This window comes from Polypterus senegalus, chromosome 9 (assembly GCF_016835505.1).
Source record: "Polypterus senegalus isolate Bchr_013 chromosome 9, ASM1683550v1, whole genome shotgun sequence".
In the NCBI taxonomy this organism is placed as follows: domain Eukaryota; kingdom Metazoa; phylum Chordata; class Cladistia; order Polypteriformes; family Polypteridae; genus Polypterus; species Polypterus senegalus.
The window spans coordinates 58,703,427-58,964,998 of record NC_053162.1 but is presented as its reverse complement, the minus strand read 5'-3'; the positions used below and the strand labels follow the sequence as shown (position 1 = coordinate 58,964,998).

General features: G+C 38.0%; 3 protein-coding genes and 1 long non-coding RNA gene across 6 annotated transcripts in view; 2 read left to right on the top strand and 2 right to left on the bottom strand.

The window, feature by feature from the left end:
• The window catches only part of vps35 (VPS35 retromer complex component), an 89,704-nt gene extending 27,686 nt beyond the window's left edge, over nt 1–62,018 (bottom strand). Inside the window, exons 1-8 of the mRNA XM_039763140.1 lie at nt 61,947–62,018; nt 25,033–25,131; nt 24,620–24,716; nt 24,277–24,400; nt 21,791–21,973; nt 16,492–16,705; nt 14,863–14,946; nt 2,893–3,002 (exon numbers count right to left, since the gene is read on the bottom strand). Coding sequence (XP_039619074.1) covers nt 2,893–3,002; nt 14,863–14,946; nt 16,492–16,705; nt 21,791–21,973; nt 24,277–24,400; nt 24,620–24,716; nt 25,033–25,131; nt 61,947–61,949 — 914 coding nt within the window. The 5' untranslated portion in view covers nt 61,950–62,018. The remainder of the gene's footprint in view (nt 1–2,892; nt 3,003–14,862; nt 14,947–16,491; nt 16,706–21,790; nt 21,974–24,276; nt 24,401–24,619; nt 24,717–25,032; nt 25,132–61,946) is intronic.
• Nucleotides 62,019–62,901: 883 nt separating this feature from the next.
• Nucleotides 62,902–85,664, top strand: orc6 (origin recognition complex, subunit 6). 2 transcript variants are annotated; one of them, XM_039763138.1, is made up of 7 exons: nt 62,902–63,091; nt 63,317–63,446; nt 65,383–65,546; nt 74,441–74,530; nt 82,550–82,662; nt 84,947–85,030; nt 85,419–85,664. In XM_039763138.1, the coding sequence occupies exons 1-7, from the start codon at nt 63,027–63,029 to the stop codon at nt 85,544–85,546; spliced, it is 774 nt and encodes a 257-aa protein (XP_039619072.1). In that variant the 5' UTR covers nt 62,902–63,026; the 3' UTR covers nt 85,547–85,664. The 2 variants fall into 2 exon arrangements, with proteins under 2 accessions (XP_039619072.1, XP_039619073.1); XM_039763139.1 differs by having other exon boundaries at nt 63,051–63,142.
• Nucleotides 85,665–93,116: 7,452 nt separating this feature from the next.
• On the bottom strand, nt 93,117–171,964 carry mylk3 (myosin light chain kinase 3). Of its 2 annotated transcripts, none has more exons than XM_039763137.1 (13): nt 171,647–171,964; nt 143,872–143,962; nt 141,596–142,016; nt 137,968–138,503; nt 135,749–135,854; nt 115,996–116,089; nt 113,306–113,415; nt 108,883–109,024; nt 104,387–104,457; nt 103,075–103,203; nt 99,891–100,043; nt 97,179–97,311; nt 93,117–93,769 (listed from the first exon to the last, which is right to left on the bottom strand). In XM_039763137.1, exons 1-13 carry the CDS (start codon nt 171,722–171,724, stop codon nt 93,695–93,697), a joined length of 2,139 nt encoding a protein of 712 aa, XP_039619071.1. In that variant the 5' UTR covers nt 171,725–171,964; the 3' UTR covers nt 93,117–93,694. The 2 variants fall into 2 exon arrangements, with proteins under 2 accessions (XP_039619071.1, XP_039619070.1); XM_039763136.1 differs by lacking the exon at nt 171,647–171,964 and adding an exon at nt 150,876–151,620.
• LOC120535354 lies at nt 149,037–208,267 on the top strand. Its single transcript, XR_005634889.1, has 4 exons — nt 149,037–150,257; nt 151,839–152,031; nt 193,651–193,698; nt 208,236–208,267. It is a non-coding gene; the product is annotated as an uncharacterized LOC120535354 (long non-coding RNA).
• The last annotated feature ends 53,305 nt before the right edge of the window (nt 208,268–261,572 follow it).

The following is a 261,572-nucleotide window of genomic DNA, read 5'->3' as shown; positions in this document are numbered from 1 at the left end:
ATGCAAAAGAATAAGAAATCAGGAAGGGGCAAATAGTTTTCACACCACTGTATATACATATATATATATATATATATATACACACACATTTATATATATATACCCGCGTATCGCACTAGAGAAGTAGAAGTTATGAAAAAGAAAAGGGAACATTTTAAAAATAACGTAACATGATTGTCAATATACAGTAATTGTTTTGTGAGTGTTATTGAATGTTGCGGTCATCAAGGATTTGATTATCATTATTTCTTTCAATCAGGTTCGTATTTGTAGGATGTGCTGTGTTCAAGTTACATTCCGTGTTTGTCAATCGTTGTAAAGATGACAGGTTTCATTCATCGATTCGTTTCTTACTGCATCAATAAACAGCTCGTCTTCTTCTTTATCCGAGACCTGACACACTGCATGCACGGTTTTTTTACACTGTCTTCCTTTAGCGGGACATTGACTTTTTCCACCGTGTGCTTTGTTTTGGATTTATGAATATGCTTGTATGTATGAGACGCTTCATATTTTTTGCTGCCTTTTCAATTGTGTAATTCGGTTTTGTTCAGCGCTCTTTGGAACTGTTGCTTTTTATCTGTGCACTGCGTCCAGTTCACGTGAGCCGCTCGGTGTACATGCATCGAAGGTTCCCAGCTGTGCTGGTGCCATCTCGTGCTATGTCCATGGCTGTATTTAATGTTACCTTAGTCCTGGCACTTAAAACTTTCTCTCGCAGTTTCGCTGAGTTTGTACCAAACACCACCCTGACCATCTCATCTTCCTCTGCATAAGCACAGTCCTTAACCCGTGAATATTTAGTGGGAGTTTGCTATTGGATTGCCGCGGACGGACGGCCTTATATGGGCAGGCACTAAATTACAAACGCCAGCCTGTCTATGAACTTAATTTAAAGTGTAGGTTTACATCGTGCTTGGTTTCCGAAGTAGCAGAACTCATGAATATGGTTGTATATGTCACTCGCTCGCTTCTTATTGTTTCGCTGCCTTCTCAATTATATAATGCATGTTTTCTTCAGCGCTTTTTTGAGGTCTTCCTGGTTTTCTATGTACTGCGTGATTACGTGGGAGGCGTGATGATGTCACACGAAACTCCCACGGCGTTGAAGCTCATCTACATTACAGTAAATGGAGAAAAACTGCTTCCAGTTATGACCATTACGCGTAGAATTTCGATATAAAACCTGCCCAACTTTTGTAAGGAAGCTGTAAGGAATGAACCTGCCAAATTTCAGCCTTCCTTCCACACGGGAAGTTGGAGAATTAGTGATGAGTCAGTGAGTGAGTGAGTGAGTGAGTGAGGGCTTTGCCTTTTATTAGTATAGATGCATCTCCATTATGCATGAAAACATTAAATTAGAATTTTTTATGGCATCACTGCAGACTACACAGGCTAAGTATATAATTACATGTTTTCAGTGGAGTATTAAGCAGGCCGAGAAAATTAATGGATAGATTTTGCAGTCCCATTGAAACTTTTTCACAAATACCATACATAAAATTGGTGTGCTATCATAATACATTAACTGGTATCTCAAAGAACAAGATAAATATAATTTTTAGAAGACTACATTGGTTGACTGTTTATATAAAAAAAAAAACCCTCTCCATTTACCAGTCAACAGGGAAATAAGATGTTCTGTTTCACATTTTACATAAAACGGATTGGTAACGTGTTACAGTAGAGGTTCCAAAATTCAATCCTGAGGACCCACTGTGACTGCGGGTTTTTGCTCAAAGCAAATTCGCAATCAGTGAGAATTTATAACAGATTATACTTTTTTTACTAGTCCTTTTTATTTCTGCATCCAGAAAAGCACAGCAATGTGATTTTTACATTTATAAACCATTTAGAAATATTAGTTTTCTTTCTAGTTTTAAATGCCTCTCTCTCTGTCATTTTCCTGTTGTTTTGCCCTTTTCCTGTGTAATTTACTCCCTTCATTGTATCCTAATAATGACAATTAAAAACAAGCAGAGGAAACACCCAGACAAGCAACACAGAATGATAGAAGGCTGCAACTACTTCAGTGCTGGACAAACTAATTAATAAATAATGGATTAGATAAGCAGAACACCTGGAAAAACTAAAATGAAAAGCTGAAAAAGCTGAAAATATTATTTAAAAAAAAAAAATTGTTTGGTAAATTTTTATTAGCAGTTTAGCATATGGGGTTAATGTGGGTTTTTTCCTATATCTGTATTGCCCCTAAAACAAAGAAATTGGCAAGTAACAGCTCACTTATTTAGGCCGAGTCAAATTAAGAAAACAGAAGTTGGCTGGAACAAAAACCTCCAGCCACAGTGGGTCCCCAGGACTGAGTTTGGGAATCACTGAACTACACTAATGATTAATCCATTAACAGTTTATCTTCATAATCCTTTCAAACTAGTCATGATTATTTTGCAAGACTGCAGCTTAACGTTTTTTTTTTTTTTATTAATCTTTATCAGAGTCTAACCAATTTGAGATTTTTGCCTTGATACCAATTTTAGTAAGAAATGGGTTTATGATTTCCAATAACTGGTATTCATGACGGATAAAAATCCTTTCTCCCTTGAGACACCACTAACTACTATTGAAAAAGCTTCTGATAACTGAAACAAGACAAGACTGTATTTTAACCTTAGAGGTGGAAATTATATCAGAACAGTTCATGCTTTCAATTGTCACACTTAACAAAACATGAAATCAGAACTGCAAAATGTGCGACTTAATTAAAAAAAAAAAAAAAAAGGATTAGGAACTATTAAAACCGAACATTTTACAAAAGCATACCATTTACTTAGACTACAGCTATAAGTTACAAGGTCTTTATAGATTTTTTTTGACAACAAATTTCATGTTAAGTCTCCTATCATTTTTACTTCTTATTAGAAAAACCCTTACCGGTCTATCAGAGCTATTATGATGTTTTTGACATTCACATGCTGGTGGAGCTCTGCACAGGCACGAAGGAATGGATTGAGCGTCTGAAGATGAAACTCATCTGGAAAGACCTTTAATAATAATAATAATAATAAAAAAAGATAAATTCTACAGATACCACAACAATGAAATACTTAAAAGTTAAAGTGTATTTTAATTTTTAACACAGTTTATTTAAAAAAAAATGCAAATTTCATTATATTGTATGCTTGGCATTATTGATCCAAACTCTTTTCATGCAAAAGGTGCTAATTCAAATTTAACACACACAAAAAAGAATATTCAAAAACAGTTCTGAACAGAACTTAAAGCCTCTTTCACACAGCAGACAATTCATATGCTCTAGTAAACAGAAACTTTATCCATTTTGTGCAGCAAACACTGCACGATGACCACTCAGAACAAAAGGAAACACATGCAAAGATGCCCAAATTACTTAAACTAATATAATTTAATTAGCAAAAAGAAAGGTCCAGTGCACATACATGATAGACTGACACACATTTGCTTAATACAAGCAAATTTTTACTATATCATGTAAACATTTATTGTAGATTTTAAATGAACACAGAAAAGCAGATACGGTTTCTTATTTATTTTTGACTTAGATGTTGTATGTTGCATCAAGTAAATAAAGCTAAAAAAAAAAGTGTGTGTGTTTTCATGTTACGCAGTAAAGCAACAAAATGTTAATTTTTATAGAGGGCGATTCTTTTCTCTACCCACTGTATATGGAAATATATATTATATAGTACAATAAAAAGCACACTGTTCCAATTTTTAAGTTGACTAGGACTAATGGCATAGGCCAGATATTGTCTGTCTTTCTTCTTGGTTGTACCACTCCAAGGAACTGAAATGTTTTGAATTACCATCATTTTTATTTTGGTACTTTGGGCTGGCTAGGGGAATAGGGGCTAATGAGGTATTACAGATAGGTTTTTGTCCATGGGTATGTCTGAATTTTTCTTATGTACATTTTCATTTTTTTATATTCTTTTTTTAAATTTATGAACCAACGTGTCCAAACTTGTACATTTACAAAAAAATGTACAGTTGAGTGTTTTAATTTCATGATTTAATTTTCAAGGCAGAGAGGGTGGATTTTCCTCCAAGGCAACAACAAATGGGAGGAACTTTACTTGCTTTAGGGGTTTTCAGCATAGGGTTTATATACAATGAGATGATAATCGTGGACTTCCTGATTTCTCTTACCATGTACACATACCTGTACATACAAAATGTATTTACTTATAGTTTATCAACTGAAAACTAAAAACTGCTGGAAACCAATGCTACAAATTCAGACATTAAACATTTTAAATAATGGCATTTCAATTTGAATTAGTGAATTCCAAACAAATTCAGTTTTTAGACAAACTCTATAAACCTGCTTATATAAACAGACACTTATCACTTGGTCAAGTTTTTGACATTTGCTGTTATGAGATCAACATCAGTGTATGGAGGAAACATTAGCTGGCTGACAATACTTATGGAAAAGTTATATTTAATGAACAAATCAAAACAACTCAATTTCAAATGTCACCAACTCCATACTTTAAATTTCCCTGCCCTTAAAATTTGTAAATTATAAATTATAATGAAATCAATCTTGTCAATAACAGAATTAAAATTTCAATACACCTGTAAAACAACCTTTGCTCTGTTGTTTTCAAGCAGCTTCACTATCTGATCTGACCTTGCTATTACTTATGACTGTGGACTACTCCAGAATTTGCTACTGAATTAGACGGCAATAGTTAAATTGTTACTGAAGACTTAATCCCCTTCACTTTCATACCATCCAAATAAGTGTGGTTTGACCATATTTGGCACATTTTGGTTATTACAGTAATGAATATCAGTATGACTTTAAAAAACAAACAAATATAGCATTAGCCAATTTGATTTGAGCAATTTAGTATTCTGCTTTAGCAGTCATGTTAAATGCGTGTCTCTGAGAATATGCACTTCTATGAACACATTACATGTTGATCCAAACTGGATAAGTTGGTTATTAAAAAGGATGGGTGAACAACAAACTGCAACTATGTTCATTATTGTGAAGCCAGCATGTATTCATCAGGTCTATAGCTATACTTCAAATAGATTAATCAGGCTATCATTTCAACTCCCTTAATCAAATATATACGACCCTACAAGATCAAATAGTTGCTTTACAACAGTTTATTAAATCACATCATCATAGTCTGAAAGGAACAAGGAGGAGCAGGATGAGCACTGCCAGAGCCCTACAAAATGACTTCCAGCAGGCCACTGGTATGAATGTCTCTGAACAAACAATCAGGAACAGACTTCATGAGGGTGGCCGGAGGACCAGATGTCCTCTAGTGGGCCCTGTATTCACTGCCCAGCACACCATGGAGCTCGAGTGGCATTTGCCATAGAATACCAGAACTGGTAGGTCCACCACTGGCACCCTTTGCTTTTCACAGTTGAGAGCAGGTTCACCCTGAACACATATGACAGACGGGTCTGGAGAAGCTGTGGAGAATGTTATGTTGCCCGTAACATCGTTCAGCATGACCAGTTTGGTGATGGGTCAGTGAAGGTCTGGAGAGAAATATCCATAAAAGGGACACACAGACCTCTACAGGCTAGACAACAGGACCTTGACTACCATTAGGTATCAGGATGAAAACCTTGGACCCATTGTCAGACCCTGTGCTGGCGCAGAGGGTCCTGGATTCCTTCTGGTGCACGACAATGCCCAGCTTCATGTGGCGAGAGTATGCAGGCAGTTCCGAAGAATGAAGGAACTGATACCATTGACTGGCCCCCACGCCTGACCTAAATCCAACTGAACACCTCTGGGACATTTAGGTCCATCCAATGCCGCCAGGCTGCACCTCAGACTGTCCAGGAGCTCAGTGATGCCCTGGTCCGGATCTGGGATGAGATCCCCTCAGGACACAATCTGTCGTCTCATTAGGAGCATGCCCCGACATTGTCAGACATGCATACAAGTACGTGGGGGCCATACAAACTATTGAGTACGATTTGGAATTGCTGCAATGAAAGTTTGGCAAAGTGGACTAGCCTGCGCATCAATTTTTCACTTTGATTTTCGGGATGTCTTTGAATTCAGCCTTCTGTAGATTGACAATTTTCATTTCCATCAAACTATGTGGGATCCTTTCGTTCCTAACACATTGCCCAGTCCATATCAGTATATGTATCCAGCAGGATTTTTCCCCCTCATTGAAACCGGATGTGTATAGCTAAATAAATAAACTCTTTCTATAATTCTAAAACTTACACACATCTTCAGTTGCTCACTTGTAGCAGTCACATTAATTAGTCTCGAAATTGTGTTCCGACTATCCTCAGACAAAAAGGAAGCATTTTAAAATGAGGACCTAGAGCTGATGCTTGTGGACAGTGGCATTGAATGAATAGGACATTAGAAAAAGAATGGGCCATTGTGACTAATAATGCCAATATTATGAATCTACTTCAAGCCAGCTGCTTCGAGCACATGCTCACTTTTGTATCACAAGCTGTTCTGAAAATTCCAACAATTGCCAGGTGAAGCACGTTACAAATGTTTTCCACCGTAGCAGTACAGCTTTAAGTCACATGCTTAAAGAGAAGCAACAACCTTAATTGGACTTGACAAAACACAAAATTGTGATTGATGCAGTCATGCAATGGAACAGTACATTGGAAATGATAGGAAGGTTTTTGGAACAGCAGTAGGTTATCTTAACAGCTCTGTTACTCCCGTTGTGACTGTTATGCAGTGTGCCCATCTGAAACACATCCACCACAGGTATCCAGTAGTTTTTAATGTGCGATTGTCATGTAGAAATCTGCTGCCCTGGATGTTAAGTTATTGCAAGTTAGAGCTACTCTCTCCACTGGCCTGAAAGATGTGGTGATTCTTTACTTAAAACCTTCTTAAAGCCTCAGTAAAATAAATTCACTCAATTGCGTTCTGGTTTGTATAGCATACCGCAGTTCAAAAACCTGTATCATTTGTCAAAACCCCTTGTTTTCAAATGTGTAGGGTCTCTTATCTTTACAGATAAAAACTGCTAGGATTCTGTTATTTTTTGGACATAAGGTGAATTTAATTGAAAACTTGGAGCTACTTGCCATCTCCAGTGAAGATTATTTAATATCTACTCATTTGGATGTCAACTAAAATTACATTTATGGGTGACGTCGGGATAAGTGATTTTTTTACAATTTTGTTACAACAATAATTAACGTCTGATCACAGTATACACATGGCCTTGCTTTTTTCCAATTGTTCTTCACCTATGCACCGCTTGCATCTGTAGCAAGTCCACATATCTGATTTAAGAGTCCAAGACACCGATTTCAGTTAGAACAAAATTATAAAGTATAGCAGAATACCCGCGCTTCGCAGCGGAGAAGTAGTGTGTTAAAGAAGTTATGAAAAAGAAAAGCAAACATTTTAAAAATAACGTAAGATGATTGTTAATGTAATTGTTTTGTCATTGTCATGAGTGTTGCTGGCATATATATATATATATATATATATACACATACATACATACATACATACATACATACATATATATATATACACACATATATATACATACATACATATATATATATACATACATATATATACATACATACATACACATATATATATATATATATATATATATATATATATATATATATATATATATATATATATATATATATATATATATATATACATATATATATATACATATATATATACATACATATACACATATATACACACATATACATATATATACACATATATACATATATATATACATATATATACATACATATATATATATATATATATATATATATATACACACACACATATATACATATACACACATACATATATACATATATACACATACTGTATATAAACACACACACATATATACATACTGTATATACAACATATACATATCTACATATATACTGTATATACACATATATATACAAATCTACATGTATATCTACATATATATATATTAGGGGTGGGACTTGATTAAAAAATTAATCCAATTAATTAGAGGCTGTGTAAGAATTAATCTTGATTAATCGTATGTAATCAAGACACGTAAATTTGCCCCAAATCGCAAATGTTTTTTTTTTTTTAATTTAAAATGGTTTTAGTGGGCAACAGAATCAAATAATAGACATGGACATGAATATTGTAAACTAAAGCTGTTTTAATTTCTGAAAAAAAAGCTTTTAAACTGCATTTGAATTCAAAACAGAAACAAAAATATCATCCCTGGTTAAAATTGGGCAGACTTAAAAATAAAGTGGTAGTTTAAGTACTTTAAGTACATTTTCAGAATAGTATTGTCTTTAAATAATAATAACCAAAATTTCAACATAAAGTGCAGTTTTCTTCTTAAAAAAATAAGTCAGAAACATAAAAGGTAATTTGACCAGCTTACTCTTTAAACTCTGAGTAACATTAGCCAAAATTATTTTGTACATTAGACTAAAACAGTGTGATCATTGAACATTTTGTAATTAGATGTAATTAGAATTACTAACGGTCACGGAAGTCCAATGATCCCCAGTAAGAGCCACAAAGTCCGCTTTCTGTAATGCATCTAATTTTGCTTGCTTTTCAGTGTGCACAAAACCATGCTTTTATCAAGGCTTTGCTCGGGTAGTCGAAATGATCAGTCGTAGGGAGCGCTTTATTCCGACTCTAACATTTTTGTAGCTGTGATGTGTGCATCAGTGTAATGGATGTACCAGGAAATCATGCATTGACAAAAGTTCCCGTTTGCTTGGAATTGAAAGTGTGATTAAATGCGTTATTTTTTTAATGCGTTATGGAGTACATGCATGGAAGCTTCTCAGCTGTGCTTGTGCTAATAAAGGAAACATTTTAAAATAACGTAACATGATTCTGGGTTAACAGAATATTTTTTCATACGTCCAAAACCAAGGAGATGCGAAGGTAAAATGAATCGGGTAGCGCGCGTACATACTCAGTGCATCCCTCTCTGGAATCGAACCTCGAATTTCAGCATTAGAGACGAAGACTCTACAACTGCGCCACAGCGTGTGGCTTGTCTATGCGAGAGTATGTACTGTAGATCGGGTATATATATATATATATATACACACATATATATATATATATATATATATATATATATATATACACACACACATTTATATATATATACCCGCGTATCGCACTGGAGAAGTAGAAGTTATGAAAAAGAAAAGGGAACATTTTAAAAATAACTTAACATGATTGTCAATATACAGTAATTGTTTTGTGAGTGTTATTGAATGTTGCTGTCATCAAGGATTTGATTATCATTATTTGTTTCAATCAGGGTCGTATTTGTACGATGTGTTGTGTTCAAGTTACATTCCGTGTTTGTCAATCGTTGTAAAGGTAAGAGGTTTCATTCATCGATTAGTTTCTTACTGCATCAATAAACTGCTCGTCTTCCTCTTTATCTGAGATGTGACAAACTGCATGCACGGGTTTTTTTTACACTGTCTTCCTTTAGCGGGACATTCACTTTTTCCACCGTGTGCTTTGTTTCCGCAGTAGCGCACTTATGAATATGATTGTATGTATCAGACGCGTCATATTTTTCTGCTGCCTTCTCAATTGTGTAATTCGGTTTTTGTTCAGCACTCTTTGGAACTGTTGCTTTTTGTCTGTGCACTGAGTCAGTTCACATGAGCCGCTTGGTGTTCTTGCATCGAAGGTTCCCAGCTGTGCTGGTGCCATCTCGTGTAATGTCAGCTAAGACCTGGCACTTAAAAGTTTCTCTCGCAGTTTCAATGAGTCTGTGCCAAACACCACCCTGACCATTTCATCTTCCTCTGCATAAGCACAGTCCTTCACACGTGAATATTTACCGGCAGTGTTTGTATTGGATTGCCGCTGATGGACGGCCTTATATGGGCAGGCACTAAATTACAAACGCTAGTGGCAGCCTGTCTATGAACTTAATTTAATATAAACACGGTTCACGCCATGCTTTGTTTCCACAGTAACTGTACTTATGAATATGCTTGTATGCATCATTTGCTTCATAATGTTTTTCTGCCTTCTCAGTTGTGAAATGGCATTTTGTGCTCATCGCTGTTTGGAGTTCTTCCTTGTTCTCTACGTACTTACGTAGGAGGCGTGATGATGTCACACGAAACTCCGCCCCCCACGGCCATCTCTAACTCAACTCCATTACATTATATGTAGAAAAATAGGTTCCAGTTATGACCCTTACGCGTAGAATTTCGAAATGAAACCTGCCCAACTTTTGTAAGTAAGCTGTAAGGAATAAGCCTGCCAAATTTCAGCCTTCTACCTACACGGGAAGTTGGAGAATTAGTGATGAGTCAGTGAGTGAGTGAGTGAGTGAGTGAGTGAGTGAGGGCTTTGCCTTTTATTGGTATAGATTTACAGGCACATTAGCACCATCTACTGGATCAGACGGCAAAAACGATAAGCAAAAATATACATATGGGAATTGAGCACAATAGAGATTCACAAGATTGATCTTGAGACTTTAAGAATCGATATTGAACCGTTACCATGAAAAATAACGATTAATCGGAAAATATATATTTTTACCCAGGCCTTGCTGTCAGTACTGCTTTACAGAAAGGGTTTTCAACCGCTGAGGCATACTGTAGCTAGAGCACCTTTCAAAGCAGAGGGGGCAGGAAGATGAGACAGAATTATCAGACATTTAAGCTCAAAAAATATAAGTAACATGAAAAAGAATAAACCAACTGCAATGATTATGACGTTTCTGTCAATTTATTAGTCACTTGTGAGAGTATCTGTAGAAATCTGGCCGTTAGTCCTGACTAAGCAAGCTCGCTGCCATCTGTTGTGTTGGTAAATACAAGAACAGCAGATCTGACACTTCACATTACATTTTTAAGCTTGTGATTTTCGCATAAACACAAAAAAATTAAGCAAAAAAATATAAAACTGTTAAAATGTTGCAAAACCAGTGAAGATGGGTGTTTTTGTGAAGATGTCCTCAACTGCAGATTTACACTAAGAATAGATATAGCCTCCACTGAGCCCTGATCTCAAATTGAGGACATCTGAGACCATCCAGACAAATGGAAGCAAGCAAGACAACCAAAGTCAGCAGAAGAACTGTGGCATGTTTTCCAAGTTGTTTGAAAAAAAGAACTACAATTTGCTCATAAAGCTGCATGACAGTGAATTTAGGAGAACTGAGGGTTTTAATAAAAAAAAGGCCTTCAATGTACATTGTTTTTTTTACATATGCCTATGACTTTTACACAATACTGTATATATTTATATACAAATATACAGTATTCACACACTAATGCACCATTTTCTCCCACATGAAACAAATGATTTCATTAAAAATTGGCAAAAAAACCCACACACTACATTCTATTCACTGCACTTTAAATAGTTGGATCTATAACTTGCTAAATTGAACATTAAAACCATATCAAACTGTGAGGTACAGTAAAAATTTACTGGAAGTGGAATTTATTTCCATTAAACTCATACATAATCCAAGGAAATTACCTTTGCCTGCATATATCCAAAAAATACACTCTGAAACACTAGTTTTGCTAGCATATGCTTTGTACAAGTTTCAACTTTAATCAGTTCCCTGGTGATGCAGGCTCCAATATCAAGAGTGGCTGTTTTTCTATTATTTGGCACTCCTTTCATAGCACATTTTACATTTCCATATAACACGAAATGCTAGTGTGGTTTGTGTATTTGACAGGGGAGGGAAAGAGCCAAAATGTCAATCATGCCAAAGCAATAATTTACATATACATGATAGTGGAGAAATTTAAAGAGCAACATCTACCAAAACACATTTCCATTTCAAATTGCCTATTTTCAAAAGGTAATACAAGACTGTAATACCTTGGGGGTGATGGGCTTTAATCTGATGAAATTTAAAAAACAAGGTGGGCAGGATGCATTCCACCTAGTTCAGTATATTCTTGTTATATACTTCAAAATCTATTGCAAAGGAATATTTATTGGAGAAATATTTCATCAACCTAACAAAAACAAATATTTTATTGTTCTACATGTATTCTTTTAACATCAGAGAGGAAATTGAAAAACAACAAGGAACAAAATTTTAAAAGAACTGCATGGCTATCTCTGTACTGCTGAACCCCACACAAGAGCACTTGTTTTAGAGAAAATAACCAGTAATTACTGTACAATTGGTACCAGTACATTGTTCGGTAACTATAACAACTACAAGGAGCAACCAAGGTAGCCTAAAAGAAGGAGAGAAAAGATCAAGGATCAAAGAACTCTCAAAGCATATTTTAGTTTGCTCCTCTTAACTAAAAGTGGACAGTCCACTCACTAACTTGAGCTTTTTTAATCAATTCTTTCTTAATTTGACCCAAATCTTAAATTTTGTTATTTACGTACATGTTCAAGACAAAAGAAAGTATTTGACTATAGCTCTGCAAAAGCAAGAATACATATTTTGGATGAAAAGTTTGATACACTAGGAAAACACACAAAAGAGAAGATCTTTTTATTACAAAACACTTTAACCTTGGGGGGAAAAAAAAAAAATCAAACAGCTCAATGAGAAAAGCATATTGTACAGATACTGTATATTGTAAGTACTACCACTTGAATATAAAATAATTTAATATAAAGTGATACCATTCCACATTAACTTTCAAATTAAAGTGTAAAGATATAAAATTACTGGATATAAAATAAAATATTCAAGCCATCTACAAAGGCATTACAAAATAAGACATAAAAATACAATTTTATATAAATGTGATTAGTCAAGTCAATAACTTTAAAAATTGTTTTTGAATATTTTACATAACAGGCAAAATCTATGAAAATACAGATAAATTCTTTGTATAAACATTTACATTATTTCAAACGCTGCTTTAAGTTTTATAAAAACTTGCTTAAAATTAAAATTGGTGATGCTTTTAATCTCTAAAAAACTGAAAAAGTACAGCACTGAAGGTGGACAATTACTTAGACGATCATAATTAAAGTTAATCCCCTCAAAGCTTGCGGTTTTCACATTTTGAACATCGTATCTACCTAGATCATCACTTTTGTTTTTGTGTGTATTGTTACCCATTCTTTACCTAGTACTTGGTAAATTGGTAATTGGCAGTACTTGTTTGACTTTTACATGGCAAAAGTTAAATGTTAGTAGTTATGTGTTAATGCCAAAGTAGAATATACCTGTAGGTCTCAAAAGCACCAGAAAACTGAAGACTTAAACCAGTACCTACAAACTTGCTTTCTCCATGTTGACATGGGTTTCATCCAGATGCTACAGTTTCCTTCCATTTTCCAAAGACATGCAGGTAATGCTAAATTTACCATAGTGTGCTTGCGTGCAAGCCTGCGATTGACTGCCACCCAGCCCAGAAATTGTTCCTGCCTTGTACTAAATGATTGCTAGGAATGCTGCCAACTTTTCAGTGACCCTGCTCTGGATAAGAGGATATTAGACAGTTGGATAAGGTGGATCGGGATAGGCTGAGAACTGGTTTCAAATTAGAACTGGTTCCAAATTTACAAGCACTGGGAAAAAGATGAATTGTGGTTCCAATTATCAATTCATACAAATGTATTTTCTACCTGCTATAGGAGTCTAACAAGCATCCTTGATGTAGACACACACTTCTACCCCTGAACCTGCATTGCAACAACGGTGTAGCCTACATCATGTGTCAATGGCATATCCATTTGTTTTGCACAGCACATGGGCTGTAAACTATGGCCCTCAGCAAACATTCAAAAGTATGGCTATATTTCATTAGAGAAAATAGTGACAATGTAAAATGCAGAAATTGTGACAAGATATTTTCTATTAAGAGAAGGCTGTACAATAAGCTTGTTGAAACATTTACAGTAAAGCATTAACTCAAAAGAATTAACAGTCTTCAATGAACTGTGGTCAGACGGCCCCGGTGCCTCAGCTACTGCTAGCACAGTGCACTCCGATAACATTAACACATAACTAGTAAGCCATGCCAGTCAAACCTCAGCGGAGTCCTAGACCAAGGACAATTCTTTGAATATGCCATGGCATTCAAGGAAATGATTAACTTGTATTAAAGGGCCCAAAGTGTGCCCAAAAAAAAATCCCACAGCAGAAACACCACAATCACCAGCCTGGACTGCTGACACAAGGCAGGCTGGGTGGATGGAGACATGCAGTAGGTGCCAAATTCTGTACTTCAGCAGAAACTGAGATCCATCAGACCAAGCTACATTTTTCAAGTCTTCAACTGTCCAGTTTGGGTGAGTCAGGGCAAACTGTAGCCTCAGCTTTCTATATCTGGCTGACAGGAGTAGAAACCCACCTCAAGGTTCAACATGCTGTTCATTCCAAGATGCGTTTTTACTTATAACGGTTGTGTAAAAAGGTTGTGTGTTACTGTAGCATTGCTGTCAGCTTGAACCAGTCTACCCATTCTCATCAACAAGGTGTTTCTGTCTACAGAAGTGCCACTCACTGGATGTTTTTTGTTTTCACACCAATCTGCCCAAACTCTAGTGACGTTTCTGCACAAAAATCCCAAGAGATCAGTAGATACAGAAATACTCAAACCAATCTGTTTGCAACCAACAATCATGCCAGTGTCAAAATCACCAAGATCACATTTTCTTGCAATTCTAGAGTTTGATGTGAACATTAACTAAAGTGACTGAATTGTATCTGCAAGTTTTTATGCCTTGTACTGCTACAACATAATTGACTGATTAGGTTACTGCGTGGATAAGGAGATACACAACGTGTTTCTAATAATTTCCTCCATGAGTAGATAAGTTTGACTTCAGATATAAATCGATGAGAAAAAGAAAAAAATAAATAAATAAAAATACCACAATACTAATAAATTCTTAAAAGCATTTACCTGGATAATACATTCCATAAGGTACTCCTGAGCCAGAGCATCTCTGCAGTTTACAACTTGCTCTAAAATTCCAGGCAGGACAATCTAAAAGTAAAAGCAGAGAGAACAAGCTTTTAGAAAGGATTAATTTGCAAAGGTGCCCTCTGGTTCTTTGTAACAATGAATCCTCGAAGTTTAACACATTTGAACAATTACTGCCTTCCTAACATTTGTGTACATTGTCTTTGAATAATGTACTCCTGCACAATTATCCATGAAACATTTGAGAATATTGCAAATGAAAGTTCCTCTTTTAAAAAACTACTACTATGCTGATTTTTATTAATCATTTGCATTCATATTTAAAGAAAACTTGAAAACATTTAGTTTTGCTTAGAATGTAAAAAGAAAATTAAAAAATGCAAGTTTAAGCAAATTGTATAAAATTTCCTTTATAAAAACCAGTAAAACTCAAGAAGTGAAGAAGTTTCACTTTAAACACCACATAACAATGCATTCCAACTACGTTTAAAAACAAAAAAAAAAACTGATGTGTCTTACATTTCTGTTTAGTTTATCATGTTATTTGATGACTGACCATGTAAAAGTTTAAAAATATTAAGTTTAATGACAAGGAGGATTCAAATGTATTATGCATGAAAAAGTGATTGAAAGCTAAACAGAAAACAAAGCAAGCTACAAATATATTCACCACACTGTCTTCACAAAGAGTAACATTTTGTTTACTAATAAATGCAATGAAATAATCAAGCAAATAAGATATTAAGGTGGATTTTGTGGCGAGTTGTAGCAGGAATATGAAGATCCTGAATTCACAGAGATTGAAGGCCGTCAAATTACAGCTTTTTAACAAGAACCACATTACAAGGCATTCTGGTTGCAGATGTCATTGTAACAAGCTTACAAGACTAAGTGCAAGCCTAACCGTATTTATCCAAGGAAATATTCTAATAAACTGCACCAGAACACATCTTTAGACATAGGTGTATATTAAAACTTCAGTAAAACAAACAATCACATTAGTGCCAGGAGAACATAGTCAAAGTGTATATTACATATCTAGGCTTTTAAAAATAACACTTTATATGAACTACTTTAAAATGAACCCATACTTAAAAAAAGTAGATTTGCTTGAATATACTGCATGCTACATAATAACAAAAGACAATTGAAATTAATATTAAGTTCAAAATTGTGCTACATTCTGAACATTCCGAATTCTACGAATTAAAGGAACCAACCAGAAAGTCAGTAACCAGAGTCTTGGATTTGAATTAAATTAAAATGTGTCTACTTAAATATACCGTAAGAAGAAAAGCAATAATGCAATTTCTGTTATAATCTACCAAAATTGTCTAACTGGCTAAAAGAGAAGAGTGCTTTATTTGCCTTAGACAGATAGCATGAAAGAAAACCTGTCTTATAAATGATAGTGATCACTAACTTCTTTAACCTCAACACTATTTAACCAAAAATAAGATCTGGGTCTAAGAAATAGGCATCAGCAAAAAACTGTTCCATGATGTATTAATATACCATTTGTACTACTTTACAGAGTAGACAATACAAGTTGTAGGCATTTGTTAAAACTAAATGAATATGTTAAACAAGTACCACATTACCACCCACCTGCTTGTATTTATCAACATTTACTCCCTCCAGTTGACTTAGGCGAACAAGGTTGGTCCCAACTAAAATTCTCAATTCTTGTCTTTCTCTTTCTCGCTTTTCCCGGTCTCTGCTATGACCCTGATGCTGCATTCGAACCCAGAGCTTGTTCATTTCTGCGAAGTTCAGGAGGACAAAGTCCATTGAGTCATTAATATCTCCAGTGGTTTCCTCTCTGTCAATGGGGAGGAAAAATATTAAAGTGCATAGCAATTTTATTTTTGAAAGCTAATAATAAAACATAGCACTTACAATGCAGCAAAAGGAGTAGCAATGGACAAAAATATCACACTGCAAATAGGGAATTAAAATTGGAACTGAAATGTTGTTATAATGAGGCAAAAAAGAATTAAGAACTGAAAAAAATTAGTTGTTCAACAGAAATTGTTATAAATTGTATCTTTCAGTCAGAGTTCTGCTTCTGGTCAAAAAAATTAGTTTGGAACTGAAAAATATCACATATATATTATATTAAATATGTGGGAATTACCTAAAAATGTTCTGCTGCTAAGAAATTATCAAAAATATTCTGGGTTAACCAACATCCAAGGCTTACTTTACGCATTCTGTACTACTCTAGCAGTAGAATTAGCAATCAGTCTACGCTTCGCTTTCTAATTTCACTTTTGAGTAGTGGCCTCTTGCACAGCAGCTAAGTGCAGCTGAACTCTAATATTTTATATCTCTCATATGCACAAGTGATCACTGTATGAAGTTTCAGCAAAGAAATTACAGATTTTACAATTCAGATTTACATGCTACATGCTTCAACACAGATGTGGGCTTTAGTTAACAAGTGATTTTCAGTGAAAAACAGCCAGTTTCACATTGCATTATGCAATCTAACTTCACATATCTTGGTATGCATAATTTTAAATCTTTTTACATTGCAAAACATAATGCAATTTTAGATTCATCACATTCAATTTGTGTTAACCAAATGTTTTGTAAGTACGGTGCTGCATTGCTTTAAGCATGTTGAAAGGTTTAAATATTGGCAAAAGTTTTTCACCGTGTATCATAGGAGAGCTGTAAAGATCCAGACTTAGAGGACTACGTTTTCACTTACAATTTGTCAAAATACAAACTTCAAGTCTGCTTTATCACTGAACATCGTCAAAGATTATACATATAATGCAAACAAACATTCTCGTTTATGTGTACGGTGGGACCTCAGTTTGCGAGCATAATTCATTCCGGAAATGTGCTTGTAATCCAAAGCACTCGTATATCAAAGCGAATTTCCCCATAAGAAATAATGGAAACTCATAATTTGTTTCACAAATATTTATATAAAAATGATTAATACAAAATGTAAAGTAAAAATACGTAAAACAAATTAAACTGCACTTTAACTTTGAAAAGAATCGTGGCTGGTGTGAGGGAGACGAGAGAGAGGAGAAAGAGGAGAGTTATTGTGTGGGACGACTTTCACTCTAACGGAATCACTGCAATCTGTTGGCTCACTGGAATTTTTTTCTTTTTTTGCGACTTTAACAAGGAAACCTATCCAATGACAGTTACTTTTACCTGAAGAGAGTCACTACACTTGGACACAAAATAAAAAAAAATGCTTTACGCACTGTAAGGTTTCTAAACTCTTTTGGGCTTTCCCCCCCCCAATGGAACAACACTCGGAAGATCATCCCAAAGCAACTACAAGCTCCCAGTGGTGTAGCAGTTCGCTGTAAAAGTGAATCAGAAAAGATTGCAGTCAAGCTATTAGCGACTGCCGTCAATGGGTGATGCAAGGAACATTACAAATGCAAGAGCACAGTATTACTTAGCCACTAACCTGGTCACGACCCTGCCTGATTGCTGTGTCTCTGTATAAGAGGGTGGTAGATCCCGCTGCAATAAATAACCATGCTGTTCCTGTTTCACGCTGAATAAAGAGGATTTTGCTAAAGTACTGAGACTCAGCCTCGTGTTTTTGGGTTCATGACAGGGACTCGCACGTTACCGCACACACCACACAAGTGGTCATGCTATAGTAAACAGTATACGCTCATACAGATGTTGACTATATGAGTGAGGCACACCCATTAAGAATGAGCATGGGAGACAGTTACCCACAATCCCTACGTGATGCTCGGCAGACAAAGCGTATTCGTACTACTCGTATTGCAAGACCTTGCTCATTTATCAAGTTAAAATTTATTAAAAATTTTAGCTCGTCTTGCAAAATACTTGCAGACCAAGTTACTCTCAATTCAAGTTTTTCTTGTATAATAAAAAATACAGCATTCTATCCAAGCTAAAATTTCTCTCCTGGGACAAATAAAGTACTGTCTACCTGGTATTTGTATTTTGCAACTGAAACAATTGCAAAACAATTTCAACTATTAAACAAACCGGGCAATTAATAAGCAATTTACATATGCATTGCAAGTGACCTGCTAAGCAAATTCAAAAGCTTTTTTCATTGAATCTCACAATTGAGATACAGCTTGAGTATCACTAATTGAAAAGGTCTGGGACAAGAAGTATATTGGAATATTTAAATATAGATAATGAAAGATCACGAGGACACCCTTAATCAAGTATGAAAATATAGCCAAACCACCCAAAATACAGCTCGCATGCAAAATTATTCATATAACTGAGCCTTTACTATTGAAGTGACTTTTTCAGAGGTAAAGGAAAGAAAGACATGCGAGAATGCAATTGAAGAAAATAAAAAAAAACACAACACACAATTAGGGTGGGAGACACGGGTGGTAAGAAACAGAACTGATTTAGAAGAAGAAATACTAAACCGAACTATGTACAGTCTTCCCCATGGTTCTGTGAGGTACGCCTTCACTAAGTTGTGCTGGCTCAGTTCACTGGAAGGGGCATTATACACAGCTAATTAAAACCAAGACATTCGCGGTCTGCTCTCACTCATGACATTCACGTGGCTATGCTCGTCACTTTCCCTTTACCACACCATTCCTTCTCTTTTCCATCCCACCAAGAGAGAGTCTATTGGTTTACATTGTGCCCATTGCTCCCACTACCAGTCCTAATTTGTACAGCCAGCTTGTGCTGTCACATTCTTTATCCTATCGCTACACTACATTATAATGTCCATTGGCATGACAAACATATTAAACCTCAAAGTGATGAATATGACATAGCGACTATTTTAGAGGATCAATGATGTATATTTGTATTGAAGAACTGTTTTTTCTGTCAGCTTATATCGCCTACCTGTTGTCATTTCTCATAAAACTGGCAGACCGGTCAGGAAATCCTCAGCCAAGCTTCACTCCATCATTCCCACTGTGCTGGAAGCCACCAAGTCACTACATTCTGTTTTCATATGGTGTAGGTGTACATACATAAATGATAACATGTTTTTGCCAACATATAAAAGCAATTTACAGCAGTGTGGCTTTTCTGATGTATTTAACTGAATTTTTATTGCAACTAGGGGGTTTTACCCCTGCTCACTTCGCTCGCCAACACCCATGGTTTGGTTTTCCAGATGCACACTTGTAAGATTTTTTTTATTCTTTGAATTGTTGCCATTTCATTAGCTTCACTTTTATTTCAGAACTTCTGTAAAAACAATATTTGGAATCTTTCGTGTCCAGATATGCTGAATCTTTTAATTGAGGTCTGCAAGACTTGTGTTTAATGACTTTGTACCATAATTTAGGATAGGTTTCTCTGTTTGGAATTTCAGCACAGACAAAACGATCCACATCGTCAGCAGTTAATTTTTTTGCAAAGTAACCAATAAATGCATGCGAGTTCAACCCCGTTTTTGAAATTCTCTGACTTAAACTAATTTCCTTTTGTTTGCGTCAATGCGATCTGTACTATCCGTTTTTTGATACTGTAGCGACTGACATAATAAAGTGTCACAAAATTCTACTTTAACAAATCTCCGACTGCGTAACCACAAACACAACTTTCTAGCACCCTCTCCAACCTCTCCTCCCACGGGTCTCGCCTCCCCCTTACCGCATCAATCAGCACCCAGCTATCAGTCTTCCGTGCTCTGCCCTCCCTCGATCGGACCTAACAGTCACTTAAAACAAAAAAGGCTTCAGCTTGGCTGGGACGCTACAATACTTTCGAATTTTACTGCTTTCATATTCTGTCCCTTTCTCTGCATGTGTATTGTGCCTTGGGTCTCTTTTCTCCGCGCTGCTCTTTCTTTGCTGAGAGCACAGGATCTGTGTGTGGAACGTGACTTTACATGACTGAATGTTTTGCTGGCTGTCCTTGCTCTTGTTTGATAAGAAGGGCGTGTCTTGCAAGAATCTTATGTTCTACATCCCCGTGAGAATCTCTTGGCACCAAGTCTCATGTTTATGGTCCCCACGAGACGCTCCGTGGTCAGTCTTTTTTTGTCTCGCGGGTCTTTTTATCTTTTCTTTGTGGAGCTTGATGCTTTGCAGAATACACTAACACTTGGATCATCATTAGTGTGTCTTATATTCACAGGGGAAGCAATTACAAGATGACTTGGATCTGTAAAGGTAAATTGCACAGGAATATGCAAAACAGCAGGTTATATAAACCAGATTTTTCTAGCAGTATGAATATTTTCATACTCGATTCTAAGAAAAGTTTTTTTGTTTGTGGGGTTTTTTTTAAATAAAAACCACAACACACTCTAGTGTGGAAGTTTTCATTTGTGATGTCATGTAGCCTCTTTTTTTGGATTTTGGAGCATTTTGGAGTTTTGAATTAGGGATATTCAACCTGTATTAAGTATTTGGGATATTAATTGGCATACATTCAATTAACTGGTCTATGTCATCTAGCTAGTTTGCCAACTAATCTTGTTGAAGTGGAAGACTCCTGCACAACCCTGCACTATACTATAGCTGCAAGATATGCCATATGCTCTGAAAATAAACTTTATTCAGCGAGGGCTGTCCAATTATGTTTAAAGCATGCCAATTTTTTTAGTGGTTTATAATTATTTATAATATAATATATGGGATACATGAAATAGGGGAAAGTAGAATTAATTTAGGCAGCACTGTGCTAGCGCTGCTGCCTCGCAGTTAGGAGAGCTGGGTTTTCTTCCGTATTTTCTATATTTATCCAACTATATATCTAATTTCTAAAAACACTCATGCGGTTTAGTCACACAAAACAAGAGAGTCGCAGGGCAATCATATATCTAAACAACCAAACGTAATATTTAAAGAAGCTGAGGGCATGGAAATGGATCCAGTACAAGAGTACATACTTAAACTATACATGCTCAGAAGAATACAAAAACAGTCTTATTCACAAAAGGATAAATACTTACTCGGGCTGTTCACCATCATCTGGTAGAATGTTTCTGGTGCACTGCAGAAGGTAGTTTCTGAGGAATAAGCCTCGCAGGGGATGTTGTACACCTCTGCACATCTCCACTAAATCTTTAAGAATATCCTTACGAGACTGCGGAAATGACCGCACATAAACTACTCCAACTGTGATCAACAAGTATCTGTGTGGAAAACACAACAAAAATACTGTGGATTAAATCATGAAAGTTGGTTTGGAATTACTTTGTACAGTTCAAACTATAAAACTTTTAAGCAAAAATTACTACTGGTAGTAGAGCATACACATGTAATCTGGCAAAAAAATCTACAGATATGATAAAAATAAATTTAGGTAACATGCAGTCCATGAAACAAAGCCAAAATCCTAAAACCTCCTAGGAATACCTGGCTCCAGTCTATTACTAGTCACACTCACGCACATGGGTCTAATTTAGAATTGTTAGTTTCATGGTTTATCCAGGACCGTTTCATAGTCAAAGCTGCCAAAATAGGCATGGTCTTCTAGCTGCCCTGGAATGCATAGATGGGATTAGTAGTGCATGCACATTTTTGCAATGCAGGAGAAAAATGGGAATATTCAAATTGGGGAAAAAACCTACATAAAACATGGGAAGAATACACAACTCTACACAGACAGTGATTTTAGGTTTTTCATTCATGCAGCAGTTTTTACAAATCAATTCTTTACTACACATGCACTTAATGTTAATGATGCATGTATATTTAAATGTAATAGTTATTTTATTTGGCAAACTAAACATGGTTATAAGATTGACATTTTCACTCAACAATCTTCCAAACACTGAAGTGTATTTTGTAGGGATTTTTTACTTTGATTCATCTACAAAAATGAAAGTCAAAAATCTTAATTGCCTGAATAAAGGAAGAATAAACTGATCTCAGAAAGTATTTACTATGTATTGTATTTATACAAGAATATTTTGCATCACATAATGCATACTATAACTACATCTCTCATTCATGTAGAAGTACAAGCGTTTCTGATGCTACTGATTATATGCATGCAAGCAAATGAATCTGCAAAGTCTAGATCTACAGCACTGGATTAGAAGGGCAAGAATGCATCTTGGAATGTACACCACTCGACTCAAAGACTACGACAAAGCTAAAAAAAAAAAAAGTAGACCTGGCTCTATTTCAAAATATTACCTGTAGTAGGTAAAAATAAACTCTCACTTTATATTACCAGTGGATTACCAGCAAAATATTTATTTATATATTTTTTTCCACTTGTCTCAAGAACAGAAATCCCATATGTGGGTAATTCTGCAAACAACCAAGAAATTTACAATATACATTTAAAAAAAAAAAAACACGGTTTTGGAAATCAAGTTGTTATATAGCAATGAGGAATTTCACAGCAAACAACTACTGCTACAGTTTTGTTTGACACTTCCAAGGGCCTAAGTGGAAGTGCTAGCATATTCATAACCAATGTTAAAAGGAACATACCTATCCCACCATACCAACCTATATGGTAAATCCGATCAACTCAGTGAGTTTAAAATGTACATGATTTATAATCCCAACTGGAGAAAAGTTACTAACATTACAGTATAAACAGACCCAAATATACAAGAAGTCTTTCCAAATTTTTCATATTTTTACAGAGCCGTGCAGACATATGCAACAAAACATATAAGGTTAAAAGATTTAACCAATGACAGCTGCTTAATAAATCATTTTAAAGTGCTGGATGTAGCCTTCTATGACATAAAATGATGTTGTATTGCTTCTTGGACATCATATGTGATGAAAACATGTCTATAACTCAAACTTTATTATTACTGTATATAAATTAATTTTCAAATTTGTGAAATGCAAGCTAATGCAGCACTTCACGAATACTTAGTGACATATCTCACTCACCAGAGGAAATAAGCCAAAATTCCACTTTTGTGCCCATAAAATAACCACTTTCCAAATGCTTCAAATTAATAAAAGGAAAAATTTCCACCAACAAAAATATGTTTAGTAGATAACAAGACAAAGTAAATAATGGACAGGAGTATAGAGTAGCCTCTATACAGCCAAAAACAGGTTTATGGAAGTAAAAAGGTGTAATACCATGCCTCTTCAGAGCCATCCTGTTTAGTACTAGATGTACTGGTCTTTAAAAAAGAACTTAAAAGGCATGTATGACATTGATCACTGCTGCTCACTGATAACCATTCAGTTTTTGTTAACACAAAAAAACTCCACTACAAATTGGTAAGTATCAAAAGGCAAACGCCATTGAATTCTTAGGAGCATGGAATTTTTAAAGTTCTATGTCTAAAAGACACTTAATTTTGATGTACTATCGAGCAAATAAGTAATAGAGTTTATGGATTTTTGCACATTTTTATCAATGCAAATTTTGACAAATATATATTCCAATAAAATTCATAAACAGAAAAATCTTAGGTAGGTAATGATAGAAATACTGTTGCTCAGTACTTACAAACGCGGAATGATGTTTCCTGCATACTGGACTAACTCATACAGATCCGACACCTTTCTGCCTTTGGCAAATTCATCTGTCAGATAAACCTCCAAGTAATGTAGCTCATCAGAAATAGCCATGTCTTGAGAAAATGTTAAGAAAATATTACATTTACACTGCATATTAGCAATCAACTTAAGAAATTTGCAAAACAATCTTTATTTAGGATATTCCTATATGGATAAAATGAAAAATCGTACCTTCCTAATACTGTTATAACAATGTTTACTTAAACTATTCTAAATTAAACTAAGATGTATGAATGTTTTAGAGATATAGGGACAAAACAAAAGTAGGATACAGAGCTCATAGTAACTCTTTGGCGACAGCATAGACGTGCGAAGCTCTCCAAGCATATTAGAAGCGTGCTTTAAAGCATCCATAAGTTTGTTCTTGTCCTAAAAGAAGGTAGTGAAAAATTGAGTAAAAAAACAACTTATGATGAACATTTGGCAAGTATATTTATTATTCCACACAAATTACCCTCTCTCATTACTGTTGTAGATGCTGCATATTTTAAAAAGTTGATGAGGCAAAGAAATTAGATTGTTTTTATTAACTGTTAAAAATAAATAAACAAATAAAATAAAAACACAAGCAGCACCTGATTTAATCAAAGTAGCCCATCAGGTGTAGATGGTTAAAAATTAATTTCTTTGTAATACGGTTCCTAAAATATTTGATTATCATAATTAAAGACATATCCAAAATTACCAGACATCGTTTCATCTGAAATGACTGGACCTTCACTGCCTGAACTGCTTCATCCAGTAGCTTTTCTTGCTCATCCTGGGGAGACTGTTGAGTAGTAGGCTGAAAGGCATGAAGAAATTACAGAAATTTAAAATATACAAACTAGATTTTGTACCCCATACAAACATACATCAAGGCACTACAGGTCAGGTCGTGTAAGGTTGGAGAGCATGCAATGGTACAGCACGTTGTCACACCCAACACACAACGAAACAGCTCAGGATCCTGGTTGGCAACACCCCAGGCAGACACACAGTCCAGTCCCACCCTCTAGAAATTATCCCCTATCTGTCACAGCCAGATGTTGCATGGGCATCTCCTTGGCCTGGTCCAGCCACTCAGGTTCTGTGAGCCAGATCACCCTCAGAGGAATTGTGCCACATGGCCATAATGATATCATTGATGCTCCCTCACAATACAGGTAATGAGCCTCATTTGAGACTCTGTCAGCAATCGCTCATTCGACCAGCGGTACACAAAAGGATACTCCAAAGAGATACAGTACCAAAGAAGTCCAGTCTTCATCTCAGGTCACTGGATAACATCCATGTCTCGCAGCCATATAGCAAGACAGGAAGCACCAAGACTCTAAAGACTTTGACCTTTGTCCTTTTGCACAGATATTGGGAGCACCACACATCACTTTCCAGCAACCTCATGACCCTGCATGCTCTGCTAACCCATCTACTAACTTCATAGAAAGAGTCATCAGAGCCATGAGTGCCATGCCTTGGTCACAGATTTGCACAGAAACACAGGAGATTGTAGAGACATGAACTTTATTCAGACACTGCAAACAAACATTTGTCAATTTTTCAAAAGTTTAAACTCTCTGTCAGGAGCAGAGAATGAGAGAGAGAGAGAGAGAGAGAAACAATCAATTCCAATACTGACAGGTGCTGAACTAGCTTTTAAGTATGCAGAGTACTGCATGAGAGGTTTATTATGCGACAGAGTGTAAATAAGGTAAGGAGCAATGTGAAGGTAGTCTGTCAACTTTTTTCAGGGGTTTTCCCAAGAACGTCTGTATTCTCTGGGGTAGCGATCAGCCCCCCAGCTCACTATATATATATATTTTTTTTTTTAATCAGTTGTACAGCATGTTCAAGCTTCTATAGTTCTGGGCCATACCCACAGCCAGACAAAGCTTTAACACAGAATCATGTTTTAATTCATCATACATAAATTGCTTTGGAACTATGGACTGGGATATCCTGCAGGGATCATATAGTGAGAACATTGAGGAGGTTGTTGACTGCACTACTGACTACATCAACTTCTGTATTGACATAGTTCCAGTAAGAACAGTGCGCTGCTATGCTAACAACAAGCCATGGATTACAAGTGACATCAAGGGCCTTTTGAACCAGAAGAAAAGGGCTTTTAAAGGTGGTGATCAGCATGAGCTCAAGTGTGTGCAGAAGGAACTCCGAGTCCAGCTCAGGGTGGCGAAGGAGCAGTACAGGAGAAAGCTGGAGCAGAAGTTGCTGAATAACAGCTTGAAGGAAGAGTGGGATGGGATGAAGCTGCAGCTTGAAGCGGGGTGCCACCATCGAGAGAGACCACTCTCACCTCGGAATACTACACCCTCCACTCATCCTTCTGCTGATACCAGTATAGGAGAGTTTCCCCCAACCCACAATTACAGCAGCCCAGGTAAGCAGGGAGCTGAGGAGACTTTGTACCAGTAAAGCAGCGGGTCCAGATGGAGAATCACCACGACTGCTTAAGGCCTGTGCGTTGGAGCTGGGGAGTCCTCTACAGTGCATCTTCAACCGGAGCTTGGACAGGGGAGAGTCCCGAGGCTTTGGAAAACATCTTGCATCACCCTGTCCCAAAGGTATCACGTCCTAGTGAGCTGAACTACTTCCAGCCTGTCGCTCTGATGTCACATGTGACGAAGACCATGGAGCGGCTGCTGCTTCACCACCTGAGGCCACAGGTCTGCCACGTCCTCGACCCTCTGCAGTTCACATACCAGGAGAAGGTGGGAACAGAGGAAGCCTTCATCTTTATGCTACACCGATCCTTCTCCCATTTGGACAGAGGCAGTGGTGCTGTAAGAATTATGTCTCTGGACTTCTCTAGTGCCTTCAACACCATCCAACCTCTGCACCTTAGGGACAAGCTGACAGAGATGGTAGTAGAAATATACCTGGTAGCATGGATCATGGACTATCTTAAAGACCGACCACAGTATGTGCGTCTCATCTCGGGAACTGCCGGTCTGACATTGTGGTCAGCAACACACTGTACTTTCTCTGGTTCTGTTCAACCTATATACATCAGACTTCCAATACAACTCGGAGTCCTGCCACGTGCAAAAGTTTGCTGACAACACTGCTATCATGGGCTGCATCAGGAGTGGGCAGGAGGAGCAGTATAGGATCCTAATCAAGGACTTTGTTAAATGGTGCGACTCAAACCACCTACAACTGAACACCAGCAAAACCAAGGAAGTGGTGGTGGATTTTAGGAGGACCAGGCCCCTCATGGACCCCGTGATCAGAGGTGACTGTGTGCAAATCTATAAATACCTGGGAGTGCAGCTGGATGATAAATTGGACTGGACTACCAATACTGATGCTCTGTGTAAGAAAGGACAGAGCCAACAATGCTGCCTTAGAAGGCTGGCATCCTTCAACATCTGGAATAAGATGCTGCAGATGTTCTATCAGATGGTTGTGGCGAGTGCCCTCTTCTATGCTGGGGAGGCAGCATAAAGAGGAGGGACGCCTCACACCTGGACAAACTGGTGAGGAAGGCAGGCTCTATTGTAGGCACGGAGCTGGACAGTTTGACATCCATGGCAGAGTGACGGGCACAGAGTAGGCTCCTGTCAATGGAGAATCCACTGCATGCACTGAACAGTATCATCTCCAGACAGTGGAGCAGCTTCAGCGACAGACTGCTGTCACTGTCCTGCTCCACTGACAGACGAAGATCATTCCTCCCCCACACTAAGTGACTCTTCAATTCTACCCAGGGGAGTAAACGTTAACATTATAAGTTATTGTCTGTCTGTTACACCTTTATTTTTATCACTCTTTAATTTAATATTGCTCTTTTATCAGTATGCTGCTGCTGGAGTATGTCAATTTCCCCTTGGGATTAATAAAGTATCTATCTAAATGACGATGCTGTTTATGGGTTGCACATTTATGCAAACCATGCAATAAATGGAATGCTGCTCATTTTGGGTTTGTTTTGTCTACTGGTTGAAGTGGAAGAAGAAAACTCTTGGAAATACATTTCGGAGGCTTCTTAAACAGTAAGGAAAGATTAAAGACCGCAGACACAAATGCAGATGTAAAACATTTTGGACTGCAAGAATGGGGATCCCACTTCAAATTCTAAAGATGTGAATGTATGGGGGGAACTTTGTGAGCAGTGCCAGTACCATGAGGGTGAAAAGTGGTAGGTGTCGGTACTCTGTTTAGTTTTTGTCCTGAAAATGTACTGTAGTGATCATTTCATGGTTAAGGGAATGAAGACACAGCAGTCTTAAATGTAGACACCTAAGGGAAGAACTTTTTATGAAGGACTGAGTTTCAAAACAGGAGAATTTTACATTAGAGAATTGGTCAAAAGAAATAAACTTTGTGAAATATACAGTGGGATGCAAAAGTTTGGGCAATCTTGTTAATAGTCATTTCCCTGTATAAATCGTTGGTTGTTACGATAAAAAATGTCAGTTAAATATATCATATAGGAGACACACACACAGTGATATTTGAGAAGTGAAATTAAGTTTACTGGATTTACAGAAAGTGTGCAATAATTGTTCAAACAAAATCAGGCAGGTGCATAAATTTGGGCACCGTTGTCATTTTATTGATTCCAAAACTTTTAGAACTAATTATTGGAACTCAAATTGGCTTGGTAAGCTCAGTGACCCTTGACCTACATACACAGATGAATCCTATAATGAGAAAGAGTATTTAAGGGGGGCAATTGTAAGTTTCCCTCCTCCTTTAATTTTCTCTGAAGAGTAGCAACACGGAGGTCACAAACCTCTCAAATGACCTGAAGACAAAGATTGTTCACCATCATGGTTTAGGGGAAGGATACAGAAAGCTGTCCCAGAGATTTAAGCTGTCTGTTTCCACAGTTAGGAACATATTGAGGAAATGGAAGACCACAGGCTCAGTTCAAGTTAAGGCTCGAAGTGGCGGACCAAGAAAGATTTCGGATAGACAGAAGCGATGAATGGTGAGAACAGTCAGAGTCAACCCACAGACCAGCACCAAAGACCTACAACATTATCTTGCAGCAGATGGAGTCACTGTGCATCGTTCAGCCATTCGGGCGACTTTACACAAGGAGATGCTGTATGCGAGAGTGATGCAGAGGAAACCTTTTCTCCGCCCACAGCACAAACAGAGCCGCTTGAGGTATGCCAGACAAGCCAGCTTCATTTTGGAATAAGGTGCTGTGGACTGATGAAACTAAAATTGAGTTATTTGGGCATAACAAGGGGCGTTATGCATGGAGGAAAAAGAACACCACATTCCAAGAAAAACACCTACCACCTACAGTAAAATTTGGTGGTGGTTCCATCATGCTGTGGGGCTGTGTGGCCAGTGCAGGGACTGGGAATCTTGTCAAAGTTGAGGGATGCATGGATTCCACTCAGTATCAGCAGATTCTGGAGACCAATGACCAGGAATCAGTGACAAAGCTGAAGCTGCGCCGGGCTGGATCTTTCAACAAGACAACGACCCGAAACACTGCTCAAAATCCACTAAGGCATTCATGCAGAGGAACAAGTACAACGTTCTGGAATGGCCATCTCAGTCCCCAGACCTGAACATAATTGAAAATCTGTGGTGTGAGTTAAAGAGAGCTGTCTATGCTCGGAAGCCATCAAACCTGAATGAACTAGAGATGTTTTGTAAAGAGGAATGGTCCAAAATACCTTCAACCACAATCCAGACTCTCATCGTTTAGAGGCTGTAATTTCTGCAAAAGGCGGATCTACTAAATATTGATTTCATTTCTATTTTGTGGTGCCCAAATTTATGCACCTGATTTTGTTTGAACAATTATTGCACACTTTCTGTAAATCCAATAAACTTCATTTCACTTCTCAAATATCACTGTGTGTGTCTCCTACATGATATATTTACCTGACATTTTTTATCGTAACAACCAACATTTATACAGGAAAATAATGACTATTAACAAGGTTGCCCAAACTTTTGCATCCCACTGTATACAGCTTCCAGAACATCTCACTTGAGGTCATGCAGGACCTATTAATTGAGCCTCACTAGCATTTAAAATTTTATTTTTAACTAAGCAACACCCATGATCAGTGACAACCATAATTTATTTATTTATTTTTTTTAGGCTAAAAAATAAATACACACAACACTGCGGAATACTGCTTTATTTAAAAAGTCCTGCATCATTTAGCTTAATAGGTGCGATTCCCACAAAACTGTACTGATACCTGTACACAAGCTCTGTACTCTAGACACTAAGTAAAATCAAACATCTCGGTTTTACCACAGCGTAGAAAAATTTAAATGAAATAAAAATAGATCTAAACCACAGAATGAAATAAAACAGTTAGAGCACACAGTTGAATGTTTTTTTTTTCTTATTGCAAGAAGACCCGAGTAATATCTGTATAGCAATGAAAATCCAGACTGTGTACACAAGTAATGTGGCATAAAAGCAGCATGAAGATTGCATAGGTGTAAGACTCTTAACTACAAACCTTGTTACACACCCTCTTGAACACAACCTATGCAAACTGAAGATTAAAAAAAAAAATTATAGAATAATGCAATTTACTGTATATACAAAAGAAATTACAAAAAATATGGCAAGAAACTGCATCAAAGGAAGTAGGTCTGCCACTTAATGTCTGCAATATGATCTATGAAATAGAATGTTATGCAATTTGGACGTTGTATGAATAAAATATTTTACTGGTACTGAGCAAAGCTATATGGGATACTGCAGTGTGCCAATTTTGACTATATACAGAGAGAAAATGCTACACGCTCCAGAGACACACAATACACGAGACTTGCTGCTGCTGCCTACAAGATGGAGCATGCACTGTTATAAGATAATCGTATTACTTGTAAATGAGAAAATTCACATTATAATAAAGACAAAGTACAGTACAGTACTAGAAGCGCAATTGTTATACAATAGACATGAGATGGACATGTTGCATGAGAAAGGCTGTTTCATTCTCTATGTCTTGTTCTATGATCAGGATTTCTGAACTCTAGGATAACCTCCTGAGACCACAGACATCTAGGCAGTGGGATGTTGCGCAAACATTATGCAGCCCATAGCTATAATTCAAAACCAACATACTGCAAAAGCCATGTCTGTCCTCATTAAACAACATGTCTCCCAGTGGATCAATTTTGTTGAAATCTGGTACATTAATCTTCAAGGAATTTATTGGCACATTTGAAATTTTCACTGAGATATCTTGATATTTCAGTGTCTTCCATTGAGAAGCATTGGTGATGGTGCCCATCTTAAAATAGAAAAACATTCTTTGCTACTTTTACTGCGCCTTTGTTTACTGCTTCAATTCTACTTGAACAGCAGCTACGTCAATCTCTCCGTTTTATTCTGTTACCGCTTCTCCTAGTGGTATAACAATAAACACACCTGCAGTTGTGTGTGCCGAAACAAATACACTTCATAGCAGGACACTGGGCAGGACAGGGTCAAATGAGGGTGGGAAAGAATGAGAGTATTACCAAATAAAAGATACATTACATTTGTGAATTTATTTATTCAATGTTCAAATAATGGTATTCTATATATAGACACTCGGTATGGTACAAATGATATTGTTTGTTTATTCATCACTTTACAAGGCAAGTACCATCTCTTACTATACCAGAATGCAGGGCTAGGACAATCCCTGGACAGAGCACTATGCTCACATTTATTTTCTCACATTTCATTGCATCTATTAATTTGAATAGATATGCATTTTATTTTGTTCAACATATTCCTCCACATTGTTATATGCAAGCAGTCTTATAACAATTCAATATTTTTGACTTTTTCAATGAAAGAAATTTCACCAATATGGTACTGTAAAATGGTATTCAAAACATTATTTACTCAAAAACTGCATGTCATTGCTTTCTATTATTAATATTTTTTAACATACCCCGCTGCGACAAAAATATGTAATAAACAAAATTGTTATGACTCTTTGATGAAGAGACTAGAAAATTTTTAAAATGGCCGAACTTTTAAATCAGCAAACCAAATCTATGAATGCATCTGAATGTCTTGCATACATTTCCTTACTACGCCTGGATCGAAAGCCACACTAGAGTACTTTAAAGAGATCTTTTAAATGTTCCGTACCTGCAGTGAAGAAGTCACAACTCATATACAATAATCAGATAAACTTGCCAGTGGAGAAACAGGCATAACATTTGACAGATTCAGGATTAAGGTCAACTTTCTTTAAAGTAGCTTTAGTTTAAACATCAAAGAAAGGATACAGAGAGAGTGAAAGACATTACTTGTCACTTTAACAATCTGAACTATATCAAACAGATTGAAAATTAAAAAACAAGACCAATGTTTAACGAGAAATCAATTAATGGTTGAGTAACACTCCGTATATATACACTAGACCCAAAAAGAGTGTATTATGAGCAGCAATCTTCCCCTAAAGAAACCCATAATTATCATGGGATATAACACAAACCAAACACAAAGCCACAAACATTAAGAGCTCTGTTGCAAAAGCAGGTTTAATATATGCCTGGGCCTGCTTATTAATGCCAGAAAATAAAGCACTGGGGTTCCAATTGCCAACTGTGAGCATTAAAAAAAAAAAAAAAATGTGCTCTCTTTGAAATCTGCTACACTAACACAAACAATATTGAAGTGACATTTTGCATAAACTACAAAATATACAAGATCAAGAAAGAGGTTCAGAAAAAAAATATAATTCATAAATAAAGAAAACTCTAAACGAAAGTGTCATTTGCAACTTACAATATCCGGAGTTCTTCAAACTAAATGTTCTCACATTTCAATGTACTACATCCGTACAATTTGTTCCGATTGCAAAACACAACTGGACATACACATTAATGTCACTTAAAAGGACTTACTTGTGTACTGGCTCAATGAATTATTTGTATTTTACACAGTCACACTCTAATGAGCTTGGAGGCACCATCATTTGTAAATTAGTGCAGTCTAGTGTATCTATAACCTTTGGGAAGTCTATATAACATTGTGTAGTTTCAATTATGTTTTTGGATAAACTTATTTTACATAATTTACATCAATTTCAGCTTTTTTTGTGAATCTATTTGCACGATGGTCTGGCATTGGTTACAGGGAAAGGACTTCACAATGTTAGACTTCAACTAATTACATCTAAAGCTGTTTTTTTGCAATTCTATAATCATCAGAAAACGCCAAAAATAGTCTGTGTTGTCCTTTAATAATCAAATTTTTGGGGGAATAAAACTCCATTTTCAAAGAATGGGCACACAAAGCTATTGAAAATAAACTTACTGACTTTTTAGGCACTGAATTTATCTACAAACATCATCTTTAGGAGTACAAGACCAGACTTAATTCTCGGGATGAGTGTTTATTTTACCAGCAGATTCTTTATTACAAAACATTTTGTATTTTTCAAATCTTGCTAGAGAAAAAACATGGACTATAATAAGAATAATAAAGTCTAATGCAATTAATTATTGAGACATATAATTGTATCTATTTAACACAATACTCTTATTTTACAACATACATAAAATACTGTTATAAAATAAAGGACAATGAGCTTTCTTCCTAATCCTTTTTTGTGCTGGTGGTTTAAAAGCTATACGTAGTAAATGTGGACAGCAGCACACCATGGTTGATCCTAGAATGTCCTGAAGGGCTGCATTTGTTTCTTGTACATTACTGTGAACATCTTTGCACTACTTTAGTGTTAGAGGTCTACAAATTTTAAATTGATACTTTTTATAACAGTTTTAAGATTATGAAACATACGTTTTAAACAAATCGACTTATTACTATTTTTTTTCCTTTGATCTCCCGCTGACAAAAAAATGAGCAAAATCAACTGTATTACATGTTTGCTGTCACTGTAAAAGAGGGGGGGGGACAAAACTAAATTTATCCCTGCATGTTATTTATTGACTGGCTCATAGCACTCAAGCACTATAAAATCAAGAATTGACTAATTATTACACATTGCATATTTAAGCAATTTTTACATGTTGACTTTATTCTCGACATTTCTACTTTATTCTCGCTTTTATGTCGAGATTAAAGTCAACAGGTTGACTTTATTCTCATAATTTGTCATTAAAGTAGAACATCGTAAACTAAACTTCATCTTAAAATGAATACTTAAATTTCCTAGATTTTCTCAAACCCCGTCATAAATTATGTAGCACATTAAATGCTTTGTGTTAAGTGTTCCCTGAGCCATGTTAATCGCTACACGCTTCTCAAAACTCACTTCCCCTTGCATTAAGAGGAGGCGCAGGCAGCACACAAAATACATTAACTCCGTGATATTCCTGCTCTCTGAACATATAGAATGCTCAGATAAATACTTGATGATATGATATAATTTTCATGACGAAATGCATTAAAGCATGTATTAATCATCTGGGGGCACAGTGGTTTGGAGGTTGCACTGCTGCCTCACAACAAGGGGGTCTTGGGTGTTCCCTGCCTTGAATTTGCATGCTTTTCTGGTGGGTTTACTCTGCGTGCTTCAGTTTCCTTTCAAATTCATGTAGGATGTGGGGTTTTGTTATGCTAAAATTGACCCTGCTAGTGTATGTAGTGCTCGTATTCACCCTGTGATGTGCTGGCGTTCAGGATTTGCTCCCGCCTTGCACACAATGCTTGCTGGGCTGGGCGCAACCCTGAATGGATGGCATAATTAAACATGTATAACGAAGATTTTTTTTCAAGTTCTGAACACTCCGTGGTCCAAGTTTATAACTAGTTTAATTTCACAAAGACGTTTATCGTGTAGTGATGGGATATGTGGAGAAAGAAAAAAAGAAGGATAGGAACTGGGGATTTGGTATGTCAGACAGAGAAAGCATGCATGCAATAAAGAAAGCCCGCTCTGAAGAACGTCCATTGAATTCCATGTTCGTGTCTCCGACCACCAGTTCACAAACCCAACATTTACACAATATTTAAGTTAATCGTCATACATCCAGTTCTTTAGAGCCTTGTCACAACTGCCATAAAGTTCTCTACAATGAACGTACACCTGGGGACTCCTTACTGCGGGGGAGCAGCACTAATGCCACACTGCCGTGCATGTTTAATACATTTCTTCATGAAAATGATATCAAGTATTTCTCTTAGCATTTTTAATTTTCAGAGAGCAGGAATATCATGAAGTGAATGTATTATGTGCGGTGATCGCTGCCTGCGCCTCCTCTTAGAGTAGAGGAAGTCAGTTTAAGAAGCGCGTAGTGATTAACAACTCGGTAAGGGAACACTTAATACAAAGCATTTAATGTGCTACATTAACTTAGCACAAGAAAATCAAATTAAACAAACACTGATTTTAGGATGAAGTTTAGTTTACGATAATCTACTTTAAATATAAAATAAACTATGATAATACACTGGAAATGTCGAGAATAAAGTCAACATGTTGACTTTATTCGACATATAGTTTGCTTTTTCTTCCCTGCGTCCGTATTTTTTTTCTTCTTCACTGTGGCCCTAATACGATTCCATAGGGCTATACTACAAATAGCATTTTATAAATGAAAGTTGCAGTTTTATTATTTATGTATATAGCTTAGCTTGAAGCAAGGTCCATATTAATGCAATTTGCCTAAATGATGGTTCAGTTGATAAAGATGTCTCATCAAGTTGCACTTGTTTTATTTTTATTTGGTGAATACTGTGTAATGCACCTGGGCTTAAAGTCTTGAAGTAATAGTATTATTACTGGATGTTGCAGTATTATTTATTTTATTGTTATTAATTATTAGTTTAAATATTATGCAGTTTAACGATGGTAAAGTTGTTTAAAAAGTCACTAACGTGTCAGTGGACAGAGATTCTTAACATTAACAGAAAGTGTTGCTGGTTTACAAAAAATATTTACTATTTATTACTTTTCTAAGACATGTTCAGTGCAATACAACTTTTGACAAGCACCTCTGGATATTTTACTACATCTAAATGCCTCTTTGGATGGTTGAAAATATGTTGTCAAAATTTTAAAGTTGTTGGCAAACTTTGTTCAATAAAAAGGTTCTATATTTTGACTGCAACTGTCATGCAATGTGATTCCTTCTCTTCATTCGTGCCACCACCTTTTATGGGGCCGTGCAAACCTGTATTAATATATAAGTACACATTAAAAATTTTTTTGTACAATGTACAATTCTCATGACAGTGGAATAGTTATTTTTAGCCAATCTACCGCAGTAATTGCAGTGGAAAAATGTGGTTAACATCCACTCATGCATGGGAAAAAAAAATACCGTTGAACAACATGAAACCGGCATAAATTAGAAAAATACTGTGATAGAGTTTTGGTCATACCGCCCAGCACTAACACATAGTTTTGGCTTATTTGAAAGTCTTACTTCTAAAGCCAATGTCACACTGCAAGACTTTATGCTGATCTTGTCACTGAGTAATTCAATTTAATTAACTAGAAATCACAGAGGCATGTCAAATTAGACAAGTGTGCAAAGACTTTCCATGTCAGCTTCACATTTTCAAAGTATTGCAAAGCTCCCACCCCCCCACACATTTTCTGAAAGCCAATAATGTCCTGCCTGACATTAGTTTGTTAGTTTCAGAACCCCCATGCTCCTTACTCCTCGTCGCTAGATTACATGCATTGTGCTTCAAATGAAGCGCTCACAGGTTGTCAGTTTTCATGCACTACTCCCTACAACTTAAGGCAAAAACTAAACCAATTTAATCTGGGCAAGTCTCGGAATAATTAGGAAGACTCCCTGGGTATGTCACATTATGTGACTGTTGGTCACAGAAACATACCATAACTGCCCCAGACTTACTAAAATGATGTAAATGAAGTCTACAACTGAAAATCACTGGAGAAATAATTGTAATGTGACATGGCTTTAAATGAAAGCATGGGCATCAGACATCACTGTAATGTCAATTTACAATGGATTCATCTAAATGAGCTTCTCGGACATCCCAAGTTCTAAAAATTGATTTGAGAAGGTGGAATATTGTATCAACCGTTTTTATACACTTTTAGCAGGTGGCAGGTGCAATTAATTTTTTGACTCGCTCTTTATGCACTCAAGCACACTCAACCGGTACCTTAGTGGAAACACTGGCTAGATGTGTACCTCATTTACACTGTTGAAGCTGAAAGGACTATTTCCTCAAACAACTTAACGCAAACTCCTCTTCAATTCACATTGTCAGTGATATATTTCCAAATGGAATGGACCTACTTCAGCTGTGGGGAATAACTCTAATGATGTAAGCATGGAGTTAAAAATGTACAAAGACCTTGCAATCTTCCCTTTAAAAAAAAAAAAAACAAAAAAACACTATCATTGTTCATCTATACTAATAAAAGGCAAAGCCCTCACTGACCCACTCCCTCACTGACTGACTGACTCACTCCCTCATCACTAATTCTCCAACTTCCCGTGTAGGTAGAAGGGTGAAATTTGGCAGGCTCATTCCTTACAGCTTACTTACAAAAGTTGGGCAGGTTTCATTTTCGAAATTCTATGTGTAAGGGTCATAACTGGAACCTATTTTTTCGTCCATATACTATAATAGACTTCTGATCGATGGCCGTGGGAGGCGTAATTTAGTGCCTGCCCATATAAATAGAAACACTGCCGCTAAATATTCACGCAGACAAAGATGAGATGGTCAGGGTGGTGTTTGGCACAAACTCAGCGAAACTGCGAGAGAAACTTTTAAGTGCCGGGTCTTAGCTAACATTAAATACAGCCGTGGACATCCCACGAGATGGCACCAGCACAGCTGGGAACCTTCGATGCATGTACACCGAGTGGCTCACGTGAACTGACGCAGTGCACAGACAAAGAGCAACAGTTCCAAAGAGTGCTGAACAAAAACCGAATTACACAATTGAGAAGGCAGCAAAAAAATATGAAGCGTGTGATACATACAAGCATATTCATAAGTGCAACTACTGCGGAAACAAAGCACACGGTGGAAAAAGTCAATGTCCCGCTAAAGCAAGACAGTGTAAAAAAAAACAAAAAAACCCCGTGCATGCAGTGTGTCACGTCTCAGATAAAGAGGAAGACGAGCCGTTTATTGATGCAGTAAAAAACAAATCAATGAATGAAACCTGTTATCTTTACAACGATTGACAAACATGGAATGTAACTTGAACACAACACATCCTACAAATACGAACCTGATTAAAAGAAATGATAATCAAATCCTTGATGACAGCAACACTCCTAAAACAATTACTGTATATTGACAATCATGTTACGTTATTTTTAAAATGTTCCCTTTTCTTTTTCATAACTTCTTTAACACACTACTTCTCCGCTGCGAAGCACAGGGGTATATATATATCTATACTAATAAAAGGCAAAGCCCTCACTGACTCATCACTAATTCTCCAACTTCCCGTGTAGGTAGAAGGCTGAAATTTGGCAGGCTCATTCCTAACAGCTTACTTACAAAAGTTGGGCAGGTTTCATTTCGAAATTCTACACGTAATGGTCATTACTGGAAGCTATTTTTTTTTTACATATACTGTAATGGAGTTGAGCTCGAAAGCCGTGGGGGGGCAGAGTTTTGTGTGACATCATCACGCCTAACACGCAATCACGCAGTACGTAGAAAACCAGGAAGAGCTCCAAAAACCGCTTAAGAAAACATACATTATATAATTAAGAAGGCAGCGAAACAATTAGAAGCGAGCGAGTGACATATAAAACCATATTCAGTGGCTCACGTAAACTGACGCGGTGCGCAGACAAAAAGCAACAGTTCCAAAGAGTGCTGAACAAAAACCGAATTACACTGCTACGCTCAAAATAGACAAACCACACGCCGTGGCGCAATAATAGAGGCTTCGTCTCTAGCGTCGGCGTCCGAGGTTTGATTCCCGAGAGGGGATGCACTAAGTATGTACACGCGCTTTGTGATTCATTTTACCCTCGCATCCCCTTGGTTTGAGACGTATGAAAAAATATGCAGTTAACGCAGAAAGACAGATCACCAATTGAAGCTTTATGAATAATGGATACTTTATTCGCCATCAATGATTGTTTTGGTAAAGCCATACTCAGTGTATTCATTAGATGAACGGTAAAAAAGTAAGAGCGAGGGGAGGGTAACTTATTGAGGCACGCAGGCAAAACCACAATAGCACGCAGGCTTGATGTACTGTAGTGCGCGTCAACTCGATCTGAATTGCGCAATCACATTTGAAAAAATATATCCTTTCAAGTTCTATTTAGTCCATATGTGTCAAACTCAAGACCCGCAGGCCACATCCAGCCTGGCGTGTAATTATATCCGGCCAGCGAGATCATTTTATATATTATTGTTATTAATGGCCCGGGGATATGAAGCGCTGGTAACACAATAAACTACAGATCCCATAATGCAGCGCTTCAGCTGCCTTGCCGAACACTTACCGCGTTAATCAAGTCTAGCTTATGATGCAAGTTATTGCGAAGCTAGCCCACACGATGCCGAAGAGAAAAGGTGATTCTGAACATAGAGCCTTTAAAAACCGATGGGAGGCTGAGTATATGTTTACTGACATTGCCAGTAAACCCGTGTGTCTCATTTGTGGAGCTAATGTGGCTGTAATTACAGAATTTAATCTAAGACGGCACTATGAGACAAAACATCAAGATAACCTGAAAGACCTGAATGCAATGCACAAGATACAGAAAGCAGAAGAGTTAAAGAAGAATCTGACACTTCAGCAGACGTTTTAACCCGTGCACAATCACAAAGTGATTTCAAGTGAAGCTGCTTTTATGGGACACAAACGCACCAGTGCAACTTGCCCCACTTTCCCTGTTGCCAAGTAATGTTAAACCAAGTCGCACTACGGTGTTCCCAAATCGCACTTTGCTGATAAACTGAGCGCACTGAGCCATGACGGCGCTTTGGTAACTTTGAAGAACAAAAAAATAATTTTGAGTTGTTTCGCAACCCATTTGCCGTCGATATGGAAACTGCACCTGTGCAGATTCAGATGGAGGTGATTGAGCTGCAGTGTAATGGCACACTGAAGGCAAAGTACGATACTGCAGGGCCCGCACAGTTTATTCACTCCATTCCGCAAAATGCTCCAGCTCCGTCTACATGCGGCTCGAACCTTGTGCATGTTTGGTAGCACATATCTGTGTGAGAAGCTCTTCTCAGTGATGAAGACTAACAAAACAGCACACAGGAGTCGCCTCACTGATGAGCACCTGCAATCCATCCTGAGAATCTCCACAACACAGAACCTCACACCAAACATAAACGAACTTGTTGCCAAAAAAAGATGCCAGGCGTCCAGCTCTAAAATGACATATGAGCAAAGACAACTGAATGATTTGATTTGTTATTGCTGAAAAGAACAAATTTTATTTATATTTCCAGGTTTTGTTATGCACCATGTTCATATTTGAATTTGTATAATTTTGACAGGATATATTTTTATGGAGAGCAAAATCTTATGGGATATTTAAAATTTAAGTTTATTTTTTATATAAAATTACATAAGAGTAAAGAAATTTGAATGTTTGTTCTTTTAACGTTTACTTTATTTCTAACTTGTATAATTTAGACAGGATATATTTTTATGGAGAGCAAAATATTATAAGTTATTTAAGGTTTGAGTTGATTTATTCCGGAATAATATTCTGTCGACTAAATAAAATTTCCTCTATTTAAAATTTAAAAAGAACTTGAACAGATACGATAGTTTATAATATCCAGGCAGACTTGCACGTAAGAGCGGGAGTCATCCGTTTTAACAAACAGCGTATTGCACGGATACGAAATAGTCTGCCCATTTAATTATTTAGGAATGGATAAATAAATTAAGATTTTGTACAAATAATGTTTTTCATTTTTCTTCCTTCATGGATTCTGGCACCCCCAGCAACAGTTGCTCGCACCCCAAAGACTGTGTGTGTGTGTATTATCTATACTAATAAAAGGCAAAGCCCTCACTCACTCACTCACTCACTCATCACTAATTCTCCAACTTCCCGTGTGGGTGGAAGGCTGAAATTTGGCAGGTTCATTCCTTACAGCTTCCTTACAAAAGTTGGGCAGGTTTTATATCGAAATTCTACGTAATGGTCATAACTGGAAGCAGTTTTCTCCATTTACTGTAATGGAGATGAGCTTCAACGCCGGGGCGGAGTTTCGTGTGACATCATCACGCCTCCCACGTAATCACGCAGTACATAGAAAACCAGGAAGACCTCAAAAAGCGCTGAAGAAAACATGCATTATATAATTGAGAAGGCAGCGAAACAATAAGAAGCGAGCAAGTGACATATACAACCATATTCATGAGTTCTGCTACTTCGGAAACAAAGCACGATGTAAACCTACACTTTAAATTAAGGTCATAGACAGGCTGCCGCTGGCGTTTGTAATTTAGTGCCTGCCCATATAAGGCCGTCCGTCAGCGGCAATCCAATAGCAAACTGCCACGGGTAAATATTCACGGGTGAAGGACTGTGCTTATGGAGAGGAAGATGAGATGGTCAGGGTGGTGTTTGACACAAACTCAGCGAAACTGCGAGAGAAAGTTTTAAGTGCCACGACTAAGGTAACATTAAATACAGCCATGGACATAGCACGAGATGGCACCAGCACAGCTGGGAACCTTCGATGCATGTACACCGAGTGGCTCACGGAACTGACGCAGTGCACAGATAAAAGCAACAGTTCCAAAGAGCTGAACAAAACCGAATTACACAATTGAAAAGGCAGCAAAAATATGAAGCGCCTCATACATACAAGCATATTCATAAATCCAACTACTGCGGAAACAAAGCACACGTTGGAAAAAGTCAATGTCCCGCTAAAGGAAGACAGTGTAAAAACCCGTGCATGCAGTGTGTCAGGTCTCAGATAAAGAAGAAGACGAGCTGTTTATTGATGCAGTAAGAAACGAATCGATGAATGAAACCTGTCATCTTTACAACGATTGACAAACACGGAATGTAACTTGAACACAACACATCCTACAAATACGAACCTGATTGAAAGAAATAATGATAATCAAATCCTTGATGACAGCAACACTCAGTAACACTCACAAAACAAATACTGTATATTGACAGTCATGTTACGCTATTTTTAAAATGTTCCCTTTTCTTTTCTAGCTTTTTAACACACTACTTCTCGCTGCGACGCTGGTATATATATATATATATATATATATATATATATAACCCGATCTACATACTCGAATAATGGATACTTTATTCGCCATCAATGATTGTTTTGGTAAAGCCATACTCAGTGTATTCATTAGATGAACGGTAAAAAGTAAGGGCAAGGGAGGATGACTTATTGAGGCATGCAGGCTGTAGCGCGTCAACTCTATCTGAATTGCGATCACATTTGAAAAATATATCTTTTCAAGTTCTATTTAGTCCATATGTGTCAAACTCAAGGGGCGGGCCACATCCGCCCGGCGTAATTATATCCGCCCGCAGATCATTTTATATACTGTATTATTGTTATTAAAGCCCGGTATATGAAGCGCTGGTAACACAATAAACTACAGATCCCATAATGCAGCGCTTCAGCTGCCTTGCCAACAGTTACCGTTAATCAAGTCTACCTTAAGATGCTGCAAGTTATTGCGAAGCTAGCTCACACGATGCTGAAGAGAAAAGTTGATTCTGAAAATAGAGCCTTTAAAACCGATGGGAGGCTGAGTATATGTTTACTGAACCCGTGTGTCTCATTTGTGGAGCTAATGTGGCTGTAATTACAGAATTTAATCTAAGACGGCACTATAAAACAAAACATCAGGGTAACCTGAAAGACCTGAATGCAATGCAGAAGATACAGAAAGCAGAAGAATTAAATAAGAATCTGACACTTCAGCGGACGTCTTACCGTGCACAATCACAAAGTGATTTCAATTGAGCTGCTTTTATGGGAGACACAACCACTTGCCCCACTTTCCCTATTACCAAGTAATGTTAAACCAAGTCGTCACTACGGTGTTCCCAAACACGCACTTTGCTGATAAACTGAGCGCACTGAGTTTGCACGGCGCTTTGGTGACTTTGAAGAACAAAAAAAGTCCGTCTACATGCGGCTCGAACCTTGTGCATGTTTGGTAGCACATATCTGTGTGAGAAGCTCTTCTCAGTGATAAAGACTAACAAAACAGCACACAGGAGTCGCCTCACTGATGAGCACCTGCAATCCATCCTGAGAATCTCCACAACACAGAACCTCACACCAAACAGAAACGAACCTGTGCCAAAAAGATGCCAGGCGTCCAGCTCTAAAATGACATATGAGCAAAGACAACTGAATGATTTGATTTGTTATTGCTGAAAGGAACACATTTTATTTATATTTCCAGGTTTTGTTATGCAGCATGTTCATATTTGAATTTGTATAATTTTGACAGGATATATTTTTATGGAGAGCAAAATCTTTTGGGATATTTAAAATCTAAGTTTTTTTTATAAAATATAAAATTACATAAGAGTAAAGAAATTTGAATGTTTGTTCTTTTAACGTTTACTTTATTTCTAACTTGTATAATTTAGACAGGATATATTTTTATGGAGAGCAAAATATTATAAGTTGTTTAAGGTTTGAGTTGATTTATTCAGGAATAATATTCCTGTCTGTTTTACCATTCCTACCAAAGATATTTCTGTCGACTAAATAAAAATTCCTTCTATTTAAAATTTAAATAGAACTTGAACAAATACGATAGTTCATAATATCCACGCAGACTTGCACGTAAGAGCGGGTGTCATCCGTTTTAACAAACAGCGTATTGCACTGATACGAAACAGCTGTGTGTGTATATATGTAGATATGTATGTATATGTATATATATGTTTATATGTGTGTGTGTGTGTGTATATATATATATATGTATTTGTGTGTATATGTGTGTGTATGTATATATATATATATATATATATATATGACAACAACACTCATCACTCACAACAGTGACAAAACAATTACATTGACAATCAGGTTACGTTATTTTCAAAATGTTTCCTTTTCTTTTCATTGCTTCTTTAACACACTACTTCTCCGCTGCGAAGCGCAGGAATTTTGCTAGTTTCAAATAAAGCCTTCTTTCCAGTAACTGTAGAATGAGCAAGAAGTGTAATATTGCCCGTGAGCATAAGCCTAATATTGTCATACAACAAATTATTACTTGCATCAATAATAGACATTCCTTTGTAGAGGATGTCCACCCCAAGATTAAAAACATCCTAAAGACTGTTTACAGTAGGCATGAACCCCTTTTATATGGATAGATTAGAAATATATAGTACATGCATTTAGTGATGTCACGATACCAGAATTTTTGTATTCAATACCACTAACAGTGAAAATTTACGATATCTGTTACCTTTCGATACCATGACAAAAACAGAAATCCCATTCAATGGCTTTTTTATTAATGTACCTCCAGTAACAACCGCTTTAAAATACTAGCATATCCATCAAGTAGTTACCCATTTATCACTTCAGTATACTAGTATTGGTATAAACATCAAAATGTACTCCAAGGCTTGAATTTGAATTGCAGAGGTGGGGTCTTATAACCTTAAGGAGATTTCAGCATAAGGTTTATAAAGAATGATATGTCAAACTACCTGATTTATCTTAGCATTCTAAATTTACTCTGACATTTTAGAACCAATAGCAGAAAATTACTGTAAAATCCAAACTAAATATAAAAATTAGATAAATCTTAACTCCATGCAGAAATTCAAGTTCTAACATTAGGTCTGTACTTTTGAATTCGTAAACTCAAAGATAATTCCACATATTTCCATTTAAACCAACTATATAAAAGCATTTTTTTTTGTTGCAACATGCTTTTAAGGTCTGGTTCGTAAGTGAACTAATCAGTTAGATTTGTAATATTTGCTATAGCAAGATTTTTTTTTTTAATCATTAGCCAGCAAAAAAAAAAATATTACTAAGAAGTAATATTTAACTGATGAGACAAATTAATTCAAATTTCAAATGTCAGAAACTTTTAAATTTTCTAAATCGTTTATTTTTTTTATTTGTTTGAAATCAAACTTGCCAATTTTGCATTAATCCTTCATTTCAGAACTCCTGTTAAAAACCCTTTGTTTTGACGTTTAAGTTTCTCGTTTAAGTGATCATATTTTATGTCCGTGTACAAATCCAGAATTGGAAAAAATCACTTGGGCTGTTATTACCTGTACTCAATACATTTGCAGTGGTGAAACAGCATTACATTCTTCATTATACCATTCAAATATATGACGTGTGCTTTCACTTACAAGTTGTACTAATGAATGGCAGTCTGCTTTCAAAAGCAAAAAGAATGACAAATTTGGTGTTTGCAGATTTGTATTTAGCAATCAAATATGTGGTTTTGATTGTTCTGCTTTGATTATGCCTCTGTTAACATAGTACATGTTGTATTAATAGGGAGATGTGCTCTGTCCTTTCCTTTTTTCCGTGTTTATAAATAATGTATGACTCCTGCCCTCACATGCTGAAATTTTCACTCGTGAACACAAAAGCATTTTTGTTTTTTTATTTTTTTCTCCACACAACAAGTTTGATGCTGACCTGTATTATTACCACAAAGAGACAGTTTTAGATGTAGTTCTCAGTTTTTCTTGTGCATTATTTATTGTGCCTTCTGGAGTAACTTGTCTACTTGCAGTCATACATGAGTGCAATTGCAAATTTCTCAGTTCTACCGATACTGTAATAAAGCTGGTACATTAGGTTTTTCAACCCTTACTATTGAAGCATTGTTTTTTGAGGCATCCCTACAAGAACTACATTAACACTAGAACCATTAAATACTTCTTTAGCAGGAATTCAAAGGCTTTTATTGATTAGATTTTTACTAACAAAATGCAAATTAACAACCTGAGAATATTCTCTGTTGTGGGGGAAAGCGTGGTAGGTGCAAAGGTTCGTTTCTGTTTTACATTTTAACTAATAAGGAAGGCCAGTGGAAGAAGTTGTCTAAGGCATATACTTAAGAGAAGATGTGAGGCAGTGGAAGTTCAATAATGTTGCAATTGTTGCAACTCACGCCAAAGCCATAGGTGTGCTGTAATCAGTCTGGGTATAGGAACAGAATCAAAACTTGAGACAAAAATCTTGCTTGGATCATTGACTGACCACTACCACCTGCCATGTCACCACATGTATTGTCTCGTATGTTTCTATATTTGCAAAAGCACATCATGTCTAGCGTTAGAGTCCCTCAGGCTGCTTAAAACACCTTAGCCAGTGTTTTTGGAATAAGCATCCCATTACTTAGCTAAATGAGTTTGAGAAGTGTGAAATACTCTCTGAACAGTTCTGCAGAAGATGTACTGTACATCAAGATCCCACAAGGAAAGCAATTCAATGCAGCAGTACAATTGATAGGTTTGGTATTCCATCACTTCCCCCAAAAGAATATGGCACAGATTACATCTGAAAGGCATACCACTTAATTCAACTTCAGACTATAACTAATCATTTTCTGTACAACTGTGGTCTTCTGGAGGGGAATGTATGTCAGGTCAGGAAGCATGCACTGGTACCGCTGCCACACCCATCACATGACGAAACAGCTCAGGATCTTGGTGAGAAGCCCCCAGGCAGACATGCAGTCCAGTCCAACACTCTAGAAATGACCCTCTATCTACCGCAGCCAAGTGTTATGTGGGCATCCCCTTGACCTGGCCCAGGCACTCAGGGTCCTCAAAAATAAGGGTCATGCAAACCAGATCATCCTCAAGGAATAGTACCACATGGCCGTAGTGCCGTAACTGATGCTTCCTCACAGTGCAGGTAATATGCCTCATTCAACACTCCAGGAGCAACTGCTCATTCGACACAAAGTCAAGCCAGCAGTATCCAAGGATTCTCCGAAGAGACACAGTACAGAAGGAGTCCAGTCTTTGTCTCAAGTCACTGGATAGCATACATGTCTCACAACCATAACACAAAACAGGAAGCACCAGGGGCCTTATGCATAACACCATGCGAAGAATTTGCACTATAACATGACGTAAGCACAAAAGCCGAAATGTGCTTACGCACAGAAAAATCCAGATGCAGGAATCTGTGTGTTCACCAACTTCCGCGTTCTTCCGCTACATAAATCCCGGTCAGCGTGAAAAGTAACGTGCGTGCACGCGCCTGCTGTCCCGCCCCAACTCCTCCCAGAATTAAACCTCTTTGAATATGCAAATCAATATAAATAGCCCTTAAGCTCAGCCTTCTGTGAAAAGACAACGGGAAAGGAACAGGGGAAAATATAAGAATTTCAGCGAATACCAAGTGGAGGCAAAGGAAAAACATACTATTTGAAGATTTAAAAAGTGGAATAAACAACAAAAGGAAGTTGATCGAGTGACATAGCGTGTCGGAGAAACTCGAAAGCTCAAGTTCACAAAGTCGCACAGTACCAAAATAAAAAAAAGAAGTGGTCAGATATCAAAGTAGCCATGAAAAGGGAGTCGCAGCCCACCATCTGAGCTTATTAGGGTACAGACAAAAAAAAAAATAGGCACACAGTGGGCTGAGATTGAAAGCATGAAATGTCAACTTCAATCTCGAAATTTCCTCTTTAATCACGTAGTTTATTTTGTCATTAAAGTAGAACATCATAAACTTCATCTTAAAAATCAATTTACTAGTTTCTCAAATCCCATCGTAACTAAAGTAGCAAGTTAAATGCTTTGTTTTGTATTTGATCTTCAATGTGCTCTGTGTGTGAATCACTACGTGCTTCACACGTTCTTTTTTTCTCTGACAGGACACAGAATCCATTACATTCGTGATATTACAGCTCTCTGAATATTTAAAATACTGAGATGTATATGTGATATCACTTTCATGATGATTGGAATGCAATTCCTGTCCTTACTTTTCTTTCTCCAAATACCCAATCCCAATCAGCTCTGTAATAGACGTTAAACCATCTGTAACCTTACAACGACGATTCTTCAAAACTTTTAAGGAACATTTAAATATTTTCATAGTACGTGTTTAATTATTCTATCCGTCTATGCTTCCAGTGCGCGCCAGCTTCAGTAAATATACAGCTCAAGGCAGGAACAATACGTGAACTTGCTAGTGCTGCGGCACCGTGTCCTCACATGTTTAATTATTAACAATACAAATTATTTAAATGAAATTAGTTTTATCTGTATAATATAATCAACATATTTTGCTGCATTTCATGTTAAAAATGATATCGTTATCATATGTAAATATGCACTTTATAAAGTGGCTCAGGTTGTGCAATATTATAACTGTAGTGTACAGACAGTTCTACAAGGAGCACCTGATGGACTGATTGAGTGCGTTTATAGTTCTTGGGATGAAACTGTTTCTGAACTGCGAGGTCCGTACAGGAAAGGCTTTGAAACGTTTTTCCGTGGCTGAGGCAGCGTGTGCTTAATGCTGTATACAGATAATTCTCTTTCCGATCAGCTGCTGCTGCGATTTCCCACTCAGATACAGTGTGTGGACGCTGGCCCGGACACAGACAGACGGACAACATAGTTCCACCCAACACACTGTTTAGTTACAACTATATACAAATTATTTTCGTGCACTCACAACCCCAGTGCCTCCAGCAACGATTCCCCAATGTCCAGGCCACACAGTCCTGTGCCTCTCTTTCTCCTGGCCGCCTCCAGTCCTCACTCCAGCTCCGTCCTCTTCCATCCGACTTCTGCCAATGACTGGAGGGAGGCGCCCCTTTTATAGGAACCTGGATGGGCTCCAGCTGCTTCCCGGCAATCAGTCCTAGCCACACCCCAGTGTGGCGGAAGTGCCGGCTGCGCACCCGAAGCCGTCCGGGTGTCCCCTGTCGTCTTCCCCCCAGCACTTCCTGGTGTGGCGGAAGTGCTGGGCTCCAGGGTTCCTCAGGCACCTGGGCGCCGCCTGGCGGTGGCCACGGGACCCTACAGGGTTGGGCTTCCAAGCCCTCTACCCATGGCCCCCAACATAACCAGGACGGACGCCCCCTCGCGGTCTGGAGGAGACACAAGCCCTCCTTTGGTCCTCCTGGGCATCTCGGCCGGGGACCACACGGGATATTCCAGCATCGGGGCGCCGCCTGGCTGTGGCCACGGGTCCCTACAGGGCTGGGCTTCCAAGTCCTGTACCCGAGGCCCCCAACCTAACCAGGACGGACGCCCCCTCGCGGTCTGGAGGAGGCACAAGCCCCGGGGACCACAAGTGATAAATACTCCGAGTGATGCATTGAGAGTAATATGGAAAAAGAGGATCCGCTGTGGCAACCCTTAAAGGGAGCAGCTGAAAGAAAAAAATAAAAGAAGGTGCAGCGAGAGCAACAACGCTAAATCAGTTATGGTATTTGGAATACTATGGCTATTCCCTGGACTATTGTTACAGGTTAAATTACAATCAGATGCATTACACTAATAAACAATATGCGGTTAGTTTCAGTGTATTTATAAAGCCACATCAGGAATGTGGTTCTAAGAAATGAAGGGAAACCACACAGGAACAGTAGTACTGCTTTGACGCTGGGTGCCGCCAGTCTGCAAAACAGAGTGCAGAGCTTGTATACGACAGGGTATGAGGTACCGTGGAAATGTGCATGGCTTTACACCAAATTTAGGTTTTATACATCGCGATTTGATCATGGAAACGTTCTTACGCAACATTTCTGTGCGTACGCACCATTTTTACATGAGGCCCCAGGACTCTAAAGACTTGGGCCTTCTTCCTTTTAGATAGATATCGGGAGCGCCACACATCCCTTTCCAGCGACCTCATGACCCTCCCATGCTCTCCCAATCTACTAACTTCACAGGAAGAGTCGCCAAAGACATGAATGTCACTGCCGAGGTAAGTAAACCTCTTGACAAGGTCGACACTCTCTCCAAAGACAGACAAACTGCTGATGGCTGTGCCTAAGAGGTCATCAAGGGTCTGTATCTAGGATACTCGCAAGCCCAGACACTCCGATTACTAACTTGTTCTCTTGACAGCCCAGTTCAGAGCCTCCAATGAAAAAGCAAAGATTACAGCATCGTCAGCAAAGTTAAGATCAATGAATCTTTCTTCTCCAACAGATGCCCCACAGCACCTGGACCCGATGACCATACCCAAAACCTATTCCATGCAAGCACTGAACACACCCCTGACGAACCCCAGAATCAACTGGGGAAAAAAACAGGTTCCGCCTCCACTCTCCACAGCACTCACAGTACCAGTGTACAGGCCGGCCATGATATCCAGCAACCTTAAGGAGATCCCACGAAGTCTCAGGATGTCCAACAGGACAGCTTAATCAGCGGAGTCAAACGCTTTATGAAAACTGACAAACGCTGCAAGGAAACTCTTCTGATGATATTCACATTTGCACCAAAAGTTTTGAGAATGACACAAATATTAATTTTCATAAAGTTTGCTGCTTCAGCGTTTTTAGATCTTTTTGTCAGATTTTTCCTAGATATACTTAAGTACAATTACAAGCAAATGTTTTTATTGGCAATTACATTAGGTTTGGCAAAGAGCCAATATTTGAAGTGTTGGCCCTTCCTTTTCAATACCTCTGCAATAAACAATGGTACCAAAATATCTTCAAATAGAAACTTCTCTCAACCATCCAAGAAAAGTTTGGCGACAAACAATGCCTTTTCCAACATGATGGAGCACCGTGCCATAAGGCAAAAGTGATAACTAAGGGGCTCAGAGAACAAAATATTGAAATTTTGGGTCCATGGCCAGGAAACTCTCCAGACCTTAATCCCATTGAGAACTTGTGGTCAATCCTCAATAGTGGACAAACAAAAACCCACAAATTCTGACAAACTACAAGCATTGATTATGCAAGAACGGGCTGCCATCAGGCAAGTGTCTACTGGACTGAAAATTAATTTTTGATGATGGCAGAGAAGTCCAACCATCCATCCATTTTCCAACCCACTGAATCCAAACACAGGGTCACGGGGGTCTGCTGGAGCCAATCCCAGCCAACACAGGGCACAAGGCAGGATCCAATCCCGGACAGGGTGCCAACCCACCTTAGGACACACACAAACACACACCAAGCACACACTAGGGCCAATTTAGAATCCACCTAACCTGCATGTCTTTGGACTGTGGGAGGAAACCCACGCAGACACGGGGAGGACCCGGGAAGCGAACCTAACTGTGAGGCAGCAGCGCTACCACTGCGCCACCGTGCCGCCCAGCAGCGAAGTCTCTCCCTAAAATTTAACATAAGGGGGAGGATTTCAGACTACGTGGTTCAGAATGAAATTGCGTTTTGGAGGGTTTGGAAAGCAACAGTTTAAAAAGCACTTTAATTAAAATATTTTATGCAGACTATGTATGTATAATGGAAAGGCTAGGGATAAAACCCCAAGACTACAGATTCATGGTGCAACTGTGCCCAACATGGCACCTTCAAAACACACAAAAAAAAAAAAAAAAAATCATAATAGTAAATGCCACTGAAACCATAAAGTATAAAAAGGATGGAATAATAACAGCAAATAATTCATAAAAGATTATTACTACAGAGTGTGGACAGCAAGAATAAAAATGTATTTCATTCAAATTAAATAGTAGGAAAAGAGTTTCTTCCTTTAATTGTCATATAATGACAACATAATTCTGTTGTGTATGCTGAAGGGATAACTGGATGTACTGACTCAAAACACAAAGGACCACTACTGAGGAGAGACCATAAATACACAAGTTGTTTAACAAAATCAATTTATAACAGAAAATTAAAAAATTAAATAAATTTGACTAAAACCTAAATGTCAGGAATGGCTAGGGCTCTATACCGTACTCCTTCCTTTAACTGTCCACAATGTTTTAGGAACAGAAGCACAACTTAACAAGTGATATACAAATGTGTAAGAACTACATCAGGAAAGCGGATTTAGGATTTCCATTATAAATAAAATAGTTATGTATTTAATATATGCCTCAGAGTGGTGACATGTTGCAAGTTGGCTGGACAGGCAACTAGGAAATTCGCTGTACTCTGTCCGTGTGACAATACAAAGCTACTAATGCACAGTAGTATTTGAAAAGGTTAGGTGAACATCCATCCATGCATCCATTATCCAGCCTGCTATATCCTTACTACAGGGTCATGGGGGTCTGCTGGAGCCAATCCCAGCCAACACAGGGCGCAAGACAGGAAACAAACCCCTGGCAGGGCACACACACACTATGGACAATTTAGAATCGCCATTGCCCCTAACCTGCATGTCTTTGGACTGTGAATGGAGATTGAAAAACCACAGTGCAGTCCATAAGCATTTCAGACTGTGACAAAATCGTCATTAGTACTGCAATTCAAATACCACTTCCACATTTTATATTTAAACATGCTAGTCTAAACCAAAATCTAACATTCTTTGTTTAATTTCAATGCCAGCATACTTGGATAATGAGCCACATTAATAACAGAGGTTCCAGTGCATAGAAAATGTAGTGGCCAGCCACTGCTGCAAATTTTTCTAATAGTCTGTCTGGCTGCAGATATCCATTGTGGTAATGGAAGTGATGTTTCATTGTTTGAGGAAATCAAGCCACATCCACTGTCAGGCCAGAAGTCCACTGTGGTGGCTGCGTATCTTACATCAGAGAAGCCAAATGAAGCAATAAATGCACCCAACCATATTTTATTTTAATTAGTGTTGAATAAACCTAGAATTTGATGAGACACTGGGTATATTTGGTTTTCTTTTTAAATAACTAATAAATTTTTTTTGATAACCCATTTGCGAGTTACAATGAGGATAACTTGTAGGAATATGTGTGTTTAAGTGATACAAAAGAATGTCTCAGACACTATGTATTATATTCATAACACATTAAATGGGTAATGTGCGCCAAGAATTAATATGTGGCATAGATGTAATCGCCATGAATGAGAGAAAAACAATAGACAGTAACTTAAACATTTCTACTCTTTTACCTTTTGGCATTGACAGTTTTGAACAAGTAAAAATATGGTTAAACAGACCTCATATATAGACACAAACAGCCTAATTACACCAAAAAAAAAACACAAATTCCTCCACTAACAAATCCAAAAAATTTAGACATGAGTGTCAGTAGGCTTTGTGCCCAGGCAACCAAGTTACTTGAGCTAAAACGTTTCAGTAATTATTTACCACTCTGATGCTAATCTTTCTGATCATAAAATAGGTCATTATGATAGCAACTGACAAGAAGAATTAATAATTAAATTGCAGAATTACGGTATTTCAGGGTTCCTCTAGAATGCCGTTTTCTCTTGCACGATTTTGCTCAAAAACTAATCAGCACATTGTCATCTCATAACAGGCTTAAGATCGGAGTTTGGTATTTTTCCACCCAGCATTTTAGCTCTAGACCATCCTCAAGAAATTACGATATACACACACACGCACACCCCCCAACATCAAAATATATTTTTGGTATCAGGGAACCCTAAAACGTTGAGATCCGTCGAAAACCGGAGGTGGAAATTTCTGACGAATCTAAAGCTTTCATTCCTCCGACATAGAAGAGAGGTTATGGTGTGGGAGGGCACAAAGCAAAAAAATATTCTAACACTACAACTCCACATTCTTTTTCACAGACACTGAAAGACATAAGCAACTAAAAATACAAATAGGCAGCTTAATTACACAAATGGAAATGCCTTGCACTCCTTCATTAACAAAGTGTTAAATATTTTAATGCAACTACATTAACTTAAAAAATAAAAGGTTCACTAGCACAGTGAGTTGGTTAGTTGCCTTACATTTAACATAACACAAAAGAACAAAAACAATTTTATACACCAACGATTTGAAATGGATAAGAATAAGTGACATCACCACAAGAGTCTTGTAGCATAACAGTGGATATGGCATGGTTGAAATGCCACTTTTGTCACTGAAGTGTACTTTTTGCGTGGCAGTGGATTTCTGCAGCCAGACCCTTCTGAAATTTTCTGACACCACTGCTGCTACAAATGTATATCAATACAGTGGAACCTCAGGTCACGAACGTCTCAAAACATGTACAAATCGGGTTACGACCAAAAAGTTGGCCGAACTTTTGCATCTGTTCATGACCACACACTCAGGTGATGAACAAACCAGTTTCCCTTCCAGTTTGTACGCGCTGATGATTTCTGCATGTGTTCAGTCTCTCCCTGTGCATTCATGGTGTACTCTTTGTGCTCTATTTCGTTTCCCTTCTGGTTTGTATGCGCCAGTTACTTACGCACATATTCAGTCTCTCCCTGTACAGTACATTGTTCTCGGTCAGACGTGCATCGCGCAGAGGGACTTTACTTCAAAACTAATCTCCTCTCCACTCAGCTTCCTGCTCACTTCCTTCATGCCAGAACTCGACTCATGCAAGTTTAGTTTTCTTGGTTGTTTATGGTTAGTTTTTGTATAAATTACGGATTTTTCAAAAGTGTTTACAGCGAGCCGTTCGTAAAGCTGTAGCGTGAACTCTTACAATGTTAATTTTCTCTGTTCAAGGTTTCTTCAGTGTTATGCAATGTTTTTACATTTAGTTTATTATTACACTGTGCATTCTATGGTATAATTAACTATTTTTGTGCTTACAAATCTTTAATAAAAATGTATATACGTACGGTCCAGAACGGATTAATTGTATTTACATACAATCCTTTGGGGGAAATTACTTCGGATCACAACCAAATCGGGTTGCGACCAGAGTTTTGGTACGAATTACGGTCGTGACTCGAGGTTCCACTGTAACTAGCTCTGCTACCCATATAAAACAGGTTGAAATCCAAGTAATAAATAAAGATTAACGTAATCATTTGTAGTGCACTATTGGAATGAATTTTGTAATACATGAAGTAATAACATGCACTGCTACAAATGTTTGTGATATGCACTGCTTTTGTCATTCCAACAGAAGCTGTACTGCATTTATTAGCACTGCTTTTTTATGAATTGATTTCCTAATTCCATCCGGATGGCATATCTCCAATATATGCTACTTGGTATGGGAGTCATAAAAGCAGTGATAATGCTTGAGATGCAGTACCTGGAATGACAAAGGCAATGGTTGTTACTACAAAATGTTTGAGAGGCACCATCTCAAGGAATGGCAAAGACATAGCAACCGGATGGGCTCTCCAGACACCTGCCATTTCATTAAAGAGGGAAAAAGCCCAAAACCATTTCTCACGCTGCACTTAGTCCTTTTCAAAAGTCATGCTATAAAAATACTGCATTCAGAAAAGTTTACTTTACTGTATATTTAATTCATTTGTTAGAATTTTTGTATAACCGTACTTTTAAGGCAATGCTCACTGCCTACTTTGAGCATTTTAGCCGCTCATGTAAAATCAATTTAATACTATATGTTATTTAAAAATACATCTCATCTATAGGATTATATAGCTGTCATTTCCTTGTGATTCTGCTGCACCAATAAATCAGTCAAGCTAACTTTTCATATTGTATATGTATGATCTGGTGTTCGGAGACACGAACATGGAATTCAAAGGATGTTCTTCTTAGCAGGCTTTCTTTATTGCATGCACGCGGTTTCTGTCCGACTACCAAACCCCCAGTTTGTATTCTTCCTTTTACTTTCTCCACATATCCAATCAACACACGATAAACACCTTTGTGAAATTAAAACTAGTTATAAACTTAGACCACGGAGTGTTCAGAACTTCGTAAAAAATCTTCGTTATACATGCTTAATTATGCCATCAATTCAGGATTGCGCCCATCCCAGCAAGCATCGCGTGCGAGGCAGAAGCAAATCCTGAATGAGGCGCCAGCACATCGCAGGGTGAATACGAGCAACACAAACTAGCAGGGTCAATATAGCAGAACAAAACTCCACATCCTACATAACTTTGAAAGGAAACTGAAGCACGCCAAGTAAACCCACCAGAAAAACATGCAAATTCAAGGCAGGGAACACCCAAGACCCCCTTGTTGTGAGGCAGCAGTGCAACCTCCACACCACTGTGCCCCCAGATGATTAATACATGCTTTAATGAATTTCATCATGAAAATTATATCAAGTATTCATCTGAGCATTCTATATGTTCAGGGAGCAGGAATATCACGGAGTTAATGTATTCTGTTGGCTGCCTGTGCCTCCTCTTAATTCAAGAGGAAGTCAGTTTAAGAAGTGTGTAGTGATTAACATGGCACAGGGAACACTTAACACAAAGCATTTAATGTGCTACATAACTTATGGGGTTTGAGAAAATCTAGGAAATTAAAAATTCATTGTAAGATGAAGTGTATTTTACGATGTTCTACTTTAATGACAAATTACGAGAATAAAGTCAACATGTCGACTTTATTCTTGTCATAAACGTTGAGATTATTCAGACAACAAACATGGCTCCTTTTTTCAGCAAAAGTTCTTCTGTGTCATCATGTTCAAGTTTATCGTCTGCTACAGCTTCAGTTTCAGAATGTTCTCTGTCCATTTTCACCGCTCAATACCTCCACTAACACATGAACTCTGTTGCATGCGTGTTTAGCAGTGCAACAGTGAAAAGGGTCCCCCCTTAAACAGTTTCCCGCTGTGCCATGATCCGAGCATTGTTTGGGCTATTTAAGCCAGTGTTGTGGTATAAGAAAAATCCCTATCATAAAAATAAAAAACGTGCTTTGATATGAACCGGTATACCGCCCAGCACTAAAATTATATACTAATTATATATATATATATATATATATATATATATATATATATATATATATATATATTTCCTCATTCAACGTGTTTTCTTTATTTTCATGACCATTTACAGCACTCCATCACTGTCCTTCTTGGTCAAATAGCCCTTACACAGCCTGGAGGTGTGTTTGGGGTCATTGTCCTGTTGAAAAATAAATGATCGTCCAACTAACCTGACTTCTGCACAACACAACTGCTGGTCCCAACCCCATTGATAAAGCAAGAAATTCCACTAAATAACCCTGATAAGGCACACCTGTGAAGTGAAAACCATTTCAGGTGAGAGAATGCCAAGAGTGTGCAAAGCAGTAATCAGAGCAAAGGGTGGCTGTTTTGAAGAAACTAGAATATAAAACATGTTTTCAGTTATTTCACCTTTTTTTGTTAAGTACATAACTCCACATGTGTTCATTCATAGTTTTGATGCCTTCAGTCATGAAAATAAAGAAAACACATTGAATGAGGAGGTGTGTTCAAACTTTTGGCCTGTACTGCATATGAATTACAGCAATCTAAACATTGTCACCTTCTATATACTCCCCCTCCCGATATCTACACCGCTCCATACATGTCTTCCATTGATTGGAACGGTGCTGGAAGTCTTCTTGCTTGAGGCTCTTCAACAGGCTTGCTGTTTTTGTCTTAACTTCATCCACTGAAGAAAAATTTGTTCCCTTCAGGTCATTTTTGATTTTCAGGAACAAGTAAAAATCACAGGGAGCTAAATTAGGCGAACAGGAATGTTTTTGTCAGTCAAAAACTGCTTTACAGAAAAAGAGAAGATTTGATGTTGATTTGCTGTTTGATTTTTTTTTCACCCGACATTATCGTGGCAACTCGTGTAACGATTGTTGTGCAAATACTGACTGGGCTATTCACAGGATATATGTAATCGGTTGGTGGTTTAAGAGGGCGTGTAGGAGGGAATATAGTTCTATGATTCACGTCACTCCGACCTCCAGACGGTTTTCCAGGAAAGCCCGAAGCCCAGGCCGTTCATTTTGTGTCTCATCTCGTATTAGATGTCAACTACACATTTTTCTTACACAGTCAAGAAACCCTAACAAGTTCCATTATTACATCATCCACCACGCTGACCAACTAAAGCCCTACTTGGACAGGATTAGTTTTACACCAGGAGGTTGGGTAATGAAATTACTAACAGTGGACTCCTATAAATTTTAGTCAAGTCTAAGTCAATGGTGTCAGGAACTTTTCCAGACTGCACATTCCCATCTCAGCAAAGATTACAGAGCCTTTTACCTTTTATTGAAAGTCTATCAAAACTAGTCTGGCTAACCCAGTCCAGTGTGAATCTATGTGCCAGTAAAATTCTGTCATTTAAGCAATTCAGACTGGACTAAAATTACAGAGCTCCTCCGGTAATAACTACTTACCCGGTGTCTGAAGCTGAACAAACAAACTGCAGGTACGCCTTGTTGTGCATATGAATAATGATTATCCACTTGGAAGTCCAAGGTTGTGATGATCTGCAAACTTAATGTCAAAAAGGAGCACAAGGGAGAGGTTTTGCCTCCCTTGGAGGTACGAATGGACATATTGTTATAAATAAGGGTTGCTAATGTGGTCCAAACTGACAGTAATCATATTGGGCAAATGCTGGTACAGATAACCAGTGCACATCAACCCACTTCAAGCAAAGACTTCACCCCACCTTCTGGTGTAAAATTAAACTTGTCAGAATAGAGTTTAAGGTGAAGGACATTTTACTGTTGGACAGCACTACTGCCTTGCAGTATGGAGAGCAGAGTTTACATCCCTGGTCCTCCTTGCATGCTCTCCTGGCGTTTGTGTGAGTTTCTTCCGGGTGCTCCAGACTCCTCTCATCGTCCAAAGTCATGCAGTGTTGGGTCAATTTCTTGTTCTTAGTTCACCTTTTGTTCCTGCCTTGCACGGAGTGGTGGCTCTGAGGCTAGGGATCCACACTGGTAATCGGAAGGTTGCCAGTTTGAATCCCGTAAATGCCAATAGGGACTCTGCTCTGCTGGGCCCCTGAGCAAGGCCCTTAACCTGCAATTGCTGAGCACTTGGGGTAGTGAGAAAAGCACTATATAAATGCAAAGTATTATTATTATTATATTATTATTATTATTGCACCCTATGCTAGCTAAGAAGGGATCTAGCAACCCCAGGCATGGATTAAGCAGGATAGGAAATGACATTACATTTTATTGTCTACTAGTAAGATACCCGCACTTCGCAGCGGAGAAGTGTGTTAAAGAAGTTATGAAAAAGAAAAGGAAAAATGTTAAAAATAACGTAACATTTGTTTTCTATTCGTTTGCATAAGCACAATCCTTCACCAGCAATTATTTAATGTTACCTCAGACCCGGCACTTAAGTTTCTGTCGCACTTTTGCTGTCCGTTACAGCAATTCTAACTCCGTTACAAAGTGATCCAAAGTCTCGTTTATACCTATATAACTTGTATCTCGCGACTATCGTATTCGTTGTAGGCTTGACAAACACCAGCGTGTCTATAAACTCAATTTATAATTACAGTTTACACCGTGCTTTGTTTCCGCAGTAGCTGCACTTATGAATATGCTTGTATGCGTCACTCGCTTCATATTCTTTTGCTGCCTTCTCAATTGTGTAATGCGTTTTTTGTTCAGCGCTCTTTGGAAATCTTCCTTGTCCTCTACGTACTGCGTTCACAGTCAGTTCACATGAGCCGCTCTCTTGTGTGATCTTGCGATGTCCACAGCTTTATTTAATGTTAGCGAAGACCCGGCACTTAAAAGTTTCTCTTGCACTTTCGCCGAGTTTGTGCCAAACACTAGACCATCTCATCTTCGTTTGCATAAGCACAGTCCTTCACCTGCGAATATTTACCTTATATGGGCAGGCACTCACTGCGGTGGGTTGGCACCCTGCCCAGGATTGGTTCCTGCCTTGTGCCCTGTGTTGGCTGGGATTGGCTCCAGCAGACCCCCCCGTGATCCTGTGTTCGGATTCAGCAGGTTGGAAAATGGATGGATGGGCAGGCACTCAATTACATGGGAGGTGTGATGATGCGGGACGCAACTCCGCCTCACACGATGACCAAGCTGCAGGCTATGGCCGTATATATGGTCGAAAGTAGGTTCCAGTTATGACCGTTACGCGTAGAATTTCGAAATGAAACCTGCCTAACTTTTGTAAGTAAGCTGTAAGGAATGAGCCTGCCAAAAATTTCAGCCTACCACCTACACTGGAAGTTGGAGAATTAGTGATGAGTGAGTGAGGGCTTTGCCTTTAATTAGTATAGATTACGACACTTTTGAAAGAAAGAAAGAAAAAAATAACTTGTAAAATGTTTGTCTTAAACTTTCATGCCAGGCACCAGACAAGCAAGTTTAATAAAAAAAAAAATGAAAAAGAATAAATAACCTTAGTTAATATATATAGTGAACTTCCATAATGGAACTTTTACATTCCCCTTTTATAAACAATCACCACTTATATTGAACATAAAGTTGCAATCATTTGGAACATCATAAATGACAAACTTGCAGCAAACATTTTACACAGAAGAATGAATCAGAACTTTAAGAAAAACCATTTGACGCAATAAGCCATACAAAGCACTGACCAGACTAAACTAAACTTCAAACAAGGCAGACATAACTCATTTAAAAGAACGTCATGCAAATCATTAGTCCATTTCAGTTATTTTAAATATCACAGTTGGCCTAACAGAAGAGGAAGTAATAAGCACATTTCTTTGCTTTTTTTTTGCCTCATTCTTGTAAACTCAAACTTCCTGCCTTCGCCTGTCGCAGGGATGAAAACTCTGGAACCTTAAATTGAATATGTAAGAGGCCAAAGGTTAGATTTAGCAGGTTACAATTTGTGAATTACAAAATGGCCATGATTTGTGATTTATTGTATACGGTTCTTGTGTCAGAACCAGTTCAACAGGGATGCTTGTAAACCAAAAAATCTAACGAACAATATGGCTTTACATATTCAATCACAACTGATCCAACTTAAAATGATACACAAATACATTTTTTTTAATAGTTTTACTTGCAGTACTATTAACTAAAATTCAAAACGGTTTTTAACAATACTTTCAACACAACAAATGCTACCACCGTGGTGCACTAAAGCTATCGTAAGTATTTCATCTCCTCACCAGCCCTTGTCTGCTTAATAACAATAACTGTAATAAAAGTTAACTCATATAAAATTTACGGCTAAAAGTCTGGGGCATAAAAAAATGACTGAGATTTGCTTTCGCATACCCTAAACAGGACTGACTGTGCAAATTAATATAATTAAAGAAATGGCAACAATCAACACAAATGCAGCTGTAGCTGGATAAGCAAATGGGAAACGTCCTAAGGTCAGTGTTTAACTCAGCATCCCACCTACACTTTAGATGAGCAAGTAGATGACACAGGCAAGTCAAATTTTATTATATACACAAGCTTGCATGCAAAACATTTTAGGTAGGTAAATGCATAAAAGTAACCGCTTTCATTAAAAGCCAAATCATCGTACGTTTAGGAAATACAGAATGCTTGAATGGTAAAAGATAACAAAAATAAGCCCGTCTTCAAATTAAGCTGTCAAAATACATCGGCTTGGATGAAGCAAACACTGCAGCGTAAACTACTTTTTGACATTCTAAAATAAATATATATTTTAAGTTTAAACATCACGGATAATGTATCTTAATACACCAGATTTATTTAAAACACATACATACATACATATACATACACACACTATAACTGAAAACAGCGAGCCCCGGTCGGTTAATAGGCAAGCAGGCCGGTGGAGACTAGGCCCCTACACCGCCCTCCCGCGCACCTACAAAACAGCCACATTTTCGTCTCTGCAACCGAACACTGACACTCGCGTTGCAAACGCAAATCAAATGACAGATACCACAACTCTCTCATAAAAATGAGGACCGCAAATCAAACTGTTACACTCACCATGATTTCTCGACTCCTGCTTTTTAGTAAGTCAACCTTTCCAAGTTCTGTGGATCATGTGATTTAAAACGAGCTCTGTAACCCCCGCCTTCTTCCCATCAAGTCCCTCTACTATTGGCTACCTGAACACGTCCTGAGAAATTCTATTGGCCAGACAAGAAATCAATGAAGTGGATGGCCAGCCAATGGCCGAATTAATAAATGGCAAATTAACAGAGTTCAACAGTATCGAGCGTCACCCAGTGTAATCGGGGAAGTTATCGGTATCGGCCTGTAGTTTACCATTGTGAGAATAATTTACAATCAGTTTAGCAACCCCGAACCCCACGCAGATCAGCTCCAACGATTGGTAATATCCTAAGGAACACAGAAAAATCTTCACTGATGCTCAGCTCATCCAATCATTGGCACATCACTGCACCTAACGCTTCTTTTACTGTAATTATTAAAGATTTACTATGGCCAATCTACTAATATGTAGCTATGTCACATATGTATCATATTATTTGTTACTGCCTGCGAAAGCAATGCATGTTTAGCCGTGACTCAAATTGTAAAGCGAGCAATTTGCTGCAAGAGCAAACCCGCTATTTCTACTGCCCGAAGCCTCCACATTGGAGCTCCAAGTACGTGGAGTTGAGTTAATGGACAGTCGTCATTCTTTGAGTCAGATATACCCACCCAACAACTCTAGTCTTTAACCATGGTGTAACTGGGCGAAGCTCTGAAAGTCTTCCCGCAACACTCTTATTGGAGCACATTGGAATGAACTCCGCCTATTTGGAGCTCCAGAATGGAGTGTCCGGGCTACAAAGATACGTAAAAGCTACCCTTCATTGGCGGATTATCGTGACGTAATTAAAACTTGCAAACGTTTCGTTAAATTTACCCCGGTAAAGGCGGGCTTCCCGAATGAAGATCCAATAAGCATCACAGAAGCTTGTTCCACTGTCCAATGAATTCTCTACCAAAGAGAGAGGCGGAGATTGACGTGAAGTAACCGCGAAATTCCTGTGATCGCTCGGCGATTGTTTAAGAAACTTTGATTGTTCTACGTGTTTGATCCAAGACTTCTAGGGCATGGAACAAGAACTGATAAAACTTCTGGCATCTAAAATGGGAATTAGTTCTGCGAATGTTATCACGTAAGCAGGATTTCTATAGCTTGATTTGGGGTCTCGTCTGCAATTTTCGGGGTAAGATGGAAATCGTGAGTAAAGGCCTATTATGAAATTAGGTTAAAAAATTGGAGGTGCAACTAACCTAGCGGTTTGGAGCTCCCAGAAGCTGAGCTGCATATTTGAGATCACGGAGTGCGTTCTCTCGTGTCACGTGTCGCTGATTTTAGTTGTTTTTTTCTGTCTCTTCAGAAAAGCAGAAGAATATCATCGGCTTTCGCAGGTCAGGTGTATGGCGCTGTCTACCCACACAACAGCAACGAGTGACGCGGTGATGTGCCTGGAACTGGCGGCGCTGCGAATGAAGCAACCGGTGGACAAAGTAAGGAGACCGGCCGGCGTATACATAAGGCATCCGACTCTGAAGTCGTGTTACTGAATGGACGTGTTCGGTTGCTCCTATTATCCGGAATCGGTTACCGAGCATTTCTGAACAAAGACACTGCACGTATGTAACTGTCGGCTTCCTTAGGTGCTCAATATTTAAGATTCGAACGGAATCCCAAACTTCGATTGACTCGGCTGCCCAGAATATGCATTCCCTCCTCCGCTTGACTCTTCACGCCTTCCCCGCTGGCCCCATTATACCAATGCAGTGTGAAAGTTTTACATTTACCTATTTGGCTGATGCCTTTATCCAAGGCAACTTGAAACATTTATGATACATTTGGTTATATTTCATTCGTTTTTCCAGTTGGAACAAGTTCAAGTGACTTGCTCCTGCAACCTCAGGGTTTGAAGTCCTAAGCCTTAACCACTATGCCTGCCTTTTCGCAGAGGTGCTTTCGCAAACTTGATGCTTTTGAACTGCTCGCCTGCCTGCTTGCCTCTCTCGGTCAGTGCAACAGCAGATTTCTCATAACTGGAACATTGCTTTGGACTACACCACTATGGAGTAGCCACATTTCAAAAAAACATGCTTTTAGCAAAAATATCTCCGAAGACAGATAAGTACTATGAGTAGTTAGGACTGGTCATTATGAATGACTGTGAACTGGATTGGCACCCTTTGCAGCATCGATTCCTGCCTTCTGCCTAAAGCTACCCGGACAGGCTTCACTTTTTTTTTTTTTCTTCATCCATGTGCTGAATGATCCTGTCCCACCATACAGTATGTGAACTATTCTTAAAGAAATGATTTTGTCATCTGAAACATTCCTTGTAAGGGACTGTTACAATCTGAGTGTTTATATTTGTTATTGCATTAATTGCCTGGCACATTTGGATAAGTTTTAAGTGTAAGTACCGGTTGAACAAAGTGAATTTCCCATCCCACTTGCAGGCACAATGTGCCTGAGAAGTAAGAGTACTGCCAGAAACGCTCAGGGTACAGTGCCTGAAGTGCTTTTCATTGATCTCCACCCTGCCCAGTCTGCTGCCAGCCGCTTTTGTTGACTCGATCATCTCTTAAAAGAATAAGTCCGGTCACACAAACGATGCATCAGCTAAAAAGGCTTTCATTGAGTGCATCACAATGAAGATCTATATAGGTGGACTGCCAGGTCAAGACTGAGAACATCTGATTGTATGCTATTGATATGCTGAAACGTTGTAAGGAATTAAAATATGTATTAGCCATAAAGTGCATGTTTATCAGCCCTGACTTTCCAAAAGTTTCTGAAAAGGGAGAGAGATGATCAGAGTACAAGAGCAGTGGCTTTAGAGTTTATATCAGCAGCACATTCAATGCTGTAAGTCTGTCTTTGTGTTTTTTAATACTTCCAAAACCTGCAGGAACATAAGTAAAAAATGCATTTACACCCAGCATAGACTTGCCAGCAGTCAGACATCCTTTTAAATTAAAAGGAACTGCAGTCATATCAGCTTTCCATGAGAAAACCTTCTAATGTCTGTGGTGGGCCATTGCAATTTTTAAAATGCTTGAATTGATTATGAAGAAATGCCAGATTTGTTTTTTTGGTTAAGGTTTTCCTGAATTTAGTTTAAGTTTTAATTCCTTCAGGCCCTAAAGGGGTATTGTGCAGCATTTGACAGCCATTGGATCCTCCTAGCGGCCAGCTGTAGTGCATCTTCCCATTTTACACCACAAGCCCGGGGGTCTTCCTGTATTGTAGTGACTTCCTGGGTCATCCACACCTCGTTTTCCCAAAGCTGGAAAAGCTGATGTTAAGTCATTATAGTGAAGGTTGGATTGTTACAAGGGCCTGTTTATGTCATGAATAAGTTCTCTCTTGCGTAAACACGTGTTTATTTCTGAAAGTGTAATGGATGTGGTCTTTGTTTCTTTCTCTGTCTAGGATTATGTGGTCAAACTGTCTGGATTAAATAAAAAGATATACCAGAATCGCCTAAGGTCCCTGGAGATGATGCTGGGTTTGAATTCCCAGACTGGAATCCGAGACCTGGCAGTTCAGCATGGCTGTATGGAGGCAATAAATACGGCTGTGGAGATCCTCCAGAGGTGAGAAACCACACATACACTCCTGGTATTTTCTGACAGAGTCACTGGAGATGAATTTCAGTTTTCCTGTCCTCCATATGCATCAGGCATTGATAGAGGTGATGTATTGTGACGGGGGTCAGACTTTCCACAGGTTTTAGGTATTCCTGGTCACAACTTGCACACTGTATGTGTCAGGATGATCTTGAAAATGAATCGTTTCCTTTGAATAAAACTTGTGAGAGATATTAGCATTGTAAAATGTTAGAAGGATTTCCTGAGGGACACGGTCAAACGCCTTTTCCAAGTCCACAAAACACATGTAGACTGGTTGGGTGCTTCGGGAGTATGGGGTACCAGAACCCCAATAAGCGCTGTTCGGTCCCTGTATAACCGGTGTCAGAGCCTGGTCCGCATTGCCGGCAGTAAGTCAAACCCGTTTCCAGTGAGAGTTGGACTCTGCCAGGGTTTTGTCACCGATTCTGTTTATAACTTTTATGGACAGAATTTCTAGGCACAGCTAGGGTGTTGAAGGGGTCCAGTTTTGTGGACTCAGGATTGGGTCACTGCTTTTTGCAGATGATGTTGTCCTGTTTGCTTGATCAGGCCGTGATCTTCAGCTCTCTCTGAATCGGTTCGCAGCTGAGTGTGAAGTGGCTGGAATGGGAATCGGCACCTCCAAATCCGAGACCATGGTCCTCAGGCGAAAAAGGGTGGAGTGCTCTCTCAGGGTTGGGAGCGAGATCCTGCCCCAAGTGGAGGAGTTCAAGTATCTCGGGGTATTGTTCACGAGTGAGGGGAGAATGGAGCGTAAGATCGACAGGCGGCATCCACAGTGATGCGGGCTCTGCATTGGTCTGTCGTGGTGAAAAAGGAGCTGAGCCGTAAGGCAAAGCTCTCAATTTACCAGTCCATCTACGTTCCTACCCTCACCTATGGTCATGAGCTATGGGTAGTGACCAAAAGAACGAGATCGCGAATACAAGCGGCTGAAATGAGTTTCCTCTGCAGGGTGTCTGGGCTTTCCCTTAGGGTGAGAAGCTCGGTCATCCGGGAGAGGCTCAGAGTAGAGCCGCTGCTCCTCCACATCAAGAGACCTCAAGAGGAGAGGAGGAGGACATCAAGAGGAGTCAGATGAGGGTGGCTCGGGCATCTGATCAGGATGCCTCCTGGACGCCTCCCTGGTGAGGTGTTCTGGGCACGTCCAACCGGGAGGAGGTCCCGGGGAAGACCCAGGACACGCTGGAGGGACTATGTCTCCCGGCTGGCCTGGGAAAACCTCAGGATTCTCCCAGAAGAGCTGGAAGAAGTGGCCAGGGAGAGGGAAGTCTGGGCATCTCTGCTCAAGCTGCTGCCCCCGCGACCCGACCTCAGATAAGTGGAAGAGGATGGATGGATGAATGGAAATGTTAGAAGCCTTTTTTGGGATCAGGTTGTGATTGAAATAGCAGAAGTACTTGGGTTTAAAAACCACAAGGTAGAAATGTAACAACAGGTGACGCATATGATTTTTTTTTTTATGGGGGTGAAATCCAGCCGGATTGATTCTGTGTCGAACACTTCTGGCCTTTTTTTGAATTGGGGAATTGTACAGGTAATGGAGTAGATGACTGTCCATTTGGTAAAAATGAAAAACAGAGTAACATGTAGTAGGAAGGGAGGTGAGATCAAAAAATATGGTAAATGTTTTAAAAAAGAAACGTTAATTGCAGTAAAAGATTTACAATTACTCTCCTCCACTTCAAGTGCACTTATCCCAACACTCCTGCCACTTTGCGAAGCAGTTCTGGAAGTTTTCTTTCGAGAGTGTCTTTAGTTGGGCTGTTGTGGCTGCCTGGATGTCCTCAGTGGATTGAAATCGTTTGCCTTTCGTGGTCATTTTCAATTTAGGGAACAGCCAGAAGTCACACGGTGGCAGATATAAGGCAGAATGAGGACTCGAGAGTAATGTTTTTATTCGACAGAAATTGTCATGCTAGAAGGGATGTGTGATAAGGAGCGTTGTCATGAGGAAGAATGAAACGTTTCAACATTTTCCTCGGTTATTGATGTTGAAGGACATTCTGATTGTTTCTCGTCTTCAACCGAGTCCGATCCATTACGAAATCGATCAGACCCCTTGTAAACAGTTTTCATTGTCGGTTCAGTGTCACCATGAACCGATTTTAACATCTGATGGGTTTCCTGAGATTTTTGCAATTTGAAACAAAATTTCATGTTAATGCATTGCTTGATATCCATTATTAACGACAAACTTGATAAACACACTTTAACTCAACAGTGACTCACAAATGACTGACAGCATCAAAGAAGTTGAAACTTGTCACAAACCAGGCTCTAGGATGGACATGTCAGAACCTTCAATGAATTGTTTGGCGTTGCATTTGGACGGTGCTCTGCATCAACAATCACCGTACTTTTTGATCACACCTCATATTGTGAGAACAGGACGATGTAGAGTGAGAGCTTAACCCTTAACTCCTCGCACCATTTCTCATCTCATAAGTACTCACATGGTGTACTTTATACACCAATGTTAAAACAGCCATTTATATGCACGCTGTGAGGTTCTAATATAAAATATTGCAATACTTTTAAATTGTACATGTTTCAAATGTAATTTAATATCATATTACTGAATAGTATGACACAGTCTAGGACTACCTGAAAATAAACCTGTTCCACTTCTCCAGTGCTCATTCAGGATTTGCACGGTTATCACATTTCACTTCAGTTGTTGAATGTTCTTTCCAAACAAAGTCATCGCAAGAAGACCATCTCATCCTTGCCACAAGTCACAAAGACACATTTCTCTGTCCCACTTCCTTCTGTCCATGGGGATTTCCAGGTAGAATTTCTACCGGCACCATATGGAACTTGCGATTGTGCATCTACTCATAAAACTGGCTGGGGGCACACTGGAGGGAAACCATTGCAACACTGTACTTCTAGTGAATCACGCTGAGGATGATGGTGGATGCTGCCGGTAGGTTTAAGTAAAAGAGGAGAGAAAGGTTAGGAGGACACGCTGATTCAACACATTGCTGTACCCACCACACGACAAACCAACTCAGGATCCAGATTAGGACCCGAGTTCAGCCTTGCAACGGGTGACACCTCAGCACCACACTACGGTTGATGGAATGGAACCAGTGTGAGAGTTTTTTTCTGGTGGCTGGAGTGACAATTCTGCCACCAACCCCCCGGTTTTCCCCTGCAGGTTTGAGGGCCGCCTTGCAGGGCTGGATGCAGATTAACGTCATACCCAGGACAGAGCAATTGCAGGTTAGGGGCCTTGCTCAAGGACTCAACCCCACTTTTGGTGTTTGCTTCCAACTGCCAGTGCAGACCCCTAGCCTCTGAGCCACCACTCCGCCCAGGACGTTGGACAAAAATAGCTGAGATTGGTGTATAAAATATACAAGTTAAGGGTTATACCTGCTTTTTCCTGGATGGGTGCAGAAAGAGGCGTCGTATGACGCACTGGATTGGCCGCTGTGGCTCTGCAGTGATGTGCTGATCGTTAGTCGCTCTTGATCAATCCATGATTTTGGTGAGATGGTTGAAACATAACACAAGAAGGAAGCAATTTATTCATCTTTTTGAAACTAGACAAGTTTATGCTGCTTTTACGTGCCATGGATAATTTCATGCACACGTTCTCACTGGTGGTAGTGCCTAGTACAGAGATCTCGGACCCTGTTCTTGTAGGACCACCATGGCTTTGACTTTTCACTGCAGCCACTTTCTTACTTAGTAACCAGTTACTGAACAGGTGTTATTGGTGTGATGTTAATTGACTCACTGAGACTCGAAAACCTAAATTGCATAATTTCTTCCTTAACTACATGATGCTTAACAAGAAGTACTGAGAAAAAAGTTTGGATCAGGGGGTCTCGAGGTCAATTGTTTGGATGACCGATACCTTTTAGGTTTTCACTGCAGTAGTTTTATAGTTGCAAGTGAGTTCCTGCTGTTTTAAACTGTATGTGTTACTGTATTTAATTTTATGGCTTTGCTGTACACAATACAGTAGGCTGCCCTAGCAGCAAAGTGGCTGGCATGAAAAGCTGTGGCCAAACTGAATTTGAGACCTCATCCTTGAAGGACGATTCCAAGATCATTTTGTTACTATAATTTACAGATTTGTGAAGCAATGCTGACTTCTCGCCTTATTTAACTACAGTATAGAAAATTGTATTTGGTGGTTCCATGGCATCTGAAGTGATGCCATAGCCGCGTAATGTGATTTATTTACATGAAAACAATCGGGTAATACTTACTTACGTTCTGAGCAGATCAAGCACCATGTCAGCAGCAACTTGTCATTTCTCCCAGAATTCTAACTGGAAATCCCCATGGACAGAAGTAAGTGGGAAGGAGAAGCGTCACAAAGAGTAACTCTAGAAAGTCCCATATTTTATGAGGGCAGTCCCCGATTCTAACCAATAAGACAAGATGATCGTGTCAGATGATTTTATTTTTTTTCGTTTTGGAAGTGCCCCATTGAAGCCGATTCTGATATTTACTTGGGTTATAGTTTCACCGTTCAAAATGGCTTGCCCTTGCCCAGTTTACTATTGAAATCTGTAAATATTACAGATTCACATGTGCATATGGTGAGCAGAGACAAAAGGCCGCTAACTGCTCAATTATTTTTCTACAATTTAATCCATCTATTTCCAAAATTGCTGAATGTCCGCAGGGAACTGTCTCGCTCAGAGCAGGAATCAAGAGTGAATGGCATGCCAGTGCACCTTTAGGACACCCTTGGGGATGCTCAGAGTCCCCTATAACCCTAATGTGCCCGTCGTTGGGATGTGTAAACTCCATAAAGACCACCTAAGCCACGTTTGTAACATGGGGCCATGGAGTAGTGAGTAGTAATGCTAAGCACTGCGCTACCACCATATCCGAGTTGAAAGGGAGGACAGTCTTTGCTCTATCACATGTGCGTTACCAGACATCTTGAATAACCTTACCTTTCAATCTTGGCAGCTGACATCATTAATTGTATCTTACCTGTAAAGCTGGCTCACAAGGGTTCAGTTTGGCCAGGTAATCTTTCCAGAAGGGGAGTATATCTTGCATATGCTGCTCAACAGAGACCGTTTGGTGCACAAGTAGATATATTTCCTACTGGACCTTGTTGCCTGTTGGATCTCCAGCATTTTCTTCTGGTCAACTGCGGAGCTGTCAGTTGGGAGCCGCTCCTTATTGCTGTTTTATGCCTTAAATCCTGGAATACTATATATTGTGGGGGTGGGTCAGTGGCAGAGGTGTCTCTCCTACATCTGGCCTTGAAGTCCATTTCTTCCAGGTGTTATTCCGATTCTGTGTCCACTGCACAAGAGTCTTTAGCTCTACTTCTGAAGTCCTACCACTATTCTAACAAGCCATGTGTTCCTCAGTTGTTTGCTCTTCTCCTTAGTGACAGCCAGAGAGTTGCCTTTACTGCCTTCTCGCTAACTCTTTCAGCTTCAGTCCTGTTGCTCTAATGCCTCTTGGACGTTGGGTAGACGATCTCACAAAACTTTGGCAAAGTACCTCCCAACTCCATCTTCCCTTGCCTGCACTCAGCCACCAGCTTTGAATATTTCGACTTGTCCGCTTCCACCATTCCTCCAGAGGTATTGTCAGCCTGATCTGAGCTACAGTTTTGATTGATCGTGACATTCATTGTCCACCAAAATGTTTAATCTGTAGAACAATTGGTGAAGATTGGGTTCAAATTTCACTGTGAATCCATTTTGTATTCCTGTGTGTGCTGTTATGGAGTTATCCTGTCAAAATGCAGAACACGCATCACAGCAAAATTCTGTACAATTAAAGCCTCTAAGGGAAGGGTGACCTTACCTGCTGCAGCATGGAGGGTTAGCCCTGACCATTACAGGTCCATGGATGCATTGTAGTAAACATTTAAAAAAAAATAGCATTATATTAAATGAAACATATTGCATAACTGAGCAAGCCACCCATCCTTCCGTCTCTTTTCTGAACTATTTGTTCAGTACAGGGTCACATGGAGCAGCTGACTATACAGGCAGCGTTGGCCAAAATATCATGGAAAAGAGAGCAGATGTGCGAATAATAAAAATTCAAAGAGAATGCGCAGAACAACAATTATAGTAACAGTTGTATAAACAAGTAGACAACCATTTCTGAAAGTCTTTTAAGTTTGCAGACAGCCATTCCAGGTCTCTGGGGAGACAGCAGCTGAATATCTTGAGCTAACCACTCGTCTCACAGCCCAGAGAGGCCTCGGAAGGCTTGAACTTACAGATCTTGTGAAGACGAGAACCACTATGATCGTGATGGGACTGAGTGTCCCTTCTTCAGAACTACAGATAAGTAAAAAAAACCACGGGCAAACAGAAAAGATTGACAAAGATGATTAAACAATTCATACTTCTCATTTTTAACAACATCCAAAAAGCAGGAATAATCTCTGGATTGGGCGTCAGTCCAGGACACACTTGTGTGCACTCGCCCTTCGTCACTCATATGTAGGGCCCTTTAGGGTCACCAGTTAACCCGATGTAAAATTGTAAAATGCTGAAGGGAATACTGGACTACCCAGGGAACATCTACAAAAAGAAAGGAGGGGGTCTATGTGCCGGTCGGGTTTAACCGCAGAGGCGGAATTCAACACAACTTTTTCTTCCATGTCTCTGCACCGGGCCTTCTCCTGCTTTGCCAGTCTCTCATCATGCAGCGAGGCACAGATCCTCCCTCCCATCTGGGTCATTTGCACACTTGTAACCACAGCGTGGGAATGTCACCTCTGTAATAGTGCCGAGCTTCAGTCTGAGCCTGTTAGGCCTGCCCAATCTTGCTTTCCATATGCAGCAGTGCTTCAGGTAATGTGGGGGCCAATTCTCTATGTTGATGACAGCAGAAATATTACAAACACGTTCAGACAGACTGGGCATTGGTCTATGGTGTGATGAATTTGTCTATTCTTTTCTATTTTAGTAATGAAGTGGAAGTGACTGTCTTTTCAGATGTCACTTTTTTGAAGCGTTCCCTGTTAACCTGTTCTCTGGATGGCCAATATGGCAGCTAAAGTAACTGGTGCCGTCACTTCTGTCAGATTTTGCTTTGTGTCTTTTTTTTTTAATATTTATTTTTTCTGGAGTTTTTATTAAGTCTTGGTTCTCTCTCAGAAGAGAGTAGATTGCCCTCTTCATTTTAAGTGGGGGAGAATCTCGAGATCTTGTTCTGAATGATTGAAGAAGGCAGTGTCAGCACGACAGGCAGGGTTGGAGCAGCGGCAGCTTTTCTGTGTGCGCTCTAGCATTTCGCGGTGGTGAAGTGGGAATGGAGTCTAAAGATGAAAATCTCAGCTTACCGATTGGGCTACATCTCTGTCTTCGCCGGTGGTCATGTGCGTAATAACAGAAAGGATGAGATCACAAGTACAGGCAGCAGGCTTCCTCATATTTCTGTGATAGGGTGAGAAGATCAGTGATTTGAGTGAGCCTCCGAGTAGAAATGGTGCTCTTCTGGATCGTGAAGAGCCATTTGACGTGGTTTGAGCGTGTTTGTAATGATGAATAGGCAGCTTCTTTTAGAGCTACTGCAGGCACATTCCACTGGGTGAAGACCCTGCGGCAGACCCAAGACACGCTACAGGGATTATAACTCTTAAATGCCTGGGAATTCCTCTGGAAATTTCTGGAATCTTTAGGTGGGGACAAGGAAGTCTGGGCTGACCTGCTACCACTGTGACCCTCACCAGAAAAAGCAGTTGAGAAGAAGAAATGAAATGTTTATTACAACGGTAACATTCTTCAACTCACTCAAAAGCTGCTTTGTATGTTTTTGTTATTGTTTTTGTGTATCCGGAGTGGCCACAGTTGGCATGTAACGCAAGGATTGAGTGTTTTACTCCATGAATTTAGTGAGGGCTTTTCTTGAGATAGTTGGGCTTAAGAGAACATTTAACGAAAATGTTAAAAGGATTAAGTTAAATAAACCTTGACATTGCTGTTTATGAAAGCAGTGTGCCCAATAGTCTCCTCGCTGTATGCAGTTTGGTAAACTAACATTTGGGGTTTTAACTTTATGTGCCCAACTTAGACTTGGGTCCTCCCGTGCAAGAATGTAAATTGGCCAGCCAGTGCCCTCCAACATCCCCATTCGGCTACAACATCCTCCAACTTGTCCCTGTTGACTTTTATCGTTTTTAGGTCCTCCTTGAATGATCTGGGCCGTGTCCTTCTAGGATGTCCCCAAGACAGGTACTCACTGCATGGCGGTATTTTGGTCCGTCTGTGAACCAGCGTGCGTAGGATTATCCTGGCCAGACAGACCCTGTGCTGTATAATTATGTCGTGTAACTTCTGGACTCCACTATGCCTCAGGATTTCATTATTCTTTATGTGTTGTTTATAACTAACACCACCATTTTTTTTTTTTGGAAGACATCTTTGATGAAATACATTTAGTTTATGGGCTATTCTCATTGCAGTTTTCCACATTTCAGTGGTGTAGGTTGAGGGCTGCAGGACCACTATACTATATAGGTGTAGTTTTATTTTAGTTGTGATGTTCTCTGAGCACCAAATGATACCCTGAAATACTGCCAATTCAACCGACAGTTCACGTCTTTCTCGACACCACCATCGGTGGACATTTGGCTGCCCTGGTTTTGAGACTTAGTTCCCCAATCTGAATATGATTGTTGGACTGTAAATGAATAAGCATGATCTTCATTTTAATTAATGTTAATGCATGGTTGTGTATTTTTTTGCCATTTTCCTGGAGTCTGCTTGGGAACACTTGTAGCTGATTTGATGTCCTGCTAACAGGACAAGGTCTTCTGCCGCTTGTGCCCAACCAGAGGCCGCTTACCATAAGCTTGTTTAAATTGAACTGGAAAGAATTTCCTTTTCATTTCTGCTCTTTTACAGGTATGAATCAAGTCTGAGTGAAGCACAACAGAACGATCTTGACCTGTCGAGGCCTCTCTTTACCACGGCGGCACTCTTCACGGCATGCAAGTAAGTTGGATCAATAAGCCATTGTTGTTCAGGCTCTCAGCATCCCGGCATTAATCCCTTGCTGTTGCAAGACGGACAGCTTGTCTCATTCCGCTGTAGTGTTGTTGAGAGTTTTATTCCTTTATTCTCTTCCATGTCAACTAAAGGTTAACAAGTCCATTTGGGAAACCAACTGAAGGCTCTACTGTATATAAAACCAGGATTAAGAGATGAAGAGCTGATAAATGATAAATGAACATATTACATCATTTTTAAACGTCGGTGAAATTTTAGTTAACTACTTTCTAAGAGAAAGACATACAAAAGGCGTCAAATTGCATAGCATGAAGATTGAAAAGCAGACCGATGGCACATCTGCCCTTATTTATTCTACCTTTCCTAAATGTAAAAAAAAAAAATCAAATTTTCCAATTGGGCATTACATGCTTTCATTTTACACTCATCTCTACACACTGTGTGCTCCATGCAGTTACTTCTCTCATCCTCATTATGAAGAATTTAGCTTTGTGTTATATTTTGTGACTAGGGGCTCTGCATGCAAAGTAGTGAAACAGGACAAACTGTAAAAGTGAGTAAACAAAAAGGTATTGCTAGCTAAGCAGAGGCAAATTACACTCCAAAACACAGAGGTAGACAGACTCCCCACTCCTGATGTCATGCTTTCCCCTTCCCTCCCCTCGGCCCGCAGCCTCTGTCTCGGATTAGCGCAAACATATCTCTCCTGCAAGCGAACTATGATTCTTAGTGTGATGCCAGAAGTCGCAAAATTAACCGGAGTGTTCAAGCAAATTCTAGAAAAAAGAAAAAAAAACACTCTAAATTCTTTAAGTAGTTCTCTCGTTCGGTAGCTAAGCGGATGTTAGATATGCCCCAAGGCTGGTGTGTGAGTGAGAAGGGCCTCACTCCCTTCTCTCGGCCCACTGCGTCTCTTTCGGATTCGTGCAAATATACCGCTCGTGCATGCGCAATAAGAGAGGTCGCAAAAGCAACTGGAATGTTCAAGCAAATTATACAAAAAAAAACAAATCTAAATCCGTTAAGTAGTTCTCTCGTTAAAAACAGACAGACAGACAGACATTGGATTTTATATATACAGGCAGTCCCCGGGTTACGTCGAGATAGGGACTGTAGGTTTGTACTTAAGTTGAATTTAAGTTGTATTTAATAAATGCTATTGTTGACCCCGAATGTAACCAAGTACTCTGCCAAATGAATGATGGAGTTTCACCTCTCTCTGACCTTTTTATTATTTCTACTTTATTTTCAATGGTGATGGTTTTTCTCTTCTTTACTGTATCACCAGCACTTGCATAAGATTTGTGTTTCAGAGACATTGTTGATGGTGAAGACAAAAGGTTAAGATGAGTTCTTCTGTTCGCTGTACACGCTATCACAGCAGGAAGGCACCTGTCGTCAACACGTCTGATGTACTGACAAGAGACAATTTCCTGCTATGTGCGTAACGGTACAAGCAGGCTTGCTATTGAGAATGAATGGGGGCAGAGACATGACATTCACCATTCGCCCTCCACATAGTCACTTCCACAACAGTATGCTGCCTGCAACGTCCACCCACCGAGAACAAACACGGTGTGGACCAGAGGCAGGTAGTGAAACGCCTAACACCACCCCCATTCAACAGGCAGCCACCCGAGGCACACTACAATGCTGTCCCCCGTCGCCCCATTCACCCTCAATGGCCTCTGTTCAGCCACAACCAGGTCACCGCTTGCAGCATCACCAGCCACCCACCGAGAACGAACAGGGCAGCTCTGTGTGGTGGGCAGGCAGTGAACTGCCCCATCAAGCCTCCGTCCTGCACACGAGCAATAACTGTGGCCCTGATGACTATGGACCATGGGTCACAGCTTGCTGCTGGGAGTCGCCCGAGGGACACTACACTACACTGCGCGAGCAGCGAAATCGCCCTGCTCCAGCACTTCGTCTCCTGGCCAAAGATGAAGTTACTGAGGTGCATGCATCGCAGCTGCAGCCTCATTCGTAAGTTGGATGTCCATAATTTGTGGCTACTTTACGACGAGTCCTGCATATACTTTCTCTGGACCCACCTCCCATCATAACTGTTCAGGATGTGTTATGTTACCATGGAAATCTTTTCTGTATGTCTTAACCCAATAAATCAAGTAAAAGTAATTTGTCATGGAGAAGTTGCCCTGCATCCAGGCCTGACATCCAGATGAGGTCAACTTCACTCCCTTTAGTCGTAAATGAGGACACGGATGGGTTCCAGTCTGAGTTTAGTGTCTCCAAAGTTGACACAGGTGCAGGGTGTTACCTGCTACAGCGCTCATTTGGGTGGGGGACATTGACCGGTGCTTACCTGTGTTAGGGACATCATCCAGCCTGTCTCGACCTTGTGCTTGCATGAAATGGAAGCTGTGTTCTTCTAAGAAAACCACGCTTAACCCACGTTCTGCCCATGCAACTCAACGGCCAGCATGCTCACTGAACCACCAATGATGATCTTGACCAATTTCACTTCTATGTTGACCAGGCATAGCCTCTCATTTGTTATTAAAACAAACAAAGACAAAATTAGAGTAGTTAGAGCAGAAGGCACAGGGGGGAGGTTTGGGGGGTTAACACAGGATATGTTTTTTCAAGGGTGAGACATATTTTTTTCCAGTCATTGTTTATCTACAGGCTGGCACTCCTCTTGGCATACAACTGCTGATTCAGTGACTGTTTCAACTGATATGGCAGAGGCATCATTTGAGTCCATTCAACATTTGTGAGTTGAAGGTAAATAGAGGAGTTGGGTTGTCTTCTGATTGATAAGAAGATATACTGTTTGCTTCGTGTTTATCTGATCATGCATTGTCTTGTATTTATCTAGTCAGATGGTTTTAGGTCAGGGACAACACCCAGTTGTTTGTTATGGGGGGGTTCTCAACCATTTTTCTTGGCATAACACCCCCAGGAATTAAAATGTTTTGAAGTACCAAAACATTGGTCCTAAATGTTTAAGTTCTGAACTCTTATTAAGTAAAACTAAAGATGACATTTCCTTATCATTATTTATTTGGAGGTTTTAACAAGGTATTACAAATAGATCTTTGCACAAGTGTCTTTTTATTTTTATGTACACTAAATGTTTTTCTAATGCATACTTTTTAAGTGTATGAACAGAAATGTAGTTTGATATAAAATAAAATTTAGAAAGCCTAAAATGTTCTTGTATTTAATTGAGAGAAATGTATACTATATACAATCGCGGATAAGTTCTCCCGTGGATAAGTCGGGGCTTGATTGTACTGTATAATTTCTGGTATTTTATAATGTCGGTCGTAATAAGTCGAATGTGGAAAACTCATGCTATTGGTCCAAGAGATTATGATATGCTAATGCCCACCTGAGAGAGTAACCACAGAGCACACGGCCTTTTATTTCTATGTGGGTGTGGCTTTGCGCTGTATCAGCGTGTGCTCCAAGCCCCTCCCCCCCCTCTCTATTGTGCCTACGTGACCACACGGTAATACCTGAACTATTCTGAAGCAACGTTTGCACTGTTTTGTGTTTTTTGTATCTCAGACCCTCATACACCTTTATCGTAAGAGCATCCCTTATCTACGTTGGAGCGTTTGATTAGAAGAAAATATGAAGCTGATTTTAAATGAAACGTTGTTGAAGTAGCTAAAGAAATTGGTAACTGCACTGCTGCAAAAAAATTTGATGCGAATGAGAAACCGGTGCGAGATTGGAGGAGGCAAGAAAATGTAAAAAAAAAAAAAAATTTAAGTGTTGTATTTTTCAATGGCTGTATAAATCGGGGTCTGATTTTATGATCGATTTTTTGGGTTTCAAGACCCAGCTCATACGTGAGTATATACATTAGTTTAGAGTTTCAGTGTCAAAGCATATTTGGGCCCAGCCAGTACTTGGATTAGAGATCATCTAGGAAAAACTTGCTAGAAAGTCGCTGCTGGAAGTGGTGTTGATGAGGCCAGCAGGGGGCTCTTATCGTGTGAATGTGGATCCCAATGTCCCAATGCGGTGACAGGGACACTGTGTTGTAAAAATGGCACAGTGCTTTGAATGAGACATAAAATTGAGGTCCTGACTCTCTGTGTTCATAAAAGATCCCAGGGCATCTTTCATAAAGAGCAGGGTGTTTCCCAATGTCAACGCTAAATTGCCTTCCATGACCTGGTCATTCTGGACCCTAATCATCCCCAGTCTCTTATTGTCTATGTCTCTCTCCCCCACCACTTCACCACCTAACAGCTAATGTGTGGTGAGTGTGCTGGTGCAAAAATGGCTGCTGTCACTTCATCCAGGTGAACGCTGCACATTAGTGGTGGCTAAAGTGACTCTTCACTCACTATGTAAAGTGCTTTGAGTAGTGAGAAAGTGCTATATAAATGTAAAGAATAATTATTTATGACCGTGCACTTTTCATATCAGGGTTGTAAAATCACTTTATCATGGTTGTTGTCTCGCTGAACCCAAACTTATAATATATACATCTGGAGACAACAGTGACTGAATTTTGCTTAAAAGTTGACTGGGAACAGTTAGACGGCTCACCGAGTGTCACATTTCTAAACCAATCCAATGTCTCATGAAGACGGAGCTCAAAGAAGTGGTGATGATTATGAACTGCAAAGATCGGAGGCGCTCTCGTTAACCTGGTCCTGCAGACTGCAAGCTTCGATGGAACCGTCTACAGCGGTGCTTCCCAAACTCAGTCCTGGGGACCCACTGTGGCTGCAGGTTTTTGTTCCAACCAATTTATGATTTTATTTAGACTCCTAACCCAATTAAATGAGTTGTTAGCTTTTGTAAATTTTTATTAAAATATATTAAGTACTTCTAAGAGGATAGTTTTTTTTTTTTTAAGTTTTTAACAATTTTTACTCAGCTTTCCCAGGTATTCTGATTGTTTAATTTATTATCTACTAAATACTGGGTCTGACGCTAAAGTTATTGCAGCCTTTCATCATTCAGTGTTGTTTACCTGACTGTCACTTCAGTTATCATTAGGAAACAATAAAGAGTGCAAACTGCACAAAAAAAAACAATAGAACAACAACAAAAGAGAGGTAAGCGTTTAAAGCAAAATATAGAAATCATACTGCTGTGCTTTTCTAAAGACAGAATAAGAGAAGGGAAAAAGAGCATCAAATATTATCACCAATTGTGAATTTGGCTGGAATAAAAACCTGCAGCCACAGTGGGTCCTCAGGACCGAGTTTGGGGAACACTGGTCTACAGTCAGAGTCTCCTAAAAAAGCCTAACGGACATAGAAATGTGTGTCGCGTATGCAGAGAGCACACTGCACATTTTAAAAATGAACATAACCTGTTGTTAAAAGAAAAATCTGATGCAAGGAAAAAAACCTTTCTGCAGCTCAGTGCACATAGTGACGTTTTGAGATGTTTGCATGATAATGTCATTTCTGTTCAGGATGATACAGCTCTTTTATCAAAGTGGTGCAGTGAAGCCTTACTAAAGGGTGGCCACAAAAATTAAAGAAATACTCCAACCAAAAATGATTTATTGTTTTTAATGTTACTTACCCCACATAGTTTGAAGTGATGGCTGAGAAAAACGTAATCTCATATTTTCATGGAGAATAGAGTTTAAGATTGAGCAGGTGTCTATAGAGACTAATGCTGGATAACATCAAACAATATAAAAACATGACAAAATGTTAAGTAACTTGTGTCGCATAATTCACATGCCAGGCACTCCAGTCTTTTGCTCACAACATACAAAACATATACATTTTTTGCTAAAATACTGTTAAATAAATGATTCTGAGTAGCACATTCACATGGTATCGAGCTTTTGCATGGAAGACCAGATACTTAACCAGTGAATGGGTAAAGCGGCAGATCACATAATCGCTCCCTTTGTGTCAAATGGCACTTTTAAACAAAATCAATCTCCGCCCACTTTAGTGTTTTACCATTGTTTATGAAAATATCTCCAGCCACACTAAAAACGACCAAAAACGCACACGTCGGCAAAAAAATCATGGAAGGGATGACAACGCCGCCAGAAAGGGGACTTATCACTAAAATGTAGCAACCAGTGAATTATTTGCCTTTTGTGTGCGTATGCTCCAGTCAAACTGTACAAAACGCAATTTAGATACATGCAAATGGAAAGCATCTGTTCTGCGCTCGACATATTAGAATGTTTTTCTTTCATGAAGGGTGACCAGTCAGGGAATGAGATGTTGTAATCCAATCAGTGAAGGGCTGCATAAAAAGCATAAATAAAAGCGTTATTAGAGTCTGCATTTTCAACAATCTGTGTTTTTACCCATCCAGATTACAGTCCTAAGGCTGTCTTTTCAGAAGTCTACAACTAATGAGAGTAGTTTCAAAAGTCTCCATTTTCAGGGGTTGAAAAATAACAGGATAGTGTGAATAAAAGGTGAAAACGGAGACTAACGTCGACATTTTTAATGAAAATCTACTATTGTGGATGGGGCCTAAATGTGTTGAAGAGTTTGAACATATTAACCACTGCTCAGACATTTAGACTTCTGCCCACAACTTGGAAGCCCAAAAACTGTTTTGGAATTTGCTGTCTCACTACTTATTTATTTACATGGTACTAGTGTGTGAATGAAACTTACATTTTCCACTTGGCTAATTTTCATATGGTCACCTTTTTATTGTATTGTGGCCTCTTAATCATTTTCTGTCCCTGCTCTTCTTAAACTGTCTAAATTACTCACCATTTCTGAGTACATATTGTTGGTGCGACTTGACTATGAAGAATATCAGTCCTTACAACGGGCCTTCAATGATCCCACCCAAGACCGAACGTCTCCATCTACCTGTGCGCACTCAACGCTTTTTGCCCATTGACTAGCTAGTCATGCATGCTGCCATTTATTTTCCAAAAGGGCGTATTTTCATACAGGGCTAGTTTTAAGTTTATGCCATCACCATAAGAGGTTTAACAAATTAAAGGAGACAATTTGGTCCACCAGGCCTGATTAGCTGGCTCTCATTCACATACGTTTCAGAGCTTTGATTCTACTTCAATTACTCGAGATGGTAGTTTTTCTTTGTTGCTTCCTGGCATTATCAGGGGACTAAGTCCATCGCAGGACCCACGCAAGTGGGTTTAAATATGGCATAAGGTCTAACAACACCAGTCTTTAGGATGTGGATGAAAAGCAAAGGGCACATGGACAGGCTCTACATAGATACTGCCCGCACTAGAATGGGGCCCTCTTGCACAGAGTCATGAGGCAGCATTGTTAACCATTTAACTACCATGTTATCGCCCTTTTTGTTCTGTAACTTGTTTTATAATTTTTCACAGCGGTGCAGATCATTTAGGTAGAACATGGGAGAAATTAAATGTTGAATATATTGGAATACTGCAGCATCTTTGAAACTGCCAGATGTTTCTCTGCATTCTCATGTGGCTTCAGCTTTAAGAGAGACACCAGCAAGAAGCTTTCCTCATCTAATCACCATACTTGGAGCTGTCTAATCAAACACCTCAGGATATGCCGAGAACTGTTTATATTTTCCCGTTTTCAGTTTACATTTCTAACTCAAGACAATTTATCTCTGGATTGCTTCAGGACAGCAGGACACCATATTGTACCGACCATACTTTAGCTAAAGTACACTTTGATATTTAGACAATGATTTATTTATTTATTTTTTTAATTTTGCAAGAATATACAGTATTTCAATAATGGTGTTATTCACATTATTCATTAGGTTGTGGCGGTTCAACTCACTAAACATGCTTTCTATATGACACCAAAGACACATGTAAAAAATATTTTATAAACCTTTCTGAATTTGCCCAGTAATTGTATTCTACATGTCGTGGATGTAATTTGATAAAAGATAAAGTAACCTCCTTATTCTAAACTAATCTGCTCAGCAAAAAATGTGTACAGTATGAAAGCATTACTGGAGCAACCCAAAAGCTGCGTCTCTTTGTTTTTTATTATTTATTTTTGGTAATTTTGTTTCTAAACAACTTCCTGCTCTACATGATTATTGTCTCCCTAGATGTATGAAAATGAAAGCTGACAAGACAAAATTAGTAGCAGCATCTGGAGCAAAAAAAGGCATCTTTGACCGACTCTGCACCCTGATGGAAAAATTTGGACAGCAGCGATGCAGTAAGTTTTTTCCTGAACAACAGGATGGCTAGGACAAAGTGGGTCATATTTTCTCCATTAACACTGAAGCACTCATTTGCAGCCCATAACTTCTAAATAACACTTTGATCCTCGGTTTTCTTTGTGTGCACGCATAAAAGAGCTTAAATGTTTTTCTGCTCGACTAAGCAGGAGATACAAGGAAAGCCTCATTCATTTATTTTCATGAGTGCTGCTAAAAGCTACTTGTCATATTTAAAGTAAATTCAAGTCTGCCTCTTTATTATTTTTAATGGCATATTGCAGATTTCTTTTTATATTTCTGTATCTAGTAAGCATTTTGGCTTCAGGCTACAAATTTAAACCATTGATGGTTACTTTGTCTTGTTGCTTAGCTCAACTGTTTAGAAACCTGAAAGGTTACAGATGGAGGAAGAGCAACATTGCTGTTTGCTAATTGAAGATTTCCTTGGGTTTGAATTAGAGTCTCAAACTAAGTTCCCAGAGGTCCATTCTGATTACAGGATTTAATTTTTTAGAAGTCCATTTTTACTCTATGGCTTCCTTTCACTTTCTAATACTGTAGGCTTTCCCTTATTAAGAATGCAACCAAACAGTCTTGTGGACCCCAGTGAATTACTCTATATACTCGCAGATAAGTTCTCCCGCGAATAAGTCGGGACTTGATTTTTACCGTATAATTTCCAGTATTTTATAATGTCGGTCATATAAGTCGAATGTGGAAAACTCGCGCTATTGGTCCAAGAGATTATGATATGCTAACGCCCACCTGAGCACACTGCCTTTTTTTTTTCTATGTACCGTGCCTACGTGACCACTCGATAATACCCAAACTATTCTGAAGCGACGTTTGCACTGATTTATATTTTGTGTATCTCACACCCTCATACACCTTTATCGTAAGAGCATGCCTTATCTACGATGGAGCGTTCAATCAGAAGAAAATATGAAGCTGGTTTCAAATTCAACGTCGTTGAAATAGTGAAAGAAATTGATAACTGAGCTGCTGCAACAAAATTCGACGTGTCTGAGAAACTGATACAAGATTGGAGGAGATAAGAAGATGTAAAACAAAAAAATGTGTCGCATTTTTGAAGGGGCGTATAAGTTGGGGTCTGATTTTATGATCAATTTTTAGGGTTTCTAGACCCGACTTATACGCGAGTATATACAGTAGTACTTCTCAGTCTTACACTTCCTTATTTTTTTTTCCTTCTTTCATATTTATTTCCAAATATTTAATTGAAACTCATGATGATGACCAGTCACAGGGTAGTTTTGTTATTATTTGTTATTTGGCAGTTGGTTCAATAACAAGTAATGCTTAATAATAAAATTATCAACTAAGGATTCTGAATTTTAGAAAGCAAAAAATTAAGCCAATAGGGTATGACCAGTTAGCAATACTAGTTGTGATTAGGATACAGACAGAACTAATATGAGCAAAATCTTTTAGTATCTACAGCCCTGCAATAACTGAATTTGAGACCCTTGTTTTAAAAATACAAAGTATAGAAAGGACTTGGTGATAAGAGCTACTGCTAATAGCATGGCTTTCCTATTCCAGAAATCTGATTAGGTGTGAGGTCTTATTGTATTGAACAACAACTAAAAGAAGTGGCCATTTACTGTGTAATTCTTGAATAGTGACCATTAAATAATTCAATATTAAATAATAATAATAATAATTAATAATAATATTATTATTATTATTATTATTAGGGTGGCGTCTTCGGCACTTCGACCTTCAGTTAACTAAATCACCTAAATATAAACATTGGTGTTATGAAAAGATAATTTTTTTTAATAGTTTGTTCCTGTGAAAGAAAGTTTACTAGATCAAAAATAATAACCACGACTTTTTTGATATTAAAAACCACAACTTTCTTTATATTTTAGTTTATAATTTAAAAATGGAATAATCTATAAATCTAACAACATCACATTAAAGTTTGATAAATTCTCAAAAGAATGATACCATGTATGTAGGTTTTAAAATAAGCCCGATTTAAAGTGTGACAAAAATCATGGCATACAAAGTCACATAAAATCATTGCACTTTTACGCTTAGGATTTTGTATATATAGAGAGTATATTATTATTTTAAAGTGTGTTTTAATTGTCTCTCCTGTGCTCTGTCGTCTAGAAGGTTATATTTATTTCTGAATCTTTTGAATGACTATGCACTGTGGAAGCAGCTAGCCTGACAGTTTTAGGGTCTGCTGTAAGTTGCACTACAGCACAGATTTGATTTATTTTTCTGTCTATTTGAACTTTCAAACAGGCGAGCTTGAAGAAGAGAAAAAATCAGCAAAAACAATAAGCAAGAGACAACAAACATTTCCAGACAGTCCATTGGACAGTGAAGGTTTGTTCAATTAAAGTAATGTTTATAGTCTAAGAATGGGAAATCTCTCAAGTCCACATAGTTTTGTTTTTTATCTTCTTCTGTGGATAATTGTTTTCAGGTAATCTAAAAAGAATATTACTGAAACTATGAATCTGTCCTTTCAGGAGTGCCATGTTTGTTAAAAGAGGAATTGCTGATTTCTAATAGTATATTGAGGCACATTAATAGTTTATTTGAATGCGTGTAATGCTAATCATACGTCTGTAATTGTGGATTCAGTCTTAAGTATACCTTGGGAAGGAAGGAAAGAAGGGAAGAGGGTACACGGGCGATATGATCAGGGTGCTGCTTTTGTATCGGTACTTGGGAGATTGCATTTTTAGGCTTGCCCATGTTTCTTTTCTAGGTGAAGGAATAGCAGTCAAACAAAAGCAGCAGAAAACTGAAGTGCTGGGGTCCACCAAGCCAGACTATGAGGAATGGAAGCGAAAAATACTTGCAAATGCAGAGAAAGCCCGGAAGGCAGATGTATAGCACCTCAGAAATGACTAAAGCTGTGACAGAGCTCCATTATGTGATTATGAAAACAGAAAAATTTGTTTTAAGCCACAGCTTTTTATATTCTCATACATTGTGTGGTTTTTTTTTTTTTACTTAAGTATATGGACTTTTCAAAAAGGTAACTTTTTGTGTTACACTTTTAGGAAATTTACTTTTATTTATATCAATAGCTTGATTATGATGGAATAGACCAGTAGACAAAATCTTTAATAATTCAAAATTTCCATAAAACTAAACATGTAATGAATGAGAAAAACTTAATTTAATTTCATAATGTACTTCAGTTCTTGTGTCTCTCAGGAATTCTGACATACCGAACATTTAACAGGGAGTGAGTGCAGAAGGCTCCGTCATTCCCATGGTACGGCATAGAGGGTGGTCTAACAGCTGGCCAGCCTCTGCTCTGGTCACAATACCATGGTATAGCCAGGGAAGTTGATTTGTTTGAATGAAATTGCAGAATAATATTCATGTTGATTTATGTTGGTTATTTTTAAACATTTACCAGTGCATTTGTAAAATCTGTGCATCCATGTTGAAGTAAAAATTTGCTACTTACCATCAAGCTGTGGAGCTATAAAGCAGTAACAACTTTGCGAATTCAGTTTAAGTGAGTAAAAACATTGTTTTATATTATAAGCATCCACAGAGACATAAAATGAGAACACAATTCTGTTGTCCCCTTTTTTATTTTTTATTCCAGTAAATAGCTTTTACTATATGATACTGGGTGTGAACCTGCTACCAAAAGTATTTAATATAGAATTAATCATGACAGTTTAAGATAAATGGATATTGCACTTGGTGCGTCTTGGAAGTGGCCAGGACTTACTGAGTTATAATAGGATCATCAAATTGGGCTGCTGTTAATAAAAAGTGAGAGTACAAGTGAGAGAAGTTTGCCATGATGCATAATTGCTTAAACCTGCCACGTCTCTTATTGAACCGTTAAGTGTACTAATTTTACCTGAGCCACTTATATTAAAATTATAAGTAAATGTTTTGTAATTAGCTTGTTTTTAAAAAGTTTAATAAAAAAAACATTAACAATGTTCATTTTGACCTTTCTATCCTATAATGTTATTCATGACAGTTTACTAATGTTTCTGTTCCTTCTGGGGCCCAGTTAAACATTATGAAGAATTTGTCTTTTTCACATCCAGGAACCTCAAAAAGATTTATGATTTTATATAATTCTGTCAATTATACAATTATGTTTCAGAATGTGCTATATATACTGTGTAACAGATCTGAAATAATGCTGCACACATAATCTGGGTTAACCCATTATTTCATTATAATAAATAAAGTAGCAACATAGTGATGTAGTCTTTAAGAAAAAACAGTCTTCTGTTAAATAGACAATGTAGTGATCTAGAAAGAGACTTGCCATGAATAACTTCATATCATGAAGTTTATATATAAATATATATGTATGTGTGTGAGTGTACTATTTATATAAAATAGATATATAAAATCATGCTGGATATCTATACTGATATGAACTGGGTAATGTGTTAGGAACAAAAGGATGCCACGTCGTTTGATTGAAATGAAAAATATCAACCTGCAGAGAACTGAAGTCAAAGATATCCCGAAAATCAAAGTGAAAAAATGATGCGGCAGGCAAGTCCATTTTTCCGAAATTTAATTGCAGCAACTCCAAATCGTACTCGGTAGTTTGTATGGCCCCCATGTGCTTGTATGAATGCCTGACAACTTCGGGGTATGCGCCTGAGATGATGCATGGTGTCCGGGCGGGATCTCCTCCCAGATCCGGACCAGGGCATCACTGAGGTCCTGGACAGTCTGAGATGCAACCTGGTAGCATCGGATGGACTGAAACATAATGTCTCAGTGGTGTTCTATTGGATTTTGGTTAGGCAAGTGTGGGGGCCAGTCAATGGTATCAATTTCTTCATCCTCCAGGAACTGCCTGCATACTCTCGCTACATGAGGCCAGGCATTGTCGTGCACCAGAAGGAACCCAGGACCTACTGCACCAGCATTGGGTCTGACAGTGGGTCCAAGGATTTCATCCTGAAACCCAATGGCAGTCAAGGTGCTGTTGTCTAGCCTGTAGAGGTCTGTGTGTCCCTCCATGGATATGCCTCCCCAGACCAACACTGACCCACCACCAAACCAGTCATGCTGAATGATGTTACAGGCACCGTAACGTTCTTCACAGCTTCTCCAGACCCTTTCATGTCTGTCACATATGCTCAGCTGCTCTCATCTGTGAAAAGCATAGGGCACCAGTGGTGGACCTACCAATTCTGGTATTCTATGGCAAATGCCAATTGAGCTCCATGGTTCCGGGCAGTGAGCACAGGGCCCACTAGGGGATATCAGACCCTCAGGCCACCCTCATGAAGTCTGTTCCTGATTGTTTGGTCAGAGATATTCACACACGTGGCCTACTAGAAGTCATTTTGTAGGGCTCTAGCAGTGCTCATCTTTTTCCTTCTTGCCCAAAGGAGCAGATATTAGTCCTGCTGATGGGTTAAGGACCTTCTACGGCCCTGTCCAGCTCTCCTAGAGTAACTGCTTGTCTCCTGGAATCTCCTCTATGCCGTTGAGACTGTGCTGGGAGACACAGCAAACCTTCTGGCAATGACACGTATTGATGTGCCATCCTGGAGAAGTTGGACTATCTGTGCAGCTTCTGTAGGGTTCAGGTATCGCCTCATGCTACCAGTAGTGACACTGACTGTAGCCAAATGCAAAACCGGTGAAAAAAACAGTCAGAAAAGATGAGTAGGAGAAAATGTCAGTGGCCTCCACCTGTTAAACCATTCCTGTTTTGGGGGTCATCTCATTGTTGCCCCTCTAGTGCACCTGTTGTTAATTTCATTAACACCACAGCAGCTGAAACTGATTAACAACCCCCTCTGCTACTCAACTGACCAGATTAATATCCCATAAGTTTCATTGACTTTATGCTATACTCTGATAAAAAAGTGTTCCTTTAATTTTTTTGAGCAGTATATATATATATATATATATATATATAGACAGCAACTAGTGAATTATTTTTATATAAATACCATATGTATAAGTGCAAACCTTTCTAATAGAAAATTTTGGGTCATTGATGTTTAAAAAATAAACCGTATTATTGAACAAGTGTATGGTACAGGCATCATTCATACCATCAAGCATCCTTATAATACTTACATTTTTTATTTTATAATCTGTAAATGCTAAACCCAGTTGAGCTGAAAATACAAACATTAACCAATTAATCTTTACATAAAATTACCCAGGAGACATTCCAGAATTTCTAAATGACTACTAAAAGTAAAAGCAGATTTATGAAAAGGACAATTTAATAGACTCTACTTTTGGAAAGTGTTATAATAAATTAATCTGGTAAATTATAAAGATACAAAATAAACCATTTGGAAAAGCCTTAAGGTTATTTTTCACACTTAAATTAACAAAATTGTTGACCAGAGAAGAATGGATAATATGGTGAAATTACAACCAGAAATATACCAATAATAGCTGTTTTAGGTCATAATTTAAAATAAATTTAACAGTTTGCTATTTGTGAAAATAAAACATTGTGGGAGTTTAAACAGGAGGCTGGATATAACTGATCTCAAAAAAAGTAAAATTAGAAAGTTTTTAGTTAAATATTAATGACATTTATTTTGCAGTTGATTCTTGTAGCATTTCCACCCTTGAATATGTAAATGTGTTAAGTGCCTGCTATGATTTTAAAACATTAAATACAAGACAAAGTAAAAGCAAGAGGGAGCACTTCAGTCATAAAACAGTGATGACAGTACACCAACGACTGGTAGGGATCCCACTGAGAGGCCAATGGAGCATATAAAGCTCTGGATGAGTGCTCCATTTTAATTACAGTCTTGGCTTCTAGGAGCTGCATGGCAGTATGTGGCAGTAAATTGCGAAACTACAATAAATTAAGGATTCAAGTGGAAATTAACTACCGGTAAATAAATATCTGCACATTTTCTCACATTAGTTGCACATAATATTGAGATAAATGAAGATGGGTGGATGGATAGTTTTATTTCTTGAAAAAACAGAAACTGTCAGACTATAAGTGACCACAGAGCACTCTAAAATTTGTCCTCCACACTAAGCATTTTCATAATGCATTTGTAAAAAAAATATTACTTATCACACATATTTAAACATTACTTACAGATGACATTTTCAGAGTTGACTACTTTATAAATACATATTGATTATTCAACTAGCTTTATACTGAAAATTTGTTACAGGTTATTAACAGAAGGTGAAGTGTGGGATAAATGACTGCCACTACTTACTGAACCTCCTGCTGGTGTTTGCAGAGGTGTACTAGCTAAGAATTGTTCTTTCTATCTATCTATCTATCTATCTATCTATCTAATAGTGCCTTTCATATCTATCTATCTATCTCTAGCCTTGAATTTTTCACTCTCAGTATACTTTATACATCCCACCCTACTATTTGCAAGAATGAGTATAATAAAGTGAACTTATTTATTTGATGTTGGAATCCATTGTGTGTTTATATACAGGTATACAGTATATACAAATCAGTGAGAAATAGAAATCATTAAATATGTGCCAAAAATCTCAATGCTACACCTTAATACAGTTTTTGCATACATCTAAAGCAAACATCTTTACCAAGAACTTCATCTCCTTTAGACCATCATGAGTTCCGCAGTTTGCAGATAAGCCACAGTTTGTCAGTACAGTTTGGTTTTATTTATTCTGTGTGCAACTCAGAAAGCAACTAAATAAACACTTTAAAATTATGTCTATTCTGTGAGGAATGCCATGAGGCATAAGGATGAAGAAAGAGCCCATATGCATCACTATTTCAGTCAACCTTCAACACTTGACCCCACTTCCACCAGCAAAATAAAAAGTGAAAACAGAACCAACAACCGCCAAGTGTAGCTTAGTAAGGAGGAAACAGTGGCCTCCAGCAGCACCACAACTACAAACAAAGGCTCACTTCAAAACCTATTACTGTATTTCATGTTAATGTTGGGATGACAGCCTGCATGTGGTTTACATGTTCTCCCTATGTCTCCAGAAGTTCATCAATGGGTACTCTGTTTTTTTATTTTTATTTTTTTAGATATTCCATAAACCTGAATGTTATGCCAATTGTAGGCTCTACAGCAGGGTCTGATTTTGAAGGGCTACAGGACTTATAGGTTTTCCTTCATGCCATTTTCTTAATCAATGACCAATTTCTACTGTCAAGTGACTTCTTTTCCCTTTGTTTTAATTCCCTTGTTTTTGTAACACTCACTCCTCTAAATTACCAATTTTTTCCTTAAATGGAAGTGTCTTAGATCGGAAAATCTTTCATTTTTCAACTGCAGACTGCTTATATTAAATTGGAGTTATTTTGCTCAAATAGACCAGGATGAACAGAAACTACAGGACTTTAATTACATTCATTCCAAGCATCCTTTCTCGTACATTCTTCCTGTATTGGATCAGTAATTTATTCATCTGTATCAATTTTTTTTTTCTCAATTAGTTTATGACTTGAGAATGAGAAGCAAGTACAGATGCCACAGAACCTGTTTTAATTCATTTATAACCTGGGAATAGATGGATGTCATAGGACTAGGAATTACAGAATTATTTCACAGCTTGAGAAAAAATTAGTATGAAGGCATCAGGACAAGTCTGCAATATCACATTGCTGTTTTCTTAATCACAGGGTTTATAAAGTTTATTGAGGTTGATCTTCAATAATTAGAACAACTGCAGTAAAAAGTATAATATAAGTTAGGTTAGTAAGTGGTGTATAACCTAAAGATTTGTCATTTTATGTGTGTCATGAAAACTCTGCATGTTTATTAGTGCTGGTGTTAGTGAGTCTGTGTAGAGAATCCTATGCGAAATATTGCAGAGTGACTGGCAATTGGCACCACTCGAGACTTCATCTGGCTAGGATCTCTATATGTATGTGTGTGCAGCTGTGTCTTATGTGGAATATTGTGGAATGATTGGCAACTAGCATTACTCGAGAGTATATAGAATTGCTATGTATGTATGTGTGTGTGTTAATCTTCAAAGGCAGGAATAGATGAACCCAGTAAACATTCCTGGTAAGTCTGACAAACTTCACAATGATGCAGGCCACCAAACAAAAATCAAAAGTGAACTGAGCCAACAACAGACCAGCTAAGATGAGGCCTCAAACTCCAACCAATTTCTTAATTAGGAGCCAATTCTTGTTATTAGTTAAATGTGTTATTTAATTCCATGACTTGTTGGCACTCTTTTTGTGCCACACGAGACATTTCCAAAACTGCTGATTATCTTTTTTAAGAGCACTGTCAAAATGTTTTGTTGAACTGAGCACATCAATATTACTGAGACTTTCACCTTTCTTAATTTTCAAATATTGTAAGATGGATACAGATTAGCTGGTCATATGTTGGCTCATTTTGTATATTATTGTTTGGCAGCTAATTAAGGAAAAATGAACAAATTAAGGGGTCTGAGTTGTAAATAGCAAGTCAATTAAAATTAAGGCAAAAGTTAAAATAGCAAAAAAAACTGGTCACTAATTCAAAAAACGATCATTGTAGACCTCCAGGATCACCCTTGGACACCCCTGCTGTACAGTGTACATTTGTGTGTGTGTGTGTGTGTGTGTGTGTGTGTGTGTGTGTGCCTGGGCCCAGGAATGCACTGACACTCCCTCACACCCATCGCTATCTATGAAAATGAAGATAGCTGCAGACTCTCAGAGGCCTTGAACAGGATAAGCACATTAGACGATGAATTGCTAAACAAATAATGTTGAGATACTCTACTCATTTTGGGAAAATAATAACAGGAGCTTTGTCTTGGATATCAGCAGGTATAATATTTTCCTGGAAATGACTCTGCATAACCCTCCACATACACACACACTCATCCTCACAACACATGAATCTATTTATATGTCCTCCATCTCCTAATTCAGGGTCACCTGTAACCCCAAGGTAATCTTGGCCACAATCTACACAACGGGATTCATTTCTGAATGAGGCACCAGTTCTTCACTGAACATACATTAATATAAGTAAATACACTGGAAAAGCACATACGAGGGTCGTTTGATAAGTTTAGTAAATTTCTTTTGAGATGGTGCCACAATTCATTTGGTGATGTCACAGCTAGCAAGTGTCAGTCTACAAATTAGGTAAGGCTAAATTTCAGCCAGAAGCAAAGCATAGTTTAAGTTCTACAGACATGTAAAGCAAATATTTTTTTAAAAATGGTGTTTAAATTGCTTATTACTTATACAAACGACGCTTGTATTTACCCAGAGATGTCAGTAATAGTACAGGATATCTGGGTTCAATAGAACATGTCCAGATCTCTCAAATGAAACACACATGAACACTCTACCTGCTAAACCTCATTGCAACAGTAATTTGTTATTGGAATTTCTGTATTGATAAAGATTATGTAACATTTCAGTAGCATATTTAAGACTCTGGGAATTAGTCTCTAAATATAGAGCTAGTTTTCTGTGACTGTAAAACACAGAAGATGGCTATTACAGGTTTTGGATATTTTTATTCAATCAAAAAGATCAGCACATAACTTTAATCGCCATGTGCAAGCTACAAGCCTTCAAAAATATAAATACATCACTCCCTGCATGAGTTAGTATACCACATGAAGTACACATAGACTATATTTTAATAGTGAAGATAGTGTTCTTTTTACATTTACTAAAATCTCTGAGTCCATGCAGTGAAGATAAAATCATTTAGCCTTCCCCTCCTTTCAAAATCTGTTTATCACTCTTATTCTCTGTTACAAGAAGATAATATACAGAAGATTTACTTCTTTTAACGTGACAATGGTTTTAATCCCACAAATTTATATGTACTGCACTATACTGAAAACCGATACGAAACTAACTTATAACAGAACAATAGTGCTGCATCCATAAAAAACTAAGACCACTTAACTGTTTACAATAAATATTTGTTGACAGAAGAATACAAATGTACAATTTAATTACCATCATTTTCAGTGTCTTTCAAAAGTATTCTGCAGACAAGTGATTGACACATAACATCAGGAAAATAAGATGGAGACGTAAGTGCAGATGTTTAACCTCCAAACCTACACCAGATTCATAGTCCTACGCTGATGAAACTTTCTTAATCGATTTGCTGCAGCAACTGCATAGAAGTGTTTCTGCAAAATAAAAAAAAAACAAAATTGAAATGAACATTATGTATCTTTTGTAGTTAACTTTTAAACATTGCAAGACTGCTTTCAATATTTGATAAGATCAAATAACACAAGTACATGTGCATTTACACAACTGCTGTATAATTTTTTCAAATAATCCTTTAGTAATTACTTTGCTTGCTTGTTTGTTGTTTTTCGCTATCTGTCTGATTTCACAGTCTCAGCTATATTGAAGTTGGGGCTTTGATGTGGCCATTTTAATACTGTTAGTATACCATCTTCAGATTTTCCTCCAAGTAGGTGTTATGTTGAAAGATTATTTTTTGCCAATATGTCATCTTCACAGAGGAAAAGCATATTCAATCAAACTCTGTTAGAGAGCAATCATCATTCTTTCAACATTGAAGCAGGTCCTCCATATCGGTGGCAGAAATGCACCGTCAGATTATGACACAGAAACAGACAGGTACTTCTTGGGAAGTCTTCCTCTGATATATTGACATCTCCTTATGGACTCATTGGTGCATCAGAATTTCTGTTACTAGACATTGATCCATGCTGTATGACCCTCCATATATTTTGTTTTCTTTCAATCTTTTGTTTGCCACTTGTGAGTTGTTTTTTATAATTGCAACACACGCCAAATGATCATTAGTTAAGGATTTCTTCACATAGTTAGAGCATGTACTTTGGTGTCAGATGACTCAACCAAATGCCTAACAAGCATATCACTGAGTTTCCTTCTGTCCTTCAAACAAGTGATGTTTAGATGTTGTTTATGAGATGCAGGCAGCTTTCTGGGTCTCCCACTGTGCTTCTTTAGCTTTCTTTATGACAACATTTATATCCATTTTGGTGTGACACTACTGAGTGACTATTAATCTAAAACTATATTTTATGTCTGTCAAGGCGTGTTAGTTTAGCCACTCCTTAAACTCTCCTAGAAGCACATAAGGTTTTGATTGTTACCATCCAGCACACCCATTTATGTTTTAAATTGCACTAGCACACCTGGTTCAGCTAAGGACTGCCTTATTAATCTGGACAAGCTGGGGCATCTGAAAGAGAGGTTCAGGAGCCAAACCTGCCACCCCATAAGACATCTGTAATTTTTTTTTTTTTTTTTTTGAAAAGAAGAAAAAAAAAAGTAATTCTTTTTAATATTTACTGTATCACTTACATTATATAGTGATGTCATTAGAAAATGAACAGTTATTGACTAAATAACCTGTTTTAAAACTACTTTTTTGGGAAGCCTAAGACTTAACAGATGGGCATATGGGAGACTGCCTGCCAGGGAAATATGTGCCTCTGGCAACAGAAATGATGCTGGATGGTAGCACACGTCTGACGTTTACTTCTGGGGCCACTGCAGTGAGCTCTTTTAGAGCCTACATTTTAGAATGGACATCCTACAGGGCAATTTCCCAACTACACACACGTATGTTAAAATTCTGTCCAAAATTCTTGAAAACACAACAGATGATGTTTCCTTCTCTTCCTTTTGTCATCTACAGTATATAACCCAGAAGTGTTTTTGTCTACATGTCTTATGTGACAAAGATACTTCCAGGTCCAAAGTTAAAAAAACTCCTTTACTCTTTTTCAGTCGGGTGAGCTTGGAGTTGGGAGTGTAGGAAGGACAAAGGTTCACCTCGGCAAGAGGGAAAGAAAGATGTTTCATTCTTGTGTGAGTTGTATAGTGTAAAATTCAAAGAAAAAAAACAGTTGTGTCTGGAGAGGGGGTGCAAGAAGCCCCACACCATCAACTATATAAAAAGGATGCAATATATTCTATAGTATATTTTTTATCCAACACTTTTCAAAATGCAGTATACTGTACTTGCATGTTATAACATGGGAAAGATTATATACTGTTCCTAAAAACCACCCAGCAAAAGCCTATTTAGCCTTAAACTTCTAGGCTGTGCTCGAAAAGCTGCATCTGTCTTGAATTTCAAGTCCAGAATATCAACACAAATGTTCTCTGGAAATTTTAATACAACATTCTTTATTTATAGATTTCAATAGTTCCCTCCTGTTCACTGTGATGTTAACAATGTCATTATGCTGCACACCAATTTGAAACTTTTTGTGTTATTTTCTTCCCTGCTCTTGGCTCTCCTCTCTTTCTCTCAGGTGGGAATTGAATTCTTGTTCTGTTAGGTTTTGTTTTTTCTAGGTCTTCCTTGTTTTTTATTAATTTCTGGAGGTTTTTTCTTCCTCAAAATTGATTTTGAAGTTAGTTGTTGTTCTTCAAATTATATCTAATTGATTGTGCTCTGTTACTTTCTGGAAATAAAATTAAATTAAATAATTAAGCACTGATTTTTGGTCAGCAAAGATGTTTTGATAAAAAATAGGGTGGACTCTCTGTAATGATAATTTTTGATGGTGTTTCTTCTAATTGTCACCTCTATTACTGTAAGTTCGCTCACTTTTCTTTTAACAAACTATAACCTCAGAGAGCTGACAGTACAATTTCCTGAAGGAGGTGATGGCAAACTTCCTTCTTGGACAGCTGACTGCTTAGCTACGGAAAGTCTTCAAAAACCTCCGGTGTTTCTCAAAATACGATCATTTCCAGTGCTCAGTTACCTAACCAGGAATATCTTGGAGGATGATTGTGCTTTTCCTGATGCTAATGGATTGTATTTGTAACACTCTCTGAAGAGCTTCAGAGTTGTCCAAGGAAATGCATTTGTTTTGGAGAATATTTAGCTATATTAGTGAAAGGTTGACCTGCTGACTGAAGCAAGGACCAATGTAGAGAAATTCAAATTATGGCCATTAAATTAGTTGTTGTCATTAATTTTTGAATATATCATGTGAACCAAGAGGAAAAACTTAAATGCAACACAATTAACATTCAACGCCAGTTGTTTAATGGGGAGCTCCTGAAGGTACACTGTTGCAATATCTTTAATAGATGTATACAACAGAGAATTGATTTAAATCCCTCCTGCTGCTCAAATAATATAAAGCTCCACATAAACAGCTCGAGTCTCTGTGAATTTTCATTTCCTTCTAGAAGTAGAGCATATGTTACAGTATCATGTAGGTATTTGATTTCTTTTTTTCACATCTGTACTTTTTTATGTGAAAATTCACAGTTATCAATGAATGAAAAACATTTTATAAAGAAAACATAACACAAAATGGAATGTGAATCTCATCTTTCACATAATTTTCTTCCATCCAGCAAATCATTTTTTATTTTGCAGTCGTAATAAATTGTCTAGGCTTAAGCCCAAAGTTCATGAGGGTTTAATGTTGTTTATCAGTTTAAAGGCATTTCTGTGGTATAATTTTTGGTCTGTCAGAGAAATCAAAAAGCCAGCTGGTAATGTTTAATTGCACATCTGCAAAATTAAATTCACATTCACAGTAAAGCTGCTGCAAACTCTATTACCTTCCACTGTCTGTGTGCCAAGTAGCTCTGCAGGAGTAACTGGGACTTTAAACGAACTTGGCATCTCTTCGCCTTGTCTGCTAAGTTATTCAGCCAGTCATGCTTCAGGCATCCAGCAGCACTCATTCGATTACTGTTACAAATGTGATATATATAAATATACAAATAGTAAATACAGTATTTAACATAACATAATGAATGGCAAGCAAACTATTACAGGATTGCATTTATTACTACATATAAGATTTCTGTTCTCCTGACTAAACAAAAAGGCATTTTATATTTGTTCAGTACCTTCAGTTCATAATACAGACATGAATATACATATTTTCAAGTCCTTGCATCAACATATTCTCATATGCTTTTGATAAATTATTGTTTGCCTAATGTAAAAGACTACTTGTGTATATCACAGAAGGCACACAACTGTGAAAAGAGAACAGCTTCAAAAAAAGGGCAGTCTGTATTACAGGATAAATACACATTTATTCACCTCATCTACCCATTTTCTGAAATTGATTCTTCCATTAAAGACCAAAAGGCAGCTATCAGCCCCGGAAGAGCAGATAAGTCATCACAGGGCACTTTTATATGTGCATCCATGCTCACAGAAACTGCACTAACTTACCAATTTAACCTAACATGTTCAGAAGAATCATAATTATGCAAAGCTCTATTTAACAAAAGGGAAAATGCACAACACTAATGAGAACAGTGTCTGGGAGAAGAATCAAACTTTGGTTTCTGGAGGTACTATGTAGCAAAATGTCACTGCAATGCTGCTTTGTTTCATGTTTTATTTCTAATTTTTAACACAAACTAAAGGTAAACTATTTTAGGTAATCTGTCCTTTTATTTCATTGACCTGAATTTTATAAAATTCTGCCAGCTTCTTCATCTATAATTTACTTTCTGACCTGTTTTATACAGTATAATAGCTTATTACATTAATAGCTTGAACATCTTGTTGGGCTTAAAGGGGCTGCTGTTAACTGGTTCAGGTCATACAGTATCTAACTGGTAGACACTTTTCAATTACTTAAAATTCCTCTTTTTTGTCTACTGCTCCTCTTAAATGAGATGTTCCTCGGATCCATTTTGGGTCCTATTTTATTCTCTATATACCTTTACCCTACTGGAGCTATTCTAAGGAAATATAACATTTCTTTTCACTGCTATGCTGATGATACTCAGGTTTATATTCCCATCTGCAACTCTGCAATAAATCAACTGCACAACTGTCTTTCTGAACTAAGATCCTGGATGGCTAATAATTTTCTTGATCTGAATCAAAATAAAATGGAGGTGCTTATAGTGGGTCCATCAGCTAAAGATGGATGCCAAGTGTAAAACCAAGGGAGACAGGGCTTTTACAGCTGCTGCTTCTCGCCTGTGGAACTCTTAACCTCATTACGTAAAGGATTCGTCTACAATTGAACTGTTCAAAACAAGATTAAAGACTCATTTCTATTCACCTGCATTCCGTGACCTTCAGTAATACTGATGGTTCCCTCATTGTGATCATGTAACATTACTTCTGTTTATTATTTTATTTATGTTCATTTATTTTATTTCTATTTATGTTATTCATGTTATTTGTATGTTTTTCTTTTATTCTATTATTGTAAAGCACTTTGGCCACAGCATTCCTATGTTGTTTTAAATGTGCTATATGTATATATAAATTTGACATTGACAATAGAACAGAATGGAATGACTCATCATAATCAGATCTCTTACCAAACTAAGATCAAAAATGAAATCACAATGTCAACTGTAAAGACAGTCAAAATCATTACAAAATCTTATATAACATTACAATCAACACTTCATGGGAATTTTGGAGAATGTAGATGAATAGAATTGACAGCCTTGTTAGAATGAATGGCCTGCTTCATTGCAATTGTTCTAATGTTCTAATCTGAAATCTGCTCAATGCAACTAAGCATCATGAACCTATATTGGCAAGAGCAACCACAAGACAGCACACTTCACAAGGTAAGTTAAATAATCTCTTCACATATGCATTATTCAAAATTATGTATGAATACGTAATAGATAATTATTTGAGGGATTACGGTGGGGTGGCACAGAAGGCAGATTGGTATCCAAGTTGCTGGATGGCCTTTTCTGCACAACTGGCTCATTTGTCCTGCGTTAAAATAGATTTCAGCTCATGGCTTCAGTTCCCCACATAACACAACCTATTTAAATGAATTCAATGATGTGTTATCAGACTGAATGGATACTCTAAATTAACCTGAGTACCTGTGATGAAGGGAATAAATCTGCAATGCATTAGTATGCCAACTGTTTCAGCTTCCCATATCTGTGACTAAACAAAACTAGCTTTGAAAATGGAGTAATAATTGAATAGACAACATTCACTCTGTGTTTATATCAACAGCACATTTGCAGTGTAGTTTGAAAAAAAAAAACAAAGTTAGTTTTCTATAGAGCACTTAATGATGAGCATACAGCATTTTGATTCTCAATGGTATAGCACTATAACAGCATAAAATATTCTGAGAGTTGTGAATAGTTCACAGTATCATAAAGCAGATATAATACTGTAAAGACATATAATACTGTAAAATATAGGCCTAAACTGATCTTTTAAATTCATCCTGGAAGCTTTCCATTTTCTACTATGAGTGCCTTCTACTTTAGCTTTATAAAAAAAATGTGAAACTACAGAAGATCAGTTCTTACCTTTTTTCTGGCACTAGCAATCTGGATATGAAATCTTTGGCTTCTGCTGAGATGTTTTCAAATGCTTCTGCATCAAAATCCCAATTGCCATGCAAGATACTGTTCATAGTTTCAGTGTCATTGTCTCCGAGGAAAGGTGACAAGCCACTTAGTCTAAAATTTAAAGTAGCAATTTAAGGGCTATAATAATTTATTTGTATATATAAAGTTAAGAATATTCTTTTTAGAAAGTTATACTTCAGCAAAAAATATTGTATAGCTTGCTTTTAACACAGGATATGCATGCTTTCTCAATACTATGTTCATTATATTAGTGATGAAATGCAGTAAATATAAACTATGAGTCATGTTTCTGAAGTATCACAAGCAAAAAAAATCACTAAGATTAATCCAAATAAGTGGTTAACACTGTATACTTGTTTTTGTGGATAAACTAGAACTTCTGTTAATGCTTTTTCATGTACAAAACCAATCTAGTTTAAAATGCAATATTTAGGCTCTACCTAGGTTCAGATCTGTGCAGCAACAACACATGCCTCCATCAATATATATCACACATTTCATTGAGACAAGCATTTGAGTATTTTTTACTTTCTTGTATATGAAGTTCTGTATACAGAAAGTATTGTAATCATTCAAAAATTTGACTTCCCTGGTCCAAAAATACCATTTTTGGAATTACAGTCATGACCGAAATTATCGGCACCCCTGGAATTTTCCCAGAAATGCACCATTTCTCCCAAAAAATTGTTACAATTACAAATGTTTTGGTATAAACGTTTATTTCCTTTATGTGCATTGGAACAACACAAAAAAACAGAGAAAAAAAGCCAAATCTGACATCATTTCATACAAAACTCAAAAACCGGGCTGGACAAAATTATTGGCACCCTCAACTTAATATTTGGTTGTATGCCCTTTGGAAAAAATAACTGAAATGAACAGCTTCCTATAACCATCATTAAGCTTGTTACACCTCTCAACTGGAATTTCCAACCACTCTTCTTTTGCAAACTGCTCAAGGTCTCTCAGATTTGAAAGGCGTCTTCTCCCAACAGCAATTCTGAGATCTTTCCATAAGTGTTCAATCGGATTTAGATCCGGACTCATTGCTGGCCACTTCAGAACTCTCCAGCGCTTTGTCTTCAACCATTTCTGGGTGCTTTTAGAGATATGTTTGGGGTCATTATCCTGCTGGAACACCCATGATCTCTGACGCAGACCCAGCTTTCTGACACTGGGCTCTACATTGCGCCCCAATATCTTTCAGTAGTCTTCAGATTTCATAATGCCTTGCACACAGTCAAGGCATCCAGTGCCAGAGGCAGCAAAACATCCCCAAAACATCTTAGAACCTCCATCCTGTTTGACAGCAGGTACTGTGTTCTTTTCTTCGTAGGCCTCATTCCATTTTCTGTAAACAGTAGAATGATGAGCTTTACCAAAAAGCTCTACCATGGTCTCATCTGTCCACAAGACGTTCGCCCAGAAGGATTTTGGCTTCCTCAAGTACATTTTGGCAAACTCTAGTCTGGCTTTTTTTATGTTTCTGTGTCAACAGTGGGGTCCACCTGGCTCTCCTGCCATAGCGTTTCATTTTGTTCAGATGTCAATGGATAGTTCGAGCTGACACTGTTGCACCCTGAGTCTGCAGAACAGCTTGAATATGTTTTGAAGTTGATTGGGGCTGTTTATCCACCATTCGGACTATACTTTGTTTTCTGTTCCGTCCATGTCCAGGTAGATTAGCTACAGTGCCATGTGTTGTGAACTTCTTGATTATGTTGTGTACAGTGGACAAAGGAACATGAAGATGTCTAGAGATGAACTTGTAGCCTTGAGATTGCTGATATTTTTCCACAATTTTTGTTCTCAAGTCCTCAGACAATTTTCTGCTCTTCCTTCTGTTCCCCATGCTTAGTGTGGCACACTCTGGCACACAACAGAAAGGTTGAGTCAACTTTTCTCCATTTTAACCGGCTTTAGGTGTGATTGCTATATTGCCAGCACCTGTTTCGTGCCACAGGTGAGTTCAAACCAGCATCATATGCTTGAAATAAAACGATTTACCCACAATTTTGGAAAGGTGCCAATAATTTTGTCCGGCCCATGTTTGGAGTTCTGTGTGACATGATGTCAGATTTGGCTTTTTTTTCTCAGTTTTTTTGTGTTGTGCAAATGCACATAAAGGAAATAAACATGTGTATACCAAAACATTTGTAATTGCAGAGAGAAATGGTGCATTTTTTGGGAAAATTCCAGGGCTGCCGATAATTTCGGCCATGATTGTATGCCTGTGTCTGTGTGTGTGTGTGTAAACATGATAACTTGAGTACACTTTCAGTTAGGACCCACGGGTGAGCAGGTTCGGTCCTGGAGGGCCGCAGTGGTTGCAGGTTTTTGTTCCAACCCAGTTGCTTAATTAAAAAACAATCCTTGTCAATTATTTAATTTCATGGCTTGTTAGTGCTTTAACTCTGCCATGTCAAGTCATTCTCATATCCTAGATTTTTTTTCCTTTCTAAGGATATCATCCAAATGATTTGAAGTTTAAAAAAGATGAGCTGTTCTCAGTGCTTCACTATTTTCTCTTCACTTTCCTTCCAAGTAATTAAACCCGATAGTGCATGATAAATATACACAGGTGTAAATGGAAACAAGCTAAATGTAGAAATGCTGGTCTCTTTTGTCATTTGCATCTTATTGCTAATAAAGGAGCAATTAAAAACCAAGACTAGAGCTATTTAAGACTAAAAATAAGCAATAAGGGTTCAATATCTTAACGAGCAAGACAACTAAAATGAAGCAGAAGTGTTACTTGAGCAATAAGTGCTTCTTATTAAGCAATTGGGTTGGAACAAAAACCTGCAGCCACTGCGGCCCTCCAGGACGGAATCTGCCCACCCCTGATCGGTCAACCAAATTTTACATACAAGTATCAGGTACAAAACATAGATTTCTATCAACTTTTGAGCTATTTCCACTAACCAGAAGTGGTACTTTTTTATTCATGCAGCTGCAGGGTCATATTTGATTTGATGTTGATGGTTCTTTAATGTACGTAATATAAAAATATAATTATTGTCTTGCAGTTTACTCCTGAAATGTTCATCTCCATATCTGAATATACGAGAAAGTATAGGGGAGACCACTCCCGATTTTTAAAATTTCAAATAATACTCACAGCATATATGTTATGACACCCACACTCCACATATCAGTTGCAAATGAAACAAAGTCATAGTTCACTACTTCTGGTGCAAGAAACTCAGGTGTGCCAAAGTTCACTTTTAACTTTTCACGAGGCTTGTACCTAAAAGATGTTAAGAAATAAAAGTGCTTCTGAGCATCTGCTAAACATACAAAATTGAAAAATATTTACTCTTTGACCCATTCTACTTTATCTGTATAATAAAGGAAAAAAATATTTTTGCAACAGTGATGAACTTCAAAAATACACAAATTTCACAGTGTAATGTACTTTCAGAACATACAGTAATCTGTGGAATATGTTTGTTGAGAACTAAGGATGGCTTGAATGTATAATAGATATGCTTACTGCTAAGGTCAGTCGGCCAGTCATTTTCCAACCTGCTATATCCTCACAGGGTCACAGGGGTCTGCTGGAGCCAATCCCAGCCAGCACAGGGTGCAAAGCAGGAACAAATCCCGGGCAGGGTGCAAACCCACCGCAGGGCACACACACACACACACACACACACACCCCAAGCACACACTAGGGACAATTTAGGATCATCAATGCACCTAACCTGCATGTCTTTGGACTGTGGTAGGAAACCAGAGCACCCAGAGGAAACCCATGCTGACACAGGGAGAACATGTAAACTCCACACAGGAAGGACCCAGGAAGTGAACCCGGGTTTCCTTACTGCGAGGCAGCAGCGCTACTACTGCACCACCATGCTGCCCCTACTGCTAAGGTACTGATTATAAACAATTATTATTCTACATTTAATACAATAACACTAAGTAAACCGAAAATGGTTGTAATAAACTGACAAAACGTCTAATTTAAAATAAGGGTTTGCAGACTAGCAGTGAAACTCCAAAATACAGATGTGAAAAGCTCGTACTGATGTTCCTCAAGAACACATAAAGCTGTGCTAATGAAAGTTGAATAAAAATTTGAGGCAACAAAGATACAATAGTTTTGTTTTTTTTGTTTTCCTTAGCCATATTTTTTTTCGAACAGTACAAATGTGTGGCTCCTTTGAATTATACATATTTTGTTTAAAATATAAGTTCAATATGTTAGCAATTTTAGTAGAACTAGAAAGGCATAAAAGTACAATTTTTCAAGGGGAAGGTTAACTATTTCTCCAGATCTGACAGCAGTTTTATTTAGCTGTTGGTATGCCAGTAAGTTTTTTTTTACAGATGTGTTATATAAGACGATTATGCTATCACAAAATTAGGCATATGTATATAAAATGGGGTAAAATTCACCCCGACAGCAAATAAATAAGAGGTCTTACCTTCTTGCTAATCCAAAGTCAATAATTTTTATTTGGTTTCCTGTATTATTTACACACAGTATGTTTTCTGGCTAAAAAAAAGCAAAATTATAATGAGGAGATTTTTCCTTTTTTTAAAGAAATTGTCTTGAAATTTCATTGAATGTAACTCTCAGTTATTTAAAAAATAGTTTTAAATATTTTATGAAAAAGAGATATTTATTGAATAAAGCCCTAAGCAATGTCAAAGTTCCCTTGATTTACTGATTTACTTATCAGGTCACTTACCTTGACAGTGATCTAGTTAAACAATAAATCAACAACTGGAAATTGCATTTGCGCAGTTTGCAGCAGCTAAATAACAGATTGTAATGTATGAACCATTAATTGATTCATTCAACTTTATGTTGATGCTTTATTTTAAACAAAGAAAATCTTCATGTTAATGAGTTTTCTTAAAAAGAATCTATTTTTTACTTACACATTGTAAGTTAAAAGATCTAATTAAGGCTGAAGATGTGTCATGATTTCAGACCTTACAGCAACAAAAGCAGAAATTTCAATAAGGGTGTGTATATTTTTGATATCCACGTTTGCTCACTCTCTCTCTCTTTACCTATTTTCACTGTTGACTGTCTCCCTATATCCAAACAGAGTGACTCTAGGCATCTCAAAAAGTGCTTTTTTTCTTCGGTGAAGGCCAGAAGAACAGCAGAGAAGGACCCACCCAGGAATGTCAATGGAAGTCCATAGACCAGAATTTACCCAGTGAGGTCCTAGGAAGGGAGCGCCAAACTTATGTCTTCTGGTCAAATGACTTCCAGCTTAAGTGTAAAAGAACAGATTGGAAGAGGGGCATGCAGTTCTAATCTGACTTTCAACTGTTCTGGAAAACCCACCTTTTAGAGCGTGTCAATGTATATGAGACTATAAGAAAAGGACTACTATGAAAGAATTTCTTCACAAATAGTGACCTTTTTATAGGCAAAGTCCAAAAGGACTTGTGAAAAAAAAAGTATTGATTTTGCTATACAATAAAGGCATGCTAATGAATAAGTTTTCAAAGATGTCTATGTTTTGCTACACAGTGACAATACATCCATCCATTATCCAACCCACTATATCCTAACTACAGGGTCACAGGGGTCTGCTGGCGCCAATCCCAGCCAACACAGGGCGCAAGGCAGGAAACAAACCCCGGACAGGGTGCCAGCTCACTGCAGACAGTGACAATATACTGTGTATATATACAGTATATATACACAGAGACAGAGCATGTAATGTTGGATAACTTTTTGCCACTGTCTCACAATTCTAACATCCTGGGTTTGAATTCTATATCCAATCATTGTCTATGAGAAGTCTACATGTTCTAACTGTGTTTGTATGTGTTTTTCTTTTGAGTACTCTAGTTTCCTTCCACATTCTCAAAGACATGTATGTTATTGTTAGTTTAAGAACTGGCCATATGTGAGTGTGAGTGTATGTGTGATTGGAAGTGGTATCCATACAGGTCTGATTTCTGCCTTGTACTACATACTGCTGGGAATAGGTTCTGGCCTTCAACCACACTGAACTGGATTACCAAGGTTTGAGAATTGTTACCAGTTGTTGTTCTTTGAGTACAATTCGTAATACTTGAGGTATGTGATCAATAGTTTTTTATCTACACCATTAATTTACTATAATTATGCCAAAGCACACTATAATCTCTAGAGTCTGAGCAACAGCAGATGTGTCATCAGCAAATACTTGAACTTTGGGATACTCAAATCAATTACATAACTCAAAGCAAACAGACAAAAAGACTTCTCAGTGATTTATTTCTTTATACTAAAATACTCTAATCGTCTAACTGTAATACATTAAAATATGATTATTAGTGTTCCAAAGAATAATCTGGAAGCAGTGGGAGCAAGAAGGCACAAAAGTCTGACTGAGATGCTATTCCATTGCAGAGTATTTTTATAGTGACAAGTGCGCTCAAGTGCCTAGCATATATATATATATATATATATATATATATATATATATATATATATATATATATATATATATATATATATATATATATATATATACTCAGCAAAAAGAAATGTCCTCTGACTTTCAACTGTTTTACTTTCAGTAAACTTAATGTGTAAATATTTGTATGAACACTAAAAGAGTCAACACCATAAGACATAAACTAAAAATGTTTCACAATGTGTCCCTGAATGAAGGGAGGCTCAAAATCAAAAGTACCAGTCAGTATCTGGTGTGTCCACCAGCTGCTTGAAGTACTGCAGTGCATCTCCTCCTCATGGACTGGACCAGATTTGTCAGTTCTTGCTGTGAGATGTTACCCCACTCTTCCACCAAGGCACCTGCAAGTTCCTGGACATTTCTGGGGAATGGCCTAGCCCTCACCCTGCGATCCAACAGGTCCCAGACATGCTCAATTCCTTCGACGATAAACACGAATCCGTCCATCACCCTGGTGAGACAAAACCGTGACTCATCAGTGAAGAGCACTTTTTGCCACTCCGGTCTGGTCCAGCGAAGGTGGGTTTGTGCCCATAGGCGGCGTTGTTGCTGGTGATGTCTGGTAAGGACCTGCCTTACAACAGGCCTACAAGCCCTCAGTCCAGCCTCTTTCAGCCTATTGCGGACAGTCTGAGCACTGATGGAGGGATTGTGTGTTCCTGGTGTGACTCAGGCAGTTGTTGTGGCCATCCTGTACCTGTCACGCAGGTGTGATATTCGGATGTACCAATCCTGTGCAGGTGTTGTTACACGTGGTCTTCCACTGCGAGGATGATCAGCTGTCCTTCCTGTCTCCCTGTAGCGCTGTCTTAGGCGTCTCACAGTGCGGACATGGCAATTTATTGCCCTAGCCACATCAGCAGTCCTCATGCCTCCCTGCAGCATGCCTAATGCACGTTCACGCAGATGAGCAGGGACCCTGGGCATCTTTCTTTGGGTGTTGTTCACAGTCAGTAGACAAGTCTCTTTAGTGTCCTGCGTTTTTAGAACTGTGACATTAAATGCCTACTTTCTGTAAGCTGTTAAGGTCTTAACGACCATTCCACAGGTGCATGTTAATTAATTGATTATGGTTAATTGAACATGCATGGAAAACATTGTTTAAACCCTTTACAATGAAGATCTGTAAAGTTATTTGGATTTTTAAAACATTATTGTTGAAATACACAGTCCTGAAAAAGGGCGTTTCTTTTTGCTGAGTGTATATATATATATATATATATATATATATATATATATATACACACACACACACATACAGTATATATAAATATATATATATATACTGTAAAAGGCACTATATAGCGCCCGACCCGGCACAGACTTACGCAGAGGCACGTGTAAAACAAATAGGCTTTTTATTTTTCTTCGCCCGTGGGCGCACGTCTTCCGTGTCCCACAGACCCAACACAGTCCCAAAGCACTTTATACAGAGCTCAAACAACCCTTCCTGGCACCACCACTCCTCCCAGGAAACCTCGTCCTCTTCCTCCCGATTCTGGCCTCGAATAAAGGGAGGCTGGCCCGTTTTATAGCCCACCCGGAAGTGTTCCATGTGCTTGACCATCTGGTCCTGAATGCACCTCCGGGTGGGGCTAATAACTCGTCCATCCGGGTTGTTGGCTCTCGGCAGCACCCCCTAGCGGCCACTCCATCTCCCAACCAGGCTGTGGAGGACTCCATGTCCCATGGAGCCACATGGGAGACTGGAAAACGAACAACGGTCAGGGAGGCTGCCACCAAGCGTCCCGGGGGAGGTATTGAGCTGTCCATGGTGGCTCCCCCGGAACATATGCAGCAGCGGCGTCCCGGCCGGGCCTGGGACCCGGCTGTCCGTCACAATACATATACATATATATATGTGTGTGCGTGTGTGTGTGTTTTGGGTGATGGTCAATAATTGTATCCAAAGAACTTCCAAGCAAACAAAGTAGTAAGTATAAGTTCCACACAGACAGAGGATCAGGTCTGCTATTCTATTGATGTTTTTATTATTATATAGAAAACAAATTGCAAATATGCATTTGTGCATCTCTGTGAAGTAAATTTTCAATAGTACCAGATATCATGAAGCATTTTGCAGAATCCAGAATGGTATAACAAAGATGCACATAAAATATGTTCATTTTAATAGGACCTTCTCCTGTGATGGTAACCAAATAAATACCAGATTTTGCCATTTTTTATAGTCCAGAAGAAGCTGCATTATTTATCTGAAATATGTTTTCTCCATAAAACAAATATTTCCTTTTACATTTTCCCTACTTTAGCTTCTTATGCTATATATTTCCTGATCAATATAAACATATCTATGAGACAGACTCTGTTAGAATATTAGCAGTACCTTTCCAATGTTTTGATGTTTTTATTTCAAGGTTGCTACATGCTTTTTACCTTTCAGAAATAAGTATACTCTTAGAGTACCAAATGTAAGGGTACTTATATATACCAATGCTTTGTGCTGGTTTCTATAAAACTATTTCTGACTTTACCTTGAGGTCTAAATGAAGAATATACTGCTGATGCAAGTATTGAACTCCTTCACAGATTTGTCTCGCAAACACAATGGCATCCAGCTCTGTCAGATGATAATTTTCATCAATGATTCTGTCAAAGAGCTCACCACCATCTACACTGCAAAATCAGAAAAAAACATGCTTCTAAGAATATACCTCATAAAGAAAAGAGCCATATTAACAAAAGATGAGCAGTAAGGAACAAATCAGACAGCTTAATTATAAAATAAAGAATTACAGACATTATATAAAGCCTTAGCTACACCAAATGAAACCCATTTAATATTATTAAGGGCAGAAAAAAGAGAGAAAGAAATGGACATGCATTACATTCAGACTTTTCTTTTACATTTGGTGAAATTGATATACTGCACACGTTTTAAGTGTTTTTACTTTGCAGAGGGCAAACATAAAAGATAATTATAGATCAAAGTGTAAAAAATATAAAATTATAAACCTCAATACATACCCTATTGTAGTGATGAACTTTACTTGCATGAGACAAACAGAAGCATTTGTCAATGACACCTAAACAAACGCAACTAGCTATATCCGTACCAAACTTCTAAATTACTTTAATTCAGTTTGTACAGAATGAAGATGTGTCTGGTCTGGCAGAAGGTTACTGGGGCAAGAGTATCACAATGGTAGCACCTACAGGAAAATTACTCTGGAACAAAGAAACCCTCATACTGGGAAAAAGATAGGAACCTAGCATACCATTGTGGGAAGACGGAGGCAGAAAACAGGAAGTGGGACAATGTTGTTACAGTATTTTAAGTAAAAACTGGCAAGAGATGAGTTGTAATACTCCAGTCAGTTAGATGGCAGCACACAGCTCCCGAGAAGACTGAATGGTACCATGTTGGACCTGTAAATAAAGACACCAGGCAATTTGCAGAGAATGAAAGGATCAGGAGTGCAAGGCCACCAGAAGCCAAGAGGGACCACTAGGATAGTCCCAGGCTGCTAATAAAATAGTAAAATAAGGACTGCACCAACCATAGACATGATTCCAATGCTTCAGTGGAAGTGATCCTGGGAGTACATTTACAGATGCCTTATGCAACAAGCACAATTGATTCTGAAAGCAGGTGAAGTCCAGATATGTGAGACAGACAGACAGACAGACAGGCAGACAGACAGACAGACAGACAGACAGACAGACAGACAGACAGATAGATAGATAGATAGATAGATAGATAGATAGATAGATAGATAGATAGATAGGTGCCAATCAAGTATGCAGAGACATCATCTCAGAGTGGCAGCAGGACTATTTTTAAGTTCTGCTTACTTTGGACTCTTTCATATGATCTCCCCTATGTGATTTATTTCAATAAACATAACCATTTTTTTGCTTTTGACCTGATGCCATATTCCGTTTGTTAAAGGTACCACTCCTTCTGCAGCAGTAAAAAAGGAACCACAAAAGAAATGTGTCCATATATATATATATATATATATAATGTAAAGCAGACTGACCGACGCACTCATTAACAAAAACACAATTTCCCAGTCAGTTAAAACCCTCAAATTTGGCAGGATGGTAGATCTCAGTAAGTTCATATCCACTAATAAAGGACAATTTGATATATCAGAATTTAAGGGTAAAACCCCCTCTACAACAGCAAAAATAAATATCCCAGAATCTCAAAAATGCCTTCATAGATGCGATTGACATTTGGTGATGTTAGAAAAAAGAAAATTAGCTCTTTTTCCTTGATATTTTGTTGATAATAATGCTGTAACAAATGAGGTATTTTTAGACAGCATGTCCTTTCTTGCCTGTGCTGTGATTGCGCAGAGAAATGTGTCATCCAGTTCATGCAAATCAATGGCATAAGTAAAACAGTACCACTGTACAAGTTGATGCTATAATTGAGCAGAAAATGTTGCTATGCACAGGAAGAACAGATAAGGTGGTGAGCTGCATATAAAAATGAACTATGAAGTGGATGAAGAAAAGTTAGATGAAACTCAAAGGAAATGTGATTAGCTGGTGGCCTCCTTGGGTGCACACAGTACTCCCTATTGTGACAGCTTCTTCCTACTTCTCACAATATGGCATAAAATACATTCAAAAACAAGCTGGATTGGATTGTTCAGAGCTCTTATATACAGTATGTTACTGGCAATGTATGAAAGCAGGCATTGTATAGAATGCCTTGGCAATATATAGAATACCGAAAATTAGACGTCAAAGTATGAAACGATTAATATTTCACACATTTCCTAGGCATTCTATGCAATGCTAAAAGACAAACCGGCAAAGTATGAAATACTCCCACTAATGACGTTTCTAATGTCATGTGACTTTCGACGCTCCCAATGAAGTGCAATTAAAAATGCCATTCAAGCCTTCCTTGTTGCAACAAGTAGGTTAAGTTTTTTCTCCTATTTTTTTCAGTAAGAAAGTTCTGTATTTTATTTGATATTTTCTTTTTTCATTTATATATTTTTAATGAAGGCCTTTTAATGACTCTCTTTAAATACTTTGCCAAAATTGCATTTGTCATCCTATATAATGCCTAGGCATTACATACAATGCCTAGGGAAAGTATATATAACTAGCTGAAATACCCACTGTTGCCCGGGAGGAAAATAAAGTTTTGTTTTTTTTTTATTATTGTTTGAGAAAAATTAATAAAAAAAAAAATCTTTAAAAATAAAAATAAACTAAGAAACAATGAAGACTCACTAATGTGCTTATCTTGGGGTATTGTATGTATGTTATCATCCAGTAGATGCTCGGAACCAGACAAATCTATTTAATTTCAAATGCAACAGGGGCGCTGTGTTGCTTAAACATAAAGAATGCTGGCAGTTACCTCCAGTTCGTCCACTGGTGGTCATTCCTAGTGTCAACTGGATGATAACATGCATACAAGACTGCAAGATCACCCCCACCCAGAAGGGGGTGGGTTAGGGCTGATTTCACCTTACAGTATTTTTAGTCGACCAATGAGGAACATGTGTGCCAAGTTTCATGAAAATCTCTGGAACATACATACACACATTGACTTTTATATATATAGACATTAAAATCCATCCATCCATCATCCAACCCGCTATATCTTAACTACAGGGTCATGGGGGTCTGCTGGAGCCAATCCCAACCAACACAGGGTGCAAGGCAGGAAACAAACCCTGGGCAGGGCGCCAGCCCACCGCAGGGCGTGCACACACTCGCAGACACACACCAAGCACTCACTAGGGACAATTTAGAATCGCCAATGCACCTAACCTGCATGTCTTTGGCCTGTGGGAGGAAACCGGAGTACCCAGAAGAAACCCACGCAGACACGGGGAGAACATGCAAACTCCACGCAGGAAGGACACGGGAAGCGAGCCCAGGTCCCCTAACTGCGAGGCAGCAGCGCTACCCACTGCGCCACCATGCCGCCAGATATTGAAATAATTTGGATATTTCATACTTTGCCCAAAAATGCCAGGAATTCTATATATTGCCTAGGCATTCTATACAATGCCTGCTTTTCATATATTGTCGGTAACATGTACATAAACTTCAAATAACAGAAGGCTGGGGAGGCAAAATAAATGTTAAAAAAAAATGCCATATTGTGGAAATCTGGAGCGTCAGACCGAGAAGTACTCCTAAACTCAAACAGAGAACTGCTGGTATAGTGCACCAGCCCACTTCAAGGCCCATGTACAACACAAGCCAGGAGCGACACTTCCACAGCTCACTGTATGGATCCCCCATGGAGAGAACATAGAGGAGGTTAAAACAATCCATAGTTCAGTTTATTATTCCTTTTCACCTGTTCTTATCTGTATAATGCTTAAAACAGACACATAAATGTGCAGCCTGTAGACTTCCATGTTGTATGTAATGAATGAAAGGAAACCACAATTCAGTGTATAATGCATTTGATCTGAAACCTCCAGAATTTTATATCAGTACAAGATTACAGATCAAAGCATTACATTCAAATCTTCAATATGAAATTATATTCATACCCAAAATTGCCATTATTCCTTACTTATTACCTGTTTGAATTCAAAAGAATACATTTTCCTCTAAAACTGTGTTTTGTAATGGCCATCAACAAAAGCAGGAATCAAGTAGGAATGATCTACTCATGTGCAATTGTAGCATGTTCAAGAGTAGGAAGCATGGTGGTGCATATGTACCACCCAGTCATATTTACTGCTGTGTACCAGAGCACAGAGTAGGTACTGGCCTATGATCAAAAAGACCCAAGTAGAGAAAATAGAACTATAAAAAATGACTCACTGCCATAAATATCAACAACTAAGTCTGATTGTTCAACAAACAGAACAAGTCTGATATTTTTACATTTGCTTTTAATTTTCAATGAAAAATTAAACAAAAATAAAATAAAATATGCATGATAAAAATGTTTTAACTTACTATTCCATAATTAAAGTAAGACTGTTCTTAGATTCATAGGCATCATAGAGTTGGATCAGATTGACATGGTTGAGTTGATTCATTACTCCAATTTCATTCTTTACTTCTTCCTTAAATAAATATAACAAGAAAAAAAATCAGTGACAGAAGTAAACATATTTTTAACTAACCAAATACAGATAATATTAATAACAGAGAAGAAGACAGATAAAAACAACAAAATAATAATGCATGCTTATAATTTTGAGAACTGTCATGTTCTACATATATATCACATGAGATTTTCTTCCAGCTGTTGTGGGGAAGAACATAACTCTGTGATTTTTAATCCTTTATTCACCATATACAATTACTTGTATTAGGAATTTGTCATTTTTCACATACCTCAACTTACTCTCCAGAGAGTTTTGGGGTCAAAGGGTAGGGTCAGCTATTTGTACAGAGCCCCTGGAGCATTTGCAGGTTAAGGGACTTGCTTAAGGGCCCAACAGAGTATCATTCCTTCAGTCACTGCCAGGAATCGATCATTTATGATTATTTCTCAATGCACATTACATTAAAGGCTTGGCTGATATGTTCAAATAACAACGGCATGCTGTTTTTGAGTTTATTTTTTAGAAAGGACTGAAACAGTTTAGATTTAAGAGATGATTTATGGTAACTTACAGTATTGTTCTTTCTGTAGAAGAAAAATTTAATAAGGATTGTGGAATCTGCTGAATAATTTCTTGGTCAAGAAATAAATGGAAGTGACAGACTCTATTTACCATTCAGGTTAAAGATAAATACATTTATTAAGTTATCCTGTGACATCTAAATATGTTATATTCAAAAAATTAAGAAGATATTATATAGTATCTTAACAAGCTGCTTGTACAGAACATGTACAGGGTAGTCCAGGTCTAATTATGCAATTATGAAAAGGCAAACACATCGTACCCACTGTTCGACTGAAAACTGTCTCCCCGCCATTTTGGAATGCAGGGCAGGTGCTGTCATCAACAGAATTTTTTTTGTGAATTCTCTATGTAACCTAACTTAATAAATTATAGTGTAATGAAAATTGAACAATTAGATCTGGATCGATCAACCTATATTACATACAGGAATAGTTCTCAAACATTAATAATCAAGTTGATTTAAATATAGCATGTCATCTCTGATTTTGTTAAATTATGTTCAATGTTGCTAATTTGTAACTTCATACAAAAAAAATTGAAATATTTTTTTTTATTTGTATTACAGTGACTCAGTCTTCAAACTATATGAATGAAAAGCACAACTTGAAAAAAAAATCCTAATTTGCTCAAAAATGTATAAATTTCAAATGTTATCTGGAGTAACATGAAAATATTCAGAACTTTGCACTCAGAGAGAATAAAGGTTTAAACGTAATCAAAAAGAAAGATAACACATATTGGTTTATTTTTTAAAGCTACTTGATTATCATCAACTATAATTTGCTGACATTGCCTTATAATAACACTTAAACATGCACAAAGAATGCTATAGCAGTGAAATTAACTGAGTGCTTGCCTGACTATGGACGCTTGGCCACTGAGGGTTATTTCTGTTAGCAACATTTAACTTTTATTTTTATTATTTTAATTAAATCACAAACCATACCTGTAGGACGGCCCATACTAATTAAACAACATACCATAATTTTGTGAACTTCTTCCACTACGGGGCCAGAAGGGGGCAGAGCTTTCCTTGGCAACATTAAGCATTGAATAGATTGTTAGTATTTTGCAGGACACACTCATGCACACACATCTATACTCTTTTGATTATACTCCAGCCGATTTGAAATTGACAATTACTTTGCATGCATGTTTTTAAAAATGAGGAAGGAAATCAGAGTACCTAGAAAAAATGCACAGATACAGATACAGGAAGGAAATTAAACCTACGTTTGTGAAGCTCTGAGACAACAGCACAAATAACTACATTACCATTTCATTGGGATTTAAAATATATTAATATTTCAGCAATGTGATGCCATTTTAATTATGTTCTAAGGGGCATATTCTGGTTAGTATGTCCTTTAGTCACAGATAATGGCATTACTCAAAACTTTCATTCAGTCCTCCTAACATTTCTCTCATCTCAAAGCATTTAACTTTAAGGTAATGATAATATACCAACTGTGTGACTGATTGAGTTATCTAAATTGAACTGGAATAAGTGACAGTAAGCAGTGACGGACATTAAATTAGTTAAATATTCAAAAAGGATGTCTGTTTAAACCAGTACCTGAGAAAAAACTGATCTGATACTTTAATTTAGAAGATTTTTAATTTTCTCTTGTAACAATATAATTACAAAATTTGATTTTTGGAATTCAACGTCTTTTGGAAAGCAGACAATGTTCTCATAAGATATCAACTCTAATAACTGATTGGAAAGAACAGAAAAGAGAATGTTGCCTTGTATGAATGAGATTTGGCAAGACGAGGGGGGTACTCGGAGACTTTTTGAAGTGGATTACCTTGAAAACAATCCACATAAGAAATTCTACCTTAACAGCTGAAAGGTTAAAAGGGATTAACTGCTTCCAAGAAAAATCTTGTCATTAATCTTTTGATGGGCTGTCAGTGCAAGGCATCTCTGATCCAAACAGACAGATGAGACTCATAAATCAACTTCTTTGTGTCCACCTCCATTTCTACTGTGCAGCACTTACTTACCCTGTCCTTTGAGCATTTAACTTTTATGATCTTGGCTGCTAGTACCAAACCAGATGAAAGTTCTGCACACTTGTGAACCTGTCCAAAGCGTCCCCTGTTACCAAAACATACAAGAAAAACACAAGTACATTAAGTTAAAACATTAACAGCAGGCTATATAATCCACAATAAATCTAATTGGATCTCTTCATAGAATCCATGTATATACCACTCAACACTTGATCCAGACAATGCAAATGTAAATGGTATCACATACTGTAAGACATTATGCTATCAGAATTACAGATTTGATTCTTGACAAAAATCACAGAATATATTTAAATTATATAAAAAATGCACTCATTCAAAGCTATATTCATTAGGCATCTAATTATCACCCTACTGTTAAGTAAAATTCAGACAGAAACACACAGGTTGACACAAGATCTCCTTATTCCATTATTACCCTACTATAATTTGCAGCTGTCAAATAATATTACAATTTAAATAAAGCTTTACTTGAGTATTTCCATTTGAAGTGGCGTGTACAGACATTTCAGGGTCTGTACTAAAAGTCGTAGAAAGTTGAACAAGTCACTCCTAACCTGAACTTTAAGGCTTCTTTCTGGCATCTACTTAAAAAGCACTGGTAAATGAAAATAAAGGCAACATGTACAATATTAAAAAAAATAAAATAGATAAACAAATAAATTGGTCAGTTTGTATTTGTTTTATTCATCCAATCATTCACACACATTTTCCTTCATTTAAAATTTCAGTATTAGTAAGACTGGACTCCTTCGGTACTGTGTCTCTTCAGAGAATCCTTCGGTGCCGTTAGATTGACTTTGTGTCAAATGAACAGTTGCTCATGAAGTCCTCGAGGGTGATCCAGCTTGCAGGATCCTCATTGTTGAGGACCTGATTGGCTGGACCAGGCCAAGGGGACGCCCACATAACACTTGGCTACAGCAGATAGAGGGTCATTTCCAGAGGGTGGGACTGGACCGCGTGTCTGTTTATGGGTCGCCAACCAGGATCTCGAGCTGTTTCGTCATGTGATGGATGCAGCAATACTTTGTAGCGGTGCATGCTCCTCAACCTGACCTGATCTGTACGAAGTTGGAGTTTCCCTGGGCACAAGGCACGGCATATCTGCAGATATTGCAGATCCAGTCTATTGCAGAATATTTGTTTTGTTCTACATACAACAAATGCTCTAATCATAGTAAAGATTAAACCAACAGAATGTAAAAGGAGCCTTTATTAATTTTGAGTTATTTACATAAGTAAAGATTTGCATGTTTTTTGTGTGAATTACTGTTGCTGTCAACACAATATATTTGCAGACAGAGTGTATTTTCTCATGGATTAAATTAAAAAGACAATTATGTACAAACTGAAGGATACAGTTGGCTCAAAAATGAAAAACTGGACTGGATTCATATTAATTTTGGACAGTTCAAACCTCCTGTGCTAAAATTACTCTCACTTTGTTTGAAGTGTGGTCTTTGGCCAAATTTAATCTGGGCAGGGTAAACGTTGTTTGAATCTGAATGATCGATAATGCTCAGAGATTATGACTACTCTTTCACCCCAGCAGGATGCCGTGCTCTGTTTTAAACAAACATGGACAGATTAAGGAGGGTGGGAGCCCCTGGGCTAGGGGGTTTTGTAAGGCACTACCTAAACAAAATACTTTAAGTGCACATGAACATCAAGGCCTCACAGACAGTGCCAAGTCTCCTTCACCTCCAATGTAAAACAAGATTCTGTAACAAGGGGTATTGGGTAGTATCCATTGAGAGTAAATGTGTTTTTCGGTTATTTGAGAATTCTCTGAAAACTATTTTCAGAGCTACAATATGCAATAATTAATTTATAAATAATTCATTTTAAACTGCCAAATCTGTCTTATATTTTTCAAGTGTAAATAGAGTAAATAGACAATAATGATCATAATGTGGGATTTCTCTTATGGCAATTCTTGACGATCTTTACATCTTTTAACAATTATTTACTTTACTCTTATTATTTGCTGATAATGCTGCCAGAGAGTGGTAAGACATGCAAATAAGAATGTCACTGTGAAAATAAACAAGAACCTAAACTAACTTAAAGGTAAGGAATGTGAACATCATTACAACGCTGTTTAGAAAAAAATAAAAACACAGCAAAAAGATCTACTACATTACACAACCATTTACAGCAAAAGCAAAGAAAATGTTTTTTTTCTAAGTGAAATAAGCATGGTAAATTGCAAGGTTCTGACTTGATAAATCATATTTTTACAGCACAATGCCAGATAATGTAAAGAAAGATGAAAAGTACATGGGTTTTACAAATTTACAAACAGTTTTTTTTTTTACTTAAATTTGTTCATAAAGTCTTATCACACAGCACACACAGGCACACTCCTATACTCACTCATTAGGGGAACTTAACCTTAGTACAGGTATATGGGAGAAGACTAATACTAACATAACTGAGAATATATAAACTCCAGACAAATAGAGACCAGGGTCTAGTTTATAAAACTTTGCATAGATTCAAGCGTGAATATATGCCAACAACAAAAAAAAAATGATTTATAAAACCTGGCATAAACACATATCCACACAATTTAACTTTAGAAATCACAATCATCTTGTAAATGCACCTAGGTGAACGCACCTCAGACTCCGCCTGGTTGCCACCCTCAAACAATCATACATAGCCTATACCAATGAACCTCAAAAATATGAAATAACAATGCTGCAGAATTTCATTGGCTGGTAGAGAAGCCTCCCTCTTGATTTATTAAGACCTCAGCACCCTTAATATAACAGTTTAGCTCCTTTCTTCTGCATTCTAGTCATCAAGGGATGGCATAAGGTGCCACCATTTGAACAGCTAGCTGAATTAGCTGCACATGTAATGATATGATTGCCAATATGAAGAACTGAAGGTTCTGCCAGTTACCTTTTGAATAAGCCAGCCACCACATACAATACCATCATGTGTGCCAAATCTATATTGCCTCAAAATAAATGAACCATGATGTCTGTAAGCCTCATTTTGGCATCATAGATGGCTCATGCATTTATAGAATGTTACTGCTTATGGTTAACATAAGCAGCTTCATTCTTGCTAGATGCATTAATTTCAATATGAGAGGAGTCAAGTGTTCCAATTACGTTAGGAGAACCAAACACTGCTGTCAATTGTCATTTTACATATGCTGGCAAAAACATGTTATGTTTTATGTTTGTACACACACACACCATACAAAAACTGGATGTAGAGCCTCACTGATTGGATAGTGGCTTCCAGCACAGCAGACAACTGATAAAGTGAAGTTTGTCTAAGATATTCCGGACCCATCAGCCAGTTCCCTATGAAGTAACACCAGAAATCCTATGAAACTACCAAAAAAAATTCTTTAATGCAAATGTGCAGCATTGACCCTCATACACAAGAACTAAAATACAGTATATACATCATAATTGTTGCGTTTGAGGTATAAAATGTTGGAAATGTCAATACACGTTATAATAACAGCTGGATGATATGGATTATTATACGCGTGAGTCATCATTTATCAGGTTAGGTTTCATTTTCCTACTTGATTATAGACATTATCATTTCTCAATTTCTTAGAAATGGTCTGCACAGATGGGTCAGAGTTGCCACAATATACGCATGTTCTCCTGTCAAATTTTCTTTTATAAATGGAAAGTGCATAGCCACATTTCAAGCTTTTGTTTGAGGTTAAAACCTCTCATTTGAAAAATAACTTGCAACTCTTAAGCAATGTTTTCTTCTGTTTTCAATTTTATTTTCAGAATTTGGAAAATAATTTCTTTTGTTTTTAATTTTATTCCCACAAGAAATGTGCATCTCCTGGCTGGCTGCTTTAAAAATCCTATCAATTGCTCTTAAACAATCATTACCAGAAAATTACACAGGGCTGTTAATTTGAGGAAAAGACAGGCAGTGGATGTCTGAGCTGTGGAACAGTTGAGACACTTTGTGTTTTTGTAACTGACATAACAGGATGATAGATAGATAGATAGATAGATAGATAGATAGATAGATAGATAGATAGATAGATAGATAGATAGATAGATAGATAGATAGATAGATAGATAGATAGATAGATAGATAGATAGATAGATAGATAGATATTGATACCCAAGGGGAAATTCATTAGGCTGAATGTTTTAAGTTATTCAAAGAGTGACTCAAACATAAAAGCTTCTTGGTCACAGAAGAGATGGAGTTGCCATGGAGCGTTGCAAAAAGACAGAATAACTACCCTAAACCAGTGAGTGGTAGCATAAGAAGACACTATAGCCCCTTAATGGTAAATCAAGTCTCAGGAATGGTAGCGACACCTTGAGCCACCAGTGAAGTCTATAAAAAGATGGCCTCAAGATTATCTTAGCATATTTCTGGCTCTGGAAATGTATCTTGGTTGCCCTGGAAATACACAAGGGGTTTAAAGACTGCTCAGTGTCAGTGGACTACTAAGTGTGGAGTTGAGAAGATCAATTTAGAACAAACACTTGCCCACAGAAGGATGAGAGGCACGTCTAGAGAGGGGCTGTCAAACTCAGATCCTGGAAGGCTACAGTGGTAGCAGGTTTTCTCTCTAGCCATTTCATTAATTATTAACAAAATACTGATGCTAATGCAACACACTAATTTTGCTATAAATCTAATTTACTGGCTTTAAAAGATTCAAATCCATTAACTGTTTCTTTTTCCTTAGCAGCAACCAATCAATAATGAGAGGCAATTGACCAGCTAACTCAAAGGTCACAAACTCCTACAGGGCCACCACTTTTGTTCCAGTCAGTTTCTTAATTAAAGGCCAATTCATGCTGTTCATGAAATCCATTATTTAATTCTAGAGTTTGGTGGTGCTCTCATTCTACAATACCAGACATTTCTAAACCTCTTGATTTTCTTTTTTTCTGAGTGCACAATTACTTTCTGTTAATTTATCCATTAATCTTCTGAACAAACTAAATCGAATATCAAGGTTATACAGTACTAGAGCCTATCACAGCAGCATTTGACATACAACACATTTTCAGACTGCAATGAAAAAAAAAAACATTGGATAATTACCCTAAACAATTGGAAAACAGGCAAATTCTTCACAGAAGGAACCCTAGCAAACAAATGAATTGGACTCTAGGTGCTGTGAGGTGGGAAAGCTGTCCACCACACTATGTTGATATCGTTAGAAAATGACTGACTGAATAAAACTGCAAAAACACAAGAAATATCAGCACTTCAGAATATTGTAGTAATGGGAATGTCAGGTTTGCATAAAATAAGGAAATTTATTCACATATTACTCATATACTTGAGTAAGTGTCAGGGCTACAAGAACATATACAACACTTGGTTTTAGATTAACTAACACAAAGGCATAAGGTGCATTCATTCTTTTCTTTTCACACTTATTGTGCTATAGCATGACCTCTTTACCTATTTTAGCTTATAATTTTGATATTGATCATCACAGTAAATTGTACAAAATGAAAATATAACAATTTTAAAGATCATTTTAAATTAATTACACATAAAATCAGTATGTAACTGCTGCCATAACCATATATCGCTTATATTCACTCAATGCTTCTTAAAGACATCTTGTAGCGTATCACTTTGTTGAGTTTCTGGGTTTAAGCAGTATGTGAAATGACAAGAAATATTAATTTCTATGGTTAAATGTGGGTTAAAAAAACTGACACTGTCAATTGGAGAGCATAACAACAGCAAGAAGACAAATTGGAAGGACAAGGAAAAATTCTCCAAAATACTAGAAAAAGCAACAGGCTTTTTGGTAACAGGCTATTAAATAATTAAAGAAATCCTACTAATTAACAAAGTGCATGCTAAATGTCAGAAGCCTTCTGAAATATGGCAGCATTCAAGTTTAAAATGAGACTCAAGTGACTTTCAAGCAGTGGAAGCTACCTAGCAACAGCCAGTGGAGTACTATGGTGAAGAGTCAAGCTGAATGTTAGGCTCTCTAGCTTTGGCAGACATCATAATTTTTGAGTCTTTTATGATAAATCTCCATCAACATTATAGACTTGGAAAGTTCAATTTTGGCCTTTCATATTTTCAACATTGCTGAAAAGTTCTGACTTCTTATTATAAGATGCCATCCACACCATACTTTGCAGTAATGATTGTTAACCTTGCACAAAACAAAGCATGAATATTTAGGCCATAAAGGGGCAGTTTTGCCTTCCACCATACATGCAACTTTTGATTTCAGAGTCACACACATACCATGTGGTAAACTATAGTTAAAATTTGATGTGATTTGTATATTGTCAAGCACCTGAACAAATGTATTTAGTTTCTCTTCATCTTAGCATCTTAGACATGCAAAACTGCAATTTCTTGAATTACGCTGATGGCTCGTGAATAATAAATACTACTGCTTTACATGTTTTCATAACTGGTTCTTCTCAGCAGTTTTTACTTTTTTTTTTGCATTTTAATCAATTCTTAGTTAGGGGTTAGATACTAAAATTAACTATTCCATAGATGCATACATACGTGAACTCGTACGAATCATTTTATTTGCACATCGAATGACTCCTAATAATGCTTCTTCTAAAGTTTACTTAAGAACCTGATCTCTTTATAATTTTGCTTTCAGAAGGAATACTCTATTTCTTTATTGATTACTTCAGTGGAATGTGAATTATATTTTCCAAGATTTTACAGGTTTTTTTAATTAAATATGATGGATTCCACATTGAACCATAAGAAGGGTAGTGTCAGGATTCTACAAACAACATCCATCCATTCATCATCCAACACACTATATCCTAACTACAGGGCCACGGGGGTCTGCTGGAGCCAATAAAATAATATCCTGTTACTGATAATTTATTTATTGTTTGTTCTGTTATGACGGAGATCATCATTTGTACAATTCTTTAACTTTTTTCATAGGAGGCAAAATTTGGTTCATTTGTTTATATACAGTGGTTTCAGAAAGTATAAAAACCCTTTCATATTCTGCACAGTTTGTTGTGTTGTAGATTAAATTAAAATGGACATATTGCCCATTTTTGCCTACCAGTTTATATTTAATAACCCATAATGATAACCTGAACACATCATTTCAGAAAGGTTTGCAAAATTTAATAGAAATAAATCATTGAAATCTCTCATTCATCGAAGCATTCAGACCTTTAATTCAACACCTTTGGCTGCAGTTACAGCTTTGAGTCTTCTTTCGAAAACTCTCAACAAGCTTTGTACACCTGGAAATGGGCAGTTTATCCCATTCTTCCTGGCAAATCCTCTCAAGCTCAATTACACTGGGAGGGAGGCTTCTGCAAACTGCCATCTTCAGGTCTCTCCACGGATTTTGTATGGGGTTTAGGGTCTGGTCATTGGCTGGGCTACTCAAGGACAGTCAGAGCACCCCAGCCTGATGTTGCATGCGCTTTGGAGCAGGTTTTCTTCAAGGATATCTTTGTGTTTGGCTGCATTAATCTTCCCCTCAATTCTGACCAGTCTCACTGTCCCTGCTGTGAAGAAGGACTCTAATAACATAGCCTCTAATATCATGTTTCACTGCAGGGATGGTATGAGGCAGGTGATGAGTAAGGGCCTGGTCTTCACCAGACATACTGCTTAGAGTTCTGCCCATAGAGTTCAATTTTTGCCTCATCAGACAAGAGAATCTTTTTCTTCATGCTCTCATAGTCCTTTAAATTCCATATGCATTTTACTCAAGAATGGCTTCTGTCTAGCCACTCTACTATAAATGCCTGATTCACAGTGTGCTGCTCAGACTGTTGACTTTGTGACAGGTTGTCCCTTCTCATCAAAGGACTATAGAAGTGTTGTTAAAGTAACCATTAAGTTTTTAGTCCTTCTTGTTCAGGTACTCAGTTTGGCCAGCGGTCCAACTCTAGAAGGAGGCCTGGTGATCCCAATCTTCTTCCATTTCACAATTATTGAGGCCCCTGTATTCCTGGGAACACTCCAAGCTTTGGTAATGTTCTTAGACCCTTGTGTGGATCTACGCCTTAGCACAATTTTATCGTGGCGGTCTACAGAGAGTTTCTTACACTTCATGGCTTGGTTTTTGTCCTGGCATGTAGTGTGAAAGGTGTGTCACAAGTGTGGTCCTTTATAAACTATATTTAATTAATTCAATTTCCCACAAATGGACTCCAGTCAAGTACTAAAGACATCTTAAGGATAATTAAGGAAAACACAATGCACCCGACTACAATTTGGAGTGCCACTGCTAATAGTCTAAAAACTTATATAAACAACAGATTTCAGCTGTTGCTTTCTAATAAGTTTGCAAACCTTTCTAAAAATATAATTTCACTTTGTCATTATGGGTCACTAAGTGTAGATTGATGGCCAAAATGACACATTTATCAGTTTAAAATGAAATATACAATGCAATAATGTTTCCAGAAAATGAAGCGGTCTGAATACTTCAATCTGCTGTAGGCGCCACAATTTTGTCTGTCTGGTCAACATGGTGCCTTGTTATTCCTGGCACAAAATTCATATTTAATGTAGTGTGGTTGCAAGATTAAAGTAGTGTCCTAACTTTTTACTAATATAAATGGAAGACTATGTAGAAAGTCTTCTTTTAAGGAAAATTATGGTTTTGGCTCTAGTATTGTTTTTGACATATATTTTTGTTTGATCTGTTTAATCTGAAGATGGATCTCTTGTTTTATTCTATTTTGAATTTGACAGCTTTGTGTCTAATTTCCCCATCTGTAATATCCATAGTATCTCTGAATTTCGATTTGATTAAAGTTGTCCTCAGGACTTGTATGGGGAAAAATCTGATGGTCATGATAAGTGCAATGCAATGCGATGGGCTGATGTACCTCCCGATTCAGGGCTGATTTCAGCCTTTGCTCTGATAGTTAAACTGTAATATTGATCCCAGACAGACACTCATTTATTATAAGTATTGTGAAAATATGTAAGTTGCAAGGATAAAATCTTGCACTTGCCTATTCCTTCAATTTCTGGTAATGCAAAATCAAAGAAATATGAGATGAGATTATTATTTAAACTTAAACTTCAGTTGTGTTTAACATTTCAGATGAGCACTCATATACAAGATGATATTTTAATTGCTTCTCAAATAGTTTATACTTTAGCATAAGTTTTACATTACAGGTTGACAAATACAGACATTAAGTAATCTGCTTTAGTTTAATCAAAAAAGAAGAAAAAAAAATATTTTTTGTGACCAATTATTAATAAAATATGTATCTAAATAGTTGATTTTTACATAAATACTCCCAAAAACTGCAGAATTTAAAGGTTTGCATCAGAATATGTGCCATGTCTAGCAATGGAAAGAAAACTAACTAATATAGAAAGATCAGAAACCAGGTAAGCTTATCACCTTATAAAAATAACTCCGCACGTAATCAAAAAAAGCAAGCCAACCTTTAGCTAAAGGATTAACTGCATCTTTCTTGCCAGTTGTTCATTGCTTATATCAAATACAGCCAAGTGAATATCGAATGTCAGAGCACTGCATAGATGTTTCAATATATTCTTTAGATAAACCTACTGATACAGGTATACGTTTTAGCTCGAACTAAGGCCATATTTTACTATATGCATACATAAATCACCTTACAGATTAATAAGAATTTTGGTCACACCAATTAAAAATGTATATTTTAGAGAAGCAACTTTGAACACTTTAGTAAAGTCTTTTATGCATGAAATAAAAAACATAAGTTAAAGAAGAAATACAAACTGAGAGGGGTTGGATGGATACATTTTAGATCTTATATTTCCATCACAATTAATACTTAGTGAACAGTCAATATTAAAATGGAGTAAATATTAATTTAAAGAAGTCTAACGAGTGCAAGGAAAGCTTAAATTATTTTCCATTTTCCCCTTATTGTATGTTTTATCATTATGATGGTGACATCATTGTCACTGTCAACTTGTCAAATTATTTCTTGATGGTCGCTTCTTTTTTAAGTGTCTTCTTACAATAGCCCTTTATCGTTCCCAGGGCACATGACGCTCTAACGGTGACATACTATAACAGCAGACATTTTGTATAAGATAGATAGATAGTAAAAGACTTGGTTTTTGATAAAACTGTTTTATGCTGTTTACAACTGTGACTTGATTAAGAAAAAGTCCTCAAATTGTTAAATATGATATAATCTAAAACTTTGTCTAAAAGTTTTGGACTGGCACAAGACTAATACAATAAAGATAAGATAAACAATCTTTAAAATGTTTTAATCAGTCAGGAGTTTTTCCTTTCAGAACACCACTGGATTAATGGTTGCTACCCAGCTTTCCGTTGGGCCTTATGCTGTTGAAGTATTGGATCTTCTAGAAATGTTCTACGGCTGTGATTCCCAAACTCTGTAAAGGGTACCCACTGTTGCTAGAGGTTTATATTCCAAGTAGATTCACAATCAGTGATAATAATTGATAACTACTAATCTAATTTCATTAGCTGATGTTTTTATTACTCATATTATTCTGCATTCACAAAAGCCTACTGTGCTTTTGTGAATGCAGAATAATATGAGTAATAAAAAGTATTACACAGTAGTATGATTTTTACATTTATAAGATGTTAGCCGTCCCCCATGCCTCCACCTCCGTAGTAGTGAAACAGGACAAACTTTAAAAATCAATAAACAAACAGGTATCACTAGCTAAGCGGAGGCAAGGTACACTCCAAAATGTAGAAATACACCAAATTAAATGGAGGCTGGCATGTGAGTGACGAATATATCACTCCTGCAAGCGAACTATGATTCTTAGCTTGATGAGAGAAGTCGCAAAATCAACCGGAATGTTCAACCAAATTATAGAAAAAACCCGGTTTAAATCTGTTAAGTAGTTCTCTGGTTTGCTAGCTAAGCGGAGGTAAGGTTCACGCTCCGAGGCTGGCGCATGAGTGAGGAGGGCCCCACTCCACTCCCTTTGGCCTGCTGTGTCTTTCTCGGATTTTTGCAAATAAATCACTACCGCAAGCAAACTATGATACTTAGTCCAATGAGAGAAGTCACAAAATCAACCAGAATGATCAAGAAAATTACAGAAAAAAATCTGATCTAAATCCGTTAAGTAGTTCTCTCGTGAAAAGTGGACAGACAGACAGAAGTTGGATTTTATATATATAGGGATTTAGAAATATTTCTCTCTTTGTTCTAGCTTTAAAAGCTTACCTCTCTTTTGTTGATTTCCTGTTATTTTGCACTTTTCATTGTAGTTTTTTCTCTTTTCTCTTTTTTATACCCTAATAATGACATTTAAAAGCAAGCAGAGCAGACACCTAGGCAAACACCACTGAATGATGAAAAGCTGCAGCTACTGAAAATATTGTCAAAAAGTAAAATAAAAACAAAACTACATTATTCTCATATACTGTAACTGTTTAGTTAATTTTAATAAAAATTGCCAGACTTAGTTTTGTAACTTCTATAATGACTACAAAAAACTGAAACTGCGAAATAATAGCTCACGTAATTAGGTAAGGAGTCCAATTAAAAACAGAAGCTAGTTCGGACCAATACCTTGAACCACTGTGGGTCCTGAGGACTAAGTTGGTGCTCCATATCTTTATTTATTAGAAAGCCTTTACAATATTGTCAATGTACCGGTACAATGAAATTGTAAAAGCTATCCTGCAAATGGTGCAAGTACAACAAACATTCATCCATCCATTATCCAACCCTCTATATCCTAAATACAGGGTCACGGGGGTCTGCTGGAGCCAATCCCAGCTAACACAGGGGGCAAGGCAGGAAACAAACCTAGGGCAGAGTGCTATTCCACCGCAGGGCGCACACACACACACCCACACACCAAGCACACACTAGGGACAATTTAGAATCACTAATTCCACCTAACCTGAATGTCTGTGGACTGTGGGAGGAAACCCACACAGACACGGGGAGAACATGCAAACTCCACACAGGGAGGACCCAGGAAGCGAACCCGGATATCTTAACTGCGAGGCAGCAGCTCTACCCACTGCTCCACTGCGCCGCCTAGTACAACAAACAATGACAAATAAATAATATAAAAAGCACATACCTTATAACAAATACATACCATACATAAATGAGGGGTGGATTATTATCCACTAAAGTAATCATGGTACATACTGGAAATGGAAAAAAAAAAACAGTTATATAACAGTTTTATGAGATTTTAAAATTTAAAATTCTGATGGCCCAAGGATAAAAACTATCTGCAAATCTTTTGGCTCTACATTTGATGCTCTTGTACTGCCTGATGGAGAGCAGTAGTAAGAACAATAAGTGGCAGAGGATGAAAATGGTCTTTGATGATTTTCCAAGCTCTGTCGGAGGTATCAGGCACTGGAGATATCTTCCAGGGAGGGCAGAGAGCAGCCAATGATTTTCTCTGCTGTGGATGTTATTCTCTGCAGAGCTTTCCTGTCTGCTTCTGTACAGCCAGCATACCATGTTGAAATACAGCATGTTAAAACACTCTGGATGGTTGAGCGGTAAAAGGCCAACAGCAGCTTCCCCTTCATTTCCATTTTCCGGAGAAGGCTTAGAAAATGCATTCACTGCTGGAGCTTTTTGACCACCACCAGAAAGTTTGCTGTCCAAGACAGATCCTCAGAGATGCGACTACCCAAGAATTTAAAGGAGGTGACCCTCTCCTACTAGGTCCCCATTGATGTAGAATGGGGCTGGCTCTGCTCTACACCTCCTGAAGTCAATGACCACCTCCTCAGTTTTGCAGGTGTTAAGTGAGAGACTGTTCCTGGAGTACCACACTGCAAGTTTCTGCACCTCATTTCTGTATGCCGACTCATCAGCACCAGCTGTGAAACCTACCACAATGGAGTCATCAGCGAAGTGGATGATAGTGTTGTTGGAGTAATTAGACGTACAGTCATAAGTGTACAGGCCATAAAAAGTGTGGGGAAAAATGCTCTGTTTTGATTTTTTTGTACACAAATTTTATTTTGGTTTCACACTTTACATGTGTTTTACTAGCATCGGACTAATGATTCCTATCATATTACATCATTCCACCAACAGAGTGAGATATACACTGTAGTGAAAACAGCATGCATGAGTTTCATTTTACTTTGTACACATAGCAACAATAAATCTAAACTGAAGTGATTTCACTGGATTGTATTTTGAACAAAAGCCTCAATGTTTTTAAAAAAGCCAAACTACTTTTTTCTTGGTGTGCCTCGTGCATGAATGATAAAAAAAATAAATTAAGAAAATGAAAAGGGCAGATAGAGTGGACTGAAGCGCCACAAACCAGTTATCATTTTTTAAATACACGATGAGTTGCTCTTACTGAAGAAATTGTAATAAAAGAATAGAGAAAAATGTGAGTAAATTCAATAACACAAATACCAATCAATCCATAAATACGCAGGGAGAACATGCCATCTCCATGTAGAACCTGCTGTTGGGAGGTAGGTATGACAGCTCTGCACTACCACTCTGCCTATGTTAAAACATCTGTACAGAATTTCATTCTGATAAAGGTTATGTGTGTTGTCCTTGCTAAAGTGGCCCAAGTAAGTTTATGTGCATTTATCTTTGCCCTGCAATGGACTGGTGCCCTGTCCCAGTGTTGGTTCTGCCTTGTGCCCTATGATTGCTGGGATAGCCTACCTGCACACCTGCTCTGGATAATTGGGTTAGGAAAATCGATGGATTATTATTATTATTATTGTGCTTGTAATGAACAAAAACATATGAATAGATCAATGATTGGAAGATTTTGTGGACAATTACTACTATTATTATTATTGTTATTAATAAAAGTACAGCACTGGTACTGTGGTTCTGCTGTTTTGCAGTGAAGTCGATGGGGTTTGTGCCTGCTTAGTGTTTGCATGTTGGCTTCAGATGCTCTGGTTTTCTCACACAGTCCAAACACTAGCAATGCCAATGCACCTAACTTGCATAAGTGACCCGTATATCTTTGTGAAATGAAGAAATAAGCTTCTGTATGGCAAAAAATATAAGTGACTGTAAATGTGCCTTTTTTATTTTAGTTATTATTGTCTAGTTGTCTACAAAACAGAAATAGAAATTCATATCTGGGCATCAGTATTCACTAACTAAAACACTCTTACTTCCGGCGCCAACACAAGTAGCAGCCTAACCAGTAGCTCCATCTGTGTAGTGGTGTTTTTGTTTCTTTTTTCTCTCTTTTCTTTATTCACATTATTCTCAACTATTTGTTTACTACATGTGTAGTGGTTTTGTTAAAGTACACTATGGATATGGATCTCCAGTACCCTTAAGGTCCATTATAAATGAATGCAATTTCTTCAAGGGCAGCTCAGTGACAGAAAAGCTGCTTCTGACAGCTAGAGATAGCAAACAGTCCTTACAAGGAATATGTTAGGCAGAGCTGTCTACAGAACAGTACAGGGAACATAACAGAGTACAAGGAAGCATAGTTTTGTAACAGAAGCAAAAAGCCATGGGTAATTGGCAGAAGGCCATTGGGATTCCACTAAGCTGGCAGGTGGCATGGGGATACCATTGTGGCAAAGGTGGGATGATACTGCTTGACAAAGGCAGCAAGTGGAAGTAATTCATATTGCTGTCACTTATTATAGCACATTTTTATAAAGCATGAAAGAATGACCGCTACAGTTTCTAGCACTGTTTCAGTGACACAGTTCCAAGGTTTTTATCTCACACCTGGTTATCTGTATTACATTTAGAGATTCTAAATTGGCAAAGTGTAAATGTCAACCTGTTGGTGTGTTTGTGTACATGAGTCCTGTGATGGACTACAGCACTGCTCAGTGTTGTTTCTTAATTTGTACCAAGGGTTATTTGAATAGGTTTTGGCCTCTCAATTTACAGAATATACTATGAAATGACAACAAACTACTTCTCTCATTCTTTCAAGGAAAATTAATTTGTTCCATATATTTAGACCCACAAACACTGTCAAAATTATTTTTAGGGTAGGCGATTTACCATGGAAATTAAACAAGAGAATCTCAAAAGTCTCATGAACACTATAAACCAGGGGTCCACAATCCCGGTCCTGGAGGGCCGCAGTGGCTGCAGGTTTTTGCTCCAACCCAACTGCTTAATAAGAAGCACTTATTGCTCAAGTAACACTTCTGCTTCACTTCAGTTGTCTCGCTCATTGAGGTTTTGAACCCTTAGTGCATATTTTAGTCTTAATCAGCCATATTCTTGGTTTTTAATGGCTCCTAATTAGTACTAACATGCAAATGAAAAATGAGACCAGCATTTCTCCATTTAGCTTACCACCATTTCCACCTGTGTGAATTTATCATGCACATATTGGGTTTAATTAAATACATGGAAGGAAAGTGAAGAGAATTACTCCTCCATTTTAGTCTTCAGATCATTTGGATGATATCCTTAGAAAGGGGAAGAAAATCTAGGATATGAGAATGACCTGACATAGCAGATTTAAAGCACTAACAAGCCATGAAATTAAATTATTGGCAAGAATTGCTTTCTAATTAAGCAACCAGGTTAGAACAAAAACCTGCAGCCCTCCATGACCGTAATTGAGGACCCCTGCTATAAACACTCGCCATGGACATTTTACTCTCTAAAGGAGGGTGATTGGTTGTACCAGTGCAATTTGAAATTCACTGTGTGCTGTACTGACACCCAATATGTAATGGCAGCCTGGAACCAGAACCAAATCCTGCATTAGAAGATTCTGTTGTTCAGGTTGGAGCACAACGCCTAAGAGAAATCTCCTCATACTTTCAATCTGTAGGATAATACAGAAAATCTCAAAAGAAGATAGGAGTAGATAAGATTTAAAGAACAATGTATACCAAACATCCAGTGTCTGTGTGGTGCAGATATGTATACATCAACAGAACGTCTTAAATAGGTTTGCCAGTAAGTCTTGACTTGCTCACTCAGACCATCTTTCCTCTCAACCCAAGGAGCTTTTATTTGGTGGGACAGTTATCTACATTTGAGAATGTTTGACACTCATTTTCATGTTGTGGGTGATAAATGATGGAGGGACAATAAGTAAGACATATATTCTGAATGCTTTCTTTCACTCTTACTGGACATGACAGAGAGCCCTATACATCATTCATCAATATGCTTTTGTGTAGGGGATGCTAAGAGCCACTGTTTCGGAACACTGATTAGAATGCTGGGAACTGGACCACTGGTTCTGTTTCATTAAAGGCAGACTTTACCTTCCCATTTATTTTGAATGTCCCTGCAAACATATGAAACTTTTAGGTGCTTTCTTTAAAGGCCCATAGTCAGTCAGTCAGTCATTTTCTAACCCACTTTGTCCTGAACAGGCTCACATTGGTCTTCTGGAGTATATTCCAGCTATCATAGGGTGCAAGGCAGGAACAAATCCTGGACAGGGTGCCAGTCCATAACACAGCAAACACACACACAGCACAAATCCACCCACACACCCTAACTACACACTAGAGCCAATTTAGGATTGCTAATTCACCTAAACTTCATGTCTTTGGACTGTGGGAGGAAACAAGGCCCATAGTAAATACAGTAAATATTCTGCCTCCAGATTCGAAAGTGTAAACAGAGATACAATACATATAGTGCCTGTGTCCTTGTCCACATATCCAATAGCTGAAGAAACAATGTAAATAAAGCTCAAAGTCTGCACTACCATACTACTTCTAAAATTATCAGTACATGTTTTTCTTGGAATTATTACAAACCTGTATAATAATATTGGGAAAGACAACCATAAATCCACACTACAATAAATAAAGACAGCTGTAAAATCCATGCAACTTGCCAAAGGTTCTTGCATACTTAAAATTATTATTTATATGCAGTATGTTACCAGTAAGTTGCTGGACAAGGTTTATTTCTAAAACAGATCAATTTTTATTTACATCTCTTGTGTGAGCCTATGAAATTCAGCATGTACTTTTCCATTATTTTATGCAAGGACAAAACATGATACATTCATCTTTACTGGTAATAGTACTGCTTTTGTGTTTTCATCTAGACTTTACAAAAGCATAAAACCTGTAATTTTCTGCCAAAAATCAAATGTAGTATTAGTGGTTTATGACTTTAACAGACAAAACAAGGACAATGAGGCAAAAAAAGAACTGATGGAGGCAAGGTCATTTATGACATCCACTCACCAATTTTCAAGAACCACTTTTTACCTTGCAAAGTTATGAGATTTGGAATTTGACTCCTCATCATTGGAGGCATGGCATAAACCAGCCTGTGAGAGAGTTTTAGTCAATTATAAGACATCTATTCATACATTAATTGTTGACAAAATACAGAAACATAAATATTACTGTATATTTAAATAGAGTGTCTGGGCTTGTGAGTGTCCTGGATAAAAACCAAGATCCAGGCCTTTAATGACCTCCTAGGCACAGCCGTCTGTGTGTGTGTCTGTCTGCAGGGAGAGTTTCAACCTTGTCGACAGGTTTACATACCTCAGCAGTGACTCTTCCTATGAAGTCCGTAGACAGATTGGAAGAGCTTGGGGGGTCATGAGGTCACTGAAAAGGGTGTGTGTGGTGCTCCCAATATCTCTGAAAAAGGACGAAGGTCCAAGTGTTTAGAGTCCTGCTGCTTCCTGTCTTGCTATATTGTTGTGAGACGTGGATGTTATCCAGTGACCTGAGACGAAGACTGGACTCCATTGGTAGTGTGTCTTTTTGGAGAATCCTTGGGTACCACTGGTTTGACTTTGTGTCGAATGAGCGGTTGTTCATGGAGTCCTGAATGAGGCAAATTACCTGTATTGTGAGGGCATGTTAGTTATGGCACTACAGCTATGTGGCGCGCTTCCCTGAGGGTGATCCAGCTTGCAAGATCCTCATTGCCAAGGACCCTGAGTGGCTGGACCAGGCCAAGGGGACACCCACGTTTCACCTGGCTGCAGCAGATAGAGGGTCATTTCCGGAGGCTAGGACTGGACCGTGAGCGTGCCTGGGGGTTGCCAACCAGGAATCCCGAGTTTTGTCGTGTGGTGCTGCTTATCAGAAAAGAAGCAACAATATATTAAGAAAATGTACAAGGTCTATTAATACCTGAATAAACTCTAATAACCAAGTCTCCAGTGAGAAGCCAAGAAATAAAATAATTTAATTTATTTTATTATGGTCGCAACAGGTCATTTAGGGAGTATAAGGATACAGTAGATGGATCTAGATTTATGATTATATTTTATCTCGGTTTACTGTATGACAGCTGATAATAAAATTACTTCTTTCCAAATGATTCTGTTGGTATTAATCACCTTCCTCTATGCCATTATCCCAACAAGATTCTCTTTAACACAGGTATAAATACTGTACCACAAACAACTCAAGGCACTCAGTTAATTGCCAACTATGTACCATAGATGCCACTGTGCTGTGTTCCTTCAAACTATGCCAACTATTTCTATTCTATCGTATATCAAGATAGAAAAATGAAAAGAAAAATGAAGAGAAACATAAAAAGTTTATATGTAGTATATTTTATAAAGAGTATATAGAAAGGAGTAACAATGTTCATTAACTTACTTGATGAAGTAATAAGATGATTTAAAACACAGAAAACTCAATCACTATTATACTTGTAAGAGCCAATCTTAGAAAGTTAATGTTAATGTTAAATTCACATAAGTATCTGCTTAATTTCAATAGAATATCAGTTTAAGATATACTGTAGTCTTTTAACCCTGTAAGTTAACATTAAATAGACCTTTCTCAGCTATATCTCTATAATAGAGTGTTAATTAAGCCAATTTTTGGAAATAGTCATCACTCTTCTAAAAGCATGGACTGTTAGAATAAATTGCAAATCGGCACACAGTTCTCTGACCGTTCTACACGTAATATGACTGTATGATCAAATGTAAAAAGAAATGAAACAAGATAAATAAGCCTTAAACAGCACTTTCTTTAAACAAGAACTTCTTCAATTCCTTGTAATATCAATTTTTTTTCTATTTTTGTGTGAACTGTTTTGATTTGCATTTTACTAAAACTTTTAAAATGAAGATATTTGGATTGTGGAATTACTTAAAAAGGCCTCATACTAATGCCTGAACTGTCCTATGAAGCAAACCTATAAGCTGCATACTTTCTCTATGAAAAATTGTAAAAAAAAGATTATTAGTAGTATTTTATTATCTGGTGCATAATTGAAAGCACAACTGTTTATAAATGCAACACTGATTATAATATACATAAAAATACATGGCAAACTATTTACAGTTTGCATAGTTGCATACACTAGAGCCCAACAAAATAACATCTGGGTAAAAAAATGTTTTATGCTGAAGAATATCTGATATGTACATGAGACTAGCCTATGAACAACTCTGCAAGTTTAATCCTGTGAGCCTGAACTGGATTAAATGAGAATAAAGAGACATGAATAAAAACACTGAGATTCATAGATGTCGTATCAAACTGGAGCTGATGAATATGTTTTATGAATATTTCACATTTCTGTTGGTTATATTTAAAATATTAGTGTACATCTTATGTGCTCCATTAGTATGTGACAGGTAATAAAGATTTTTATGTATTCAGACAATATTATTTAGGAGCCCAGCACCTCTGTTTACTAGAAATTAGTTGTACCAAATTCTGAAACACACCCAGCAATACTTCATAATTGTAATGATTTTTTCAATGTTTGTTTATGAAAAATACCACTATGGATTTTCTTAATATATTTTACCTGCATGGTAATTACCACTCAAAAATGAAAAAAACACTTACCCTCCTAATACTTCATACTGGCTTACAGAGTAGCATGTTGTAACTGCCATCTGTTTTGCATTTACAATTCTGTGCTCAAAAGGGGCTGGCAATGGAGGGCTGTCATCTGTAATAAGAAGCCAACAGAAAAAAAAAGCTTAAAGTGAAATTAATTGATTTACTTTTTGTAATTTTTAACAAAAAGCAATGAATAACTTTCAAATTACAAGACTGCCATTGATTCTGTTACAAGACAGGAAAGTCTTAAGTTGTACTGAATTGAGCCCATAACTGTTGAATACTTTGTCATACATTTTTAAGAACAATGCTCCTTCAAATATGCTGTAACCCCAGTCAAATATGTTTTCTTTTAAAACTTCTATACATAATCTCTGGGAAGCAAGAATGTCAATATCAAACAGTTGATAACCTTTTAATTATTTCAATACGCACTGATTTAACTAAATAATAAAGCAAGCAATAAGGAACTGAATTTTCAGCACAAAGTCACACTTTTAAATCTTATTTGGTGAGCAAGTCACTTCATCTTCAAGCTCTCTGGGGTTAAATACTTTTACAAAAAATGGTCAGATTGTTTCAGATCCTCTCAACCGCAATACGCCTTGAACAGTGAGGCAAACAAACAAAGACTTATGAGTACCTTTACCAAATGATTTCCAAGGGGAACAGTTTCTGATAAGGTCATCTCCAAGAGGAACTCAAAACTTTGGTCAGCTTCCTGTGTATTCCATAATTCATCAAATGTCACCAGATGAAGGTGACTGCATGCTGTGATGCAGGCATGTGATATGCCAGCATGTCAGACACTAAAAGTTAAGCTACTACACTGACTCTCAACTGTTTCAGCAGACAAGCAGATATATGAGTGTTCAAGATCTGGTCATCCTCCAGTGACCATTACACAGCAGGAACATTGCAGACTGGTCCATCTAAGAGATTGTTCATGATCTGCCACCAATGCTGCTGAACTGCCAGCAGACACAACACCCGCCATCAGTGACAGGACTGAAAGGGACAGGCTTCATGCTACTGGCTTTCGAACAAGAGCTGTCTGTCATATGGCCTGGGCTAGCACATTCTATACAACCTGGCCCTACAGCAGAACAATGCCAGGCCACACACAGTTGTTGTGGTCAGCACTTTGCTGAGGAATACTGGTGTCTAGCTACTGCCTTACCCTTCTTTCTCTTCTGACCTTAACACAATAAAGCACTGTTGAGATGCACAAGATTGCAAAATTTAGAGACTGGCCCATTTGTCTGTCAATTGTCCCAACTGCAAATTCTGGGCCTCATTGGCTCAATGAACCAAAGATACCAAGCAGTGGTGGCTGCCGGAGTGGGTCACACCATATATTAAAGAAGTGCAAGACATATGTTGTTAATGTTCACAGTTCATGTTCTTTTCCCATTTGTTTTTTTGTTGCAACATTTTGTTTTCCTATTACTTTTATTTGTTTATAGTTTATTTATAGTAGCAATCAACACTCAAAATTCAGTCTAGCAACAAGTGTTGCATTTCTGTTCTCCGTCAATATAGCCTGTTGGCACTGCATGTTTAATTCACATCCAGATTTTTCTCAGATAAGAATATCAAGTATAGTTACGAGAAGACTAATGATTTTGACTTTCTCATATATGAAGTATAGGGAAAGTATTGTACTCATCCAAAAATTAGATTTTGAGATTTTGATAAATCTCAATGTTTTAGACCTCCCCGAGTCCAAAAATACTATTTTTGGAATTATGTATGTGTATGTGTGTGTATGTGTGTGCGTGTGCGTGTGCGTGTGCGTGTGCGTGTTTATGTAAACACTATAACTTGAGCATGCTTTCAGTTAGGTCAACCAAATTTTGCATACAAGTATCAGGTACAAAACATAGATTTCTATCAACTTTTGAGCTATTTCCACTAACTGGAAGTGGTACTTTTTATTCATGCAGCTTCACAGTCCGATTTATTCAACTTTACCATTATAATAATTGTTCAATATATTATTAATTTGATTAGATTTTTTGTTGATGGTTCTTTAATGTACATAATATGAAAATAGAATCATTGTCTTGAGGTTTACTCCCCAAATAGCTATCCTCATATCTAAGTATATGAGAAAGTCTAGGAGAGACCACTCTTGATTTTTGACTTACATATTTACATATTAACCACATATACAATGTGAACATGAGAAGCTTATATTAATGTATACCTAAAACACTTACCAATGACAATTAATGACGCCTTTTGGGTTGTTTCTGTACAACTCTTAGCCTCTGATAGCTCCGCTTTAGGCTGTTCTTCACAGTTCCGGACTGCATCAGAATTTTCTCCTGCTTCTTTTTCATGACCTCCTGGGTCAGAATCCTTCATTTGATTACCTTGTTCTTTGTGAGGTTCATTTATGCTTTTCTCCAAACTGAACTGCTTTAATAAGTTACCATCTTTCTTTTGCATTCCACTCATTTTGGAGTCTTGCACAAGAGGTTTCTGTTCATTTTTTGGTTTTGATAAGCAGCTGGACTTTGTTAAAGGAGTTGAGGATTCCTTCTTGATTGAGGAATCTTTGCGTTTTGAGGATGTCCCTTCAGGTTTCAAGGATGTGCGGCACTCTGTCTGCTTTTCCAATATCGCCTTCATGCTTTCGGTATACATTTTTGAAGCTTTCAGGTTCACTTGATTTGACTGGGTTACAGGAAGTGTTTCTGTTGTGTGATCTTCATCCAAAACACTAGAGGTTTTCCTCCCTGTATCAGAAGAACTAACAAAATATGTCTTAATGAGAACCAAATATAATAATGCATAATCAAAAGTCATATGAAAAGGCATAACCTTGTAAATTTTCTCTGAAAGTGGGTGTAACAGTTAACTCCATGTTTATCTTTACAATTTCAACTAGTGTCATTTGTGTTAAATAAGAAGACATTAGAACATTAGAACACTCTAGACGAGAACAGGCCATTCAGCCCAACAAAGCTCGCCAGTCCTATCTACTTATTTCTTCCAAAAAAACATTGAGTTTAGTTTTGAAAGTCCCTAAAGTCTTACTGTCTACCACACTACTTGGTAGCTCATTTCAAGTGTCTATGGTTCTTTGTGTAAAGACTCCTGGACACATTATGGTGACACACATTTTTCTTTCAAAAAACAAGGTGACTAGACATACTCTTAATAATATGCAACTGTATAAAAATTAAGGATATTCACTACTTTGTTTAATTTTGCATTGTATGGGAATTTTTTTTTTAGGTAGGGAAAATTGGACAAGTTATTGGATGTACTTCTGCCTTCTCAGACTTTGAATTAGTTGCTAGGTGCTTTCATGTGCTTTTTGACCTTAATGTTCGCTATTTGTTTAAATTATTCCCTAAAGGATTTTTCACTGCCTGGTCTAAAATACCTTCTTTCTGTTTTCTAAGACATGATGTCATCCATCTTGGCTACAATAGTTCTCAGGACAAAACTAAACTTGCAGTTGAAAACTATAAAAACAAGTCTAAACTTGAAAATGAATTTGTTTATTCCTAACTGTTCTGTCTCAATGAGCTAGTGAAATATTTTTAGATAAGGACCAGGAGAGGAGACGTATCCTGAGATGCTCAAAATTTGTTAACCAGGAATCGAGCTAAGGAGCTAAACATGAATCATAACTAAAATAGTTGAGAAGTCAGAGAATAAGTCTTTTTAAACTAGAAATACTTCAAAGGAATGACTAATAACACACAGTTCTATTCAATCATTGGGTAAAACAAAATTGAACTTGCTGACCTTTTTATGTTTGTGTCAATAATGTGAGATGTCATGCCACCCCAGAGAATTCTGGGCAATATTATCATGGTTACAAGTAATGCAAATGACAGAAAATGGCTGCGCCCATAAGAAAAGCAAATTGGTATTACATGACAAGAAAAAATTCAAACTATTCCAGGATGTTTTAAAATAAAACAAAAAAAAGCCAGAAATTGATTCCTTGGATCGAAAAATCCAACTAACATTAAAGTCTGTTGGAAAAGTTTTCCCTTCATTTTAATAAAGATTAGTCACTGATTAAAGTATTCAGCCATCTTTTATAACATGACAGTCATGATCCCACCAATCACATTTTACATGCATCACATGCCTAGCTTACATGTTTATCATATTAGCCAAAACTACAAAATGGTGGCAGCCACACAAACAAATACACAAAACAGCAACACCCCATAAAAAAACAATTTGACCAAACTGTCATAATTCATTTATGATGCTCAAGTTTAATTTAGTTATCATTTGTGTTAGGATTATTGCCATTATCTTAAATACCTAACTATAAATCACCTTATTTTTCTAATGTAAATCTTACTGCAATTTTACTTTGATATTTTTAGGAAATTGTAAATTTTTGGCAATTAGGTTTTTAAATGTATTTTCTCATTAATTCAACCCCATTCATACTTTATGGTAATTCCTACATCGTCCTGAACAAAATTATTCCTTTACGCCATTCAAAAATCTTCTTTTTCATTTTCTCCTATCTTCATAATAGAAATAATGGAAAAAGCAAAAATCAATTGTTATTTGGACAATTCTGACAGCCTTTTATGCTGTTTTACAATAACAATTTTCCACATGCTGTGGAAGAAACTCTATGCACACCACACTATGAAAACAGTTAGCATGGCAATTAACGACTAACTGTATATGACAATATTTACCTAGGGATTACAAGTACTTTTTCATTTGTACACTACTTATACAGTATATAACGTCATTTTTGTTCTTCTATGGCAAAACAAATGGCTATCCCCAAAGGCACTGAAGAATAAGAAAAAACAGGAGATAAACAAGGTGAAAAAGGCTAGCAAGGGTGAAAATCAAGTGATTAAAAAGCACTGGCAATAAAACAAAAACACTAAGCTAAATCGGAAATGAAATAACTTGAGTAGAAGTTCAGAAAATCAGCAACTACGAACAGAATCTTTGATCAAGACTTGTAGAGGCTAACCTCAGCTTTCATAACGTCACACTTGAGACATCCATCCATCCATCCTCCAACCCACTGTATCCTAACTACAGGGTCATGGGGGTCTGCTGGAGCCCATCCCAGCCAACACAGTGTGCAAGGCAGGAAACAAACCCTGGGCAGGGCACCAACCCACCACAGGTGCATACACACAAACACACACACACACACCAAGCACACACTAGGGACAATTTAGGATCGCCAGTGCACCTAACGTGCATGTCTTTGGACTGTGGGAGGAAACCGGAGCACCCGGAGGAAACCCATGCAGACACGGGGAGAACATGTAAACTCCACGCAGGGAGGACCCAGGAAGCGAACCCAGATCTCCTAACTGCGAAGCAGGAGCGCTACCCACTGCACCACCATGCCGCCCACTTGAGACATCACATCACCTAAATTCTGAACCAAAACTCTCTAGCAATGAACTGGAAAAAACAATATGGAGGTGCAATAAACATTCAAAAATGAGTTTTTTAAATACACATCCCAGAAAGGTAATAATAACAAAACCTGACGCTTCATGAACCAAAACCCACAAAACCACCTTTAAAAACAGAGAAAAATATATCTGCAAAGAAATACATTTTTCACAAATTGCCAACAAGACATAACAATTCTTCTTCAGGAATTCCCATACTGGTGGTTGATTAAACAAAAGCAAAGCTTATTTTTCCTCTTAAAGGAAAAAACTAAACCTAAAAACTAAAGTCCTTGTACAACACATACCTTTCCTAAACAAATCTACAATAACATATTCACATTTGCTCTCTAAATGTATACAAGTAATATGCTGCTCAGATTTAATACTAGGCAGCTAATTAAATATCATTTATGTTGAAAATGTTTACCTTTCTAGGGAGGATATTGTTGCTTGCTTAGACTGGTGATTTGTTTCTGAGAAAAGAGGCTCAGAATGCACAGAAGTAACAGAAAGGCTGGCATTTTTTGTCTCTTCTTTGTTGCAGGATGATGCATCATAGTTAGATGACGTACCACTGATATCATATGTGTCATTATCAAAGGTCTGTGAGCGTGTGGGTTCTCTGCTTTTAATGGTAACTTCCTTAGTTTTTTTGGAAGGTTTTTGGTCATGCTCAGCTGTGGCAAGGGGGCTTGTTGTGTCCTTTTTGAAGTCGAGGTTCTTTGACTTAGTAGATTTTTCTCCTGACGGATTGGCATTTTTTTGTTTTTCCTCAACTTGGTTCAGGGATTGCAAATGAACAATATCATCACTGGATATACTCTCATCTGGCAATGTCTTCTCTACAGCTGTAAGAAGAAACCAAAAAAAAAGAGTTTAAAACCAAGAAAGGTTAAACATTAATGGCTTTTTAATTGTTTATTTGGTTAGGCTGTATTTATATAAAAGATAAATAATGAAACAAAGCATCAGACAACAGATGAAGAGTACATATTAGTCCTTCATTGTTCCATTGTTTAATAATTGCCAACTGTATACTCAACATACTTATATATTTAACTATTGAAATTCATTGACTGATTTATGAGCATTTTAAATTATACGAGCTACATTACAAAATTTTAAACAGTAATGAAGTGCTTCTTCAATTTAATATCTAAACAAGGGATACCTTAACTACAAAATAAACCAGGGATCTCAAACTCCAGTCCTGGAGGCCCGCAGTGGCGGCAGGTTTTCATTCTAAAATGTTTCTTAATTAGTGACCTGTTTTTGGTGCTAATTAATTTCATCTGAATTGATTTTAATTGACCTGTTTTTTAAAATTTGTTTCCCTGAATTTCTTCATTTCTGCACTTGTCGAGAGGTTTACTTACCTTGGCAGTGACATTCGTGTCTCTGTTGGCTCTTCCGTCAGTAGACGGATTGGGAGAGCATGGGGGGTCATGAGGTCGCTGGAAAGGGGTGTGTGGCACTCCTGATATCTATGCAAAAGGATGAAGGTTCATGTCTTTAGAGTCCTGGTACTTCCTGTCTTGCTATATGGTTGCGAGATATGGACGCTCTCCAGTGACCTGAGATGAAGACTGGACTTCTTTGGTACTGTGTCTCTCAGGAAAATCCTTGGGTACCGCTGGTTTGACTTTGTGTCGAATGAGCGGTTGCTCATGTAGTCCCGAATGAGGCACGTTACCTGTACTGAAGGAGCGTCAGTTACGGCACTACGGCCATGTGGCGCGTTTCCCTGAGGGTGATCCAGCTCGTAAGATACTCATTGTTGGGGACCCAAGTGGCTGCCCATGTAACACCTGGCTGCGGTAGATAGAGGGTCATTTCCGGAGGGTGGGACTGGACTGTGTGTCTGCCTGGGGTTGCCAACTGGGATCCTGAGTTGTTTTGCGTGTAGTGGGTGTGGCAACGCACTGTACCAGTGCATGCTCTCCAACTTCACTTGACATGACTTTACTTAATCGTCACCCAAAAAGAAATGAAATGTGAAGTTAGTAAGCCAGCAAAAGACCAACTAAGTCAGGGTCTCAAACTCCACCTAATTTCACTCCAAGCAGTTGTTTAATTAGGCGTTGAGTCTTGTTGTTAATTAAACCTGTTCTTTACTTCCATGGCTTGTTGCTGCTCTCATTGTGCATTACCATCCATTTCTGAAATTGTTGAGTTTCTCCTTTCTAAGAGCTCTGGTAAAATGTTTTGTGGACCTGAGCAGATCAACATTCCTGAGACTTTCACCTTTCTTTATTTTCAGGTACTGTACGATCAACACAGTCTGCTAGTCATATTTGGCTCATTTTGTATCTCATTGTTGCTAACTAAGGAAAAAGAAACAAGTAAGGGTTCTGAGTCTTCAAAAGCAAGTCAATTACAATTAATTCAAAATAAGTTAATTAGCAGTAAAAACAGGTCACTAATTAGGAAAAGGGTTAGAATGAAACTGGACTGGAGTTTGAGATCCCTGGACTACACCAATAATTGACTAAACCAGATTACTCAACCATATGTACTCTTCTTTATAAATGTACTGTATTATTATTAGGTGCTTAAAGAAAATGTAAATACATCATACCAATTACCCATAATCATTTTTAAAGCAACTTTCCTTATTAAACTAAACCTATTACAGCTTATCACAATTAGTGGCTACAGCTGCATACTATATTCAGTACTTTTAAAGTCTTTATACACACAAACCTTCAGGAAACCTTTTGATCTCAGCTTGAATTCCTCGATTATGAACTCCAGTTTTTAGTTTTGCACTTGGCTCCTCAAGTTCCTCTCTTTTCTGTAAAATCATTTTAAGACAATATATAACATCACAAAGTCCAGTATCTTATAAATAAAAAGATTTTCCAAAGTGAATTTTCAAAACTAAACTATATTCAAGATATTACTGAAGATAACTGCATTTGGCTTTACGGTCAACAGCTATTAATTTAGCTTCACGTTAACATATGAAGACATTTGGAACATTAAGTAGCCCGACTCTCCTTGAAACAAAAGTATAAAAATTCAATTCTTAAAAATTCTATTTTCTATTTTACATTTTATGTTCAATTAATGTTGAATTTCCAGCTATGATAATGCTTTGGTAAATAATCTTTACATAGAGTACATTCAGAGAAAGATAAAAAAAAAAATTATAAATACAATGTATGGTCAATCAAACAACATTTGAACAACATAGGGCCTTATTTTAATGCAAGACAAATGCCGTGACCATACTCGCAAATTGCTATAGACATCAACAGATTTTTATCTTGATCAACCACAGATGTTTTCTTTTAACTACACCTCAAGAATCAACTGCAAGAATAAAAAAATAATAAAAAGAGAGATCATAACTTGAGTCCTTACCATTATATGCCCAAAAAAAGCTTTAAAGTCAATAAACTACATATTGAACATTGGTCAGAAATGCAAGTAAGAATTTCACTGTACTTTGCTCTCTGCATGTGATTAAAAAAAACATACCTTAATTTATTTTATAATAAAGTGCAAGATCCTAAAAATGCAAAAAATCCACTAATTGCCTCTTAATGGGAACTGTAGCTGAATGGAATTAATATTGCTTTTTTTTCTTCACAAAAAAGAGACTACCCATGCATGAACTACTAACTTCTAAATACATACATTTATTGGGGATATTGGCAGTTAGCAAGGTTAGCTTGTAGTACCTCAGTCAATCACTTACAGAACACTTAGCAGACCTTAAGAAAGAGCATTTAAAGAAGCAAGTCAATACAAATTGAAATATTACCATGTGTTCAGTACACTGTTTACTGCTCCCTATAAATACAAGTGCTGAGTATTGTAACACAACCCAAAGCAGTTAAACACAAATACCATTTATTTCTTGCAGCAAGAAACTTGGTTGGCAGACTGGGGTGGTGGTCCCCCTCTTTAAGAAGGGGGACCGGAGGGTGTGCTCCAACTACAGAGGGATCACACTCCTCAGCCTCCCTGGAAAAGTCTATTCGGGGGTCCTGGAGAGGAGGGTCTGTCAGATAGTCAAACCTCGGATTCAGGACCAGCTCTACACCCTTAGCATGGTCCTGGAGGGTGCATGGGAGTTTGCCCAACCAGTCTACATGTGTTTTGTGGACTTGGAAAAGGCGTCCGACCGTGTCCCTTGGGGAATCCTGTAGGGGGTACTCCGAGAGTATGGGGTACCGGACCCCCTGACAAGGGCTATTCGGTCCCTATATGATCAGTGTCAGAGCTTGGTCCACATTGCCGGCAGTAAGTCGAACCCGTTTCCAGTGAGAGTTGGACTCCGCCATGGCTGCCCTTTGTCACAGATTCTGTTCATAACTTTTAAGTACTGATTTTCAGGCACAGCCAGGGCGTTGAGGGGGTCCGGTTTGATGGACTCAGGATTATGTCACTACTTTTTGCAGATGTTGTTGTCCTGTTTGCTTCATCAGGCCGTGATCTTCAGCTCTCTCTGGATCGGTTCACAGCTGAGTGTGAAGCGGCTGGGATGGGAATCAGCACCTCCAAATCCGAGACCATGGTCCTTAGCCGGAAAAGGGTGAAGTGCCCTCTCAGGGATGGGATTGAGATCCTGCCCCAAGTGGAGGAGTTCAAGTATCTCGGGGGTCTTGTTCATGAGTGAGGGAAGAATGGAGCGTAAGATCAACAGGCGGATCGGTGTGGCATCCGCAGTGATGCAGGCTCTGCATCAGTCTGTCGTGGTGAAAAAGGAGCTGAGCCATAAGGCAAAGCTCTCAATTTACCAGTCTATATATGTTCCTCCCCTCACCTACGGTCATGAGCTATGGGTAGTGACCGAAAGAATGAGATCGCGAATACAAGCGGCTGAAATGAGTTTCCTCCGCAGGGTGTCTAGGTTTCCCTTAAAGATAGGGTGAGAAGCTCAGTCATCCAGGAAGGGCTCAGAGTAGAGCCGCTGCTCCTCCGCATCAAGAGGAGTCAGATAAGATGGCTCGGGCATCTGATCAGGATGCCTCCTGGATGCCTCCCTGATGAGGTGTTCCAGGCACGTCTAACCGGGAGGAGGCCCTGGGGAAGACCCAGGACACGCTGGAGGGACTATGTCTCCCGGCTGGCCTGGGAACGCCTCGGGATTCCCCCAGAAGAGTTAGAAGAAGTGGCCAGGGAGAGGGAAGTCTGGGTATCTTTGCTCAAGCTGCTGCCCCCGCGACCCAACTTCAGATAAGTGGAAGAGGATGGATGGATGGATGGATGGAAAGTTGGTTCTAACCTTAAAAATGTGGTACTTTAACCAGTGTTTTCTCTATGCTCAAATGTATTTACTAACACTGAGAGATAAAGTGACTACAGAATATACTATACTCTGTTTCTGCATATCTTAAGATCCTGAAGTATTATTAGTATTCAACAATAGAAAGAAATCGAGCAGTAATTTATGAACAGATGGTGATCCTAAAACAATGTATCTGTTTCAAAATGTTATAGTATAGACAACAATATACTGTACTGAACATCATATTTTCTTCATGAAAACTAAGAGGAAAAATGGCAAATTACTTCATGCCTTTGTAAGTCTCTGTGTTTCATTTTAATCTTGACAAATACAAAGAATTACAGACCCTAGGTATCCTAAGATATGCTTCATAACCCATTTCAAGATGACGCACTAAATTAATTAAAAATAATGTTCTGTATTTAAGTGACTTTTTTCTTTTATCATGAAACCATGTTGGTAAGAATTTCCACTGTAATTTGTACAAGTGACAATATTACTATTACTACTTGTACTCCACTGATTCTCATTAAGTCTGTCAGTCACAACATACCTAATGGTATTCTGTTTAACAGAAAATTTCTTTATTCACTTTGTTTTTCATATATCACATAATGAAAAAGAATATTGATGTTTTACTTAAATTTTAGGACAATCACTCACTTCTCATCTTTGGAAAACTTAAATTCAATATGAGTTGGCTGACATACGCATAAACGCACATATACAAAAATACCAGGGCCATTTAAAATAACACAAATCTTTTTTTTATTTTTTTAATGCAAACATTATGGTGTATTTAGTGTTGCATTTACTAACCTTAGCCATTTTAAAATTCTGAACATTTGTATGGTCACTGAAAACACACATTACACACATATATATATCCATTCATTATCCAACCCGCTATATCCTAACTACAGGGTCACGGGGGTCTGCTGGAGCCAATCCCAGCCAACATAGGGCGCAAGGCAGGAAACAAACCATGGGCAGGACACACACACACCCACACACTAGGCACAATTTAGGATTGCAAATGCACCTAACCTGCATATTTTTGGACTGTGGGAGGAAACCAGAGTACCTGGAGGAGACCCACTCAGACACGGGGAGAACATGCAAACTCCACGCAGGGAGGACCCAGGAAGCAACCCCCCCACACACACATATTATATATGGAACTCTTTTATAAAGAAACATTCATTAAAAATTTACCACAAACCTGTATTTTAGAGTTAAATAGCACTGTACATAAAACATTCATGTCAACATACTTCTCAAAGCAAGACAACTTTCCTATCATGGAGAACTATAAAATCTGATGCACATATATAGAAAATTGAATAGCAGATAAGAATAAAATGAATGAAAAAAGTTTTGTTTTATACTTAAAACTACAATATGCAGTAAACTGAAACAAGCAATAAAAAGATAAAGGTGCGTCAATGGATCAGGAATACAACACCATTATCTGTCGTCCTTTTAAAGATGTGAACATTAAAGCACATTTAGGATTTAACATTTCCTGTTGAAATTGGGACTGTAATTGAAAATTTATTTTCATCAGACTATCGGGTATTTTAGGAACATGACTTAAAAAACTAATCAGAGTGCAGCTGCTCATGTTTTCTGAGTTTAAAATATCAGGGAAAATCTTTTCAGCCTATAAGAGAATGTGAAAGAGACCACACAAATCTGCAGGAGACAACAGCTCAGGCCAGGGGCTATGGCCTTTTTAAGGTAAAATGGATTTTAATTACAATTACAGTTAAACTTAGCAAATTAAATGAAGCACACTGTTTTTCCTTTCCGCTTTATCTGTAACAGCTATCACTGTTCTGTAAATACCCAGTCCTCTATAGCCTATGTGTCTGTTCCCAGTCAACAAAGTTAAGATAAAAGACTGCTCTCTTGATACGCTTATTCTGAGAAGATGACAGCTGCCAGTTAGAGCTACAACGCTTATACAAAGGAGTTCATTGGAATTATGGAGCTGGATGATTCTTTTTATAGTGTTAAAACTATCATTAGAGGCTAAATATGGTAGTATGGCATGGCGTTTAGTGCTTCTGCTCTATAACATTTTGGACCTAGCTTTGCATTTGGAGTAGTTAATTCTCACATGGATTTCACTGTATTGTCCAAGGTCATGTTTAAATTCAGTGGAGCCTACAAATTACAAAAGGGCTGAAATTCACTGCAACACATCAACATGTCATTAAGAGTGACTTGAATTTTTGCTCCCTTGCTGCTGCACCTACTATGAAAAGAAAATCTGCAAGTCTGCAGAGATTTGCTAAATACAGTAGACAGCACTCTCATTATAGCTAATCTGAACTGAGGAACCTCACCAAAAATATTCAGAGTCAGCATTTGACCCAAATTTAACTGTAGCATGAAGGTGGCTTTGAATGGCATTCTGGGGTCAGTTACACCCAGAGGCCACATTTAACTAATCGTTCAGGTGTCATCCTTCATTGTCAATGGGGTCACAACACTAGAGCTCACTCACGCCATCTTCTATGTGCCTGCACCCCTGAACCTTCACTAGTCTATAAAGGGCTCGCCTTCACAGCAAATTCTCAGACACCCACTCCCTTAAAGGGATGACATTATCCCGTGCCTTTTTTTACATGAGAAAATGTGTTTGTCTAGAACCACTGTATGGTAAAGAACTGGCATTCAGCCTGTCCTCCCTGACCTTGTCCTTGAATGGGCGACATATCTTCTACTGTAGTTACCCAGCTAGGGACACTGTGTTACCAGCTGCAGCCAAGTGGTCATTTATTATGTTGCCAGCCAACTGGGACCTTTTATTCACTCTTACGACTGGGACTGTGGGCAATTGCTGAGTAATCGTTCTACTCTCTCCATTGCTCTGGTGTTCCTGTCTCTTGCATATCCTAGAGGCCTATTGCTTGTCACATATTACTGTGTGTTGCTCTTCCCCTCTCTGTGTCGGGCCGGTCCTCTTCCCCAATGCCAATTTGCTGGCACCATTTTCCTAGCAAGTTATTGTTAAGCTGGCAGCATTTTATAGGAGCAGCTCTATTAATCAAACGATGACAGAAGATGCACCAGCTAAATGTAAAATAAACATTTAAATTAAAAACATAAACCACTCTCTGATTTATTTAGTAATAGTTTTAGTCCCATTCTTCTATAAATTTAATTCCCTTTCACCTTTTTAGATCTATGAAACACTAAAAATGTGTAAAGTGTTTTTTAACATGAAATTGCAACTTATTTTAATTAATAATTCATCACAAGATTCCAGAATTTGTTTTAGCTAAAGCATTTTTACGAAAAATTTTTGCTCAGCTGAAAAAAAGAATTGACTGGAAGAATCAGAAACCACCTCTGCAGGCATGTCATCATGAATAAAAATTGCATTATGATATATTATAACATGGCGTTCTCAGACCTCTTTTATCCAGTTCAGGGTTTTATGGGGAAAATAGTCTCTCCCTGCAGCAACAGTTACAAAGCAGGAATAAACTGTGGACAGGGCACCAGTCCATTACACTACAATATAAAGCACATATCCATTCTCTCACAGGCCAGTTAAGAATTGCCAATTAGCCTAACAGGCATCTCTTGGGATGTGGCGTTAGAAACCACAGAGATAAGGGGGAGAATTTGCAGACAATGTCCAGACGCAGGATTTTAATCCAGCATGAGACAGCAGCACTACTGACTGTCCCACCCATATTATAAGATGTTATGCCCTAATCCACTTTTTGACTCATCTTCATTACAGATTCATTGGGAGTCTATTCTGATAACATTTGGCATAAGGCATAATCCAAGAACCAACTCTGGATGCATCCAATTTAGATATCTCAATTCAGTAAGCATGTACATTTTATTATATTATATCATTTTACATTATATTATATTATGCCTGTTTTTCCATTACTAGAGATGAATGTATTAAGTAGGAGTCAGGAGTGAAATCTAAATGGAAAATTATTTATCATACATTACATTATATACTATATCTTTAGGTTTTACGGGTTAAAGTTCTTCTGTACAATGATGTCTTCTAATCATATCAAAAATGTAATAATAGTATTATAAGAATAACCTAATTTTAAAATACAGTATTCTAATTTTAAAGTACAACATTTATTAATTAGTGTATGTGTTCAAATATTGCAACAAACTATTCATTCAAACATAATTTATGCTTTATGGTTAACTGGATCATTTTAGTGAATAGCCTATATGAAAGAATATACAGCTGAGTAAAGGGTAATTTCCATTCACTGTAATCAGTTTATGATATTATAATTTTAGAAAGTTTTGAAACCAATGTTTATAGTAGTGTTTGTTAGTTAATGAATCACAAATCTGCAGAACAAAAGTAGTTAGAACTGTCCCGCGAGGCCAAGAGATGCAGTAATAAAGGCATTAGCTGTATTTGTAATTTAAAAAGTGCAAAACAAATCTCTCTTAGCTAACTAACCTCATCAAGAAGGCTAACTTTTCTCCAAGGGACCATGCCTTTAAGGATATATTCCACTACTTTTGAGCTTTTAAATGTCTCTCCAACAAATCGAATGACTTTGTCCACTGCAGACATAGTGTTATCCATCTTGTCAATTTTCTCCTTTTGTTTGGTTGCATCCAACTGAAAAGACTTAAGGAGTTTCACTGTTTCTGTACACAGAGCTTTTATCTCACTGAATTGTATCTGTTCTGATTTCTTCTCTGTAGAAGAAACAGGTTCATCCACTTGTTTCAGCTTACCAAGCCCTTTTTCCAAATTGCCAATGCCTTGGTATACAATATCCAGCTTCATGAGCACTTCTCCCTGGTTGTTGACTAACTTTTCTACTTTGGAGTCTAAAAGACTCAACTTTCTGTCCATAGCACTCATACTATTTGTTGGATTAAGACTAACTTTTTTAGCAGGAGTTCCATGTCCAGAGCTAGCTGTACTGTCCAAGGTGCCCCCTTCATACATTTTTGCAATACAAGCTGCTAGTGATCCCTGCTTGCTCATTTTGTCTGTGCTATTTAATTAATTACTGTCTGAAATCCAAAGTGATCCCAACATAGTCGTGTTTTGCCTTCTTCTGCTTTTCTTATTAATATTCTTTTTTCAGAAGTCCTCCATGGTACTGAACCCCCGATATAGGATCTCCTTTTGTGCCAGCAGTGTGACAGCTCTCTTAAATAAACACCTCAGCTTTGATATGCTATCTGCCTGACACACACAAGACTTTTATATGACCTGCTAGGCTCAGCACAGTCCAAATTCTTCAGCCCCCTTGACGTCACAAAAACATTTAAAATTGTTTCTGAAGAAGCTGTTGACTGCCAGGCATGTGGGAAAGGGTCTTTTCACAGGGTAAGCATTTGGCAAAGGAAAGAAGCAATGTCTGCTTATGAAAATAGCTTTTTCTTTTACTTTTTCCAAATGTAGGCAGCTTTCTAAAGAGGTGTTTGCATTCTGCACAGACGAGTCAACCCTGAAATGACTGACTCAGAGAACTCTACAGCTGTTTCTCTAAGCACAGAGAGTAAAATCTGAGCTCTCAAATGGCACAAAGGCACACTAGAATCACACTTGGCAAAGGGAAAAATGAACAACTAATGCACAAAGTAACAAAGTGAAGGTACATTTTGACATATCCAATCTATTGTTGTTATTTTTTTATTATAGTGTCATTTATATTAAATGTATAATTTTGGTTAGCTGGGGAAAATCAGTAATGCACTTAAGAAACTTTGAGGTCATCATCATGCCAAATAATAATGTAATTGTATCTGCATTTTACTAAGAATGTTTACTGATAATTTAATAACTTAACAGTGATAATTTGTTAAATTCTGAAAATACTGCATAAAGATAACAATGCATCCCTCCATTTGTCTAAGCACACTTATCCACTGCAATATCACAATGAGATGTTTATCTGCGACAAGTATATCAAATTAATACCAAATTTTACTCAAAGATCTAACTTACTTTTACTTGACTTTATCGTGGTGCTAATTTTTCAAACAAAGCTTGTTTATTCATTGTTCTATCCTGTTAACTATCCATCCATCCATTAACCAACCCGCTATATCCTTACTACAGGGTCACGGGGGTCTGCTGGAGCCAATCCCAGCCAACACAGGGTGCAAGGCAGGAAACAAACCCCAAACAGGGCGCGCACACACACACACACACACACACACCAAGTACACACTAGGAACAAAGTGTTTGGACTTTGGGAGGAAACCGGAGCACCCTGAGGAAACCCACGCAGACACGGGGAGAACATGCAAACTGCACGCAGGGAGGACCCAGGAAACTAACCCGGGTCTCCTAACAGCAAGGCAGCAGCGCTACCCACTGCGCCACTGTGCCGCCCATCCTGTTAACTATCAGGATTAAATTACATCACCTAATGTTCTTGCCTGACCTGGACTTTCTTAGTGACATATAGAGTAATTAATGGCAATATCAGTAAAATGTATTTATGGCACAGCAGATACTGTAACTAATATACAGTGGTGTGAAAAACTATTTGCCCCCTTCCTGATTTCTTATTCTTTTGCATGTTTGTCACACAAAATGTTTCTGATCATCAAACACATTTAACCATTAGTCAAATATAACACAAGTAAACACAAAATGCAGTTTTTAAATGATGGTTTTTATGTTTTAGGGAGAAAAAAAAATCCAAATCTACATGGCCCTGTGTGAAAAAGTAATTGCCCCCTGAACCTAATAACTGGTTGGGCCACCCTTAGCAGCAATAACTGCAATCAAGCGTTTGCGATAACTTGCAATGAGTCTTTTACAGCGCTCTGGAGGAATTTTGGCCCACTCATCTTTGCAGAATTGTTGTAATTCAGCTTTATTTGAGTGTTTTCTAGCATGAACCACCTTTTTAAGGTCATGCCATAGCATCTCAATTGGATTCAGGTCAGGACTTTCACTAGGCCACTCCAAAGTCTTCATTTTATTTTTCTTCAGCCATTCAGAGGTGGATTTGCTGGTGTGTTTTGGGTCATTGTCCTGTTGCAGCACCCAAGATCGCTTCAGCTTGAGTTGACAAACAGATGGCCGGACTTTCTCCTTCAGGATTTTTTGGTAGAGAGTAGAATTCATGGTTCCATCTATCACAGCAAGCCTTCCAGGTCCTGAAGCAGCAAAACAACCCCAGACCATCACACTACCACCACCACCATATTTTACTGTTGGTATGATGTTCTTTTTCTGAAATGCTGTGTTCCTTTTACGCCAGATGTAACGGGACATTTGCCTACCAAAAAGTTCAACTTTTGTCTCATCAGTCCACAAGGTATTTTCCCAAAAGTCTTGGCAATCATTGAGATGTTTCTTAGCAAAATTGAGACGAGCCCTAATGTTTCTTTTTGCTTAACAGTGGTTTGCGTCTTAGAAATCTGCTATGCAGGCCGTTTTTGCCCAGTCTCTTTCTTATGGTGGAGTCGTGAACACTGACCTTAATTGAAGAAAGTGAGGCCTGCAGTTCTTTAGACGTTGTCCTGGGGTCTTTTGTGACCTCTCGGATGAGTCGTCTCTGCGCCCTTGGGGTAACTTTGGTCGGCCGGCCACTCCTGGGAAGGTTCACCACTGTTCCATGTTTTTGCCATTTGTGGATAATGGCTCTCACTGTGGTTCGCTGGAGTCCCAAAGCTTTAGAAATGGCTTTATAACCTTTACCAGACTGATAGATCTCAGTTACTTCTGTTCTCATTTGTTCCTGAATTTCTTTGGATCTTGGCATAATGTCTAGCTTTTGAGGTGCTTTTGGTCTACTTCTCTGTGTCAGGCAGCTCCTATTTAAGTGATTTCTTGATTGAAACAGGTGTGGCAGTAATCAGGCCTGGGGGTGGCTACGGAAATTGAACTCAGGTGTGATACACCACAGTTAGGTTATTTTTAACAAGGGGCAATTACTTTTTCACACAGGGCCATGTAGGTTTGGATTTTCTTTCTCCCTAAATAATAAAAACCATCATTTAAAAACTGCATTTTGTGTTTACTTGTGTTATATTTGACTAATGGTTAAATGTGTTTGATGATCAGAAACATTTTGTGTGACAAACATGCAAAAGAATAAGAAATCAGGAAGGGGGCAAATAGTTTTTCACACCACTGTATTATTCCTGGCATCAAATACCATTGCTTTATAAATTCTGTTTCCAGTCACTTAATATTGATATTAATTTAGAAATCATTATAGTCTACACTTTCTTTTGTTTAAATTGGAGGAAAACTTATTTTTCCATTATGTCAATAAAACAAAATATCGTTTACTTATGTGGGAATTATTTAGGAATATTTTCTCGGACTCTGGCACTGTTGTGGATCAGTTAGCACTGTTACCACGTGGATTCACCATCCTGACCTAGGATTTTATGCCTTGTGTAGTTTGCACATTCGTCTTGTATCTGGTTGGTTTTTTCCAAAGGTACTTGGTTACATAACTTTCATAATTTTTATGGGCAGAATTTCTAGGCACAGCCAGGGTGTTGAGGGGGTTCGGTTTGGTGGACTCCAGATTGGGTCACTGCTTTTTGCAGATGATGTTGTCCTGAATCGGTTCACAGCTGAGTGTGGTGGCTGGGATGGGTATCAGCACCTCAAAATCCGAGACCATGGTACTCTGCCGGAAAAGGGTGGAGTGCTCTCTCAGGGTTGGGAGAGAGATCCTGCCCCAAGTGGAGGAGTTCAAGTATCTCGGGGTCTTGTTCAAGAGTGAGGGAAGAATGGTGCGTGAGATCGACATGCAGATCGGTGCGGCATCCGCAGTGATGTGGGCTCTGCATCGGTCTGTCATGGTGAAAGCTCTCAATTTACCAGCCGATCTACGTTCCTACCCTCACCTATGGTCATGAGCTATGGGTAGTGACCGAAAGAACGAGATCGCGATTACAAGTGACTGAAATGAGTTTCCTCCACAGGATGTCTAGGCTTTCCCTTAAGAAGCTCAGTCATCCAGCAGAGGCTCAGAGTAGAGCCACTGCTCCTCTGCATCGAGAGGAGTCAGATGAGGTGACTCGGGTATCTGATCAGGATGCCTTCCTGGTGAGGTGTTTTCAGACACATCCAACTGGGAGCAGGCCCTGGGGAAGACCCAGGACACGCTGGAGGGACTATGTCTCCCGGCTGGCCTGTGAACGGCCTCAGGATTCTCCCGGAAGAGCTAGAAGTGGTGGCTGGGGAGAGGGAAGTCTGGGCATCTCTGCTCACGCTGCTGTCCCCGCGGCCCGACCTCGGATAAGCGGAAGAGGATGGATGGATGGATGGATGGATGGATACTCAGTTACAACTTTAGCTTCTCAAAGATATGTGTGTATAGTTGATGAAAGACTCCAGACTGATTCTCTGTGAGAGCAAGTGCCAATGTTTGCATAAATTAAGAGCTCCTGCCTTGTGCCTGATGCTGTTAGTTTTATAATCAGTCCTGTGAGAGATTGTGTGTGTGTGTTCACAGATTTTAAATTGCTTGTTAAAGAATACAAAAAAATTAGGAATTTTAGAAAAGGAAAAAAAGGAAAGTATTCTAAGAAAAAAACAAAACCACAGATATAGTCAAAAGACTTGTTTCAAAAAAGTCCTCAGATGAGCTTGTTGCATTGCCCCGTATTACTAGCTGTTTTGATTATCTTCAATCCAATTAGTAGATAATAACTTATATAGGCACGGTGTGATCTTGACAAACACAGCAACCACAAATAGGATGGCTGCTCCCTTGAATGCAGAACAAAATGGCTACAAAATCCGGGCACCACTATCATAACGAAAAAAGGAAAAAAGAATTGGGGAAAAACAATAAAAAAAAACCTCCAAAAGTGAAGAAAAATAGTTCAGGATCATAAGAGATGCTGGACCTCTGTTCCCCATGATAAAATACACAATGACATGCTGATTAAGCAGGTTTAAAAATGTTATACAGTATATGCTAATTTATTGGGCTTTTAATTGCAGTATTTGCAATACCATAAATATAAAATATTATTCATATGCCTGCCCAGAGAAGTGTGTCTTTGCTATATCTAAATTATTACTTTTGCTATGTCCACAGCAGTGACAGTTAAAACTCTAATAGACGAGGTTGTATACTGGTTAACACTAGAATTACCAGAGCCTATGAAAAAACTTGTAGATCCGTCCCACATTAAATTGCTTCACACCTCTCCATCAGAGCCTTTTGTCCTGTAAATGTATCGGTAAGCAGCAAACAGCAAGCAGTCTGCTATCACATCCCTCCAACCCGCACAGTTTTCTCAGCTCAAGCTGTTTACCTGTGTGTCAATTGCTTATAGAGTTGTATAGAGTGAGAAGTCAAGCAAAATGAAACCTTTTAATACTAAAACATCACAAACGTTTCCATTTTAATGATGTGTTTACATAGATTGTTGTAGACATAGAACACACATGAAATGCAAGTGTCCAAATAACGATACAGTATTTAAAAAAGATGTCATTTTGCTTGACTTCTGACTCTATACAACTCTAAGCAACTGACATGCAGGTAAACAGACTTGAGCTACGAAAAGTGTGCGGCGGTGGGGGGGATGTGATAGTAGGCTGCTTATCAACACATTTACAGGACAAAAGATGCTGATGGAGAGGTGCGAAGGGATTTAAGGTGGGATGGATCTACGAGTTTTTTCGTAGGCTCTGGTAATTCTAGTGTTAACACAGAAATCATGTGGTTAAGGGAAATGGACACATGAAGACATCTCACATAAACAGGGTATACATTTCTGTAATTTTTTTAAAGGCTAAATCAAGAGAAATTAATATTGTGCACAATCTGACTTAAATTTGCTCCGGTCAATGAATGATTGAATACCAGTGTATTCTAGGACAGCACTCTGATATAGTGGTTAGCCCTGCTGCTTTATAATACTAAAGTCCTGGGTTTGAATAGCACGTTTGGGAACTGAATATGGAATGTGTATATTCCTCCCTTGTCTGGATGGATTTTCCTCCGACATCCCATAGATATGGACGTCTAATTTTGCTCCCTATGATTGACAGTGGGTGCATGAGCGTGCTCTGTGACAATTTGTCTAGAATTGGTTTCCCTCAAAGCCCCTGGGCACCATTTCCTTGTGACACTGAACTATATTATACAATTTGTAAAATGCATGAATGTATGTGTTCTATTTAAGTTTGACTTGTATTCATTTCTGTGACAACATGACTATAGGTCCTTCTTACCTAACACTATTTTGTTATGTTGTTAAGGTTTGGGTATAGTTTTGACATAATACAGCTTTATGTCCCAGCAGTAAATAAATTATAGACTGGCAGGTATTTGGACCAACAACTTTCCTATTTATTACATTTTTGTTTTAAATCAAATTACTTTGATCATAATGTTCCTGTAATTTTGGCAAGTTTACATTCACCATATCTTGTGTTTTCTGTTTTCATCCTCCTTGCTACTGTATATTAAACTCACTGCTCCTTTACTCCTCATTGTGTTTCACGACCTGTCTTGTTTAAGCCTTTGCCCATGTGACTTTATATGACTACTATTTCACACTGTCTATCACTGCACACTTATGGCACCTGTCAGCCTGTTACTGACCTCCAATCTATTGCTAATTATAAAAAGACAGTTAAGGTACTGCAGCAGTATAATGTTTATTCATTGCTCATGTACCGTTTCCTCAAATTATATTTTTTTCATAGACCCCTGGTGTTTCCGACTCATTGCTTTACTTTTTCCTGCAGCTTATTCTATGCCTTTGATCACTGCATTTTTTTTGTACGGTGAGGTTTCAACTACTTCCAGCTGCTTGTTTCTAAAATGGATCCAGCTTTAAAACCATGCCATAGTTAAAATTCACTTCCTATAAGACCAAATGGCAGCCCTGTAACATAACCCTTTCATGAATGAGATAGGGCAGTTCTGAGTCAGTGTAGGAAATTAAGTAGTTCTTCTGAACTTGAGGCAGAATCTAAATATGAATTGAACAATTCAGTGCAGTGGGTGCTGTTGACAATATTTTTAGATTTATACAAGAGGAACATAATTCAAACCTGTACTTAGAGAACCCGCGGGTCACACTTTGCCTACAACTCTGTGTCATTTTTGTTAGTGAAGTTTTAAAACTAACTGAGCCAGAATTAACATTTGCTTTTGTATTCCTTTAAAAAAATCCTACATTTGGTCTGTTTTATTTCCTTTTGATTTTACATAAAACATGTTTTTGTCCAATAAAATCTTATTTGAGGATTTTTTTTTTGTAAAAAGCATGTCTGGATCTATCGCTTATGAAACTTAAAAAGGCAGCATTTCTTTCACTTACAGTATTTAAAATCTATCTAGTGTTTATGAATTCTAAATTGGCCCTGTAGGTGGGTGTGTGTGTGTGTGTCTGTGTATGTGTGTATGTGACTGGACCCTGCGTAGGAGCAGTTTCCCAACCTGGATTATCTCCTGCCATGGGCCCAATGCTGCCAGGATATGGTGTAGCCCCTTACACCCCTGAACAAGAATTAAGTGGTATTTTGAAAGTTGTGTTACGTTATGTTGCTGATTTTACTCATTATTTATTTAAAATGTAACCTTTCTCACTAGAATAAGTGAATTTGACAGTAGATTCAACTTTATTGTCAATGTACAGGTACAATGAAATGCAGTTTAGCATCTAAACAGAAATGCAGAGCTAAAATCAACAAATAACATCCAAACATGGGAGTTATTGTTATCCTAATGTGTCAGGACAGAGTGATGAGCTGAGGATATGGCATCCTTCGTTGACCTATTGGGATGACAGGCAAACTGGTTGGGATCTAGTGTAGTGAGGTGAGCTAGAGCCAGTCTTTCAAATCACTTGGTGATGATGGGGGTGAGTGCAACAGAACAGTAGTCAATCAGGCTTCCTGGAGAGAATAGTTTAGGTACTGGTACAATCGTTTTGCACTTAAGGCATGCAGGGATGACAGCCTGGGCGAAAGACAGATTGAAGATGTTACCTAAGACAGTTGCCCAGCGCAGGCCTTAAGCAGGTGCACCAGTATGCAATCACAACCAGCCACCTAGGGTACATTCACTGTGGTCATTGCAGATTGTACAGCGAAGGTAGTAAGTCTAAGGGGCAGTTTTGAATGCAACAAGCATGAAGGTTGTTTAGCTTGTCAGGAAGGAAGATATTACTTCATGCTGAGGTTGTATTCACCTTCCTGTATTCTGCGATGGTCTGGATGCCTTGCCACATACGTCTGGGGTCAGAGTTTTTGAAATGATCCTAAATTTGTTGCTTGTATTTACAATACGATACAATACAATATATTTTTGTATAGCCCAAAATCACACAAGAAGTGTGGCAATGGGCTTTGACAGTCCCTGCCTCTTGACAGATCCCCCCCAGCCTTGACTCTCTAATTAGACAAGGAAAAACTCCCAAAAAAGGAAAAAATGGAAGAAACCTTCGGAAAGGCAGTTCAAAGAGAAACCCCATTCCAGGTAGGTTGGGCGTACAGTGGTTGTCAAAAAGAAGGGGGTCAATACAATACAATACACAGAACAGAACAAATCCTCAATACAACAAAAAAATAAAAATTTACAAGTTCGAAGCATAATTTAACAATAGATGATGTCACATAATATGATTTGGATTTGTTTGTTGTTGAGTCCTGGAGACCTCAGCCATCAAGCTGCCTCCCCCATTTGGCCATTCCACGGCTGAAACAGCGCTGGGCCAGCCAATCCGATGAAAGCACCCCTTTTTCCCACGATTCCTGCGATCCTCCATCAGGGATGACTTTAAGTTAGGCAGGCAAAACAACTTGGCTGGTGGGCCGTGGCACTGAGTGCCACATTTGAGTACCAAGAAGAGAAACAGAATAGGTGAGGGTTAGTAACAAATTATAACAATCATGTTACTTATGTTTTAGTGCTAATGACTAACAACAGAGATGCAGTCTGTACAGTTAATCAGCAGCTCTAGTCAGAATATGCTAAACTAAAGTAGTGAGTCTTCAGCCAGGATTTAAAAACTGAGACTGAAGGAGCATCTCTTATAGTAGCAGGCAGACTATTCCACAGTTTAGGGGCCCTGTAACTAAAAGATCAATCTCTCACTGTTATTTTATTAATCCTTGGAATCATAAGCAGACCAGCATCTTGAGATCTTAATGTGCGCTCTGGTTATTTCTGTTTGGCTCTCCTGATGCCCTTTTTGAGGTTGGCCCTGGATGTGCTATAGCCCTCATGTGTCTCCAGATCTGAAAGCAGCATCACAAGCTTTCAGTAGGAGTCTAACCTCTCTATTTATCCAAGGCTCCTGGTTAGGGAAGGTCTTAGTCCGTTTGTGCGCTGTGATTTCATTAATGCTTCTACTGATATAATCTAGGGCAAAAGAGGTGTACCTTTCAATGTCCACTTCGGAGTCCTGAGTGCCATTGGTGGCAAAACAAGCCCCAGTCTGAATACTGAAACTTCTGCTGTACAATAAAGCAGAGTCTGCCTCTTCAGGACAGACTTTCACCATCCTCACTGAAGGTCTCACACATCTGATGAGTGGTGTGTATTTGTGGAGGAGGAGCAGGGAGAGGTGATTCGATTGTCCAAGCTGGTGGAGCGGAAAGGCCTTGTAGGCTTCAGCAGTTTTTGTATACAGGTCATCCAAGATTCAATCTCTTCAAATGGGGCAGGAGATGTTTTGATGAAACTTGGGGAATACAGTTCTAAAGTTGCAATGACTGAAATTGCCCACAGTAATGAAAGTCCCATCTGAATGTGCCGTTTGTTGTTTGCTAACAGCAGCATGCAGTTCTTTCATTGCAAGCTTAGTGTTGGCATTCGTTGGTACATACACGGCAGTGAAAATAATAAACGTAAATTCCTGGGGTAAGTAAAATGGTCTATATTTATTGATCAGATATTGCAGATCAGCAGAACAATGACCTTTCGTTACAAAAGTGCCCACACACCAAGCATTGCTCACATAAATGTACAGACCTCCACCTTTGATCTTACCATGTTCTCTATTGTTCTGTCAGCCCTGAGAACACTTTGCCCCCTCCAGCTCAATAGAGTTGTCTGGGATAATGTCATTTAACCATTTTTCTGTGAAAATCATGATGTTGCAGTCCATTATACATGTGTGTGAAGTGATGCAGAGTTCTTCTAGTTTATTATCCAAAAACTAAACATTCCTGAGAAAAATGCTCAGCAGATGTAGATGGTGGGTGGTTAGCTAAAGCCTCGCCGAATACCTCCAGGCTTCCCTCTAATTTGTGTATGATCTAAAACCTGCTGCTGGTATGTCATCTCATTATTTAATGCGTTATCAAAATTTTTAACAGGGTGACAATTTTTTGTTGGCATCCTGTTGGATGTGTATAGAAAGGAATAATCTGTAAAGTTTGCTATCACACTATGTGAGAGGTAGGAAGCATACTGTTGAAGTTAGTTTCAAGTAAAATTGAGAAATCTTTTTTCACAAGTGATCATGATGGAGTTATGGTTAAACAAAATGTGTGCACGCACTTGCATGTGATGGCTTAGAGATATTTTGCAATTCTAATGGCAAAGGTAGTTTGAGGAGTGCAGGGGTGTCAGTCTATTTCTGTGTCTAAATCTGTGACATATTTTAAACACCAACCAGATAATAGCTGGTGTACTAGTTTTACTATTATGCCTTTCAAATAACTGTTTTGAACTTAGTCAGGTCAAGTTGGGGAGTATGCACTGGTACACACAATAAAACAGCTGGTTGTCAACCCCCCAGGCAGACATGCACTCCAGTCCCACCCTTTGGAAATGACCCTCTATCTGCCGCAGCCAGGTGTTACATGGGTGTAACCTTGGCCTGGTCCAGCCACTCGGGTCCTCAACAATGAGGATCCTGTGAGCCGGATCACCCTCGGGGAATCACGCCACATGGCCGTAGTGCCATAACTGATGCTCCCTCATAATGGAGGGACTCAATGAGCAACACAAAGTCAGACCAGCGGTACCCATGGATTCTCCAAAGAGACACAGTACCAAAGTACTGTGTCTCTTGAACTCAGTATGTTAACAAAAATGTATAAACTATTTAAAATGGGGCTTTTGTCAATCAATGTTCAAGTCACAATTATAAAGAGACATATAATCATATGTCAAAAATTCTAAAAAAAATATGGTATTTACTGTTAATCCAAGAAATCGCTGGAATATACACTCAGCTTTCCACAACAAAATATTTTTCCCTGTAACATTTTAAATGCAAGTGACTCTGTTATAAGAGGTTATTGATTCAGTATATAAGCAAAGCAGACTGAGCCTCATTCCAAAATATTGCAAACATTACAACTGGATTTTCTTTTTCCAGAAAAAGAAGCATGTGTGTCTGGATGACTTTCTCTCCATTACACCCTGTCAACCTAAGCAATGACAACTATGCTGTCAACCAGCTGCATTTTGGCAGGTCCTTAGACTACTACTGGCTGTCTTGCATTATTGACATTTCCAGTGTTTGTAACATTATTGTTTGTACTTTTAACACAGGTTTCTTTATAATGTGAGAATTTTTTGCCCAGTGTTTTCAAACTATCTCTTTGTCTGGTTTCTGGATTTGAATTATTGTCTTGCTAACCTGTTTTAAAATCATTTTGCATATATCAGATGTCATCAGACCCAAGTTATCCTTCCACCACAATGTATCACTTCTTTGGAGGTTCTTCTTTCTGTCCTCTGCATCTTGTTCTGTTACACCCATCACCTGCATGTCTTCTTCCACCACATCCATAAACCTTTGCTTAGGCCTTCCTCTTTTTCTCTTCCCTGGCAGCTCTATCCTTAGCATCCTTCTCCCAATATACTCAGCATCTCTCCTCTGCATATGTCCCAACCAACAGAATCTCGCCTCTTTGACTTTGTCTAACAACCATCCAACTTGAGATGACCCTCTAATGTACTCATTTCTAATCCTGTCCATCCTCGTCACCCCCAATGCAAATCTTAGCATCTTTAACTCTGCCACTTCCGGCTCTGTCTCCTGTTTTCTGTTCAGTACCACCGTCTCCAACCCATATAACATAGCCAGTCTCACTACTGTCCGATAGACCTTCCCTTTCACTCTTGCTGATACCCGTCTGTCACAAATTACTCCTGACACTTCTTCACCCATGCCACCCTGCTTGTACTCGCTTTTTCACCTCTCTTCCACAATCCCCATTACTCTGTACTGTTGATCCCAAGTATTTAAACTCATCCACCTTCGCCAACTCTACTCCCTGCATCCTCACCATTCCACTGACCTCCATCTCATTTACACACAAGTATTCTGTCTTGTTCCTACTGACCTTCATTCCTCTCCTCTCTAGAGCATATCTCCACCTCTCCAGGGTCTCCTCAACCTGCTCACTAGTATCACTACAGATCACAATATCATCAGCAAACATCATAGTCCACAGGGACTCCGGTCTAATCTCGTCTGTCAACCTGTCCATCACCATTGCAAATAAGTAAGGGTTTAGAGCCGATCCCTGATATAATCCCACCTCTAACTTGAATGTATCCGTCGCTCCTACCGCAGACCTCACCACAGTCACACTTCCCTCGTACATATCCTGTACAACTCTTATGTACTTCTTTGCCACTCCCGACTTCCTCATACAATACCACAGCTCCTCTCGAGGCACCCTGTCATATACTTTCTCCAGGTCCACAAAGATGCAATGCAACTACTTCTGGCCTTCTCTAAACTTCTCCATCAACACCCTCAGAGTAAACATCACATCTGTGGTGCTCTTTCTTGGCATGAAACCATACTGCTGCTCACTAACTATCACCTCACTTCTTAACCTAGCTTCCACTACTCTTTCCCATAACTTCATGCTGTGGCTCATCAATTTTATCTCCCTGTAGTTACTGCAGTCCAGCACATCCCCCTTATTCTTAAATATCGACACCAGTACTCTTCTTCTCCACTCCTCAGGCATCCTCTCACTTTGCAAGATTCCATTAAACAATCTGGTTAAAAACTCCACTGCCATCTCTCCTAAACACCTCCATGCTTCCACAGGTATGTCATCTGGACCAACGGCTTTTCCATTCTTCATCCTCTCCATAGCTGTCCTTATTTCCTCCTTGCTAATCCATTGCACTTCCTCATTCACTACATCCACATCATCCAACCTTTTCTCTCTCTCATTCTCTTCATTCATAAGCCTTTCAAAGTACTCTTTCCATCTGCTCAACACACTCTCCTCGCTTGTGAGTACATTTCCATCTTTATTCTTTATTACCCTAACCTGCTACACATCTTTCCCAGCTCCGTCCCTCTGGCTAGCCAATCGGTACAGGTCCTTTTCTCCCTCCTTAGTGTCCAACCTCTCATACAAGTCATCATACACCTTTTCTTTAGCCTTCGCCAACTCTCTCTTTACCTTGTGCCTTATCTCCTTGTACTCTTGTCTACTTTCTGCATCTCTCTGACTATCCCACTTCTTCTTTGCCATCCTCTTCCTCTGTATACTCTAAATTATGTTACTAACTTATAAGAAGCTAGAGCAGAATTACTTCAGTAACTTAAGGCTGCACAAGATTTGCTACAGATTTTATTTCTTTACCTGATACTGATATTTACCAGACCAATCATTCTAAGCATTAGGCAAGTTCTAAATCTGCACGGAGTGGTCCAATTGCAGAGTATATTCACATACACAATTTATACTCCAGCTGGGATGATTTACAATTACCAATTATACAAGCATGCATGTGTTTGCATTGCGGACATGAGGGGAATGTGACAACACTACACTGACAGTAACTAGGTTGGGATCTGAACGTAGTTGCCTAGAGCTGTGAGGCTATATCATTATCTACTGCATCACTGGCTGCTCTGTTTATTTATTTTAGTATCTATAACAATTGCTTTTGTTTTGTTCAACTGTTTTCATGATGAACAAATTTCTATCTTGACCTTTGAAAAATATTTCAATATCTGTTTCAGACTAAATGAAGAGTTCATTTTTCACTTTTAACTACCATCTGTCCCAATTTCCATAAGTGACTGCTTTTGAGACAGGAAATGAAAGGTTACAATGTGTTACCTACAAACATCTATCTTTAACTCCTGACATTAACTGAGGAATGCCAGCCATGCATGCTCCACATTTATAGAATAGCTGTGCAGTTTTCAGAAGACATTATGTGTATAGCTTTGTTAAATGTGTATAGGCATCCATCCATCCATTTATTTTCCTAACGGGCTTATCCAGGGCAGGGTCACAGGGAAACTTAAGGAAATCCCAACAAGCTCTAGACGCAAGGCAGAACAATCCCTGAACAGGGTACCAGCAGTAGAACAAAAATCACAATATAAACTTTAAAATAGCAAATGTTTTGCATGCACCCAAAATAGTCAGGTAATTGCTGCTTGAAATTAAAAACAGTTTATAGTTACAGAAGGGGCTGCACAGAGGCACAGTGGGTAGCGCTGCTGCCTCGCAGTTAGGACACCCGGGTTCACTTCCCGGGTTCTCCCCGCGTGGAGTTTGCATGTTCTCCCTGTAGTCTGCATGGGTTTCCTCCGGGTGCTCCAGTTTCCTCCCACAGTCCAAAGACATGCAGGTTAGGTGCATTGGCGATTCTAAATTGTCCCTAGTGTGTGCTTGGTGTGTGTGTGTCCTGTGGTGGGCTGGCGCCCTGCCCGGGGTTTGTTTCCTGCCTTGCACTCTGTGTTAGCTGGAATTGGCTCCAGCAGACCCCCGTGACGCTGTAGTTAGGATATAGTGGGTTGGATAATGGATGGACGGATAGTTACACAATATAAAGTAGCTGGAACAGGAAGACAGTCAGTGGGGATCAGTGACCAAAGCTCATTGTTGTCAAGGCAAACATGCATTGTCCCTGATGGTGGGTTATTAGTACAGCTCCCTTGGCATTTGCAACATTCTTGTTTAAGTCGCTCTCAGAGTGGAGTGTTTACATTTTCTCATTATGTCTGTGTAGGGTTATTTAAGGTACAGTATTTTCATATTCCAAAGACATGCATGTTAGGTCAACTGTTGGCTCTAAACTGGCTCAAATTAGCTGTGTGTTCTCTGTAATAAACTGGCATCCTGTCCAGTGTGTACATGAGAAAAAATATTTATTCACTTCCTGTACCCAAAAACATATTTTGCTATACTGTTCAAAGGCTATGGAAGGACTAGTATGTAACTGGGATTTCCAGTCTTTGTACGTTTCTCCCGTGGACTTGGCTAGTTGTTTGTCCTCTACTGACTCCAGTGGCTAGATCAACCCATATGTATATATATGTGTGTGTGTATGTGTGTGTATAACTGTTGAACTCTAGCATGTCAGGTGAAACTGCAAAAACTAACATTCATCACAACTGTGCTATTTTTATAAGTTCATTATTTCACTTTTACATACTATATATTTAGCTGGCCCCCAATAATAATATTAAATATATACAATAATAGAAAAAAAATATCACAAGCATGTAATCTAAGGGGCAAGTAAAAACAGTAAACAAAATAAATACAAGTACAAAAGAAAAATATAAAAAAAACAAGATAAAAGTAGATTAAAGTAAAAAAAAAAACAAATTCAAAACAAGCACGTTTTAAGAAGCAATTCAAAAGAAGATTCATTAAGTAAAAGTTCCTCCAGCAAGTCATTGATGAGCTGAGGTGCTCTAACCACAAAAGTACAGTTTCATTTAGCCTTTAAACTAGCTAAGGTACATGAGGAGCTAATAATTCACACATGGAATCAATGGCCAGACCATCACTAAAATCTTAAAAACATGCCTGAACCAGACTAGAACCTGTAACGATATGGGAAAATAGAAGTGAGGTGTTCTCTCTGCTTGGTTTTAAGTGCAATTCTGGCCTCAGCATTTGGTGCCATATGGAGCTTTCTCAATAAGACAAGGTTAAGAAACCAGTGCAGGTATCCAAACATGAAGACACTAAAGAGTGCATAATGATTGTTGTATCTGTAAAATTCAGAACTGATCTGATCTTCTGGTCTTTGGGTAATTTTTAAGGTGATAAAAACATGGCTACATAACATTTTATGTGTTTCTCAAAATTTGGACTAGAATCAAACACAACGCCCAGTTTCTTCATAACAGATCTATCTTTCTTTGACAATGGGCCAAGAGATGACCTAACTTGACTATGCAAGTGATGTGGGAGTATTATGACAATATCTTACTTATCTGAGTTTAACTTGAAGAAAATTCTGAGTCAGCCACACTTTAATATCTGCCAAATAGTTCCTTCACTGAAAGAAGTAATTAAGTGATGTTGGACTTGCAGAAGAAGGAGATGTTGTATCTACTATGTCACCAAGAAGAAGCATGTTTAAGGAGAAAAGGATTGGTCCTAGGAATGAAAACTGATGTACATCACAAGTTAACAAAGAAGAAAAGGCAATGTAATCCCTAACTACCACAAAAATCCTGTAATTTGTCAATTAATATGTGAACCATTAAAAGGCAAGTTGCCAGTATAACAACCTAATTCTGTAATCTGTCAATTATATGCAATGATCTACAGTATTGTGGCACTCAGGTAAAGTAATACAAGCAAAGAACAGTTACCACCTTCAGCATTCATTAATATATAATTATGTCATGTCACTTTTTAATCTGCTTAATGAAGACCAGGGTCACGGGAGATTATATCATCTAGCACAGCGCACAAGGCACAAACAATCCCTGGACAGGTCGTCAGCCCATTGCAGGTCAACCACACACACAAATCACAACCCAGGGCCAATTTAGCATTACCAGTTCACCAAGCCTGCCTGACTTTGGACTGTGGGAGGACATTCGATCAGACACAGGAAGAACATGCAAACTCCATGCAAAGAAGATCTGGGACATGAACTCTGGTCTTCTTACTGCAAGGCAGAGCACTAACACAACAAGAAGACTAGGAACTGGAAAAAAGAATTCTAAGTGTGATATTTAAAAAAAAGACTAATTTGTTTTTTAAATGTGATGTTTTAAAAAGATTAAAGAGAGGATTATTTCACGATTTTTGAGATAGAAGATAACTTTGAAATTTGCCAATAGTTAAAAAGAGGCTAAACATATGATGTCTTAAAATATTTAGGGATACAGCTAGAAGACAGGGGATGATCAATAATGGAGAGCAAATATGAAGATACTACATATAGCACTTTATTAACTCAAATTTGAGCTGCACAGCCTCAACAGGGTTGGAAGAAGGTTTTAAGATTCCAACCTAACCTTTAAATCGTTCATTGAAATTAGCAGAAACTGAATTAACGCAAAGTGGTTTAGACAGCATACCCCATGAAAAGATTTGATACTCTCAGTCTTATCAGTGACAATGAATTAAAACAATATATTCTTTAGTGGAGGATTCACATAGGTAAAAACTGACTGGATTTAGAAGGCAATTAACCATATTGAACAAAAAAAGACAGTACTTATTGGTAATAATTTAATTAGAAAAATATTTGGCTTGTTGCATAATGTCATTAAGACTTTCATTAATAGAGAGTAAGACTGAAATCCCATTATCATCACCAACATTTGACCTACATTATCTTTAAAGATTGAGAATTTATTTATTTTTTGTTCTTTATTTCGCCTTATACAATTTCTTGTATTAAGAATTTGTTAATTTTCACATATACCTTGGACACAGAGTCAGCCATTGTACAGTGCCCCTGGAGCAACTGAAGGTTAAGGGCCTTGGTCAAGGGCCCAGCAGAGTAGGATCTCTTTTGGCAGTGACAGGGATTCGAACTGGCGACCTTTGGGATACCAGAGCAGATCCTTAGCCTCAGAGCCACCACTCCGCCCTATCTAAGCAAACACTTTTAGTACATTTATTTATAAATTTTAAAGGTGGCACAGAATCTAGAGTGGATGAGTAGGGACAGATAAAATAGTTTACTAATCATAATATATAATAATAGTTTCTCTAACCATAAAAATTAGAGACTGTTTATTTCTTTGTAAGTGAGCAAACATACAAATTCAGCAGGGGATCAAATACTTATTTCCCCGACTGTATATAGTATATAAAAAACCCAGATGAAAGAAAGTATAGAATTCTGACCCCACCAGAACTGTAAGGGTTACTCATTAAGAGTATAGTAATCTGTCCACTTTTACATGGCAGAAATAAATGCTAGACTAATAACAATGCAATAGTTTTAACTGCAAAGAAATATATTTTAATACTAAGTACAATATGAAAGTATTTTTCCTTAGAACATTACAGTTTACCAATATATTGTAACATTGTAGAGTGTCTTACCAAGTGGTCAACCAGTTTTTGGTACCGTGCATTACACAGGTTATTTTAATTGTCAGCACTACTATTATGCATCATAAGAGGGTGGCTTAATAATTGCTTCTGTTTTTCATTTCTATAATATAATGGCAATGCTGGCATAAACATTTAAGTTATAGTTCAACATTTCTTGTTTTTACAAAACAGAATGAAATTATTGTACAATATTGTACTTGACAAAACATTTTTTATTTGAACATATTTATTTACATTTACTGTGGCATTGTTCTTTTTGGAACCATGAATAAAATAACAATGAAGAATAGTATGCAGGAAGGCTTAACTGTTAACAGCAAGAAATAGTATGCACTAAATCCTATTACACAGATAATAAAGTCTAACATTCTTAAATCTGGATGATCCAATAAAGGGCTGGGGGGAGACTGCCAAAGCCTATCCCTATAATAGCAGCATTAAGGGCCCACTCATGCCAATTTAGAATATTCTTAATCCAGTATAGGATAGAGGATAAAGGAAAGCTAGACTAACCAAAAGAAAAAAACAAGTAGAATTTTGAAGAACATGCAAATTCCAACCAGACTCGTGGATGCAGAATTTAGACCTAGGGTGCCAGACCCACAGCACAACCTATATCACCATTATGCCGTCTATCAATTACAAGAGATTTAGTTTTATTAACAATTTTAAGTTGTTGCATAGTGTATACAGTATATGGTTTTAGAAATTTACAAATTCAGATTTTAAGTGAAATGGACTTTTTTAATAGATGTTTAAATATTTAATACAAGGGACGTTCAAAAGGTTTCCGCACTTTGATTTTCATTGGAAACGATAAAGACAGGAGTAGTAATTGGGCATTAAAAAGTTGGTATGACATAGGGAAAAGTCCCCTTCATTTGCGATGGAATATGTATAAAAGTAATGGAATTTGTTTTTGAAATTCTTAATGAATAGAGTTTAAAAAAAAAAGTGCAGCAACTTTTTGAACGTCCCTTGTATTAAATATTTAAACATCTATTAAAAAACTTAATCTCACTTAAAATCTGAATTTGTGTAGCATAGAGGTGTATCAATTTGCAGTGCTGCCTTGCAGGTCATAATTGTCAGGTTTGATTTTGGATTTAGATATATCGCATGTGTATGTTTTCTGTGTATTTGTGTGGTCTCTCTCACACAGTCCAGATTGATTTCCTCTACAGTGATTGTAACGGGAGTGTGTGTGTGTGTCTTATAATGAACAGAAATGCCCCTTTCACCTGTTGCTATAGAAAAAGCCTCAAGGTACTTACTTCACTTATGATCATGATCAGGATATGCAAGTTTTAAAATGAATAGTACAGTACTACTGTAGTAGTATATAGTTTAATAGGAAAGAACCATAAGGAAGAGGGGTTAGAGGTCAACTCTGAATTGTACCAACTAAACGAACAGAAAATATAACGTGATTAAAGTAGAAATTGTTGTTGACGATCAACTTCTTTCCTTACAGGTTACGGCAAACAATAACAGTCAAATAATTTATTTATAAAATTGCACTTTAGGATTTTACATGAACAAGGTCATAAATAAAAATTAGAGTTCTACTGTTAGAAGTGTTCCTTTTAAATCACACTTAATTTTGCATCAATTTACTATATTCAGTTAACACAAAATACTGATAAGTGTTATATAATGCAGAAAACAAACTCTCTTAAATAAAATCATTCCATAACAAATAGCTTGTGTGGGTGAGTAATGTCTATGGGGACTGTAATTTGGAGTGACGTACAATGACCTGACAGTACATATCCTATTTTTATAATTAACTAATGTTATAAATTAAAGAGAAAAAACTTTCTGGCTGACTTTTCATCTTCCTGTTAACTTATTTTTAAAATAATAGCTACTGCTTATCATATTAAATTCCTTTTGATATGCATACCACACTGTTATATATATTATAATAGTTTCTGTAGAATTTTTAAACAAAAAACAAATCTACATAACAAAAAAAAAAAACAACTTACCGCAAACCTTTGTATGTATTCTGATACACTGAATCCACCTGTACGTAGCAGAAGAGATCGATAGAAAGATGTCCCCATTATTCAATTTCTAGCATTTTTACTGTTTTGTTGTTCACTGCCTTCATACAAAGCAATGGAAAAAGTAGGCCAGATGAGTTAGTAATTGTGCTGGAACTTAAAGAGTGTGATGTAAGGCAGACATTGTATCTTATCAGCCACTTCAGTAAGCATTCATAATATCCCATTCTGATATCACTAGTGCTGCACCACTGCAAAATACATTGCTTAGCCACTTCCTGTAAAAAGATAACAGCTGCTATAGATTACATCAGGTATTTAGGAAATATGAGAGACAGAGACAGAGAGAGAAAGAGACTATAAATAGCACACATTTTGTTCTATTGTGTGGAAAATTCTTTGGTAGATGTTTCTTCAATTGTGGAGTAAACAAATACTTCAGTCTTGCATGTTAAGAGAAATGAGTATGTTTGATCAACAGAAGGGCATTACAATGCTTCCAGGAAGAATGTGCTTTCATTTTTGAAATTAATATTTCTTTCACTGATTTGGTTCCAACTGACATTACAAAGTAACAATGATACTGACTTGTTTCTTGGTCAAAGCTGGGTTTACTTCTGGCGTAGGGTTGTTCTTAGTAATTTCAGGGCAATTAGCTCATAAAAGCAGCTAAGAGTCCCTAGAGTAACTACACTTGTGAGCCCATGATCAGTCTGAAGAAAAATTCACTAAGGTTCCTGCTTGTTGTTCTTAGCAGCAGGATCTTACGTCCTAAATAGGATTCTCCTACCACATTATGGCTTGGAGGAATTACACTGGGCCCCTGCTAATTCATGGCCTTGTTTTCTCTGTTACTGAAGAAAGCCATGCAGCCATAGAATATTACAGGATAACTGTAGAAAAGGACAAACTGAGCAAGGAATGAAGAGAACAAATACAATAAGAAATTAGCAACTGACTGTCAAGATAAGAAACCTGCAGACATTTCAATACATTAAAGTTTTCAATAAAAAAGCAAGGTTCAGGGTTGCTTTATTTAGTCATGTTTACACAACAAAACATGAAATTTGCCTTCTCAGTTGCACCTAATAACAAGACAGAAAGAAATGAAACAAAACACTGAGAGACAAGACAGGTTAAGGTAAGGCGGTTTGATAATGTATATATTTACACAAAAATTGTTACCGGATACATATCAAACCTTAATCATTTTCTCTGATATTCCTTATTAAAAAGTCATATGGCACTAGGAAGAAAGGAATTTCTGGAGCGATTTGTGCGGGTTTTCAAAGCGACTGTCCTTCCTGATTTACTGAAGATAAGTTCTACATGGGGCAGCACGGTGGCGCAGTGGGTAGTGCTGTTGCCTTGCAGTTAGGAGACCTGGGTTCACATCCCGGGTTCTCCCTGCATGGAGTTTGCATGTTGTCCCGGTGTCTGCGTGGGTTTCCTCCCACAGTCCAAAGACATGCAGGCTAGGTGCATTGGCGATTCTAAATTGCCCCTAGTGTGTGCTTGGGGTGTGTGTGTGTGTGTGTGTGTGTGTGTGTGTGGTGGGCTGGCACCCTGCCCGGGGTTTGTTTCCTGCCTTGTGCCCTGTGTTGGCTGGGATTGGCTCCAGCAGACCACCCAGTGACCCTGTAGTCAGGATATAGCGGGTTGAATAATGGATGGATGAATAAACACAGAAAAGATAAGATGGTCCATAGAGCAGAATTACTATTATATTTACACATTCATAAGCTGGAAGAAGGATATCACACATCACATTATAACTGGTCATGTTTTGAACTAGCGGCACTCACAATTCCACAAAACAGTAAAAAAAAATAAAACCTCACTTCAGCCAGGTTTAAAAAACCTGTGCAGTTGTACTCATAATATAAATGGATAAGCTTTTGTTCATTTGGTTGCACTCTCTCTTGTACCTTACAAAATCCCTAAAAGCACAAAAGCTGCTCCATTCTTTTCATGGCACCATGCCAAGCCTTTTCTGATCTTCCTCTATGTGCTCACTGTGTGAAATGTATTTTGCAGTGAAGTAGAACTCCTTCATTTAGCAGGGTTGCTTTTAACAATTCAGAAAATAAGGACTAAACCTGTAAAGAGCACTTTAATTAAAGCAATGTTCTACAATATCCTGGATTTTTACAAACTATTTCTTACATTTTAACATATATAACACCTATAATAATTACATATTTTTGAACCATATATTTAAAATTATATTGCATTATAACTGAATAATAAGTATATTATGGGAAAACAACAAACCCTTCCACATTATGTATTATTGATTGTTTTGTTTATAGTGCCACCTTAGGAGACTAATGTAAGAACTGTTCTTGCATCCTGCTGGATCAGACCTCCCATTCAGAAGGCAAGAAAAAAAAATTTATATAGTCTCATACAACAGAAAAAATATCAACAATGGGTGAAATGGACATAGGAGAGATGAATGGAGATTACCTTGTCTCTCTATTATAAAAAAAAAATCCTGGAAAGAAAAAGCAGGGAAAAAGCAGGAAGATAAACTTAAAAGACCTGCGAGATGCAAACAACATCAATTAAGAGCACGGCCAGTAAAACACTCAGTCGTGTAAAGGCACGTAGCACACACAGATCCTGTGCTCTCAGCACATATAAAGCATATAAGGACAATACGTTCTAGATGAAACGTCAACGACTAAGCAAAGAAGAGCGAGCAGCATGGAGAAAAAAGACCCAAAAGCGCTGGAGAAAAAAAGGGAGATAAGAGATTATGAAAGCAGTGGAATTCAAAAAGCTCAAACAAACAATGGCGTGATACACATGCAGAGAAAGGTAAAGAATATGAAAGCAGTAAAATTCGAAAGTATTGTAGCGTCCCAGCCAGGTTGAAGCCTTTTTAGTTTTAAGTGACTGTTAGGTCCAATTGAGGGAGGGCGGAGTACAGCACAGAAGACTGATAACGAGGTATTGATTGATGCGGCAAAGGGGGGTGAGGCCCGAGGGATGAGGGGTTGGAGAGAGTGCTAGAAAGTTGTGTTTGGGGCTACGAAGTTGGCGAATGTTCAAGTAAAACTTTTGTGACACTTTATTATGTCATTCGCTACAGTATCAAAGAAAAGATAGAAAAGATTGCATTAGCGCAAACAAAAGGAAATTAATCATCAGGACCAGGTGCAATTGAAAAAATAGCAGGACAAAGCAAGGTCAGAAATAAAAGGCAAAGAGCAGAAAACAAAGTCTTTTCGCCTTTGCATCATTCAATGCCCGAAACGTAAATTTACACAATAATGGACCATACACTATGAGAATCTGTGGTCCTGCAACAGTTAAAGCAACAACAAGTTTAATTTCAAAGAAAACACAATTCGGTCAGGTGTATATTTATGATCAAGGAGAAGCGATGCAAATTTTAACAGGAGACAAGAAAGGTAATGTATATATTCCGCAAATAACATTAGACACCAAAGGAGATCGTGATATGCCATTCGTATTAAAATGTTTACAGTTTCCTGTGAGAATAGCTTTTGCTATGACAATTAACAAATCACAGGGACAAACATTAGAAAAAGTTGGCTTATTTATTAGAGAAACAGAAACAATATTCACTCATGGGAAGTTATACGTTGCGTTGTCATAATGTATCTCCAAAAACTGAATCAAAATTCAATGCGATCTTCAAGAAAAGGTAATTCCAAATATTGTTTTTAATGAAGCTTTAAAGTAAAACTGCAAATAATGAAATTGAAACAATTCCAAAGAAAAAAAAAAAGTTTTTAAAATTGTATATCCGATTAACCAAACACAGGGATTGTCGAACGAAGTGAGCAGGGGGCAAAGCCCCCTAGTTTTCATATTAATTCTGTTTTTATTCTTCATTCAGTAACAGGAGTGACATTTTTCAACATGAGGCTTTGATTAAAGAAAGGCAATGCAAGACATGACATGAAAAGTTTTCAACTTTTTCAACTTCTGCTCTTTAGAACTGTCTAGGACAGAGATAGAGAAAGAAAGAAAGAGAGAGAGAGACACAGAGAGAGAGAGAGTTCTGTGGGTGGAGAAAATTTAAAGACTAATGTCTTAAAAACACCATAGTTATAAATGGGGAAGGTGGGGGGAAATAAAGGGAGTAGGGAAAGGTGGGCAGTGTGGTGTGGTAAGTCACTTGAACGGCCTGTGCTCCAACTGGAAAACCAAAAGAAATGTAAAAAATTGTATTATAAATGTTGTAAGTCACCTTGAAAAAGGAATCAGCCAAATAAGTAAATGTAATGAGAATTTAAAAAGTCAATGCATCTTACTGTACTGAATCACACATAATATATTGAGATGCCTGGTATTTTTAGCAGAAAATGTTCAAACTGTATGACAACAATGAAATGTAGTCATTGCTTTGAACTGTACTGCAAATTAAGGAGTTCACAGGCTGCTGTGCTGTATGCCTTGCTGTTAGTCATCTGCCATTTTGGATGTTGGGCTCTGCTGTAGACTCTGTTTTAATCAGGTGGACTCCTTATAAAACAATGTAATTACAGGATGAACTGGAACAGTAACACCCACATTAAAGACAATAATGGGCAATTCTAAGCAAAAGACAGATACTGTAAAGAAGTAATCTTTATATCAACCCATTCAGCGAGGGGGAGTCAAGCTAAAGTTAGAAAATGGGATTTATTAGGAAATGGAACAAACCTTAGCAAAACTGATAATGGCATTTCTCAATGTACTCTCCACCCTTCTCAATGCACTTGCACCAACTGCCTGGAAGTGCCTAAATTCCAACAGAATAAAAGGTTTTGTCTTGTCCTCACAACCTTTCGTACACTGCTTTCTTCACGTCGTCATCTGCCTTGGATCGACAACCACCCAGATGTTTTTTTAGCGTTCCAAAAAGGTGGAAATCACACTACAGTGCCATATCTGGCAAATACTGAGGATGTGTCAATACCTCAAACATTAGTTTCCCCACACATGCCTTGGTGTTCTTAGCAGTTTCTGGGTAGGCATTGTCTTGTAGTAAAAGGACTCCTTGAAACAGCAGACCCTGCTGCTTGGATCAAATAGCAGACTTCACATTGGTCTCCAGCAAGTCACAGTAATTTGCACTAGTAGTACCCTTCGGTATGTAGTGTTCCACAATAACTCGGGTGTATGAGTGGTTGCGAGGACAAGACTAAACCTTTTATTTTGGTGGAATCCAGGCACTTCTAGGCAGGTGGAACAAGTGCATTGAGAAGGGTGGAGACTACATTGAGAAATGACATTATCAGTTTTGTTAAGGTCTGTTCCATTTTGTAATAAATCCCATTTTCTAACTTTAGCTCGACTCCCCCTTGTAAAATGTGTTTGGCTAGTGCATTTTGTGTAAAGCAAACCAATACTTACCTAACAAGTTAAGCTCATCTATGAAGGACAAGGAGTGAGCAACCTATAATGTGATGCCTGGGACCAGTGCCTCCCTTTATCTAAACAGACATGCATATCAACTATGAAAGCAAAAGGGTCAGGCCTCGCATCGCATTCGATGGGGTTTCCTCGGCTGGTGATAACTATGATAAGTTTGGAGTTATAGCCCATCTCTGTGAAAAGCTGATGTAAGCCACGAGGGAAAATTAACATTTGTGATGGAGGTTAAAAGGTCAGAGTGCAAACAAAACCATGCTCTGGACAGCATGCTGGTGGATCACAAAGCATAGTTACACATAAAGGGCAAATTTAGAGTAATCAACTATCTAACCTTCATGTCTTTGGAATATGGAAGGAAACTACAGGGTGGTCCAGATCTAATTATGCAATTATGAAAAGGCGAACACATCGCACCCGCTGTTCAACTGACAACCGTCTCCCCGCCATTTTGGAATGCAGGGCAGGTGCTGCTATCTATCTGCAACAAAAATATATTTTTTTTAATTCTCTATGTAATAAATTTAATAAGTTATTGCATAATGAAAACTGCATAACTAGATCTGGACCACCCTATAGATAAGCTGGAAAAAAAACATATTACAAATACACTGAGAACATGCAGAGTTCTCATAGATAATGCCTAGGCCAAAATCAGTATCCAGGAATCTACAGCAGTGGGGAAGCAGCACTAACCTGTGCTTTATTAGGTCGATTGTATTTTAAAAATGAGAGCTAAAGCAGATCGTTTTACTTTCCTTAAGAGTTATTACCGATCAATTCTGGAATCGTATCTTTGCAAGGACTAATAGCTGCATCTACTGTCTAAAAGGATGCGTGACTAGACTCTGTTCTGTCTACCAGGCATGCTTTGATGTTAATATCATGTGTATACTGAGCCGCTGCTACAGAAGGCTGCCAGGAGGTCACTCGTGGCCGCACTTTATAAACTGTAGTTCTTTTTTCAGTTTTGATAAACTGAAACAGGTGGCTACAAAACTATATCTGATCCCTTTTATTATTCACATTTCATAGCAATCTTCTTAGCCGATAAGAACGGTGGCCAAATAATCCATGTGATGATGTCTCTTTACTTCTGCTATACTTTGCTCCAATCCATACATCCTTTTTTGAACACTCCTCCTTCCAGACTATTGTACCACCTGTTTGTTTAGCTCTGGCAGAAAAGCAACATCTAAAATTTCAGAGGGGTGGGAGGAAGAAACTATTTTGGACACAACATTGACGTCTGCACATAATACTAAGATCCTTATAAGGATCTATTGGCTGTATGTATCTCTATATCTGATATGAAAATTTCTTATACATCTAAATAAGAACCACTTCTCAGCTGATTTAAACATGATTTCAAAGTACAGGACTAAAATAATATGTAAGATGTGATATTTAAATAAAAATAGACATTATACTCAGGTTGACAATCAAAAATGCCATTGCACACATTGAACGAATAACAGTAAGACGACCAACAGCAAACATTCAATTGGGTTTCCCTCAGCTGGTGATAACTATGATAACTTTGGTGTTACAGACCATCTCTATGAGGAGTTGACATAAGCCATGAGGGAAATTTAACATCTGTGATGGAGGTTGAAAGGTTCGAGTGCAAACAAAACAATACACTGGACAGGATGCTGGTGTATCACAAAGCACAGTTACACATAAAGGGCAAATTTAGAGTAATCAACTATCCTAACCTTCATGTCATTGAAGTACGGAAGGAAACTACTGGACCCAACATTGATGTCTGTACATAAAACTAAGATCCTTATAAGGATCTATTGGCTGTATATCTCTATATCTGATAAGAAATTTTTAAACATTTCTGGTGCAGCTAAATAAAAAGCACTTCTCAGCTGATTTAGACATGATTTCTAAGTACAGGACTAAAATAAGATATGATCTTTAAATGAAAATAGACATACTCAGGTTGACAATCAAAATGCCATTGCACACCTTGAACGAATCACAATCCCTTGTTCACACGGGCGTTAAAATCGAGCGTTTTTTTTGCGTTCGTAGCGTCCGGTGAGCGCGGATCAAGCGCCGAGTGTTTTCTACACGTAGGAGTCAATGAGAGTGTTCACACGGGCTTTGGTGACGTGCGTTTGTCCGGCTGCGCGTTTATACGGCATCAAAAACGTTGCATGCAGCTTTTCTTGGCGTTCAAAACCCAACGAACGCAAGGAAACCGCTTCTAGTTCGTTTTCTCGTTCGTTTATTTTACGCTTCGGAGGAGCGGGTAGTGGGGGTGGTATTTCAGTGCATAACACCGGTGTAAGCGCACACTCGACTACTGTTTCCTTACCTCAAAGTGACAAGTAGTCTCTCTTCGGGGCTAACACCAAGTCGCATATTGGTTGAGCGGCGTGCAATGTGGCATTGCACCAGCTGCAGCAGACAATCAAAAGTGGAAACCGACATCCGACAGTAATTAAAAAACTTGCGCGGAAATTTTCGCATTTCTTCATAAAGCACAAAAAAACTTCCTTTAACCCAGTGCTTCTCAATTATTTTCTGTCATGCCCCTCCTAGGAAGAAGAAAACATCTCGCGCCCCCCGCGCGACTATAAATAGTATCATTTGTCTATAAAATTGTTATAAGTACACCTCTGTATAACACTGTATCCTTATTAACGTATAAGAGAATAAAAAAAGAAAGAAATATGGACCAATTTACAAAAAAAGAATAGCTTTATTAAATGTAACAGAAAATATTTAAAGTGCATTCTAAATTAAAAAAAAAATGTAAAAGAAAAATAAAAAAGCATGTTCCAAGAGGTCAAACGCGCCCCCCTTGATGGAGCCACTATTTGAGAAACACTGCTTTAACCCGACGTTGTGCAGTCAGAGGATGAACCCAGTAGCGGCGGCGATTTTTTCTCTCTCTACGTCGCCGCATTACGAGTATTTCCAAAACAAAAACATTAATATCTAACATAGCAAAATGGTCCATATTGAAAGGAGGCACCTCAAATAAAACGACAAGGGCTTTCATATCCAGTTCCCGACACTGCCTCCACAGATTAACTAACACACAAACTACAATTTGGGCCGCAGGCTGGCGTTAGACAGAGACAAACGAACGCCGGTGTAGAAGTCAATCGATCGCCACCACAAAATGCAACATAAACGTCTAGGACGTTCAGAGCAAGTTCGTTTATCCAAAATCTTAACGCCCGTGTGAACAAGGCCTAAGACTAACAGTAAACATAATTTGAAAGAATTTGGGATTTAAAAGGCAAACTAGATTACCAAGAAAACATAAAACATGAACATACACATTAGGATTCTGGAGTTCTAAGCAGCTGAGATAATTACTGCAGCCCTATGCATTAATCAATGAATAGTAAAAATGATTACCTTGACCAGAAAAAATATAATCAATCTGTAATATATCAGTGTAAAGCAAGCACTCATCATCACCATCATAATTTTCTTCCTGTTTCTGAAATTGACTGCTACCTGCTATCCTTAATAGCTTTCTGCAGTCATTCTAGTTCAATGCCAAATTGCTCTCACAACAATCAAAATAATTGGTATGGAATGGTCCATTATGTACTTCCATGTAAAGAAAACTTTAACGATACTGCAGAAAATCATACAATGGAAAATTTTACAATACCATAATATTTGAATAAATAATATTATTTTATATATAGAGTATCCGTCTATAAATATACTGTGAACCTTGTACCCGGACACCAAAAGTCCGAAAACACACATGTTTATTACACAACACACAATGACACAGCAAACAGTGCACAATTCACCAACCGAGTTCTCTTTCTCTTGCTTATTTTTCCGCCTCCATTCCTCCCTCGCAAGCTCCGTCCTCTTCCACCCGACTCCGTCTCCCCGACTGGAGTGAGGTGGCCTCATTTATAAAGCACCCGGAAGTACTCCAGGTGCTCCCCAAGTAACATCCAGCAGGTTGGACTCCCCAGGTCTGTGGCCCCCATGCAATCCAGGGAGGCTGCGAAACACGTGTCACGTACTCTTTGCATTATTTGACAGTAAACTATTTAACATTCTATAATCTGCTTCTCGCAACTGTGAGGGCCCGTGGCGAATGTTTGCCAACTGGCAGACCAACCATACGCGTTACATGGTAGATAACCACCCATACAATCAGATCAGGACTCAGACTAAGAATGCTATGAATGTAATTACTCCGATCTCCAGGCTGTCAAATATATGAACCACATGCCGTGGCGCAGTGTAAAGTGGCTTCGCCTCTGATGCTGACATCCGAGGTCTGATCCCCGCGAGGGGTGCACTGGAGTGTTTATGCCTGATGAGCCCAGAATAAGGGCAAAACACATGTTGCGTACTCTTTGCTTTATTTGACAGTGAACTATGTAATATATACTGTGTGTGTGTATATATATATATATATATATATATATATATATATCTGTTACTGTACACAAATAAATGTATAGTAACATGAAAAAGGAAACTGAATCAAATGAAGAACTTGGCAATATTTAATTTGAAACAAAACATATTGAGTTAAATAAGCTGCAAAGATAGATGGATTGGTACAAGGGTGGCCTGATGCCTCTGTGCATGTCCACCAAATGTATTGTGTGTTCATTCTTTCTCTTCATCATCCACCATATTCTCTGGTTGGTAGAGACATCTATCTTCACTTATGTATTTCTTTACGTGTGTGTGCGTATACATGTTCTGTGACATCCCCTAGTGTCCAACATTTAAATAAATAGGTCAGCTTTTTCAAAGTTATCAGTGCTCTGGTTGGATATCTCAAAAACTCAAAACAACACAAAACAGCTTCATTTTCTTTTGCAAATTGCAACCAAGATGTAAAAATATATTTCAGTGTTACATAGACATACATCAAACACCACTCTAAAAATCAACTTTTCTCAATGTTTGGAACATCACAGAGTAAGACTCTTAACTGTGTAACAACATTTTGTTCCTATCACCAAACTTAAATTACATGGAAGTAAAACAATCTCTCTGGTGTGCCCTGAATCATCCCTTTGGTTGTTTCCCATTGGTCTATGTCTTATATACCTTCTGTGAGAGGCACCTGGGGACTACATGATTAGAATAGCATTGCTTCTTATTACCCAGCCATAGAGAATCTTGTGTAACAATCTCATGTCAGCTACTTACAATCTAATTCATTCTATTACTGTACAGAGTTCATGACCATAAGTGAGTATGAGAATAAGGCGACGATAAATTTGACAACTTCATCCATAGAATAAGCACCCAACTTGACCACCACAGTCTGGTACATGGACTCCTCCCCATAGGATACTTGTTCTCCTCTTACCTGCCGTGAATATGCCACTGTTTTCTATAGTAGAATAACCACGCTTAGATTTGGAGATGTTAAATTTCATTCTAAATAAACCACACTAAAATAAAATGTAAAGTGTTCTGGAACGTACCAAAGAACATATTCTGATGAGGCCAAGGAGACATCAACTGCAAATTGAAAAGATGCAGACTTTTATTTCTTAAACTGGATATCCTCCAAACATCAGCTGGACCTTGATACCCTGTCAATGAAAATCATGAACAGCAGCAAAGACAAGACACATTCTTGGTGGAATCCAGCTACCACATTGAACGATACCAGCTAAACACCAATTATGCAAACACAACTCTTGCAGCAGTCAGAGTAATGTATAGTAAGAGGTGGTAGGTGTACATTTAAGGAAGAAATAAGGAACATATCTGAAATTCCCTGTATGATTTTTATGCAAGGTACTTCAAAACACATCATAATATACATCTTTTCCTGGTTATTTACAGGGTATTTTCCTTCAGTAGAAAAATGTGTTTTCATATATAAGCAAATCTTTAGAAAGACCGAGTGTAGCTGTAGTATATAGTAATTGCTGCTGCACAAATCTTGAAAAATTCAGTATACATACACACACATGCCCACACAATCGGTTGGCAGTTAAACGCTGCTTAAATGTAACTATACCTGCACATAATAGCTTGTAATTTTTAAACATTAATTGCACTACAACTTTTTTACTGTTAAAGTATACATTTACTATATTTATACAGCTTTTATCTTCATAATTTTTGAGGTGTAATTATAAATATGGATTATCATTTTTTAATAATACAGCACTTGTTTCTTAACAAAACAAAACAAATACTGTATGACACACAACAACAAATAATACACAGTAAAAAAATCTTTAAAATAGCCACAAATGTATTAAATGTTCAAAAGTTGTTTATCAAAAAGACACAATACTATATGCTAACATCTTTATAAGTAAAAGACATTTTACTGTTAAGCTAACAAGACTATCTATAATAATAAAAGGCAAAGCCCTCACTGACTGACTGCCTCACTGACTGACTGACTCATCACTAATTCTCCAACTTCCCATGTAGGTAGAAAGCTGAAATTTGGCAGGCTTATTCCTTATAGCTTACTTACAAAAGTTAAGCAGGTTTCATTTCGAAATTCTACACGTAACGGTCATAACAGTCGATAACGATCCACAACGTCCGCCATGTTGAACTTTCTTATTTATGGCCCCATCTTCACGAAATTTGGTAGGCGGCTTCCCTGCGCTAACCAAAACCGATGTACTTACTTATTTCGATGGTATGACGCCACTGTCAGCCGCCATATTGAACTTTCCAACGCCACCAATTTTCAAACTTCCCGTGTAGGTAGAAGGCTGACCCCATCTTCACGAAATTTGGTAGGTGGCTTCCCTGCGTAAACCAAAACCGATGTACGTACTTATTTCGGTGGTATGATGCCACTGTCGGCCGCCATATTGAATTTTCCAAACGTCACTAATTCTCCAACTTCCCGTGTAAGTAGAAGGCTGAAATTTGGCAGGCCCATTACTTACAGCTTACTTACAAAAGTTAAGCAGGTTTAATTTCGAAATTCTACGCGTAACAGTCATAACGATCAACAACGTTCGCCATATTGAACTTTCTTATTCATGGCCCCATCTTCACGAAATTTGGTAGGCGGCTTCCCTGCACTAACCGAAACCAATGTACGTACTTATTTTGGTGGTATGACGACACTGTCAGCCGCCATATTGAACTTTCCAACGTCACTAATTCTCCAACTTCCCGTGTAGGTAGAAGGCTGAAATTTGGTACTTATTTCGGTGGTATGATGCCACTGTCGGCCCCAATATTGAACTTTTAACAGAAACTGATGTCCATACTTATTTCGTTGGTAAGACACCACTGTCGGCCGCCATATTCAACTTTCCAATGTCACTAATTCTCCAACTTCCCGTGTAGGTAGAAGGCTGAAATTTGGCAGGCCCATTCCTTACAGCTTACTTACAAAAGTTAAGCAGGTTTCATTTCGAAATTCTACACGTAATGGTCATAACGGTCAACAACGTCCGCCATGTTTAACTTTCTAATTTATAGCCCCATCTTCTCGAAATTTGGTAGGCGGCTTCCCTGCACTAACCGAAACCAATGTACGTACTTATTTTGGTGGTATGATGCCACTGTTGGCCGCCATATTGAACTGTTCCAACAGTCTTTGTTACTTATGGGCCCATCTTCAAGAAATTTGGTACACGGGTTCCCAACGCTAACTGAATCCTACTTACATACATATATATACGTCCATAGCCTGCAGCTCAGTCACCGTGTGAGGCAGCATTGGGTCCTCCATCCCAACGCCTGCCACGTTGTTGGCTGCCTGCCTATATAAGGCCGTCCATCGCTCCAGTCTCTATATTCCCTTCCTTGCTTCGCCACAGGATTCACGTCTCCCTACTGATAACTACAGCATTTTTGTTTAATCCACGGCTTCTCCGCTGTTTTATTGTTTGTTTATTACAATTATAGTTATTGTATAGGTATTTTACACTTACTTTACATTGCTCAGGTACCCATTTCCTTTATCATTCCAACCCCCATTACCATGTCTATCGAGATGATCACTATCGATCAAAGAACTATCACTTGCCGAGTTGTTTCCATGCCCGGAGATACCACCTACCTTTTCCATTCTCTTTGTTACATATTGCACGGCCATATCAGGCTCACACTTGATATCCGGAGGAACATTGTGTCTTATGTATTGAATGACTGGGACAGGTTCAAGGTGTGGACTGATGACAGTACAGGAGATAATTATACTACACAGGAGCACTATAAGAGTGAAATGCTTAAGCCCTTCACCTATGGTTCTGCATGTGAGTTGATGGCTGCCGCTGAATTGTTCGGTTGTCGCTTTCAAGTGTACCGAAATGGCCAAATATTTTACACCTTTCGACAACCGCCAATGCCTCTTAAACATCTTAGATTCACAGGTGACGATTTCAGTAGTGGACACTTTGATGTTTATGAATGTTTAAACTCTCAAAAGCTGGATGTGATTTTATCGCTGAAACCGGTTGTGTGCTTACAACGCTTGACAGATGCCGAATGTCACTTTAATACAACAAATCCTGCAAATACTGTCATAATTGAAACAAACCATGAAACTCAAACCGATTATGAAAGCAGCAATTCAAGCTCTGAGATTTGAGACAAGATTACTGTTCACATGGCCAACTGTAAGTTGCATGCTCAAGAGTAAGCTCAGCGCACAGCTTGGTCATATTACAACCGGAGGGCCGAACTGACAACATGGTATACAAAGAGATCCTTAACAAATAATTATTGGCATATTTTCCCTCAGTTTAAAAAGGTTAAATTTTCTTCTTAATAAAAATTTTAATGCAGTACTTCGCCGCTGCGAAGCGCAGGTATTTTGCTAGTTGTTGATAAGCAGCAACTTCAAATTCAACATTATCTTTTCTTTTTCCCAATTAATAAGCTTAGGCAATTAAAACAAGATTGCTGTCCAAACTCAAACAGTATCTGTTTTAATTAAAGGACAAAATAAAAAGAGGTCCGAATTCATTAAAGTAGATTTTCTTGTTATTTAACTGCACTGGACAACTTCTCCGATTCCTTTTTCTCAGCTTGTTACTCTAGTTTCTTTAATATAAAAGCTAATACTCTGTCTCCTGCATTCTTGTAAAACAAGACCGGTTTTCAAATCCACAAGGCACATAGAAAACAATTACCACATTCCCATAAACCCTCAAAAGTCTATACAAAAGTAAACAGCTGGTTTAAAGGTTCATAGCCAAGACTGAATCCACAGTGATCTTCTTAGATTTTAGGTTCAGCTATTGAATGGAGTTTCCTTCTCTTGACAATATACCCTGTTCAGTTTAATGTTTCACCAGCTTTACTGAGAAGAACCTGGGCAACTGGTCTCACCTTTTCTTCTTCAGTCATCAAATGGTTTGCCACAACGTCCTTAAGGCCATCCCAAAGTAATTCTTCATGGAATCACCAAACTGTACTCACAGGTGTCTTCGCTTCATTCAATGTCACAGCTGCCATCTTTCTGACCTTCCAATAACCATTCCTCAGAGGTTGAAGCTGTTCTCATTCTGAAGAGAGTCATCCACTTCTCATTCCCAGCATGCCTTCAATGCCCATTTAGGCCTTTCATGTCTCTTTACCTCTGTTAAAACCAGGGGTTTGTGAGTATCCTCACACCTGTCCAGGGCTTCCTCTGTGGTTCTACTGCAAAATAGATAAGAAGCGACCTTTGATCAAGAAGTTTGGTTCCAGCCAGTGCTGTCTATTTAGACAAGTCTGAAAATTTCTCAGCCTGCATTTTTTTAACCTCACGTAGAATTACAACACCACAAAAGTTATATTAATCATCCCAGGAGCCAGCTTCCAATATCAAGGTCTAGTATGTCAAGGTCCATCCCACTCTTCCTTGTCACCAGACATACAATGAAATTGACCCTCATTCTTGATTTTGTTTTTCCAAACTAGCACACATGGGTCACCCGGCCAACTAGGCGCTTACCAGCAAACACTAGCAATATGCAAGGCTTCAAGAGTGGATCCCAGTATCCCTTCTCTCAAAGCAAGGCAATTTGTGCCAAAATGAAATAAATAAAATGGCAATTATAAAAGTAATAATCACATAAAAAGCTACTTGCACTCAAACTGGCAAAATTACTTTTACAAACTACATATTGAGATAGTTTAACATATTATAAGTGTGTATGAAGCAATGAGCATGTTTATTAAATGATAAAATATACTTTAAAATCCTAATGACCTAATTATGAAAACGCCTCATAAAACAATAAGCCCACACTGAGTATAAGACTGTTGTCTTCTGCTGTCTCCCCACCCCGAACAGAACATTTGTAGCATCTCTAATCACTCTCTGTCACTGTCACTCCCACTTTTTCACATTCTCTATGATTCAGTAAGAATAACCTAAAACTCCTAAATGGGACTGATATTAATACTATCTCGGAAAATTACACCTCTATTCTTAAATATTCTTGAGCCTTGCAAAATGCAGTGGGCTCCCTGCCCCTTCTAACAAGTCACTCTCACTTCGCTCCTCCACTCTGAAGAGCAGTCTGTTGACCAAATATGATGGTATTATAAGATGAATTGGTAACATATTACGAATTCTTTGAAGGATAAGTAATCTTCAAAATGTTGACGTTAATGAAAAGGTTGCCAATAGTTTAAGACCAAATGAGAATTGTGTCTGCAGAGAATGTTATACGGAATTTTCAGCTGTGGATATAATACATTAATGTGGATATAATTCATTAATCCATACCTATGCAAATTTCCTCACAACTATCTTCTGTGTGGAGACAGCAAACAACCAATTATAAACTACTGATGTATTTTTAGTTAACATCAACATTTTCAAGAGCATTTATCTGTCCAAGCACTTCTAATAGATCATCAATTCATTTCAAATTCACATCATGTGTTAGATAATCTCTTCCTGTTTTGTCTTCCAAACTAACTATCCCAACCCTTTAACTGTTTCCACATTTCGCAAGGATGGAATGCAAGTAATATGCTTAATATTTTCATGTGAGTATTTCACAATTGCCATTTCTTCTGGGCCATTACTTAAATCTGATTTAATTAAAATATTCATGATAGTCTTTGTTCTTTGTCTGGGCTCTCCCTTTAGACACAGCTGCTGTGGGCATTCCTAACAGGAGCACATCACTGTAAACAATACAGTTCAAAGTATGACTAAAGCACATAAACCCCTACACCAAGGTCACACTCCTAGGAGAAGTACTTTGGACTTTACTGTGCATTGATTCATATAAGCTACATGTCCCTGACTAACAGGCGAGAAATTCCCTAATATTTGCAGACAACTTAAGGAACAACACACAAAAAGATCACTGTCATGGCTCCGAGACCCAGAAAACCAACCTTGTCAAAGTATTTATTTATCATCTACTGTATATGTACTATCATGATACTGTCAAAAATTATGCACACTTGCATCTTTCCATGAGAAAAGCAGAACTCTCTTTTCCTTTGTTAAACATTCAGCCTACATGTAAATTAAAAATGTGGATTGTCTGAAAGCAATGTATTTGTTCGACAATAAAATGAATTTTATTTTTATTTTTAGCGCCGACGTCCAAGGTTCGATTCCCGAGAGGGGTTGCACTGAGTATGTACGCGCGCTTCCCGATTCATCTTACCCTCGCATCCCTTTGGTTTGAGACGTATGAAAAAATATGCGGTTAACGCAGAAAGATCACCAATTGAAGCTTTATGAATAATGGATACAAAGCGCATTCCTAAGACTGATTGGAGGCAAATTTCATTTCAAAAGACTACCCGACGGAAGCCTTGATAAAAGCGTGGTTTTGTGCAAACTGTCCAAATACGAACCTGATTGAAAGAAATTATAATCAAATCCTTGATGACAGCAACACTCATAACGGTCACAAAACTATTACATTCACAATCATGTTACGTTATTTTTAAAATGTTTCCTTTTCTTAGCAAAAGCACAGCTAAGAAGCTTCAATGCATGTACTCCATAACGCGTTCAAAAAAATAACGCATTTAATCACATTTTCAATTCCAAGCAAAGGGGAACTTTTGTCAATGCATGATTTCCTGGTACAGTACATCGATTACATTGATGCACACATCAGAGCTACAGAAATGTTAAGAGTCGGAATAAAGCGCGTTCCTATGACTGATCGGAGGAAAATTTCATTTCAAAAGACTACCCAACGGAAGCCTTGATAATAGCATGGTTTTGTGCACACTGAAAAGCAAGCAAAATTAGATGCATTACAGAAAGCGGACTTTGTGGCTCTTACTGGGGATTATTGGACTTCTGTGACCATAAGTAATTCTAATTACAAAATGTTCAATGATCACACTGTTTTAGCCTAATGTACAAAATAATTTTGGCTAAAGTTACTCAGAGTTTAAAGGTGAAGCTGGTCAAATTACCTTTTATGTTTCTGCCTTATTTTTTTAAGAAGAAAAACTGCACTTTATGTTGAAATTTTTGTTATTATTATTTAAAGACAATACCATTCTGAAAATGTACTTAAAATACCACTTTATTTTTAAGTCTGCCCAATTTTAGCCAGGAATATTTTTGTTTTTGTTTTGAATTGAAATGCAGTTTAAAAGCATTTTTTTTTCAGAAATTAAAAGAGCTTGAGTTTACAATATTCATGTCCATGTCTATTATTTGATTCTGTCGCCCACTAAAACCCTTTTAAATTAAAAAAAAACATTTGCGATTTGGGGCAAATTTTCATGTGTGATTACATACGATTAATCAAGATTAATTATTACACAGCCTATAATTAATTAGATTAATTTTTTTAATCGAGTCCCACCTCTAATATATATATGTAGATATATATGATATATATAGATTTGTATATATATATATATATATATATATATATATATATGTGTGTGTACACACAGTATATAATATATATATATATATAGATATGTATATGTATATATGTGTGTGTGTGTGTGTGTATAGATATATATGTGTATATATATATATATATATATATATATATATATATATATATATATATATATATATATATATGCCAGCAACACTCATGACAATGACAACACAATTACATTGTCAATCATGTTACGTTATTATTAAAATGTTTCCTTTTCTTTTTCATATTTTTTTTTGAAAGTGTGTCCTTGTGCCTTATTAATAGTCATTGCAAATGCAAATCTAACAGGAAATTGTCTGTGTGTAAAAGTAAAAGGCAAAGTAGAATCTGATGGGGTCAGGGAAATCCAGGGAATAAGGACAGTTTATGAGGTAGCAGATACAACAGTCTTACACTCCAGTACATTGTGGTGAATGCTAACAGAAAGTCTAGTGCCATTACTGAGACCTTTTGCTGGCATGAGGTTCCTGAGAAGCATGATGACTGAACCAATTTTAATTTTGAGTTTATGCAGAGGCATGCCAGTGGGAGTAAGACTATTAAGAAATTCTTCGGGGAATGCAAGGATCGTCTGTGATGATGGAGTCAATGCTGGTGAAAGTTAGTTCATCGTTAGGGATAAGTTTCAGCACCTGTTCCTTAAGGTGTAGTGAGTCTTCGTTGGTGACGCTTAATATAGCTCGCGTACTGAGTTGCTCCAGAGTGACAGTTGAGAAGTCGATGTCACCATATAATTGCCTCAAGAGCGATGTTGGAAGCCCGCGGAGGGTGAGAGTTGGCGGGCGGGGTCTTGTTGTGCATTCCTCATGACGTGGGAGGAGGGTTAGAGTGGGCGTTCATGGCTGTTTCGTGCGTGGCCCATGGGCGGGGCTCTGTTAGAGTTGGCGGGCAGGGCTCCATGAGTTGGCAGTTGTGGCTCTCTGTCTTGCGGTGAAAAGTCAATGTGGCTCAGAGGTGCATGTGGACTTTTGCACAGACAAAAGCGACTGAGGCTGTGTTTGGCGAGTTGTTGTGTGCGGGCACATGAGCACATGCCTCGAGAGCGACCCTGGATGCAGGAGGACGGTTACAGTTGGCATGCGTGGCTCTGTCGTGCGTATCCCATGACGCGGTAGGAGGGTTAGAGTTGGCGGGTGAGGCTCTGTCGAGCGTATCCCATGGTCTTAGAGTTGGCAGGTGTTGATTTGGGTTCTTAGTGATTTTCTGAAATGTTCCAAAGTTTTAGTCAGTAATACTTCTATTAATTCTATATTTTTTGGTGGATACAAGAAAAAGACAACCTCACCGTTTTTTTATGTTCTGAGCTTGGCCTAACAAGCAAACCACTGTTAAGAGTAAATCAAATTACAATTAGGAATATAGGGGGACAGAAACTCTAAAATATAAGAAGGATCAAGATGTTTCAGAGCCCTATATACAATTAATAATAATTTTAAATCAATTTTAAAGAGCACAGACAACCAACCACTGTAATTAAGAGTAGCGAAATGTTATCAGATTATCTTTTGGGTGAAGATTTTTGATGTCGCATTCTGATACTATCACTCCTCAACAGTTGTCATTACTTAAGAGACTAGAAATATAGTAGGCAGATTCAGATTCAGTTCATGCTATTTTCTACCTTATAGTGCATCAAAATTAAGGAATTTATTCCTTGTTTCACTTTATTTGACAATATATTTATTCTGATTTGTTGAGAACTTCATAAAAGTTCATATGTGCACATGAACATTAGGATTTTATTTTACTCATTCACTAGCATATACTTTATATACCTGAAATAAAGGATTCGTTTTGGACTGGATCCTTGGCAATACTTCATTTCAGCCAAACATCCAATGCTACCTGGACAAGTTTTGGCTCAGTTGTGGTTCTAAAATTGGATTAAGTATTACAGTAAATGGATGGAAAGTTAATTTTGGAAGATACAATACAATTTAACCACAAATAGCTGAAAGTTACATATTTTCACTTTCTATCCATTTATTCTATGTATATAAAACACTAAGGGTTGTTTGTGTGTCACACAAAAACTTTCAAACCACTGGACCTTGATCATAGCCTTAATCAAGAGTTTATGATGTGATACACGTAACGCAACCCAAGAACTGGAGGTGTACGCTTCCTCTGCCATATCATTGGCCTTCAAGCCTTTCACACAGTGAGCGGCTGTGGAGCAACGCAACATGGCTGCCAAGAAAAGAACAGTGGTACAAGCATGTGGCATTCCTGTCAGGAAAAGTGCCATGGTGACTTCACTTGTCAGTCAAGGACATTGCACAGGCCAACTGATTGTCACAACAAAAGTGGGAAGCAACCATGGCACAATGAACATGGGTTCTGTATTTTATGAGATGTACAAGAGCCACCTTTCTTCTTGAACAGAAGGTTTGACTGTTACTAGTAAATCTATAACACTGCAATTTTTGCATAGATACCACCCTACAGAAACCTAAGGTAATAATTATATTCCATTAACTTGCATAATAAAGTGGCTTGCTCCAGGTTACAGATGTAGTCAGGAAAAATTTGAGCTTCTGTCTTGGTGATGCATTCAGTGGATCCACAATCTTCTATGTAAAATAAGACATAATATTTTGGGTAATTCAAGGTTAAGACACAGAAACCAAAAGCAATCTAATATACTGTAATACCATATCCTCTGTTAACACCCTCTGTTGAATGGCTTAAGGAAAATAAACGTCAACAGGAGACAATAGTATTTGAGACAATCTACTCTATGTCATGTAACTGCTATAAACACTTTTACATGACAGCATTGCAATTATGTATTGTATAGACAGCTCTTACCACCCCAAAATAGACTTTGCAATCACTTGCTCATGGGAATGGTTGTTTCCAAACTATCCCTGAACTGACCTTGGCCAGCAAACAAACAATTGCACAATGAAGAGCTACACTGAGATTCATGTGATTGTATTTTCATCCAGCTGGGAGTGAACTTTGTGTCTACTGTAAATTGAATGTTAAATCCTTTTCATTTAAACTTTGTAAACAGTTTAATGGTTTAATCCAGCAATAACCACAATAAAACTCAAGAATAAACCCAGATTAACTATCATACTGTGAAGGGAAAATAATTAAAATAGTGTGGGAAAATGCTTTATTGTGTTTCATCCACTGTGATGGACTTTTTAACATTTTTTTGCCTTACATGTATTGTTCTTTGGTTTCTCAAATATTCCAAACATTTTGATAGTCCAAATGGAAAGCAGTAACCATTAGCTCCACATACCTCATAACTCTCCTTTGTTCTGTTATAGCAGCTGTGCATTTGAATTAAGAATATAGGGTGAATTTGGTGTATCATTACATCTCTAAACACCAAAAAAAACCAAATAGTCTTAAGAGTTTAATTTCCAACATTTAAAAAGAGGCAGTAATAAAATGTGCATAAACTTCAATCTGAAATGTTAAAAAAAACAATATCTTTAAAAGTAAAGAATAGAATAAAATTTTCTCAAATTAAATGGTGGAGGGTCTTCACAATTAATCTCAAATATCTGTTTTAAAAAACAAATGATTTTAAAAACATACTGTGTAGGAGTAATGTGATAAAGAATTCAAAGCTGAAACTTGAACTGAGAATTTCCGGTCAAAAGGAAGAAAATACCTCCAAGAATAAATGACGTATTACATCAGAGGAAGGAAAGTGTCACACATGTTTATGATATTTATCCAGTTTCTGTTATAAGTGTATAGCTACAAGTTTTACATTGCACCTCTTTCTTCTAGGTTTTGGCTAAAATGCTGAAATGAATAACAGAGTCCTGCAGAGATGAGGTAAGAGCAGACAGTTTAAGAACAGTCCCAGATGCCTGACCTCCTTAAGTATTAGTTTAACAAAACCATGGGATGCCAGGAAGTAGCATTCTGTAATGACCATTGGTCATCATAGGCATACATGGCCACTAGTATCCTGGTAAGGGGAATAGCAGAATAGAAAAGAAAATGCAAATAAAGTGTGGTAAAACATAGGTTTTGGTACAAGGCAGCAATAACATCTCTTTCACTGCCTGAAAAGTAATAAATGTACCAGGAGAGGTCATAAAAGTATTCATTAATTTTAAAATCAAACTTCCTCTTTTTATTGTTTATAGGGTCAGTATTGTCACATGTACAGAGTACAGAGAATAAACATACTCGAGTTGTCCCTAACTGGGCCTATATTTACTGGGCAAATCAGGGATAGCACTAATACAAAACAATACTTGCATCAGAAAAAATGATAAGCTTATAATCAGCTCAAGTTTACCCAATTTTAACTTCATCTTTGTTTATCAAACAAAAAATAAAGTTGCCACACTAAATTTCTACTTTGTGCCTGAAATTCATAAAAATGTCTTTAATTAGTTGACATATAATATGCCAACATGACCCTATCATTTTGAAGGTATAAGAAAACAAAGTATTTTTTTTAAAAGTAAATAAGTTTTATAACTTTATGAATTAACCAGTAGCCTAAATAGGCAGATTATTTTTGAATAAAATTGCACTTTGAGTAATCAGGAAATCAAGACAACGAATGTGTGCATGTACAATATTGGAAGAACTAGATAATGGTTAGATGTGCTATTGTATGCCCCAGTTTGGTGAAGGATCTTTTAATATTACAATTTTAGTAAACTACCTTCATCAGAATATATAAAAAATCTTCTACAAAATATTGTAGTTAAAGTTTTATTCATGAATTAATAAAATCCTTATATTTGGCATGTGCTGTATATAATTTACCAAATGCAAAGACAAATATGCTAGTAATATTATTTGAATAAGCAACTTGAAAGCTAAATTAATAGTTGCTAGTTATACACTCCATATGTCAAACCTTTGATGTGGATAAATATTAGTGGAAGCATGAAATACACAGACTTGTTCTCTTTCTGTATGTAGGCTCATTTGTGACTGAATGCATCTTTCCCAATACATCAATAAAATGGGAGAAGTTTAGAGAAATATTTGTCGGAGCACCTCTATGTATTTAATGAAGTCCACCATTAATACTTTTGAAATTTGATTCATATTAATTTTTGTTTAATATCTTGATTATTCTTTTCATCCTCTGAACCAGGGACCGAACTGACTCTGGAATCTAACAATGGCTTTGAATAATATGCGAAAATTATGTCTGATATTGAAATAAGTGTATTTCATATATATTAGAAACCATGAGTTAAGTCTACTCTGGCTGCAAACAATTGTTAAAAAGTACTCCGATATTTTCAATGAAGTTTATGATGAAGCACAAAAAGATTAAGCAGGAAACAAAAGTAGATATAAAACAAAGCTTGCCATCTTTGCCATTTTTCAAAAGAATGCAATAAAGAAGACATAATCCTAATATATCTCATTACTCATATCCAATTCCTGCTCTTAAATATGGGATCATCAGCAAGAAACAGAATTGCAATTATCATTGTTGAAAGAATAAATGATGAACATCTTCATGTCCTACAGTAAAAATCGCTTTGGTCACACAGTAATTTAAAGCTGATTATCAGGACAGTAAATAAAGTAAATAAAGTAGCCTAAATTACAGTAGGTTAGTCGGTTACCGCTGACCACTGCAGATTAATATTCAGAGACAGAGATTACCAATAACTCAGAAATAATTAACTAAAATGAATTGAAATTAACCTACAGTTAACTGCTTACAATGCTTAAAATATGATGGAACTGTCAGAGACAAAAAAACAATCATTGGTAAAATTAATTTCCAAGGGTGGTTGTAATTTAAAAGGTTACTATTTGTTGATCACATAACCACTGAGACATACCAGATAATCTAAAGACTCCAATGAAAACTGAATTGGCATCAAAATCATACACTGAAAGCAACTTTTCAGTCGCCTAGTTAAGTAATGATGTCAATGATCAAAATACTGTAAACATCTTGAGAAGTAAGGTAAATGACCTATCTTAAATATCTGTAAAATACTGCACATATAATGTATTAGTGAATGAGCAAATAAGGCAACTTGACTTTTCAATGCTTTTAACAGTTTTATATCATACATACATAAATTTGGAAACCTTTTACTTTGGAAGTCATAGCATATCACCAGGACAAATCTGAGTGTATACTTTGAATCCTATCATTCCTGTTTTTTAATAATACTACATAACACAAAAGCAAAATACAGAAGACATGAATAAGATAATGAATAACATAAGTGAACTGAGACACTGTCAAACAAATCATAAATCATATTTAGGAACAGATGCCATACAGCAGTGGTTCTCAATCTGAGAGGCGGGCCCCCCTAGGGGGGCGTGAAGTAACAAAAAGGGGGAAGCGAAGATGTGAAAAAAAGAAAACAAGAATCCAAAATATGAAAAATACATCTATTGAAACCAAAACAAATTAACTTAAACTACATTCTGATACTAGAAAAATAAATATAGAGTTAGATAAATGTCGATAAAAGTTAAGTTATGTATAATAAAATATGCATCTATGATATATCATTAATTAAAAAAGAACAAATTGGTATTAGTGGGCTCCTTTCAAAAAAACGTTAGGGGGGCGCGATTAAAACGGTTACGAAAACTCGGGTCGCAAATACTTAAAGGTTGAGAAACACTGACATAACAGGGTAGATAAATTACAAACTGCAAGATGGTAGCTATGCTCCTATAATGAAAAAACCCTAGGCACATTTTATCTCTTGGTTTCTATGAAGCAACTACAAAGAAAAAGTCTTCAAACCTTACACTATATCATTCTTAACAGTGCCACATTTACTCCTGCTGGCCATTTCTGTTTCTATGGGAACAAAAGTCTTTGGGATGCACTAAAGACTGCAATCCATGCAACTCATTGACAGACTCCTAGAAAATAGTAACATAATCTATAGTATGTGCGTCACAATGTCACACAAAAATTCAACCATAAAACCTAGACACCATATTTTTATACATTATATTTCCTAAAACAAATTAATTCCCCTGCTTTACTTTGTTAATAAACTTTTCATTTTATAAAAAAAACTTTGCTCGCCCAACTCAGGGTTTGGTTTACCAGATATACAATTTAAAGAGACTATTATTTTCATGAGAATTGTTACATATGCATTATTTTCACTTTTACTTAATTTTCACTTAAACTTTTGTAAAAACAATATTTGTCCTTTATTTCCGGCCCCGGACATGGTTAAATCTCTCTCTCGTGGGACATATAATGCTGCTCATGTTGTGAAGGGTGGGGGCTCAAGGCACACACTAAGGAGAAGAGGTTGGATCATCTGCTGGCTTGTTCCTGCTGCATGGCAATTTGTGTGTTCTGCTTCGTTAAACATTTAAAAGCCTGTATAGCAGCTGTCCTTTTGTCTCACTGCCTTGTCTCACGTGACGTTAAAGTGTCTTTCGTGGGACGTCAAAGTGTCATCCGAGAAGATCACGTCTCGTCTCTTTCTCGTGATTTTTTTTTTATAATAGAGAGAAAAGTGCAGTTCTAATAATTTAAATTAATGAGTCTGATGAAGACTAAGAATGCTTACTGACTAATTATGAACTTTTAAATGTGGAAGAAAGAACACATGCTCAAAATGACAGGATAGAAACCATCAGAAATGTTGACACTGGAATCAAACACGCCATTTCATAAAAGAAAACTCGCAGATGAACAGTCTATTAAGGCACATCATAAAAAGGAACACTTTCATTAGTGTATGCTAATTATTAACTGTTCACCTTTAGAAAAACACATTTAAAATTCACTTAGGATTAAACTCATGTACCAAAGTCAGTTTGTAAAGGGCAAAGGGTCTCAGAAATAATACACTTTGTCCTCATTGACTAAGTGCTGACCTTACCCACATTGTGAAGCTAAAAATGTAAATTATTCAAGTGTGCCTGTTAATGCACAATTAATCCAGTCTTCTTGCATGATGTTTTTCTGTCAACACAAGATTGTAGGTTTTTCAAGGAACAGTACATCTTGCTGTCCTCCAGTTTCAGCTTCATCAAATGAAGATGTCATCTTCAAAGAGAAAGTGGTTCAATGTGTGAAAAGAACAGAGGTTAAGGTTAAATTAAAGTGTACATTATAGCCATTTAAGTCTTAAGCCTTTAGAGACATTTATACTTTTATATATATATATATATATATATATATATATATATATATATATATATATATATATATATAAATGGTATTTAATGGTGACAGTATAATGCAAATGCATTAAAGGCAAAATCTAGAAGGCAAAGCCACCAAAAAACATAAAAGAAATGAGGTTTAAATACTAATTATGGTCTGGGCGGCACACTGGCACAGTGGGTAGCGCTGCAGCCTCACAGTAAGGACACCTGGGTTTGCTTCCCGGGTCCTCCCTGCGTAGAGTATGCATGTTCTCCCTGTGTCTGCGTGGGTTTCCTCCCACAGTTCAAAGACATGCAGGTTAGGTGCATTGGCGATCCGAAATTGTCCCTAGTGTGTGTTTGCCCTGCGGTGGGCTGGCACCCTGCCCAGGTTTTGTTTCTGCCTTGCACCCTGTGTTGGGTCCATCCATCCATTATCCAACCCACTATATCCTAACTGCAGAGTCATGGGGGTCTACTGGAGCCAATCCCAGCCAACACAGGACACAAGGCAGGAAACAAACCCCAGGCAGGGCACCAGCCCACCACAGATAAAATGCCTAATAATGTAGATATTAATTAATTATAGTGAAATTAATCATCACTAAAAAAACGTTCCTCTGCCACACATTATCAAGGAAGTATTAATATCAAATGTTATTCATTGTTCTTAGTGTGTTTAAAACCCTATAGACAGCAATACAACACTGATTTTGATACAGAAAGGTGTGCTTCTGTTCTGTTCTGTACTGTTTTCGTGTTGGCCCCTTGTTCAACACATAGTTCTGCTATTCAGGTCAATAAAAAGCAATACTAAACACCAAATGTTCAGAGTTTACAGGGGTTTCTCACTTAAATATCAGGAAGATGGCCGAACATAATCCAGAGCTTATTGGGTTTTGTTTTGCAGAGATTGTCCTTGGCATCTAAAATCTTAAATTCATTACCAGTAAGTGATGGTTTACACATACTATGGGATATAATAATCAGGTTGCATAATGTTTATCTTTGGTTATTTATTATACTCTAGTGGAAGTTTAAAAAAAGAATGCCCAAAAAAATCCAGTTTGGAATACGGTAATATAATATTGTAAAGACAATATTTTCATCAAAGTCCCAAGGTCAGTTTAGCACCAGGTGGCGATAAGAGCGCTGGAAAAGTCATACCACTGAAGTCAACTGGTGGTGCTCACAACATTATGGAAACACTCAACAGTGTGGTACAGTACTTTGTAAAGTATTCTTCTTGCTTGGATGAAATCATCACACAAATTAGAGCATGGTCATATGGCAGCGGGCCTTCATTAAGCAGGATTGTTGTTCTTTGAAATTAATAATAAACTGGATTGGATGATTCCATGCATCAGCATTACAGACGCAAGGTTCTATACATCTCAGACGTATGGATGCACGTCAACACCATTAAATCAGAAGGGAGGCTGTGGCAGAATGAATGGCCATAGCATCATGCATCAGAGTCACTATTCAAGGACGGCCTCAGGCATGTGAAAACTGTGTACCTGCACAGGGCCGCCACACCAATATATATTGAATATAAAACAGAAAGAGTAAATAATGACACAGCTGAAGTGAAGCTAGTGCAAGTGGAGGAGTCGTCTTACAAGTTAACGTTTCACCTAGTTTTAATAAAGTATTAGTGTTAGCGCAATAGTCATAGTGAATAACTGGTCAGATAGGGGACACAAAACATTCGCATACCCATTCTAAGCAAAATAAACAGATTTTGAGTACATGAATCTGGTTATTCGAAATGAAAGAGAAAGGCGGCTCAGGAGGCTTTCATTGCGTCACAGGAAGGAGGAATCCTGAACTTTATCATAAGTTTACTTGTATCATGAGCACGAGGCAGCTATGCAGAATCTGCAACGGACGTGGCCATCCACCGTGCATAAGATACCATATTGACATTGCCGATTCTTTCTCTGCCCAGGGCCGCCACGAGCCTAGAGCCGCCCCTGCCTATTCAATCATAAGTATTAACTCAATCCAATGCCAATCACGTTCTTAAAACAGAAACGTCACCGTGTGTTTCCCTGTTCAAATGCCACACATGCTTGCAGTGGTGCCTCATCAAACAGGTGGTTTGGAGAGAGGAATCACAGTCCATTTTCTTTAGTGATGAAAGCTGACTTTATCTGGGAATGACAGTCAGTCATGTTAAGTGTTCGATGGAGAATTGCCGAGTGGCGATGTCCATCATGTATACATTTCCAAGATAGAGGGCACACATTTCCAAGAATGCTTACGTACAATGCTATCTGCTACAGTTTTTATTTACATCTGGTGTCTGTGGAGGGGTCATTTACCAGCACTTACATCGGAGAGATCATCTAGCCAGTCCTGATCCTGTTCTTGTGCGAAGTTGCTTGTAAACTACACTAGCCAGCATGCTCATCAGACTGCTTCTCAATACAGCATATTGTATATACTGTAGGTCTGGACTGGACAGTGTGTCTCTCGCACCAAGCTACCACTGGCGAACCAGATCAAAAGAGCATAGGCTGACATTCCACACAAGGACATTTGAAATCTATATGATCATCTGAACGCCAGAGCGCAAGCCTGTATTGCAATACAGGGGTGTCAAAACCAATGTGAAAACACCTTATTGTATCAACTAGTATCTGTAATGATGTTTATAGCACACTCAGATGATTCTGCTATCTGGATCTCAGTTACCTGATGTGATTCTGAAAGGGTGTTCATTTTTTCACTTTCCACTGAGGCATTCTACCATCGTATCAACAGAAAGGATCATGCTGATATCCCTGGATCACCATCACAGCAATCAATCATCATATTAAAAAATTAAACTCTTCCAATGTTAACAAAACAATTATCTGTCCACCCTCTAAACTTGACTTTTTCAATTCTGGGTCATGGAGAGCCTATTCTAGCTGCATCAGCACAAGGCAGGAACTAAACATGCACAGTGCACAAGTGCAGCATTGCAGGGCACACTAAACACACAATACTACTACTCCAAATCAAACCTACTTAGAGCTGAAAATCAATCTAACTTATATATGTACATGGTGTTTGGAGGAAAACTGGGGAAGTCAGAAAAAAAAGACAATATACATTGAGAAAAACTAGATTCAGGCATGGTCTCTTTCAGCTGCGAAACAGTAGTGCTAACCACTGCCCCACTGAGCTGCTCTGACAAAAAAAAAAAAAAAACAATGAACTAAAAAAAATTTCAAATGGTACTTCTCTTCCTTAGCATTTAATAATATACACATATATTTCCCCTTCATTCCTGTGTTTACTAAGTAAATTTAAGAAACCAAAAGAGATCATAAAACACCGGTTCCAAGAAAACAAACACAGCTGTAAGCACTGTAACACACGATTGCCCTCTGGTGGTACAGCATTGCTTTAATTCCAATGAAGGAAGCTTTACAATAAAAGCATCCTTTCTGTGCAAGGCATTCATAATGTTAATAATGCAACAAGAATTCTTGTTTCATTCTGAGAGACATTTCTAAAAATATAAACTGTATTAATAGAAACATGTTTGCTTACTTGCCAAAGTATAATGCTGCTAAAGCAATTTAATATATTAGTACTGTTACGGTTACATTTTTTAACATGATGCCTGTAAGTATGTGACTTATGATAAAATCAAAGTGTGCACATATATACATACAATACAAAGAACAGTGTGTATATTATATAAAATATATTTCTCAAATAATAAAAATCCTAAATTGACACTTTTTTCTTTTTTAAGCATGATAGATAGATAGATAGATAGATAGATAGATAGATAGATAGATAGATAGATAGATAGATAGATAGATACTTTACTAATCCCAAGGGGAAATTCACATAATCCAGCAGCAGCATACTGATACAAAAAACAGTATTAAATTAAAGAGTAATAAAAATGCAGGTAAAAAACAGACAATAGCTTTGAATAATGTTAGCGTTTACCCCTGCCCGGGTGGAATTGAATAGTCACATAGTGTGGGGGAGAAATGATCTCTTCAGTCTGTCAGTGGAGCAGGACAGCAGGACAGCGAAAACAGTCTGTCACTGAAGCTGCTCCTCTGCCTGGAGATGTCACTGTTCAGTGGATGCAGTGGATTCTCCATTATTGACAGGAGCCTGCTCAGCGCACGTCACTCTGCCACAGATGTTAAACTGTCCAGCTTCATTCCTATAATAGAGCCTGCCTTCCTCACAAGTTTGTCCAGGTGTGAGGCATCCTTCTTCTTTATGCAGCCTCCTTAGCACACCACCGCATAGAAGAGGGTACTCGCCACAACTGTCTGATAGAACATCTGCAGCATATTATTGCAGATGTTAAAGAATGCCAACCTTCTAAGGAAGTATAGTCGGCTCTGACCTTTCTTACACAGAGCATCAGTATTGGCAGTCCAGTCCAATTTATCATCCAGCTGCACTCCCAGGTATTTACAGGTCTGCGTCCTCTGCACACAGTTTCCTCTGATGATCACGGGGTCCACGAGGGGCCTGGGCCTCCTAAAATCCACCACCAGTTCCTTGGTCTTGCTGGTGTTCAGGTGTAAGTGGTTTGAGTCGCACCATTTAACAAAGTCCTTGATTAGCTTCCTATACTCCTCCTCCTACCCATTCCTGATGCAGCCCACAATAGCAGTGTTGTCAGCGAACTTTTGCACATGGCAGGACTCCGAGTCGTATTGGAAGTCTGATGTATATAGGCTGAACAGGACCGGAGAAAGTACAGTCCCCTGCGGCGCTCCTGTGTTGCTGATCACAATGTCAGACCTGCAGTTCCCGAGATGCACATGCAGAGGTCTGTCTGTAAGATAGTCCATGATCCATGCCGCCAGGTGTGAATCTACTCCCATCTCTGTCAGCTTGTCCCTAAGGAGAAGAGGTTGGATGGTGCTGAAGGCGCTAGAGAAGTCCAAAAACATAATTCTTACAGCACCACTGCCTCTGTCCAAGTGGGAGAGGGATCAGTGTAGCATATAGATGATGGCATCCTCCGCTCCCACCTTCTCCTGGTATGCGAACTGCAGAGGGTCGAGGGTGTGGCGGACCTGTGGCCTCAAGTGGTGAAGCAGCAGCGCTCCATGGTCTTCATCACATGTGACGTCAGAGCAACAGGCCGAAAGTCATTCAGCTCACTAGGACGCAATACCTTTGGGAATGGGGAGATGCAAGATGTTTTCCAAAACTTCGGGACTCTCCCCTGTTCCAGGTTGACGATACGCTGTAGAGGACTCCCCAGGTCCAGCGCACAGGCCTTTAGCAGTTGTGGCGATACTCCATCTGGACCCGCTGCTTTGCTGGCACGAAGTCTCCTTAGCTCTCTGCTCACCTGTGCTACTATAACGCATGTAACGCTAATGCATATATAATTTAAAATAAAAATATTTTCCAAAAATGCAATATGTGAAGTCTAAGAGGATGCCAGTGTCCCTAGATAAAAATTGCTTTGTCTCACACAGAAATAAGCAATATTAAATATATCTCATTAAGGTATATGCAACGCGATGGGCCTTGAACATTAGAATATATTCTTAGATTGGCTTTCAAGATCACTTCTTTTGCTGCTTCAGATTATTCTCCAGGAATTTTAACTCCCTTTGAATTTAGTTTTTGAACAGCCTAATATTGGTAGATGATATATAAAAAGACCTTTTATTCAGTCAAATATTTCATGGTCTACCTACCCTTGTTTACAGTCTTACAGTACACTGCTTGAACGAGGTAGACCATATTCATGTACACATGTATCCTCATCTCACACCAGACTAATTTAAAGGCACCAATCAACATAGCAACAAGTTCATTGACTGGATTGTAGAAGAAATTCACATGAATCAGCAAAATCCTTAAACAAGGTTTTCTACAACCAGAAAGCATTAGGGTTGCAAGACATTTTTTCTGAAGAAGAGTAAAAGAAAATGCAGTAACATGAAAATTCAGAAATTAACAAACAACCTTCTTTAACAAGTTCAGAATTGTGGGGGACTCTAGTTGATCCCGTCAGCATGGGGCATACTAATGTGAAAGCCCACACATACCAAACAATTAACGTGCACGTCTTTAGGAATGTGAGAGGAACCGCACATGGTCATGGAGAGGAGGAGGAGGAGGAGGAGGAGTAACTACATAATGCAAACTTAAAGACACTGAACCTATGAGGCAGCAAGATTTAGTCACTATGAGAAAGATTTCCATTCAGATCAATCAAAAAAGGAGAGTAGTTAAATACAACATAATTCTTAAGGAGTAAATCTAATCATGAAAAATAAGAAGTTATTTAAACCAATACCCTTTTGTTTGTGTTTTTTTTCTCAGAACTTAAAGCAGTTAGGTTGACCAACAACTCTTGAGTGAATATACACTCACCGGCCACTTTATTAGGTACACCTTACTAGCACCGGGTTGGACCCGCTTTTGCCTTCAGAACAGCTACAATTCTTCATGACATAGATTCAACAAGGTGTTAGAAACATTCCTCAGGGATTATGCTCTATACTGACACAATAGCATCACGCAGTCGCCACAGATTTATCAGCTGCACATCCTTGAAACAAATCTCCTGTTACACCACAACCCAATGGTGTTCTATTGGATTGAGATCTGGTGACTATGAAGGCCATTTGAGTCCAGTGAACTCATTTTCATGTTCAAGAAGCCAGCTTTAGATGATTTGAGTTTTGTAACATGGTACATTATCCTGCAGGAAGTAGCCATCAGAAGATGGGCACACTGCAGTCATAATGCAACGGACATGGTCAGCAACAATATTCAGGTAGGCTGTGGCATTTCAACAATGATCAATTGGTACTAAGGGGCCCAAAGTGTGACAAGAAAATATCCCTCACACTATTACACCACTACCACCCTGGATGAATCCATACTTTCATGTTGTTGATCCCAAAGTCTGACCCTACCATCTGAATGTTGCAGCAGAAAGCAAGATTCATCAGACCAGGCAACGTTTTTCCAATTTCTATTGTCCAATTTTGGTAAGTCCGTGCAAATTGTAGCCTGAGTTGCCGGTTCTTAGCTGACAGAAGTGGTACCTGGTATAGTCTCCTGCAGCTGTAGTCCACCTTCAAGGTTCGACGTATTGTGCATTCAGAGATGCTCTTCTGCATACCTCATTTGTAACAAGTGGTTATTTGAGTTACCTTTGCCTTTCCATCAGCTCGAACCAGTCTGTCCATTCTCTTCTGACCTCTGGCATCAATAAGGCATTTTCACCCAGACAACTGACACTTACTGGATATATTCCCTTTTTCAGACCATTCTCTGCTAAACCTTAGATGGCTGTGCATGTAAATCCCAGTAGATCAGCAGTTTCTGAAATACTAAGGCAAGCCCAGCTGTCACCAACAACCATGCCTCATTCAAAATCACATATCACCTTTCTTCCCCATTTTGATGCTCAGTTTGAACTTCAGCAGGTTGTCTTTACAATGTCTACATGCCTAAATGCATTGAGTTGCTGCCATGTGTTTGGCCGATTACAGATTTGCATCAACAAGCATTTGAACAGCTGTAGCTAATAAAATGACCAGTTATTGTAAGTGTTAGCGCTATAAAAGATTAATGTCTCATCGCTCAGCACTGTCTTGCATGTTTTGCAAAAATTAGTTTAATGAATATGGCATACTTCTTCTACACGAGTCTTTCTAGTCATACAGACAAATAAAAACTACTAAAGCCTTGTAGCCACCTTTATTCCAAAAGGGAAAGACCGAAGCTAGCAACTGTAAACCAGTTTATGCAGTAGAATGTTTACCATATTGTATTGTTTACTATGTATTGCTTACTTGAACTTACTGTATGAGTGAGTTTAAATATTTAAAGATATTCTGCATTTAGATTTTACTTTACATACCAGTTTGTGTTTTTAATACTGTACAGTACTGTAATTTGGCTCAGTACAGTGTTTTAAGGGGCTACAAGCTGTTAACAGTGCTATATAAAATAAAGACTGATTGATTTAAGTTGTCATACAGGATATTTTGCAGTAAGTTAATCTAGCAGAAAAACAAACAGTGAGTAGTAAAAATTATCAAGTTTACTACTGAGACGAAGCTGGACCAGAATATATATGCATCCATCCATCATCCAACCCGCTGTATCCTAACTACAGGGTCACGGGGGTCTGCTGGAGCCAATCCCAGCTAACACAGGGCGCAAGGCAGGAAACAAACCCTGGGCAGGGCTTCAGCCCACCGCAAATATATATAATATATATATATATATATATATATATATATATATATATATATATATATATATATACAGGTATATATATATGCAAAAAAAAAAGAATTCTCATAAATCCCTTTTAAAATATTTTAATGTTTATTGGTAAAGGTATAATAAAAAAACTAAATAAACTTGATGAAATACAAAGAAGAAGGTATAGTTAATGTGTTAGGGTGGTAACACAGTGGTTAGTACTGCTGTTACACAATATTAGGGCCAGGGTCTTAAGTTATTGTTTGTGTACAGCATTTGTGTTAGGCTTGATAGCAACTCAAACTCAGTTTGGTACGAATGTAGTACAATCTTAATTAAAAAAAAGTGGCTTCCCAGCAACAAGTGACCAAGCATTAAATATCTGGATACTTTGAATGATGTTTAATCTCTTTCTGATGATGGCTTAAGAATCAATTCTGGTAGATGATAGGCTGGTTAAGAAATCAGATGGAAAACTTATTCAATGGTTCTTACAGAGTTGTCTGCAAGAAGAAGTTATGTAGACTGCAAGGTGACAGTTACCATGTCAAAGCCAAGTGACTTTTAAATTAAATTGTAACAGCCATGCTTCTGCATGATATCCATCCATCTTCCTATCCCACTAATACAGTTCAGGGATGTTCAACTAAATGATTCAAGAAGAACTTGTCTTAAATTAACATAATGAAGGCAACCCCACAATCTGACTTTCTTGTAGATGTTTTATAAATTGTCTATTAAAATTTCAAACTGCAGATATTGAAATCTGACCTACTTTTAATTACCATGATTGTACAGGCCTACTTTTAAGACTGAACTCAACTGATGAATCTGGCAGCCACACTGCAACTGCAAGGTCAAGAAAGACACAGCCAAAGCTTTAGAGATCTACTTGTACAAGTGACCAAGCTAAGACTCATTCAGATTGAGGTTTTGGACTAATCTAAACGGGATAATGTTGCACTTTCCCACTGTGTGTGATGCCACTGACACTGTTAATGAGACATACTTTCTAAGGAGGCACTGGTCCTCAGTCTCATCAAGGTTTTCAGGACTTATTTTAATAGCTTCAAAATCCACTATGATATGATCTTATTCGTCCAAAATCTTTTTCGGTCACTGCACATTCCCAATTAAAGTCACATTTTAGTGATTGGCAATAATGGATATACAGTAATAAGGTTATTAGAAATAAACTTGATGCATTAGGATTAAAACTCAAGATAGAGGTAAAGAATTTAGGGGTTCTCTATTGACTCTGACCTGAATTTTAAATCACATATTAATCAGATTACTAGGGCAGTATTTTTTCACTTGAGAAATACAGCAAAGGTTAGACCTCTTATAACATTGCAAGATGTTGAAAAATTAGTTCACGCTTTTGTTTTCAGTCGGCTAGATTACTGTAACACACTCCTCTTGGGACTAGCAAAAAAAGACATCAATCGATTGCAATGAGTGCAGAATGCAGCTGCTAGAATCTTAACTCGGAAAAGAAAATCTGAGCACATCACCCCAGTTTTGATGACACTATACTGGTTACCTGTGTCATTTAGAATTGACTTTAAATTACTGCTTATAGTTTACAAAGCCTTAAATAATCTCACTCCATCTTATATTTCGGAATGTCTTACACCTTACACTCCAAATCATAACCTTAGATCTTCAAATGAGTGTCTGCTTAGAATTCCAAGAGCTAAACTTGAAGTGGCGAGGTGGCCTGCTGCTGTTATGCACCAAAAATCTGGAATACTGTAGCTTGCCAATAGGAATTCGCCAGGCTAATACAGTGGAGCACTTTAAAACACTGCTGAAAACACATTACTTTAACATGGCTTTCTCATAGTTTCATTTTAGTTTGATCCTGATGCTCTGTATATTCAATTAATTATCATTATTGTTCATGGTGGCTCCAAAAACCGTACTAACCCCTACTCTCTCTTCTGTTCTTTTTCTGGTTTTCTGTGGTGGTGACCTGTGCCACCACCACCACCACCACCACCAACTAATCTAAGCACCGTGATGTCCCTACATTAATGGATTAAAGGCCAGAAGTCCACATGACCACCATCTTCAAATTCTTCCGTGAGAACCCTGAATACAATGACAACTAATTTAGCTCAGTTATGTTAGGTAGAATGCCTAGAGGAGGCCGGGTGGTCTCGTGGCCTGGAACCCCTGCAGATTTTATTTTTTTCTCCAGCCGTGTGAAGTTTTTTCTGTCTTCCCTGGCCATCAGACCTTACTTTTATTCTATGTTAATTAGTGTTCCCCTTATTTTAATTCTTATTTATTTTGTATTCTTTCTCTTTGAGCTATATTTTTTGTATGAAAATGTGCTATATAAATAAATGTTGTTGTTGTTGTTTCTTCATTGTGTAAAGAACTTTGAGCTACATTGTTTGTATAAAAATGTGCTATATAAATAAACGTTTGTTGTTGTTACAGTGTTGATGACATACTCAAAGAAGGATGTCAACCAGTGCTTGCACTCTGCTTTAGATCCCATCAGTCTGCCTTTAGCAAACTGACCATGAACCTGCAATGTCACTTAACCTACTAATAAGTTAGAATTATCACATTCATTACATTATGTACATAATTGCTGTTAACTGTTTACTGTTCTGTCATAATATATTTTAAAAATATAAATCTTAAATAGAACCTGATGGACCATAAAGGAAACAGAGCAAAAAAAAAAAAAACTATTTTCTTCTATTACAAAATAACTACAAAAAATCTGGGTACACCAGCTCAAAATTATTTTATAAAAGTCATCTGTAAGTTCAGGACTCTGAGGATTAGTGCACTATTCTCTCTCTGTAAGTACCATGTCCAATGCAGACATGGTCTTCCATCAGACTCTTTTCTCTGACATAATAAAACTCTCATTACAACTGATATTGCTCCCAAACCACTTCAAAATACTGTAACTTATGGAGTTTCTCTGCCTTCCTTTTGCTCTGTTCCCATTGATTTTTCCCAGTAATGCAACACTTTCAATGCCTTCACTTTCAATGTTGTTTAATAAATGAATTATCAATTCTTTATCTCACTTGGTATATGTATCTTTTCAATACTCTGTTACATTTGCATCCACAAAATGTTTACCATTCTTCCACAAAAAAAAAAAAAATGCAAACGGAGATCTGCAGCTAGACAATTGATATCTGCGCCTGCAAATGGATATCTTCAGATGACTAATAAAGTTCTGCAACTGGCCAATGAAGATTTGCAGCAGGGAGAAGGAAATATGTTGCAAGCCAATGGAGATCTGCAGATGCCTAATAAAGGTCTGCAGTTGGTCAATGGAGACCTTCCGCTGGCAAATGGGGGTGGACAATAGGCCAATGAGGAACTGCAGTTGACCAATTGATAGCTGCAGCTGGCCATTGGGAGATCTTCAGGTAACCACTGGAGAACTTTTACTAAAGTATATATTATAGTGCAGACAACAATACTGTACAGCAGGCAGTTAGGGAAGGGCAACTCATTCTGCCAAATCTACACACTTATTAATAAAATTTTTAAAGAAATAGATAAAACAATCACCACAACCCCATATTGGTTTAGGATGGTTTGAAAACTGGCAAGAATAAGATAATTGTCAACCAGAGGCTTAATCATTTTCTTCAACATGGTTGATATTTATGAAAAAAGGGAAAAATAAAATAATTATTTAGAACTTTAAAATTTCTTTGTGGACTCTTATCTTTTGACATGATGCTTCTCATAACTTTATAGTTTTAACTTCCAAAAAACACTCGACTGCAGGAACAGAAGTTATTAAATTGATTTCTGTTATCCCTTACATCTGGAAAAGAAGAAACCACTAGGACTGGAAGTTCTTTGAATTCCTTTTTTCTCCTCTCTGTGCCTGATACTCTAACATTTATTTGATGGTGACTATTCAATTTATTTTTGTTTTATAAAGTGCTTAGATCCAAGCAAATAGTAATATGCTTAACAGACAATGATGCTATGTGCAATGAATATACTGTGCCAATAAACTAACATATTTAAACTATGAAAGTGTAACTAATTGGATTACAGGTAATTTTAATCACTGTACACTTGTACTATAAATACTTAAACTTTGTTAATATCCTTATAGATAATTGATAATTCTTATATTATATTATATATATATATATATATATATATATATATATATATATATATATATATATATATATATATATATATATACACACACACACATATAGATATATTGTGTCTTTTGTCTGCTACTGTAAACCTGCAATTTCCCTAAGGATTAATAAAGTTTCTCTCTCTCTATAGGTGCTTTTATCAATGGTCTGATGTATGGACTAGTATAAGAACTAGTTGCTTGTATATTGGGTAAATACTTAAGCAGGCTGCTAATATTAATTATTTACAACTGTAGGAGACCATTTTCTTACATTCATTTTCCAATCCCATTTATCTGACTTCAACAGGGGTACTGAATGTGCATTCCAGACGATCCAATCACTTGTATCTCCCCCTCTAACAAAGGTATGAACCATTCAGATACCTGAAAATGTGCAATACTGACACCGACAGGCTTACATACTCATTGCAGGACTATGTTAAGTATATTCTACAGTCATGTAGAATTTTTTTTTGGTACCGACAGTTTTGTTTTTGGCATGAAAATTTTGGTGGTGACATACCATCCTATATATGGGCAGACATCAAGTGTAAGCATTAACTGCCTAACTAATAATATTTGTCCCTTTTTTGCTAAAAACGTGCATGTTCACACACTTCATACATCATACAAAAAACAATCAAATTAAATGTTTTTCCTGGTCTGCCTCAGTTTGCATCAGATCAATGTAATGCACATCACCATCTGACAGACTATAGCAATATTGATTAGACATTAAGTAAACAGAGAGCCTCATAACCACCTGCTTCCCAGAAAAATACATTGGGTATGGCCTGTTTAAATTAAAACAGTGACATGTAATGATTAGAATCAAACAACAACACAGAAAGAATATGCAGAGTACACACCCTGAATGACAAAAATGCAAAGACTCTGGAGCTGCCTGTTAACAGTGCTAACCTCCTTATCAGGAAGTGTTTGCCAAAGGCAGAAAAGCTGGTAAAAAATGGAAAAAGCTAATTTCTACTTACCTGTTCTATCTGCACCAAGATTTAAAGCTTCTCTGAGATGTCAAAATCATACGGTGGGCTACTTCTCAACAGCACAGAAAGGCTTCCTTGGTGGGGTTTTCAAAATAGGCACCTTCAGGCGGTCCTCCTCAGCAGTGGGTTAAATAAACATACTATTCATTCCTATTCGAATTAGTGCAACGTCTTATACTAAACACATTCCAGATATTGATCTCCAACATATGACTGAAAATAGGGATACATTTGCTTAAGGGTTATTTCTAAACATTTTAATAATAAGAAATTACTGAGGGAGGCTTAAGCTTACAACTAGGAATGTCACAATACCAGAATTATAGTATTCAATACCAATAAAATTTCATGATACTCAATGCCTATTCAATACCACAGCAAAAATAAAGAAAACACATTAATATTTTTTCAATAACTTCCAATAGTAAAGTGAACAAAATTGTGTCTTTTTCTGTAATAAAATATAAAATATACAAATACTAATACATTTACATATTTTGCTGATTCCTTTATCCAAGGTGACTTAACAATACTTGAGATACAACTGGTTACATTTCTTTTGTTTTTCCATTTAAAGCATAGACCTGTGAAGTGACCTGATCGTAGTCATATATTGTAAGTAGCAGGCTTTAAACAAATAAGCTCAGGGTTTGAAATCCAAAGCCTTAGCCACTACACCACACTAGTAACAGCGGCTTTTAAATACTGCCACACCCATCAACCAGTTAACCAATTATCATTTAAGTAAACAAGTACTTGTATTCATAAAAATCAATAAATGGCCTGATTTTTAATGTGTGAGAATCATTATCTCCCCAGTATAACAAAAAAATGGAAGAACTTTTATTGTCTAAAGTGGATTTTAATATTGGGGTTATAAAAGACAATATCATCATGGACTACCAGATTTATCTTAACATGTGCAGATTTACTCTCTGACATTTTCACTCCAGTAACTGAAAAATACTGATTAAAATCAACACTAAAACATATTTGTGGAGATGAATTAGTTAATTCTCAGATAATTCAGGATATATTAAACTCTTTAAAGCTATTTTTGTAACAACAAGCTTTTAAAATATGGTTTGTCAGAGAATTACTCTGTTAGGTTTGTAACATTTGCTGTTATAAGATTAACATTTGCTAGTTAAAAATCTTACTGAGTCCTGCGGTGGGTTGGCACCCTGCCCAGAATTGGTTCCTGCCTTGAGCCCTGTGTTGGCTGGGATTGGCTCCAGCAGACCCCCGTGACCCTGTGTTCGGATTCAGCGGGTTGGAAAATGGATGGATGGAAATCTTACTGAAGAGCAATATTTAACAGAAGATTCAAAATGATTCGATTTTCAAATGTCACTAAATTCTGGAGCTTAAATGTTCTAATTTCTGCAAACTTTCATTTCCTGTGTGATAGCGTTCTTGGCAGCTTTACATTAATCCATTGTTTCAGAACTCCTCTAAAACACCCTTTATTGCGCTGTTTTCAAAGTAACTTGTCATATATCAGTTATCAGACTCAGAAGTAGAATATTTACTAGACCGGCAGAGTAGCTGATAGAATGCATTACACTTACCAATGTACGTTTCAAATATGTATATGTGCTTTCGCTATGTTTGTCACATTTTAGGTATACTAATAAGCACTAATTTGGCTTCAAAAACCAGACAAATGCACAAATCTGGGTGCTTGCATTTCCACATTTAGCAGTAAAGTATGCTGTTTGCTGTCCTATTTACTGCCATAATCACAGTGCTTTGTGCACAAAATAATTTGGTATTACCGAATGCAACAGTTCATTTCATCACCAGTGTAGACAGGCCACTTCATCTGAAACGTGCCTCGATTTTTAATTGTCCCGGCTGTTGTCAGCAATGCCAGGGGCACAGTCTTATATGGAGAACAGAGCATGATGCATACAAAGTTTTCCCAGAGACATGAACTACATAATTTGATGGGCGATTAAATGGACATCTGTGGACATATTCGACGACATCAGAGAATGAAAGTTCCTGATTACAGTATTACAAAGTGGTTCATCACGCTATCATTTTGTTTCTTCTTAAAACTTCCACAGGTTGAACAATTAAAGCACATTTAATCAGTCACATCATTGTGCTCACAAAGCACTATTAAGCTTTTCTCAACTAAATCTGTAATAGTATAAACATTGCAATAATAAAAGACTGTGTGTGTGGTTTGGGTTTTTTATTTTTTTTTTAATAATAATAAGCACAATTCCTGCAGCTACTCACTGAAATTCCCCTGACTTGAAGAATAAGCAATTCCAGACATGACTTCTGCTGTTCTTTTTGTCATGCAGATGCGGTGCTGCATTATCTCCACCGCGAGCCATTTTTACATATCGTTTTTACTCTTGTTTTTCACACATATAACAGTACCTTCTTGAGTAACTTGTCTACGTAGGGTCATATGTCATTCCATACTACTCATACTCAAAAAAAAGCACTACTGTTCTGCTTTTGTAATGTTGAAATTGACTGGTACTTATAATCTGTTCTTTTGACTTGCCTACTTTGACTTGCTAACATAGTGAAACACCCATTTATCAAAAAGGGCTTGATGGTAAAATGGAAAGTCTGTGCATTTATAAACCTCTGTTCACCAGATATGCTAGCCCTAACAATCCTGTTTGTCACTTCTGATGCCATTCTTCGTCAAACATTTTTGCCCTTATGCCAGTCTTTTTTTGGGGGGGCTTTTTGTTTCCTCTGTTTATCAGACATTGCCACACTCTTGTGGAGACCTGTCATTTTATCACTTTATGCATGTGGACATTTTATACAACATATAGTGGAGCTGTGCAAAACCAGCACTTAATGCTGAAACACCTTTCCCTTGACATACTGTATTTTTTGTAAATACATATTACACATTACTAAACAGTTACTCACTTTTCAATTAGAAAAGCTAGCAAGATCACAATGCTCTTCTTTCAACAAAATATTCTGAAACACAGATATATGTCCATTGCATATTTCAAAGCTTGCTGCAAAGGACATTTTTTTGTTGTGCCTTACTATTGCAAGAAAATGGAGCAGATTCCAATGACTTTCCGAGTTAAAAGCATTTGGTTTATGCATATTAGATCAAAATTCCCTGTCACTAAGGGACCGAGAAATCTAAAATGGAGAGGACTGTCTTGCGAAACAAATGCACAAAAAGTCCTAGAAAGTTCTTTAAATAGACGGAAAAAGCTCTCGTATACAAATGACTCCCTGAGAAACTCTGAATACGAATAAAACTTTGCTAAACTCAGAAGTGACAGGAACGAGTAAACTGTGATAAAAGAACTACTACTACTACTTAACAGGTGACGTTCCTCGTCACGTGGGACTCATTTAACAACTGTTTATAGCGTTTTCTTGTCGATTAAATAGCTATAGGTTATCTTATTGAAATGACGGAATAGCAGACCGTGGGAGGTCATCTTCGCGGCGGTAAGACCAATCGCTGTTGTACATACAAGCTGGGTGTATCTGTTTAGTTTTCCGTTGTAGTTTCGGTTATCACCAGCAGACAGAAGGGCTCGTAATAATAGGCGCTTGGTAATCTTACCCGGCCTCAAGTAGTACGGGTCACTCTTGGGATTTATTTACCATTTACGCGCGCGAAAGCAGTGGGAATATAAATTACTTCCTCTTAAGGGCGGCGTATCGCGATTGGCTAGCGGCGTGCTTCCGGATAGGAGAAGTTTCCAACGTTGTTCTGAGATTGGCTGAACAATCCCGGCCTGGATATAAAATGAGAAACCTGTATTTAGGATTGGTCGAGTTTGTGATTAAATAGACATATAGGTAGATGCCTCATTCACTGTGTTCCCCAATCGACACGATACGTCAGCCATATTGCGAGTGGCGAAAGTGCCATTTAAACTAATACAAGCACACGTGGAAACCGGGTTTTCTAATGAAAAAACAATAACAGTATCGTTCACATACAACAGATTTTGGCAAATCGCTTAAATTATTTATATCCATTTATACATTAATAATGGCAATTGTTGTGATGAAAACTTGACCAATATCTGAAAGTCAAAATAGAAAGACAGCAACTGGCAGTCTGGTCTTTCTTTTAACAGTGAAATGATATACTGAATGACAAAAATAAACAATTTTACTGTATACAAATTGGCTTAATAATTTCTGAAAACAAGGGCATTTTCTACGAGGCCACCAAAGCAGGTTGGTAAGTAGCTATGGTCACACACAATTGCAGGGTTATGCAGGGGATGGAAGGTCTTCTTCTGATGCTGGTGTAGAGGACATCTCAACAGCAGACTGGGAGACAATCTCATCCTGTGAGGCCACGTTTCCAGATGTGCTTGGAGAGGCACCACACCAAACCATGAGACAATGGAAAATGGCCTGGAACTGACCAGCTGAAGGGTTGTTATTCCAGCCCCCTTAAACACAAATGCACCACTTTCACAGATCTTTACTCTTTTTCAGTTGAATTTCTGGAGAAAGAAAAAAAACTGCACTGCTAGTAACAGTTTGGCTTCATAAATTGTACAAAGTGATAGATTTACATGCTTGTCAGTCTGTCCCCACAAAGTCGATCAATCACAGCTGCCAGTCTGAGGATATTATAAAGACAATGCATTTACCATGGTAACACAGCACATGAATGCATAACGTTGCTAGCTTAGCCTGGTGTAGCTAAAGTTAAGATTATAAAATGGTATCTTCTAATGGCCAAATATAACCAAAACAATTCTTCAGCCTTACCTATGAAATGTAATCCCCCGGGATCTGGATTGGAGCGTACATCGGTTTGTACAATCCCAAGCAGCACATGTGTGAGGCATCTTTATCCACTACTTCACTCCACAGCAGTGCCACTCGCAAAATGGCGGTGACGTTGACGTACGATGCTGCTGGTCATGCGGCATCTACCTATATATGTCTATGAGGGAGACAGAGTGGCTCAGCAAGTGTGAATTAACTTATGATTTTGTATGTAGTCAGAGGTGTAAAATAGCAAAATACAACTACTTCATTACTTAATTATATTTTTAAGCTCTTTTTATTTTACATGATTAAATTTCATTTAGTGATAACTTTTACATTTACCCCACTACATTTTTATTTCATATAGCATACTTTTTACATCATGACATTTTCCATCAAGTCCTTGTTACTCATTACACTTTCCAAACTATCAGTTGTGTTGTCAACATAATGGTTAAGTGTTGCTCAAAGTAATGCCTTATATCATCCTCCTTGATAAAATGACAAATATTAGCACTGCTTTTCGTAATCCTGTACCAAATTGTATGTAACAGAGACATAACACTTGCACACAATAACGCTTAGATGTACAATGATCACTTAGATTTCAGCCCGTCTTAGATGGGTAGCACAGCCAGTTTAAGAATAAAAGCGCAATAGCATTGTTGTAGGTTATTCCCATGCTTCCTATTTGCTATTGACACATGGAAACTGAATGTGCACTTTATTCATTGAAAGCAACATTTAAATAAATCTCTGGTTTCAGGAATTCACCTTCAAGTTTAAAGCAGCATGTTTAGTAAGTAAGCAGCTTTTTCCTTTTCTTAAGTTATCTTGTATCCAACCCGCTATATCCTAACTACAGGGTCACGGGGGTCTGCTGGAGCCAATCCCAGCCAACACAGGGTGCAAGGCAAGAAACAAACTCTGGGCAGGGAGCTAGCCCACCGCAGGCTATCTTGTATAGCACCTCTGAAATCACGAAAAAGTCTTTTTTTAATATTGTGCAAACAAGATTTTCTGAGTTTAAGTAATATTTCAAGACCACAAGTTATATATTGTACAGACAATATCTGTATGTTTTATGTACAGGATATTGCATCAGATTCTTACTAGCCCAATTACTGAAATGCTAGAGAGAGACTTACCGTATTAGTCCCTGGTTAGCTGGAGAAGACAAACTCGGGATTCCGGTGACATCTCATGGCCTGCAAGGGGTTTTGCTGTCCCTTGCTATGAGAGAGCTAATGAAAAAGGTATTAGCTTTCCATCAAGCAGAAATAAATACTTTAGTTGCTACCTTATGGAATTTGAACTCAAGGAAGTTTAACAAAACACTTTGCCGACGAGAATCTACAAAAACTACAATGACTAACGAAAATATAAGTGGATTATTAGGTGAATATTCTAGTTTTGTGTGCAAAGGTGAACTTTGTCTTAGTAAATTATTGGATAATTATGGCACATCTGTTATTCTGTCTTCTACTGAATTGAAAAGCTTGTGACTTTTATATTCTCTGAGCTGTCTTTTTTATTAGTCCTTTACGTGATTCAGGATAAAGCATTTAAATTTAACAGAACTGGTCCGTGTCCAGAGCTTTTTACAATAAAACCTTAAGTCTCCGATTTGTAACAGGCAGTGTCCACTTTGATATGTTGCATTGATGCCTAATTATAATAATAATTAAAATAATTGTATTGTTTATTTTATAGACAAAGCCTTGCTCCTTCTCATTAATATAAATTGTAGTTTTCATTTTGGAACTTTTGAAAGCAGATAATTTGCTTTTTTACTTTTACCCAAGTATTTCTTACCCTGAAATACTTTATACTTCAGTTAAAGTAAAAAATATGACAAAGTACTTTCACTTTCATCATTCAAGTATAATTTCCTTTGTAAAACTCTGTGCATAGTAGAGCTGTTAAAGAGAAAGGTAGTGAGCCTATTTTTTTTCTTTCAATTTGGTAAAATAGGGGGCTTTGCACCCTGCTCGTTCTGCATGCCAAGCCCCTGACCTATGCTATGCGCCAGCCACTTCGCGTCCCTGCCGCTCACATTGTGAAGAGGGGGGCTGAACACATCCCAAAGGGATGCAGTTGCTCCTCCGAAACCCCCTCTTAAATGGTGATACAATAGGAAACAAATAGTTTTTTGGTTTTTTTTTTAAACCTCCTCTTTGCTCGATCAGCTGCTGCTGCATCTCGCACGGCATTTCAAGCATTTAAAAGCCTCTACAGAAGCTGTCCTTTTGTCTCACTGACTTGTCTCTCTTCTCCCCCAGACATTCTCTGCACCTGCTGGGGGTCCAGATCCCAAGGCGCACCCCTATGAAGATTTTCTGTTCTTTTAATTGAGAGACAGAACTGTCCCTTTCTGACTACACATTGAGCTCGATTAATTTCTGAAAGAGACTTATGTTTGTTTGAAGTGTCTGAATAATGTTTCTGTCTCTAAAATCTCCTGTGTATCTGTGCAACTCTGTCACCCAAGCGTAACAGCGCATGTGGATTTCACTTTCACCAAACAACAAATCTTTAAATTCTTGTGGATACGCCTCTTCATTGGGAAGAAACGCTAATTTACCCTGATGGCAACACGAATTAGACGATCCACAAGTCTCCATCTTAAAGTTTAAATCCGAACAATATATTCGATCTCTTTTCGCTTTTCTGTTATTTCACCTATCTTTACTATCATTTTTTGGAGACTTTTGAATGTTCGTACTTTCATTATCTCTAACCTGCTCTGCATGTGTATCGCGCCAAAGTTTTTGAATTCTTTACAACTTTCTACTTTGCCGTCTACTCTGTCTCGCAGGACGTGAAAGCGTCTCTCTGAGAAAGTCACATCTCGTCTCTCTGAAAAAGTCTTGTCTCAAGATTTTTTTTATATAATGGAGAGATACATTTATTTCCCATGATTATTTTGACTGGAATCGGAGGCAAATTAAGTATTGTTTTTACCACTGTAAGCACTGTGGCAGAAGTACTGGGATTTATTGTATTTGTATATAGTTAATTTTGCACTTTTCATTTTCATTAATCTTTTTGTGTCATTACATTGACCATGTTTATTTAAAGAGTTCTTGACACCACTTTTGATTTTTGTGTGTTATTATTTTTTTTTTTTTGGCTTAACTTAATTTTTGTCGTTTATTTGCTGCAATAAAATAGGACACTTTTTGATTTTAACATCTTTTTGTCTGTGTGTCTCACTGTCACTAGTCCTGAACTACAAGATAAGGTAATCTACGAAGGACCCAGGGTATCACAGTGACAAACACACACCCTTATAGACTAACAGCATTCATGTAACAAAAACCAGTGCTGCAATTTTTGACTTCCAAGAGGTGCATTCACGTTCACTGCCATAATTCTGGGAGCTAAGGAACTGGAACGTTTGCTGACTATAGCATTCACGCTACAGTGTTTACCTCATTGGGACTGCAGCAAAAATTTGAAGTACAACATTAGCTTAAAACAGACGTAATGACATTCACTTGTTTGTAAGTCACTTTGAATGAAAAGGTAAGAAATTATTAAATACTCTCCTATCACCAAAGGGTTACAGATTGCAAAGAAGCAGCCAGTCATCCATTTACTCTGTGCATTTAATCCAGTTTGAGAGCTGTTACAAGATGAGGACCTTGACAGGCATAGGCAGAAAGCAGAAAAACAGACCTGGAAAGGCACCAGTCTTAAATCGCATATTAATCAGATCACTAGGACAGCATTTTTTCACTTAAGAAACATAAGTAAATAGATATAAGACCTCTTATATCACTGAAAGATGCTGAGAAATTAGTTCACGCGTTTGTTTTCAGTCGACTAGATTACTGTAACGCACTCCTCTCAGGACTACCCAAAAAAGACATAAATCGTTTGCAACGAGTGCAGAATGCAGCTGCTAGAATCCTAACTAGGAAAAGAAAATCTGAACACATTACTCCAGTTTTGATGTCACTACACTGGTTACCTGTGTCATTCAGGATTGACTTTAAAATTCTGCTTATGGTTTATAAAGCCTTAAATAATCTCGCCCCATCTTATATATCGGAATGTCTGACACCTTATATTCCAAATCGTAACCTCAGATCCTCAAATGAAGGTCTCCTTAGAATTCCAAGAACAAAGCTTAAAAGAAGTGGTGAGGCGGCCTTCTGCTGCTATGCACCTAAAATCTGGAATAGCCTGCCAATAGGAATTCGCCAGGCTAATACAATAGAGCAGTTTAAAACACTGCTGAAAACATATTACTTTAACATGGCCTTTCTATAACTTCAATTTAATTTAATTTAACTTAATCCTGATACTCTGTATGTTCAATTTCCTTATAATAACTACTCATGGTGGCTCTAAAATCCGTACTGTCCCCTACTCTCTTTTCTGTTTCTTTTTCCGGTTTCTTTGTGGTGGTGGCCTGCGCCACCTCCACCTACTCAAAGCTTCATGATGCTCCAACAACGATGGATGGATTTAAAGGCAGAAGTCTACGTGACCATCATCATCATCAAGCCCTTCCGTGAGAACCCTAAATCCAAAGAGGACTGTTTCATTTTTGTTAGGTAGAATGCCCAGAGGGGACTGGGCGGTCTCATGGTCTGGAATCCCTACAGATTTTATTTTTCTCCAGCCGCCTGGAGTTTTTTTGTTTTTTCTGTCCCCCCCTGGCCATTGAACCTTACTCTTATTCAATGTTAATGTTGATTTATTTTGTTTTCTTATTGTGTCTTTTATTTTTCTATTCTTTATTATGTAAAGCACTTTGAGCTACTGTTTGTATGAAAATGTGCTATATAAATAAATGTTGTTGATGTTGTTGTGTGTAACACACACATACACAATCTCAACAATTGCTAATCACCGATTTACCTGAAATGCAAGTGTTTGATATGGGAAAGAAAAACTAGCATTGAATACCAGGAGAAAAAACCTACAAGGATTCTAGTAAGAAACTCTCCTCAGGCAGTGGTTGGCCTAGAATTCAAGCCTAGATCTCTTAGAGCAGCTCTCCTTAATCTTGAGTTCACAAGGATAATCTGGTTGTAAATATTGTAATGTACTACCTTCTGTGTGGCATTTACATGTTCTTGTAATACTGATGTAAACACAGGTGATTCTTAGACATTAGACATCCTTGTCTAAAATGCTACCAATGAAGCCATGTATGCAACACCGAGATAGTTTAATAATAAAGAAATATACAAAAATAAAAGGGATAGTATGAAATTAAAAACCATGTAGTCTTAATGAGCCTTCACCAATAAGTACCATACCAAGTTGTGATCTTCAGGAACCCTGGCTGAAATATAACAGGGATGACCTAGGGTTATATTAGGGATGTAAGGGGACAACAGTTCCTGGATATGTGAAGATGCAAGATTATTGAAAGGCTTATAAACAATTAGCCAGATTTTACAATTGATTCTGAAAGACGCAGGCAGTCAATATAAGGACGGTAATACTGGTGTAATGTGGTCAGATGGCAGTAACTAATTCCAGAGCGCTCTCTGCCTAAATACATAACACTGGTCTTTGCTTTGCATCATCCTTACCCAAGCATGCTCTCTTTTCTTTTCTTTTTTAAGGCCTTGCTGGCCTGCCCCTTTGAATATGAGGTTACTTAGCAGTTCTAACCAGTCTAGGACTGTTCATGGCTGTTATGAAAGATGCTGACTCACCATAATAATGAAATGTAGACATAGAGAATAGATATTTAATTTCAGCCATGTTCAGACTTGTTGACCCTTATAATTTGCCTTATCCCTTATGAAGGAGATCCTGCTAATCCTGTACTGACTCAGACTAAGTTCTGGTTTGTCCTAAGCTGTTCATGTTCTGTATTAGATCTGTCTTTCACAGCTCTTTAGTCATTTTAAGTCCTGGTGACATCTCTGCATCACTGGCTCAGACTATGGGGTGCTGTGTTCATTTCAAACACTATACCAGGATGTAGAGATGGATTGTCTGTTATCAGAATGGATTTTACTGTTCTCTTACATGTTTCTGAAAGATAGGCATGATGTTACCCTAAGAGGTGACTCTAATGGCGGTATGAAGTAGTGTGAGTGCATGGCTGAATGTGCTCTGTGATAGTCTGACCTTCTCACCCGGTTTGGATTTCACTTAGCATATGTAAATGTCAAGATAGGCTCATCCTCCATGTGAATTGTACTAGAAAAACCAGTTCCAGAAAATGGAATGAATGAAAATAATACAGTAAGTAAAATGTTTTTATAGTTCTCACTAAACATTTTGATTATGTCTCTTGGTTTAGTGTGTTTTTTCTATAGCCTTTCAACTGACTTGCACCATTTTGGGATTAAACTAAGCAGGATGACTCAAAACATGAAACAGTATGACTGAATCTATCACATGCTGCATTTAATGGATTAATCCAACAGGCGGTGCACACCAGTAAAGTACTTTAATTAAGCAATGGAGAATAATGAAATGCCTGGAACCTATTTCTGTTTTTCTTAGCTTAGGTTAGAAGTGCACTTATCGTGGTGGAAGATGCCATTGAGAAGGGAAGCATGGACAGAACTGCTGTTCAATTAAATAAAAAAAAACACATGAATAAAGGAATCTGAAAACCAAAGAGACTAGATAAAGAACATCAGATGTGGGAACATGTGAAGCTGGTTACTTCTACGAAAATGTCATTAATCTAGATACAGTATTGTTAGTTTAGCAAGCTATGTCAGCACTACTTTTATTTGGGTGCTCAGGTTTTTCTCTTAAATTAAAATGTAGTCAAATGCTTATAAGTTGGGATGCAAGATAATTTAGTACCCTGCCTATAAAAAGTATACACCTCTTGAAAGTTTTCACATTTTATTGCTATACAACATTGAATCACAGTGGATTTACTTTGATTTTGTTTGACACTGGTCAACACGAACATAATCTTTACTGTCAAAGTGAAAACAGATCTCTGCAAAGTGATCTTAATTATTTATATATACAAAACACAAAATAATTGAAACAAATCACATTAATATTCACCCCCTTTTGTATGACACATTAAAATGACCACTGGTTCAGTCATTTGGTTGTAACAGACACAAATAGTCAATGGAGCTCACCTGTGTGCAGCCAAGGGGTTTCAATTGATTGTAGAATAAATGTCTGTGTATTTGGACGGTCCAAATGGTGGTGCATCAGTATCGTGGCCTAAGCTACACAATGAAGACCAAAGAACAATCCAGACAGCCCAGTGAAAAACTGTTGGTAAAGCACAAGTCAGAGAACAGAGACAAGAAAATATCTAAGTTGCTCAATATCTCCTCAAGTCCAATTAAACCAGTCATGAAGAAATAGAAGGAGCAGGTCACAGCTGTAAATCTACCTAGAGCAGGCTCTCTACAAAACTGAGCGATTATGTAAGAGGTAAACTAGCGAGGGACACCATTAATAGGCCTATGAGGGATCTGTAGGAGTCACAAGCTACAGTGGCTTAAAATGGAGAGACCATGCAGACAACAACTGTTTCCTGGGTCTTTCACCAGTCACAGTTTTATTGAATACTGGCAAAGAGAAAGCCACTGTTAAAAAAGACAAATGACATCTTAGCCAGAGTTTGCCTGAAGGTACATGGTAGTCTCTGAAGTTAGTTGGAAGAAGGTTCTCTGGTCCAATGAGACAAGACTATATGTAATCTGCATGTATTTTGGTCTATTGAAGGAAACTAGAGGAAATGCAAACAAAAAAAGGGACAATGTGTAAAGTCCAACACACAGGGAGCAAATGGGACGTGAACCCGATCTCCTTGTTTGTGAGGCGACATGGCTTTCACTGTGCCAACCCTTGTATAATAATAAAATTTGAAAATTTCCAAGGAGCGCTGAAAACATTTTATAGGCACTGTATGTAGTCAAGATCTGTCAATCAGTTTGTCTTTATTTTTTGCAGCACCACATCACACAGTGCCTTCCAAAGCAAACTGTAGTGCAATTCAATGTAATGAAGGTCACAGCTCAATCCACCTCTTGATAGGGAGGGGAACCGCTGAAAAAGGGATTGAGAATTTCTGATGCCTCAGAGCCTCAGTCTTTCCAAGAAGACACAAAAATGTCAGAACTATGATACCATAAGTTATAGACCCAGGACGTATCTGACAAGGTAAACTGGAAGTTGTGGGTTCTGGTCTGGTTCAGAGTGGTCACGGAATTGAGATAATCATTACTTCTTTCTGAAATTATTCAGTGTAAATTAACCCACCTCAAAACAAAGATAGAGCTGGCTGATCTCTGGCAAATCAGGAGAAGTTCTACACTAAACACTACTGCAGGCATGTATAAGGGAACTAGAAATGCCACTGAACATATGATATGGTATAACTGTGGAATCAGATTCACAAAAGTACTTCTAGAAAAGTATGATTAGAAAATATGATAACAGATAAAGCCAATCAAAATCAAAGGGAGAAAGGTTGAGTTGTGAAGAGTCATTTGAATGTGATTGTTGATGCAGTTTCACAAAAAGAATTAGTATTGCTAAGGAGATGCATCACATGTCTTTAGAACAGCAAGAAGGATGGCATCACATAGTTTTAGGTGTCTTGTATGGATAAGGTAAGAGTGAAACAAAAATCTGGAGTCTTGATTTGAACAGCTCTGGAAGTCAATCACAACATTCTGAAGATAGTATGATAATAAGCTGAAAGACAGCTGATGGGTAACTAGTTCATTATGTTTGATCAAGGTCAAAATGTTGGCAGTAGCTATTAACTGACCTTCAGTAATGCAGCGAAGGTTCAGGGTTCCTTGAGCTTCTTGTGTATGTGTCACTGGTCTGTATCAACCTTACTTACTTTCACTTACTCTACATACTGTATAGCAGCTCAGTATGGCATTAGAAAACAAGTAACATTGCTCTCTGCTTCATTAGGAAAGGTGACACATAAATCAAAAACTAATCAAGCCTTTGAGAGAAACAATAAAAAATAAAAATGGCTTTTGGCATGCTCAGTTTTCAGTTGTGTTCTTTATAACATATATTGTACACCATAATTCTGATATAAAACCATGCCATAGTTACTATCAAAATGGGTTGTATTTTCTTTCTTCTAATGGCATTTAAAGCATTATGTCCCTTGGTGTTAAATAAATTCTCTGACTAAATAATTTCTCAGAAATGCCATTTACTTTTGCTTGCAATCCTCCCTATTTGAGGAATAAAAAATCTGCAGTAAGTCTCTCCATGCAGCACAGTTTACAAATGACATGCAGTGCACCTGGGGTTCTGAAAATGAATCAATGAAAGGACTCTGCCACCTCCGACTGAGCGTTTTATTGCAGCGTGTGCCTTCTCGAGCTGATTTATTTGATGTTGCGCACATTTTTTTCACATTAATTCATCACTTGGAAATATGACATTACATTTTCTTAATCTTTTACACTGTATTCTTATCGAGAGTGGCACACTACTTTTTTTTTGTGATTATATTACGTTCTTCCTTCTTCAACATCTTAAGTGTTTATTACATGAAGTATAAGTGGGTGAGTGTGTGCGTATTATGTCCAGATGGGGGCACAGTGAAAGATCCCATATCTAGAAAGGCACTAGCACAGTCCAGATAATACAATACAATACAATTTACTTTTTGTATAGCCCAAAATCACACAAGAAGTGTCGCAATGGGCTTTAACAGGCCCTGCCTCTTGACAGCCCCCCAGCCCTGACTCTCTAAGACGACAAGGGAAAAACTCCCAAAAAACACTTGAAGGGAAAAAAATGGAAGAAACCTTGGGAAAGGCAGTTCGAAATGAGTCCCCTTTCCAGGTAGGTTGGGCATGCAGTGGGTGTCAAAATGAAGGGGGTCAATACAATACAATACACAGAACAGAACAAATCCTCAATACAGTATAAAAATAAAAATTTTACAAGTACGGAGCAGAATTTAACAGTAGATGATATCACATAATATGATTTGGATTTGTTTAGAGTCCTGGAGACCTCCCATCAAGCTGCCTCCCCTATTTGGCCATTGCACGGCTGAAACAGTGCTGGGCCAGCCAATCCAATGAAAGGACCCCGCTACCACACGATTCCTGTGATTCTACATCAGGAATGACTTTACCTTAGGGAGGCAAAACAACTTGGCAGGTGGGCTGTGGCACCAAGTGCCACATTTGAGTACCAAGAAGAAAAACAGAATAGGATAGTAACAAATCATAACTATCACGTTACTTATGTTTTAGTGCTTATGACTAACAGAGATGCAGTCTGTACAGTTAATCAGCAGCACAGATAAGTAAGAAGAATGTTATTTAATAAAATTAAGCATGCAGGGAGGGTATAATGGAAGGAGTAAATTCAATACACAAAAGAATGGAGAAAAGAACCAATACCGTCAATTCCCCTCTAGGCCTACGAGTACTATCCAGGGCTGTCTACCAATGTATAATTATTCCTCTTCAACTCTCATACCTCCTCTGGCACATTATACTTATATCTTCTTGCTTCTCACCAGGGTGCTCACGTATAAACAGTGCATACTCACAAAAATGTTGCATATGTCCATTTCCACACTCATGTTGAGATGTATAAAAACTAAATTTGGTGTAAAGCCATGCACATTTTCACAGCAGGGTCACACTACGCATACACACATTTCTGCTCGGTTTTGCAAACGGACGGCCTCCAGCATCAAAGCAGTGCTTCCGTTTCTGTGTGGTCTCCCAATCTTTTTTAGATTTGCATCCAAATCTAAACTGGACTGTACTTTCTCCGGTCCTGTTCAGCCTATATACATCAGACTTCCAATACAACTCGGAGTCCTGCCACATGCAAAAGTTCGCTGACAACACTGTTATCGTGGGCTGCATCAGGAGTGGGCAGGAGGAGGATTATAGCAAGCTAATTAAGGACTTTGTTAAATGGTGCAACTCACCTGAACACCAGTAAGACCAAGGAACTGGTGGTGGATTTTAGGAGGCCCAGGCCCCTCATGGTCCCCATGATCATCAGAGGTACAGACCTATAAATACTTTGGAGTGCTGCTGGATGATAAATTGGACTGGACTACCAATACTGATGCTCTGTGCAAAAAAGTTCAGAGACGACTATACTTGCTTAGAAGGCTGGCGTCCTTCAACATCTGCAATAAGAAGCTGCAGATGTCCTACCAGACAGTTGTGGTGAGTACCCTCTTCTACGTGATGGTGTGCTGGGGAGGCAGCATAAAGAAGGATGCCTCACACCTGGACAAACTTGTGAGGAAGGCAGGCTCTACTGTAGGTACGGAGCTGGACACTTTAACATCCGTGGCAGAGTGTCGGGCGCTGAGCAGGCTCCTGTCAATCATGGAGAATCCACTGCATCCACTGAACAGTGTCATCTCCAGGCAGAGGAGCAGCTTCACCGACAGACTGCTGTCACTGTCCTGCTCCACTGACAGACTGAGGAGATCGTTCCTCCCCCACACTATGCGACTCTTCAATTCCACCCTGGGTAAAGTTAACATTATTCAAAGTTATTGTCTGTTTTTACCTGCATTTTTATTACTCTTTAATTTAATATTGTTTTTTTGTATCAGTATGCTGCTGCTGGATTATGTGAATTTCCTCTTGGGATTAATAAAGTATCTATAAATCGATCTATCTATCATGACACGGCCTTTATCAAATACACTGAAATTAATTGTGCATCATTACAAATTTAAAGCATTTGATTATAATCAATCTGTTACAATGGCATTCCCTGAATTTGCCTTGAATAACATATTTTATAACAAAGTCTTAAATACTAAAGGGTGTAAAAAAGCTACAGTGTAATCAGTGTCTCACATTCAAGAGCTGATTTAACTTAAACATTTATTGCAAATTTACTACCTTACAAGGCACATAAGAGAGGTTAATTAGTGTGATGAAGTATTCAGTAGTTCAATGGCTCTGGAAAGAAGTTCTTCTTCAGTCTTGTCATGCAAGCATGGATAGTCCTGTTTCATTTCCCAGAAGGTAGCAGCTTAAAGAAATGACATACTGCTCCAATGATGTTGGAGGGCTTGCTATGATATGGAGAGGTAAAATGTCCACAACTGCCGCCAATTGTGTTTGAATGATGTGCTGGACAGTTCCGATGACCTGTTGCAGCATCTTCTGTTCTTTTCCCATGCAACTGGAATACCATGCTGAGATGCAGTATGTCAGTACACTCTCCACTGAGCCTCAATAGAGGTTTACAAGAAGGTTCTGGGGATGCTTTGATCTGTTTAGTCTTCTAAGGAAAAAAAATCATTGCTGTGCCTTTATGATGGGTAACTGACATGTGTGTGGCCCAAGAGACATTCTCTGTGATGTTCACCCCTAAGAATTTGAATCTGGAGACCCTAGAGGTCTACAGGTTCAACATTAATAAGTAATGGACTAGGGACAGATTTCCTTCTCTTCCTTAAGTCCAACACAATCTTCTTGTGTTAAGGATGAGAAAGTTGGCCATCAGGTTCCTCACCTCCTCTCATCTCATCTCATTATTATTGTTAATAAACAAATGACTACCATGTTGATGTCAACAAAAAGCATATACCATATATATTCGCAGATAAGTTTTCCAGCGGATAAGTCGGGTATTGATTTTACAGTATCATTTCTGGAATTTTATAATGTTGGTTGTATAAGTCAAATGTGGAAAACTCACGCTATTGGTCCAAGAGACTATGATATGGTAACGCCCACCTGAGAGAGTAACCATGTAGTACATTGCCTTTTTTTTTCCTTTTTGGTTGTGGCAATGCGCTGTATCAGCACCTTTATTGTAAGAGCATCCCTTATCTATGGTGGAGCGTTCGATCAGAAGAAAATATGAAGCTGGTTTTAAAATAAACATCATTGAAGTAGCGAAAGAAATTGGTAACTGCGCTGCTGCAACAAAATTCGATGCGTCTGAGAAACTGATTAAGTGTTAAGTTAAGTGTCACATTTTTGAACGGGTAATTAAATCGGGGTCTGATTTTATGATCGATTTTTCGGGTTTCAAGCCCTGACTTATACACAAGTATTTATGGTATGTGTTTGGGCCTTCCAGATGCTCCAAGGCAGTGTGAAGAGAGAAGCTGATTGTATACTCAGTTGATCTATTGATTCTGTAAAGAAACTGATACTTGTCCAGGGTAGCAGGGATTAAATTTTTAATATGTGCCATAATCTCAAAACACTTGGATATCACACATGTAAGCACAATTGGCGGTTTGGGTGTTGGCATAATGGGTGTCACTTTAAGGCACTTCAGGACAACACTGGTGGATAAGGAGAGGTTGAAAATATGTATATGAATTTTAAAGTGTTAGATAATTGTACAGGTGGCACAATTTCCTGGAGCAGCACTTTTTATATTATGGTATCTTTTTTATGAGGAAAAAAAGTATAAGTTTACACATTTATTTTTTTTTTTACACAAACTGAGAAAAAGGAATCAGAGAAGTCATCATGTACAATTAGACAAATGGCAAGAAATACTACTTTAATGAATTCAAATCTTTTTATTTTGTCATTCAAATTAAAATGGACACTGTTTGGGTTTAGACAGCAAGATTGCTTTAAGTGCAGCTATTTACGTTTTTAACTGAAAAAAGAAAATCTAAAGACAAATTTGAGATTGCTGCTTAGTAAACAATACACTTTTTAAAAGATTTGTACTGTGTTTATTATTTGTTGTTGTGTCTTACAGCATATGTTTTGCTAAGAAACAAGTACTACAAATGGTCCATGTTTATAATTACACATCCAGAATTATCAATGTCTAGCTGATACACTAAAGAAAACAGCATTTCCTGTATAAATATAGTAAATGCATATTTTAATGGAAAACAAATGTAATGCGATTAATGATTTAAAATGATTAAAATCTAAGTGCATGTACTTTATTTTACATTTAAAAAGTGCTTAATTGCCAATAGCAATTAAATGATTGTGTGATAAATTATATTATATACTAGCAAAATACCCGCGCTTCGCAGCGGAGAAGTAGTGTGTTAAAGAAGCAATGAAAAGAAAAGGAAACATTTTGAAAATAACGTAACCTGATTGTCAATGTAATTGTTTTGTCACTGTTGTGAGTGATGAGTGTTGTTGTCATATATATATATATATATATATATATATATATATATATATATATATATATATATATATATATATATATATATATATATATATATATATATATACACACACATATATACACACAAATACATATATATATATATATATACATACATACACACACATATATATAAACATATATATACATATACATACTTATCTACATATATACACACACAGCTATTTCAGTATCAGTGCAATACGCTGTTTGTTAAAACGTTGACTCCGCTCTTACGTGCAATAACAAATCAAATCATTCAGTTGTCTTTGCTCATATGTCATTTTAGAGCTGGACGCCTGGCATCTTTTTGGCCACAAGTTCGTTTCTGTTTGGTGTGAGGTTCTGTGTTGTGGAGATTCTCAGGATGGATTGCAGGTGCTCATCAGTGAGGCGACTACTGTGTGCTGTTTTGTTAGTCTTTCTCACTGAGAAGAGCTTCTCACACAGATATGTGCTACCAAACATGCACAAGGTTCGAGCCGCATGTAGACGGACTTTTTTTATTCTTCAAAGTCACCAAAGCGCCGTGCAAACTCAGTGCGCAATAACTCTAACCGCAATAACTTGCGCATCATAAGGTAGACTTGATTAACGCGTAAGTGTTCGCAAGGCAGCTGAAGCGCGCATTATGGGATCTATAGTTTATTGTGTTACCAGCGCTTCATATACCCGGCCATTAATAACAATAATACAGTATATAAAATGATCTCGCGGGCGGATATAATTACGCGGGCGGATGTGGCCCGCCCTTGAGTTTGACACATATGGACTAAATAGAACTTGAAAGATATATTTTTTCAAATGTGATCTCGCAATTCAGATAGAGTTGACGCGCACTACAGCCTGCATGCCTCAATGAGTCATCCTCGCCTCGCTCTTACTTTTTACCGCTCATCTAATGAATACACTGAGTATGGCTTTACCAAAACAATCATTGATGGCGAATAAAGTATCCATTATTCGAGTATGTAGATCGGTATATATATATACATATATATATACCCATCGCAGCGAGAAGTAGTGTGTTAAAAAGGTAGAAAAGAAAAGGGAACATTTTAAAAATAACGTAACATGACTGTCAATATACAGTATTTGTTTTGTGAGTGTTACTGAGTGTTGCTGTCATCAAGGATTTGATTATCATTATTTCTTTCAATCAGGTTCGTATTTGTAGGATGTGTTGTGTTCAAGTTACATTCCGTGTTTGTCAATCGTTGTAAAGATGACAGGTTTCATTCATCGATTCGTTTCTTACTGCATCAATAAACAGCTCGTCTTCTTCTTTATCTGAGACCTGACACACTGCATGCACGGGTTTTTTACACTGTCTTCCTTTAGCGGGACATTGACTTTTTCCACCGTGTGCTTTGTTTCCGCAGTAGCTGGATTTATGAATATGCTTATCAGACGCTTCATATTTTTGCTGCCTTTTCAATTGTGTAATTCGGTTTTGTTCAGCTCTTTGGAACTGTTGCTTTTATCTATGCACTGCGCCAGTTCACGTGAGCCACTCGGTGTACATGCATCGAAGGTTCCCAGCTGTGCTGGTGCCATCTCGTGCTATGTCCATGGCTGTATTTAATGTTACCTTAGTCCTGGCACTTAAAACTTTCTCTCGCAGTTTCGCTGAGTTTGTGTCAAACACCACCCTGACCATCTCATCTTCCTCTCCATAAGCACAGTTCTTCACCCGTGAATATTTACCCGTGGCAGTTTGCTATTGGATTGCCGCTGACGGACGGCCTTATATGGGTGGGCACTAAATTACAAACGCCAGCGGCAGCCTGTCTATGAACTTAATTTAAAGTGTAGGTTTACATCGTGCTTTGTTTCAAGTAGCAGAACTCATGAATATGGTTGTATATGTCACTCGCCGCTTCTTATTGTTTCGCTGCCTTCTCAATTATATAATGCATGTTTTCTTAAGCGCTTTTTGAGGTCTTCCTGGTTTTCTATGTACTGCGTGATTACGTGGGAGGCGTGATGATGTCACACGAAACTCCGCCCACGGCGTTGAAGCTCATCTCCATTACAGTAAATGGAGAAAACTGCTTCCAGTTATGACCATTACGCGTAGAATTTCGATATAAAACCTGCCCAACTTTTGTAAGGAAGCTGTAAGGAATGAACCTGCCAAATTTCAGCCTTCCACCCACACGGGAAGTTGGAGAATTAGTGATGAGTCAGTGAGTGAGTGAGTGAGGGCTTTGCCTTTTATTAGTATATATATATATATATATATATATATATATATATATATATATATATATATATATTAAGGGTGCAACGATACATGTATCGATATTGAACCGTTCGATACAGTGCTTTCGGTTCGGTACGCATATGTATTGAACGATACAAAATTATATACAGTAATCCTCCTCGATCGCGGGGTTATGCTCCAGAACCCCGCGATAGGTGAAAATCCGCAAGTAGAAACCATATGTTTGTATGATTATTTTTATATATTTTAAGCCCTTAGAAACTCTCCCACACTGTTTATAAATATTCTCCGCACAGTTATACAGTAAACCCTTGTTTATCGCGGTTAATCCGCTCCAGACAGATAAATGAATTTCCACGAAGTAGGATTCTTTATTTATAAATCTAATATTTTCGCAAACCTGTTTACGACCTTCTAAATACGTTTTTTAACATTATTAGAGCCCTCTAGACATGAAATAACACCCTTTAGTCAAAAGTTTAAACTGTGCTCCATGACAAGACAGAGATGACAGTTCTTTCTCACAATTAAAAGAATGCAAACATATCTTCCTCTTCAAAGTGCGCGTAAGGAGCGGAGAATGTCAGAGAGAGAGTAAAGTAAACAATGAAAAATCAATAGGGCTGTTGCGCTTTTAAGTATGCAAGCACGCGATAAAGCAGCTGCAATGAAGGGATCGATCGAAGGTAGCCTTTCAGCATTTTTACAGGAGCGTCCCTATCTTCTAAGCAAACAGCCTCTGTGCAAAAAGCCCCTCTGCTCACATCTCCTCCTTCAAGCGCAGAGAACTTCAGAGAGAGCAAGATTAAAGCAAAAAATCAATAAGTGAGCTTTTGGACGCACCTCGATAAAGCGGCATTTCTTAGAGGAGCGTCCGTATCCACTAGGCAAAAAGCTTCTGTGCAAACAACACCTCAGCACACACCCTCTCCATCAGGCGCAGAGAATGTCAGAGAGGGTGAGATAGAGGCAGAGACAAGCAAACAATCGAGCACCGTGCAGGAGGCATATCTTATAGCATTGAGGAGTTTTAGTTAATATGTAATACGTGCTCTGATTGGGTAGCTTCTAAGCCATCCGCCAATAGCGTCCCTTGTATGAAATCAACTGGGCAAACAAACTGAGGAAGCATGTACCATTGGGTGTGTTTGTTTTATATTCTACCAAGTATAGAAAATACAGTCAGGGATCCCCAAATAATGCAGAACTGTATGTGGTTGATACTTTATTTTTAGAACATTTCAAATGTTTCAAAATATATTTAGGAAGGCATTTCTGTGCAATACATATTTTTATTTAAGTTGTTTTGTTGTATATGCAGCTAAGTGCTAGCACTCCAGAAGATGAAGGTGAGGGGAGGTCCATCAGAGAGTGGTTCATTTTATGGGGACATGATATGTTCAATATGCTCCTGAGAATATACCCCAGAAGAATGGTATAGCATAGCTTTTATTTTGGAAAGGGACCTTTCTCTGTAATAAACTCGTTTCCAAACTCTTATTTTTTTATTATTTTGTTTTTTCAGCAACATTTAATTTAAAAACTGTATTTTTGAGTTAAAAGAAATATATATAATTTTAATAAATTACAAATTAAAAAGGCATGAAAATTTTTTGTATCGAAAAAATATCGAACCGTGACACCAAAGTACCGAACCGAACCGAAAATTTTGTGTATCGTTGCACCCCTAATATATATATATATATATATATATATATATATATATATACACACAGTGGTGTGAAAAACTATTTGCCCCTTCCTGATTTCTTATTCTTTTGCATATTTGTCACACAAAATGTTTCTGATCATCAAACACATTTAACCATTAGTCAAATATAACACAAGTAAACACAAAATGCAGTTTTTAAATGATGGTTTTTATTATTTAGGGAGAAAAAAATCCAAACCTACATGGCCCTGTGTGAAAAAGTAATTGCCCCCTTGCAAAAAAATAACCTAACTGTGGTGTATCACACCTGAGTTCAATTTCCGTAGCCACCTCCAGGCCTGATTACTGCCACACCGGTTTCATTTAAGAAATCACTTAAATAGGAGCTGCCTGACACAGAGAAGTAGACCAAAAGCACCTCAAAAGCTAGACATCATGCCAAGATCCAAAGAAATTCAGGACCAAATAAGAACACAAGTAACTGAGATCTATCAGTCTGGTAAAGGTTATAAAGCCATTTCTAAAGCTTTGGGACTCCAGCAAACCACAGTGAGAGCCATTATCCACAAATGGCAAAAACATGGAACAGTGGTGAACCTTCCCAGGAGTGGCCGGCCGACCAAATTTGCCCCAAGAGTGCAGAGACGACTCATCCGAGAGGTCACAAAAGACCCAGGACAACGTCTAAAGAACTGCAGGCCTCACTTGCCTCAATTAAGGTCAGTGTTCACGACTCCACCATAAGAAAGAGACTGGGCAAAAACGGCCTGCATGGCAGATTTCCAAGACGCAAACCACTATTAAGCAAAAAGAACATTAGGGCTCGTCTTAATTTTGCTAAGAAACATCTCAATGATTGCCAAGACTTTTGGGAAAATACCTTGTGGACTGATGAGACAAAAGTTGAACTTTTGGAAGGCAAATGTCCCGTTACATCTGGCGTAAAAGGAACACAGCATTTCAGAAAAAGAACATCATACCAACAGTAAAATATGGTGGTGGTAGTGTGATGGTCTGTGGTTGTTTTGCTGCTTCAGGACCTGGAAGGCTTGCTGTGATAGATGGAACCATGAATTCTACTGTCTACCAAAAAATTCTGAAGGAGAACGTCCGGCCATCTGTTCGGTAACTCAAGCTGAAGCGATCTTGGGTGCTGCAACAGGACAATGACCCAAAACACACCAGCAAATCCACCTCTGAATGGCTGAAGAAAAACAAAATGAAGACTTTGGAGTGGCCTAGTCAAAGTCCTGACCTGAATCCAATTGAGATGCTATGGCATGACCTTAAAAAGGTGGTTCATGCTAGAAAACACTCAAATAAAGCTGAATTACAACAATTCTGCAAAGATGAGTGGGCCAAAATTCCTCCAGAGCTGTAAAGACTCATTGCAAGTTAGCAAACGCTTGATTGCAGTTATTGCTGCTAAGGGTGGCCCAACCAGTTTTTAGGTTCAGGGGGCAATTACTTTTTCACACAGGAAAGGTTTGTATTTTTAGGTTTGGATTTTTTTTCTCCCTAAATAATAAAAAACATCATTTAAAAACTGCATTTTGTGTTTACTTGTGTTATATTTGACTAATGGTTAGATGTGTTTGATGATCAGAAACATTTTGTGTGACAAACATGCAAAAGAATAAGAAATCAGGAAGGGGCAAATAGTTTTTCACACCACTGTATGTATGTATATATATATATATATATATATATATATATATATATATATATATACATATATATTTGTTTGTTAGAGAATTGGTGAAAACTACTTTTTTAATTAAACTTTATTGCAGATAAGTACATTACAGAAAAATGTAAACAATATGACAGCTTATAACTATGAGAAGCATTTTATTTTCTTTCATGCCATATGTATTATGGGTAAAAAATTTTGGATATATTTTATTAGTTAAAGTATGTATTGTAAGGAAATTTTATCTATTTTAATATTTTTGTGATCACTGAACAATAAGCCTACAGAATTTAATTTTGTTAATAACAAAAGAACAGTTAACACCTGTTGTCTATAATTATTAAAATACCAAAGTTAACACTTAAATATAGAATATAACACTTCTATGTGTCTGATTATGCAGGAGCTTAGTGTAAAAAAAATCTTTTAAAGAGACAGGAAAATAAAAACGGAATCAGCCAATCAAGCAACATGAAATCAGTGATCAGTATCGGCCTTAAAAAACCTGATCGGAGAAACCCCTGCTCTGCACTCTTCACTAAGTGTGGGCACAGTGCCGCGACAACTCTGAAAGCAAAATGCTTGAATAGTCACCAACAAACCCATCTTACATGTATCCAGAATACAGAAATAAACCAGAATATCACATAGACATGTGAAGAATATGCAAACTCCATTTGACCTCCATTTGAACGCAGGTCTCTGGAGCTTTCGGTGCCAAGCACTGCACCACACACTGAAGTGAACCCTTATTTATGATGCAAAGTAGCTTGCACCTGTGTATTCTATGAGTGTCGCTATATAAGCTAAGGAGGGTTTAATTGATTGCTTTATATGCCTTGTTAGTGATACTTGCAATACAAGTTATATAAGCAGGACTGACTCACAATACCTGAAAATTTCTTTTTTGTAGCCTTTTTGCTGTAATGCTGGATGAATGACAATTACAGTTTCAGAACAGGGGTGTTTACCTGCCAGCTCTACACATATCGAGTACTCCCTGAGTTCCCAAATAGCCCTTCAGATTTACAGAAAGATGGCTCTCTTATATTATTAAGCAACACCTGCAAATGCGGCTGCTCATTCACTAATAATTTATTCACAGCTACCTCTTCAAGCTGCTCTTCTGTTGAACACAACAAGTAGCCCCATTTGGTTTCTTTCATAGGTCTTTTTTTCCTTTTTTTGCAAAAATAAAGCTGCTGCTAAGTTGTGTATTAAAGCCATTGAATCACTGTGAATGACATGTCCATGAAAGACATCTAAAAAAAAAAAAACAGATGAAGAGGAAACCAGTTAACACCAATAATAATAACTTTATTTATATAGCACCTTATCATACATTTACATGCAACTCAAGGTGCCTTCCACATTTTTCCACTTTTACTTGGATTATCATCTTTAATTAATACTGTGATAATTTTTAAGAAATGTAAATAGTGCAAAACAAACCTTCACACGGTTACTTGAAATATAGGGTGGTCCAGATCTAATTATGCAATTTTCGTTGTGCTATACCTTAAGTTTATTACATAGAGAATTAAAAAAAAATTTGTTTTGTTGCAGATAGATGGCAGCACCTGCCCTGCATTCCAAAATGGCAGGGAGACTGTTGTCAGTCGAACAGCGGGTGCAATGTGTTTGCCTTTTCTCAATAACGGTGAATGCTTCTGAGGTGCATTGCATTAAAAGTTGCATAATTAGATCTGGACCACCTTGTACATGAGTTTTGAGACATGACTGGCAGCTCAATCTGGCCGGGACGCCCAAAGGATGGAATAATGGGGGAAAGCAGATGATTTTGGACACTGCCTCCCCCAAAACACTAGATGGCAGTTTCCCTGGTATGTAACAATGCCCCGGATTCCCGCAAGGCATCTTGGAATTTGGAGTTCGGTTGCTCAGGCCTGTTGGGTGCTGTGGGTGCCACCAGGGGGAGCTGTAGAGGGACAGGAGGAGTTGTGTCTCATTTATAGCCTGGAAATACTCCCAGATCATGAGGACGGAAGCTCCAAAGCACTTCCAGGCTGAAGTAAAGACCAGTTCTCCATCTGACCCGGAAGTGCTAGCAAGTCGCATGGGCAGATGGACAGAAAGGCTTCCAGGTCAGGAAATATATAAAGAACTGCTGGAGACCCAGCAAGCGAGCCGGAGTCGGAAGGAATGTGACAGAGCTTTCTGGGAGGTGTGGAGGAAAGAATTATTGTTATTATTATTATTAAGAATATTGTGTTCATTTTATTGCTTGTTTAGTGTGGCTGGGGTGCTTTGAAGGAGCACTATTTAAAAGAATTATTAAAATACTTCTTAGTGCTTTTACCCTGTTTGGGTTTAAGGGACAACAGCGAACCCTAGCGTCAACACATTTACAGAGTCAAAGAGTCAATCTGGCCCCACTGCCAAACCCAACTTCATAGCTGCTAAGTTGAAGTGTCTATTTGATGGCAATACACTATAAACCAATTCATTTTACTCAGAGCCTCTCATAGTGAACAGCGTGGTCTAGGACATCACATGCACAGCATAACAATCACTTGCACTTGATTTAAGTTTAGAAAAGGAGGCAGTATGCAATGGTGGCACACTTGTTAGAACTGCTGCTTTCCATCTCCAGGAGAGACCAAGTTTGGACTGATCACTGCCTGCATGGAACTTGCATGTTCTTTCTACATACGTGTGAGGTTTTGAATTTTACTCAAACAATTCCTACAGATTTATTGTAAAACAGTAAATTGACCTTGTATTTGAGAGTGTGCCCTGCAATAGATTGGTCACTCTGTTGTGGGTTGATTCCTGCCGAGATAGGTTTTGCCCCCTGTGACCTCTGTTAGTAGTGTGCGTGAATACCTTGGAGATAAAAATAGTTAAGTATTTTGGTTTGCAGTGCACATTGAAATATATAAGCATTTGTTTTAGAAATGTTATAAAGGGAATGACTGAAATTGTTAAGTAAATAAATAACAAGAATATACTAGGAGAATGGCTGATGTAATACCTAAAATGTACAAGATGATCAAGAGATCAGCAGATGTCCTGTAAACAACAAGCCTGGTCAGTTGTCACATACACAGAGATTACAAGGGTAATAGCTGAACCTAAGAGATGTGAGAAGAACAGGAATATACTGCAGAAGAACAGACTTATTTGGGTAAGTCATTAGGGTGTAAGCCAACGAATCAATCAGAGTAAATGTCAGGATTAATTCAGCAATGTTATGTAAATTCAGATGTTTATAAAATAGACCTCTACCCTTGTTTTTTTTTTACTAGACTATTGTGATGAATGCTCCCTCTTTAGAATTTCCTAAAGAGATAATTAAAGATGCAACAAACAAATTTCCTCCTGTCTGGTTTTTGATTCAAAGAGGTTCTTATTATACTTGTCCTATTAAAGGATAAATTTGTTTCTTTAATTAACTTCTTGCACAGTTACGCCTAGGAAATAGGCATATGGATTGATCGAGAAGAGGGAGGTGAAGTGATGTGGTGTCAAGCATTGTAAGTAAACGAATCAGCCGAGCATATATTCTTATTTATTATCCCTCCCTTGAACGTATAAAGCTATTATCCATTCATTGTATCCATGTAGCTGCAGGGAAATGAGTCCTCACTTATTATCATAGGGCCAGTTCATCACGGGGTACATTTACACCCTAATTAACCTAACAGCTTGTGTATGGAAGAAAGGAGACCTATGTTAACACAGCCAGAACATGTAAAGTCGCAGAAGACACCCCAGCCAGAAATCAAAACAGAGATTAAGTGATTGTAGGCACCACACTGCCCATTGCGGTGTCATATAAATAAGCAATCTCGGAGAAATCTCTTAGGCAGAGAAGTATGTCCATAAAGTAATGGGATGAATAATTACTATTAGAATAAAACACTGTCATAAAATTAAGTACAACCTTGTCTGTCCATCCCGATTCAAGCCTATTGACTCCCAAAGATGCCTGATAGTTGAGACTGCATATGTCAGAAATGATCTTCATCTTGGTTACCCTGTTGAAAAAAAATCACAAACACTTTTTAATTTAATTTCTTTTTAATCTTTTAACAGACAGCTATCCAGTAACCGAAAGTGTGAGTCTTTGAGCATTATTACTTCTGCATTTCAGGTAAGCTGTAAATGAAATGCAGTAAAGAATTTGTTTATGGTTTTGTAGATGCCACACTTAACTTTGAATATACCACAACCTTTCTGTGCAGAAACAAGAGAAACCTTAAGGTCTAACCAGATGGTAGCAGGAAAGAGAAAATGTAAAGCTATGGAAAAATACAGATAATGACAAATGGCAAAGAAGTGAACCAACATGCACAGTAAAACATTTACTTGCCTGACTGAAGCTAAAAAAGCATCCATTAACGTTCCCCTTTGAACAGAGATTGACTGTCCTAGGAGATTTACAAGGAGAAAAAAGGCAAAAGCAGCGGGTAATAATAGATGGCACTTTATTGACACAAAAGACTAAATGGACAGCTAAGAGCAGCCCTGCAGTCATCGTCACTAAGACAGACACTTTTAAGGTTCATTTTGAAATTGTGATGATTACAGAAAGTTTTTATTCACATCACGAAAAGGAAAGAAATATGACAAATAGGACATGGAGTCAGCCCTCCAGGGGACATTTAACCACACTAACCAGCTGTGCCTGATGAACTGTGCTACTACAAATAAAGAAGAAAAGTGCAACATTTTCTGAAATGTCATTATTAAAGACCCACCAAAGGCATACTTTTTAGCTGAAGCGCTCATATTACTGATAACATCATAACCCAGTTAACAACTGAATGTTGTAATAACTTTCTTAGAACATTCTATGAATGTTACAATAACATTATCTTCTGATGTTAACGGAATGTTAGGAGTAGAGTTTTCTCTGAGTTCACAGAACATCATTTATGAATGTTACTGTAAAGTTGTCTTCTAATGTTAATGTGTAGTTTTTTCATAGTTCATAGAATATTATTTATGAACATAATTTTAATATTACTGTAACAATCAAAGAACACTTCTTAAGTTTATTGCATGTTCCCTTTATTAATCATTTTGAACAAATAATTCACACACAACAAAAAAAAAAGTTCAATTCAAGTGTTGAACATTTATAATGCCTCCAAGTGAGACACAGTTAACACTTTTCCCAGAATATATTTATAAAAAAGTAAACCAATCTGAAAAATCAATCAGGCAAACAAACACAAAACCTGGAAACTCACAATACTGAGTGAAAAGATTAGACTGTGTTGCTCATGTCACTACATTCCAAATCTTTGGTCTTTTGAAGCTTCTGCAACGCAATGCTATACAAAATATATGTAGATGGGAGAATTTCTAAAACAACAACATTCAAACATTAAATATTTTATTATTTATTACCTTCCTACTGCTTGAGCAGAGCTGCTCCTGTCAACAGATTTGTACTTGGATCCACCATCCTGAAAAGGTGCGAGATTTATTAGGTTCTCCAAGCTAACTGTTTACATTTTCCCTAGATTTTTTTGTATGCCATTTAACAGTCAGTCAGTCATTATCCAACCTGCTATATCCTAACACAGGGTCACGGGGGGTCTGCTGGAGTCAATCCCAGCCAACACAGGGCGCAAGGCAGTAACAAATCCCTGGGCGGGGCGCCAGCCCACTGCAGGGCACACACACACACACCCACACACTAGGGACAATTTAGGATCGCCAATGCACCTAACTGCATGTCTTTGTAATTTTCTGTAATTATAACAACTAAACACTAAATTTACACCTTGAAAATCATTCTGTTCGGGTACATTTAAAATAAAATAATTAAGAGGGTATAAACTAAAATATGGCAATAAGCTCTAAATGACTAAGGAGCTAAAAAGGTCTCCAAAATAAGAAAAAGTAAGCATTCAAATCCGGTGACAAAGGGGCTCTGAGGGGCGCACAGTGAATGCTAAAGAAAAAGCTGAGTGAATAAAAGGAAGTTTACAAAGCTAAAATAGAAAACAAACTCAGAATATGAAAGACGTCTGAAATGGACTTGGCATACTAATGGACTCAAACAGTCCAGGGCTCATGTGCTAGATAGACATAAGAACAAAGTTAACACCCTAATTTTCGAATATATTTTCCTGCCTACTGTCCACTTATTCCAATGCCCAGTCTCCCCACATCATCTCAACTATATCACCAACTCCTGCCACATCAACTGGAATGGCCAAGGACGAGCCTACCTCTGACCATCAGTATGGACTTTCCATAACTGAAGACCAAGGAAGGAGACAACTGAGGAAGCTACACACAGGAAAAGCTGTGGAACCAGATGGAGTGCATCCTTGAGTTCTTAAGACCTGTGCTGACCAATTGTGGTGTCTTCTCTCACCTGTTCAGCCTGTCCCTAAGGCTTCAGAAAGTGCCACTGCTGTGGAAAGCATCCTTCATTGTTCCTATTCCAAAGAAAACAGACACCTCTTCATCTAATGACTGCAGATCAGTGGCACTAAAGTCTCATAAAAACTTTTCATAAGCTAGTCCTGCACTATAGGAGTTGTCTTGTGGTGGACCCCCTAGACCCACTGCAGTTTGCCTACCAGACAAAGATTAGAAGGGAGGATGCAATTATCATTTTTCTTCAAAAGGTTTATTCTCACCTGGACAAAGCTGGCAGGCACTGAGAATTATGTTTTTTGATTTCTCCATTGTCTTCAGTAACATCCAGCCATCCCTGTTATGGTCTAAACTCAGAGATATGCAGGTGGATGAGCCAGTGGTGGAAAATGGAAAATATATTGGGCAGATTGCAATCTGTGAGACTCAAGGACTATGCTTCTGATGTGTATGTGAGCTACACTAGGAGTACCACACAGAACAGTGCTATCTCCTTTTGTCTTTACTCTGTACAACTCCGCCACTTGCAGAAATTTTCAGATGATTCTGCACTAATGGGGTGAATTGATAAGGCAAATGAGATGAAGTACAGGAGGGAGGTGAAGAACTTTATTTCTTGATGCACAAAAAATTGCCTGCAACTTAACAGCAGCAAAACCAAGGAACTGGTAAATGACTTTTGCTGCACCAAACAACCTCAAAGCCAGATCACTATTAGAGGAGTGGCTATAGAGGTGGTACACTCCTACAAGTGCTCGGGGTCCATATAAATGTCAGGTCGTACTGGTCTCGTAACACAAAGGAACTATATAATAAAGGTCAGAGTAAGTTCATTTTTTCTTAGGAGACTGCATCACTTCAAGAGATGCCCACTTAATCAACAAGCTAATTAAAAGGGCAGGCCCAATTATGGAATTCCCCCCCCCTCCCCCGACGAGGTAGTAGCAAAGGAAAGAATTAAAATAAAACTGAGTGCCATTATGAATAATATAGCCTCACAGAAGATAAGGGAGGATCACAGAGAGACTATTGCCCGTCACGAGATTCTGGAAAACAATCAGCAACAGTGCAAGAGTGAATGTAACTTCAGAAGCAGTGCAGGAATATCCATGGCTAGTTTGAGTATAACTTACTTTCCCAGGCACTTCCCATGTGATATAACAGCGGAAAAGTGATTCTTCTGGAGGTACAGCTGAGAACCATTCATAATTAAGTAAATGTGCCAGTTATTAGGCTTAATTCTCATATGGTGTTTGTATTTCAGTCTAACCATCTCGTAACAATATTATCTGTTCTGCCCCACATGTTGTTAGCTGTTATTTGTTGAGCTGTGCTGCCTCTTTGTCTTTTCATTTATTAACACAACTGTCATTCACGTCCCACACTCACAGTGGTATCATGAATGTCTATGAAATTCACGTAAAGCATGTAGGTCACCTAATAATACAATACAATACACCCCATGTGTCTCGCATAGGCCTCCCTTTATCTCTGGTTCGGTCATGTCTGAAGCGTATCTTTAAAGTATACAGTATAAACCCCTGGGTCTGGTTAGTTGTAGTACGCAGCAATTTGGGCCTCTGTCTACACGCTTCTCTTTGTCTCGATCCGAACGTTGAAATCACTCACTTTGTATGTGTCTTTTAAAGGTTTAGTGTTTAATGTACGTATATTATCTGCTATGTATTGCTTTGTAAATCATTATTTATTGTCTTTGGCTCTACACCTGTAAATACCTGTATGTTTATTTTGTATATATTTCAGTTTACAAGGTACATCCAGTAAAAGCCTTCAAGAAAGCTCACCCTTGTGGATGTGCCAAGTTGTATAAGCTCTCTGAGGCCGCATTGCATGGACAGCGCAGCGCGAGTCAGAAAATTATCCATGAAATAGCAACAATTATGTGCAGTGCAGCACTTTATCCTATCTTATTATGTTTTCCTTAATTTTCTTGGATTATTATTATCATCTTTGTGGTGAAGCCTCAGTGTTAGTATCAGAAAACAAGTGCCATTTTGCTGCTCAACGTTCTGTAAAATCGTGACTTCATTCATTCTCAGGCAAGGCCCCCCCTATTGCTTCCTAGTAGTGGGAGTAGGACATTTGATAAATACTTCTCAAGTCCTAGTATGAGGCGGGGTAAATTCTTCTCCTCGTCAGGCATTTAGTGCAATTCCTAGGAACAATTCTCAGACACTTGATAAATACGAACCCAGAAAATGAATGAGACAAAGTCAGATTGCAACAAATTAGTAAGAGTCTTTATCAAATTTAACAGACTAAAAAAAATACTAACTGTTACAAGTGAGGACACATGTAGGAGATTTTCAGCCTTTTAGTCAATCATCCACACAAACAACCCCCACAAAAGTTTTTTGTTGTTAACTTCACACCATTGCAATGGTGGTATCGCATTCCATGACTTCCTGTTATCAAGTAATAACAATGGGGATAGCAACTATAACACAAACACAACCAAAACTAACAAAAAGGCATTGTATCAAGACATGAAATGTGTTTAGCTTTTCAAAAAAGTCTTTAAATCACTAGTTTTAAGTAAAAAGAAAATTGTTTGTATTTGAAAACCCCCATAGAGAAGAAAAAACAAAAGAATGTTTGTGCAATCAACACAGAGAAAAATGAAGAAGCATTCAATTCAGCCTGTTTAAATCAATCCTGTTTATCAGTTCATCCCGCTTTTACTCTTCTTAATTCTCAGTTTTCAGCCTTCAGCTCAGATCTATTTCATTTTTTTTCTTCTGGGAATATAATGTCGAACTGTGAGCTGAGTGGGCTATATGGCATTACTGCTGTGTAGCCTCAGCCATTGTAACATTCATAAAAAGAGTCAGCCACAGAGTACTGTGGTCAGAATTTTAGCCCTTAGATGTGTTAGGATTGTGAAGTGTACAAGCATTTCACATTCAATAATATACCTGTCTCAGCAACTGTGACTGTCAGTTAGAGCCATGGGCATGTTTGAGAGCTGCTGTGTTCTTCTACCTTATACATATCTAAGAAAGAAAGAAATGAAATCCACGAATGTTGAGAAGAAAACTGGAGCGACCAGCTCAATCATTAGTATTTTTGGCATTTTATTGAGCATTTCTCAAGGTGCTGGGTGATCTGGGTAACATCATAATCATCAGCCATATTCACTTTTTTAACTAAAAAAATAAACTGGAAATCTAGTGTTTCCTCAACGCTTAGGTAGTGTGATTAAACTTGTATACAGTACAAAGACTGAAATTAGAATTTAAAGGATATAGTACTAGGGTGTTACACCATGTTAGCCATTACGGAGGTAACGAGATGTCAAGCAAAATGACAGCTTTTATTGGCTAACTAAGAAGATTACAATATGCAAGCTTTCAAGTCAGCTCAGGCCCCTTCTTCAGGCAAGATAAGAAGGGCCTTGAGTAGCCTAAAAGCCTGCATATTGTAATCTTTTTAGTTTAGCCAATAAAAGGTATCATTTTGATTTAAATGATATAAATTAAAATAACTGTGTGATTTACTATATGAGCATTTGGTAGGATCAAATAACTGCAATATTGCTGTTTATAGATTTCTTGTTAGCTGTTAATACAATACAGCCCCACACTTCAGTTGATAAACTGATTAATTCTGTTTGGACTCCAACTTTGGTGAAGTGGATTCTGGACTTTTTAATTAACAGAACACAAAGACTGGGTATTAATGGCTGTTTTACTTCTATCTGATCACTGCAGGGATGCTGCCTGTCACCGCTTTCGTTTATATTACACACAAAGGACTACAGGAATTCACACAAGAACAGACATATCTGAAATTTGCAGACAGCTCTGTCATTGTAAGTCTTAAAGTAAGAAGGACAGACACAGACCTTTTGTTGACAAGTTTTTCAGTGGTTTGACCATTCCTTTTCAAATATTTCTGAGACAAAGTATACCTGTATGGTTGTAGATCTCAGGTACTCCCCTCCTTCAACTGTGTCAACTTTAATTAAAGGGGAGACAGTAAAATATCTTGGTACAATCATTGATAACAAGCTCATTTTTATCTTAACACAGAATGAATTTGAAAAAAAAAGGGCAGACACGGCTTTTCTTTCTTTGGAAATGCAATGGTTTTTAAGTAGAAAAAACCATAATGACACTTTTTTATGCCATTTATTGAATCCATTGTGACATTTGCTTTTATATGTTGGTTTGGCAGCCTCAATATTAAGAATATAAATCATCTTAACAGCACTGTAAAAACTAGCAGTAAAATTGTCACCGAGTTGTACTACAAACAGGTAAGAAAGTAGCTGCCTCAGTTCTGTCAGACAATAGCCATTCTCTTTTCTCTAAATTTCAGCTGTTGCCAGTAGTACTAGGGTGTTGTACCATGTTTGTTAGCCATTATGAATGCAGTGAGAAGTCAAGCAAAATGACACCTTTTATTGGCAAACTAAAAAGATTACAATATGCAAGCTTTCAAGGCAACTCAAGCCCCTTCTTCTGGAAAGATGTAATACAGAAACTGGAATTCCCTGTGTTTATATACACACTGGGACACGTAACAACATTGGGAAACCTTTAAGTGAGAAATCTTAAATGTAAAAAAAATTAATAGACCTCTTCAGGCTAAGGTTCATTTAGCAAGAGAGGAGAACAATGTACAGTCAAGATCTTTGGATAAGATAACTGCCCAACATCAATTCCAAAGATAAATAGCAACCGATTTAAAAATTTCTTTATTCCCAGAGCTAGAAACATTCTGAATTCTGTTACTTGTAGGGATGATGCTAAATTCCAAATTATGATTTTGTGTACTGTTAGAGGTACTTATTCATCATTGTACTAATTTTGAGTATGTGTATATCTGATAACACTAAGTTGTCAGCTGTTGTGCCTTGGCTTATTTTCTTGTATCTGTGTAACAATGTCCTATGTTTTTGTACTTTCCTGCTGAAACAAATTTCCCTCTGGGACAATAAAGTTTATCTAACCTAACCTTAATAACTGCAAGGAAAAGAAAATAAAATTGACATCTCAGATGTCCTAAATTAGCTGCTTTGGCCATTAATAGACTTTCACAATGAGGCACAGCACGGGCAAATGTTAATTGATTTTGGTACGATACAAGGAATTTATGATACCACGTCTTTAATTGGTGAGGTTGCATCTGTAAAACCCCCAACATCTGAGACAATATTGATGGTGCAAATAAAAACAGCGATTTGTGAATTCTATTTTAGCCCATATTTCATTGAAAACTATACAAAACCAAGGTATATAATGTTTTACCTCGTAAAATTAAAATATATGATGCCTGCAAAATGTTCCAGAAAATTTGGGACAGGCGCCTGTTGACCTGCAGAATTTGTCAAAATAAAGCTGTTTGGAACTTTCCACAGGTAATTAGGTAATTGATGATGCGATCATAATTGGGTATAAAAGCAGCATCCCAGAAAGGCTCCAGCATTTGCAAGTACAGATGGATTACGGCTTGCCGTGTGAGCAAATAGTTGAACAGTTTAGAAACAAAACTTCTTGACCTTTGATTGCAAACAATTTTGGGATTTTACTCTTTATAGCCCACAATATCATTAAAGGATTCAGGGAATCTGGGAAAATTGGTGTGTGTAAAGGGCAAAATCTTAATCCAGTACTGAAGGCACATCATCTTTAAGCTCCCAGATGGTAGGCAGGTTGGGGAGCATGCACTGGTACAACGTGTTGCCACAACCACCACATGACGAAACAGCTTGGGATCCTGGTTGGCAACCCCCCCAGGGCAGACACACAGTCCAGTCCCACCCTTCTGAAATCACCACCTATATGCTGCAGCTAGGTATTACGTGTGTCCCCCCTTGATCTGGTCCACCTGCTTGGGTCCTGAACAATGTGGATCCTGTGTTCCATATCACCCTGGGGGAATTGTGCCACATAGCCATAGTGCCACAATGGATGCTCCCTCACAACGCAAGTAATGTGCCTCATTTGGGACTCCGTGACCCAAAGTCAAACCAGCGGTACAGAAAGATTCTCAGAGGAGACACAGTACTACCAAAGGAATCCACGTCTCACAACCATATAGCAAAAAATTGAAGTACCAGTATTCTAAAGACATTCGTCCTTTTGCAAAGACATCAGGAGTGCCATACACCCCTTTCCAGTGACCTCATGACCCCCCATGATCTCCCAATATGTCTACTGACTTCATAGAGTGAGTCACCAGACGCATGAATGTCGCTGCTGAAGTAAGTAAACCTCTTGACAAAGTCGACATTCTCTCAGATGGCACTGCATAAAAAAATAAATAAAAAATATTTTTTTCTGTAATGAATGCAACAACACATTATCTCAAGAGCACTTCAAAAAGCCGTTGTCAGGAAACACAATTTTTTGCAGAATTTATAAAAGGAAGCTAAACTATACTAAGCAAAACAGAACCCATACATCATTCAACATGCAGAAACACCAGAGAACTCATCTGAGATGGACTTACACAAACTGGAAACGCGTGCTGTGTTCTAAAGAGTGCAAGTCCATCTGGAGAAAATGGACATTGTCTTCACCAGATCAAAAAGTTCAAAAGCCAGCTTCTGTGATGGTATAGGGTTTGTGTTAGTGCCCATGGCATGGTAAACGTATACATCTATGAAGACACCATTACTGCTGAAGGGCATATATGGGTCTTTTAGAGGGACGTCCTTGATTTTTTCTTCAAGGCAACAGCAAGCCACATTCAACGTGCATTACAGCAGTGTCACTTTAAAGTCGGAGAGTGCAGATTGTAGACTGGCCTGCCTGAAGTTCAAAACTGAACTCCAAAAATTCCCGCTTTCAACATTGCAATTATAAAGTGCTCTTAGTCCCAAACGATTACTGAATGGTATTAAAAAGGTGATGTAACGTAGTGGTAAACACACTCCTGTACCAAATTTTTTTTTAAATGTATTGCAGACATCACATTTAGAAGGAGTTACCAAAATTAATAAAGCTGATTAATTTAAACTTTACAAATCTTGCATTTGTTTGGTCTCAATTAAATATTGGTAAATATGGCATTTACAAATCACTTCATTCTGTTTTCCACTTCCATTCTACATCCTGTCCCAACTTTTTTTTGGTTATACTTCAAGGTCCTATTTCAAACTCAGGAAAAATAAATTGATCACAATGGCAGTGGCAACTAAGAACACTGCAGGGGACAGCGAAATTGAACGAAAAGGCCTTAGTAACGTTCAATTCAACCCATTGCAATCTACAATGCTAATAAAGGCCAAAAGGTGTGAAGCAACGCAGGCGCATTTCTAAAAGATATAATTTAAAATGTTGGTAGTGTGGGTTGAGCTCCTCTAATTTTCCCCCCTGATGTAACTTTTTATTCTAAAAATCAAGTTTAATGTAGCAGCAAATGAATATATTTTAAAATAAATGATACTTAAATGAGTTAATGAAGTGTTTATTTCTTACTTTGAGAATATTAAAAATCTTGCTGTATTGATCACTTTGAGGTAGATTGTGTTTTAATTTTAAATAGTAAATCATTAATGCCAACTCCTGAAAAAACTTTAAATCCTTCCAGCCAGCTGGCATGGGAAGCTGTACAATAAGCCTGGCATTTGTGCCATCGGACATGAGCAACTCATTCAGTTTACATTTAGATTTAGATGTATTCACTTGGCAGGTGCTTTTATCCAAAGCAGCTTACAAAAAAGAGGTCAGTATCCATTGTGGAGGATGGCCGGCCGTTTATCCCGGCCAATACCCCCAAGCCACCAGGTGGAGCCCTCCTTGCAGCATGAAGGTCCCCAGAAGACCAGCAGGGCATCATGGACAATGTGGTTTTTATGCACAGCCCTGCTGGATGCCATGGGGGCCACAAGAGGGAGCTGCAGGGAGGACCGAGGACTTCTTCGTGCCCTATGACCCAGAAGTTCGTCATAGAAAGAGCAACAGGCTTCCGGGTTGAAGAGAAGAGCTTTTACCTGACCCGGAAGTGATTGAGAATCACATGGACTGGGGATTGGAAACACTTCCGGGTCAGGAGATATAAAAAGACTGTGGGAGCTCCCAGATGGCGAGCGGAGCTGGGTGGTAGGAGGGCAACGCGTCTGGGAGTGGAGGATTGTTTATTGTTATTATTATTGGTATTGGTATTGTTTATGAGTAGTGAGGAGTGGAGGGTGCTTGGTGCACGTAATTCTTATAATAAAAATATTAATTGTAGCACTTTTACCTGGTGTTTGGCGTGGTACCTGAGGGTTCAAAGGAGCGCTAGCGCCCCCTACTGCGACACCATCCATCCATTGTCAAACCCGCTGAATCCGAACACGGGGTCACGGGGGTCTGCTGGAGCCAATCCCAGCCAACACAGGGCACAAGGCAGAAACCAATCCCGGGCAGGGTGCCAACCCACCGCAGGACACACACAAACACACTCACACACCAAACACACACTATGACCGAGTAAATATCAGTTTGAGGGACTGTTTGGGAACAAGTGTTTCAGAAATATCCATCCATCCATCCTCTTCCGCTTATCCGAGGTCAGGTCGCGGGGGCACCAGCTTGACCAGAGATGCCCAGACTTCCCTCTTCTCAGCCACTTCTTCTAGCTTTTCCGGGGGAATCCCGAGGTGTTCCCAGGCCAGCCGGGAGACATAATTCCTCCAGTGTGTTCTGGGTCTTCCTCAGGGCCTCCTCCCAGTTGGATGTGCCCAGAACACCTCGCAAGGCAGGCGTCCAGAAGGCATCCTGATCAGATGCCCGAGCCACCTCATCTGACTCCTCTTGATGCGGAGGAGCAGCGGCTCTACTCTGAGCCCCCCCCAGATAACGGAGTTTCTCACATTATCTTTAAGGGAAAGCCCAGAAACCCTGCAGAGGAAACTCATTTCAGCCGCTTGTATTCGCGATCTCGTTCTTTCGGTCACTACCCATAGCTCATGACCATAGGTGAGGGTAGGAACGTAGATCGACTGGTAAATTGAGAGCTTTGCCTTACGGCTCAGCTCCTTTTTCACCACGACAGACTGATGCAGAGCCCGCATCACTGCGGACGCCGCACTGCTCCGCCTGTCGATCTCACGCTCCATTCTTCCCTCACTCGTGAACAAGACCCCAAGATACTTGAACTCCTCCACTTGGGGCAGGATCTCATCCCCAACCCTGAGAGGGCACTCCACCCTTTTCTGGCTGAGGACCATGGTCTCTGATTTGGAGGTGCTGATTCCCATCTCAGCCGCTTCAGAACATGCTTACAGAACTGATCATCAACAAGTGAATTGTCTAAAGCAAACAGAACCCCATAAGACTAGTCAATCATACCTTAATTATTGGAACCTATCATAAAAGCCATTATCAAAAAGTCAGATATTCATAGATAATCATACTTGTTAACTTTTCATTTTACTGGATAATACTATTCATATCTTTCCTTTAATATCAACATTTCCTCCTCATCTTTATATATAATACGCTACTGTGGCTGTTCGTTTATCTGTCCAGGATTTTAAATTGCCATCACTTCCCCTACTTCTTAATATCTTAAATCATTCTTGAGGCAGATTGAAGTTTTAAGTGCCAGCTTAAGTGAAAAATTAAGGAAAATGTACTAAGTAATTGCAACACAAACACTGACTTAATCAGTTTTAACGCAAAAAGATGCCAACGGAAGAAGAGAAGCTGCGGGCCGCTAGGGTGGAGAAAAGACTAGATGCTCAGAAAGCTACAAGTGCATCCAACTCTGAGCAAAAGAATGCTAAAAGTACAGAGAAAGAAAGAGTATGTAAACTATGAAAGCTCAAGTTAAGTGTATTCACTGCACATATTGTGCAGTGTGCAGTTACTGCTATACTGATATTTACATAACTACTGTATAGTGCTTTAAGAATATGAGGTACATTTGGTTGACACTTTCGCCTTACAGAACTGAACAAAGGAAAATGGTGAGCAGCAAGAACAAAAAGTGACCTACTATGAGACATTTTCTTTATTTTGTGGTGTTAGCCATGTATTTTTAGTAGGGAAAAAGCCAACAGTATGGTATCTTATAGTGGTTGTCCTCTATATTAAAAAATAATATAAATAGCCTCAGCAGCAGCTCAAACAAGATTAGGTGTATATTGTGCAGAATGAAAATACTCTTTCCTGTATTAAATTGTGTGATTTTTATTTTCAGGCAAGCCCAGTTATGGTCTTAGTACATAGTACATTTATCTATGGGGCTGAAGCCAATTGTTTACGTTTCTTTTGGTTTTCCAATTGGAGTACAGGCAGGTCAGGTGACTTGCCCAGGGTCACAGTGTCAGTAGTGGGATTTGAACTCACAATCTCAGGGTTTGAAGTGCAAAGCCTTAACCACCACACCACACAGCCTGCGTTTTTTTAGCACATAATGAAAATGTAGCATTTTCCATTAATTTCGCAGCACACAATGTTGCAAACTATGACTGTCAAAGTAAAGCAGGGTATCTGCTCGCCACACCACCCACAAAATCAATCTGATTAAAGCCAGGAGGACTTGAAAATATTTTTGTCAGACTGTGCTCTGCCCAATATAAAGGGAGACAATCGTTAACAAAGGCCCTCTCAGCCTTACTGTTCCCTGACTATGTAAATTCAGAAATATCTGTTCCCTTCAGAGTAATATTAGGGTCTCCTTTCTTTGATATGAGAGACTATCAATCTTTGCCCCAGAATCCTGTGCCTCTTGACTAGCTAATGCAAGAAGACAGTGTGGAGTAATGTTGGGTTATGGCAGCGTTTCTCAACCTTTAAGTATTTGCAACCCAAGTTTGCCCCTAACGTTTTTTCTGAAAGGAGCCCACTAATACCAATTTGTTCTTTTTAAATTAATGATATATCATACATGCATATTTTATTATACCTACTTAACTTTTATCAACATTTATCTAACTCTATATTTATTTTTCTAGTATCAGAATGTAGTTTAAGTTAATTTGTTTTGGTTTCAATAGATTTATTTTTCCTGTTTTTGATTCTTGTGTTCTTTTTTTCACATCTTCGCACCCCCCTTTTTATAACTTCATGCCCCCCTAGGGGGGCCCGCCCCACCATTTCAAAACCACTGGGTTATGGGTTATGTATCTAGAACAAGAGGATATGAAGAAGAGGAGTTAACTGCTTTTGCTTACCTATGTTTGTATTTTCTTTGTTTTATTGTTGTTTTTACATTATTTCTGTCAGATTTGTTTATTATTTGTTAAGTATGTACTGTTGCTTTAAAGTGTTGTCAGTTATGTGGGTGGGTGGGATGCATCAACCCTTATGTCATTCTTGCTGCATCAGAATTAAGGATCCAGTCGTGGACCACAGAGGAGTCTTTTTGAGCGAGTATTGCTTTCTTCTATGTTTCTTGGCTTTGTTTTCCTGGATTGTGGCTTTGGCTAAGAGTATTGGGAGGTGTTTGCCTTGGATTTCGTTTTAAAACAAATCCTGTTTTGCTCTTTTGAACAGTTCCTTCCATTTCTCTTTTTTGTTAAATAAATTTTCAATCTATAAAAGTTCTTTGTGGACTTTAACTCTACAAGCCCAAATCTGATGGTTTATCTCCCTTGTAATGTATTTTTGAGTTATATTTTTGGACTTCTTTTATATTATTAATTTTTAAACTCAGCTCCCCTTTCTAGGCTTGCATGTTATGCTATTCTGAATAGCAAGGGAAAATAAAAAAGAGGCCAGTCAGAAGATTGGTATTGTCAAAATGAAAGCAATGTCAGAACCAGAAGATTAAGAGCATGAAGTAACGAATCTAAAACAAAAAGCAAAATTCAAATTGAAAAATGGAAGGCAAAGTTCTACTACCATCCATCTTCAAATACCAGAAGATGATAATAAAAAGATGTGAAAATCATGAAGCAGAAAAAAGTGTTTTTTGGTTACAAAACTCAAAAAGAAAACTGCAGCAGATGACTTTTTTAACCCATTGAGCTGTTAACGTTGGGTTATGACTTCTGTGGCTCTGCCCCCAACTACGACAGTGGCATCTTAACAATGGGTTTTCAGAATGTTGATGGCCCTTATAAAGAAAATGGCAGCAGAACCGGCATTGCAGCAAGAAATGAGTTCCTTGTCATCACAAATCCCAAATGGGAATTCTTAGAAGCACCAAATCCTACTAATAAGTGAACACAAATCTAACCAAATACTTCACCATACTGCACATGATGAAGCCAACATGTGGTAGTTGGGAACAGGTTGATTTTGTGGATGAACTCCTCCTGGGCAGATCAGTGAAGGTCCTGGCCTCTCTTATGGTGTTTTGGTGGTCTCGCATACCCTTTTTGCCATGTTTGAGGATCCAACACATAACAATAAGGCAATATTAGTAGAGGTTGTATTGTCACATGTACAGAGTACAGTGAAATCCTTGGCTGCATGTCTGACCAGCATGCTACACATTACCACTGTCTGGAGTCATGATAAACAAGAATAAATTAAAAACACATAATTTTAATTATTTGAACAACTAAATCAGCTTACCTGATATACTACATGCTTCTGTTATAAAGTATCACATTGACATCTGAAAAGAGAAAAATAAAACATGCATAAATACCTCCTCTAGCAACAGTAACTTCCTAGTAATTAAGAAATTGGCAGGGATGAAAGCCTGCAGCCAGCACAGCAACCCAAGAGCTGAGCCCTAGACCCCTGCAATTAATGATGAACTAACATTTTACTATTTTACAATAACTATGGCCAGCTGACAACAGAGGGAGGAAAACACAAATTCCAGGAATCTAAACCTTAGCCTAGAGTCTTTAGAATTTTAGAAATACAAGCTCTGGTCAATCTGTCACTCAGACCCTCCTGCATTTTCTATACCCAAGTCACTGTCATGAAGTGTTGTCGTTAAAGCGGATGATGATATACTGTATAATAATGTGCCTAGGTTATTAAACATATTTAGCATGTTTTCAGGAAAACATGGTTCTAAGTTAGTCTTCTGATTATTACATTTTGGAAATGAAGCCTCTCCTGGGAGATTAAAAAAAGTAAGACAAGAACAGACGCCAGTCCATGACTTGGCATAAGCACACTCACACAGTCTCCTCCTCTTATATCAGATTCAATTTAAAGTTACCAGTACAGTTAAAGGCATGCTTTTTTTGGCTGTTCTGAAGAACTAGATTGACCAGACAAAATCCATGCAAACAAGAAAACTCCACACAGAAGACACACATGCTGGAAATAGAATGGGGTTTTATTCATGGAAAAAGTACAGCAACAACATTCTCAAATAAGCTACACTAGTTCAGGGACAGGGAGAAAAAAAAAATACTAGCAGGAATAAACTGAGAAAAGTGGTCGCGCTGCTGCCTCGCAGTTAGGAGACCCGGGTTCACTTCCTGGGTCCTCCCTGCGTGGAGTTTGCATGTTCTCCTCCGGGTACTCTGGTTTCCTCCCACAGTCCAAAGACATGCAGGTTAGGTGGATTGGCGATTCTAAATTGTCCCTAGTGTGTGCTTGGAGTGTGGGTGTGTGTGTCCTGCTGTGGGTTGGCGCCCTACCCAGGATTGGTTCCTGCCTTGCGCCCTGTGTTGGCTGGGATTGGCTCCAGCAGACCCCCGTGACCCTGTATTCGGATTCAACGGGTTGGAAAATGGATGGATGGATGGTTTAAAACTATTAGATAGAGAGATATCCTATATTAATCCCAAGGGGAAATTCACATACTCCAGTAGCAGCATACTGATAAAGAGCAATATTAAAGAGTGATCAAAATGCAGGTATAACAGACAATAACTTTATATATCAATAGAGCCTGCCTTCCTCACCAGTTTGTTCAGGCGTGAGGCGTCCCTCTTCTTTATGCTGCCTCCCCAGCACACCACCGCGTAGAATAGAGCACTCGCCACAACCATCTGATAGAACATCTGCAGCATCTTATTGCAGATATTGAAGGACGCAAGCCTTCTAAGGAAGTATAGTCGGCTCTGTCCTCTCTTGCACAGAGCATCAGTATTGGTAGTCCAGTCTAATTTATCATCCAGCTGCACTTCCAGGTATTTATAGGTCTGCACCCTCTGCACACAGTCACCTCTGATGATCACGGGATCCATGAGGGGCCTGGTCCTCCTAAAATCCACCACCAGCATCTTGGTTTTGCTGGTGTTCAGTTGTAGGTGGTTTGAGTCGGACCATTTAACAAAGTCCTTGATTAGGTTCCTATACTCCTCCTCCTGCCCACTCATGATGCAGCCCACAATAGCAGTGTCAGTTAGCGAACTTTTGCACGTGGCAGAACTCCGAGTTGTATTGGAAGTCTGATGTATATAGGCTGAACAGGACCGGAGAAAGTACAGTCCGCTGTGGCACTCCTGCGTTGCTGACCACAATGTCAGACCTGCAGTTCCCGAGACGCACATACTGAGGTCTGTCTGTAAGATAGTCCACGATCCATGCCACCAGGTATGAATCTACTCCCATCTCTGTCAGCTTGTCCCTAAGGAGCAGAGGTTGGATGGTGTTGAAGGCGCTAGAGAAGTCCAGAAACATAATTCTTACAGCACCACTGCCTCTGTTCAAGTGGGAGAGGGATAGGGATGGGTGTAGCATATAGATGATGGCATCCTCCGCTCCCACTTTCTCCTGGTATGCGAACTGCAGAGGATCGAGGGCATGGACCTGTGGCCTCAGGTGGTGAAGTAGCAGCCGCTCCATGGTCTTCATCACTTGTGACGTCAGAGCGATAGGCCGGAAGTCATTCAGCTCACTAGGACGTGATACCTTTGGGACTGGGGTGATGCAAGATGTTTTCCAAAGCCTCAGGACTCTCCCCTGTTCCAGGATCAGGTTGAAGATGTGCTGTAGAGGACTCCCCAACTCCAACGCTCAGGCCTTCAGCAGTTGTGGCGATACTCCATCTGGACCCACTGCTTTGCTGGCATGAAGTCTCCTCAGCCCTCTGCTTACCTGGGCTGCTGTAATTTTGGGTGGGGGGAAACTCCCTCCCATGCTGGTATCAGCAGAAGGATAGGTGGAGGGTGCAGTACTCCGAGGTGAGAGTGGGTTAGGGTGGTAAAACTTGTTAAAGAAGTTGTTCATCTGGTGTGCTCCCTCCACGTCTCTCTCGATGGTGGCACTCCGCTTTGAGCTGCAGCCTGTGATGATCTTCATCCCATCCCACACTTCCTTCATGCTGTTATTCTGCAACTTCTGCTCCAGCTTTCTCCTATACTGCTCCTTCACCACCCTGAGCTGGACTTGGAGTTCCTTCTGCACACGCTTGAGCTCATGCTGATTCACTGCCTTCAAAAGCCATTTTCTTCTGGTTCAAAAGGCCCTTGATGTCGCTTTTAATCCATGGCTTGTTGTTAGCATAGCAGCGTACTGCTCTTACTGATACTACAATATCCATACTGAAGTTGATGTAGTCTGTAGTGCAGTCAAAACAACCTCCTCAATGTTCTCACTATAAGATCCCTGCAGGATATCCCTGTCCGTAGTTCCAAAGCAGTCTCTCAGAGCCTGCTCTGCCTCAGGGGACCACTTCCTGAATAAGCATGTGGTTGTAGGTAGCTCCCTTACTCTTGGTTTGTAATGAGGCTGAAGCAAAACCAGGTTATGATCTGCTTTCCCAAGCGCAGGCAGCAGGGTGGAACTGTACATGTCTCTAACGTTTGCATATTATTTGGAAACTAAGTTAACTTTAAGGTGTAATACCCGAAAAAGGATAAAAAGAATAAAGGACTACTAGTGGAAAATATGATTAATTAAGGTAACATACAATATTCATTTAGAGAATCTGTAGCTCTGTAATACACAGTGTTTTACTGAAAATAGCACAAAAGGAAATGCACTGGAATGTTGTGTAGACATTTCCTGCCTGAACAGCCAGCGCTGACACACATCAAACAAAGTTAATCCTCCCCGAGGCTGCAAGCAATCTTTAAATTACTGTAATCAATTACTTGCTTTATTTAATTGACTCAGAGGCAACCAAAGCTTTTTGCTATTTTGAGGCTATAAAGACTTTTTATGTTTTATCTGAGGTTTTGAAGCATATAAACATGACATTAATTTGTTACTACATTCAAACTATATGATTATTTTTTATGTTCAACCATACCTTTATATTTAAACCTTCTTAATCCAGTTCAAGGCCAAAGGGGGCTGCATCCTATTCAAAGGAAATCGGGCCCAAGTGTGGAACCAGCTGTGGACAGGGTGTTGTTTCATTTCTGTAAAATATAAATATTACATCATTTTAATTAAAATTCTTTTGTTACATGGCTCTCTAAACCATTGATAGAAACTACAGAAGAGTCTCAATTAATTTAGGAGCCTTTCCTCTAACAGCTAATATACATAAAAGACTTCTGCATTCTAGCTCAATGTTCTTCTGATTGGAAACTAATCTCCACCTACCTATATACTCACACACCATGCTAAACCTTAAAATGTAACAATTAGCCACATGTGTTGTACTTCGGCAAACATCAGGGTGAAAGACAAAATGCATTTATGAGTTTTACTATTCATTTCTTGGTGTAGAATTTTGAATACTTTCTGTAATTACCCAGCTGGAGCAGTTTTTACATGATACAGACCTCCATATGTTAATCTTCCTCTTACAAAGTTGGGGGTAAAATGTTTTAACAAATCAGCATCCAGCATTTCTTTATAGAAGAAGTTTTCTTTCAGGGTCAGCATTTTCTAGTTCAACAGAAACTAATCAAATCCAAATATTAGTTTAGCATCAGCAACAAAGTCCAAAACAAGAGTGCATACATTTAGGACAACATACTGTAACTTTTTGCTTCTCACTTTTTCCAAATTGTTTATATTTTCTCTGTTAAAACATTTATGTCCAAATTTTTTTCATGAAAGGGCATTGTGATGCAGTAATGAATGTCTTAAATATCCCTTCCCGTTCTCCCCATGTCTGTGTGTGGTTGTGGTAATCAAGTGATTCGGAGTGGGCCTGTTGTGACATACAGCACTGGTGTTGGCCTTGTACTTGCTGTTACCATGGTCGCCATGACCCTGAACTGCATTAAGCAGGTTTTGAGATTATTATTTTATCCATATTATTTGCTATAAGGGCAAGAACATTTCTGTAAAACTGGAAAGACAGTATATGGGATTAATATATAAAATAAATTGTAGTAAGAGCTGGTGATTGAGTAGTTAATTACTATAGACATGAGGACTACTTGAGGCCTACTTTAATCCCAGCATGACTGCATACCTACAAAGCCGCATCTGTCTGCAAACAGTGCTGAAACGTCCTGCCATTCAACAAAAGTGGAATAGCCACATGCTACTGACATTTGTGATTGATTGAATAGTGCCACCAATATGAATGGGAAGTGTTGAGTATAAAATTTTCCCCATGAATCTAAGATTGTCTTTGAAAAATCACTTGTTCTCAGAATTACATCACAGAAGAAAAGAGATGTTCAGAGAACTTCAGAAACACGGTCGAGGAGAGATTTATTTAGCATTCCACAAGAACATTAAACAAACATTTATACCATGGCAGACTTAATCAACATATTGTAATATGTAAAGCTAAATTGTCAATACACACATCAACTGCATTCACTTGTTAATACATCAGACATGTCTCTGGAGTGCAAGGACAAATGGGTATTGACCCAATCCCAAGACAGAGAAAGTATTAAAGGACTATATAGTGACTTGGGCCAGGATTCAAACTGGAGTTCTTAAAGCTGCCAATGCATCCCTGGTACACTGTGTATATAACAATCATCATTCTGCTGATTGTTTGAGTAATCACTTCTAAATAATTGTACCCCTTTATGAACTTACCAACTAATAACTTTTTATATTTGTTAATTTTGGCTTGATTCTTGAGGCTTGCAATGCAAAAAATAAGATCCCCTTGAGAAATACCTGTTGCTTTTACTAAATGTTCATTGGCGTAATTGCTAAATAGTAATTACTGTGCTTACCCAAGTATTAGGGGTAGACTTAAGAGACTGGTTATTACTAAACCAGTTTTCAATGATCATATTTTGTATGATACAAATCTATACTTGTAGAACTACATTTTATAGAACAGAAAAAAAAATGTATTTAAGCAATTGACATTTCTAGATAGGGGGAATTCATTTTGTTAGGTTCAGCATTATCTGTCAAAGGTAACGAGGCTTAGGCAGTAAATAACTTTTTCTGAGAGACAGTTATGTCAACAAGAATAATATTCTTATCCTTACCAATTGATTTTTGAGGAGTATGTTACTTTTTCTAAGAATTACAAAACTTATGACTTGGAAAAACAGGCCTGAACACCCTTATTCATCAGTCTCCTGTACTATGCCTGCCTCTACATTATTTGTGAATGTTAGCAATATTTACATTTAAATTCAGTAATTAGACCAATTAAGCATATTTATAAAGCAAATTTAATTGGCACTAGTTGTTTCTCTCCTTATGCCCACTGGTGACACAGGCATCTGATTTCTGCAAACCTTAAGCCTAACTTAATAATCAGTTAAGAAAACAGCTGGATAGTTCACTTTCCCTTTTATCGGCGGGTAGATTCAGGGTCTTTTTCCTGCTTTACTGAGCTGAATGGTCTATTCTTTTACAACATTCTAGTGGTTAACTTTATAAAATTCCACCCAAAAGATGACTAGTGATATTGTATTGAATGCAGGAATGTACATGCAGAATTGCATGAGTCTAACTTGTGTAAAATGACATTCTGTACAGAATACAATCATGTTATGTCTGGAGGGCAGATAAGATTTGGAGTAACCAGGAGAAGGGTGTGAAATCTGAACAGGTCAAAAATGGAAAAAATCAAAGAAAACTGAGTGTCAAGGCCAAAACAAACAACAAGAAACAAGGTGAAGGATGTAAACAAAAGATTAATATACAAACAAATGAAACACAAAGATATTTAGCATGCAATAGATTTTTTTTTTTTTATCCACAACTCCAATAAGGAAAGATTACCTCAGAAAACGTTTTATATCCATTACGTAGCAGTACTGGAGCTGTGACTCCAAGGACTCACTTAACAACCATCATGTGTGTCACGACTGTGTAGCAAACCACACAATTGGCTATAACAGACTAATTCCTATCACATTAGGCTCTCCCTGGTTTTAAAATTTGCTCATTCAAAATTTTTGTGGTCATTTAAATTTTTTTTTTCTTTCTTTGTGCCAACAAAATAAAGCATATTGATAGTGTGGCTAAGCTACAGAAGAGATATTACAAACAGCCAGAGAGAAGACTGTTAACACATTTAGACAAACTTTATACTTTTGTTTTTTTGTTAGTCATTATTAGCAACTTAATAATTATACAAATTACCAGCATGTAATAAAAAATGTCTCGGTCAACTTGAGTTTTAAGTCCAACGAATCACAGATGTGTTATATACAGTAGTTATTTAAGATTTAATAT

Excerpts from the sequence above, each read along its gene's own strand:
- orc6 (XM_039763138.1), top strand. The coding sequence starts at position 63,027 with ATGGAACAAGAACTGATAAAACTTCTGGCATCTAAAATGGGAATTAGT. Across the intron at positions 65,547-74,440 it reads GCTGTGGAGATCCTCCAGAG|GTATGAATCAAGTCTGAGTG; the intron begins GTGAGAAACCAC and ends GCTCTTTTACAG. Across the intron at positions 85,031-85,418 it reads CAGTCCATTGGACAGTGAAG|GTGAAGGAATAGCAGTCAAA; the intron begins GTTTGTTCAATT and ends TTTCTTTTCTAG.
- mylk3 (XM_039763136.1), bottom strand. The coding sequence starts at position 151,415 with ATGAGCAAGCAGGGATCACTAGCAGCTTGTATTGCAAAAATGTATGAA. Across the intron at positions 142,017-143,871 it reads GATCAAAAGGTTTCCTGAAG|CTGTAGAGAAGACATTGCCA; the intron begins GTTTGTGTGTAT and ends TTCTTCTTACAG. Across the intron at positions 104,458-108,882 it reads TTCTTCATTTAGACCTCAAG|CCAGAAAACATACTGTGTGT; the intron begins GTAAAGTCAGAA and ends GCTTTTTTTTAG.